The sequence below is a fragment of the Lampetra planeri genome, chromosome 43 (genome assembly GCF_965212315.1).
Source record: "Lampetra planeri chromosome 43, kcLamPlan1.2.h2, whole genome shotgun sequence".
In the NCBI taxonomy this organism is placed as follows: domain Eukaryota; kingdom Metazoa; phylum Chordata; class Hyperoartia; order Petromyzontiformes; family Petromyzontidae; genus Lampetra; species Lampetra planeri.
Window position 1 is genome coordinate 2,018,808 of NC_136149.1, and position 287,015 is coordinate 2,305,822.

At 49.8% G+C, this 287,015-nt stretch overlaps 10 protein-coding genes across 20 annotated transcripts; 5 read left to right on the forward strand and 5 right to left on the reverse strand.

Moving 5' to 3' along the window:
• The first annotated feature begins 16,749 nt into the window (after positions 1-16,749).
• LOC144732566 (divergent protein kinase domain 2A-like) lies at positions 16,750-27,819 on the forward strand. Of its 2 annotated transcripts, XM_078614003.1 has the most exons (6): positions 16,750-17,008; positions 20,607-21,162; positions 22,332-22,949; positions 23,993-24,296; positions 25,010-25,447; positions 26,689-27,819. In XM_078614003.1, exons 2-6 carry the CDS (start codon positions 20,872-20,874, stop codon positions 26,964-26,966), a joined length of 1,929 nt encoding a protein of 642 aa, XP_078470129.1. In that variant the 5' UTR covers positions 16,750-17,008; positions 20,607-20,871; the 3' UTR covers positions 26,967-27,819. The 2 variants fall into 2 exon arrangements, with proteins under 2 accessions (XP_078470129.1, XP_078470130.1); XM_078614004.1 differs by lacking the exon at positions 26,689-27,819 and having other exon boundaries at positions 25,010-26,006.
• A 974-nt stretch (positions 27,820-28,793) lies between these two features.
• Positions 28,794-49,780, reverse strand: LOC144732568 (motile sperm domain-containing protein 1-like). 2 transcript variants are annotated; one of them, XM_078614005.1, is made up of 8 exons: positions 49,532-49,780; positions 40,575-40,807; positions 36,466-36,619; positions 35,810-35,885; positions 34,696-34,885; positions 33,396-33,507; positions 32,557-32,715; positions 28,794-31,140 (listed from the first exon to the last, which is right to left on the reverse strand). In XM_078614005.1, the coding sequence occupies exons 2-8, from the start codon at positions 40,686-40,688 to the stop codon at positions 31,109-31,111; spliced, it is 837 nt and encodes a 278-aa protein (XP_078470131.1). In that variant the 5' UTR covers positions 40,689-40,807; positions 49,532-49,780; the 3' UTR covers positions 28,794-31,108. The 2 variants fall into 2 exon arrangements, with proteins under 2 accessions (XP_078470131.1, XP_078470132.1); XM_078614006.1 differs by lacking the exon at positions 49,532-49,780 and having other exon boundaries at positions 38,838-40,659.
• A 404-nt stretch (positions 49,781-50,184) lies between these two features.
• ZRSR2 (zinc finger CCCH-type, RNA binding motif and serine/arginine rich 2) lies at positions 50,185-66,501 on the forward strand. 2 transcript variants are annotated; one of them, XM_078614008.1, is made up of 13 exons: positions 50,255-50,338; positions 51,132-51,274; positions 52,688-52,767; positions 54,674-54,758; positions 55,367-55,475; positions 56,505-56,591; positions 58,197-58,235; positions 58,716-58,840; positions 60,186-60,399; positions 61,832-61,887; positions 62,448-62,557; positions 62,965-63,880; positions 64,825-66,501. In XM_078614008.1, exons 2-13 carry the CDS (start codon positions 51,240-51,242, stop codon positions 64,988-64,990), a joined length of 2,022 nt encoding a protein of 673 aa, XP_078470134.1. In that variant the 5' UTR covers positions 50,255-50,338; positions 51,132-51,239; the 3' UTR covers positions 64,991-66,501. The 2 variants fall into 2 exon arrangements, with proteins under 2 accessions (XP_078470133.1, XP_078470134.1); XM_078614007.1 differs by lacking the exon at positions 51,132-51,274 and having other exon boundaries at positions 50,185-50,338.
• Positions 66,502-68,631: 2,130 nt separating this feature from the next.
• On the forward strand, positions 68,632-79,115 carry DHRS12 (dehydrogenase/reductase 12). 2 transcript variants are annotated; one of them, XM_078614009.1, is made up of 11 exons: positions 68,632-68,708; positions 71,009-71,084; positions 72,091-72,224; positions 72,860-72,942; positions 73,525-73,620; positions 74,989-75,070; positions 76,524-76,588; positions 77,232-77,336; positions 77,736-77,826; positions 78,047-78,184; positions 78,563-79,115. In XM_078614009.1, exons 2-11 carry the CDS (start codon positions 71,029-71,031, stop codon positions 78,679-78,681), a joined length of 969 nt encoding a protein of 322 aa, XP_078470135.1. In that variant the 5' UTR covers positions 68,632-68,708; positions 71,009-71,028; the 3' UTR covers positions 78,682-79,115. The 2 variants fall into 2 exon arrangements, with proteins under 2 accessions (XP_078470135.1, XP_078470136.1); XM_078614010.1 differs by lacking the exons at positions 68,632-68,708; positions 71,009-71,084; positions 72,091-72,224; positions 72,860-72,942; positions 73,525-73,620 and adding an exon at positions 74,644-74,721.
• A 4,943-nt stretch (positions 79,116-84,058) lies between these two features.
• Positions 84,059-112,722, reverse strand: WDFY2 (WD repeat and FYVE domain containing 2). Its single transcript, XM_078614014.1, has 13 exons — positions 112,557-112,722; positions 112,128-112,304; positions 100,156-100,223; positions 96,570-96,643; positions 96,274-96,328; positions 95,259-95,409; positions 94,015-94,127; positions 88,823-88,949; positions 88,502-88,607; positions 88,103-88,204; positions 86,988-87,118; positions 86,336-86,444; positions 84,059-85,443 (listed from the first exon to the last, which is right to left on the reverse strand). The coding sequence occupies exons 2-13, from the start codon at positions 112,262-112,264 to the stop codon at positions 85,414-85,416; spliced, it is 1,203 nt and encodes a 400-aa protein (XP_078470140.1). The 5' UTR covers positions 112,265-112,304; positions 112,557-112,722; the 3' UTR covers positions 84,059-85,413.
• A 5,339-nt stretch (positions 112,723-118,061) lies between these two features.
• Positions 118,062-147,033, forward strand: INTS6 (integrator complex subunit 6). The gene is given in 19 exon segments (XM_078614015.1): positions 118,062-118,497; positions 118,702-118,779; positions 129,042-129,191; positions 130,859-130,948; positions 131,354-131,537; positions 132,056-132,184; positions 132,952-133,115; positions 134,847-134,999; positions 135,683-135,815; positions 136,558-136,652; positions 136,956-137,066; positions 137,890-138,123; positions 138,400-138,535; positions 140,334-140,476; positions 140,986-141,177; positions 141,179-141,302; positions 143,298-143,672; positions 144,676-144,769; positions 145,336-147,033. Coding segments are annotated over 19 exon segments (2,814 nt in total). The 5' UTR covers positions 118,062-118,386; the 3' UTR covers positions 145,454-147,033.
• A 702-nt stretch (positions 147,034-147,735) lies between these two features.
• On the reverse strand, positions 147,736-151,505 carry LOC144732575 (uncharacterized). Its single transcript, XM_078614016.1, has 5 exons — positions 151,087-151,505; positions 149,887-149,988; positions 149,186-149,276; positions 148,494-148,735; positions 147,736-148,164 (listed from the first exon to the last, which is right to left on the reverse strand). The coding sequence occupies exons 1-5, from the start codon at positions 151,175-151,177 to the stop codon at positions 148,046-148,048; spliced, it is 645 nt and encodes a 214-aa protein (XP_078470142.1). The 5' UTR covers positions 151,178-151,505; the 3' UTR covers positions 147,736-148,045.
• Positions 151,506-154,080: 2,575 nt separating this feature from the next.
• LOC144732578 (vitamin K-dependent protein C-like) lies at positions 154,081-168,002 on the reverse strand. Of its 2 annotated transcripts, XM_078614023.1 has the most exons (10): positions 167,666-167,996; positions 163,873-164,111; positions 162,047-162,068; positions 160,534-160,647; positions 159,899-160,033; positions 158,323-158,504; positions 157,655-157,778; positions 156,721-156,938; positions 155,853-156,142; positions 154,081-155,675 (listed from the first exon to the last, which is right to left on the reverse strand). In XM_078614023.1, exons 1-10 carry the CDS (start codon positions 167,730-167,732, stop codon positions 155,159-155,161), a joined length of 1,908 nt encoding a protein of 635 aa, XP_078470149.1. In that variant the 5' UTR covers positions 167,733-167,996; the 3' UTR covers positions 154,081-155,158. The 2 variants fall into 2 exon arrangements, with proteins under 2 accessions (XP_078470149.1, XP_078470151.1); XM_078614025.1 differs by lacking the exon at positions 160,534-160,647 and having other exon boundaries at positions 167,666-168,002.
• Positions 168,003-168,586: 584 nt separating this feature from the next.
• Positions 168,587-237,864, reverse strand: LOC144732576 (diacylglycerol kinase delta-like). 6 transcript variants are annotated; one of them, XM_078614018.1, is made up of 31 exons: positions 237,681-237,864; positions 224,360-224,470; positions 222,590-222,670; positions 203,486-203,590; positions 202,693-202,825; positions 201,255-201,361; positions 200,105-200,230; positions 198,298-198,400; positions 197,796-197,958; positions 197,311-197,419; positions 196,687-196,826; positions 195,741-195,825; positions 194,691-194,776; positions 194,129-194,228; positions 192,995-193,174; positions 191,162-191,318; positions 189,165-189,392; positions 188,534-188,656; positions 187,510-187,591; positions 187,238-187,348; positions 186,296-186,392; positions 185,813-185,920; positions 185,099-185,212; positions 184,321-184,455; positions 183,182-183,396; positions 182,655-182,763; positions 181,710-181,796; positions 180,989-181,108; positions 180,634-180,742; positions 179,819-179,949; positions 168,587-179,549 (listed from the first exon to the last, which is right to left on the reverse strand). In XM_078614018.1, the coding sequence occupies exons 1-31, from the start codon at positions 237,846-237,848 to the stop codon at positions 179,463-179,465; spliced, it is 3,810 nt and encodes a 1,269-aa protein (XP_078470144.1). In that variant the 5' UTR covers positions 237,849-237,864; the 3' UTR covers positions 168,587-179,462. The 6 variants fall into 6 exon arrangements, with proteins under 6 accessions (XP_078470144.1, XP_078470143.1, XP_078470147.1 ...); XM_078614017.1 differs by having other exon boundaries at positions 194,691-194,782; XM_078614021.1 differs by lacking the exons at positions 222,590-222,670; positions 224,360-224,470; positions 237,681-237,864 and adding an exon at positions 209,755-210,261 and having other exon boundaries at positions 194,691-194,782.
• Positions 237,865-246,848: 8,984 nt separating this feature from the next.
• On the forward strand, positions 246,849-277,971 carry PID1 (phosphotyrosine interaction domain containing 1). The gene is made up of 4 exons (XM_078614034.1): positions 246,849-247,804; positions 264,692-264,806; positions 265,882-266,019; positions 277,099-277,971. Exons 2-4 carry the CDS (start codon positions 264,804-264,806, stop codon positions 277,969-277,971), a joined length of 1,014 nt encoding a protein of 337 aa, XP_078470160.1. The 5' UTR covers positions 246,849-247,804; positions 264,692-264,803.
• The last annotated feature ends 9,044 nt before the right edge of the window (positions 277,972-287,015 follow it).

Sequence of the window (287,015 nt, forward strand, 5' to 3'; positions counted from 1 at the left end):
GTTAAGGTCACAGCGGTAGCAGTAGGAACGGAGACGCCCTGATAGGGGATGTGCTGGGGGACAGGGAGGGTCACATTCGTCGGCGTAGAGGGGAGCGAGATTCCCGGCAGGGGATGGATTCGGGGCTTGGTTGAGGGGAATGGGGTTTAGGGTTGGGTTTGGGGGTGCGATGCCGGGTAAGGGATAGGTTGAGGGATGGGTGAAGGAGTGGGGTTATAGGGAGTGGGTAGGCGCGTGTGACAATGCCTTTCCCGTAACCCCGCGGGGCGAAGTTAAACCTGGGTGTTTGCCTCCACCGGCTGGCAACGCTCCGAGTTTCATAGCACGAGCGGCAAAATAACAGCGGCATTGTAACAACGCCTTGCATGGAACACGAACGAACAGACCCTTGGCAATCCGCTGCCGGATGAATGCCTCCCCGCCACCGCGTCTGTCCATGGGGATATTTGAGCATACTTCACCACGCTGGTCAGTACGGGAGTGATAACGAAAGCGGGACCCCCCCCCCCTCTCAATCAGAATTTGTATTTATATTTGAGAACTCCAATGAGATGTGAAGATCTTTATCACAGATGTCCAGTAGAGCGCTGGTCAGCGAGCTGCATCAGCAAACAACACGCGCCCAGCTGATGGTGCTGATGCTATAAACAAGTCCTGCCCATCACCTCCTGTACAGCGGCACACGTGATTCGTTGAATGATCGAACCAATATTCGGTGGAATAATCGATTACTTAAATAATGGGAGGTCTCAACTCTCATCCAAAGTTGTAATGGAACTCTAAACACCGCACCTCCTATACACAAAGACAAAGATGCCCCGTATCGCCTTAACATACTTTGGGGCAAGTGCTGTTAGCGAGCATCGATTAAGGGGGTGGGTGGCCAGCACCACGCCCGGCCGCCTTTGTCTCCCAACTGGCGATGTTTACACACCGCACCGGGTACTTATTTGAGGCTGAGTCGACCTCGGGTAGGCCTAGGACCGGTTCCGATAATCGTCACTGGTGGTGTTGGCCGTGAGCAGGAATCGAAGTCGGGTCGTCGGGTTCGTAGCGCAGCGTAGCGCTAACCACTGCGCCACCGCTCCCCGACACACTCAGACACGCACACACAACTGCCGTGTCCCACTCAGTGGCGGTGACGTCACCACGGCGCTTGTGCCAGGCTAGGTGCACATGCAAAGACAATCACGTTCACACACACACACACACACTCGACATATTTTCTGAAAATAATATATGATGAGGCGACGTTTCGGGCAATGGCCCTTCATAGGATAACTATGTCTTTTTAAGTCTATGAAAGAGGGCCGTTGCTTGAAACGTCACCAATTCTACATATTGTTTTAAGTCACGGTGCGTTCATTTAGTTTGTTGATACGTAGGCTTAAGCAATCAATATGATTTATAAATAAATACATTTGGGTCAGAGCGAGCAGGTGTAATGTACATTTTTTTATGTTGCGATAAGCCTCCACCACCCGACATAACCACTCAAGTCAGGCTGTCACGTGATGGGCAAATATGCAAAAAAGATTGTTTGTTTAGCAGAAGTGAAAATTAAAACTGGAGGAATGTTGAAAAGCCAGCGACTGTTGCCAATTTTCCGTACGACTTTGCGCTGGATATTTGCATTCAGCATCGTTAGTTGCGGAACAAAAAAAAAACTAAGCTCAGCTAAAAGAGTTCGTCGTTGACAGTGTGCGTATGTTGAACTTCTTTTGCACCGTACGCAGCCAAAGGTGACATTACGGTACCATACCTGCACGTACACCCCCCCCCAAAAAAAAAAAAACGAAAAAAAATCGTGTTGAGTTTATTTCTGTTCGTTAGCTGTGCTTGTGCGTCACTGCCAACGAAAGCTGCATCAGCACAACATTCATAGATCATGGCACCTACTTTTTTGTTGTTGTTGCTGCTGCCTGTATGAATGTATGACAAACAATAATAGGTGGTGTACCCTTGTCTGGAAATAAAAAAAAAAACTGGCGCTGAGATGCTCAAACACACAAATAAGATTCATTTTGCAAGAAATCCAGTGATGCATGCACCACAAACAATTTAATTCCCCACTCCCCGAACTGTCCAAAGAAGGGGGGATTACTCACAACCCTCCCCGCTTGAAGATGGGTGCAGGAGGGGCCTTGAATTTAAGAGAAATATATTAAAATAAACAACAACTAAATTTCGTGGAGAGCGCCAGAACGCAACGAGGGGGGGGAGTGGTCGGTTTGCAGGCGAGCGACGGAGCCGGGGCCGGTTGCGAGGGAGTTGTGAAAGTCGCCTCCCTCCGCTGTAGCTGCTTCTCGAGGGCGTGGGTGCGCGGGGGCGGACAGAGTTCGAGTACATGTGTACCCCCCCCACTCCGCCCCCGCCGCACCTGCGGTAGGAACCGCCGCGAGGCGTCGAATCGGAAGTGCTTTCCCGATTTCCAAAATGTTTTTTTTTGGTTGTTACTCGATTTCGGTTTCGGTGAAAGACAAAGACTGCGGCCGTGGGTCGCCAGAGAGTTCCTTTAAAAAGGGAGGCATCGGCTGATGCAGACAATCATTCACCTGCAGCTCTCACCTGCCTGCCTGCACACCTGAGCTCTCACCTGCAGCTCCAGACAGCTTCACCTGAGGATCTCACCTGCAGATCCAGCCGGCTTCACCTGCAGCTCTCAGCTGCCTGCTCACCTGAGCTCTCACCTGCCTGCTCACCTGAGCTCTCACCTGCAGATCCAGACAGCTTCACCTGCAGATCTCATCTGCCTGCACACCTGAGCTCTCACCTGCAGCTCCAGACAGCTTCATCTGAGGATCTCACCTGCAGATCCAGCCGGCTTCACCTACAGCTCTCACCTGCCTGCACACCTGAGCTCTCACCTGCAGATCCAGACAGCTTCACCTGCAGATCTCACCTGCCCGCACACCTGAGCTCTCACCCGAGCTCCCTTCTCAAGAAGTCCAACCGTTCTCCTCTCACCCCACGTGCAACGAGAACGGTGAGCGTGCACGTGTGTGTCTTTGTGTGTGTCTTTGTGTGTGTACGTGTGTGTCTGTGCGTGTGCCTTCGTGTGTGCACGTGTGTGTCTGTGCGTGTCTTTGTGTGTGTTTGTGTGTGCACGTGTCTGTTTTTGCGTGTGTTTTTGTGTGTGCACGTGTGTGTCTGTGCGTGTGCCTTCGTGTGTGCACGTGTGTGTCTGTGCGTGTGTCTGTGCGTGTGTCTTTGACTGTGAACATGTGTGTCTGTGCACATGTGTGTCTGTGCGTGTGTCTTTGTGTGTGTGTGTGTTTGTGGTGAGCGCGAGTGTGGTGTTAGGGCACACCGCACTACGCACACAAAAGGCCCCGAGTTCGATTTCCAGCCACGGTCAATATCAGTGGCGAAGTGATGAACCATCATTTGTCACGGGCTTCCTCTAAGCTCGACTCGGCCTTAAAGTTGCTTCGGGCAGCGGAGACGCATCAGCAACCGGACGTGGTGCTGGCCACACCACCCCTTCGTAGCGATTCCTGTCATAATAGGTGTTCACTAATTGCGATTGGCCCATCAGTCCATTCATTGCAAGCTATACGAGTGATATTTGAACGCGTTCATGCCTTAGCTGAGCAGCCAGCTCGCCCGTAACAACCGGGTCTGTCCTGTGCACTCCATGTGGCCTCGGAAGGCACCTAGCCTGGCACCGGCGCTCTGTGGGCACGCCACCGCCACCTGGGTGGCACAGGGAGGCCTGTCGACTATTGTCGCTGTGACCGCGTTCCGTATACTCGCGCCGTGCTCGAGAATCGGGCTTCAGTGCTTTGATACGAAACGTCTAATTTTGTTGTTGCTGCTGTTGTTGTTGCTGCGAAGTTGGTTCGCAAGACTCATGTCAATTGCGTCATTTGTCCGGAGTTTCACGACTTGTTTTTCAAGAGGGATCATGCCTCGATTCTATTGCCTGTATCGGCCGATATGAGCAGTCGACACACTTGCCCACCACGTGACAAGCACGAGGGTTCTGATGAAACTCGCAAAGTGCCGGACGGCTCAATCTCATCTCATGTTCGCGCTCGCTCTGCCCGCGACAGATGCGCGCCCTGCGTCTGCTGCTGGCTGTGGCCGTGAGCTGCTGCTGCTGCCTCCTGCCGAGCCCCGTGGCGTCGGCTCGCGTCCCAGCGGAGGTGGAGACGCGACGAGGAGGAGGAGGAGACGCCGAGTGTGGTCGCGTCTGTCCAACTTACAGCAACTTTCGCGTCATTGACATCATCAGACTCCTCAATCACTGCGCAAAAGTACGTGGCCCCCCCCTCCTCCCAAAGCGACACCCCCCACACCCCCCACCCCATCTATCTCGCGGTGGCTATGAGATGTTAACTACCTCGCCTGGTATACAGGAGGTCGTGGATTCAATCCCGACGTGTGTATATTTTGGAGTTTGCGTGTCTCTCTCCCTGTGCTGGCGTGGATTTCTCTCCGGGTCCTCCGGTTTTCCCCTCCACATTTAGAATTGTTTCGAGGATTTGGCTGCAATAAATTTTCACGCGATAAGCCACTTCGTTGAACTATCATTTGTGGCCAGGTCGCTTATGATAAAGAGCTCAGTGGGCCTTACCCAGAAGCATAATATGTATATTTATACTGGAGAAATCTGATAAGCTATGAAGCTCTTTTATTCCAGATGTCCACCCCGTATTTAAAAAAAGCTTAAAATTTCTGGACTATCCGCCTCTCGTCTTGGAAAGTTCCTAGCTCCATCTCTGTATCACTCTTGCGTCGTTGTGGATACCCTCGCACCATCGCCCGCCATAGGAATGTGGAATTTGCACTTACCGGGGTCAGAGTTGTGAGTAAGCAGGAGATGATTACCGATGCCCCAATGCTCGATTGAGCGGGGATCTCGCCCTCGACTTATCGGGATACTTCGCTTTGTCCACCACGCAACCATTCTGGCTCACGATTCGATGCCAAGGACTCTGGGAGATGCCAATGGCTGGGACGAGGGGGTGTGTGGGGTTCGTACAGCAGTGGACAGATCATGGCTGATGACGATCGACGTTGATGATGCCGACGACGATGATGATAGCGATATTAAGATGAAGCGGTGTCTGCTGTCTGCGTGCGTGCGTAGGAGGTGCAACAAAAGCACGGGAGATCTGCTCGCTCGGACGCGTCGCTCGTCGCTCCTCGCAAACTCGACTCGGTAAGCCTCCAGGTGTGAGACACCTGAGCTCCGCAGCAGCAGCATCCGCACCTCCGATTAGCGCGGCTGCCTAAGCGCGGTGCGAAGGGAGCTCAACGTGCACGAATAATCACGCAGCGGCAGAAGCAGAGGCAGGAAGGTCGTTATCAGAAACGCTTCGTGAAACATCATTAGCGTCTTTCGATTTAAAGCTTTCGTGACTGCAGGGAGTCATATTCTTGGTTCTTTCGATAAGCAGCCGTCTGCTTGCGTTGTGGCCGAAACGTCGTGAGAATTTTTTTATGTTTTATTTTTATTATTTTATTATTTCCCTTCTACGTGACTTTACCGAAAAAACCCAGAATTTCATTAGCATCATCGGCATCATCGTGATCAGTTGTAGCCCCAACATATCGTCGTCATCATCTATAGCACCATCATTATCTTGATCAGTACCATAATCATCAGGAGTATCGCCTCCATCATTGGTACCATCATCAGTATCATCATTATCATCCTTCGTCAAATCGACACGACGGATACCCAGTGCTCATCCCCTGAGACTTTCCCGTGTTAACATCTGTGTTGTCGTCTACCCCTCGCTCTGCCTGCCTGCCACCTGCTGCTGTAGAACGAGGAGCTGCTGAGTGACATCCTGCGGGAGCTGGCCAAGTTCTGGAAGCTGCTGTCGTGTGTTGGAGAGGGCGAAGAGAAACCCTGCAGCTTCGAGCTGTGCGGGCTCCTCAAGCCGATGCGAGACAACGCGTGCACCCACCTCGCCTGCATCGGAGTCGCCTCGGTGAGTGAGCTCACACACTCACCTGGCACTCACCTGGCACTCACTCACCTGGCACTCACCTGGCACTCACTCACCTGGCACTCACCTGGCACACACTCACCTATCACTCACTCACCTAGCACTCACCTGGCACTCACTCACCTGGCACTCACTCACCTAGCTACTACTGACCACGATGGTGGGTGAACACAGTGTGGTGGTGGTGGTTGTGGTGGTGGTGGTGGTGGTTGAACACAGTGTGGTGGTTGTGGTGGTGGTGGTGGTGGTTGCACACAGTGTGGTGGTGGTTGTGGTGGTGGTGGTTGAACACAGTGTGGTGGTGGTGGTTGTAGTGGTGGTTGAACACAGTGTAGTGGTGGTGGTTGAACACAGTGTAGTGGTGGTGGTTGAACACAGTGTGGTGGTGGTGGTGGTTGAACACAATGTGGTGGATGAGACGACACAGTCGGCGTCTGGTCGACCGAGTCCTCAACAGGCGTGGAGGAATCAACGACGAGTGAACTCAGCAGGAGCAGCGAGCAAGCCAACAGCGACAGAGGAGTGACAATGTGTCAAATACTTTCAGGAAGACAAACAACGCATGTTTTTTGTTGTTCGCTGACCTTTCAAAAAAAATGTTTTAACTCACAGCCGTTCTGCGGAGACCATGACGAAAGTGGCCATGCGGAGCTCCACAACAATCACCGTCATCATCGTCACCACCACCACCACCACGTAAGAATACATCACAGCTGCAACAACAACAACAACCGCCATTCGCCACTCAGTGGCGGTGACGTCACCACGACGCTTGTGCCAGGCCATGTGTACCTTGAGGCCACGTGAAGTGTCGAACGCCCGCTGACAGGAGGTCACGGGGCAGACCCAGGTGCCACGGGTCGACTGACTGAGATGACCGAGATGACTGGCTGATTACCACGAAACTACGACACACAACCACGCACACAACCACGCACACAACCACGCACACAACCACACACACAACCACGCACACAACCACGCACACAACCACGCACACAACCACACACACAACTATACACACAACCACACACACAACCACACACACAACCACACACACAATCACACAAAACTACACACACAAGCACGCACACAACCACGCACACAACCACACACACAACCACACACACAGCCACACACACAGCCACACACACAACCACACACACAACTATACACACAACCACGCACACAACCACACACACAACTATACACACAACCACACACACAACCACACACACAACCACGCACACAACCACGCACACAACCACACACACAACCACGCACACAACCACGCACACAACCACGCACACAACCACACACACAACCACACACACAACCACACACACAACCACACACACAATCACACAAAACTACACACACAAGCACGCACACAACCACGCACACAACCACACACACAACCACACACACAACCACACACACAACCACACACACAATCACACAAAACTACACACACAAGCACGCACACAACCACGCACACAACCACACACACAACCACACACACAACCACACACACAGCCACACACACAACCACACACACAACTATACACACAACCACGCACACAACCACACACACAACTATACACACAACCACACACACAACCACGCACACAACCACGCACACAACCACGCACACAACCACACACACAACCACGCACACAACCACGCACACAACCACGCACACAACCACACACACAACTATACACACAACCACACACACAACCACGCACACAACCACACACACAACCACACACACAACTATACACACAACCACGCACACAACCACGCACACAACCACGCACACAACCACGCACACAACCACGCACACAACCACACACACAACCACACACACACGCGGCACCTGCACGTCGTGCCCCAACCACAGTCGCTCAGTATCGCCGACGGGGCAAACGCCTCCTTTGTCGATCCACTGCTGGATGAGGCCTCCCGCACGCTGTGCGGGTCGTCGGGCTGCGATTCGATTGCGCCGGGTCAATGCGGGGTCGGTGAATGCGGGGCAGGAGCAAGGTCACGCGGGGGCATAGAAGTACAGATAACACAGCAGCACAGCAGCTGTGACCTGTCTGTGCACGGTGTTCGCTCGTCCCAAACACTCTCCGGCAGAGGCCGATCTAGAAACTTGTCACGATGGAGGAGGGGGTGGTGGGGTGGGGTCCCTAAATGTCAAGATTTTAAAATAGGGCCCTACATTCCTAATAGGAAAAAAGTTACATTCATTACCAAAATTTTGGGGTCTCAAAGCGGGGGCGGGAGGGGCAGGCGATCGCCTCAATCGTTACCCCCCCCCCCCCCTCAAATCCATCTCTGCTGTCCAGATTCAAATCCTGCTTAGCTTCCGAGATCTGACGAGATCGGGCAGCAATTGTGGGTGGCTCAGTCGCGAGGCCTGTAAATTTGCACGTGGGACTGCATTGCGCGCTTTTAAGACGCGGCCGTCTGGAACGCTCTTCATCCCGATATTAGGAAGCCACTGGGAGCTATGCACCTTTGAATCATCATCGAGATTGACAAACTCATTTCTTTAGAACTGCTTTTTGTGTTTAGTTTGTTGGCTTCGTACAGTGCGAAAAAGGTTCAACATACATACCGCATGCATAGTGTGTATTAAGGATATTTCCTATTTTCAGATTTTTCTCAAATAAAACCCTGCGAATTGGGCACAGGAACTGCATTATACGTGATCCGCAATCACATGAATTTCGGATGTATCCGAAGAGGTGACAGCACAGGAAGTGATGTCACTTCCCGCCACCCTGTCTCACCGGTGATGCCCGTGTGCGCGATTGTTCCACAGGGAGAGCTGAGTTGGAACATGCAGAGCATGGATGCCCTTCGCAAGCTCGCCAAGCGCTACGATGCTCTCAAGAAGACCTGCCCCTTGCCCTGAACACCCTCACCATCCCACTCCTCATTCATCCTTCTCTTCATTCACCATTCTCTCTCCATTCACCATTCTCTCTCCATCCATCCCTCTCTCTCCATTCATCCCTCTTTCTCCATTCATCCCTCTTTCTCCATCCATCCTTCTCTCTCCATTCATCCCTCTCTCTGTCCATCCCTCTCTCTCTCCATCCATCTCCCTCATTGCTCATCGCTCTCCCCATCCACCCGAGCCATCCGCTCCAACATTTGGACAGATGGGTTCAAGCCACGTGCTGTGCACTCCTCCCTCCCCCCCAATTGACAATCTACAAGACATGGGTTCCCATGATTCTTTGTGCCCCTCTACCAAATCTCAACATCGGTACCGTGTGTCTGAGTCGCACTTGAGTCGGTTGGAGGCGGGGGGGGGGGGGGTGGCTTTGGGATTGGGGGTGTGGGTGGGGGGCTCTGGGAAATATCCCTTAAGCAATGAAACTCGCGACTCCTTTCTTAGGGGGATCTTCGTCGTGATCGTGGGTCACTGTTGTGCACCAGCGTCCCGTAGGTTATTGGGACATTCGGTCAATTTCGTGACGTTGCATGTGGGATAAGACAATGGGGTTGTTTATAGTTTGTAATATGTTGGCAAGTAAGGTCAGCAGTATCGCTTTGGTAGATGCTGCAGTTTTATTTATATGTTGCCAACAAAAAAATGATTACACGTTTACGATATTTATTACGCTTGCCAATTTTTGTATATGAACACTACATTTTAATGCACTACATTTTACGAACACAGACGGTCAGAGATGTGATGCTGTATATGCGGGTGAACCGGTGACATCGTTTTATTAATTTTAATTTCATTTGTTACGTACGTGACTTTACCGAAAGAACTAAGAGTACGGTGACATTGTGGCTAACGCTCTGCCCTAGGAAGACAGCGCGCTTTTAGTTCAATTCCTGGCCATAGCTGCCCCACACCGGTGAAGTATGGTTAAAAAAAATCCTCCATAACCAAACACTGCATGGGGAGCCTTCATCCAGAAGTGGATTGATAAAAGGGTTCTAAGTTATGACTAATTATATTTTATTACTGTAAATACACGTTCTGATTATTATATGGATTTTGTTTAAATGGGACTGGCATTACACTGGACAGAGCACATTTAACTTATTTATTTATAATTTGTTGCACACCAAGAAGATGTTTAAGTTATGATTTAGAGCCAGCGTACGTGATGCGTGTGCTCGAGTTTGTACGTGATGTGTTTCAATTTTACATCAGCAGTAAGCTATTGCTAAGCTCATCCTAACTGACTTTAAGCTTCCGTGGGTTATGCTATGCATTGTATGTCCATGATTTCTGCAGCAATAAAAAAAATTCTGTTGATTTAAATTCCCTTTATTTAGATTTTTTTTAAGGGAGTCCATACTGTATGCGCCGTATTAATGTGTTCGGGAATGTCTGTCCACCCGTCGAAAAACATGCCGCAATTTGGCAATGTTTTTTCACGAACCCCCCCCCACACACAAAACTCCTCGAACAAATCTCTACAAATCTCGCCAGACACAACTCACACCAACACCGGTGCCAACATCTGGGCAGTGTTGAAGGGCAATTGATGTCTTTCCAAACGTTGGTTTATTTGGGGGGAAAGGTGACACGGCGATTAGCGCGCGACAAAAAGAACCGTACAACTTGAACTCCCGGCCACAGCTAACATCAGCGTCGTACTAAACTAAACTGAGATGTATAGCTGTTTTTCAGAAACGACCTGGCCACAAATGATAACCCAACGAAGTGGCTTATCACGTGTAAATGTATAGCAACTGAATACTCTAAACGCATGCTTCTAAGTGTGGAGGGAAAAAATCAAAGCACCCAGAGAATATTCCACGCGACCACAGGGAGAACATGCAAACTCCAAATATACAGATCGAACCCACGAGGTAGTTATAACATCTTATCACTGCGGTGGTGAACGATATCTGGACCAGCCGTGTGCACCCTCTGTAGCAATCCTGACTGAACAATGTGATGAATTGTGGCCAAACAACTCCCTTTGCCCGACGTGTAGAGTTTGCATCTTCTCCACAGACCAAACACAGACATATTTCTCAGCCAGCCGAGGTACTGTATGTCAAACTGTGTAGTTCCACTGCAATAAAGTTCAACGCAATTTCGGTACTAGATCTCGGTACAAACAAATTCTTGTCGCCGGAATACAGATGCCAAATCTCAGACACATTGGCAGGGCTGTCACCTACCTGAGTCAGCGATGAATAGTGTAAATACATGATACTTCCCAGGGAAAACCTGAACAGGTGGCAACTGGGCCGATATGATGTAGTGAGTTCCTAATCCAGCAGTGGATTGAATCCGGCATAATCGTCAGGATGGCCTTGAAATATTATTGTAATTCATGCTGCCAATTTACTGTCCCTATATCTCCCACCATGGAGCCTATTATGTGGAGGAAGGGGGGGGACGGAATGACTCGCTGCCTCCCCCCCCCGTAGATTATTTGCGCAATATAAATTTATTTTATCTTCTTGGTTCTTTCGGTAAAGTCACGTAGAAGGGAAGTAATACAATAATAAAAATAAAACATAATTAAATAATAAAATAAAATAATATTATATAATAATATATTTATTTTTATTATTTTATTACTTCCCTTCTACGTGACTTTACCGAAAGAACCAAGAAGATGAATCCCTGCAGTCACGAAAGCTTTAAATCGAAATATAAGATATTTGTTTTAAATGCGGTACAACTCCCAAACACATCAACTACAACCTGAATGCAGTGCACATCAATTTGTGGGATACTCAATAGACACAGTGGACAAAAACGAGAGGGCATCGTGCCGGCACAGTAAAGACAAAGATCCCCCGTATAGCCTTAACAGACTGTAGGGGCAAGTGCTGTTAGCGAGCACCTATGAAGGCCGGAACGGTACACGAACGAGGGGGTGGGTGGCCAGCACCGCCTTTGTCTCCCCAGTGGCGATGTTTACACACCGCACCAGGTACTCGTTTAAGGCTGAGTCGACCTAGGGGAGGCCCAGGACCGGTTCAGATAATCGTCACTGGTGTTAGCCGTGAGCAGGAATCGAACCCGGGTCGCCAGATTCATAGCGCAGCACGCTAACCGCTACACTACCGCTCCCCACTAAAGAACACCGCCCCCCCCCCACACACAAACACATGGGAGAGATGAACAGCAGCACAACCGCGAACACCCACGAAGTAGTATCCACAAATTGACTCGACGTGCGGACAGGATGTGATGTGACGTGTGGGATTGCTGCTAATTCATGTTATAAACGTGCCCTCGTATCAATCACCCATACTGCCTGGTGGAGGGATTGAACGGTGGTTGAAGCCGTGAAGCCTCAATTAAGGCAAGCAACTCAGCACTAAAGCCACGGGACCTCACTTTAATCTTGGTGAAAGGCTTTCATTTTCTTCCTTGATATTTGGATAGAAAGGCCGCTCATTTCTCTTTCAAAAAGCTCCAGGCAATTTTTTTTTACGTAAAAAGAAATCACGTTCCGCTATATTTTTTCTTTAATCCGGTGTTTTTTTTATTCTAGCAATGCCTAGATGAAGTTTCGAAATAGAAGCTAACCAATGACATTCACGTGGTTCAGCGGTAGATAGCGAGCGGCTTTGCAATCGGAAAGGTTGCGAGTTCAAATCCTGGTCGAGGGGTTAATTCAGCCCATCATCCCTCCGAAGACGTAAAAAAAAATAGGTACCACTTTGTAGAGATATCAACAATGGGTGTCCTATGGACAAACTCGCCCCGGCAATAGGAACGTAGAATTTCTACCGCTGGCTGAGGGGCTGTAATCGGGAGATGGGTACCACTTCGATGCTCATTTGAGCCAGACGTCCTTTTTATTTGGCCTTCGCACAGAAACCGGGGGGGAAGCTTAGACCAAACCCACAGTCTCTGGGATTGTTTTTGTACCTCGCACTCAAAAGGCATTTAAAAAAAACTCACGGTGATTGCCATTTCTCCGATTGAAAAATACAGTGTCACCGAATGGAATTCGCCTTGCCACTGTTTTGCACGTATTTTTTTTATGCTGCGATGTTTCGGTTTGGTTGCATCGATGCAAACGAGATGCTCTTGTTGACGCTTTTGGTTCTGTTTTGCTCCTTTGGTTATTGGTTGTCGCCCGAGGGCTTTTCTGTACACAGATCTGCGCTGCGGCCCTCTTCAGCAATGCGGTAACAGGTGACGCTTAGAGGACACACCCTGACCCGAAACGAGCCATCACTTCCTAAAAAGGTGACACTCCGCGCGACATACGTGAGCACGTTCAAGCCAGGAGTGGGGAACCTATAGCCGGTGACATCACTTCATAGAGCCCTCGGCCACGTGACGCCTACCACTACTTCGATTTTGGCTCACAGTATAAATATAGTTTGACTATTTTATTTTTTATTTTTACCAGGTAAAGCCCACTGAGCGATATACCCCATGCAGCTCTTTTTAAGAAGTGACCTGGCCACAAATGATAGCTCAACAAAGCGGCTTATGTGGAAATGCATAGGAATTAAATACTCTAAACGCATGTCCATGTGGAGGGAAAACCCGGAGGACCCGGAGAAAAATCCATTAGAACACGGGGAGAGCACGCACACTCCAAATATCCATGCGTTAGGATCGAGATCGAACCAACGACCTCCTGCATACCAGCCGAGGGAGTGAATATCTCGCTCCCCATATTTATCCTTTACTTTAAGGATCTTAGCCACACGAATTGGGTACTAGAGTGGGGTTACTAAAATATGTTTTTGCGTTACTGATAGCGTGAAAAAAACGGTCAAAACCGGGTTACCGGTTTTCTGCAATGTATAGAAACGTCTAGATCAATAATTGTAAGTTTTACCATTTTGAAGTGATCAATTAAGGTAGTGACTAATGCCACCATGATGCTTGTTCGTTCACGCGTGCCAATCAGTGGATGCATGACCACAATTCCACTGTAAACAATTGCCGGTTCCTGACTTTTGGAGCCAATAACATGAGTATTATTTCCACCTGGAATCAGCACTGTGTTTGTCGCTGTAGCAAGCTCAGTCACTACTGCCACTGCAAGGGCCCTCTTGCACTGAATCAGTCTTCATGAAGGCTGGAGGAATCCGATGAGCCGTGAAGCTCTTTTTCACAGAGGTCCAGTATGGGCGGGTCAGCAGATTACAAGAGCGCTGACAGAAGTGACTTCAGACCACGCTCATGTGTGAGCCACACAAGTTGTTTGGAAGTTCTATTGGGCCACCAGCAAGGCAGGTAGGTCCCCACGCCTGGTGTATACGCGGTGAGAGTCACTATTCAGCAATTATGATAGGCGACCGCCATGCATAACAGGCGTTATAGGCGGCGGGAGCTATTTATTGGGTAACAGAGGACAGTACAGAAAAATACATTATTGCGCTGTAATTCTATGGTCCCGCGTCTATGCTCGCTGCCTTCACCACCAACCCGCATTGACCGGCGTGGTATAATTTGATCAAATAACCCGTGACCTGCACAGTGATGGGAGACCTTCATCCAGCAGTGGATTAACAAAGCGCTGTGCCACTCCTACTAAACACCATGGCATGAAGGCCGCGTGTCCGTAATCTGTCTTCCTGTCCAATCAATTCCACCAGACTACTATATATTTGCTCGCGGGCATTTCTTTTCATCACTTTCATATTTTTTTAGTTGTGACAGCAACCCACTCACTAATCTCTTGCTCATCCATATTGGACATACTGAGCCAGTGGTGGAAATGACACATTCCTATGCAGGTAGCGAACCGTAGGGCAATTGCCATTACATTTTTTGTGGTATTTATTACACCTTCGATAGTGCTGTTTGTTACTGGCCACTTAGCGTTTTGGGCCTGAGCTCAGGAACTATGATAAAAAATACAAGTGGTTGCAACCCAGGGCGATCCATTTATGGACAACCCACCGATTCCGAATGCTCCGTTTCTGTCTTCTGCATAGCGTATTGGATTTTATAATAGCCATGGCTCCATAGCTGACAGACCAGAGTGCTAAAATATTTCGCGAGTATATTGAGCTTGGCGGGAGACGCACAGAGGCTGCGAAAGGCCAATGTTTTCTCGATAATTTCCCCCCAATTATTTTTTCCACTTTTTTCAGAGCGTCGCTCTGAAAAAAGTGGAAATTCTCTCATGTCTACTTCTGGGCAATCGTTAATATGTCAGTTCAAACCGTTCATTGTTAGAGTTTTCACCTGTCCTGGTGGTCACAGGACCATTCGTCGAGGAAGGTGTCCTGGGAATTATGTAAATCTTCCTGGCACAGGAATAGTCCCAATTCTTGCATGGTTGCTATGACTCAAGCCCCACTGAGTCTCAATAATTTTCAGGAGGGTCCTGCCAAGCTTTATTTGCATTAAGGGGCAACAATTTCTGTATTTCCCAGTTAAGTAATTTGCGAGTAATGTTCTTGATTGGTGGTTGTTGTTTAAATTTTGGGATCATAACGCCAGCACATAGCAGCGGAGTCTTCTTCAAATCATGTCACGGTATGTCTCACATCCACTGCGTGGTTAATACACCCACAGTGTCAATCAGGGCCTCCTGCCAGTGTTTGAACCGCAAACCTCCACAGTCGGTACGGTAATATTAAACCACCAACTCAAGACGATGCATTTACATGTAGATCGCCCAAGATGTGTCCCGATTTTATTGTCAGAGGTGGCAACCAAAAGTTAATTCATCAACTGCCTTAACATTTCCAGTTTTATCGTGGGGCCCCACCGTGTAAAAGTTAAAGTGACCAAGTCAAACCCTCTGACCCTTGTCATCCTCTTCATGGCTTTCTGTTCCGTTATAAAACAGATGCGTGCTTAACAACAAATGTGGTGGTTTTCTGATTTGTGCTTGGTGGTATAGCGACCTCTAGTGGCTGCAGGGGTCTCACGTCAAATGCGTTACATAAACTTGTTTAGCCAGGAAAGCTTTGCCGGGTCTCAAGGCGGGGGGCTGAGGGCGGGGGGCTGAGGGCGGGGGGCTGAGGGCGGGGGGCTGAGGGCGGGGGGCTGAGGGCAGGGGGCTGGGGGGCGGGGGGCTGGGGGGCGGGGGGCTGGGGGGCGGGGGGCTGAGGGCGGGGGGCTGAGGGCGGGGGGCTGAGGGCGGGGGGCTGGGGGGCGGGGGGCTGAGGGCGGGGGCCTGAGGGCGGGGGCGGGGGGCTGGGGGGCGGGGGGCTGAGGGCGGGGGGCTGAGGGCGGGGGGCGGGGGGCTGAGGGCGGGGGGCGGGGGGCTGGGGGGCGGGGGGCTGAGGGCGGGGGGCTGAGGGCGGGGGGCGGGGGGCTGAGGGCGGGGGGCTGAGGGCGGGGGCGGGGGGCTGGGGGGCGGGGGGCTGAGGGCGGGGGGCTGGGGGGCTGGGGGGCGGGGGGCTGAGGGCGGGGGGCTGAGGGCGGGGGCGGGGGGCTGGGGGGCGGGGGGCTGAGGGCGGGGGGCGGGGGGCTGAGGGCGGGGGGCTGGGGGGCGGGGGGCGGGGGGCTGAGGGCGGGGGGCTGAGGGCGGGGGGCTGGCTGAGGGCGGGGGGCTGGGGGGCGGGGGGCTGAGGGCGGGGGGCTGAGGGCGGGGGCGGGGGGCTGGGGGGCGGGGGGCTGAGGGCGGGGGGCTGAGGGCGGGGGGCGGGGGGCTGAGGGCGGGGGGCGGGGGGCTGGGGGGCGGGGGGCGGGGGGCGGGGGGCTGGAGGGCGGGGGGCTGGGGGGCGGGGGGCGGGGGGCGGGGGGCTGAGGGCGGGGGGCTGGGGGGCGGGGGGCGGGAATCTCCGAGCATCGTAACCGGTTCCTCAGCGAACTCCGCTACCCGGGATCCGGTTCCCATTGAATGTAACGGTGGAACCGGTTCCACGGCCTCCTCAGCTGCACTGCGCGGTTAAGAATTTCTATGAAAAAAATCGCCTTTTTTGTCGCTAAGCGTCGTTTCACGAACGAATCCCGCGTGTCGAAACAGTCTTTGTGTGTTTTAAGTTGCACGCCAGAGTGCTCGTTTTTATTCCTGTTACAAAAAACATTTTTAAATATCTGCCAAGACCTGGAGGCGGGAACCGTCGCGGTCAAGCGAAGCCGGCGGGGTCACCTCGCCTCTCTCCCGGTAGGGCTTCTAGGAAAGACGGGAGGCTTCGGCCGAGTGTGCGTACTCGAACTCCAGACGACTTCAGACACGCGCAAAGCGCATTAAACCGTATTCGCTGCGTACTCTTGTGGGCAGTGCAGACGCATCATCATACTTCAGCCCGCACTAACCAGCGTGGTGAAGTATGGTCAAATAACTCCCACGACCTGCACCGCGTGTGGGATGTTTTTATCCAGCAGCGCATCGACAAACGCTGTGCGGTGGTTTGTGCGCGCGCGTGTTGCAGATGGCATGGGCAGCTGTTTGCAATATAGAGACAGTGCTGGAGTGTGGCCACGAGGTGGAGTGAGCTTGACTCGTGGTGGAGTGTGGTGGAGGGAGGTCGATTCGAGGTGGAGTGTGGTGGAGTGTGTTTGACTCGTGGTGGTGTGCGGTGGAGTGTGGTTCATTCGTGGTGGAGTGTGGTGGAGGGAGGTCGATTCGAGGTGGAGTGTGGTGGAGTGTGTTTGACTCGCGGTGGTGTGCGGTGGAGTGTGGTTCATTCGTGGTGGAGTGTGGTGGAATGAGGTGGAGTGTGGTGGAGTTGAGGTTGACTCGTGGTGGAGTGAGGTTGACTCATGGTGAGGTTGACTCGTGGTGGAGTGAGGTTGACTCGTGGTGAGGTTGACTCGTGGTGGAGTGAGGTTGACTCGTGGTGGAGTGAGGTTGACTCATGGTGAGGTTGACTCGTGGTGGAGTGAGGTTGACTCGTGGTGGAGTGAGGTTGACTCGTGGTGGAGTGAGGTTGACTCGTGGTGGAGTGAGGTTGACTCGTGGTGGAGTGAGGTTGACTCGTGGTGGAGTGAGGTTGACTCGTGGTGAGGTTGACTCGTGGTGGAGTGAGGTTGACTCATGGTGAGGTTGACTCGTGGTGGAGTAAGGTTGACTCGTGGTGGAGTGAGGTTGACTCGTGGTGAGGTTGACTCGTGGTGGAGTGAGGGTGACTCGTGGTGGAGTGAGGTTGACTCGTGGTGAGGTTGACTCGTGGTGGAGTGAGGTTGACTCGTGGTGGAGTGAGGTTGACTCGTGGTGGAGTGAGGTTGACTCGTGGTGGAGTGAGGTTGACTCGTGGTGAGGTTGACTCGTGGTGGAGTGAGGTTGACTCATGGTGAGGTTGACTCGTGGTGGAGTGAGGTTGACTCGTGGTGAGGTTGACTCGTGGTGGAGTGAGGTTGACTCATGGTGAGGTTGACTCGTGGTGGAGTGAGGTTGACTCGTGGTGAGGTTGACTCGTGGTGGAGTGAGGTTGACTCGTGGTGGAGTGAGGTTGACTCATGGTGAGGTTGACTCGTGGTGGAGTGAGGTTGACTCGTGGTGGAGTGAGGTTGACTCGTGGTGGAGTGAGGTTGACTCGTGGTGGAGTGAGGTTGACTCGTGGTGAGGTTGACTCGTGGTGGAGTGAGGTTGACTCGTGGTGGAGTGAGGTTGACTCGTGGTGAGGTTGACTCGTGGTGGAGTGAGGTTGACTCGTGGTGGAGTGAGGTTGACTCATGGTGAGGTTGACTCGTGGTGGAGTAAGGTTGACTCGTGGTGGAGTGAGGTTGACTCGTGGTGGAGTGAGGTTGACTCGTGGTGGAGTGAGGTTGACTCGTGGTGAGGTTGACTCGTGGTGGAGTGAGGTTGACTCGTGGTGGAGTGAGGTTGACTCGTGGTGGAGTGAGGTTGACTCGTGGTGAGGTTGACTCGTGGTGGAGTGAGGTTGACTCATGGTGAGGTTGACTCGTGGTGGAGTGAGGTTGACTCGTGGTGAGGTTGACTCGTGGTGGAGTGAGGTTGACTCATGGTGAGGTTGACTCGTGGTGGAGTGAGGTTGACTCGTGGTGGAGTGAGGTTGACTCGTGGTGGAGTGAGGTTGACTCGTGGTGAGGTTGACTCGTGGTGGAGTGAGGTTGACTCGTGGTGAGGTTGACTCGTGGTGGAGTGAGGTTGACTCATGGTGAGGTTGACTCGTGGTGGAGTGAGGTTGACTCGTGGTGAGGTTGACTCGTGGTGGAGTGAGGTTGACTCATGGTGAGGTTGACTCGTGGTGGAGTGAGGTTGACTCGTGGTGGAGTGAGGTTGACTCGTGGTGAGGTTGACTCGTGGTGGAGTGAGGTTGACTCATGGTGAGGTTGACTCGTGGTGGAGTGAGGTTGACTCGTGGTGGAGTGAGGTTGACTCGTGGTGAGGTTGACTCGTGGTGGAGTGAGGTTGACTCGTGGTGAGGTTGACTCGTGGTGGAGTGAGGTTGACTTATGGTGAGGTTGACTCGTGGTGGAGTGAGGTTGACTCGTGGTGAGGTTGACTCGTGGTGGAGTGAGGTTGACTCGTGGTGAGGTTGACTCGTGGTGGAGTGAGGTTGACTCATGGTGAGGTTGACTCGTGGTGGAGTGAGGTTGACTCGTGGTGAGGTTGACTCGTGGTGGAGTGAGGTTGACTCGTGGTGAGGTTGACTCGTGGTGGAGTGAGGTTGACTCGTGGTGAGGTTGACTCGTGGTGGAGTGAGGTTGACTCATGGTGAGGTTGACTCGTGGTGGAGTGAGGTTGACTCGTGGTGGAGTGAGGTTGACTCGTGGTGGAGTGAGGTTGACTCATGGTGAGGTTGACTCGTGGTGGAGTGAGGTTGACTCGTGGTGGAGTGAGGTTGACTCGTGGTGAGGTTGACTCGTGGTGGAGTGAGGTTGACTCGTGGTGAGGTTGACTCGTGGTGGAGTGAGGTTGACTCATGGTGAGGTTGACTCGTGGTGGAGTGAGGTTGACTCGTGGTGAGGTTGACTCGTGGTGGAGTGAGGTTGACTCATGGTGAGGTTGACTCGTGGTGGAGTGAGGTTGACTCGTGGTGGAGTGAGGTTGACTCGTGGTGAGGTTGACTCGTGGTGAGGTTGACTCGTGGTGGAGTGAGGTTGACTCATGGTGAGGTTGACTCGTGGTGGAGTGAGGTTGACTCGTGGTGAGGTTGACTCGTGGTGGAGTGAGGTTGACTCGTGGTGAGGTTGACTCGTGGTGGAGTGAGGTTGACTCATGGTGAGGTTGACTCGTGGTGGAGTGAGGTTGACTCGTGGTGGAGTGAGGTTGACTCGTGGTGAGGTTGACTCGTGGTGGAGTGAGGTTGACTCATGGTGAGGTTGACTCGTGGTGGAGTGAGGTTGACTCGTGGTGGAGTGAGGTTGACTCGTGGTGGAGTGAGGTTGACTCGTGGTGGAGTGAGGTTGACTCGTGGTGGAGTGAGAACTGCGGAGTTCGTCGTGGCAATTAACCACTTTGCATTTGCATCTCTCATACATCTGGCTCCTGTGCACCAGCTTGCTATACATCACAGGACCGTGCTGGACATGGCGATGCCTTGTAGAGGCCTTCATCCAGCAGTGGATTGATCATGGCTGACAATTATGTCTTCCGATATAAGGAAGCCGCTAATGGCCATACATTTTTTAAAAATCTACATTGAAAACTCATTTCATTAGAACTGCTTTTTGTGTTTATTTTGTCGTCCTTCCCCAGAACCTCCGATTAGCACGGTCGTCTGCGTACGGTGTGAAAAAGAAGTTCAACATTGATATACATAACACGCCACTTCTCCCTCTGCGTGTTCCCACAGTTCAACTTCTCTCGGCGGGCTGCTGCTGGAAAAACACACGACGTACGTGCAGCTACACCTACGACGTACAACAACAACAACAACCGCCATTCGCCATTAAGTGGCGGTGACGTCACCACGACGCTTGTGCCAGGCCATGTGCACCTTGAGGCCACGTGAAGTGTCGAACGCCCGCCGGCAGGAGGTCACGGGGCAGACCCAGGTGCCACGGGTTGACTGACCGACGTACGTACACATACACACACACACCAGCAAGTCGGCGGGCATGAGCTGGTCCCCGCGTCTAGCCGGCAAGCGGCAGCGGCGCGCCGTGCGCCTCTGCCTGGCGTTGGCGCTGCTGGTCGTGGCGCTGCTGGCCCTCGCCCCGGCGCTGCTGCCTCCGTCGCTGGCCCTGCCGCTGCTGCTGGGCAACCCCTTGAAGGAGCGGCGCTTTGTGGGCGCCGACGCGTGCCCAGCCTGCTTCGGCGTCAGCTGGTGCCGCAAGTTCTCGGCCGGGCAGCTCGTGCTCGACTCGTGGCACCGCCTGCGCTTCTTGGATTTTGTCAACGTCAAGCAGGTCGGTTTGTGTGGAGCGTGCCGGGCCGGTGGTTTTAGGTCAGGGGTCGGCAACCTACGGCTCCGGAGCCGCATGCGGCTCTTTACGGGCTGCTTCTTGACGATATGTACGTATGTACAGTATGTACTCAGACGCATTGCGGCTCTTGAAATACTGAATTTTGTACCGAATTGGAAAGAAATGGCTCTTCTTGTTATTTTGGTTGCCGACCCCTGTTTTAGGTGGACTTTTTAGGACCAGGAGTGAGGACTCTGTGATGGCTCGTGACTTCATTTCGTCGTCATGTGGTGTATAAAGGAAAAAAATGTAGTTGGCAGTATAACCTTGTTCACCCTTTTATCGCCACTGACATGGTAAACAATTTTCGTGACTTCTCTCATCGATTCCTCTGCCCGTGTTGAGGACTTAGTCTGACTGTGTTGTCTCATTCACGTTGTGTTCAACCAAAACACTTCAGGTCACAACACTTCTCTATGTGCGTATTCTCTCCCGTCGTCTGTTTCCCCAAGCTCTTACAATAACCTTGCTCAATTCAAGAAAGGAGTTAATTCTAATCTCATTACAAGCTTAGGAATGCAGTTCATTACCGGTCGCTTTATGTTTTGAGACTCTGGGCCTGTGCTCAACATCCGTGTTATATATTGTAAAGGATTGGCAATGAATGAAGCCGTGAAATTGGAAGACGACTGACCGCCATGGAGGGACTTTCTTCATCATCGCTTCTGAGTAGACAGACAATACCTAAAGAGGAAGACATTTGAAAGTTAAAATTATGAAAAGATATATGGTACACTCGTGTTGAGCAAGCTGCATTTAAGAATTTGTAAGTAATGTTCATTTTTACCGGAAGTACAAAAAAGCACAACCACAATACACTAACAATGTCAAGTACAATTACTAAATTACGCAAGACTTACATTGTAATAATCTTGATACCGTGAAATTTGATATCGTACGCTATTGTATTGTGCAACTTATATCGCGACAACACGTGCTCCTGGATAACATTGATCCAGCTCAAGTGCAGGATCTTGATGGATTGTTGTCTAGTGAGACCGTGAAGGAGGCCTTAATCCAGCAGTGGACAGTTCGTGGTTGATGACGATGCTCATGACGACCAAGCAAAGTCGTCAGATGGTAACCACGTGATCGTTGCCCCCAATCCCCAGGTGTACTTTGGCCACTATGACGACCCGCGAGAAGGCCGCAAGGCTGTGGTACTGAAACGCTTGGGCAGCGCCTCGGAGCTGGCGGCCTTGGACCGCGACATCTGTCGGGATGCTGCGATGGGCAGCAGCGGCAGTGGCGCAGTGACACCTTGCCTCCCAGCTTTGGCCATGCTGCACTGGGAGCCTTTCCGCCAGGCCATGCTGGGGGGCGGCAGCCACTCGGGTCCCCGGCAGGTGCAGCACTCGAGCCCCAACGATCAACACCGGCCGGGGCAGAATCTAATTGACAACCCGGTACAGAATAAAATAGAGCAGCTGACACAACTTGAACAGCAGCAGCTGCTGAATCAGAACTTAATACAAGTTCAACAGGCAGGTCCACCTCACCAACAGCAGCAGCAGCAGCAGGCGGTGGTGCCGCGACTGCTGACGCCGGCGATGGTGGCGGGCTGGTCGGACATGGTGCACTGCCCTTCCCAGCGCCTGCTGGACCGCGTGGTGCGTCGCTACGCGGAGGCTCGCGACTCGGGCAGCGTGCTGCTGAGCCACCTGCACGAGGGCGAGCGGGCAGAGCTGCTGCTGACGCTGCACTTCAACCCCGAGCCGCTCGTGCTGCAGGCAAGTGGCGTCGCACGCCGGCCATCCCTCCCCTCCAGTGCAGCAAAATATATTGAACTGGTTATTCTCTAGATTTGAAGCTTTCGTGACTGCAAGGATTCATATTCTTAGGTTTTTTCGGTAAAGTCACGTAGGTAAAAAATTAAAATAAAAATTAATAAAAGTAAAATAAAATAAAAAAAATATTTTTGATTTTACTTTTATTAATTTTTATTTTTTACCTACGTGACTTTACTGAAAAAACCTAAGAATATGGTTATTCTCTCGTGCCTGTGAGCCATGCCTTCAGCAACTCGCACTGAGCATGGGAAGTCGTTCATCCCTGCATATACACATGCCATGTGTCGTGTCGTGAGATGAAGAATCCATTCAAATCTCTCGGAGAAAATGTATAACCCTAGGAATAAGGTAGAATGACTGAGATCCCTTCAAGTGATCTGTAATCTCTTTTCCTATCTTTTAATATTCTTTTGTATCTTGCATGTTTTATGTTATCGGGGTCATCCCTATCCCCTCCCCATCACCATAGACATTTGATTTTGATTGTATTTGCATATTTAAATACCCTTCCCGACTTTGTTTTACACTTGCCAACTAAGGCTGGTTACGATAACTCACAATGATGATCCAGTATAAATTAAACTTAAGTATAAATCTGTGTTGCTATTAGGGACTTATTCCATAGAAAACTGGCAAAAATGTTTCAAATGGTTCATATTCTTAGGTTTTTTCGTTAAATTTAAATTTTTACCTACGTGACTTTACCGAAAAAACCTAAGAATATGAATCCTTGCAGTCACGAAAGCTTCAAATCTAGAATTTTCAAATGGTTGCTCGCTGGCTTACTGACAGGGCCGCTGTCCGATCCCCGTTGTCTCATTGTGGACTACGGACAAAGTGCATCCTGTGCGCCTGATGAAAGCGCTCCCGTTTTTATCTCCAAATGAAGCATTTCCAAGGAACGAACGCATTTTGGAAAGCGATACAGAATCCACTCGTATCCATGATTTTCCTCGTTTTTTTATTCTCTCTCTCTCTCTCAGAGCTTCCCGGCGGACGAGGGCTGGCCCTTCCCCAAATACCACGGCGCATGCGGCCGTCTCGTGGTCGAGGCCCTGGTGGGGCCCACGCTCTGGGAGCTGTGGGACGCGCCGTGGCGACGCCGTGCTGATCTGGCCGCGCAGCTCCTGGACCTCGCCTCGCAGCTCAGCGACAACGACCTGGACTACGCGCTCTACCCCCTCGACGTCACGCCGGACAACTTCGCAGTGGGCGAGCGCGACGGCCGCGTCGTGCTGGTGGACGCCGAGAACGTGCTCGTGGTGGACAAGCGAGCCTTGCGGCAGGGTGAGCACCGTTTGCCGGGGGTACAGGGGCAGGGCGTGGGCCCTGGTTGTTGAGATCTGATGGGGGCTCGGTGCCGCAAGATTTCTAGAGGTGGCTACATGGTGGGAGATGTGTAACAGGTGGAGGGCAGGGCTTGTATACATTACTAAGTTTGTGCATGCGATGTAACTCTAGGGGCAACATGGTGGCGACCTCGCCTTGTATACAGGATATCATGGGTTCGATCCCAACCCTGACGCCTGTATATTATTATGGATGTATATGGACGTATATTTAGAGTTTGCATGTTTTCCCCGTGGTCGCGTGGATTTTTCCCTCCACATAAACATGCGTTTAGAGTATGTGACTGCTATGCATTTCAACTCAAAGATCAAACAAAGATCCCCCATATAGCCTTAACAGACTGTAGGGGCAAGTGCTGTTAGCGAGCACCTATGAAGGCTGGAACGGTACACGAGGGGGTGGGTGTCCAGCACCACGCCCGACCGCCTTTGTTTCCCTAGCGGCGATGTTTACACACCGCACCAGGTACTCATTTGAGGCTGAGTCGACCTAGGGGAGTCCCAGGACCGGTTCAGATAATCGTCACTGGTGTTTGCCGTGAGGGGGAATCGAACCCGGGTCGCCAGGTTCGTAGTGCAGCGTGCTGACCGCTACACCACCGCTCCCCACATAGTAACTCACACACACACACACGTGTCCACGGTGTGCAGAAAAACCCGACGGCTGGGACAAGTGGTACGAGAGCGGCAGCGAGGACAGCGACGACGGCGACGTTGGCGCCGGCGGCGGCCCCAACCTTGTCGCCATGGACTCGTCCCCGCCGGACGGCGCCTGCGAGGGCTGCCTCTCGTTCTCGCGCGACGCGCTATGCACGCGCGCGCACCACGACCACAACTTCTACGCCGTGTGCCGCAGCCTGCTGTCGCCGCGCTCGCTCTGGCGTGGCCGCCGCGGCGGGCTCCTCCACTCGGCCCCGCGCGCCGTCGCCTCCAACGGCCGCCTGGTCCGGCTCGTGGAACGCTGCGCTGACCCGAGGGGCCGTCCCGGCCTCGGGGCCGGAGAGAGGCCCGGCGAGAGGAGGGTGCGGGCGGCCCGGGAGCTCCGCGCGTACCTGGCGGAGCTGCTGGCCGGGAATCACGACGGCGACGGTAAATGGGAGGAGCCGGTGGTGCCTTTTGGCTGAGCCTGGCAAGGCTGTCTCCTCGGTGAATTTGGCCAAAGGCTTTTGTGGGAAACCAGAGGCCCCAAGGGCCAGAACTGACCCATAACAGCCCCGTGACCACTTGAGGCCTACTAAGGATACTTATTCTCGTGGCAGATCATCATGGGATAAAACTACAGGGACTCATCATGCGAGCAAATATGAAGGTCGTTTCTGCGACACGGTGGTAGCTGTCCTTGCAGACATTTTGCGAGCTGCATTTTAAAACACTTCAAGCATCCAGTCTGTTGAGAGGCCAACCAAAATAGGTGGCCAGGTGTGAAGAGGATGTTGCTGTAGGTGGTGATAACGTGAAGATTTGATTACCTGCCTCAACTCCAGCGGATTGATGTTCATCAATGGTGTCACAACACAGTCTGAATGTGAACAAATTTTACAAAACGGACGACCTAAAGTTGCAGTATTATATTTACAGTTTTGTGTGAAGCTCAGAACAATGAACTATTAAAAAATATAACTTTCATCTTCTGTCAATTTTCCTACGACTACAGTTTACAATTTACGTTTTAACTATTCATTTTTTATAGTGGATCAGGGTGTATGGCTGAACATTTGCAATATGTAAAAACCTTGCAATATGTATATATATTTACATCAAGCAATGCCCAGCCATTGTAAGTGCACTCCTTGTGAAAACCATGGTTTAGACCACTGGTCACATTGCAATGCAGTACAAATAACTCATGGATGAAAAAATAAGACATTGTTTTATAGCTAGAATAAAATAACATCTAAGACCTGTCAGACCAACATTTTCTAGTACTGGTTTTGACTTGATATCACCAGCAGGGTGTGTGGTCCCATCAAACACTCTCACGGATGAAGACTTTCCTTGAAATACTGGCCATGTCAGTTAAATTTTGATTTAAAGCTTTCGTGACTGCAGGGATTCATCTTCTTGGTTCTTTCGGTAAAGTCACGTAGAATGGAAATAATAAAATAATAAAAATAAAACATCATAAAATAATTCTCATGACGTTTCGGCCACAACGCAAGCAGCCGACCTGTTCTCCACCTGAGGACGGCTGCTTGCGTTGTGACCGAAACGTCGTGAGAATGATTTTATTATATTTTATTTTGATTATTTCCATTCTACGTGACTTTACCGAAAGAACCAAGAAGATGACTGGCCATGTCCTTAACCATAATTCACGTGTTTCCATGCAGCTTCACACAACACCAGGTTGCAGTGTCCACTTGTGATGAAAGACATACGTATCCCTGCCGCAAGTCCACGATCCCAGCCGGTGGGGCATCTCACCTGTCGGTACTACCTGAGGTGGCATCACTTTCGCGGTTACAATTTCTGTATGTGGCCAAAAGCAGTGAATTACACTGGTCAACACACTTTTTCTGGCATAAGGTATTCCAACGGTTTTAAGGTAATTTTGGGGTGCCGATTCCAAATCTGGCATCAGTTTTTGTCTATCACATCAGGTTTTTGAGATATCAAATATTGCATTTTCAATAAAAACTGCAGAAGAAAAATATTAAATAACTGTGGATATCTACATAAAATTATATTATAGACACACTAATCTAAAAATACAGCACCATATTTTAACACTAAAGCAGTCACTGACTCGCAACAACTTGCAATCATAAGTGACAGAGTTAATTTCGGGTAAAATCAATGAAAATGGGGTATGCCGATAGCATAAAAATGAGATGTGATAGAGAAAATCTGAGATCAGATTTGGAATCAGCACCCTGAAATTAGTCTAAAACAGCTGCAAAAGTCCAGGCCAGAAAAAAAAAATGTCTTTTGTTGACCAGTGTTATACATGATCACCATTTGAAATGAGTGGGGGTTATCAAAGAATTCACTCTTATTAGCCATGTAACTACACCGGTGCTACTCAGATTTTGCTACCTTCGGTGGTACCAATTTCAGCTGTGGCCCATGGACGATGCGGGGCAAGCCAGCAAAAGCAGCAAAGTGCAGAAACGCAAAGGTGGCTGGGTAACTCAGGGGTCCCAACACCAGTCGGAGTGCTGGACCGGCAGCGCCGTAACTCTGGGTTCAACCGCGTTCTCAAGTGAATTGAGTCTTGTCAGCAGACTGCACGAAAGAAAAAACATGATTACATTTGGTTTGGTCACGTTGCCTTATACCAGCACTAAGGCCTAAAAACTAATTTTCCATGTGATTAACACCTATAGCAGAAGCATGTGAGGTGTATTGCCTCTGAATGTATTGTGGTGTCATCTTCCAGAAGGTGTTCTGATGCAGGGAGGTGCACTGCTGTCTGTGGAATTGTGAATGTAAGTTTTCTCATCTCGTGACGTGTCCCCCGTTGACTTACGCCCTGAGTGGGCACAGCCAGCATTGCCGCTGGTGCATACGCAATAAGTACGTAACGATTCTTCAGTTAAGGTTATGGATCGATTGTGCGCGTAAGAACCTGCGAAGAAATGAATGCGCGATGTGGAACAATCGCAACAGTATAACAAGGAACTTGAGACAAAATACAAATGAGATGATACAAATTGGGGCAACAAAAAAATTGTTCCTTGATTCAAATCGTGACCCTGAATTGTGACAGTACCTGAATTTGGGGAAAGGAGTGAAAAATGAATATGCATCGTATATATGAACAGGATGACAGTGATAATGCATAGTGTCAAACAGCAAGGACCTAGGTTCGATTCCTGGCTCAGCTGCCTTTCGATATGGAGTACTATGTTCTTCCCCTGTTCTGCATGAATTTTCACCGGTCTCTCCGGTTTCCTCTCGTACATAAACACATTCCTGCGTAGGGAGCTGGTAGGAACGTTGGGTTGCTCGGTCAATGGCCAGGGTCAACGGCGGCGTGGTGTATTCCGCAAATATGCCCGACTGTGAGGGTGGGCACAAGCCGGCGTGAGTAGGTTAAACGTTGAGTTTTATAAGGGCACCACGGGTGATCAGCCCCTCCCCACCCAGCCCCACCCTCCCCAGCCCCTCCCCACCCCCTCCCCACCCAGCACCACCCTCCCCTCTCCACCCAGCCTCACCCCTCCCCATTTTTGGATGCATGACGGACGGACACAATAATCCCCTGTGGGCTGGTGTAACCAGGAGGTTCCTACCAGTAAAAAGGGCGTACACTATAACTTGTATTGGCCAAAAATCCCAAAGCTGGAAAATCACCTGCAAATTACTCGATTTGAATTGTACATAGCAACTTGGCCCCAACAGCAAATGCTTGGTAGGACTGTTGAAAGAGTTGAGACTCAAAGGGTCCTGGGTAAACGTGCGTAATAAAAAATACTGCATAATTCATGCAACACACGTGTTATGGGGTGTCTTTATTTGAGTTCTATGTTTCATTGCAAGTTGTTATAATTTGTGAAAAAAATTGGCAGCCCATCTTTAAAGAGTATCAGTGGTTAGGATACAATCACGTATAAAATGTACAGCGTTACAGATATTTCTTATTCAGTTTTAATGTTGTAACTGCTTACATGGCCAAAGAGTAATGTTACATACTCATACTGCGTGTGAATTTGTATAATTTACATGATTTGATATGGAACTTTTCAAGTCAATAGCAATCCCTATGTTGCAATGCCCTACTACTTCGAAGAATTTGAATATTTACAGTGAATGTAAATTAGGTGGAAATTCTTAATAAAAAATACAATAAAAGGCAATGTAAACGGAACAGTTCAAATACTTCGAGACCTGCATGTCGGTATTGCGTATTGTAGTTTTGAACACACAGGCAGCTAATGTAACTTTAAACAAGGTCCTCTATGATAAAATAACGACTGATAAATCAAGGCTAAGTTTCACAACGACAACAAAAATACACAACTACAAGCGATTGTAAACTTAACAAGACATTGAGTTGCAGAGTCAACTGCATTGTTTCAAAACGCCACACACGATCACACTCGCGTCAGACTCGGTGCGGGCGTGCAAGGCAAGAGATTAAAAAACAAAAACATTTTTAATACACTGCGTTCACATTCACCAAAACCGCACTGACCAGTGTGGTAAAGTATGGTCAAACACGACAGGATCAAACACACGGCATTGGGAGGACTTCATCCAGCAGTGGCTTGGCAAAGGTGCTGTACATTATTATAGCACACACAGCATGTTCTGTCACTCAAGGAGATGCGTAGTCTGTGACAACTTCACACTTTGAAGGAAAGTTTGTACATTTTTTTTCTCCCGTGCGCTTTTGCGAAAACCCCGCGCTGTGCATTCTCGCGTCTGCGGCGGTGGCAGGGTAAACCAACTGTGGCACGTCGGGCGTCGGAGGTCTCCGTTTAAAAAAAAAAAGAAAAGAAAATACACGCCCCAGTGGCAGGCGGCAGCGCACGGGCTGCGGTCGTTTTGCTCCCTGCACATGGCGCATGCGGGGGGAGGGCTCACGCGGGATGGGGCGGACTGCTCGCCCCGTTCTCCGTACAACCGTTGAGCAACACGGAGGACTCGCGAGGCCTCTTCCTCCTCCTAGTCGCCGCGATGGCGTTTCTGGAGCCACGGCTCGAGACAGGTCCCAGAGTGCAGACCCTCACTGCTGCAGGACGCGCCGAAAGCCCTCTAATGCAGCTTCCGTGGGTGTCGGGACAAGAGAGGTTTAGATTTGTGTTTTTAACTTAACGTTGGCAGATTTGTATACAAGGTATTATGCACTTTTTTTTCCGTCCATGAAATATATTTTTTACACCGTTTATGCACTGTGTTTGTTGCATGGTGGTTGCATGGAGATGCGAGCTGAATCAAAATTGTAGTTTTTGCTGTTGTTGTACATCCTGGTTAATGCCTTTTATTCGATTTGGCCCAGAGTTATTGCCCCGAAGGCATATGGTATCCTAAAAAGCATGCATTGAGGAGCTCTGCATCAACTTTTTAAATAGGAAGATGGTTACGTGATAATTATATACATATTTATATTGTTTCCCTTCAATGATTTGACGCGGCAATGCCCTTAAGTATTTACTTTCGCGAAAAGAGCCCTGGTAAAAGTGATGTGCATGTGGACGGCTGTGGTTTGTTAGCGTTTACACATCACACACACAAACAACAGCAGCGCCAGTGCGATATGCAGCGCTTGTGCTTCGTGTCGACGACGACGAGGACGCTGCTGCTGCTGCGTCCCACAGAGCTTGGTGGGGGGTCAGCAGCAGGCGGGGAGAAACGTGAACTTGAGTGCTCGCGAATGAGTTCAGTGAAAGCGGCCCAAGTGCTTGGCCACGAGGGAGAAACTTGGCGTCCTCGCTCCACGTAAACACCGCGCCACGGGACGGCGAAAAGCGAACGGCGGACTTCGCCGACGCTCGATCCCCCGAGCAACGCACGTGCGGCACTGGCGGTCGGTACGATTGTGTGTGTTTTTTTTAATCTGCTAAGCGACGAACGCACGCTGCGCTAAGGCCACCGGCTCGGCTCGCCTAGCCCCACGAGTCAACCTGTGAGCTTGGCGACGGGTGCTCGGGCAAGTTGATCGGAGGGCTGCGTACGCGCTGGCGTGCGTGGGTTCGGGTGGGTGCGCTCCGCCTCCATTTGCAGCGAAGTTGAAATGTGGTTGAGACGAGCGGTCCAGGGTCGTGCACGGCTGAGGTCGTTGGCGGCGGCGGCGGCGGCGCCGATTTAGGCCTGCAGAATGAGCATCGTCACGAGCCCTGCCGGCACAAATGACAAGCGCCGCTTGAAATCGCTGCTCGTTAGAATTGGGTTTTGTGTTTAGTTTGTTGTCCTTCCCCCGCACCTCTAATTCGCACGGTTGGCTACGTACACTGCAAAAGAAGTTCTACATACATGCGCTGCCCGTCACTTTTCACACGATCTGCAAATGCAGTTTCAACGGTTGAAAATGGACAACATCCAGATGGCTATCGTGACTGTAGATCCAAGCCGTGCGTTAAAAACGCAAGAATGCAGTATCTATTCATTTAGCTTTCAAACGCAATGCGGTTATTAACAGGTCACGTTATTAAAATAAAGAACGCACTCCAAAGTACAAAATAGTTACGTAAAATCAAAGGGAGACGATCAAAGACACATTCGGAAACTTTACGTCCACGTGTGCTGTCGCGATTGCAAATGACGCACTCCTCCAGGGATAATCCCAGTCACCCACAGGAGCACATTTTAATTGACCTTGGATTTCTTTTTGTCAGAAGAAAATACAAAACAGGTGTTCGTGGGATAGGGAAACGAAAATATTTCAAACAAGTTAGCGCCGAGGGTGGCATAGGACTTTAATTACAGCGAGTAAGACTAAGGGTGAGGAAGGATTTTAAGTAACTTTAAAATTATGGTGAAAAGCGGTGTAGTATATCCTGTGCTTCACAGCCCACTTTGCCAAATTTCGTCTTGACATGCACCAGGGGGTTGAAAAATCAGGTCACGAGTCATCCACTCCGTGTCGTCCATGGGTCACAATGTTAATTGGAACAGCTTTGGTATTCCCAATTTCTTGATATTTTTATTTATTTAACTTTATCCAACAGCCCTTTGTCGGTCCACAGCTGTACCCCACCACAAGCAACCTGCCCATTGACGTGCCTGCGGTAGTACATATTTATGCTGCTGTGTGTCGAGAGGCGGTGGGGGTGGATTTAAAAAACTTTACCACCATTATTTTGACCGCCGTTTTAACCGTGACAGCAGTGGCCGCTGGCCTTTGTTTTTCAGTTAAAAAGGTAAACGTGCAAAGTTTATTGCTGAACATTTCTATACGTGCGGTAAACCGGAAACCAATTTAGATTTGTTTTCTCTTCCAATTATTAATGCGCTTAACGCGAATTAACCCTTTCCCATGTCCGAGACGTCTGAAAGTCGCAGGGTGGGTGTCCCATTCACCTCTGAATCTCAGAACACACAAGCGGCTCGTAGTGTTATTTTGGAGAGGCATAGCGCTGTTGTTTTTAAAGACATTGCACTCACTGCAGAGGACCGTAGCGACACGACTGATAGCTTGCGCCAAACTGCCACACACCATCCTTGTGGGAGCCTCGGTACCGATAACATTTCATTTTTTTCTTCCGGTTTCATTTCGAACCCAAAGAATACTATTAACAACCCTAAATCCGTACCCAGCACATAGGCAGCGACCAGCTTCTGGTGGGCGGTGAGATGCAGGTAGTGGGGCAGCAGGGAGCCCGTGTCACCCAGCGTGGGCAGCATCAGCGCCACCACGCACACCACTCCGGTCAGGATCACCAGGTAGCTGGCGCCGCTACCCGCGCGCACACCTGCTTCGGTCGTCGCGCGGGGTGCAGGAGAGAGAGAAGGACGGCGCAACAGCCAGCGTCAGCGAGGGTAACGGTGGCGTTGTGGTGGTTGGACACGGGCCATGGTGCGAGGAATGAAATGGGACACCCCCACCCCCTCTCCAGGTTTCTCTTTGAGTAGCTCGGCGCCTGGGGGGCCCTCCACCCCCTTACCGGCATGTGGGCCCCGGTGAGTTGCACGGCCTGTACTCTGCCGACAACGTAGCCACCAATTGCGCTTTTGTTATGTGTGTGGTGGTCAACCATCCAAGAACTCTCTATATGCAGGCTCAAGTCTGCTTCAGCTTTCGAGATCTGGCAAGATCGGCCGCATACCAATTTGGTTACAGCTGTGTTTCAATGTGTTCGTGTCAAAGGTACAAAACCCTGCAATTCCTTGCTCATGCTACTGCTGGCGAAAGGGTCTCCACTCAACGGCATTTTGGCCTACACTTCCATGCTAGGCAGATGTGTTGTAGGTGGAAGAATACCCACACTTGACCCCACCAAAAGCTACCTCCCAATCGACTGAGGTCTACCCATTTGCCTTGCTGTGGCGGGCGGGCCGGGGATGGTGGTATTTGAATAAACCTGCTCGCTGCCGAGAGAAGCACATGTGAAACGAATGCGATGCGGTGTTTTGCGGCGTGCAGTGGCGTTACCGCGTGTGTAGTGAGCGCGCTCAAATATGGAGTCGGCTTCCCGCACTGCAGCTGCCGCCCTCTCTCCGGCCTTCTGTCGCCCCGCGTCTCTCTGCGCTGAAGCTCCTCCCCTCTGCCAACGCACGCACCTCCGATTAGCACGGTTGGCTAGTAGTTGTGCATGCATACACACCCGCGCGCGTGTTAAACGCAACCCCGTTGATCGGTGGACTAGAAACGTTCTGGGGTCACCAGATACCATTTGAACCTCCTGTATTGCACGATGGGCGGTGACGTGAGCAATGGGGGGGGTGGCACTTTACCAGTCACAATTACACTTACATACAGACCCACAGACTTACACAGAGACCACAGTCGACCCATACTTTACGATGCAATGTAAGCGATAATTACCCGCGCCTCCCATGTGTTGTTGTAACACGATGGTTAAGCATAGTGTAGCTATGTATTGGCAATAAAAGAGCTAGTGCTGGTTTTATTAGTACAATTTATTGGCTATTACTGTGAATGTACGGACCATAAATACGCACGGTCTGCTTTACAGGGGACGCAAAACATGTCTTTCGAAACGAGCGGGCGTCACGGTCCAAATTTGTCAAATTCGAAAAGAATTACGCCGCGAATGACTCAATTGGGATTACAACACATGACGATCATTGCCCCTTGCTGGCATGTGTAGGCCCGGTGCCGAGTCGCCTTGTGACGCACAGGAACGGCTGCCACTGGGCCACGCCCTTCAAACGTTTGAGATGACGCGTGACGCAAATGCGACTTTCAGTTGCCGAGGCGTTTGTCGCGACGCCGTATCAACGCAACGATTATGACCATGACCGTCATTATTATGATTGTTGGTAGCAACGTTTAAGAACGATGAAGACCTTGGTTCTTTCGGTAAAGTCACGTAGAAGGGAAATAATAAAATAAAACATAATAAAATACAATTCTAATGACGTTGCGGCCACAACGCAAGCAGCCGTCCTCAGGTGAAGAACGGCTATCGGAAAGACAGCGTCTGAATGAACACCACCAAGCTTGGCAGCGTATATTTAATACATACACACCCCAAGCTTGGTGGTGTTCATTCGGACGCTGTCTTTCCGACAGACCTGTTCTTCACCTGAGGACGGCTGCTTGCGTTGCGGCCGAAACGTCGTGAGAATTGTATTTTTTTATGTTTTATTTTAATTATTTCCCTTCTACGTGACTTTCACGAAAGAACCAAGAAGATGAATCCCTGCAGTCACGAAAGCTTTAAATCGAAACGACGAAGACGATGACGACATGGGCGGGCGACCCACACCTCGAGGCGCGCGGGCAGCGACATGGCTCCGTCGTCCACGCTGCGCGCCGCCTGCGTGGCAGTCGCGTGCAGCGTCGCGACGATCTCCCTCCGCCCCTCGGCGCCGCCGCTGGTACCGTACACCACCAGGCGGAACTTGTCCGTCTCCCCCACGTGCTCGGCGAGGCTGGCCGCGTGGTGCCGGATGGTGCTGCGTGTGCGTGCGTGCGGGGAGCGGGAGTGTAGTGGTTAGCGTGCTGCGCTACGAACTTGAAAAGCCCAAGTTCGTTTTACGCTCGCCGCCAACACCAGCGACGATTATCTGAACCGGTCCTGGGTCTCCCCTAGGTCGATTAGGCCTCAAATGAGTACCTTGTGCGGCGTGTCAACATCGCCACTAGAGAGACAAAGGCGACCGGGTGTGGTGTGTGCCACCCATCCCCTGGTGTGCCATGCCGGCCTTCATAGGTGCTTACTAACAGCCCCAACAGTCTGTTAGGGCTGTGTGGTGGATCTTCGTAGTTGTGTGCGTGTGCGAACGAGCAGTAGTTTATCGATTACCACGCTGCACTACGAAACCCGGTCACCCGAGTTCGATTCCCGCTCGTGTCCAATAACAGTGGTGAATATCTGAACCAGTCCTGGACCTCCCCGATGTCGTTTGAAACTATTCCCTACTGTGAGTGTGTAAACATCAACACTGGGGCGTAGTGCTGATCACACCACCCTCTCATGCGCCATTCCAGCCTTCAAACATGCTCGCTCACAACAATAGCCCCAACAGGCTGAACGTGAGCGCACAAAATAAATTCCCCTTTTCAAACATCAACTTCGGCCGTTTCATAATCGATTTTTGGACGAGGCGACGTCATCATCTGGCCAAATTTCTGTCGCAAGACCCTCCACCACCCGACACGAATACAAATTAGTTTTTCGAGAGGGTGTGACCTGGCCCGGTGAGTGAACAACGCTTCACGGACCGGACTGGCTGCTTGCGATTACCACACGCAGACTTAAAACATCAGACTTATTTCCGTGCTTCCATCATCTGGCAATCAAACACGCGAACGTCCATCTCGGCAGCGTCCGTCTCCCCCGGTGCGAGTGGCGGATCGTCCGGGCGTGGGCGACTCACATGTCCACGCAGCACTGCTCCTTCACCGTCCCCTCTGCGTCCACCACGGTGTAGCGTGTGGGGGCCGTGCATAGGACTGCGGACACACAAGACAGCGAAACTTCATTCGCTCGCCCGTCCGATTGCTCTCCGACTTGTCTGCCCCGCTACCCACTCGCTCGGTTACCCTCTCACTCGCCCACTTGACCACTCGTTCTCTTATTCTGTCGCCCGCTCACTCGCTCGCCAGCCCACGCCACTGGACATCACGCCGAGACCCACCCGACCACCGCCCCCGCTTGGCTCCTGCGCTCGCAGTTTGACCAGAGTCACTGAGGCATGCAACTAACCACTGACACACATCCAAATCGATTCTTGTGCTTGCAATAAATGTATCGATGTTGAACTTCGTATGGAGCCAACTGTGATAATCGGAGGTGCGGGGGAAAAACAAGCTAAAAACGAAATACATCCAATAGCAAGTGCAAGTATTATTTTGGATTTGTATTGTTTTAACTTTCCACTTGAAGGGGTGTCGTGCCAGTGTCGTGCCGGTGTCGTGCCAGTGGCAGATCCAACGTAGGGCCACGGATCTAAAAACCCTGGGAAGTTTTTCGATCCGCGGCCGCATCACGCCTAACAAACACAGGTGCCACTTGACTGCGCCCCTGCCGCACCCTTGAAGTGCAGGGGGAACTCGTAGGGGTTGTAGATGGTGAGGAGCTGCTTGTGTGAGCGCTGGTCATCCGCGAAGAAGCTGAGCTCCGTGGGGAAGACGAACACAGGCAGCACGAGCCCCCCCGGCACGGAGGCCACCCCCTCGCCAGCCGCCTGCTCGCCGCAAACAACCCCCGGAGCGCGGTCAACCACCAAGGGGGGGGGGGGGGGGTGGCAGAGTGGCCCGGGCAAAACAAAAACATATAATGCAAACATTTGTAAATTAGACTGTATGACTCTTTGGTTCTTTCGGTAAAGTCACGTATAAAGAGAGAAAATAATAAATTAAATACTAGCATGCAAGTATTTAATTTATTATTTTTCCAAGCATGCCAGTTTTTTTTTATTATTTTCCCCTGCATGCTGGTCTATAATTTATTATTTTTCCCTGCATGCTAGTCTTTAATTTATAATTTTTTCTCTTTATACGTGACTTTACCGAAAGAACCAAAGAGTAGTTCCTGCAGTCACGAAAGCTCCAAATTAAGTATAGACTGTATTAATGTATTTACTGAAAAGGCCGGATGCTTAGTCAAATAATGGACCGTTCATTTTTGTACCGTACTTCCTTTCATTGCTCCAAAGTCTCCCCAATTGCTCCCTGCCTTCATAACGTAGAATTATTTTGTTTAAATCCTGGGTGCAAATGGGAACCGCCTAGTAAACATTTCTCCCAAAAGAGGGCATATAGAACGCACTCCGTCCTCCGCCAGAGCCGTTTCACCGGCGGAATGATGTTGACCTTGCCGCGAGTGTACGGTTGCTTTCAAAGAGCACTGTAGAAAGAAAATATAAATAATATCGCATGCGGACACAATGCCCTGAGTGTTCGAAAGGCACTCCAGAGTGTCAGCGTTTCACGTGCCAACCTGCAAACAGAACCCAGTAAACAGTCCCTGTCAAGACCTTCATGCGGTTCCACAAAGCTGCAAAAGTGAAAGGTGAATTAGCTGAAAGGTGCGCAAAGGAGTATTAAGACGTGCATACTTGGAATTGCTACGAGAGACAGGGAGAGTTCACGCGCGTAGGCTTTCGCGACCAGTATTATTCATAATTAAGGTTTTTGGGTTAGATCGCGTGAGTACAAATGTGTCGTAACCCTCCACCACCCGACACAGCCAATCGGTAAGGGATTTATCACATAAACAAAACGCCAATTACACTATGAGACCTCATTTACCAGTGGCAAAATACAGTAATAGGTTTTTACCCTTTCAACTGGTACAAAACTGACACCTTTATACAAGGCATCATGTTTGCAATAACACTTTTTGGCGTCATCTGGTCCAATACCAATGGAGACTAGGCTCTAAGAAAAGCTGTCTCGGGTGTGGACCAATCAACTTCAAGGACAGTGCATATCATTATCATCATCAGAGTTGTTTCTTTTTGTTTGCATTTTGACTGCTTGTGTTGTGGTTATTGCAAACATGATGCCTTGTATAAAGGTGTCAGTTTTGTACCAGTTGAAAGGGTAAAAACCTATCACTATAAAACGCCAATTAGTTACTACTCCAGCCCTCCGGTGTGTTGAAGAGTAAATCCACAACATTTACTATTTGAGTACCGTGATGTTTCGCTGGTGATTAGATCCAGCATCATCGGGCGATTTGACGTCATCAACCTGAACCCAATCAGGTGCGGAGATCAGAGGCGGAGGAGGAGGGGGGGCTATTAAAACGTTGAAGTGTTGTGTCAAACTAATTATTACTGGCCAAGACTAATTCTAGAATCCATTGAAATTGAGAGAAATTCAAATAATTTTAAACGCTCTGACAGCTACATGCTTAGTGCAGCCTGGAAGCGTATTAATAAGTAATACATCTTACACTTTTAATTCCTTACAGATGAAACACATACTAATTAACTAATTACGAACCTATTATATAATTATAATAGCACCCCCCTTCCTCCACCTCTGATCTCTGTAATTACCAGCGAAACGTCGTACTACTCAAATTGTAAATGTTGTGGATTTACTCTCCAACGCACCGGTGGGTTGAAGCGTTTTGTTTTCGTGACAAATCCCTGACTAATTGGCTGTGTCGGGTGGTGGAGGGTTACAACACATTTATACTTAGGCGATCTAACCCAAAAACCTTTATTATGAATTATGATAATTAACACGTATAGCAAAGAACACAAGCCTCGTCCGAGACATCGTATCGACTGCTAAGAAAAACACGCGGGCTTGAGGAGAACACGTCGCGAGTGGTCGAGACTAACGACAGAGCCGCAGCCAAAGTAGGGGAACACGCCGGAGGGAACACGCCAGTGGGAACACGCCGGAGGGGACGTCCGCTGTGCGGTTGACGCGATGCAATCAGCTCACGCGCAGGAGCTCGGCGGAACGTCGCATCGCGGGGCCGAAAGAGATGGCGACGGCTTGGGGAGGGGCCTTCACCCAGCAGTGGATCGATCGTGGCTGACGACGACGACAAAAGCTGCGGGCGAAACGGTGTGGGGGCAAGCGTGGCGATGCGCTGGTGCCGGTATAATTGCAGGGAGGCGCCGTGCCACGGCTCGGGTTACGTACAGTGAAAGCGCGCTTGTCCTCAAGAGCACGCGGCCTTCCCAAAACAGGCGGAGCGTATATTTCGTCTCGCGTGCGCCCTGTGCATGAACACCACCTGTCCCGCTGTGATTCCGCCACGAAGCACTGCTTAAACTATGGCTGAAAGCACTCCTAATACCTTACAACAACAGTAAAAAAGTTTGTTTTTGGCGAAATTATCATCACCAGCTGTGGTCAATCCGCTGCTGGATGAAGGCCTCTCCAAGTCGCAACAATCTCACCCAGCACCTGCCTGTGACGCAGCATTCCTCCATCCCTGTGGCGGATGCAGCGACATCACTGGACTTTGGTGACAGAGCAGCTGACTGCGGTTCAAAGTCTGAGTTTCAGTGACTTTAAGATTTGCATCTCATTAATTTAGCTTTGGACTCACCAATGGGAGACCCAGGACACACAAATCAAGAGCCGTTTGTTTTTTGGGTTGCCACGTCTTCAGTAGTCTACACTGGAGGTGGCCAGGTGGTCCAGCAGTCAACGCACTCAGCCGGAACAGCCGAGATCCTGGGTTAAAATTAGTTTCAACCGCCCATGGTTAAACCGAGCTCACAAGTATAGTGGAGTGATGGCTTCAACACAGTCACCGATGACTGAACAAAAAAGACAATCGGATATTATTTTTTTCCCACTTAAATTCGGCAAAAATTCCAGCTGTGGCAAGTTTAAATATTGGTTGGACTGCCATGCAGGCTCTGTTAAAGAGATCTGTCTGGACACTTATTCTCGTAACATAACACCAATGTCATGATTAAACAACAACAAACTAATTTGGAGCTTGTAGTGACTCTCGTAGAGTTTAAGCAACATTAGACTTGTGATGTTGACAAAACATCGCTTGCCCTGCGAGTACGTTTCCTGTACAGAAGGCTACCTCGGTAAAGAAGGCGATCCTGAGAACAAAACAGCGGGATAGGTGGCAACTTGAGATGCCCTGGTCACTTGAGGCACCAACATGGCTGTGGTATTTCCAGACTGGCTCTGTGGGGCTGGGGGTGCCAGGTCACACGGTGTGCCCGTGCGCGATTGGCTGTTGTGGAAGTCGCAGCCCACCACTGCCAGTTACACGCATTAGTTAATGTGTCTGCAATAGCAACAACAACACCTCACAAACAAAACACCTTGTGAAAGACTCAACGCAGAAGATCCCTGGATTTGATCTTCCAGGAAACTCATGGTCCACCAAAACCGCATCCACTGCACAAACCATGGCAGCAGATGCGTATACCTGATGTACGAATAAAAACTTAAAAACTCTCCAGCGTGCGACTGTGACCATCCAGAACAGAACATAGCACATATAATGACGCAATGCCCGAGATCCACAAACACGAAGGGAGACATCACAGTGACACACTGCCTCTACTCCTGACGCGATTAACTCGCTTGACCACCGAATGTGGAATTGTACATGTTGCTCTGCATCTACGTCAGCCATACGGAAGAAGAATAACACCAGCAGCAGCAGCTGTGGTGACACTGTGCCGTGCCGGGCCTCACCAGGGACGTGCGCTCCTCGGGAGAGGCCGAGCGGAGCACGCGGCCCCCCGCCCCTCGCAACGCTCCACCGCCCCCCAGACTTTCGATGCGTCCCTGCAGGCTGCGTCGCCGCATTCTCGCCGGCCTCCAACCGCCGACCTCCGCCGACCTCCGCCGGCCCCCACCACCACCACCACCACGCCTAGAGCTCCATCGTGGCAGCCATCAACAGCACAGTGTGCTCGCCATCGTGTCTGTACGGAAGGAGGAGATACGAGGCGGGATTGAAGAGACAGCTTGGGGGAGGTGGGGGGGCCCTGGTAAGAGCTGGGTCAGGTGGGGGGGGGGGGGCAGGGAGGGGGGAGTACCACCCAAACGTTCAATCGGCATGATTCAATTAAATAATAGATCAATTTTCGCTTCTATGATTTAGAGCTGCCGCAGGAATGTAGAATCGCAAGTAGCTTTGCACAGCGAGCCACTGGGAAAACCGAGGAAAGGCTGCGTCTTCATCTCCTCCTGCTCATCTCGTAGGCTGGTGAGTGAGCCAGTGGATGGCTTCAGGAGAACCCTTCTCGATATCCAGGCGAGAGCTCAGGAGACCAGGACAGTCTCATTTGCAAGATGACCCCGACTCACCGGAATGCCAAAAAGAAAAGAAAATAAATCAACAAAGTACTGTACAGCAATGAAGTAGAAAGACCAACAATAACCGCCATTCGCCACGAAGTGCCGGTGACGTCACCACGGGGCTTGTGCCAGGCTATGTGCACATTAAGGCCACGTGAAGTGTCGAACGTCCGCTTGCAGTTCATGGGCCAGACCCAGGTGCCATGGGTCGACTGACTGAGATGACTGGCCGATGCACTACCCGTGCCACCTACTGTGCGGACAATAAGGCCAACGCACAATAACAAACACACTATCATGTAAGGAATTGAAAATATTGCACACACATAAAGCAATGCTCAATCAAAGCTAAATATTTAAATTCCCTGCAGCGCAAATTGGAAGAGGGCAATTGCGGTACTCCGTTCAAATGGTTTTAGACTGGTGACCACCGTCTGACCGTAGGCTCTTAATGATATACACATGTTAATTAAAATACCAGAAAGCATCTGGATAATCTACGTTATCTACGAAAGCATCTTGCTAAAATCCACAAACCGAGAATGTGAGCCCCTCTCTATAATAGGAGGCGCACTGTCAAATATAAATAGAAGGAAACGCTTCATTGGTTAAAATAGATTATTCCACTCGTGATAGAATTTTGCTTGTAATGTTTACGATTTACCACCATCATCATCACTTATTTATACCATGCCTCCGATGCAGTCTTCTTTCGTACGGCTGTCGATGTAGATGCAACAACTACAATTTCACATTCAGGTGGTCAAGCCAGACACACGTGCCAGGAGCAGTGGAGTTGTATATCGCTGTGGTGATGTCTCCTTCATAGTGGCACACGGACTAAAAACGTAGACAAATAAACATTTTGTCATGCCTCCAAATCCTGTTCATGTTATTCCGGCTGTAAAATAGCTTTCTCGAACAATGTTTACCATCAGCCTTTGTTTAATCAGGATAAATAAAGATTCCGATTCTTATTTGCGGATCGGGCCATCGCGCGGTGAAACGTTGTACGGTCTCTTCTGGATGAGCACAGTTGGACACTGCGGAGTTTTACATTTTCCATTTGTCCATCAGGTATCCGCATCTGCCGTGCTCTGTGCGGTGGATGCGATTTGGCGTGGACCATGAGTTTGTGGGATTCCCATGCGGTAGTACAATCTCGAGATGCCAGACAAAAGGGGTATTTGAGCTATAAGCAAAGGATGACTGAGAAGAGAAGCGATTGCAGATGAAAACGTGAGTAAACAACATTGAAAAGCTAAATGGTCAGAAATAATGATCAACTAAAACAACAAACACAATACAAGCGAGATAGAATGCAAGGTGCAATATATATGAGACAGTACCAACAGCAAGTACACAGGAGACAATAGATAGTACCGATTAGGCAGTGCCGACAAAATACCAGACTGCACAGATGGGACGGTACACGTATGTTACGGTATGTTGAACTTCTTTTGCACCGTACGCAGCCAACCGTGCCGATCGGGAGGTGCGGGTGGGAAGAACAACAACACGCTGTGGTTGTGTGCAGGCAGCATGGTACACATTGACCAAATTCGAAAATTGCTCACAAAATGACTCACAAATTGCTCACAAATTGCTCACAAATTACTCACAAATTACTCAATTGTGATTACAGACAGCGGCAATCACCGCCCCTTTAATCTCCAACTCTCGTGTCCGCATTCGGGCCAGGTTGCCGCGGCACCCCTTTGCCACACAGGGGCAGCTGACACTGGGGGTGCCCTTTCAAATGTGTTGAGTTGAGGTGCACGTCGCTTGTCGCCGCGTGTGAGGCACTCTGAGACGTCGCAAGTGTAACAGGCGGAACTTTATCATAAATAAATCATTCTTATTCTTGGTTCTTTCGGTAAAGTCACGTAGAAGGGAAATAACAAAATAAAATAAAAAAATAATATATTTTTTATTTTATTATTTCCCTTCTACGTGACTTTACCGAAAGAACCAAGAATATGAATCCCTGCAGTCACGAAAACTTTAAATCAAAATTTTAATCATTCTTCTAGTGGTATGATTATTATAAACGAGACGGTGCAAATAATGCAATGCAAATTAGCCGGCGAGTACAAAACAGAACGTGGAAATGAGACAATGACCAATCTTTATATTTGATCATCACAGAATTCGTGAAAATTAATAGAAATTGGGAAAGTAAGGGGACCATTAAGTAGAGCTAACATGATGTGTAGCCCACACATATTACTCTCTCCAAGAATGACTTCGATGTGAACTATTTTGTACCTCATTTTCTTACCGAGCACAGAATGCATCACCTTGTAAATTGCTTGTCTGACAACCCCCACGACTGCTATGCGGTATTGGAAGGCCCTCATTCAGCTGTGGATTTACAAAGACTTGTCAACTGATTGAAAGCTACACAGCCATGTGCCCGATGACGATCTCCCCACACAATGTAAGTCATGGCCGTTGTTTGACCATACTTCACCATGCTGGTCGGTGCGGACTGGGGAAGCGGGGGGAGGAGACGGGGTTCGCAAGACCGGTGTGGACATGACTTGCCGCTGGTGTGAGCCGTGACCAGGAATTGAACTCAGGACTTCACGTCCAGAGTACAACAGGATGGTCCAGATGTCTTGTGACCCCCATTTAATTATCTAAAACTTAATATTTTTGAATACCAATGGGTGTGAAAACAGAAACGAATAAGCAAAGGAAGAAACTAAATAGGGGTTAAATAATTTGGGGGGGGGGGGGGGGTCACAAGACATCTGGACCAACCTGTCCAGTGCATTTGCATCGCCGCTCCGCCTTGTAACATTTGAACCGCTTGTATTTTACTCCAGCGCCAAACAGCACTGGCCCTTGCTGCTTCGTACTGAATGCCAGGGTCTCCCCAAAGCCTCGTGTCTCACGTGGGGAAAGTTCAGACAAAGGGTGAGCTGCCCTTAGCCTTGTTGACATCAATGGTGCCCGGTCAACAGCGTCACGGAACTCATGCAGACGGAAACATTTGACTCGGGTAAACACTTTCGGCACTTTAAACAAACGCCGTACACGCTCCGATGTCACCTCTGTGTTTAACCCTGTGATCGATCAATTGTTAAGTATGTACTCATCTCCAGTGTTAACGAGGTATATGTCTCAAGTGTAAACTGCAGTAATTTTAATAAACTAATGTGAAACAATAACCAAGTATTAATTTAACACGAATTTTAACTGTTGTATTGAATACTTTTGAGTGTTATAAACTGCTTAACAACGGCAAAAGACACATGATTATGAATCTCAAGTGCTGATGGCGAGTAATAGCTAATATCCTAAAATGCTGACGCGTCAGTATAAATGTGTCGTAACCCTCCACCACCCGACACAGCCAATCAGTACGGGATTTGTCACGTTTCATCACAAGTGTAGACTAACAATCACGAATGTTAACGATCTGATCACAACCCCAACGCGTTTAACCGGACAGGGTCGTTGACCGCCGAACAGCCTTGGGGTTGTTTTTTTAGCTTCTGAGAAAAACAAACCCATCCAAGTTTCATGGTCGGTTTGTTGATGTTTTTAAGTGAAAATCTCACCAGTGACGTCGTCAGTGGAATGTGTGGGGTGGAAGCCGTCAGCGCCCACGTGCTCGTGTTTACCCCTCGAAACCTCCCAAACCACCCTCCCCTTCACCCCCCCACCGCCCCCCACCCTCTCCAAAAACAGCTGTTTATGACTGTCATTACATAATCCCTTGGGCCGAATGGCTCAACATATGCCCGTCTTCGTCACTTATTTTTTTAATACTACTACTACCAACATTATACAAGTAGGAACAACAGGTTCCACACTGCCCACAGGGGATGATTTGTCTGTCTGTCGTGCACGAAATGCGCTGTCCAACCAAGTTCCTACCTGCCCACTCCGAAGGAACGTGTTTTTTAATCAGCTTGTACGTGTAATGTACACAGTGTAAATATCCATGCTGAAAAGAAGGATTCTGGAATGCGCGTCGTGCAGGAGGTGGCAGTGTCGGTGTTAAATTGCAGGATTTGTGTGAGAGACGGGGAATGCCTTCGTCTGTCTAGCCGTGGATTGAGCATGGTGACGGTACAGTTTTGAATGTTCGCTCTTGATAAAAAAAAAGTTACACCGATCACTTGGCACGGATATCTTTGACAAGAGGTCTCACTGGCAGTGATGACGATGTTAAGATTGTTACTATAGTATTCACTGTCAATTCACTGCTGGATTTAGGGCCCCCTCCCCACACTGCGTAGGTTATGAGGGATTGTTTGACCAAACCTAAGCACGCTGGTGAGTGTGGGTTGGTGAAAGGAGATGGTGGCAATTCTAGATTTGAAGCTTTCGTGACTGCAAGGATTCATACTCTTAGGTTTTTTTCGGTAAAGTCACGTAGGTAAAAAAATATTATAATAAAAAAAACCAATAATAAATTAAAATAACTCAATTAAACGTCGTGATTTAATTGAGTTATTTTCATTTATTATTATTTTTTATAATATTTTTTTACCTACGTGACTTTACCGAAAGAACCTAAGAGTATGAGAGATGGTGGCAGCAACAGTTTTCACTGATGTTAGCCATGGCCTGGAATCAAACTTATCATGCCCAGCTTACTGTGAGATGCGCCAACCACTAACAGCGCCACTGTTATAGTAAGACACCTCGCCTCAATAGTACGAGCATGGATTGTTTAGCCTCTTAAATTACAATTGTTTAACACCGAGTAAACTCCGGCTGCCAGCAATGTTCATGTTTCCATACACAACAGAATTGTGTCAACATCAGCTGCACTTGCGCTCATTCCACGTTCAGTACAATGTTACACACATTCCCTTACACGCGGGTAAGTTCGTACGCTCTATACTGAGATATATTTTTGTTAATTTAATCCGGTTAACTTTATTTAACGAGGCGCACATCCACTGACTTTCACTATCTCTTGGAAAGTGACACCATTTCCAAACCAGAGCTGCCACATGCCCCAAACACTGCACTACGTGTATCCCATTGGCAGCCCAGTAGCAAACGCTTATTCACAGGCTACAGCTTTGATGATGCCACTCAAAGAGAGGTCGCAAAACAACAACTTCCAGATTTCACTTGATTAAAGAAATGCTGGTACGAAAGATATCTCGACTGATGGATTAAACATTAAATGTTTTTTTTTTACATGGACAGATACACGTGTGTCTGTTACATACAATACGCAGTTTTCCAAACGCACACACATATTCCCAGCGGTAGTGTGTTAGCCGCTTTGCAGAGGTTCAACGTTCGAATCCAGTGGCCACCCTGATTAATACTGCGGTAGTATATGACCCAAAAAAAATACACACCGTATGCTTCACGTTAAAGATCATTCCATGGAATAATTCGCAAGAGATAGGCCATTGAGTGCCGGTGTTAAGGTCCAACATTCACCACATTTTTTAAATCACTCGCAAATTACTCAATTGGGATTGCAGTAACGCATAGCAACCATTGTCCCCTACTGCAAAGACTTGGCAGGGCCCTCCTGAAAAAAAGAGTCAAGAGACCCTCAGTGAGGCTTTGCTGGGTAAACAAGTGTAACGACAACATGTATGGCACATAGCGTTCGTCATGCCAAATTGTAAATAACGTCACGGACCCTTTACAGCGGTGGCACGCCCAGCCTAAACATTTTCGAGAGTGGCAAATTGTTTTCCTACCAAGAGTGCTGAGCCTGAAATAGGTTTTCCTGAATTGTTGCACCTACGATTAGAACGGTTGGCTACGTATGGTGTGAAAGAAGTTTAACATACCGTACATTACGTACCGTCTCATCTGTAGAGTCTGGTATTGTCTGTACTGCCTTATCAGTACTGCCCATTGTCTCCTGTGTACTTGCTATTGGTACTGTCTCATATCTATTGTACCTTGTATTCTCCTCCGATTAACACGGTTGGCTACGTACGGTGCAAAAGAATTTTAACATGCATACATCCAAACTCTAATGTTCAATATACACCAATGATCATTATTTATTTACTTGCAATTTCACATGTATGAAGGGTAAAAACAAATCTCAATTCCACACTTATTAACAAATGTACTGTACTGTATATAGAAAAAATTAACATATGTCTCAACATCTTCTTGGTTCTTTCGGTAAAGTCACGTAGAAGGGAAATAATAAAATAATAATAATAAAACATAATAAAATAATTCTCACGACCTTTCGGTCACAACGCAAGCAGCCGTCCTCAACATTTCAGGGGGAGGAGTGGGTGATATATCCATTATTGCACATCTGAGTGTGCCTGTGCTTTACATTATCACCACCACCATCATCATCATCTTCCATGGTCAACCCAAGCCTTCCCCCCCCCATCTCTCACGGTCCTGCCTGTGACCCCAGACCTGAGCCTGGCCTTCGGATTTAGTGAAACTCCACGTGACCACCACCACCACTTACTTCACCCATGCCGGGTCAGCTGTGCTGGTTGGTGAAGCTGATCGCCGGAATGCACCACCACGTTACACTCAGATGACCCCCTCCCCACCCCAGAAACTCGGGAACTATCCAGTCACACGGTGGGCACACGATTGATGTGCCTGCACCGATTACATTACCGCATTGCAATATGTCAATGTTCACTATTTTTTACCGTTACAACATGCAGCTGTCAATATGCAAAGGCGGTGTGTTACGTATTGCTCGTGTGCTATTACACTGGGGTCGGTGAAGCGGTGAGCGTGGCTATCCATGAACCAGGCTGACCTATCCCTTCACTGCACTCACAGCTGTCTACCCATAAGGTCCACCCCGTATTCTTGTACGTGGAAATTGAGTTTTAAGGTCCATACGGCGTACATCAATAGGTGCACAAAAACAATGTGTTTTTGTCTATTTGTTTGTGTTTCTCCCTTGTGATCGGACTCTGTGGGATGAACATTGAGATTTATAAGGGCACGGGGTGACCAATGAGGTCTGAATTGGTCTGTAATAGGTTAGGGGGTTGACAGGTACGTGTGGTGACCAGTGTGGTGAAGTATGGTCAAACAACCCCCGTGATCAACACGGTGTGAGGGGGGGGGGAAGCCTTTCAAGCCAGGAGCGGTAAACATTATCGCCCTTCACAGAGTGGCTTAATCTTATGCCAATTTGGAAATTGTGACCAACCACAAACCTTTATCAGAGGGCGACACTCGTAGGGGTACTGTGAATAGTAAAACGAGACGTATTCAAGCTCTTTGTCAACCCACCACCGTCAGTCACGGAGTTTGCTTGACCATACTTCACCCAAGTGATGGGTGAGTGGGTGGGTGAGTGGGTGAGTGAGTGGGTGAGTGAGTAGTTGGGTGAGTGGGTGGGTGAGTGGGTGGGTGAGTGGGTGAGTAGGTGGGTGAGTGGGTAAGTGGGTGAGTGGGTGGGTGAGTGGGTGAATGGGTGGGTGAGTGGGTAAATGGGTGAGTGGGTGGGTGGATGAGTGGGTGGGTGGATGAGTGAGTGGGTGGGTGGATGAGTGGGTGGGTGGATGAGTGAGTGAGTGGGTGGGTGAGTGAGTGGGTGGGTGAGTGGATGAGTGGGTGGGTGAGTGGGTGGATGAGTGAGTGAGTGGGTGGCGTTGGTGCGGATGCCACTTGGTGGCCGTGATAGCCGTGGTCGGGAATCGAACCGAGGTGGCCGGGTTCTTAGCGCAGTGCGCGCTAACCACGCTCCCCCACCCCCCACAACACAACACAGAAGTCCGTGCAACTCTCGCCTGACAACAAAACAAGGTAAAGCGACAACAAAGACTGAACGCAGCACACACTGAGTGATAACTCGAATAATTCGTAACCAAGTCAAGAGGTCATGGTCCGACTCGTCTGCCACAGCCTAACAACCCACCGTGTTCTGTTTACGCGACAAACCTTACGAATTGGCTGCGTCGGGTGGTGGCGGCTTTAACGACACATTTATATACTGTATTTTTACGCGATGTGATCGATTAAAAAAACCTGTATTATGGATATTGGTCGCGAAAGCCTAAGTGTTAAACTTACACACGTTAAACTTCTTTCTCGCCGTACCCGCTGACCCCCAGCCTCTCAGACACGTGGGTTACGTGGCAAGGGTCACACACGGGACCTACACGACACAGCCAGTGACCCCTTCAAACAATGGGTCAGGCAGGTCAACGACCTCAACCACATCTCCTCTAGCCCCAGCCATCGCATCACAAACCCGGTGACCTCTTCAAGCACGGACTGCAAGGGCCAGGGTCACGATCAGAGATTGACCACTGATCCTGAGACCTGCCAAGCCCCCGGGGGTAGACGCGACATCAGAGGCATGGCGATTGTTACCATCATCCCGGCAAGGCGAAGGAGGGGTCACTCACCTCCTTGAGCTCTCGCCCCCCTTTCTCTCTCTCTCGCTCTCTCGCTCGAGACGCCCTTCAGTGTCGCCCCTCTTGCTCGTTGCCGCCTCCTCTTAGCACCGCCGTCGACGATGTCGCGACATCGAGGAGAAAGGCGACTCGCAAACAACTACACGGAGACAAAGGAGCCGCGATTTGAAATCCCACACCAGATTGGGGGCACTCCGCTTTCTCCTACGGCCACGTAACCCTCCCCCCAACCCCGCGGCGGCCATCTTACTCGGGGAGACGCTTCCTATTGGTTTACAATAGAGGGGGTAGGGGGGGTCTTCCAACTTCCCTACGTAACATGGTCGCGCGGTTGACGTTTGCGTGACGTCAACTGACGCTTGGACCAATCGGAGTGCGAGGTTCCCCAAGGCGTCGACGTTGCCCGGATGTGCGCCCGGCGGTCGCGCGAGCGCGCGGTGCCGATGTGTGCTGGGAAATCTAATAAAGGGGCGGGGACAATCGCGATGTGGGGGGTATCAGGAGAGGGGCGGGGTATAAGTAAAGGGGCGGGGGCTTGTGGGCGGGGCGGAGGCTTGTGGGCGGGGCGGAGGCTTGTGGGCGGGGCGGAGGCTTGTGGGCGGGGCGGAGGCTTGTGGGCGGGGCGGAGGCTTGTGGGCGGGGCGGAGGCTTGTGGGCGGGGCGGAGGCTTGTGGGCGGGGCGGAGGCTTGTGGGCGGGGCGGAGGCTTGTGGGCGGGGCGGAGGCAGGGCCACGTGACGCGGACAGCATCAATGGCGGCTGATACGGGAGAAGTCGAGGCAGTTGTTGGCCGCTTAAGGTAAAATCTTCTGGGATGAGCTCGAAAACTTGCGACGTTTAAATCTTCGCCACGCAATAATTGCAACGCCGCGCGGATCTAAATGCACCGATTGAGAATGTTCTTGTTAAGCGCGAGACGCGCGCGGGAGCTGTCGGCACCGGCGGCGGTGGCCTGCGAAGAAGGCCTTTCATCCAGCAGTGGATCCAACACGGCTGGTCTTGCTGATAACAACAATAATTACTACATTTACCTCGCGCTATTCATCAAGGATCTCAAAGCGATGTACAGGATACAGCAGCAGCAACAGACACTCGACATGAATCTAAAATAAATACTCCTTGGGTCTATCGGTAAAGTCACATGTGAAGACGATCGATTTCCTGTGAAGACGATCGATCGCCTGCGTCGTGATCGATACGTCGTGATCAAAACGTCGTGATCTATTATTTTTATATCGACGTGACTTTACCGAAAGACCCAAGGAGTATGAATTCGTGCAGTCACGAAAGCTTTAAATCAAAATATAAAAACATTAAAAAAGATAATTTACTACATGAACTAAAAGTGTATTAAGCGGAAGCGTAAATGGATAATAGAGGGGTTTTTTGGGGGGTTAGATTGCGTAAATATAAATGTGTCGTTATATCCGCCACCACTGGATAGCCAATTAGTAAGGTTTGTCACGTAAACACAACACGCCGATTCGTTTACGAGTGCAGCACACGTGTTGTGTGTTGGAGGGCAAAGCCGCAACATTTACAACCCCTATATGATGAATAGGTTTTAAGGCGCATTTTAAAAATGTTCACAGACTCCGAGAGATCCATCTGATGTCTCGCTGAAGAGCCGTTCCGTGGCCTGGGGGCTACACGGGAAAACAATCTCGGTCACCCATAGACCGAAACCTCAGCCTACGGGAATGCTTAGAAGATCTGCATCATGCCCACATCTTAGGTACCTTGGGGTGACATGGGTGCAGTATTGTCAATGATTAATTGGGATGCATCAGCGATTTTGGTTATGGTCGCGTGAATTCTTTATAGTGCCGTAGTTACATATCGGTTTTACAGGACTCCCCTCCGCTGTTCTGCAACGTGTACTGCATGTGCGCCTTAGGGAGAGTGTTAAATGTGGTCAGGCCTAGGTTAACCCAGCATGGAGCACCTTTTATAAAAACGATGTGGGTTTGTCGCCTGAATTATGTATCCACACGTAACATTCTCAGGATTGACCGAAGCCACCGTTCACAGTTTCAGTGGGCCTTACCTGGTAAGATAAACATAAATTTCGATTTAAAGCTTTCGTGACTGCAGGGATTAATATTCTTGGTTCTTTCGGTAAAGTCACGTAGAAGGGAAATAAAAGAATAAAAATAAAACAAAATTCTCAGGACGTTTCAAATGTTCTTGCTGTGGTTTTCACACCTGATGATTGCTTGTGTTGCAATAAAAACCTCGTGAGAATTTTATTGTTTTATGTTTATTTTTTTGTTATTTTCCTTCTACGTGACTTTACCGAAAGAACCAAGAATGTAAGATTAACATAGTTTATTTTTTATATATTTTAAGTGATTTGTTTACCTTTGCGATACAGTCTTTGTATTGTTGTTACGTTCTGACCAGCCCCTTCTGGATGGACATCTATGAAAAAGAGCTTTAATAATAATTATTAATAATTATTATTAATAATAATGTACACTTATAAAGCGCGTTTCACCCAGAGGTCGTAATGCGCTGCACAGAGCTGAAAGTAAGTAAATAACTCGCGCAATTCTAAAACCTAATTTAAGCCACGCAGGCTCATGATTTAACCACAGGTACAAATACCCCCCCCCCCACCTGCAAAAACACATAACCAAATTAATCAGGAGAAAAGGCCTTTAAGTAAAAAAATTTGAATGTTTTTATATATATAACCGAGCGACTGAACAGATCAAATATTTGATGGAAGTGAATTTCACAGCTTGGGGCCAGCACGGGAAAAGCCCCCCAGATCACCCATTGAACGGAGGTTTGACATCGGCACACATCGGATTCCTCCAGTATAAATACATATTCTGATATTTAATAAGTTGGAATCCTGTCTCCTCGGATGGAGAACCTGTTCCTGCCTCGCTGCACTTGATGTGAGGTCAACTTGAAGCATTCGGGTCGATTGGTGATGGTGCGGTACTCACCGATTCACTCCAGACACTCACTTACCAGCGAGCGGTCCTTTCACTCGTCTTTCGCTGCTGCCACGGCCTAGTGGCTTTCAAGACTTGGTCAATAGAGGCGAATGGACAAAAACGTATTTTATATCTAGAGACAGAACAGAGGTGTGTAATTCTCCACGAGACAAAATGAGAGTGTTTTTTTGTATTTTCAGTCACAAATGCTACCGGGCCTTGCTGAGGAAGGAAAAGCGGCGGAGGAAGCGGCAGGACCTCGCCAGGCAGCGCAATGAGGGTGAGCTGTCATGTGGGGTGGCCAGGTCACTTTTGAAAAATAAGTTAATATCACCGTGGGCTTTGTCTCGTAGAATGTGGATGGATTGGTGTTGTATTTGTATGTGTTTGGGTGATTTGTTTACCTTTCTTATACTTTGCACTATGATCGTGTTTTTGTATTGTTGTTGTCACGCTCTTACCCGCCCCGACTGGACATCTGTAAAAAAAAAAGCTTTATAGCTTATCGGATTCCTCGAGTATAAATAAATATTCGGATTCCGATTGCGGTGGGGCTGAAGTTTGGTGTCTCACTCGCCAGCAACTCCTGATGCCATCGAATGGATTACCATAATGTTTAATCGCTTACTTAAATAATAAACAACGCATTCGAAACAGACCCAAACATTGTATGTCCTGGCTTTGACATTCCTCAAAGACACTGGTGTACCATTAGCCACATTAGAACAACAGGCTGATACGGCACCACAGCTTCATGAATGAAAATGTAAAAACAAGCCACATTACTTGAGTGCGATTGTGACCATGTACCCCAAACTGTGGACCATATAGTTTAACCACTGTAGCCTGTGCTCCTTCAACAGAAGAATGGCAGCATTACACCAACTCTCTCATGAAGTCATCTGGTCGCCAGCAGACCTCGACAATGACATTTAGCTCCTAAACTTATCGCCATACGCTTGAGTAGAATGAATTGTTTTACAAGTACCATATGAAAGAAGGCTCGCCAGTAATGTCGAAGTGTCTCCTTGGTTTTAGTAGTAATATTTAGCAGTTATATATCATAGAAAAGCCTCATTAAGGCTCAATAATCCATTCAGGAAGGTCCTGCCTTGGGGTGTCTGGCCAATTACATTTTCAAGGATGTTTATTATGTGGTAGGAAACTGAAGTATCTGGAGAAAACTCACACATTTGATAGTGCTTATCACCGAGAGCTACTGATGTAATGGTCGTAACCTGCAATGGTAATTAGATGTTTTGATCATAAAGTCACATTTTTGTATTTTGGTGTCTGTATTAAAGTTCATAGTTTATTCTATTTGTGATTTATAAAGCGCCTTTCACCAAGGCGCTTGCCAATGCTTATTAAGTACGGTACAAAATAGCTAAATAAGGATGGGGATAGTGGTAGCATTTACACTTTTTACGGAAACGCACATGTACCCAGCCTCCCTCTACAAAGGCGGGTTATTCAGGGTGGTCAAAAAGTATATGGCTCACATTCTGTCTACCGATAGCTCAGCCGCTAAGATGACACATTAATCAATGTCCCCTTGTTCTCAATGATCTGAAGCACTTTACCGCACTTACCCTGCCGTGTCTGTCAGTGTCAGTGGGATGTGAGGGCCCATAGTAGATGTACATTCTGCATGGGTGTAAGTATTTGCATCCCTCAGTTTCTGACAAAATTAATTATGAAGGAAAAAAAAAAGTAATGGCTTTACCCTTTCCGGCAATAACCCAGGTGTTAAGATGTTCAAACACCAAATAGACATCTATTGCAAGGCATCAAGGTCCTATAGATAATATGAATTATCATTATTAATTTACCCAGGAAAGCCACACTTAGTTCGAATATTACATGGGAAGTTTACCAATGTTTGTATGTGTTTAGCTATGGGAGGAAACCCATTTAGAATAAGAGAACATATAAGCTATGAAAAGATAAGAATAGGTTTTACCCTTTCTGGCAATAAAACAGGTGTTAAGCTGTTCAAACACCAAATCGAAACCTTTTGCAAAGAATCACGTGTGCATTAACCAGACGTACTTGTGGTGAACATGCAAACAAACATGCTCTGATCATAAAACATTTCAGCTCCACTTGGGTGCCCATGTCAGGAATTGAACCCAGGTCCTTCTTGCTGCGAGGCTGTGCCACCCTGACATCCCCTCTCTGAACAGGGGAGGAGGAAGAGGAGGAAGAGGAGTTGGACGAAGTGCAAAAGGCGAAGGAGGAGCGGGAGGAGCGGCGAATAGAGGCTGAAGTGTGAGTAATATCGGGTGTCTTTCTGACAATGACAGCACATTGTATAAGCAGCTACTTGTACAGCCCTTGTCAATCCACTGCCGGATGAGGGCTTCCCCCACACCGGGGGAGTTGTGAGGGTGACTTCACCTCACTGGTCAATGTGGGTTGGTGAGCACAGAAGTGGGAGGATCGCAGTACAGTTTGGAATTTTCCGCACTGCCCTCTGCCACCCACATCGTAGCACCTTAGCCTATAACACCTGTTGGATGCATTGTGGTCACCGATGTAGACACTATCCAGGCTGAAACGCCTGTTTTGTTTCCGACATCCGACAAGATCCGACACATTCTGAGTGATTTGGTCATCGGCATTGTTTAAACGTACACCCTCAAATAGCCCTGTGGTTCGTTAAACCCTGTTCGTTAAGCCTACGTATTAAACAGCCCTGTGGTTCGTTTACACTCGGATGCAGTTTTTAGCTTTTTGTTTTCTAGATTTATTTTATTGTTGTTCCCACACGTTTGTTTTATTTCCTGGCTTTTGATTCATTCGTTGCAGCCTTGCAATGCATTTTTATCGTGATTTTTGTTGTTTGTTTGTTAACCTGTCAACTGTGGACACCATAGAATGCGTGCGCACTTGGAGTGGCAGAAACGTGAGAGGCAAGCTCAGGAAGAGTTCCAGCAGCAGCAGGCGCGCACAGAGGAGGAGCGGCGACGTCGCGAAGAGGAGGAGGTTTGAGCGAGCGCTACCATCGTCGTCGTCGTCGTCATTGTATTCCTGTCTTGACTGGAGCGGTGGCGACAAACGAGGCAGAAAAATAACCGAGAATACGAATCATTGATTCCGTATTGAATTGGAATCGTGATGCCGAATTGTGACAGTATATCATATGGGGGGCGAGGAAGGGAAGGGGGGAGTGTGAGTCTAATAGCTTACTCTCAATTATCTAGGGTCGTAGGGTGAGGAGTGGCCCAAATAAAAATAACGTGGATAATGCAAAGCGTGTAAATCAGGCTCTAAAACACATGTATAGTATACCTACGTAAGAGTAGAATGCAGGATTTGGTGAAGTTGCATTGACCGTGGTTCCACAAGCAAGAAGAGCAATTCAACTCATCACCTTAATCAATCAACGCTGTGGCCTTAAAAAGAACAAGCATATATCTTCTTGGTTCTTTCGGTAAAGTCACGTAGAAGGGAAGTAATAAAATAATAAAAATAAAACATAATAAAATAATTCTCACGACGTTTCGGCCACAACGCACAGACCTGGTTTTCACCTGAGGACGGCTGCTTGCGTTGTGGCCGAAACGTCGTGAGAATTATTTTATTATGTTTTATTTTTATTATTTTATTACTTCCCTTCTACGTGACTTTACCGAAAGAACCAAGAAGATGAATCCCTGCAGTCACGAAAGCTTTAAATCGAAACAAGCATATACTTTAATAGGCAACGTTTCAGGCAATGGCCTTTATTCACAGTGCATAGAGGCCAGATAGGTTTGTTGTTGACAATGCGTGGAGTTTATTTGTTAGGAGAAGAAGAACACGTATTCTCTTGTTATTGCGTCTTAAAGTAATACGGTTACCGACATTTTGTGGTCGCATGGGCACAGCCGTTGAGCGGCTAACATTTAAACCGGCGCGCACGTAAAGACACGCCGTTACATTTCTTTCTGTTCACAAACACGGTTAATCCAGCCACGGCAAATCGAGAGGGTGGTAACCGTACGCTTGTGCTTGCGCGTGATTTCTGAACAGCGCAAGATTAAAGAGGAGTGGGAGAATCAGCAGGCGAAGGAAAAGGAGGAGAAGGAGAGGAAAGAGGCCGAGCGAAGGACGAGAGAGGTGACGCGCTTACGGAGGGGATAACAAACAAACAAAACTTTGATATCCTCTCTACAGAAAAAGCAAGCATCGATTCATCGTTTATTTGCCGAACAGGCAAAATCGTGTTTCATAAGTTGCCAAAGGTGTGAATAACCAGAACCAGGAGTGTTGTGTGTGCAACTAGAATTGATTCAGTCATATGGCTTTATCTGGGGCTCCCGTATGAGATTATAACCAATGCCTTTTCAAATAATTTGTGTTTGGTGTGTGGGAGGAAACTGGTGTTCGTGTACAGCTCTCTTGTCGACCCGCTGTTAGTTGTGGTCCTCCCCATGCCGTGCGGGTCGTGGGGGTTGTTTGACTGCACTTTAACCCGCTGGTCAGTGAGGGTTGGTGAAGGTGGTGAGCATAGAAGTACAGCGAATATCTTTTGCTCCTCTGCCATGTGCTGCCCATCACTTCTGGTTGCAGCATCGCATCTACTCTCAGACCCCCATTGGCAGTTATCCCCTGTGTTGCCCAAGGTGACTCGGCACCTCGCCTGCAAATGGGCATCGGTCATCCAGCCAGGGACAATGATTGGCACGTGCAATCCAATTGAGTAATTTGCGGGTATTTTTTTTGCGTTCTTCAAATTTGGAACCGTAACGCCGGCACACGGTGTCCTACCCATTTCAAATGACGCCGGGGCATCGTGAATGTTCGCTCGGAAGCCGGAGGCACGTAGTTACGCGCTGCCGCTGGGCCGTGCGGCCGTGATGGGGACGCGACGTGTCATCGTTGCAGCTTGCAAAGTCATATTCCTTAACCCCAGGCTACATGAAGGCTATGGCTGCACACCCCCACAAGCGAGACTGCTTTTCCAACGAGTATCTTTTAAGCACGCGGCACGGTTTGTTTCCGAACGCAGTTGCCTTCGATAGATTTGTTTGTGTGTTTTGAGCAAGTGTGTTATCTGTTGCAGAGGGTTTGGCATTGAAAGGGTTGGAGGTTTGAATTAAGACGTAACCCGAAAAACACAAACACCTCTTATTCTGCAGATATGCAACGAGGCTGTGTGTCTTTCGTTCCTGTGTGATATCAATTAGAAACTGTGTTAATGAGAATAAAAGGCTTTAATGTTACCGTCAGGGTTACTGTTATGGCGTTATAGCTACGCCATCCATTGACGCCGTTTTAAAACGTTAGTAAAATCACCTGCGTGCTATAACATTCTATACAAGGAAGATTCAAACCCATGCGCACACATCCTGCACCACAGCATTTGTGCGTGACTTCCGGACAAGGGGAATGTGTGTGTTTTTGAGTTGGGCGTTGAAGCGTTGTGTCGGTTAAGTTGTCTTAAACGAGCTGGAAGGTGGTCGTGGTGATAGTCCCTCTAAAGTAAAAGTGTCGAGGCCGCGTGACATCACTGCCCTGCACTTAACCTCAGCCTGCAGACAACGCTGTGTTCCCGGCAGACGGAGCGGCGTCGCCCCATCGCCCGCCTGCAAGATGCGCGCCGCCACGCTTCACCTCCCATCGCACTCCCCCTGCACTGCGTGCGTGTGTGCGTGAGCGCGTGCATGTGTGTGCGTGTGTGCGCGCGTGCGTACTTGCGTTTACTACCTCCTCGCCCCGCAGGAGGCCATACACAAACTGCTGGAGGACTCGGACAAACAGGTGGGTTTTCAGTCCAATGACATTCCACTTGTGTTCTTCCTTTGCTGGAATTGTTTCCCCCAAAATGATCTGGTCTGCCTTCCTCGACAGACACCCCCAATTATGGACCCCGCCAATTATGTGGGGTGTTCATCTTGAGATGCGGTTGTATTTAGATCCTATAGAAATGCACATTCGGTTTTGTTACCCAGGTCTCTTCGCAATATGTATACGAGTACTGCTTTAGTGGATAAACCGCAGGCTACTGCAGGAAACTAATATGAAGAGGGGAGCTCACTCGGCTGCTTTGCCTGGAGGAACCTCTAGGAAGGGGACTCGCTGTGGGGGCTTGTGTGGGAGCTTGGAGAAAGGAAGGAACGTAGGGGGTTGGCGCCGGGGGTGGGGAGGGGGTGAATGCTGCTTTGTGCCGTCTTGGTGCCCGCCACCACAATTGCCGTTGTTGACGTTGTTGTTGACGATGTTTACATTGTTGACGTGCAGGCGAAGGGGCGGGGTGCGGGCGAGGACTGGCGCAACCCGGATGCTCCCAGGGACTACGGCACGGAGAGGGACCGCGCACACTGCCCCTTCTTCCTCAAGACCGGTGCCTGCCGCTTCGGAGACAGGTCTCCCACGCCCGCCCCACTCTTCGGGCAACGCAATGAATCCACATTGCGTTGCGCTTGTTTACGCAGGAAAATCTCCCTAAGTCTCATGACTCATCTTCAGGAGGGGCCCTCTCCAGTTTTCGCAGTATGGTCGTTTTATATAATTATGGTCGAGTAATTTTGCGGCACAGTTGTAAGCCTCCCGTTTGTATCTAATTCCTACATTTGGTTGTGAGAATCACTTGCGTCAATGATCTATTGTTTTGGATGAATGCCCATCCTGTAGCCGCATGCCACGTACACAGCGAGGGCAAAACACATCAAGTCGTAAATCAAAATCGAGAGCCCCAGTTTTGTGACACTTTGTCCACCTTGTTCTTGATTCCTACCTCAATGCAGGACCCCCCCCCCCATCAACGAATCCTGAGCCCATTGAGGCTTTTCCTGAGTAAAGGGGACTGCCCATCCACAGCGCTGGAAGCTTAGCGCCTGACAGTTGACGACGGGGGACGGCATTGCGGGCCACTTGGCCACAGGCATCGATAGCAGAAAATGGTAAAGGCGCAGCCCTGCAATTGCTTGCTCAGACGACTGCAGGCAAAAGAGCTTCCACTAAAAGGGGAGCTCTAGAGAGCCCCTGCAGAGGATATTTGGCCTGCTCTTCCACGCTGGCTTGGAAAAAATATGGGTGTACCCACACTTTACCCCACCACACACACATGACCTGCTGATCAACTGTCTGAGCTGTACAGATATCCACTGCTGAGTGGACAAGTCGGGGGTGAGGGGGGGGGTGGAGAGGCCCAGCAATGATTCTGATATTCACCAATGATGTTAGCCACGGCCAAGAATTTTACTCTGGGAATTTAAGAAACAATTACTTACAGGGACGGATCCACTTGTATACGCCACCAATGACGTCCTTCTGATCTCCTTTGTCTTAGTATTCTGAGGTCAAGGCTCCGTTCCTGGGGTGATCGGACTTTTGCCAGTGCAGCCCCAAGACTATGAAACGCGTTGCCTCTGATAATAAGACAGTCAGAATCTTTAGTGCTATTTTATTCTGCCCTATAACCTCACCTCTTTAAAAAGGCCTTTCCCCCATAGTTTTGGCCATTTATGCTGGCTGTCTTATTTCCTGCTTTCCATCCACGGCGCCTTGGGATCCTTGAATGAAATGTGCCTTAGAAATGTAAATTATTATAAGTGTTTCAACTGCTGCTCCCCGGCTATGGATCGTATCACGCCAGTAACCTCCGGATCGCGAGTCCAGTGTGCTAACCGTTACAGCGCGGCAGTTGCCTGTATTGATATCCGTAACCGAGCTCCTCCCGTTAACCCGCCCGCCCGCCACCCCCCGCAGGTGCTCGCGCCTGCACGTGCGCCCGTCGCGCAGCGCAACGCTGCTGCTCCGCTCGATGTTTGCTCCGTTCGGGCTGGATCAGGCTCGCTGCGACGACTACGACTCGGACGCCGGCCTGGAGCTTGGCGACGACGACCTCCGCCGCCAGTTCCGCGACTTCTACCGCGACGCGCTGCCCGAGCTGCGTCGCCCGGGCCGCGTGCGCCAGTTCAAGGTGCGGGCGGCGCCGGCGGGTTTGAAGTTCCGTACCGCGGGCTCGCGGTTGCGCGCACTTGCGTGTGCGCTTGCGTGCGCGCTTGCGTGCGGGCTCGCGGTTGCGCGCACTTGCGTGTGCGCTTGCGTGCGCGCTTGCGTGCGCGCTTGCGTGCGCGCTTGCGTGTGCGCTTGTGTGTGCGCGTGTGGTGTGCACGGTCGGTGATAGCCACCCCACCCCCTCGTGTGCCGTTGCCGGCCTTCAGAGGTGCTCACTAACGGCACTTGCCCCAACATTCTTGTCAAGGCTATATGGGGGATCTTTATCTTTGGTGTCTTAGTCAACCCATGGTACCTGGGTCTGTTCCGTGACCTGCCAGCGGGCCTTGGACACTTCACGTGGCCTCAGAGTGCACCTAGCATGGCACAAGCGCTGTGGTGACGTCACCGCCACTTAGTGGTGAATGAGTTTTGGTGTATGGTGAAACGGGAGCGATTGTGTATTGGTTAGCGCACTGCACTAAAAACCCAGCGACCCGAGTTCGATTCCGGCTCACGGACACCAACACTTGTGACGATTATCTGAACCGGTCCTTGGCCTCCCCTAGGTCGACTCACCCTCAAATGAGTACCTGGTGCGGTGTGTAACCATTTCCACACGGGAGACAAAGACGGCCGGGTGTGGTGCTGGCCAACCTCCCCCTCGTGTGCCGTGCCCGGCCCTCATAGCTGCTCGCTAACAGCACTTGCCCCAAACAGTCTGTTACAGGCTATATGGGGGGGGGGTCTTTGTGCATGTCATGTCATAGACAAAGATCCCCCCTATAGACTTTGACAGGCTGAAGGGGCAAGTCCTATGAACGAGCAGCTGTGAAGATCAGCACAACGCACAAAGGGGTGTTGTGTCCAGCATCATGCCTGGCCGCCCTTGTAGCCCCAGTGCTAACGCTTACACGATAGGCACTTATTTAAGGCTGAGATGACCTCGGAGAGGCCCAGAAATGATTCTGGTATTCACCACTGATGTTAGCCGTGGCCAAGAATTAAACTCTGGTTGTCGGATTCGTTATGCAATGTGAGGAACGGTAGTGCAGTCATCAGCGCACTGCGCTACTAACCTGGTTATCCGAGTTCAATTCCGTGGCGATTATCTGAACGGGCCATGGGTCTCTCTTGAGATCAACTAAGCCTTGGCAGTGGAACTGATATTTTACTATTTTTTTATTCTTTCGAGCTGAAATATTGCCAACATGTGTTGTTGGTGACCATGCTGAGACCATACACTCATGAGAACCCAGTTTAATCGCTCGCAGCTGCCTCGATTGAAACCCCAGACTCTGAGCGGTGCCAGCTCAGCCCTCTGACCTCTGGGCTACCCGACCATCGGTGAGCCGATTGACTGTTTCCTCGACGCAACTGTTCCACTGGGTTCGCGCTTCTTCTGCCGTGCGCAGGTCAGCTGCAACTTCGAGCCGCACCTCCGAGGGAACGTCTACGTCCAGTACGAGACGTGAGTGCTCCACCACTGGTCGTCACCCGGCTTCCTGCCGGAGAGAGTCCTCGTAAAGCAGGGCGCAACGCAAAACAAGTTGCCTTGTCAGAGAAACCGTGCACACGCCTTTTGTTTGTTGTCCTTCCCCCGCACCTCCGATTAGCACGGTTGGCTACGTACGGTGCGAAAGAAGTTCTACGTATAAACAAGAAACGTTCACATATCTGCAAACAGTCCTGAAACTTGCTCTGGTTTGTTGTCTCCAGATTTTTGGAAACACTTTGATCAATTTGGCCAGTTTTCGCTCGAGTTAATCCATAACAGTAACGCAAGTTTATTCTCCGTGTTGGCACATTGGATAGTTTTTTTACGAGAGTTACAGTGCATGAGATGCCGTCGATCACAACGATGAAGATATGACATCGGCTTTTGTGTGCGCGTGCGAGATTGTTTAATCGCAGTATCTGGATGGATTGCGACGGCTTGGGAAGGTCTTCACTCAGCAATGGATAGCTCCTTCGTGGCTCTGTACCATCCCGAGAGAGCTTAATTCTCTACATTTGCGCTTGCCATGGCAGGGAGGAGGAGGCCGTTCAGGCCTTCCAGATGTTCAACGGCCGCTGGTATGCAGGCCGCCAAATCAACTGCGAGTTCTGCCCCGTCTCACGCTGGAAATCGGCCATCTGTGGTAGGAGAACGCACGACTTTAAGGCACCAGACACCTCCACTGATGTAATAGTCGGACTGGTGAACCGCAGAACAGGTTAAGAGCTGTTCGGAGTCAGTGTTTTTCAAGGGAGACTTGAATTTAAAAGATTGGCAAAGATGCCATGACACATGGATCAGACACGTGGTCCCTTTGACGAAAAAATTGGAACAGAAGAATTGCACAGGAGATTTGAGATGCATGCTGGATATTATACTGAGACAAGCACGGGGCATTCACGTCGTACTGACTGTTAAGAAAAGTGGGCCTGCAAAGAACACCACGAGAAGGAATATGATGCCTGACGAACACGCCTGGTTGTGGAATGACGGTGATCAATGCAAACAAAAGTTAAACGGTAAACGCAGCAAATCTCGTTCCTTCCTCAGGGCTCTACGACCGCCGCCGCTGCCCCAAGGGGAAGAGCTGCAACTTCCTGCACGTGTTCCAGAACCCAGGCAACGAGTTCTGGGAGGCGGACCACGATCTCGAGCCGCGATCTCCCGAATCCCACAGAGGAGGCACCGGCAGCAGCCGCCGCGACCGCACCCCGCCTTCCAATCGGCACGACCGCCAACGACGCCACCGCTCCCGCAGCGCGGAGAGAGGCTCCGCCGCCGCCGCCGCTTCGTCGTCGTCGTCCTCGCTGCGGAGGGGCGGCCGGACGTTGCCCAGCGCGGAGCGGACGACGAGGAGGGACGACGGGAGGTTGCGCTGGAGCGAGCGCAGGAGCGAGCGGTCGCCCGCAGAGCGACGCGCGAGGTCGAGGAGTTGGGGGCGATCGGAAAGGTTTGAGAGGTCGGAGAGGTCGGAGAGGTCGGAGAGGACGGAGAGGTCGGCGAGGATGGAGAGGTCAGAGAGGTCACCCAGTGGTGGCAGCAGGAGGAGGTCGCCGGGGACGCGCCGGGACAGCTCCTCGCGGCACCACGGCGAGAAGAGGGACGGGCGACGCTCGGGGAGCAGGGAGTCCCGGAAGGACGACAAAACGAAGAATAGAAAGAAGAATAAGAAAGAGAAGAATAAGAGGACAAAGGAGGAGGAGGAGGAGCGGCGGGAAGGAAGTCGGCACCAGCGCAGGAGTGAGGGGCCGAGCGGAGTTGAAGAGGCGTCGATCGGTACGGAGACGCCGCGGGAGCCGGTCAAGATGGACCCGCCAGGGACCGTCTCGGATGACGGGCTGGTTCCGGGCGGTAGCGCACCCACCACCAACGGTTGCGGTGGAAACGGTGACCGTGGCAGCGGTAACCACGGTGATGAGGAACATGCGGAGGAGGGGGAGGAGGCACCACTGCGGCTGAACGGCAGGTGAGTGGGAAAATATAAATATTGGGAGGTGAACGTGAAGGCAGTGGGGACTGATTCACTTAGCAGTGGAGAGAGGATGGCTTGTGGATTTAATTAATGTAAAATGTTTCACTTTTGAGTGAAAGAATCGCTTATAATGGTTAGTTACTACAGTATTTGCATAATTGTTAGACTATGTTTAAGATGGTGGCATTGCATGTAGAGGCAGCAAACGCAACACATAAGCAAGTAAAAGACATCACACTATCAGAAGAGGCAATGTTCGAGACTAACAACAGGACTGGCAGCCAAATGAAGGACCCTCCCAGGAGAGTGTCCACCCCGGAGACGAAACATCTGTGAAAAAGAGTTTGAGATTTTGACTTAAAGCTTCATAGCTCATCAGATTCCTCCTGGAAAAATATTCTGATTCTGAAACGATGTAATCGGCTTGTGCACTGAGACACTTCTTTTTGGTTCTTTCGGTAAAGTCACGTAGAAGGGAAATAATAAAATAATAAAAATAAAACAATAAAATAATTCTCACGACGTTTCGGCCACAACGCAAGCAGCCGTCCTCAGGTGAAGAACAGGTCTGTCGGAAAGACAGCGTCTGAATTTAGACACTGAAGAACAGGTCTGTCGGAAAGACAGTGTCTGAATTCAGACGCTGTCTTTCCGACAGACCTGTTATTCACCTGAGGACGGCTGCTTGCGTTGTGTCTGAAACGTCGTGAGAATTATTTTATTCTTATTATTTTATTATTTCCCTTCTACGTGACTTTACCGAAATAACCAAGAAGATGAATCCCTGCAGTCACGAAAGCTTTAAATCACTGAGACACTGTTGTATCGCGAGTCTGGCTTTGAAAGGCCTTCGTCCAGCTGTGGATGGACCGTGGCTGTGACAGTTCACACCCCACCTCCCTCCCTCCAAACTTGCCCACATGATCTCTCTCGCGCAGCGATGGCGTCTCGGGGGAGCGCGGAGCGGCCGATGTGGGAGTGTTCGCGACGTCGCCAGAAGACGCCGCGGGATGCGAGAGATCGCAGGTCGCCGAGAAGGCGCGGCAGGAAGAGGATGTGAGCCGGGAAGTGGATGACACCGTGCAGTGGATCCTTGAGAGTTGACGTCAATCGTTGTTGATCAGCCACTTCGCGGCAGTCAAGGCCCCACCACCCCCCTCCCACCTTCCTCCCCACGATTCGATAACTCTGCAAGATTCAAATCAAGAAGCGGTCCTTAATTAGTTTTGCCACTTGATGGCATTCTTATTCTTTGGTTCTTTCGGTAAAATCATGTAGATAGTCAAAGTTACAAAAATAAAGTGAGTAAAAATACCACGACGTTTCGATCGCAACACAAGCGGTCGTCATCAGGAAAAGGGGTTATCCTCTACAGGCAAACTGTTTACAAAGGTTTGGAGATGGGCGTAGCCCAAGTGTATCAGCAGTACCAACAGCATGGGCGGGGCACCAATGCCAATGCAGCAGCAATGCCAATGCAGCAGAGGGCCACCAGGAAATCCCTGCACCCCGCTCCACACACCACACTGCTGACGGTGGAGGTTGATTGACAAGAAAACACAAGTCAAGTCATGACCCAAAGTGGTTGATGACATCTTTCCAATGATTGCTGAGTCTATAACCATCCTCTCACGTTTTAAGTAAAAATTCATTTCCATTCTGTTTTGTTCATCATATTCTCCCATTTCCCATTCGTGCCAGGAACCCAATGTAACGTAAACTTATCATACGCGTACAGTTTTCCACAGTTTTATTATCCCCATTGTGCTGCCGATGTTGCGTCACGAGATGGCGGCATCCGTGTGAATCTCTCGAAGCAGAAGCAGTGCCGCCACCCTTGTTCGGGGAGCTGGATCTCGTCCTCAGATCTCTGGTCCACACACCCCAGGGGGCAGCACTTTCCCATCCACCTTTGCCGCACAGAATGTAAGCTATTGATCGCATGACCAGTCAAACTGATGTATTTTTTTTCTTACAAATTACATTTTTGCCAAATAAAGTGCAGAATCAAACGTCACGTGATTTGTTTGTGCAGTCATCGGTGACCAGGCTGAGACTCTCTCAACCCGCTACTCTGGAGAAATCCGGTTTAATCACGACTGTACGTAGCCAACTGTGCTAATTGACTGCCTAGATTCCAACTTGGTCTCAGCGGTGTCAACTCTGCACTCTGACCTGTGAACCAATCATATATTCATACACGGACAATTGGATCCATGCATTGCGAACCCCTTAGTATAATTTTTTTAATCGATTAATTGATACATCGTTACCTAGGTTGTGATTCGCAAATGATGCCAGGTATGTAAGTCCCACACTGCATAGAATTTGTGGTGCATTCAGCAGGAAGAGTGATTTGCTGTGTTTCTGGATCCCATTAAGGTTGATGTAAAGTTTGACATCGCGATGGAATTCGTTTTTCATCCACTTCTGTAGATAAATGCTCTGTGTGTGTTCATGATGACATTGTAATATTATTCTCGGTCAATAACTGAATGTGGCTGTTATAATTTAAAGGTTGTACAAATTGTGTATTAAGTTTTTTTTATTTGTGTATTTTTTGTGAATGCCATGAATGATTTTTTTATAAATGTTAAAGTTTACAACGAGCAAAATCTCTTAAACTGGATTCGTTTATTTCCATCGTGTTCAGAAAGAATGTACAACTCGTTTATTATGAAATCTTCTCGATATTACACGCTCTCAATTTCACCACCACGCACATCGCCTGACTCGCTGACTTGAAACAAGATCACGGGAAGTTACCATAAAGAGGTGGCCACTTTTGTGTCCTTGCACAAAGCCAGAGTTCAGCACAAGTTGAACTTCATTGAATTGCATTTTGATTTTGCGAATATTTCAATCGGTTTCATGTTCAGCCTTTTGTCATCCCGCTGCCAAATGATCGCCCCACAGTGGCATGTCGAATTGGAACTTTGCTACATCGGCCAGTTTGCGTTAGCGAGTGTGAAACCCAAGACCTGTTCAGGTGTAGCTTGCCACTGATGTTCGTCATGGCCGGGAATGCCAACTCGGGTGTATGTGTTAAGTACAAATAATGGATTTAGATGCACAAGTCAAGTTTTTGTTGGGAATTACTCAAGAGACTGGGATAGTCTCATTTGCAAAAGTGACCTGGGTTCGGAAAAATTACAAACTCAAAACGAATACAAAATAATGTAGATCAATGAAGCAAATAGAAGTCTGACGAACATCCGTAGGCTGCCCTCTGCTGCCCATTTCGTAGCCCCGCAGTTTATGTAACACTTGGAATGCGCGGGTTGGTGCCCATCCCAAGACTTGCAGGGTCAAAGTCCTCATGAGCTTCTGGGATCGGGTGCGTTTATTGCGGGGAATGTTATTGCAGCCTGACCGAGGTTCATTTTCCAGAAAAAACTAAAAACAGCATGAAAAGCACAGGTCGTGTCTTCGCCCATAGCTGGCGGACAGATGTTGGTGTGGTGGTGGTGTTTGTGTGTGGGGGAGCGGTGGTGTAGCGGTTAGCGTGCTGCGCTACGAACCCTTGAGAGCTTGGTTCGATTCGCGCTCACGGCCAACACCATGGTGGCGATTATCTGAACCCGTCCTGGTCCTCCCCTAGGTCGACTCAGCCTCAAATGAGTACTTGGTGCAGTGTGCCACGTGGCGCTCTAAGCAACTAACGCTGCCTTAATACTGGTAGGAACCTGGTTACACCAGCCCACAGGGGATTATTGTGTCCGTTCGTCGTGCATCCAAAAATGGGAGGGGTGGGGCTGGGTGGGGAGGGTGGGGATTGGCTGGGTGGGGAGGGGAGGGTGGGAAGGGGCTGGGTGGGGCGGTGGGGATGGGTGGGGCTGGGTGGGGAGGGGAGGGTGGGAAGGGGCTGGGTGGGGCGGTGAGGCTGGGTGGGGAGGGTGGGGATTGGCTGGGTGGGGAGGGGAGGGTGGGAAGGGGCTGGGTGGGGCGGTGGGGATGTGTGGGGCTGGGTGGGGAGGGGAGGGTGGGAAGGGGCTGGGTGGGAGGGGTGGGGCTGGGTGGGGAGGGGCTGGTCACCCCGTGGTGCCCTTATAAAACTCAACGTTTAACCTACTCACGCCGGCTTGTGCCCGCCCTCACAGTCGGGCATATTTGCGGAATACACCACGCCGCCGTTGACCCTGGCCATTGACCGAGCAACCCAACGTTCCTACCAGCTTCCTCCGCAGCAGGAAGGTGTTACAGTCGACTCTGATGTTTGAGATGTCAGTGTGCGCGTGTGTACACGCGTCCCACGTGACGAAGACAACGTTCATTGCTCAGCGCGTCACGTGGGACGTGTTTAACAATCTTCGGGCGTGGGCAGTGTGGAACGAGTGAATGTGTACTGTAATTGAATGGGGGACTACATTGGTGAGACGCGGACAGACGATGCGGTGTTGGTGAGTCTCCTGGACCGGGACTTGGCGGGACCCTTTCATGATTATGCACATTTGTGTCTGTATCCACGACGTCCCCACTTGTGTCCCACACGTGCCCCTGAGTGTCACACACGTGCCCATGAGTGTCTCCCGCACGTGCCCCTGAGTGTGTCCCACACGTGTCACTGAGTGTGTCCCACGCGTGTCACTGAGTGTGTCCCACCCGCTCAATGGGGCTCGTGTTGTGTGCACGGGCTGGGGGTGCGGCACTGAGCGAGTTTGGCTGTCGAGAGACTGCCACGCGAATCGGCCTCCCAGGCATTTTGCATTGCGACAGCTGCGGCCACGTGTCTGGGGTGGGGGGAGGGCTGGCTTGTGTAACAACAACAGCAGCAGCAACAGCAGCAACAGCAGCAACACGCGTGTTTCGCTGCTGGGGTGGGGTGAGTGAGCTGTGTGTGTCTGTCGGTGTGTGGGGGGCGGTGGTGCAGTAGTTAGCGCGACGCTGCGCTACGAACCTGGCCACCCGGGTTCGATTCCCGCTCGTGGCCAACACCGGTGACGATTATCTGAACCGGCCCTGGGCCTTCCCTAAGTCGACTCAGCCTCAAATTAGTACCCGGTGCGGTGTGTAAACATCGCCACCCACCCCGTTTGTGTGCGGTTCCGGTCTTCAGAGCTACTTTGCTGACAGCACTTGCCCAAACAGTCTGTTCACGGCTATACGGGGGATCTTGTGTCTTTGATGTGACGGTGATGGTGGTGGTGATGATGATGGTGCACCTAACCTGGCACAAGCGCCGTGGGGGTTGATGGTGGTGGTGGCGGTGATGTTGTTGATGGCGATTCTAATCGATGGGAGTGATGTCATTGATGATGAATTATTTCTACAGCATCAATCGCGACAACACGCACGCAGCTTCAGCGAAGACGAGTTTCACATCACAATCACTTTTTCTTCTTGGTTCTGTCGGTAAAGTCACGTAGAATGGAAATAATAAAATAATTTAAAAAAACATTATAAAATAATTCTCACGACGTTTTGGCCACAACGCAAGCAGCCGTCCTTAGGTGGAGAGCAGGTCTGTCGAGAAGACAGTCTGAATGACACACTCCAGGCTTGGAGCGACTATTTAAGCTGGGATGGAGGGGGGAAGGGCGCCTTGACAAAATAATTGATATGCTTAAATAGTCGCTCCAAGCCCGGAGTGTGTCATTCAGACTCCGTCTTCTCGACAGACCTGTTCTCCACCTGAGGACGGCTGCTTGCGTTGTGGCCGAAACGTCGTGAGAATTATTTTAATGTTTAATTTTTATTATTTTATTATTTCCCTTCTACGTGACTTTACCGAAAGAACCAAGAAGAAGTGTCTCAGTGCACAAGCCGATTACATCATTTCAGAATCAGAATATTTTTCCAGGAGGAATCTGATGAGCTATGAAGCTTTAAGTCAAAATCTCAAACTCTTTTTCACAGATGTTTCGTCTCCGGGGTGGACACTCTCCTGGGAGGGTCCTTCATTTGGCTGCCAGTCCTGTTGTTAGTCTCGAACATTGCCTCTTCTGATACGTGACTTTACCGAAAGAACCAAGAAGATGAATCCCTGCAGTCACGAAAGAAGCTTTGAATCGAAATTTCACTTTATTCCCGTTTTTACTTCGCGAGGTTGCGAAGTGCTCGCTCAGGACGCTCGCCTGCGTGAAGCCGACAACTCACTCGGGTTTAACAGCAGTGGGCCAGTGGCATCGAATTCACGAAAAAAGTTTCTCTCGCTCTGAATTCGCACTGATTTACATTGACACCTCAGAGGAACGTTGTTAGCCAATCGGAATTCCCCTCTTGCACGCTTTTATTTAACTCACTCTGTCTGTTGTCGTATCCTCAAATCTTGTAACTCAATTTTAACCCACTTCCCAATGTGGCATCCACTGCAAACTTGGTATACTTATGTCATACTGATGACAATACTATATTATATCGTTAAAAATACCAAAAATATTTTTAAACATTATTTTTGTATATGTTATGTTTCGGCTTGGGTCTAATTGTCCACGGTCAACTGACGTTGGCTGTAAATCACCACGCTCCCTTACGTTATGGCAAGCTTCGGGGCCACTTGCTGGAGTCGTGGAGTTCTGCCATTACTAGTATGGTACATTTCATTAAAGCGTGTTTTTAAAAAAAGTTTTTAAAATATTACTTATTTATGTTAAAGTCGATGAGCAAATCGTTTGCCAGTGCTGGTCTATGGCCAATTCGTTTCTCATTGTCAGCCGATGGGCATTCTTTTTAAATCCTTTATATTAAGTTCACTTGCTTGCTTAGGACCGTGCAAATCTTTCGGTCGTTTTTTAACCCACTTCCCGTGATCCAATCGAGCTGACATTTTGCACACAGACTCGTTGTGCGTGACAATGCATTTTCGTGAAAAAAATAATTCCAAAATTTTACACTGTTTAGGGAAATTTTTTTAAATATTTCATTACCAATTGTTTAATGCTGCCAGACAATCATCTGACCCATAGGTGGCAGCCATCTCAAGCCAGAGGACGAGAGGAGTCTTGCCGCCCCGATGCCACGCATATAAAGGATTTATAGTAAAAAACTTTGTTTTTACGGGTTAATTTTTTTCAGTTGTAGTCTGTCCCGAGTATAGTCGCTGACGTTATTTGAGGTCACCGACCACCTCCCGTTTGTCTGTGTCCGCCGACTGATGCCACGTGTGTTTGTTTTGTCTGCCAGATACAACACGCAGCTTTGCCATGTCTCTCTACCGGAACTCCATCTGGTTCGTGAAAGGGCTGCAGGAATACACAAAGTGAGTGTCGTCACTCTAATGGGTTATTCGGATTCTTCTTTTTGTTAAATTGTCAGATTTCTTTTTACGCGATGTGTTTTCTTGCCATGTACAGGGTTAAATTATTTACCTCGTGGGCCATTCCCCGAAACGTTGCCCATTGTATACTTTTCATTTTAAGGCCGCAGTGTTATTAGTTTTTTTAAAATCATAATTTATGTGCAGAGTTTGATTCCCGAAATGTCATCATTAATTCCGTAGTGGATAAAATCCTTACCGCTTTGCGGGAAAGTGTAGAAACCGATGACGAGAATAGACTGAAACCTCGTCATAGAAATGTGGAATTAGCATCACCGGTTCAGGGGCTGCCAATAGAGATGAGCATCAACACCAGCCCCTATCCCCCCCAAATATAGACGTCAAACTCCGCCGATGGGCGCTCCCTCGCAGCGCTCGACAGAGCCAGAGATGGGTACAAGACAAAGATCCCCCATATAACCGAAACGGACATTTGGGGCAAGTGCTGTTAGCGAGTAGCACCTATGAAGGCCGGGCACGGCACACGAGGAGGTGGGTGGCCAGCAATCATCCCCATTTGCACGGAAAGAGACACAGAAACAGAGGGAGAGAATTAGGTATCCTTCCAATTGCTGATCTAACATATATGTAATGATCGATGGCTTTTTTGAATATAGATGCCACTATTTCTCTTGCTTAGTTGTGCTGTACCTCTATGCCCCCCCCCCCAACATCTGATCTGCCCCCTCCGTCTTCACCGATCCGTACCGATCGGCGTCGCGGATTTACGATCATGGCCCCCCGCGACCCCCCACGACCCCCCACGGACCCCCGCGACCCCCACTACCCCCCGCGACCCCCACTACCCCCACAACCCCCGCCGACACGTGCGGCGTGGGCACGCCCTCATCCAGCTGCGGATCGGCAAACTGGAGGCTGCCGCACGTCGGCGCGTTGGGGCCCACGCTGACCACGGTCTGTGACCGCCACCCGCCTCCCGCCCTGCCAGGGGCGGCTACGAAGCGGCCGCCAAGAGCTTCCGGGCCCAGGACTTGGAGGTGGACGCGAGCGGCCGCTCCTTCATGGTGACGGGGGCCAACAGCGGCATCGGCAAGGCGGCCGCCCTCCACATGGCCAAGAGAGGTCGGCGGGAGGTCACGGGGGGGCAGGGTGGGGGGCCGGTCACGAGGAGGGGGGGGTGCACGGGGAGATCACGGGGAAGTCACGGGAAGTGTGTGCGTGAGCGGGTGAGTGGATGATTGAGTGACAACGTGAATGGGTAGGTGAGTGAATACTTGATGAGTGGGTGATATTATGGGCGAGTGAGTCAGTGAGTGGGCGAGTGAATGTGTGAGTTGGTGGGTGAGTTGCTCCCTGCCTCTCTTCCCATGTGACTCCGTGCTCTAGAGACATCACTAATGCACGTCGTTGTTGTTGTTGTTGCACCAGTGCGTGCGAGTTGGGAGCGGTAGTGTAGCGGTTAGCGCACTGCACTATGAACCTGCCAGCCCGAGTTTGATTCTCGCTCACGGCCAACACCAGTGATGATTATTGTAACCGGTCCTGGGTCTCCCCTAGGTCGACTCAGCCTTCAACGAGTACCTGGCGCGGTGTGTAAAACATCGCCACTCGGGAGACAAAAGGTGGCCGGGCGCGGTGATGGCCACCCTCCCGTTCGTGTACCGTGCCGGCCTTCATCGGTGCTACTCGCTAACAGCACTTGCCTCAAAAGCCTGCTAAGGCTATACGGGGGATCTTTGCCTTTGTGTGCGGAGCAGGCGGAGCCGTGCACCTCGTGTGTCGCAACCGCGAGCGAGCCGAGCAAGCGCGCGAAGACATCGTCAAGGAGAGCGGCAACCAGGTGCCCACCTTTGACCTCTGAACTGCGTGACCCCCCGATGCCTTGTCCACCAGAAGTCTTGTATCGGAGCAGTGGCTCTCCCCGCCCCACCCCCCCTCCCCCGCAATCAAGAGCGCTGGTCCATTACCTTGCAATTCCCTCCCCATCCCTGTCTTGCCCCAAATTCTCACACCTTTGCTCAGTTCATGAAACGTATCGACCCTTTGTCTGCTGTACGTTTCTGGCACGCCTGGGCGTCGTGAGCCTCCGGGCTTGCTCTCAGCAACCGTGATGAAACAAAATAATATCCGTGCTTCTTGTGTACATTGCAAGCGGCATCATATGTCCGCCTGTCAATTCTGTCGGTGTCCGTCGGTTACAGCGTCTGCTTGGCTCATTTTCACGACAGTCGAGTCGGAGGTACATTCTAACCGGACTAAAAACAGGGCCCTGTGCCGTTGATAATTATGAGCTATTCACCTGCCCTGACCATTGACCCGTGTAAAATATATATTTACGATGAGCGAAAACGTGCAGCATGGTAATCGCCGTGGCGTTGTAGAGACTTTCCGCCAAATCGTCTGTCCTCCCGTCTCGCGACAGAGCGTGTTCGTGCACCTTCTGGACATGTCCGACCCGAGCAAGGTCTGGGAGTTTGCAGAAAACTTCAAGAAGGAGAACAAGACGCTCAACGTCCTGGTGAGGAGGGGGAGGAGCGGCGAGTCCTTGACATATACGCCACGGTGACGATATGTTAACTACCTCGCCTGGTATACACGAGATCGTGGGTTCGGCCCCGACCCTGACACCTGTATATTTGCTGTTTGCATGTCTCTCTCTCTCCCCGTGGTCACGATTTTTCTACGGTTCCTCCGGTTCTTCCCGCCACGTTTAGAATTGACTTGCGGTTTAGAGGATTTGGCTGCCGTAAATTTCCACGCCACGGTGATGACGATGACGATGACAATGACGATGATGATGACAATGACGATGATGATGACGACGATGACGACGACGATGACGATGATGATAATCCCACTTGTTGGGCTACCATTCGTGATGGCCAAGTCGCTTCTGAACAAGAGCTCTGATAGCTCAGTGGGGGTCTTACCTGGTCCAACATTTTTTCTCATAAAAACTGAAAGATCCACGAAGAACTACGGCGGTGGCGTTGACGTCGGCTCGAGGCGGCCGCTCGCTAGCGGGGTGGCGGGTCGTGGCTCCCACGAATGAGTTTGGGTTCGCTAAATGGATTTTCACGTTTGTATCATTGTTTTTACTAAGCAACGCTTGCCTGTGCAGTCCATTTCCCAAATTCGGCACCTTGCTAACGAGTGCAGCCAAAGATGATCGCACTCCGGGTGGTGTTTTAACAATAAAACTCTTTATCAATAACAACAACAACAACAAAGAAAAACGCGAATGGCCACAAAGCCACGGTGGCCTCACCCTGACTCCGCCCTCGCTGTCCCAAAACGGCGGAAAGAAGACTGCTCCGACACCCTCTGTTTGAACACAACGACCAAACAAACGTAAGTTGTCTACACCGGCGTGAGGCCACGCAACGCTGCGGCCGAAAGGCCCCCCACCCCCACCCGGCGTGGCCGAGCCGGTCGAGCCACCGACGCGCCGAGAGGTTTGGCCTTTTGGCAAACCGCTCGCGGCGGCGGCAAGAGCGAGCGACGTGCTGCTTCGGTTCTGCCGAAAGGTTCCCGTCCAGCTTCGCCCGGGTGTTGGCCAAGGGCCGGGACCGCGCAGAGCTGAACGGGGAAGTGTTGCCACCTGCAGGTTGCACGCGGTGTGAGTAAGATGAAACGGTCGTGCCGGTGGAGGAAACCTGGACTATCCAGAGAAAACCCACTGCCATCATCGCCACCATCAACACCACCACCATCACCACCACCATCATCACCACCACCATCACTCACCATCACTATCACCATCACCACCACCATCAGCACCACCATCACTGTCACCATCGCCACCACCACAGCGCACAAGAGGGAGGGAACTTCAGGGAGTGTGTCTCTCTCTCCGCTAATGAGCACACGCACTCTCCGCCTGTAGGTGAACAACGCTGGCTGCATGGTGAACCAGAGGGAGCTCACCGCGGACGGACTTGAGACAAACTTTGCCACAAACACGCTGGGTAAGCTTTTGTCAACGCCTCTGTGGCCTTGAGAGGAAAAGTATACACAGTCGGTGACGTTTTGAAAAATGACCCTTCTGCGTTCTCACAGATGTTGACTCCCTCGCCTGGTATACAGGAGGTCGTGGGTTCGATCCCAACCCTAACGCCTGCTGTATATTTGGAGTTTGCGTGTCTCTCTCTCCTCCGTGGTCGCGTGGCTTTTTCTCCAGGTCCTCCGGTTTTTCCCTCCACATTTATAATCAACATCACGCGTTCCGAGCATTTGGCTGCGATAGACGTCCACACGATAGGCCACTTTGTTGAGCTGTATAGCTCAGTGAGGCCTTACCTGGTGAAATGAAAACATTTCGTTTACATACCCGCTCCTTTTGAAGGCCACAGAGATGTCGATGAACTTGTCGAGTTATTTTGAGCGCGCTGTGCTTGTGCCCAGCTGCCAACGCAGCCGCGGCAAACATCTCGGGATCGACTCGGCGCGTTCACGGGGCGCGTCACCCCGCCTCGGTTCGATTTTTTTTTCCGAAGACGGGTTTCAACCTGGGCCGTCGCTCGGTCGCGCGCGACCGAATCTCCTTGTACGCGGGACGCATCTCGCAGCCGGGTCGCGGAGCCGTTGCGCAACCGGTTGCTTGCGGTCGGGACGGACTCGCAAGCGGCGGGTCCGCTCGGCGAACTGCAGCGAGCGTGGTTTAAAATCGGCGCCGTGACGCGTGTGAGAACTACGGCCGCTCGTTGCCGGGTCTCGTCTTGCGCGTGACGTTGCGAGGCGACATCACTTCGTTGATGTTGCCGTCATAATAATCGTCGACTTGTGACGCCGCGCCACCGCCAAAGCGCCGTGTTACAAGTTGACGATTATTATGTCGGCGTCGTCATAACTTGACTTGTAACGCCACCGCCACTGCGTTCGCTCCTCGCTCTCGTCGAGAGAGACGGGGGACGTCTCAAGAGGTCCGAGGAGGAACCACAGACAAGGTGGAAGGCAGCAGCAGCAGCAGCAGCCAGGTGGCGAGGAGCCAGCGCCAAATTCCTCCCCAAGCTCTGTGGCCCTCTCTACGTATTAAGGTGTTACCGGGGAATTAACATGCACGTGGAAGGAGAAAACCCATGCGTGCGTGGGGACAACAACCTACCCCATACGGATGGATCAGGTGGGTTCCACAGCAAGTGTACGGGCTCCTCGACGCCCACGGGAAGACAGTTTCACGCGACATCTGCGCGCGGTGATCCACCAACCCTCGCTGCTGCCTCCACACAGCGCTGGACTACAGGCAGCAGCAGCTGCCGCCCCAATGTCATCCCACGTCACGCGCGACGTCACCTCGTCATGCACCTTGACGCTTGACGACGTCGCGTTGGGGAAAAGTCGTTACCGGAGCCCCGTCCGTGTGCGTGATTTGATTCGATGTATTTATGCTTTTCCCCCACCCCTTGCCGTCGGTTTCATCAGGCACCTACATCCTCACCACGGCCTTCTTGCCCCTGCTGGAGAAGAGCGGCGACGACGCTCGAGTGGTACGAACCGTGAGGCGGGAGGCGGGGGGGTGAAAGGTCATCGCGCGGGGACCTCCGCGGTGCATTGTGGGCCCAGGGCCAGTTCTGGATATGGCCTCAAATGAGTACCTGGGCAGTATGTCAACATCGCGAACAATATTTCAAGTCTATGTAGACTATGTACTTTTTTATTTACTGTACGTAGCCAACCGTGCTATCAGAGGTGTGGGGAAAGACAACAAACTAAAAATAAAAAGCAGTTCTAAAGAACTGAGTTTTCAATCTAGATGATTTAAAAGTGCATAGCTCCAGTGGCTTCCTAATATCGGAAGGAAGAGCATTCCAGACGGCCGCAGAAGCGCATCTGCCAGCGCCGCGCAATGCGGTGACCACCGTCTTTGTTTGATGGCCCAGCAGCCAAAAGCTGCCACTGCTGCTGCTGTGATAATGACCGGAGTTCGCGTGATGATGGTTTATGCTCCTTGACGAGATCAGCGAGGCATTGTGGTTCATTTGTGGCAAGCACTTTGTGTGTAACGAGCGCGACCTCATCGTAACGAATCCGTCCGGGGATCGGAAGGCAACGCAGCTCGGCGAGCACGGGACGGCCACGGTCGGATCTTGCAGTACCCGTCACGACACACGTGTGTACGCGCGTGTGCAGGTGACGGTGTCGTCGGGCGGGATGCTGGTGCAGAAGCTTGACCCCGATGACCTCCAGGTGGAGCGAGGTCCGTTTGACGGCACCATGGTCTACTCCCAGAACAAGGTCGGTGCGATGGTCGCTCTACAGTTCTCTTCTCGCGTGTCCTGTCCGCTCTCGGTTTCGTAGATAGACTTCGCCACGCTGTCCAGCGCGGGATGATGAAAAATAATAAACATCATGTTGTCGTCTCGGCCCACCGGTAAGTCAAAGAGCCATTTTCGTAACCAAATTTTAGCGATTGGATACGACGTCTTACTCGAAATTATGCCTCGCATCTTCAGAAGATCCAGAAAAGTCCAGAGTAAAATCCAGGAAGTGTTCGACGCTTGTTGTACACGTGACAAATTTGTCTGTGTCCCGGTGATGGTAGGGTCTTGACGATACAAACTTGACCCCAGGTCATTGCGTGGCCTAAACCCAACAATCTCTTTTGTTTGCTGTTCGGAACGCGATCGCGAGCAGCGGCAGCAAGTGGCGATGACCGAGCAGTGGGCAGCGCGGCACAGAGGCGTTCACTTCTCCAGCATGCACCCGGGATGGGCAGACACACCCGGTAACACAAGAGACACACGCACAACCCACCCGTTATGCTGGACTTAGGTACCACCGGTAACACGCACAACCCACACTTCACCTGGTGCTATGCAAATCCTCATTTGGCTCCCGCCTTGACCGGAGCAATACAAGGCCGATTCCAGGATACCGGCCTCAATAGGCACTCGCTAACAATGCCCCGCCGGCGACGGTGCCGGCGGCGTTTTGCCTCTGTGCAGCGGTGCGCACGGCCATGCCGGAGTTCCACCGGCGCATGAAGGGGCGGCTGCGCACGGAGGAGCAGGGCGCCGACACGGCGGTGTGGCTGGCGCTGTCCCCCGCCGCTCGCGCCCACCCCAGCGGCCTCTTCTTCCAGGGTAAGGGCCGAGAGGCAGGAGGGCCAGAGTTGCGACGTCACGGGCAACTCGTCCTTTCCCTCTGCACGATGTTGGCAAACGTCCATTTTGGCAGCCGTCGCGATTGTCGTTCGCTTGTGAAAACTTCATTGCGGGTGCGACTGCGCGTGACTTGCGCGTGTGCACGTCGAACTTCTTTTGCACCGTACGTAGAGCGACCGCGCTGCTCGGAGTCGTCGCTCGAGGTCGCCCGCTTCCCTCCCGGCGTCTCCGTAGACAGCGAAGGCGAACGGCGACACTTGGGGAGTGGAATGTAACGCGACGGTGGGACCATCGCGATGGCGAAGCGGCTGTTCCTGCCAGCGACTGTGCATTGAGTCGGTGTGGCGTCGCCCCCAGATCGCAAGGCCGTGGCGACGCATCTCCCGCTTGCCTGGACTCGCTCCTCTGACGCCGAAGCGCAGAGGCTCATGGGGAAACTGGAAGAAATCGCCGCGCGATTCAAGGCCCCCGCTTGAGACGTCCGAAGAATTTGGACGATCGTCGCCGATTCCGCCAGATTCATGGCTTGGGATGTATCCTTGATTGGAGCGAAAAACATTGATTTTGGTAAATTACGCTGTTGGGGATGATTTGATGCCGACTGACGTGTGTACAGCTCTTTCTTGTTTTTTTGTAAGCAAACATTGTCGTCATTTGCGTTGTTGAGAACAGTTCAGTAGCCGTTGAAATGCAAGCGAGGCGGTGTGGATATTGTACAGCATTCCTAGGCAGAGGCAGCAAACTATTTGGAACTTGTCACGACCTGTCATTTCAAACGTTACACCTATTTAAAAGCAGAATGTTTGTAAAACATACGAAACGACTTTGCTCATTCTGTCATTTACCGGCACTGATGTAACAAAAATGTGTGAACTCTATGAAGTGACTTTAAATATTGTTGCACATTTGACACTGGAACATTTTTTTCCTGAATGCAGTGAAAGGGGGAACACCCTCACATGTGGGGGGGGGGGGGGGGAAGTTAAAACTCGGTCCACAATTCAGCAGAGCCCCGTTTATTTAAATTGCGTGCCCTGCCCGCACGTCACGATTCACACTGAAGTACAGTTTCCACACAAAACCGCGGAGAAACGCACGCACGCACGAGAGAGAAAAAAAAAATCTAAACTCAAAATAGTAACTAAACAATAAAACTTAAATCTGGAACGCAGTGAAGTATATTTCTCAGATTGTAGGTCCGGGTCGAGGTACAAAGCACCGCCACGCAGGAGCATTCTGTGCTCGATCGATCAACCGGCGGACTGGAAGTTTTGTATTTACGCTCGGGCGATGTTTCGCAAAGAGCAGCCCGGGCAGGACCGGGTTTCCCTGCTCCCTGGCGAGACGGAGAGCCCCCCCCCCCCAACACGGGAGAGGGCTGGTGGAGACAAATCCCGGAGAACACGATCAGTTCGTTCCGTGGGGGGGTCCTAAAAGCCACGCACACAACCTCACACGTTGTGGTCGTGGGTTTGAACTCGTTGGTCAGCAGTGCTGGATTTAAGTTTTTAAAAAATCCTCGCTGTTGCAAACAAATTGATAAAAGTAACAAGAATTTTCCAGTGGATTTGTCGACTCATAGAATGATCACATTGGTGTCCCGTAGGTGTCCCGTTGGTGTCCCGTAGGTGTGTCCCGTAGGTGTGTCCCGTAGGTGTGTCCCGTAGGTGTCCCGTAGGTGTCCCGTGCAGTGGTTCCCCGACCTGTGTGGGGGACCCACGACTAAAACGGACGGACCGTCAACCCTAAAAAAAAAAATTTTTGACGCACCACCAATCGAGAAAAACTTTTTGAAAATATAAAAACCGACGAAATATTCGTTATCTGCTAAGACTTCCACGGAGCACACCCCACGGCCTTGCAGGCCGTGGGGCTGTCGGGTGAAAATGTTTTGTCTTATCCAGTTGTGTCCCCAAAGTGTGGATTTTCCTCAAAACGCGTGGTGTTTATACAGTGTAATGTATTTAGGTACTAGCGATGCACCGAGTAAAGACCTCCACGCGAGGCGGCATTGGTAATTTTACATGTGTAGAGGTCACACGTCGTAGATGTGACCCCTTGCAGCCACTAGAGGCTCTACATTCAACACTTAAAACAAATCTTTAAATCGCAACCCTGCATCGTGATGATTAACAAAACGCGGAGGGCAGAAATCGTCACACGCCTAAGGTATACAGGCAAAGCATCAGTGTAAGGAATATTGAGCGCTTTAACTTTGAGCGTCAATTTGAAGAGATTGTATTTAACACAAGTGCTAATTGCAACCCATGGAGAATGATTGTACCACAGAATTCTTTTCAGTTTTGTTAACTTTGTTTTGTCGGGAGTTGTAAGGGTTGCAACAGTGAAACGCGTTGGACCTAAAAAAAATAAATCGATTCAGGAAAATGTAACCAAAGTTTTCCAGCGGGCAAATAACCGTAACATTGATGATAAACAAAACTATGCATCAATGAACCGATTAGCAAGATTTTAAAACTCGCGATACACGCATCAACTCGCACGTGTAAGAATCGATGCTCTTCCATCAGCGCGTGTTTTTCATGCAATGGGTTCACGTCATCCCTGCAGTTACTCGTGGGCGCTACATTCACCATAAAACAAAAAACACAATGGAACGGTGACACCTAATCGCGAAAATCAAATCATGGGGGGCCAGGAGGGTTCACTTTGAAACATCTCAAACATACACAAAGTAGGGATTCATCTTCTTGGTTCTTTCGGTAAAGTCACGTAGAAGGATAATAATAATAATAATATAATATTAAAAATAAAACAAAATAAAATACAATTCTCACGACGTTTCGGCCACAACGCAAGCAGCCGTCCCCCTTCACCTGAGGACGGTTAGCTTCCGTTATGGCCAAAACGTCGTGAGAATTGTATTTTATTATGTTTATTTTTATTATTTCAGTATTTCCCTTCTACGTGACTTCACCGAAAGAACCAAGAAGATACACAAAGTAACCGGTATTGGCCAAATATCCGAATGCTGAAAAGCTACTCGGTTGGATTTCCACAACGCAACATCGCCCCCTACTGCGTGACCCCTGGCAAGACCGCTCCTGAAAAAATAATTCTGGAGACTCGGCGAGGCTTTCTCCGGTAAACAAGGGTCATTGTGCACCCGATTCATCAGCACAAAGTACGCTCTACAGCAGAAATCGGTAGACCTCGCCCGCAGTGTAAACAGCACGAGCAAACCAGCCTCCCGTAACGAGCTGTCCTGCCCCATCCCAGGCTAAGCCATCGACCCACGTTCACGAAACCTTTCAATCGTGGAGGTCAGAACCCAGGGAGAGACTGGGCGCACCCCTGCAGTCTTGCCGACACCGAGCAGATGAAGTTTCACCACTCCCGGTGGCGACTTTGTTTTGGTGAAGTCTATTTTGTTTGTGTTTGTACCGTCGCGTTTGTATTGGCGGTCTATGTTTCAGATATTTATTTTTTGGCGAACCATCGAACAAAGACGGTCACCGCATCGCGCGCTTTCAGGTGCGCTTCTGCGGCCGTCTGGAACGCTCTTCCTTCCGATATTATGAAGCCACCGGAGCAATGTGCTTTTAAATCTTAAGATTGAAAAATGTATTCCTTTCGAACTTCGTTTTGTATGTAGTTCGTCGTCTATCCCTCGAACTTCAAATTAGCACGGTTGGCTGTGTACGGTGCAAAAGAAGTTCAACATGTACATGCAGCTGGCCAAGGCTTGTCCAGCAACGAGTAAAAATCGCGAGTGGTGGGTGGAAGAATGGTCGGCGTGGAAGTGGGTGGTGGTGGTGGGGGGGGGTGGAAGTAGGTGGTGGTGGGGGGGGGTGGAAGTGGGTGGTGGTGGGGGGGGGTGGAAGTGGGTGGTGGTGGTGGGGGGGGGTGGAAGTGGGTGGTGGTGGGGGGGGTGGAAGTGGGTGGTGGTGGGGGGGGGGGTGGAAGTGGGTGGTGGTGGTGGGCGGGGTGGAAGTGGGTGGTGGTGGGCGGGGTGGAAGTGGGTGGTGGTGGTGGGGGGGTGGAAGAATGATCGGCGTGGAAGTGGGTGGTGGTGGTGGGGGGTGGAAGTCGCCCATTCCAGATTTGATCAAAAGCGAGCAGGGCAACGAGGAGCTGCGCGCTTCCAAAAGCATCGCGCGTTGCCCCCTCGCCATCGCGTTAGGGGGGTGGGGGTGGAACCGCTTCCTGAGAGCCCAGGAGGACTTTAAAACACCTTGGGTGGACAACCACCGCACGTGGAAAGCGCCGGTCGCTTCTTGTGTCACTGCAAGAGGCCCCCCCCCCCCCCTTGTCGTGAAGGCAGTGACTGGATGCGCCGTAGTAATTTCCTGGTCAAATGCCGCCCCACCCCACCCTCCTCGGGCACCCGTTGAATGCAGCCCAAGATGCTCGCAGGGACTGAATATCGTTTCCAGACCGTTGCCGTACGGAATTAGAACTCGCGGGCCAAGACAAGAGACATCAGTGGGAACCCTGTCTGAGAGCGAGAGAGGGTCCATTGCCATCTCACAGTTCACCAGCACAGACTCAAGCGAGCCCGACTGCTGACGAGACACTGTACATCAAAACCAGTAGTTTGCTTGTACTGAATCAATGCTGCTGAAATCATGCACTCCCCAGAGAGGCCGTTAGGGATCATGGGCTGTGTAAGATTTTATATATTTTTTTTCTTTACGTGGAGAGAAAGGTGAAAGAGATGACTGCATTTTGTTCTTGGCCATGCCGTGGCGGCATTTTATGACGCCACCCGTCCGCTGAGAAACTCGGGGAAGTGAAATCACGTCCACATTTGCCGCTTACACGAATCCGATCGGACACATTTTGGCAATCCACAATCAACCACAAGGGTGCGCGGATACTTTTGCACAACGCTCACGGCCGTTGCGCGAATGTTGTCCATTTGACTGGCGCGTACGCAGTCCGCAAAAGTCGTGGCACGGATGGATAGTCATGAAGAGATCGCTGCCCCGTCATTACCCCCAATTCACAAGGCAATTTCAACACAAGAAATCAAAGCCGACTGGCTGGCATGAAAACCTGACGTGGAGACTGGACTGTCACCTTCTGCTGCAATTTGGAGTCCACAATCCACACTCAAAACAACCAAAAGCCAGATTTTATTTCGTTCACGATGGAATTACCGCATTTTTTACTCTGAATGAGTGCACGATTTCCATGGAATCAGCATTAACTAATTGGGAATGGTAACGGCCGACAGATGAATGGTGGGCAACCTGGGATGGATATGTTTGTCCCCTACAAGTCTGCGTTGCTAAAATGGATCTCGAATTTAAAAAAACCTGTGTGCATATCATTCATGGTGATGTTACGGGAGATAAATACTGCACCCTCCTATTCCTTCTTGGCTCATTGTGTCAAGAGGGGGGGGGGAAGGTTTGCTTAGTTACACAATTACACCACGAACTGCAGGTGGCAATGGAGGTATCGGGGTTCCATTGAGGGTGGTAGGGGGGGGGAGAGAAAATCGGATCCCGTGTTGAGCAATGGCACAACTCCTGCCAGAGTGACTCTGCCAGAGGAGTTCACCCAGGGCAGGGCTTGCGATAGTTGTACCAAAAAGCTGTATTTCGCGAGACCGATTCTGTGCAAAGTGAAGTGGGGTCAGGTGGGGTCAGGTGGGGGGGGGGGTCAGGTGGGGGGGGTCAGGTGGGGGGGGGGGGTCAGGTGGGGGGGGGGGGTCAGGAGTTCAGGGGGCACCAAGCCAGCTCCACTGAGATCCTGGGTTTGAGTGCGGGGTGTCGGCTGCTGCCCGCGATTAAGCCCAGGATCTCGAACACAGCGGGCCGATGGCCTCTCTCTGACCTCGTCGTCAATGACCGCACGGACAAACGAACAAGAAAAGAAACTTGGTTTCGCACTCAATTTGGATGCATTCCAGCGGTGAACATTAAAAGCACGTTGTTTGACCGTCACGCGATCAACATTTCTCTGCAGCGGCGGCGGCGGCGGCTCGGGTGCCAAAAAAGTGCACGCGTCATTTAAGTGCGTGAACCAACAAAAAATGGGTCCGACACGTGAAGGGGATTTCAGAAGCAGTCCTGCGGCCGTTCTTCAAACGCACGGGCAACAGGCCCCGCTGCCGTGCGAGCGTTCTTGTGCCGAATGTTGCGACTCGTTCGGCGATCGCCGACAGCACGAACGGGTCTCTGAGCCTGCGGAAGACGCTCGCAAAGAGTGACGGAGCCAACAGCGGAAGTGGCTTTTTTGTTCGGGAACGTGCGCGCTCGGAACGTGCGGGGGGAGCGGCGTCGCAAGCGGTTCCCCCGCACCACGTTACGATCTCGCTGACCTGGGTTCAATTCCCGGCCGTGGCTAACATCGGTGGCGAGTGATATCCGACCCTCCAATAGGTGAACTTGGCCCTAAATGAGTACCGAGTGTTGGTGTGTGAACACCAGCCGGCTTGTACCACTGGCGGCACCAGCCTCGTGTGCGCCATTTTGACCTCAATAGGTGCTCGCTAACAGCATGTGCCTCTATCAAGTCTATAAGGCTGCAGAGAGTCGTTGTTTGTGTGCACACGTGAGTATATGTGTGTGTGTGTGTATGTGCGTGTCCACAGATGTGTGTGTAGCTGTGTTCAAGCACGTGTGTGTGTACGTATAGTCGTGCGCATTCATACACGTGTATGTGAGTGCACGTGTTAGTGTGTGTGTGCGTATCGGTGTTCACGCATTCATTTGTGTCTGTGGCAAATGTATACGCGTGCGTATGCATGCGCATGTATATGCTTGTGTCGCTGCACATGTACATATGCATGCATCCCTGTACGTGTGTGCGCACGCGAGTACTATTATGCATATTTGCACGTGTATGCGTGCGCACGTGTGTGTACAAGTATCTGGACACACGTGGGCATGTGTATATGTGTCTGCAAACACATGCCTGTACGCGTCTGCACACGTGCGCGTCTTAAGTGTCTGCACACAAGTACGAGTGCGTGTGTGCGTGTGCGCGTGTGCCGTGCAGTAAAGATATCGCGGATTGGATGAGCGCCCCCGCGCGGAACGTAGCCACGTTCACCACGCGGGAGCAGGAGGACCCTGGCGGCAGATCCGAGTGCAGCAGGCAGAAGCAGCGGTGGTGGCGGTGGTGGTGGTTCATATTCTTCGTCGTCATCGTCACGGTCGTCGCCTTCACTTTCTCCCACCCCCACGTCGACCGCGCCAGGCCCGGTGACCCGGCGTGACCCGGCGTGACCCCCCTCACGAGATGACGGACGCAACGTCCCAAAGCTGCGGACGCAGAGCAGGCGGACCGAGGGTCAATGGGTCAGACGGCCGAGGGGTCGCGCCGCGAGGTCGCCCGGAACATCGTTGCTTCCTCGTCGCGTCTCAGTTCCGCGCTCGAGTTCGAGCGAGAGTTCGAGCGAGTGCACTCGATGGCCTGGGGACCGCCGCATCTGACGAGATGTTCAACTGCCTCGCCTGCCTGGCATGCAGGAGGATCGTGGGTTCGATCCCAGCCTTTTGTGTATTTGGATTGCGCGTGTTCCGCAATTTGGTTGCTTTAAATTTACACGTCAAAATCCACTTCGTTGAGCGACCATTTGTGGCCAGGTCGCTTATGAAATAGAGCTACAGAGCTCAGCGGGCCTTACCTGGTAAAATAAAAATAGGATGTAGAGCTGATGGAGAATTCGCAGGAGGGAAATTTTTATCTTGAGGTTCAACAGCCCATTGATTTGTGTCACAAGTTTAAATTGTTTGTGTAACCTCCAAAACGCGTAAATATACTGCACTTGCCTTTCTTTTTTTAAACACAATTGCCGAGCACAGGCCCGCGCGCTCAAACGTGAAGTGGCCAGCAACAAACAGCGCTTGCACAGTTGCTGAAGAGGTCAGAGTGTAACACGTTTCTGGAATGGAGCAAGGTTATTAGTTATTTTCCTAAGAGCTCGCGAAAGAGAAGACGATGGGGCAGGGGAATCCTTTTACAAATCCACTGCCGGACGACGGGGCCTCCCCAAACCGAGGGGGCCTCCCCAAGCCGCGCGGGTCACCGAGGGTATTTCACCATACTTCACCACACTTCACCACGCCGCCAACGGCGGCACGCGCACGTGGGAGCACGAGGCGCAAAACTGGACTGCGTGCGTTCACGAGAGATGTCCCCGACGGCCGTTACCTTCATGACCTTGTCGGTGCCGGAGGTCAGCAGCCAGCTTCGCGTCAGGTCCAGCTGCATGTGCACCACGTTGTGTTTGCTGTCGTGGAACGTGGCCATGGGGGCGCGGCTGCAGGGCACGCACGGAGACGCGCGGGTGAACGTGCGCAGGTGAACGTGCAGAGTACGTGCGTCATCACCGCCATCGTCATTATTACCAAGCTTGTTTACACAGCAAAGTCTCAAAAGGTCCCGTCAAGCTTTCGCAGTCGGGGGCGACGACTGCCGCGTAGATTCCGAATGGGTAACTTGCGGCTTGCCGGTAATTTTTGGCAAACGTGGACCGTTGACGCCGGCACACGAAGGCCTACTCCTGCAAATGACGTGTCAAGCAGACGGCTAATAATACGCAACCTTAGCATTAATCAGGGCGGCCGCTGGATTCGAACCGCGAACCTCAGAATCAAAATCTCGGGATCTTCATTGAGACTGCAGGAATCCGATGAGCCGCGAAGCTCTTCACACACACGTTCAATCGAATCAAGTTCCTGCCACCCCGAACGCAAGACGCCAATTCCAGGACCGTCCCCATATCAACAAATCTTATCGCGACGAGTGCTGTGCGTGTGGCGTGGCGTGGCAGGGGCGGGGGGGGTAGGCAAGGGGCACTCACTCCTGGTCGGTTATGGACTCGTAGCAGGGGTCACACACTCGCACCTCCATCTCGAAGCCCAGCATGGGGATGGTGGAGCGCTGGGCGGTGCACTTGGCGCACAGCGCCATGCCGCACTTACGGCAGTGGTGCTGCGCGCAGGAGGAGGAGGGGAGGAAGACGAGGGGATGAGCACGGTGACACAGTGACACCCAAAGCCGGGGGGGAAGCCAGGCCACGTTCCGGCAAGCGACGGGCCGGTCAGTCAGTCGATTCAAAGAGCTCGGGGTTTGGGGTCCTCCCCATTGCATTGAGCTTTTGAAATAAAGGAACGGCGATGACCCGTGGCATAGGGGCACCTCCAGGGTGTGACACCGAGCGACGCAAGCGACGTTGCTTCGGGCAATGCGAACGAATGATTGAGCCGTGCAGAGCTGTGCGGGGCAAGCGCTGTCGGCGAGCACCTATTAAGGACGAATAGTGCAACTGGAATCGTGCGATGACACCGATACAGTTCCATTCTGCACTCGAGCGGATAGCAGCGCAACCCCAATATAGACAACGGCGTCCAGAAGGAGACTTCACGGAACTACTTCCGAGGTACCTACGACCGTCTCCCTATGCACACAACGGGTGCCGCTGCACCTTCTCAATGCCCTGTTGTCGAAGTCACGGCGGCTACATTGACCACACCACGGCGGGTACTCATTTTTGGTTGGGTCAACCTAGAGGAGGTCCAGGCCAGGTTGATAAACGAGTTGGCTTGGTGAAAATCACACGCGCGTAATTATCGATGCGCAGCTCTAGTCCGCTGTATAATTTTTACATGTCAAATTGAAGCTTAACACCTAAGATTTTCACAGCCAATGCTGTGATTTGTAATTGATATTGGGGTTAGTCTTTAGGATGAACAGATTATTTTGCTCGCCAATACGTAGCCTAACCCAAATATCAATTACGAATGAGAAAAATGTCAAGCCGTACGTAATTTATATTTTTTAAACGCATAAAACACTCGGTGCGTATTCTACCCGGAGCTCTACAAATCGCAAGCACGCACACACATCCGCACGCGCACACACAGACACACACACCCGCACGCGCGCACACCCCCACGTGTCTCCCGCACGTCTTGCCTGTCTCAGGCCGATGGTTTTGCTGTCCCACATCTGCTTGAAGTTCCAGAAGAAGGGCTGCGCGCACTTCTGGCACGAGTCGCTCTCCAGCCACTGTGGGGTCTGACGCGATGCAGAGAGGGCGGTAAGGAGGGGGGGGGCAGGGTCAGTGGGGTGGGGGGCGCTCGGGGGTGGAGGGGGTGGTGTCTGGTAACCCAGGAGGTGCGCGAGCGAGGTCAGGTTCGTGCCGAGTCTACGGACACACGCCCGAGGTGCGGCTCGCTTCCCGGAGCGCCTGGACAGTCCGGAGTGCGCCCCTCGTTTCACGTTAACATTCTACGGCGTCGCTCGCTTTCGGAGGCATCGTCTTTTTATCACGGAGCCGCCCCTCCCTCACTCCCCCGCCCCCCTTTCGTGCACCTCCTGCCGCCGCACGTCCATGTTCCACACGACGATGGATCCGTCCGAGCCGCAGGACAGCAGCTGCCGCGTCGGCTGAGCGTAGCACAGGCCCTGCACTTTGTTCCTGAGCCGGCACGTTGGGGGGGGGGGGTGTGGGGGTGGGGAGGAGGGGGTGGGGGCCGGGCAGCACACGCGGAAGAGATAATGACTCCAGGGGTCACACACGGCAGCACACTTAATTCTCGATTCGTACGGTTGGCTACGTACGGTGCGAAAGAAGTTCAACGTACACACACACACACATCGAAATGACGATGTGGCCGGCGCCGTGGTGCCCACCTGTGTCCCTGCAGCTCGATGGCTGTGCCCTTGCGGCCGCCAATGTCCCACATGATGATGGCGTTGTCGGACGAGCCGGAGAACAGCAGCTTCTGCACGGGGTCCCAGCACAGAGAGCCGATGCTCCCTGCAAACACGCGCGCACACACACACACACGACAAATGATCCTCTGTGCTGTTAGCGAGTAGGACCTGTGAAGCCCGGCATGGCACAGGAAGCAGGAGGTGGGTGACCAGCACCACGCCCAGTACTCATTCGAGGCCGAGTCGACCTAGGGGAGGCCCAGAACCGGTTCAGATAATTGTCACTGGTGTTGGTTGCCGTGAGCGGGAATCAAACTCGGGTTGCCAGGTTCGTAGCGCAGCGTGCTAACAGCTGCCCCCCCCTCCCCATTCAGCCTGCATAGGCCGCTTGGTAATCTGTGACGCTTTGTAATCTGTGCCGCTTTGTAATCTGTGCCGCTTTGTAATCTGTGCCGCTTTGTAATCTGTGCCGCTTTGTAATCTGTGCCGCTTTGTAATCTGTGCCGCTTTGTAATCTGTGACGCTTTGTAATCTGTGCCGCTTGGTAATCTGTGCCGCTTTGTAATCTGTGCCGCTTGGTAATCTGTGCCGCTTGGTAATCTGTGCCGCTTTGTAATCTGTGCCGCTTTGTAATCTGTAACGCTTTGTAATCTGTGCCGCTTTGTAATCTGTGCCGCTTTGTAATCTGTGCCGCTTTGTAATCTGTGACGCTTTGTAATCTGTGACGCTTGGTAATCTGTGCCGCTTGGTAATCTGTGCCGCTTGGTAATCTGTGCCGCTTGGTAATCTGTGCCGCTTTGTAATCTGTGCCGCTTGGTAATCTGTGACGCTTGGTAATCTGTGCCGCTTTGTAATCTGTGCCGCTTGGTAATCTGTGACGCTTTGTAATCTGTGCCGCTTGGTAATCTGTGCCGCTTTGTAATCTGTGCCGCTTGGTAATCTGTGCCGCTTGGTAATCTGTGCCGCTTGGTAATCTGTGCCGCTTTGTAATCCGTGCCGCTTTGTAATCCGTGACGATTTGTAATCCGTGCCGCTTTGTAATCCGTGCCGCTTTGTAATCCGTGCCGCTTTGTAATCCGTGCCGCTTTGTAATCCGTGCCGCTTTGTAATCCGTGCCGCTTTGTAATCCGTGCCGCTTTGTAATCTGTGCCGCTTTGTAATCTGTGCCGCTTTGTAATCTGTGCCGCTTTGTAATCTGTGCCGCTTTGCTGTCGCCTGTTGGCCGAGTCGCCCCTTGAGAAGGACGTGGAAGCTCAATGGGCTTCACTCGCCAAGTTCACTTCTTTTGAACTTCTGGGTTCTGTGAGGTAAAACAGCGGCAGCTCGAGGGGGGGGGGGGGGGGAGTCCAGCTGTGCTTATATCCAGAGTAGTGTGCCTGTATCAGAAGTTGCTCTTTGCCTTCGCCCACCCCCACACCCCACCAGTGTAAAGTCAGCATGCGTTGCTTAATTCAGAAATGTACGTATGTTGAACTTCTTTCGCGCCGTAGGTAGCCACCCGTGCGACGGTTATCCCAAGCGCTTGGGGTCAGACCCTTCCACCCGGGCCTCCGTGGTGCCGAGATGTTAACTACCTCGCCCGGTATACAGGAGGTCGTGGGTTCGATCCTGATCCTGACCCTGACGCCCGCTATATATTTGGAGTAAGCATGTTCTCTGTCCCTGTGGTTGCATGGATTTTCTCGGGGTCTTAGCGGTTTTTCCCCCCGCATTTAGAATCCACGTGCGGTTAGAGTTTTTGGGTGCTATAACTCTCAACATCGTTGCGCTATCAATTGTGCTAGCCAGGTTGCTTCTGAGAAAGAGCTACATAGCTCAGTGGGGGCCATACGTGGTCAAATACAACACAGTTTATAGTTTACCTGGTCAAACACAGTTTATAGTGTACCTGGCCAAACACAACACAGTTTATAGTTTACCTGGCCAAACACAACACAGTGTATAGTTTACCTGGTCAAACAAAACACAGTGTATAGTTTACCTGGTCAAACACAACACAGTGTATAGTTTACCTGGTCAAATACAACACAGTGTATAGTTTACCTGGTCAAATACAACACAGTTTATAGTTTACCTGGTCAAATACAACACAGTGTATAGTTTACCTGGTCAAATACAACAACACAGTTTATAGTTTACCTGGTCAAATACAACACAGTGTATAGTTTACCTGGTCAAATACAACACAGTTTATAGTTTACCTGGTCAAATACAACAACACAGTTTATAGTTTACCTGGTCAAATACAACACAGTGTATAGTTTACCTGGTCAAATACAACACAGTGTATAGTTTACCTGGTCAAATACAACAACACAGTTTATAGTTTACCTGGTCAAACACAACACAGTGTATAGTTTACCTGGTCAAATACAACACAGTTTATAGTTTACCTGGCCAAACACAACACAGTTTATAGTTTACCTGGTCAAACACAACACAGTTTATAGTTTACCTGGTCAAACACAACACAGTGTATAGTTTACCTGGTCAAATACAACACAGTTTATAGTTTACCTGGCCAAACACAACACAGTTTATAGTTTACCTGGTCAAACACAACACAGTGTATAGTTTACCTGGTCAAATACAACACAGTGTATAGTTTACCTGGTCAAATACAACACAGTTTATAGTTTACCTGGTCAAATACAACACAGTGTATAGTTTACCTGGTCAAACACAACAACACAGTTTATAGTTTACCTGGTCAAATACAACACAGTGTATAGTTTACCTGGTCAAACACAACACAGTGTATAGTTTACCTGGTCAAATACAACACAGTTTATAGTTTACCTGGTCAAATACAACACAGTTTATAGTTTACCTGGTCAAACACAACACAGTTTATAGTTTACCTGGTCAAATACAACACAGTGTATAGTTTACCTGGTCAAATACAACACAGTGTATAGTTTACCTGGTCAAACACAACACAGTTTATAGTTTACCTGGTCAAATACAACACAGTGTATAGTTTACCTGGTCAAATACAACACAGTGTATAGTTTACCTGGTCAAACAAAACACAGTGTATAGTTTACCTGGCCAAACACAACACAGTTTATAGTTTACCTGGTCAAATACAACACAGTGTATAGTTTACCTGGCCAAACACAACACAGTGTATAGTTTACCTGGTCAAATACAACACAGTGTATAGTTTACCTGGCCAAACACAACACAGTTTATAGTTTACCTGGTCAAATACAACACAGTGTATAGTTTACCTGGTCAAATACAACACAGTGTATAGTTTACCTGGTCAAACAAAACACAGTGTATAGTTTACCTGGTCAAACACAACACAGTTTATAGTTTACCTGGTCAAACAAAACACAGTGTATAGTTTACCTGGTCAAACACAACACAGTTTATAGTTTACCTGGTCAAATACAACACAGTGTATAGTTTACCTGGTCAAACAAAACACAGTGTATAGTTTACCTGGTCAAATACAACACAGTGTATAGTTTACCTGGTCAAATACAACACAGTTTATAGTTTACCTGGTCAAACACAACACAGTGTATAGTTTACCTGGTCAAACACAACACAGTGTATAGTTTACCTGGTCAAACACAACACAGTGTATAGTTTACCTGGTCAAACACAACACAGTGTATAGTTTACCTGGTCAAACACAACACAGTGTATAGTTTACCTGGTCAAATACAACACAGTGTATAGTTTACCTGGTCAAATACAACACAGTTTATAGTTTACCTGGTCAAACACAACACAGTGTATAGTTTACCTGGTCAAACACAACACAGTGTATAGTTTACCTGGTCAAATACAACACAGTTTATAGTTTACCTGGTCAAACACAACACAGTGTATAGTTTACCTGGTCAAATACAACACAGTTTATAGTTTACCTGGTCAAACACAACACAGTGTATAGTTTACCTGGTCAAACACAACACAGTTTATAGTTTACCTGGTCAAATACAACACAGTTTATAGTTTACCTGGTCAAACACAACACAGTGTATAGTTTACCTGGTCAAACACAACACAGTGTATAGTTTACCTGGTCAAATACAACACAGTTTATAGTTTACCTGGTCAAACACAACACAGTGTATAGTTTACCTGGTCAAACACAACACAGTGTATAGTTTACCTGGTCAAATACAACACAGTTTATAGTTTACCTGGTCAAACACAACACAGTGTATAGTTTACCTGGTCAAATACAACACAGTTTATAGTTTACCTGGTCAAACACAACACAGTGTATAGTTTACCTGGTCAAACACAACACAGTTTATAGTTTACCTGGTCAAATACAACACAGTTTATAGTTTACCTGGTCAAACACAACACAGTGTATAGTTTACCTGGTCAAACACAACACAGTGTATAGTTTACCTGGTCAAACACAACACAGTTTATAGTTTACCTGGTCAAACACAACACAGTTTATAGTTTACCTGGTCAAACACAACACAGTGTATAGTTTACCTGGTCAAATACAACACAGTGTATAGTTTACCTGGTCAAACACAACACAGTTTATAGTTTACCTGGTCAAATACAACACAGTTTATAGTTTACCTGGTCAAACACAACACAGTGTATAGTTTACCTGGTCAAATACAACACAGTGTATAGTTTACCTGGTCAAACACAACACAGTTTATAGTTTACCTGGTCAAACACAACACAGTGTATAGTTTACCTGGTCAAATACAACACAGTGTATAGTTTACCTGGTCAAACACAACACAGTGTATAGTTTACCTGGTCAAATACAACACAGTTTATAGTTTACCTGGTCAAACACAACACAGTGTATAGTTTACCTGGTCAAATACAACACAGTTTATAGTTTACCTGGTCAAACACAACACAGTGTATAGTTTACCTGGTCAAACACAACACAGTTTATAGTTTACCTGGTCAAATACAACACAGTTTATAGTTTACCTGGTCAAACACAACACAGTGTATAGTTTACCTGGTCAAACACAACACAGTGTATAGTTTACCTGGTCAAACACAACACAGTTTATAGTTTACCTGGTCAAACACAACACAGTGTATAGTTTACCTGGTCAAATACAACACAGTGTATAGTTTAAGAGCAGGGTCACCCCAGTGCAGGTGCATCGCCTGCGCACTCGGCAGGAGGCGCGGTGCCACGGCCCAGGCGTTACCCGTGTGCCCCTTGAGCGTGGTGATGATGCTGCAGCTGCCCGCGTCCAGCTTCAGAACGGTCACCTGGCCCGCAAAGTCGCCCACGAACGCGTAGTGCGACTCCACGTCGTACCTGGCGGGCGCCGCTCGTCAAGGAGACATCGCCCCGGAGGCTGGCGCTACCGCGAAGGATTTGCCAACCTCTTCTTGGTTCTTTCGGTAAAGTCACGTAGAATGGAAATAATGAAATAATAAAAATAAAACATTTAATAATTCTCACGACGTTTCGGCCACAACGCAAGCAACCGTCCTCAGGTGGAGAACAGGTCTGTCGAGAAGACTCTGTCTTCTCTGTATTCTCTACAGACCTGTTCTCCACCTGAGGACGGCTGCTTGCGTTGTGGCCGAAACGTCGTGAAAATTATTTTATAATGTTTTCTTTATATTATTTTATTATTTCCATTCTACGTGACTTTACCGAAAAAACCAAGAAGATGAATCCCTGCAGTCACGAAAGCTTTAAATCGAAATTTGCCAACCTGTTCCCGGCTGCAAATCAATTAAGCCGCTTTTTTCCGTTTCTGAGACGCCCGAAAGTTGCAGGGTGGGGTCCCGTTCACCGCTGAAGCTCGGGGCGGTTCAGCATTGTTGTTTTTTTTATTTTAGGCGTAGCACCACCATGTTGTAATCACAACGCCGGGAACCGTAGCGACACGACCGCACTCTATGACAGCTGGCGCCAAACTCTGCCACACGCCCTCCCGCATGGCCTTGTGGGAGCCTCGGTACGTCTTCTGACCCGAAGACGTTCCGATAAAGTTATTTTATTAAAGTTTTTCTTCAGGTTCTGTTCGGATGACGTACACACACATGTACATCATCGGAATGAAATCGTCGAAAGACGTACCGAGGCTGATGACGTACTACCCCGTACGTCATCGGAATGGGAAAAATGGCACGTCGCATCTGCTACAATTGCTTGCGAGGATTGTTCTTCAGCTGACAATGACACATTAAGCGCTTTTACACGTGACAATACAAGTTGTTTGACTGTATCGGGCGGTGGAGGGTCTTACGACACAGATTTGGTCATTGCCTCACTCAAAAGCAGACTAAGAATCAAAATCCCTGCCCCGTAAACGCACAATATATTTCTGTTAACCGACTTGTTTTTGTTTTTCGCGACAATGACGACGAGGAGGGGGGCAGGAGGAGGGGGAGGAAGGGGAGGAGGAGGAGGGAGGACGAGGAGGGAGGAGGATACTGCAGGCAGGAGGCCCAGGCGGCCGTGCGGTGTGAGCCCAAGCGGGTGCCGCTCTCCGAGCAGTGCCACGTGAACTGCTTGTCCTGACCCGTGCTCAGCACCCACTCGGACTCGAGCACAAAGTGCACGCCGGTCACGCGCTGTTGGTGCGCTGCACACACACACAAAGACAAAGATCCCCCAGATAACCTTTAACAGACTGTTGGGGCAAGCGCTGTTTAGCTAAATACAGTTATTCGGCGCAGGTTTTACCATATATGAATTCCTGCAGTCACGAAAGCTTTAAGTCAAGATTTTACTATAGACTGGATTGATGGCCTACTGCAACATGCTCATAGTTTATTCATGTAAACTCAAAAAAAAATTCGTTGTTGCTTCTTATGTATTTATGTTGAACTTGTTTTGCACCGTACGTTGCCAACCGTGCTAATGCAAGGTGCAGGGGAAGGGCAATCTAAGGACAAAAATCAGTTGTCAAGAAATTAGTTTTAAATTTATATTTAAAAGTGCATAGCTCCAGTGACTTCCTAATATCGGAAGAGCGTTCCAGACGGCCGCCGAAGCTCCAATGTCTGCCCTCAGACTCTCCACAGCCAAACTAATTAAAATGTCACGCGGCGCACAAGCATTTAACGCCGCGCCAATTACTATTTCAGCTCGCTGGTAAGTTCAAGAAATTGTATTAATAACTAATTGAGAAACTTGGTTTATGAGAATTATTGCTACAGAAATTTGGGCAGATCATTACGTGACCGAACCCAAAACACACATTGGCTCTAAAAATCTGCACGCTAAATTTAATTCACGTTTTATTTTCACTTTTATTTTTTCCCCCCTTCCAAAAGGCAGAGATGGTGACACTAAATGCGGGCCTCGGAGGCTGGGTCTCAACCGTACAGCGACTGCACGATCTGGCGGAAGGAAGCGACTGTGAGGCGTGGTCACACAGACGGCAGTGGCCGCGGCGACCTCTGAACCTCGACCTCTCCCCCCATTCCACAGCAGGGTGACGTACCAGCGTATGTCCTGGTGCTCGTCATTTTATTGAAGTCTTCAGACATCGAGAACTCCTGTAAGAGAGGCAATGTCGGATCACATTGGGAAATCCCTCCGGCCGCGTGGCTCGTAGCGTACAGCCACGGCACAAACCGTGTTCGTGAAACGCACAAATGCGACCGGATCTCAAGATGCTGTGCAACTGAGGTGGGTCGCGACTGTCCACGGCGACGTTCAAAGGGGGAGTCAGGGGGCTGAGGAGTCAGGGCGGGCGCGAGTCGGGGCGAGCGTCTCGCGCTGCTACGGTCCACGCACCGCCACGGCTCCGTTGTCGAGGCCCACGAAAAGTCGCCGTGTCTCAGGGTTGTAGGACATGGTACTGCAGGCCACTGTGCCGGGACACGCAGCACACACGCACAAAAGACAAAGATGAAGACCCCCCCCCCCCGTATAGCCTTTAACAGACTGTTGGGGCAAGTGCTGTTTCGCGAGTAGCACCTATGAAGGCCGGCACGGCACTCGAGGGCGTGGGTGGCCAGCACCACGCCCGGCCGCCTTTGTCTCCCCAGTGGCGATGTTTACACACATTTGAGGCTGTGTCGACCTTGGGGAGGCCCAGGAATGGTTCAGATAATCGCCACTGGTGTTGGCTGCGAGCGGGAATCGAACTCGGGTCGCTGGGTTCGAAGCGCAGCATAGCGCTAACCCCCACACTACTGCTCCCCACACGGCATGCACACAGCACGTACACAAGTACACAGCACACAAAACGCAAATGCAAACATGCGCGCAATACACACACACACCGCCTACGCACGGCACGTGTGCACAGTGCGTGTGCACAGCACGCACAAAGCGAATTGCACACACACGCACACGTGCACACACGCACACGTGCACACACGCGGCTTCAAACACCCCACTCGGCAAAACGGCGCAACCCAGCAATGGTGGTACAACATCCAGTAAAAGCATAAGTGGCGGTGATGGATAATTTGGTAAATATATTTTTTTTAATGTAAAACGAAAGTAAAAAAAGTAAAAATGACCGGGAGGTTAATTTAATAATTTTTAGATTCAGACTTTGGTTGTAGAGTGTACCCTCGAAATAGCGGGGAAACTCAGGGGTGGGGGAGGCTGCCCCGGGGATATCTGCTTTCTCAACTTTTATACGTCATGCAAAGTTAAAGAGCAAAAAGAAAGGGTGAAACAAAACCAGAACACTGAAACCACAGAGCATCTATAGTGGACTACACAGTGAAGTCCTGCTGTGGTCACTGTAGAGTTCGGAGCAAATGAACTGGGACCGCCTGGCACGTGACGCTTCCGGGCAGCGTGCAGACGCGGTACGTGTTGCTTTGCACTCCGTTCAATTCATTTTTATTTACTTTCTAACAGTACGACCTTTCTGTTGGGAGCTGTGGATTTACAACATTGAATACTAGAACTTTCCCTCGCCTAAAACCCTCTAAACCGGTTGGTACAACAGCAAAAATACAGTGACGATGCTTATTCAGACCGGACACAAGTGCATATTTTGGTGCAAATTATTCAACGAGTTATAGAAAGGGAGTATTATTTGCATAAACAAACGGGTTATTGTCAAAATAAAAAAACGTTGCCCATATGAGAATGCCGACTGGCTGGGCTGGCTGCACTCTACGGCTACTCGCGAGGAATTCTGTGTCGAGACACGGACCTGCCTTATTTCAATAAGCCCCATGGTTACTTGGGGAAACACCCTCAGACAGACTCCGACCAAAGCACCCTCCCCACCCTCAGCCACTCCACGTATGACGGGATCTATATCTGCCTGCATTATTCCGACGGCGCGCTGTACGATCTTGCGTCAGCAGCACAACGCTGTGCGGTGGAGGTTGCGGTGGAGGTTACGGCGGCAGCAGCAGCAAAAGTAAACACGACACACTCAATAAGCGAGTGGCGGCGGCGGCCAAGTGAAGGGAGTCAAATAATGAAAAGGTGACGGCGGTGCGGAGGAGCGCCGTGGCAGGGCACCGAGAGATTATGTGGCGGACGGCTCGTGCGCCCCCCCTCTCTCTCCCACTCGCGACCACTTGACTCATTTAAATCCGTGGATCAGAAAAAGCGCGGCAGGTTAAAAAAAGGGGGCGAAGCGAGAACCGGACGGTGGAAGGAGGCTGCGGCACCACAAACGCTCCGCGCGAGGTGCAGGAGGCATACAACGGACATTTATATTCACTTGCTTTATACAGCGTGTCCTCACCACGCCAGGCCGATTTCACCGGTGCGGTGCAGCCCGGTGCATTCATTTTCTTTAACAAGACCACGGTATTTTCCAATGGAGACCACATTTAGCCCATTTAAAGCTTATCGTGCTATTTTTTTAAAGAGCTTTTTACGCGAATAAAACACGTTCCTTCGGAGTGGGCAGGTAGGAACTTGGTTGGACGGCGCATTCGTGCGATCCGTGTCACGCGGCGCAAGCTGCGTGGGGCGGCGCGTCACGTGGTGCCGAGCCCGCCCGAAGCGCTCTATGAAATACAAATCGAGGGCGTCGCTATGCACGACAGATAGACAGACAAATAATCCCTGGTGGGCAGTGTGGAAATGTTGTTCCTACCTGTAAAACATAATATATATAGAAAGCGATATGAAAAGATCAATACAAATAAATACGACTGAAACTACCAAATACAGTGATACCTCGGTTCACGAACGCTTCGGTTCACGAACAACTCGGTTCACGAACAGAAAATTTCATAAAAATCTGCTCCGGTTCACGAACTCCACTTCGGTTCACGAACAGGAGCCGCGGCCATTTTTATGCTAATTCCAGGCTGTCACGTGGTCGTGACTTCCTGTAGGAAGATCGCGGAGAGAAGCAGAGACACAGAAAGAAGTACAGTACTGTACTGTGAGTACTGTGAAGACACTTTCAGTGACTTTTTGATTTTTGGTGTGCTTTTTAGCACATACAGTACTGTACTGTACTACTGTACTGTACAATACTGTACTTACTGTATTGTACAGTTCACCCGTTTGAGTGCTTACTGTCTCCCACCCGCCTCCCACCTGCCTTCCTCCATGCCAGAAGTCATCTCAAGCAAGGTTAGTGTTCTCTCTTTATACATTACTATACTGTACAGTACTACAGTAATGTGTATTGTCATTTGTTTCATATTTTTGTGCTTCAAAAACCAAAAAAACAGGTCAGAACGGATTAACCGGATTTACATTGAACCCTATGGGAAAATGTGCCTCGGTTCACGACCAATTCGGTTCACGACCAGAGACAGTTCACGAATTAAGTTCGTGAACCGAGGTATCACTGTATTGACATCTGATTCTGGAAGGCGCAATCCAACGCTACAGCCGGTTGACCGTCCGGTTACTAAACTTGGGCTGCACCGGCGCGGCACGTTGCCACGGAGCACGAGGGCACAGACAGCGACGAGTCGCCATTGCTCTCCACGCTCTTCAACGTTCGAGCTTCGCGAGTCCAATTTCATTTTTCGGACAATTGTTTTCCTCCTCACTTTTTAGGGGTCCCAACTTAAGCCCCGCTATACGCAGCGCGTGGCACATCCACCACACTTTTCTGTGGCGAGATGTGAAATCCCTCGCCTGGTATGCAAGAGGTCATGGGTTCACTCCTGTGTGGATTTTATTTCAGGTCCTCCAGTTTCTCCCACCACATTTAGAAACACGTGTTTAGAGGATTTGGCTGCTATAAATTTCCACGTGATAAGCCACTTCGTTGAGCTAACATTTGTGGCCAGGTTGCTTCTGTGGGCCTTACCTGGTAAAATAAAAATGGTTTTTTTCTGTTCAATTTCGAGGACCCACAACACTGGCTTTATTTTGGTAGGAAGACCCAGTGTGTTCAGAGTGTGTGTGTTGTGTGTGCGTGCGTTCGTACCTGGCATCGAATGAAACACGCTGGGCCAGAACTGGCCACTGTCCCTCTTGATCCACACGCGTATGGTTCTATAAAGACATGGGATGGAGAGGGAGGGGCGGTTGAGATGCGTGCATGCGTGCACGGGTGGGTGGGAGAGAGTATGGGGTCACGGGGAAAGCACGCGCAATTTATACTCCACTGAACAGCGACCGCACACAACACAAATAAAATCGCTAAAAATTACTTGGCATTCAGTCTTACTTGGCTTTGAGTTACGAGTGCTCGCCACGTATAGGTTCATTTACATGTAACATTCTTAACATTGCGTGACGGAGCGACGACCGACGTCTCGTGCTGGATCACGACAAGAACTAATTGTGGAACTTGTATCGTGCACAGTTTTTGCCAACAGACTACAGCATGCGGGCGACTCGGAGGAGCTGGAACTTTGCCCTCCATTCACCGAGCAAAGGGGGAAAAGGGTCCCGCTACATTGGGATGCTTGGACATTTCCATTCAGGCACGCCGTCAGAATAATACAGGCAGATATAGATCCCATCACACGTGTAGTGGCTGGGGGTGTGGCGCTTTGGTGAAAATTAAAGACGGTGAACCCGGACAATTCCAGCTCACGCGAGGAAATAACACTCGGATCGATATATAATTGGCACCATCTCGATACCATCGCCGTATCAGCAGTTGTCGTCCGGTCGTCGCGCAATGGATAGAGGATGAATGGCCTGCAATCCCTACTCACTTTCTTTTTAACCTTGTCCAAACACGGACTGTTGCATACTCTCGATCGAAGGTCTATCGCTTCGCTACTCGCGGATCGCAGTGAGCAAAGCTGTAAGAGCTTTGGAAGAGGTAATGACTGAGTTAACCCTGAAGCGGAGCGGCGTATTGCGACCTGCAGAGTGGCGAGTGGGTGAACACTGCGAGGATCAGACGAAACGGTCTGCTTGGACCGAGTCCTCAACATGGAGGAATCAACGAGTGAAGTTCACGGCAGCGGTAACCACGGTAGTAGCGATATCAGAGCGGTAAGCAGGTAACTGACCGCCTCCACGATGGTAACCATACTGACTGTGTGATAACAATGAATGAGCTTTTGCTCAACATCTTTATGAAAGACCCACTGAGCTGTATAGCGCTTTTCTAGAAGCGACCTGGCCACAAATCATAGCTCAACAAAAGTGGCTCATCATGTAGCAATGTATAGCTGCCAAATACTCCAAATGCATGTGGAGAGAAAAAAACCGAAGGAACCGGAGAAAAATCCAAGCGTCCACGAAAAGAGAACACGCAAACTCCACATATACAACAGGCGTCAGTCGGGATCGAACCCACGACCTCCTGCACACCAGGCGAGGTGATTAACATCTCCTGGCCACCGTGGCAATGTCTCCCGGGAAACTCTGCCAGGATTGCGGAATCGACCCGCCTCATCGCCCACGTTGACCCCCACGGCACTGGCGCCACTGCTTGTCCCTCCTCTCCGTGTGCTGTCAGCTGCCCCCCCCCCACGCACGCGCGCCAGGCTAAGTGCCCACGCCCTCGTAGTACCGCGTTAATGGCCTTTGAGCACCCAAAATCCCGCGTGCTTGGGGTTCAACACACACTCGTAACCATGGCAATGGGCTTGAGAAAATTCTGCACACCATACTTGTGTGAACGTGTGTTGCGTTTATGGGTATGGGGGCAGAGGTGGTGCATTGGCCAGTCATCTCAGTCAGTCAACCCATTGCACCTGGGTCTGTCCCATGACCTCCTGCCAGCGGGCGTTCGACACTTCACGTGGCCCTTAAAGTGCACATAGCCTGGCACAAGCGTCGTGGTGATGTCACCGCCACTTAGTGGCGAATGGCGGTTGCTGTTGCTTGGGTATGGGGAGCGGTGGTGCAGCACTCGGCACAATGCGGTACGAACCTGGCGACTTGAATTTGATTCTTAACACCATGGCTAACATTCGTTGTCGAGTGATATCGGAACTGGTTGTGGGCCCGTCCTGCGTCACCTTGACCTTAAATGCGTACCCTGGTGCAGTGTGACATCAGCAATGGGGAGACAAAGGCGGTCAGGCATTGTACTAACCACACCTCTCCCTTGTGCGCAACACGGCCCTAAATAGGTTCTTGCTGAACAGCACTTGCTTGTACGGTCTACAAAGTAAATGGGCGGCTCGACCAGGTTGCTCCATGTAGAGCAAGTGGCTCGCAATCAGAACGTTGCGAGTTCAAATCCTGGTTGGGGTGCGGGGGGGCTGTTATCTTATCTCATCATCCCTCTAGGTCGATAAAATAAGTACCACTTCGTGAGGTCAACAGTGGTTACCCTATTGATTTAGGAATTGGGAAATTCCACCACTTGCTCAGGGCTGCGAGCAGGAGATGCGCATACGACGCCCCGAATGTTCGCTAAGCAGAAAATAATTTTGACTTTGGATTCAGTGCAGCAAGCAGCAGCCCACCAAAGGTCACTGCAGTGCTCAACCGATTTTAGGCAGAACAAGAAAACAAATGCAATGGAGGGTACTCATTAATCTGATTCACTTCACAAGTGCGTACAATCCGAGAAATGTGCAAAATGCGTTATGTAAGTATATAAACAAATAAGAAAACGTAGCACTCACTTCCACAAAGCCTCCGTGTGGTGATTAATCGCAGGCTTCCTGCCGAGGCAAAGTTTTTACGAAAAAAAATATACATAACGGTTAAGCTCAGTGCTGAGCTGAATATGGGGGACCCTATTGGCAGTGTTGCTACAGGGAAATTAGGTGTCAAAGAATGCAAGTCCGCAAAAAAGCAGAGTGGTGCATGCTGGGATTGTGCTGAGAGACAAGAAATGGAATAATTCTAGATTTGAAGCTTTCGTGACTGCAAGGATTCATACTCTTAGGTTTTTTCGGGAAATTCACGTAGGGAAAAATAAATATAAAAAAATAATAAAAACATTAATAGAAATAAATAATAAATCATTATGTATACTTTTTTACTATTGTTACTTATAATATTTATTTTTATTTTTACCTACGTGACTTTACCGAAAAAAACCTAAGAGTAAGAAATGGAATACACAGATTTCTGATTTATTTATCTTTACAAAAGTTTACGATTTTTATTTTACCAGGTAACCTGGCCATTAATCATAGCTCAACGAAGTGGCTCATCATGTGGACATTTATAGCAGCCAAATACTCTAAACGCGCTTTGATTCTAAATGTGGAGGGGAAAAAATGGAGGACCCAGAGAAAAACCCACGCGACCATGGGGAGAGACACGCAAGCTCCAAATATGCAGCAGGTGTCACGGTCAGGATCAAACCCACGACTTCCTGTATACCAGGCGAGGTAGTTAATAGAGCCACCGTGGGGCCACGTGTACAGCTTGCCACCGTCATATCGACAGCGGAGGAAAGTCGGTGAGCGTGGGCAGGACATCAAGACTAATGATGGAGTGGCAGTCACAGGAGGAAACTCAGCCGCGCCCCACTGCGGAGACGGAGCAACGAAATCAGCTCATGTGCAGGAGGGAGCGAGGGTTTCCCGATTCACCAAGGATTTCTTGCGTAAACAAATAAGTTGCACATAAATGCCGTATTTATAACCCGAATGAGCGATGTAAATTCTAATCGTGTGCGATGAGGTTTAGGAAGCCGACATTTGTGACAGTTATGGTCAGGGCTATGATTATAACTCGGCAAATCCTATTAGCAAAAAACGACACTTAAAAAAATTATAATTGGGCCCCCAGAAGATGATGGCCAGGAGGTTAATTGGCTTCCCTTAGACGCCAGGGGCTCAGTGGTATGGGGGTCCACGATCGTGGATCCTATTACCCTCGGGGATATCCATCACATTTACTTCTCTTAGCAGCGGGGTTGAAAATCGTGGATAACTCCGTGGTTAATGTGTAATTTTCACCGCGACTCTCCAGTGAAAAAAGCGCAGATAATAAATTTCCATTCAGCAAACCACTTACGGCAAAAATCGTGGAGAATCTTGGATAAGAGGAAGACCTGGGCCAGTGGATAAAGGGAGTATGTGCCGAGCCTACAGCTGGTACAGATAATAGGAGTCGCGAGGATAATAGGGCCACGGATAAGAGGAGGAGTTCTCCTTATAAAAGTTATTCAATGCGTGCCGACTGATCGTGGTGAATCCGGGATGGGGCGGGAGGGGAAGGCGATGGGGGCATCCGCCTCCCCTTCGAAACCCCGAGAATTGTTTATTTGTATTGATTTACCAGAATATATATAAAAATAAAATGACATCGGGGCCCCTAATTAAAGGCTTGACATATCGGCACGGCCCCACCCCCCACTTGGGAAAATTGCTTCAGCTGCCTCTGCCGACGGACAACACATTTTCTGTATTATTATGACGAGGATGAATGAATGTCAAGCCCTGCGGTTTTGAGCACTTGTTATTTATTTTATTTTAGCGACACTCGGACCTGTTTGGACAGAGGGCACGATTCATGGAGCCATCGCTCGACACGCGGCTGTAAAATTCTACTGCCATCACGCGACAGCACCGCCACCACCACCACCTCGTCCCGGCGGCTCTCGTGCTGTGTGCTAGCCAAGTCACGTATTCTATTTATTCACGCAGTCGCCAAGCACAGGCCCCAAAAAACGTGAAGCGGCCAGCAACAGACAGCACTCTCAGAGCTGTAATTGGTCAAAGTTGACACGTCTCTTGACTTGATCAAGGTTGCTGTTATTAGAAGCGCTTGGGAAAATAAGGCGATGGGAGGGAATTCCAAAGTGGAGCAACGCAAGGGAAGAAGCAGACAGATCGTTGTCGTGACCCACAGTGTGGCGAGTAGACGAGTGGGAGATAGGTTGAGCGAGTGGGCGAGTGTATTGTTGGGTGAGGAATCCACGAGTGATTTTCAAACAAACAGTAAACCAACGTAGTGTCCATAAAGGAGTGATAAGTAGGCGGCTCGACTGCTGGTGAGAGAGTGCTAGATTATCGATCAGCCTGACTGCTTTAGGTTGAAATGAAGGTATGAACGTTTAACTTCTTTCCCATCGTACGTACCCAACCGTGCCAATCGGAGGTGTGGGGGAAGGACAAGAAACTAAACACAAAAAGCAGTTCTAAAGGAAATTAGTTTTCAATCTATATTTTAAAATTCATAGCTCCAGTAGCTTCCTCATGTCGGAAAGAAATCTATCACGTGCAGCGAGGTAGGAACTGGGCGCTCCTCCCCAAGATTTTACAACAGGAATTGCAACAAAGCCGTCGTCATCCTGAACGCTCACACAACAATGCGACGATAGCTCTCGCGAGATAGAGAGATCGCACCAAGTACCAAAATGCACGTTGGAGGGTGAGTCGGGCAAGGCGACACGCTTCCCCTCCCCGCCCCCCCCCAAGGTATTTCACTGCGACGTTGATATCTACACTGGAATGTGTAACTTACAAAAAACGGATCGGGAAAACTTATGGAATTATATCGGTCGAGTGCTGCTCTCAGGAGAAGGTCACTGTGACCTTTGACTCTGTGTGTTGTGCAGTGCGTGCTTAGTTTACATTCTGATGCCAATTTCTTTAAACGCCATAGGTGGAGGCAGGATAGGGTGTTAACGGAGTCATGTAGGAGAGTGTGTATACCTGGACACGTACTTTCACTATCACTTTGTCAAAAACCTCCCACGCCCACCCCCCCCATGTGGGTATACTAAAATGTGTATGGGCGTGTGCGTGGTGTTAAGGCTATACGGGGGACCTTTGTTGGAACACAAAGATTGGATTAACCGTCACCATTCTGGCCCACGACTATATTCCAGAATATATAATTTTTCTATTTTGTTTGTCCTCTAAAGGTCCCATGTTCTTTCTGTATTGTTCTCATTCATTTCAAGAGCCAACTTTTTGGGCATTTTCACATACATTGTTAGCAATTTATTAAATTCCTCTTAGACTTGTATTGTTACATCACGGGGCCATGAGAGATGGCGATGTCTTGGGAAAGCCTTCATCCAACAGCAGATTGATCATGGCTGATGAGGCGTGGAAGGATTTATCGATAAAAAAAATTTGCTTCTTACGGCCGTGACAGAAGCATAGAATTGTTCGTGTGGAAATTTTATCATTTATGCAAATAGTATCAAATTCAGTTATATTTAGCATTTTCAACGTACAATTCAGACACTTTTCAAGATGTCGGTAATCATCAGCCGAATCGTGAAATGGCTTTACACTTAGGCATAGTATGGCTAGCTACTTACGGTTGGCATGGTTGATGAAAGAAGTTCAACATACATACAATTAACTTTTTTCGCACCGTACGTAGCCAACCGTGATAATTGTTAGTACCGAGAGAGAAAACAATGCATTCATCCATTTCATGCTTACGGACACGTGTTGAACTCCAAACCAACATTTTCATCGGTGCTAGGATGATGATGATGGTGCATTCAATTTCATGTATGTGTCAAACCACAAACTTATGTCGTAAAAATACACATTTCTAAAATGTTAACTACCATAAAAAAAAAAATCACACCACACATGCATTATTCCGCTGTGCGGTTACTTCATTTGTGAACAGCGCACATGTTTTTGAGTATTATCCATCACGGCTATAGCAAGCGACGAATGCAATCCACATGTGTCCACATTGAAATCCACGTTCACAGCCACAGTTTCAGTGGGCCCTCTGCTCAAAGTGCCACAGAAACCCTCAAGTGGCACGAGCTTGCCGTATTCGCACCCAACACCAATATGGCGCATGACGGACGTTGCCACTTCACGCGCCATTCACCACGTCTGATGTGCAGTCAACGACAGTGTCAGGAAATGCTGATGAGCTTTTGCATGTATGTTGAACTGCATGTTGAACTTATTTCGCAACGTACGTAGCCAACCATGCCAATCGGAGGTGCATAATGCAGAGAGCGTTTATTTTTTGTTAAACATTTAAAAAAAATACATTATTCCGTGATGGCTATTTATCATCATTTACAGATTTGAAAAACAGCGTCACGTGCATCACGGCTATTCCATTACACTCTTTCCTCAAGATAGTGTGGTCAGACAAACGATGTCTCATGTATTATGGGGTATTTTTTGGACAACTACATTTTTTTTTTACATTTAATATCGCACTCTCAAAGCTACAAAAACTGAACGGATGGGGCAAAGCTAAGTTGTTGTTCAAAAAAATGTTTTTGTGATGTAACGTCTAGTGGTGAACAAACAAAAACTCAATACATTTGTCATTAATACTGTGACCCTAAAAGGAAACAAACTATATACTCAACTATATTATTTTTATATAATTTTATTGATGGATGTGTGAGGTTTTTTTTTTACTCGGTTTGTTAGATGCTCTCCATTCTGCGCAGAAACGTCGTGGCAGGAAATCCCAGCGTAGTACTGTACCATTCAGCAATGACTACAAAACTGCATTTTTTCGTTCCATAATTGGATTGCGATTTTTTTTTTGGTGGTGTCAGCGGTGATTCATTGACGTAGCTCCTCATATTTCTATAGTATAAAAATGAATCGCATTATACGTGCTGTAAATGGGGCCACTGGTCTTGAGGGAAATAATAGGGCAATTGTTGATTAAAAAAAACATTCCACGGCACCCAATCCATGAATTCGCCCAGTATTTTGAGGACACACTGTTGGTCGAGCACACATCAGTCGTCTTATCCCATCATTCTTGAAGACTGCTATAGACGATTGGATAAGTGTGTTCATGTCAAAGCTATGTTCAAAAAAAATAATCCGAGAGCTTACAGCTGTGCGGATTGATCTCTGTTGGCCGCCTCGATTGAAATGGCAGTGATTCACATTCCACATTCTAATGGCAGGGACCAGTATGTCCACAGAGCGAGCGTTGTTGATTTTAATGCCACAAGACCCTGAAGGGATGATGACGATGATGACAGCAATAATGCTTGTGATGCCACTGCTGCTGATAATTGGAATTACGATAGTGATGATTGTGATGACCCCTGCTCCCAATTATGGTGATTGTCATGATGCCGATGCCATTACTGTTGCTGATGATGATAGCAGTGATGATGAAAGCTACAACATTGTATGCTGAACTTATTTCGCACCGTACGTAGCCAAACGTGCTAATCGGAGGTGCCAAACAATAACGGTGGGGATGCTGCTGCTGCTGCTTACAATGTTAGAGCGACTCAATTTAATTCTCTCACAACTGCAATACTTACAGTGCTACATTCCTACCAGCTGTGTTCAAGGAAAGCATTACATCACTGCAAAATAATATCGTGCACTGGCATAAGTGGGGCTTTCAGCACTATCTCATCCTCACAGCCATGCGGGTGTACACAGGGACTCATCCATGAGCTTCTTTCGAGGTTCTGGGGTTAAAATCGGATTTCCTTGACAAACACGCCTTAATACATGAATAGAAGCATCATGATGATTGTGGTGATAACAAACGTCCTTCAATAGATCAATAGTATTGTAGCATGATTATGATTTTTAAAATGGATTAGTTTAATTCTACCATTAGTTAATAGATGTCTCTCAAAGTGTTTGACCACTCTCCCGGTCAGGTTACGCACCCTCAAAAAACCCACGTTTCTATAAAAAGGGTATAATTTGCTGATGTTTGGTGTACTATTCATCCTTATACAGGGTGTTTTAAAAAGATGGACCCGATTTCAAAGCAGTACTGGATGGACCCGATTTCAAAACAGTACTGCTTTGAAATTGGGTCCATCTTTTGAAAACAACCCTGTACTTCTCGATTCTTGCATCACAAGCAGAAAAAATGTCACAATATTTTAATAAATCAACAGTAATATGATGATAATGAAAATAACATTTAAATACACTAAAATAATGACAACAAAAGCGTTTTCAACTAACATCAATATGATTATTATTATTGAAAATACTGTAATTGAGCCATCCGTCACAGCTGGTACCTCTTTGCGAGCAATCGGAACCATTCACCGCGTTGTGCTTTTGCCCGCTGTGCAGATCCGGTCACGACTTCTCAAAAGACAACATGCATTTAGTAAATGGGAAATTCTTTTGCTGATTTTTGCTTTTTTTGCCCGTGTTATTGCTCATCATCACTCTTGCACCCCCGGTTACAGGAAGGTGACAGTCACTATGTCAATGAATCGTCTGTGCTCTAGTTATAGTCTAGTACCTCGGGAGTGAGTGAGTATAGGCTGCCGCCCTGCTTGTGTAGGCCCCACAGGTGGATTGTGAAACACAGGCCAGGTAGGATTATTACTTTACAGCTTTAGCCGCAAGAGGCAGTCACGTGCAGTCAGATCTAATTTTGTTCGGGTTCAACTTCATCACACGAGCATGCCGCTCACAATGACACGCTCGTAATTCCGTCCGGTACTACACGGCATACGTGTGATCTACACGCAAGGCAATTGTTATCAATCCACTACTGGATGAGGGCCTCCCGCCATGCTGGTGTTGGTGATGAGTTCTGTATTTGTTTAAGGCCACCAGCACCTTTTCCACCACAGACCAAACCCGGACACACATGTGGCAGTCAGTAACTATAGGAACACAATACTATCACCACCAGATCTAGGTACAAATCAATTGCTGCTGCCACCCGCCCATAGGTGCCAATACCCGGACGATGCCGGGTCAAACCCAGCCAAGTGTAAACCCTTGGGGGTATTAATTCTAGATTTAAAGCTTCCGTGACTGCACGGATTTATACTCTTAGGTTTTTTCGGTAAAGTCACGAAGGTAAAATAATAATAAAATAATAGTAAATTAAAATAACTCTATTAAATCACGACGTTTCGGAGGCAACACAAGTCTCCGTCTTCAGGTGGGACCGTCACAGCTAAATTATGGGCATAGCCCCTTGGGGGCATGCCCATGCTTCACCATGCTAATCACAACAGAGGGTTGATGAAGACAGGGGAGCGTAGAGGCACGGTACAATGGATGTTTTTTTTCTGCACGACCCTCTGCTGACCACCACGTAGCACACAGCCTCGAAGTCGCCTTATGGACAACGTGTTTGTGCTTTGTGGTTGCCCATCCGAGTACTAGCCAGGCTCACCCCTGCTCAGCATTCTTGCCGAGAGTACAGTGCCGCAGTCGGAACTATGTTGTATCAGGATTAAAGAATTAACCAGCACGCTGATAAACAGGGCGATTAGGAATGTGCCTATTGCACGAGCACATATTCCATGCTCCCGATATATTAACTGAACAGGCACGCGTGCTGGTGTTTTGGGAGCATCTATTAAGCGCAACGTGATATTACAATTCGTGGTCGGACGAGAATATCTACATTACAAACGTACACAGACACTGTAAAATACAGGAATATAAATAACAACAATGACCAAGTGATCTGCAGTGTGATCCCACGTGCCAGATATCGCGATATGTCAGGGTGAAGAAGCCTGGACCGTGCTTGTATTGGGCGACCAAATAGCAATGCCCAACACATTCCTGCGGAGGGAGCTGGTAGGAACGTTGGGTTGCTCGGTCAATGGCCAGGGTCAACGGCGGCGTGGTGTATTCCGCAAATATGCCCGACTGTGAGTGCGGGCACAAGCCGGCGTGAGTAGGTTAAACGTTGAGTTTTATAAGGGCACCACGGGGTGACCAGCCCCTCCCCACCCAGCCCTACCCCTCCCCACCTAGCCCCACCCTCCCCACCCAGCCCCTCCCCACCCAGCCCCTCCCAGCCCTCCCATTTTTGGATGCACGACGGACGGGCACAATAATCCCCTGTGGGCTGGGAGGTTCCTACCAGTATAACAGGCTGCTGCTATCGGTTGCGGTGGTGCTACGGGGTCACGTGGTGGACAGCAGTGGGGCAGCGCAGCAAATTCAACGGTTGTACTATACTTCTATGCGCCCACGTCCACGCTCTCCGTATTCACAAACCAGCACTGACCGGCGTGCTGAGGTCGGCTCGAATAACCCCCACGCACTTGACAACAGCGTGGCGGAGACATGCATCTAGCAGTGGACTGACCGAGAACTTTATGATGATGATGATGCTGCTGCCCGGATGCATCTCAGCGTATCCGAGTGAGTGGCACGTCAACAAGCCCATGGGTGGAGGTGGGGGGGTGTTCCGGGTGGTGACGACTTCGATTTAAAGTCAACAATCGTTGCCCTTTGCCATACACACTCAGCATCCACCCCAGCCCCGTCGGAGGACTGTGGAATTTCCACCACCGGCTTAGGGCTGTAGTCAGGAGATGCAATAGTACCAAGCAATACCTCGATGCTCATTTGAGCTTAAAACTGGTTGTTGTGATGTGCTGGGGAGTGGTGGTCGGCGCTGCTTAGTAGCCTCCTACGCGCCTCCCCCCCCCGCTCACGTAGCTCACGTCCGCAGTCAGTGGCGAATATTTGAACCCGTCCTGGGATTCCCCTAGGTAGGCTCGGCCTTAAAAGGCGGCCGCTGCGCGCCCTGTCCGTAGCGCCGTGACGCACTCGCTGTTACAACAACGTGGTGACGATGGTGGTGATGATGATGGTGGTGGTGACGGTGGTGGTGATGGTGATGTGGTGATGATGTGGTGGTGGTGATGATGTGGTGGTGATGATGGTGATGTGGTGGTGGTGATGATGTGGTGGTGGTGGTGACGCTGGTGGTGATGATGATGGTGGTGGTGACGGTGGTGGTGATGGTGATGTGGTGGTGGTGATGATGTGGTGGTGGTGGTGATGATGTGGTGGTGATGATGGTGATGTGGTGGTGGTGATGGTGGTGGTGGTGATGGTGGTGTGGTGGTGATGATGGTGATGTGGTGGTGGTGATGATGATGATGTGGTGGTGGTGGTGACGATGGTGGTGGCGATGATGATGTGATGTGATGGCGGTCGGGAGTTGTGAAGGTATTCACCGAAGACTCGCTTGCCCTCGCTGTTGTTACAACAACGTGGTGATGATGAGATGATGAGATGATGGTGGCGATGGCTGTAAGAGGTTTGTGAATGCAGCGACTGACAGCGGCTCGCCTCGCCGAAGACTCACTTATCCTCGCTAACGCTGATGATTCCATCCTCCTTGGGGATGATGGTTGCCATGTTCACAACATCCTGGGAGCCTTCGATCTTCGCCAGAAGCAGTGGACGTCGCACCCTCGCCTCCGTGTGAATCTCGGCCGCCATGGCACAAGGGCCGAGGTGGCTGTGTTGTTGATCTCAGGGGCTAGAACAGCGGCAACAACAGCAGCAGCAGCTGACACACACACCCGCCCACACGCACACAGATAAAGATCCCCCGTGTAGCCGCCTACGCACTGGTTGGTGCGTGGCAAGGGCAGTTAGCGAGCACCTATTGAAACGCGCAACACGCAAAAAATGCCTGCATGTGTGTCAAACGTATATGATGTCTGCCTCACCCTCCACCCCGTAACGTTGTTGTCTTATTTCCCCTGGGCGAGTTTATCGTGAGCCTTACCTTCTACGCGCGTATCCTACAGGTTGTTGTTGTTGTCCGCGCGTGCACCGCACAGCCACAACCACACACAACACTCACACACAACAACAACACCGACTCACACGACACCACCACCACCGACACACACGGGGGGAGCCGCCGCCGCCGCCTATGACGTCATTCCTTCCGCGTCTCGTGCGCTTTTTAAAGCGTCAACGTCGCCACTTCTTCGGCTCCCTCCAAATCCAAAGACAAAGGTTCCCCCCCCCCACTCACACACCCGCCCCTCCACCCCTCCGCCCCTCCACCCGCCCCTCCGTCCGCCCCTCCACCTCTCCACCCGCACACCCGCCCCTCCACCCTCCCCCCCACCTGCCCCCCAACCCACTTGCCCCCCACCCCCGCCCGCCCGCACCCCCCACCCGCCCCCACCCACCTGCCCCCCCCCACCTTTTTGCCCCACCCACCTGCCACCTGCCCCCACCCTCCTGCCCCCCCCCACCCACCTGCCCTCCCACCTGCCCCCCCCCCCACCTGCCCCTCCCCACCTGCCCCTCACCCTCCTACCCCCCCTCCTGCCCCACCCCACACACCGCCCCCACCCCACTGTGTCGCCTTGTCACCAGACTGTTTTTTTGGGGGGGGCAGGTTCCGTGAGCGGGTGCATCGCTCTCACCCCCCCCGTATTCTTGTCCAGGAACATTGTGTGTTCAGGTCCACACGGCCTGCAGCCCCGTTTCAATACGGGCAACACAAACATTAAAAAAATGTTTGTTTACTCTTTATTTCTTTCGGTAAAGTCATGTAGAAATAAACTTAATTAAATACTATTCTATTACCAAAAGAACCAAAAGAGTAATTCCTGCAGTCACGAAAGCTTAAAATCAAATGTCTCTTTGTTTGTGTTTCTCCCTTGTGATGGGACTTTGTAGGACCAACGTTGAAATTTGTAAGGGCACAGGATGACCAATACGGTCTGATTTGATCTGTAATAATGTAGGGCGCTGATAAGGGTTTACAGGTATGCGAGTGCCACACATGAAGGCCGCCTTTGTCTCCCCACTGACGATGTTTATACACACCGCACCAGGTAGTAATTTGAGGCTGAGTCGATCTAAGGGAGGAGGCAGGCCCAGGACGGCTCTGATAAACATAATCGCCACTATGATGTTGGGCCATGAGCGAGAATCGACCGCCGGGTTCGTAGGGCAGCGCGCTAACCGCTACACCACCGCTCTCCCTGACTCACACAGACACAGACAAAGTAACCCCGGGTAGCCTGGCACACGCTGTTGGGGCAAGAGCTGTAGAGCTACCACCTACGTGCAGTCTGACTGTGCGTTTACATTATTTGGTGATGTGTTGGCAGTTAGTGCTAAAGCACATTTACAACAAACACATTCCTGCGGAGGGAGCTGGTAGGAACGTTGGGTTGCTCGGTCAACGGCCAGGGTCAACGGCGGCGTGGTGTATTCCGCAAATATGGCCGACTGTGAGGGATCGAACTCACCACCTTCTGTGTACCAGACGAGGTAGTTTACATCTCCTAGCCATCGTGATGATGATGATGAGAAAGAGAGAGACACGCAAACTCCAAATATACAGCAGGCGTCAGGTTCGGGATCGAACTCACGACCTCCTGTGTACCAGGCGAAGTAGTTTACATCTCTTAGCCACCGTGATGATGATGATGAGAAAGAGAGACACACGCAAACTCCAAATATACAGCAGGCGTCAGGTTCGGGATCGAACCCACGAATTCCTGTGTACCAGGCGAGGTAGTTAACATCTCCTAGCCACCGTGATGATGATGATGAGAAAGAGAGAGACACGTAAACTCCAAATATACAGCCGCAGGCGTCAGGTTCGGGATGTAACCCACGAACTCCTGTATACCAGGCAAGGTAGTTTACATCTCCTAGCCACCGTGATGATGATGATGAGAAAGAGAGAGACACGCAAACTACAAATATACAGCAGGCGTCAGGTGCGGGATCGAACTCACGACCTCCTGTGTACCAGGAGAGGTAGTTAACATCTCCTAGCCACCGCGGTGCCCAATTTAACTCTCGTGACCAGCACGATGTAGAGATACCGTCTTGTAGGAGCAGCAACTTAACAAGTGCCTGTACATGTGCATTTGTTACACGCGCCTTTTTCAAAGCCAGACGTTTGCCTAGCTCGTGTCCCTCCCCTACGTAAAGCATTACAGAGTCATCATTGCTAATATTATCATGCCCCCCCATACACATTACACACAGTGACTATTAAAAGCTCTTGCCATTTGTGGGGCTGTTGTGGTCAAAAGTTTTGGTGTAAGCTCGGCGTTTCAACCGTCGCACATTCTGGATCACGTTTCTATGCAATAGATGTACATTACAGTCTCATACAGCAATAATAATAGTGATGAGCTGTACCCAGGAATGTATTGCATCGGCAGTGATCGTATGCATGGTGGATCGTTTGGAAGTGTGGTCAAATAACCAGATGGCGGTGGCTTGGGGAGGAGGCCTTTCATCCAACAATGGAATGACCATGGCTGATCTTGGCGACGATTATTTACCCGTCAAAGCCTCACCGAGTCTCAGGAATATTTTATTCAAGTGGGTTCTGCATTGGGATAATTGTCCCAATTCCATTCCCGAGTGTGAGGAACTAAAATGCAAGTATATGAAGAACATCCACCGCGCTTATGAGGGAGTAAACACTCAAAGCTGCACGCAGATGGGTCCAAGAAAATCGATCTCTGTCCTGACCAAATCGCAGTTCGATGATCTTTATGACCAGGAAAGAGATTATTTAAGAGGCATGCGTTCTTGTCAGGTCACCCTCGCAAAATAGATTTTGAATCTCAAGGTGTTTTTACCTGCTTAAATAAAGGTGAAATAAATAAAATCCGAACGCCCTTGTTCTGTGACTTTTTTGTGTCTGTCTTGTTCTGTTTAAATATCCTTTTTTTACAATTAATAGTGTACTTATTTACACAGGAAGGTCGCACTGAATGGTATGACTCGTTATCAGGAGGGTAGGAGCAAAGCAGACTCTATCCCCGTACAGATGGAAACGGGTGACGATTAGTCAACTTGCTGTATCGCCTTCTCCTGACGAGCCAGGGTACGGCACCTCCCCGACACCCACTGTAAGGGAAGTTACACAGCATCTGTGCGGTGACCCACAACCCTCGCTGCCTCCACAATTCCTGGATTGCAGGCGCGTTGTGTCGTGTATAGTTTTTTTTTTGCGCCAGTGTTATTTTTTGTTCATATTTATTGTCTAAAAATATTTAACTGCTCGTATTGAAAGTTGTTTTCAGTCGACAATAACACCGGGGTCATGTCCGGGCACGTCACGTATAACAGTAAGTCCAGTTGTGATAGTGACGTCTTGTCAACTTAGCACATTTAATTCATAATTCTCCACGACGCTAATGATTGCTTTGTGTAATGCATGATATCATTTTTCCCGTGACATCTGGCCGTTCGCCAGAGTTGATTCAAGGCCGACTTGCTGATGAGAAGAGTTGGGGAAAACCGGTCCACAGTTTGGGCTTGCCGAGTCAAAGCTGTTGAAGTTATGCAATCCCAAGAGGTCCGTGAAACCTATGGGGTTGTGTAAAAACAATAAACCTTAAGATGTGTGTTTTTTGACGTGGCGAGACCATTGCATGCTTACCTATTTTGTACAGTTTATGTAAATGTTCTTGGTTCTTTCGGTAAAGTCACGTAGAAGGGAAATAATACAATAATACAAATATAATACAATAAAAATTCTCACGACGTTTCGACTGCAACACAAGCAATCATCAAGAACCAAGAATATGAATCCCTGCAGTCACGAAAGCTTTAAATAAAAATTTATGTAAATGGTTTCGCGTGACCCTCTGCAGCCACTAGAGGTCGCGATTCGGGAGACGTGGAAAGTGAAACGGGGTGAACAATAATCCTCGGGATTGTGATTTTTTTTCACGCGTGGCTCTTTGTCAATCCACTGCTGAATTACGGCCCGTATAATACAAGGGTGGCGTTAACTTTACGTCTGAATGTACTGCGGTGATATCTGTAACAGTGATCAGCGTTACTCAATTGGATCAGGGCAACAGCCGGAAGAGATCCTAGAAATGGAATGGATCTGCTTAAGACATTCAATGGATCGCAATAGCTGGACGTGAAGTGGAATCGCAAAGGCAGGAGTGGACCAGGGTAACACCTGGATTTGATCACAAGTCCTGGGAGTGGGTCACACATAAAGCACTAGAATTACAAAGAAAAGAGTGGATAAGGGTAACAACTGGAACGGATCGCAAAGCACAAGGAATGGAGTGGGTCAGAGCAAGAATTGACTGTCTGGAGTGGATCAGTAAGTACTGGAATGAATCACATGGGCAGAAATGGAACGTAGCAACGAATCTCAGTGGAACGTCGCAAGGAATTAGAGCAAGACCTGGAGTGTATTGTACGGACTGGAATTGCCGGAACTGTACGACTGAATAATAAGCGCAGGAATGGATCACACTCACTGGGATGGGGGTCGGGCAAGGATTGGAATGGAGCCTCGGGTATGGATTATGAGTTTTTAGTTTATCATGCCCCAGTTGTTTCCTTATGTCATCAACTACACACCGCTGCTCGCGTTGCATTCGTGCGCCGAGGAAGGAGCGAACACATTCAGTGGTCGGGAGACTGGGAAAATCCGGACTGGACTTTTCAACAGAGGCCATGACCCTGATCGCCACGTGCTGTACGGCCCACGCTGTACAGCCCACGTACAGCCATTTCATTCGTGCGGGCTGTGACTTACGTGAACATTAACCGCGTGCTCTTTAACGTCTAAGTAATCCACAGTGAACGCGTTTGCGGAAGTGACGTTAAATGAACGCGACATGGTCTCATTTTACACGATCTCAAAATACATGCATTTAACATATTCGTCTAAAAAACACTGCGTCAATGGGGCGGGAGGGTGGGGGGGGCATATAATGGGCGACGTTTCAGGCAACGGACCCTTCACGTGCTACGACTGTGATGCATTTTTTGTAATTCGTACACCGCTAACAAACGCATTATGGCCAGCTGATGATATCTCGCGTGCCTACTGGTGGCACGGTACACGCGAACAGCACGCAGCCCGCAACGAACGCTAATTACGCTCCTACCTATTACGTAAACTTGCCCTACCGAGCATCATCGTAATACAATATGCTAATGAGCTCGCACCGGTAACCACGCCCACATCGCGGCTCATTAACATAAACCGCCTTTCGCAAAAGTTGGGTGGGTGGAACTCCTAAACCAATCGCGCGTTGCGACGCCCACATTAAGCCTCATGAATAATGTATAACCCGGGTGACAGCCGACCAATAGCGATCCACAACGCCTCTAATTAACATAATTTATGGCGTCGTGCCGTCGCGGGCGGGGCGAGTGTCGACCAATCGCTGCGCGCGACGCCGCGATTAGCGTAATATATGCGAAGGGGCGGGGCGAGCGTTGGCCAATGGTGTGTCGATGGCGGAATGATCACATGAGGCGCGCGCCGTGGCGAGCCTCAGCTGCTGAGGAGGCAGCTTAGGAAGAAGTTGTTCGGGAGAACGCGGGCCGGGTTAGGATACTTTATTTGGGGGGGGGAGAAGCTTTCTTTTTAAATTTATAGGTTTTTTTTAAACAAATCCCGCAGTTTGGGTGAGAGGTAGAGGGGGGGGGTGGAAAGGCAACTGTTTTCCCCCCCGTTGGCCATTCAGTAGGGCGGGCAACTTTTAAAGATTTTAATTATTTTATGCAGTAGTGGTGTATGTGTCTCTTGACTCTGTAATCTATATCTGTAGAGGGAGCCTGGATGTGTATATTTCGCCACAATGCCCATCTTACTTTTCCTCTTAGACACGTCCGCGTCTATGAACCAGCGTACTTATTTGGGGACCACATATCTCGACGTTGCAAAGGGTGCTGTTGAGATATTCATGAAGGTAAAAAAAACAACAATATTCCAGTCTTCGTGTATTATTACTATTATATACGTCTTAAGTATATAACAAACCGGAGCTCATTTTTTACATTGCTTTTTAAAAATAACGCGATGCGTCGGTATTCGTCAGGCAACTTTCTCTTGGACTTTTGGCTCATTCGCGTCATTATTTTTATTTATTTCTCTCTCTCCTTGTGTTTAACAGCTGCGTGCCCGAGACCCCGCGAGTAGGGGTGACAGATACATGCTAGTAACCCTCGATGAGCCGCCCTACGGCATTAAGGTAAACACCGAACAAAAACCTGCTCACTAACGTCTTTGTAAAACCGACAGCCTCGCACGAGGCTTGTGTATCGTTTAAAAGGTTTATATCTTGTCATTTTATTTCATCTTCCTTTGTCGTCTCGTCGTTCGTGGTGCTGCTGCGTGTGCGGGAACCTCGTCATCTCATCCTTTTATTTCCCTTCCCCACCTCCTGTAACAAATGGGCATGAAGGACAACAAACCATGATCGTGTTGGGAGGCATGCGCGTGTCTGTGTGTGTGAAGGGAGGGGGGCACGGCTATCGTCGATTGAAAGCAGCCGTCGTACCGCCTTGTTCACCTCGTAACGTAAAGATTAATCGTTTAAATGTCGGCGGCGGCGGCGTTTGTTACAATGTTTAGTGTGAGCGCAATGCGAGTTAACGACGAGGGACGCGGCCGCATCGCTCGCTCCGCCTGTAATGGCGGACGCGCTCCCCGACGACTGTTGGGAGGAAATTATGAGGGGGGGGGGGGTGTGACGTAATCACGCGCGGGCGGATGTGACGTCATACCGGTGGGCGGGGGGGGCAAAAGGCGCGAACTCTCCGCCGCGAGACGTCACCGCGTCGGCGTCGTGACGTCACCGCGTTCAGTCGTGTTGGGGGGGGTGGGGGTCTCTTACCACCGCCGCGGCGAGACCCGCGCGGTGACGTCACCAGGGTCGGCGTCGTGACGTCACCGCGTCCGACCCCGGCGTTCGTGTGGGGGGGTGGGGGTCGCTTACCAACCGCCGCGGCGAGACTCGCGCGGTGACGTCACCGGGGTCGGCGCGGTGACGTCACCGCCGACAGTCCCCACGTGGTGGCTTTGCTGCAATGGTGGAAGGCAACGCGGGGTGATGGTGGGGAGATTTTAACTGAGAGATGAATCGATTCTCTTGTGCGGCGCTCGACTTAAAACGTTTTGGCGGAGTCGAACAGTCCGCTGTTTCCTTATCCCTTTAGGACAAGGGAACATCGGATGTACGCATTTTAGTGGCCGCCAAATGTGTCGTTTGTACGAGTTGTGAATTATCTGAAACCCAATACAAATAGGCACTTTGGGTCGATCAAATTAGAATGTGTTCACGATGCCTAGACCGGATGATGTTGGGAATCGATTGCGTTCGATTCGTACTGTACCGATAGATTACTTAGTCACACCTCTTACAGATGCTACTCGTGCCACAAGGGCAAAGGAAGAATCTGTTGGTGACATCGTCAGTCATGTCCAATCCACTGCTGGATGAAGGCCTCCCTAAACCACCTGCTTTGGTGCGGGCATGCGCCACCTCGCACGATAACGATGTGTAAAATGTCACCGAGCACCTGCACTGATTTGAACTCCATCTTCTCGGTGTGCGTCCTCTTTCCATTGGCTGCTACGCCCGTCATTTAGAGTATTTGGCCGCGTTACATTTCCACATTACGATAAGCCAGTTGGTTGAGCTATCAATTGTGAACAGGTCGCTTCTGTAAATGAACTGCGATATCGCTCAGTGGGCCTTACCTGGTAAAATAAAATAAAAAATAGTTTAGTTTATAATCTTAGGTCTAAGCTTGTCCGCCTTTAATTCACACTGATCGTGAACAAGTACGGTCAAACAATTACTCCAGCAGTGGATTGGCAAAGGGCTGCACACGTCAAAATTCACACGTTTGTTCAAAAGCCCTCTGCTCTGAACCACTTGCTCAAGACGGCCAGCCTGCTCGGCGGGAAGTCCCTGTTTACCTCTTGAGTTAATAGCTTATGAGACAAAGGAATGGTGACTTGCCACCCCCTGAACTGCACGCGTTTCTGTTTCCGGCAGTAGTATTGATAAGAACAGAGTTAATAAGTTGTGCGTTTATACACCACCACCATTACCTTTGCCAACACTCCCTGCGGTGGTGGAGTAGTTGGCACCACGAGCTGTGAACCTGATTGACATATTTTGATTACGGATCACGGCTATCATCAGTGGCGAGTGATATCTGAAGCGTTCCTGAGCTCCCCTCAACTCTTCACCAACCCAGCACTGATAAGTGTGAAGTACAGTACGGTCAAACATCCCCCATAACTGACACTACAGGGAAGTCTCAATTCCGCTGTGAATATTTGTGTGTTGGTGGACTTCCATCTGCCTTTTAAAGGGCATTGCAGGCCTTTAAATTTATTATCTCAAATGCTAAGCATAGTTGAGCCTGGGTAGTGCTTTGATGGATGGTCAACCATGTACAAATAGATCTTAAAGAGGGCTGCCGAGGTACGCGGTGGACAACGGAGCGCAGTGCAGCAACGTACATGATTGTGCTGGCCTGCCCTATCATTCAACCGACACTGACCACCCTGAAATGTGCTCAAATGACCCCCACGACCACTAGCACGGCATATGGAGGCTTTCATCCAGCAGCGGATTGACAAATCCTATAAAATATTAGCTGATGAGGTTCCCATAGTGTAGATGCTTGCCCCGAACTCTCATACTCTGATGGTGCATTGTCTTTGAGTTGTGCGCCTTTTGGCTTCATCTGGTCCAACACCATGTGAGACTAGGCTCTAAGGAAAGCTGTCTCGGGTGTGGACCAATCAACTTCAAGGACAGTGCACATTATCAGAGTTATGTATTTTGTTTGTATTATGACTGCAGGTATTGCGGTCTATGCAAACATGACTCCTTGTAAAAAGGTGTCAGTTTTGTTGGCAGATAGAAGGGTAAAAAACCAATTATAATATTAGCTGAGTTTGACGGGATCACCAACTTTTACTCGTAGGTCATTTGTATCAATACACTGCAGGATGACGGCCTCTCCACACCACACGGGTCGTGGGAGTTGACCATACCTTTCCACGCTGGTCATTGTGTGTTGGTGATGGTCGGCAGTACAGACGTAGATGCATAGACGTAACTATAACTATGGATCTTGCTGCACTCTCCTCTTCCCTCCTACACGTGGCTGCTAAGTACTTCTATCTATATATATAAAACAACATGTTTTATGCATGGTGGTTGCCTGTCCATCTTCCAGGAATGGATTTAATTGGGCGCTTTCTATGTTATTACATAAGCTCACTAACTTTACTTTCTGGGACATTGGGAGCCATCGACTGGACAGGCGCTAGGGCCGTTGAGCATCAACACTCGCTTAACCCATACGCCTTCTAAACCAACCTTCACAGCCATAAATGACCTTTGGCTCTTCTCCCATGTGACATTAACCCACTTGGCACATTTCTCATAAGGCCTTCAAGTTGCAGCCCTGCGCATTTTAAGGCTATACAATTGTGAGTGATGTCACGAAAAAGGCCGTGTCTGGCGAGGTGCATGCCGATGCTACACCGATATGAAAGTGCACCGGATCCAAGTACTGTACAGTGTGTTTACAGGCTGGGATCATTGTGAAATGCACACACACAAGTATCCTTCATTTAGCCTTCTCGACTGTTGGGGCTAGTGCTGTTCGCGAGCATCCATTAAGGTCGGCATGATTTTGGGGGATGGTGGAGCCAGTACTATGCCCAGCCACCATTGTCTGCCGAGTCCCTGATGTTTAAACACTGCACCAGGTACTCCTTTGTTGTGTTGTCACTGGCCTTAACCATACAAGTTTTTATGCGATTGTGTCCTTGTGGGTTCTGTTTGTATTGCCACGTATCGATAGATTGATGTTCTCTGTAGAAAATCACCCTGGTGATATCGGCTGAGCTTTTGACTGCGCAGTGTAATTCAATTGGGATTTATAAAGCGTCTAAATGCAACCGCAATTGACTATGCCGCGCAAAGGGTTGAAGTGCATATAGAGACAATTTAAAAAGGACAGATTGGGGTATTTTTTTGGAGGTGAGTGAAACGGAGGATAGAATGCAGCAGACACAGAAAGGTGAAATGAAAACGTGTGGCGAAGGTGCAAATAAATAGGAAGTCGTCTTTTATCAGCTGCTGTCTCTCCACTGCTGGATGAAGGCCTCCCCACACCACTATCGTAAGGATTTTATGAATTGAGAAGTTTATGCTCGTGATGAATGTCCCTTTGTCTGTTGAGCATTAATTTTTAATGTATGCAAATGCCATTGCAGCTAATTGCATGCTAATGTTACGTTTAAGCTAATGAAGCAAACAGTTTGGTACAAACAAGATTAAACAAATGAGAAACGATGCAAACGGGATGGTAAAAAGTCAAACAAAGCCATGGAATTGAATCATAAATCTACTCGTGACCCTGATTTCTAACGATTGAATCCATGTGGGGGTGATTCATTACTACGTATCAGAGACACAACTGTGCTGTTCGCCATTAAGTGGCACTGACGATCACACCACAGCGCTTGTGCCAGGCTAGGTGCACTTTATTAGAGATGGGCAGCTATCGACAGAATAAAGGGGGGAGGTTTTTAGCTTGCATATAATAAGCAAGTGAGGTGGTGGATTTGGCAGTGTACTTGGCCAGCGGAATGGCATATTATATATCATTATGTTGCTCATTGTCTTTAAGATGAGGCAGGAGTTAGCTTCATGTCATTGGAATGAGGCCAAGCTGTTTTTTTTGTCGACCGCGCGGCCCAGTGAGTTTTTATGTCCCGCTGTGGTTGGGTCAGCAGAGTTTGTATTGCTGTATACGGTAGTTTTTTTCCCCATGATTTCTCTTTTTGTAATCTAACAAGGGCTCCGTGGCCTTGTGTGGAAGGTCCTTTCTGTAAATAGCATTGTCATGTGGGAGTTGGCTTTCAGTTGAGGTTAAAGCCAGGGCCAGGCTGACTACAACCACAAGCCACTTCATCAGCCAAGGAGAATGCGAGTAGGTGGTGACCTGATGACGATGATGTTTATTATAACTACACACTGAACTTGCTTTTTAACAATTATTCCGCCACCAAGCTTATGTGAAATGAGTTGCAAACCTCGATGACTCGTCAGTCGTCGCTTGCTGTCAATGACGAATTTGCGAAAGCAATTTTGGCCTGCGTTTGTAAGGAGGACGAGCGGTGGAGCAACGGTTAGCACACTGCTCTATGAACTCTGCAACCTGAGGTCGATTTCTGACTGATATCTGGACAGGTGGTCTTTCCCCCGTTTCACTCGCCTGCACTATCCAATGTGGTGAAGTATGGTCAAGCAGTTTCCATGACTGACACTGCTTGGGGGTAGGGTTTTCATCCAGCAGTGTATTGATAAAAGAGTTGAAATAATGAAGAATTTATTAATTGCAGCTTCCAAAGCAGTTCCCGAGATTTTAAAGTAAGAATTGTGTGAGTTCTTTCCGTTTATTGTGGATTCGCACTCAGTGCGGTGTGGAACATGTGTTGTCTTTACTTGACAAACTTGAGCGTGGAATGGGAATTCTATTTTACGATGTTGGGGGGAGGGGGGCGGTGGTTTATTATATTAATTTAACACCCGCTAGGATAACATAACCGTAGACTTAGAATGATGCGTTGATTCCTCAATTAAAATGGATTCTTACGCTCATACATTCAATTTAATCACGTGTGAGAATAATTACTTACGTTTTGTGTAAGTTATACGCGAATGTTATATTTAGACGAGTGGAGTAAACAGCTGTGCAGATACAGCAAACATGAATAACATTGTAAATTAAACGGTAAAGAAAGACGAATTATTCTTCAGTTGAATCGTGACTTTTTGAATTGTCACATTGTGGCAAGGTGCGTGTAGAACTTGAATTGCCATATATTGTGGATTAGTGTATAAGACGCTTTGTGTAAAAAAATAAGACTCATCAAAACTTGTGTCCGTCAATGAAGTTACACAAATCTGGTCACACATACAACAAATTATAAGATGCAGGTCCAACTTTTCCTTGAAAATACAAGAGAAAGTGTATCTTACAATCTAGACGATAGAGAATGTGGTAATTTATATTTGTAAATCATTACAGGCATCCACAGATTGTTTTTGAAAGTATGTTTTATTGTTGTTTTGAGCCTAAAGCAATGTTAGACTTTGTGATGGTGTTTTGACTTCGATTATCAAGATTGTCTTCGTATATATGTTGCTAAAGAAGTTTGTTGTAACATGTTTGAGGAATTTGTAGCCACCTAAGTTGCTGTCCTTTCGTAACGAGCTCACGGAACTGACCATTGACCAGTACGCAGAATGCTAATTACCACACGGGTGGCTGTTTGAAACAAATCTAATGGGGAGCAGTGTGGGGGTCGAGACCGAGAGAAGAAAGAAAATGTGCAAGTCAGCGGTGTTTTTTTGTTCATATAATTTCACGCTCACTTACAGTGACCTCGTCCTTTAATCTTCCGTGCTTATTTGGAACTCTGTGTTTTTGTTGTTGTTGTTACCGGGATGGTCTCGTGTCTTCCCCCCGGGGACGAAACTGAGATGAAGCATCTGTATTTAGCCTCGACCTGAGCTCGACCCGACCGCGCGCACACCAACGCGTCTGACGCGCGCGTGGCTTTGGTCCTTTGTTGCTCGCTCGGGTGGTGACTTGTTGCAGAGAGCTTTGTAGTTGCAATCCAACAGTCCGCCCTGGTTATTACAGCGCGTGTTAATCGCGAAACAGTAGTCTGCTTCATAGTGGACATCCGATGGATCCGCTGAAGTAATTCGAAATAAATAAGCCGTTGTGCTGATGTCATGGTTCACATATGCCAAATTTGGGCATTTTGGTTTCCTCCATCGTAAAATAAATATCTGCAAAAAGGAGTTGGTTAAACATTTCCGATGTAGTACTGTCCTTAAATAATCTTGACTTAGGCATTCCTTGCTAATGTGTGTTTTATATTACTTGCTCTTACAATGAGAAAAAAAAATGGAGCAAAAATTGAAAAGTGCTCAAAGAAACTTCATAGTGTTCCTTCATGTGCTTAAAATGTGGTTTCTGCATTTGATATTAATTTTTTTTACTGCAATTGTCCTAGCTAGGTTAAGCAGAATCAAGTAAAATATCAGTCCATAAAAATCTGCTTCACCAATGTGTCCACATAGATGCATGCAGAGGCGGATGACCCGATTGCAGATGGGCTACTGAAATCATCTCATGCGGTTGGGGTTCTCAATGGATTGGGAGTCTAACCGTATTTGGGAGCAGGCCGCGTGCGTGACAGACCACCGATCGTTGCTCAAGCTGTCCTACTTCCACCTGGTCTCCGTCATCCACAAAGACCAATGCCGAATTAGGAGCGGGAATATAATAGGATGGTTAGCGTTACCAGTAAGTGCAGATTGAATTTACAAGGAAATCTTAAATCTGGATTGTTGTAATGCGGGGACGCGTAACGTATCCCTTACAAAATGCGCTCGCTACCACATCGAGCAAAGTTCTCCATATGGTTAAGTTGCCCATCCTCCGTGTTGTTGAAATCCCATAACTCTTGTAATAATTTTTTTTTTTAAACCGCGTAACTAGCTGAAGGCGCTTGTGTCTCCGCACACGTGCGGGATCGTAGAGCGATTTCCGTGTGAGCGTTGAACATTTTTGCCGTTTCAAAAGATGCAGCTGCAGTTCCGCGTGCAATTGCGGCTCTAAATGACGTGCACGGCCGTTAAGGAGAAGCCGTGTAATCTCGCGCGTCTGGCGAGCGTTAATTGCACACATTACGTGGAAATGTAACGTAAGCAATTGTAACAGCGGTTGCAGTTGCTTTCCCGCAAGCTAAATTAATGTGTGTGGCATTGCCGCCATCCGCACCCCACGAATCTTGAAAAAGTGTCTTATACGATGTGTGGTTTCTAAATCGTAGAATATAGCGTACGAGAGTTGTAAAATATCATCATCCTTGTCTCGTGCGTGCACAGCCAGTGCAGATGCTGTCATTTTCTTTTGTCTCTGGCCAAATCGTCCTGAATTATTTAAATGTCATAAAATCCCGAAAACCATCGCGGCATGAGCCTGGTTATTACTTGCATTGGGAGACTACATGGGAGATTAACATTTACCAACCTCTTACAGTCCCTTTGTGGTTGACGGAGACATGGTTGAAGTAGGACAGCTTGAACAGTGACCGGTGGCGCTGTCATGCACACGGCCTGCTCCCAAATACAGTTAGACTCCCGATCCTTCAAGCACCCCCGCCGTATGAGATGATTTCAGTGGTCCATCTGCAATCGGGTCATCCACCTCTGCATGCTTTTGTGTGGACACTTGTTGTGAAAAACCCAGAATAAATATCTACCTGCAGTGAAGCAGGTTTTTACGGACTGATATTTCACACGCACCGCAATGACATTAAAATATCAATCCTAGGCAAATAACAAACCTGAATCGTGACGATTCAATTGCTTGATAATACTAACAACCCTTTGTTGTTCCACTGCTGGATACTGGATAAAGGCCTGGCATGTCGATGATAGTCTGTTTGACCATACTTCATAGCTTGGTGAAGAGGAGGGGTGGCCCAGGACTGGTTCGGATATCACGCGCCATTAATGTTGGCCGTGGCTGGGTAGCACTCTGGCTGTTACGTTAATATTCAGTGCGTGAACCAATGCGCCACTGTGCCACTGCTTTCCCCCATTAATAGTAATAATGACCATGTTTAAATGCGATAGCTGCTTCTCAGATTTGTCTCCTGGCAAATCCCCCCCGTCTCCATTTGTGTGTCTCGCATATCCTAGCCGCCGCTGTTTGGCTCTGGGCTGAGTTGGTAAATTCGGTCAACGTAACTTAATCTCCGAATATGGTTGAGCAAGGGTGGCTTGGCACGAGTCGGGCTTGTGTCTGGGTCTTGGATCGGCGGGTATGATTGTGTCCACGGCATCCTACTCTTTATGAGCCAAGGGACGACGACGCTGTCTTAACGGTTGCGTCGCCTGATTAACGCACGTCGACAAGAAGTTGTTTTTTAACGGCTCGCCCGATCTCACTCCGAGTAGGGGGGGTGGGCCTCAAGGAATCCTTCTCAACGTGTTCGGGGGTTGAACTGGAGAAATAAATGTACACGCAAAAACGTGTGAACGCATTGGAACGGGTGAAGCAGATTACCAATCATTTTTTCAAGTGATGTTCTTTTAAAAACTGTTGTTGCCAGCGCTGCTGCTAGTTAACAAGGCTCGCTGACAGGTTTTCATACATATTAAACTAACATTTGGTCACTGTTCAATTGAGTTTTAATAAATCACTTGCACAATGTAATTTAATCAGTGAACTTATTTAATGTTAGGCCAAATTTATATAGACCTGAACATTGGTGTAAGGGAGCCATGTGGTAAGTTTGGCAGTTAATTGCTTTTTGCGAAAACCATATCTGTAATATAATTACAGAGGCCGACTTGAAAATTATGGCCATGGAAAGTGTGGGTCGTGGCATTCGTGGAGTATGTTGAGTGGTGGTCACGATGAACTCCTCGTGGGTGATAACGCGTGTTGGCGATCACTGTGCACACAACAATTCACCATTCCCAGCGGTTTGATGAATTATCATGATGGGGGTGGGGAGTCACGAATGCATTCCAGGATTTATTCCGTTTGTGCTTGGTGTTTGCCGTCCCGGTTTGTATCATTGCTTATTTTTCTTTCTCGTTTGTCCATTTGTTTGCTTTGTTAGCCTAAATGTGACATTGGCGTCAGATTGGTATATAATTTGCATATGCAATTTTAAAGCATGTGATTCGGAAACGTACAACTCGAATCTGTCACGGGTGTCGATTTGAACTTTAACCAATGCATAGATCCAAACTGCCATGGCCAGGCTACTGACTCGCATTGAAAAATGCGACCGCATCACACATCAGTCCAACACTCTCAACCTTTCACTGCCTCTCAATACAGTCCCGCAACACAAGTCGTCAACATCCTCTACGGACGCACCCCTGCCTACCTTTCTTGTCTCATCTCACTCTGCTCTCCGTCACGCTCTCTCCTGCTTCTCTCGTCTCACTCTCCTCCCCACCATGCACTCCACTACAGTCACCAAGGCTTTAAATCGAAGCCCCCAAGTCAACGATCACTCGGTGAGAGGCCAATTAATACGCGTTTACATGCGGGAGTAAATCGTAAGTCCTGGAGAAAACGAACGCGTGCGAAGGGAAAACACTATCCCATACAGACGAAACGGATGGGAGTCCACATGTTTGCTGTACTAGCTTGTGGCGAGCCAGGGTATGGCACTTCGACTGCCATGGGAAGGGAGTTCTGCAACATTTGTGCGATCTACCAACCCTCGCCTCCACAGTGCTGAATTATAGCCGTGTCGCACCTACACCCAGCTAACGCTGATCTCTGGTGGTGATGTTGAGTGCTGTGGCAATGGCGAGTGCTGCTCGTGGCATTTTAGAGTGGTGGTAATGGCAACGGTGGTCTTGTGCAGGCCGGCTGGAAGGAGAACCACGCGACGTTCATGAGCGAGCTCAAGAACCTGCAGGCCACGGGTCTCACTACGCTGGGACAGGCGCTCAAATCCGCCTTCGACCTCCTCAACCTCAACCGCCTCGTCTCCGGCATCGACAACTACGGGCAGGTGCGAGGGGCCGCCGGGCCGCCGACCGGAGGCCCAGCCACTGACGTCCGGCGCTGTGGTTGGGCTGCTGGATTGTGAAGTAGAGCGAACAAATGCCGACAGATCAAAGAACTGCTGCTTCGTGTCCCTGTGTAGATATGCGCTTTATGATTTATTTTCAATTATTGCGCAGATATTTGTATTTACTTGAAATTGTAGTGCGTAACAAGCTGCTGCGAAGCTAGCCTACGTAACGAGCGACGTTGCTTCGAGTAATACGACTGCGTGGCTGTGTGATGTGTGTTGGGGTTGTTGCTGCGTGTTCGGCATTGTCGGACGTTTCGCTTCAAGTTGAAGAGCGGTGTACAGTACAACTGCCAAGACCTATCTCGTAGGAAAGGGAATGAGACCATCAACCCGCGCTGCACTTGAGAACCTGGTTTAATCGCGGGGTGGCTGCAAGCTGGATTCAAACCCTGCTAGGATCTCAGTGATGCCATCTCAGTATCTCTGACTCCTGAGCCACAGGAGGTCTCTTATTTCAAATGACAACTGCAGTTTGTCTTCTTGGTTCTTTCGGTAAAGTCACGTAGAAGGGAAAAAATAAAATAATAAAAATAAAACATAACAAAATAATTCTCACGACGTTTCGGCCACAACGCAAGCAGCCTTCCTCAGGTGAGAATTATTTTGTAATGTTTTATTTTTATTATTTTATTATTTCCCTTCTACGTAACTTTACCGAAAGAACCAAGAAGATGAATCCCTGCAGTCACGAAAGCTTTAAATAGAAATTTAACTGCAGTTTGCTTCGTTGAAACCGCTTTAATAACACGGTTACCCGCCTCTGTCAATATGCTGAGATAAGCACTGGCCTATTGTGTCTGGTGGTTTATTTACGCCACTGTTAAGCCCTTGACATTTAAGACATGCCCTAATGTCCCTGTGTTTCGTCTCAAGAATTTAACACGGTTACCCGCCACCGTCAATATGCCGAGATATGCACTATCCTATTGTCTGGTTTAGTCACGCCATTTAAGACTATGCCCTATTGTTCCTGTGTTATTTCTCAAGTTAATTCGTATATATAACTTTATGCTACTCATGTGTTTTTTTATTTCTTAATATTTAGCTTGTAGGATTTTTTTTCCTCAATATGGCTTCAGAGTTTTGCCTCCATTAAGCAATTAGAGCTAAAGACCAAATTATCCACAACGCACTCAAATCTCCTCCGATCTCAGAAACGTTTGAGCCAGGATAGTGCTTGGGTGAGTGACCGCCATGCATTACTGGGGTGTTTTCGTGTCGTGAAGCAGGTGGATTGCTTCACTATTCTGGCAAATCGCCCGATGATGCTGGATGTTATTACCAGCGAAACGTCGTCCTCAAATTGTAAATGTTGTGGATTGACTCTCTAATTGGCATGTGTTTTGCTTTATAAGGAATACAGTTGTAAGGTGCATTACTTAATAGGCTTAATAACACACCGGTGGGCTGAAATCGTAACTAATTGGCATTTGTTTGTGACAAATCCCTTACTAATTGGCTGTGTCGGTTGGTGGAGGGTTACGACACATTTATACTTACGCGAGCTAACCCAAAAACCTTTACCATGCTTAATATTGGTCGCGAAAGCCTACGTGCTAAACTGTTTTCGTGCGTTCGTTGGCGCGCGTTTCTGTGTGTAGGGACGCAATCCGTTTTTCCTGGAGCCTGCGATCGTCATCACGATAACGGACGGGAGCAAGTTGAGTAACGGCTCAAGCGTACAAGATGAGGTATGTATGGCTCGTAAATATTGCACCTTGGCATTCTCATCCTTCCTCGGCAAGCCAGCAATGTATCGGGGGGTGGTAGAGCATTTGCCGCTGGTTGAAGATGTTTGCGGTTCCAATCCGGCACGCCGCCACGGTTATTTCCTCAGGTGCTTTCACCATAAAATAGCAGCTTCGTGCCGTCCGCTTGACAAGTGGACGTTAAAGATCCCATGATGTCATTATTGGCTGATGCATAAACACTTTCAACCTAGGTTGGAAAGCATTACGAAGTCATCGCAACGTTGCGTTCGTATTTCCGGATGTTATTCCTGTGTGTCCTAGTGGTAATACGTTCGTGTCCGCCTGTCTGCTCGAGTCGCCGCACCTCAAACAAAAACCCTTCCCTCCCGTGTGTCCGTCTGACAGCTCCAGTTGCCGCTGTCATCGCCGCTGCCAGGCAGCGAGCTGACGAAGGAGCCGTTCCGCTGGGACGAGCGTCTGTTTGCGCTGGTGCTGCGTCAGCCTGGCAGCACGGCGAGTGAGCCCGAGCAACTGGGCAGCGTGCCGCTCGACGACTCGCCCATCACGCCCATGTGCGACGTCACCGGGGGTGCGTGCCGCTGACGTCACCGCGGCCGCCATCGCGATCGTCGTCATCGCTGTCGCCATGACGATCGTCATCACCTTGGCCGTCATCGTCACCTTCGCCGTCATCACCTTCGCCGTCATCACCTTCGCCGTCATCACCTTCATCAACATAACCACCACCGCAGCCACCATCGCCGCCATTATAATTAGTAATGCTTCGTTTTCTTGGTTCTTTCGGTAAAGTCACGTAGAAGGGAAGTAATAAAATAATAAAAATAAAACAATAAAATAATTCTCACGACGTTTCGGCCACAACGCAAGCAGCCGTCCTCAGGTGAAAACCAGGTCTGTCGAGGCGACAGCTGTCGCTGCTTGCGTTGTGGCCGAAACGTCGTGAGAATTATTTTATTATGTTTTATTTTTATTATTTTATTATTTCCCTTCTACGTGACTTTACCGAAAGAACCAAGAAGATGAATCCCTGCAGTCACGAAAGCTTTAAATCGAAATTTAATGCTTCGTTTGTTACGGTGGGCGCAGGCCGCTCGTACTGCGTGCGAACCCAGCGGATGCTGAACCAGTGTTTGGAGTCGCTGGTGCAGAAGGTGCAGAGCGGGGTGGTCATTCACTTTGAGAAGGTTGGGCCGGACCCGCCTCCCGTGTCCGAGGGTACGTATACCGCCTCGCCTCTTGGCACACACCTCTCCTCCTCTCCTGCCCCATCCGCGAGCAGCGCGGGCTCCCGTCGCCACTTCCCATAAGCTCTTGCGTGCAATGAATTTAACAATAAAATATGGCTTTTTTTTGTCTCTCCCAATTCTAATTTTGTTATATCGGCGTTTTGTAGAGGGAGGAAAGGTGCCGCAGTGTTTTGTGCACGAGGTCTCTTTAAGGAGCCTGGGTCCGATTCCCGATCTTGGCTAACGTGAGCTGCAAGTGATATCGGAACAGGTCATGGACCTGCTCTAGGTCAAATCGGCACGACATGTAAACATCAGCTCGGCGTGGTGCTACCCGCACCGCCCCCTCTCATGTGCCTTACCAGTCTTCATTGGTACTCGCCATTAGTTCTTGCCTGTGTGCGTGTGCTAACATGCATACGCGTGTGTGTACACATACATACTTGCGTGTGTGTGGTGTCGCGGTTTGCATGCTGTGCTACGAACCTGGCAACCCGAGTTCGATTCCCGCTCACGGCCAACACCGGTGACGATTATCTGAGCTGGTCCTGGGCCTCCCCTAGGTCGACTTGGCCACAAATGAGTTCCTGGTGCGGTGTGTAAACATCGCCACTGGAGACAAAGGCGGTCGCGCGTGGTGTTGGCCACCTACCCCCTCGTGTACCGTACCAGCTTTCATAGGTGCTCGCTAACAGCACTTGCTCCAACAGTCTGCTAGGGCTATACGGAGGATCTTTGTGTTTGTCTTTTGTGCAGATGGCGGAGCAGACTTGTCGCGTACCACAGCCTCGTGCTCCCCGCTGCCCTGGCACAGTTGCCACCGCCTCATCTACGTGAGGCCCAACCCCAAGACGGGAGTCCCCATCGGCCACTGGCCCGTACCCGAGGCCTTCTGGCCCGACCAGAACATCCCGGCGCTGGTGAGCGAGTGGCGCCGGTGTTAGCCGGCACGAGCGCTGCAGACAAAACTGGTTGGGGTGGGGGGTGGGGTCCCCTCGTACCGAGCAAACACGCAGGTTTACGTGTAGCAGCTATGCGATAGTTTTTTTCCTTTAAAGTAATAGGCCAAATTCACAATCAAACCTGACTGAATGCGCCAAATCTCGTCAGATCTCGAAGCCTAAGCAGTGATTCCTAAATTGCCTTATGTTAGGCCACATAATGATTATAATATTTTTCACAACTAAAGTTAGCAAAGCTCAGAATTGTTCTTCAACTTACCGGTGAGCTGAAGCAATATTATTGCACGCTTAATGCTTTTCTAAGTGACATTTTAATTAGTTTTCCTGTGTAGGGTGGTAGAGGGTCTTACAACAAAACTATGGCCAGGTCATTGCATGTCCCCAGCCCAAAAATCTATTTTTTATTGTAATATTGGCTGAGAAAACCCTACATGTTAGGCCAAGCGGTGTTGAGCCAAGTTAATGTCTGCATGAGAGACTGCCTGAGAAAATACTGCATGTTTGCAGACCTAGAGCGTGGGAGCGAGGTCAGGGGCGAAGATTGATAAACCTCCCCACCGTGCCGCCATGTTCCGTCACGGCCCACTGCGCCCCAGGAGGGCATTCGTGAAAATAAATGGGAAATAAATGCGAGCGTGAGGTTATAAATGACCGAAGTTCTATTTTGACACTTTGCGATCTCGATTTAGTAATTGCTGCGCTAATCTCTCCAGGAACGGATGATTACCAGGACAAACAAAGATTTGCAAAAATAGGGCAAACGTGTCCGTCGGTGTGTCGCAATTGGGTCTTCCCCTTCACCACTACCCCCCCCGCCCCCAACATCTACGCCAAGTGGGAGCTCAACGACCTTTATTAACGGAACGGAAGCTACCACGCGAGACTTGGCGGACGTCTCTTCTGTGATGGAAGAGTTGTTGATGCAGCGCGACTGATGCTTGTGACCTCTCGCCTGCTGCGTAGACAATGAATGAGTTTTTTAACATGTCTTCAGCAATCTCGTCCCTGCCCCAACAACAACAAAAATGTGGTCTCTGCATCGTGTCTCTTTTTTTACCAAGAGGCTTTTAATGGTTTCTAGATGAACCTCCCCCAGCCTGTTGTTTGACATCCAGAATAATGGATACTTAAAAAATATAACCATCATCCTGTCATCATCAATCTAGATTGAAAACTAATTTCTTCTTGTTTTTGCCCCGCACCCCCAATTAGCACGGTTGGCTATATATGGTGCGAAAGAAGTCAAACATACATTAAACTACACTATTGAACTATTTTTATTTTACAGGCAATGCCCACTGAGCTGTATAGCTCTTTTTCAGAAGTGACCTGGCCACAAATGATAGCTCAACAAAGTGGCTTATCACGTGGAAATATATAGCAGCTAAATATATACATCAGCATTCGTCATCTTACGATGCAGAAATCCATCTTGCCCCTAGACAGGATCATAACACACCGCTCCATCTCCTTGGTCGACATCGTCTTCTCAGGTGTTTTTACCTCCTATTATTTTATTATTTCCCTTCTACGTGATTTTACCGAAAGAACCAAGAATATGAATCCGTGCAGTCACGAAAGCTTTAAATCGAAAAGTAAAAAATAGTTTATTGTCTTTATAATGAAATCTGAAACGACATCCGAGCGAGCGTGTTTTTTTATTTATTCCATGGGCCATGCTGCGTGCAGCCCCCGCGCACGGCACACCCCGTGGTCAAGTTCTCGTGCACGGACGGCGAGCCCATGGTGATCGACAAGCTCCCGTTCGACAAGTACGAGCTGGAGCCCTCGCCTCTCACGCAGTTCATCCTCGAGCGCAAGTCTCCGCACACCTGTTGGCAGGTGAGAAAATGATGAATGGCGGGTGGGGGGCAGAGTCGGTGGGGAATTGGTCGGCGGGGGGGGGGGGTGCCATGTCTGAGCAGACAAAAAATTAACCCGTAAAAACAAAGTTTTTTACTATAAATCCTTTATATGCGTGGCATCGGTTTTATTTTATTATTAATTTCTGTATTTCTTGAGTAAGAGTTTCATTTTTATCACATTGGTATTTTAAATTAAATATGAAAAAAAATTTTTCCTAAAAAGTGGAAAATTTTGGAAAAACATTTTCACGAAAATAAATTGTCACGCCAACGAGTCTGTGTGCAAAATGTCAGCTCTATTGGATCACGGGAAGTGGGTTAAAAAACGACCGAAAGATTTGCACGGTCGTAAGCGCGCAAGCAAGCAAGTGAACTTAATATAAAGGATTTAAAAAGATGTTTGAATGCACAGATTGTTTCATTTAATTAAACGGATTGTTTAATTGAAACAAGTGCAAGCCTGTTAATTATACTAGTTGATTAGTAAGTTTGTATTCGCACCATTTTTGACAGTGCAGGGATTTCACAAAATCGCTGTTTCGTAGATTGATATAGTCTGCCCGTAGGGAGTGATGTCGCTATGTGCAATGCCCGCTCTCCGTCCGTTGGTGCCCTGTGCAACTCACTCGTTTTTTCCCGTTCGCCCGTCCCTCCCGGCAGGTGTTTGTGAGCAACAGCGGCAAGTACAGCGAGTTGGGCCACCCCTTCGGTTACCTGAAGGCCAGCACCTCGCTCACCTGCGTCAACCTCTTCGTCATGCCCTACAACTTCCCCATGCTGCTTCCGCTCCTGGGTACGGCTTTGCCCCCCCCCCCCGACGCCAGCCGCCTCCCCTCCCCCTGTGCGCGACGGCGTTCCCTTGCCCATCCGTATTACGTGCAGTGCCCAGCGGTCCAGATGAGTTGCACGCTGAGAGTTTTACGTGTCGAAGAAAATTTTTAGCGCAGGGTATTAAAATTGAATGTGTAATATTGTAAGTGGAACACATCCGAGAGTGTGTGTGTGTCTGTGTGGTGGCGAGGGTAAGGGGTGGTGCGAGCGTGTGCACGCGCATGTGCAAGTCTGTGTGAAAATTTATATGCGGAGGGAGCTGGTAGGAACGTTGGGTTGCTCGGTCAATGGCCAGGGTCAACGGCGGCGTGGTGTATTCTGCAAATATGCCCGACTGAGAGCGGACACAAGCCGGCGTGAGTAGGTTAAACGTTGAGTTTTATAAGGGCACCACGGGGTGACCAGCCCCTCCCCACCCAGCCCCTCCCTACCCTCCCCACCCAGCCCCACCCAGCCCCTCCCCACCCAGCCCCTCCCCACCCAGCCCCACCCCACCCTCCCCACCCAGCCCCTCCCTGCACGACGGACGGACACAATAATCCCCTGTGGGCTGGTGTAACCAGGAGGTTCCTACCAGTATATCTGTATGTGTGTACGTTTTTGTGTGTGTGTGCATGTATCATAGATGCTCGCTAAGAGCACTTGCCCCTACAGTCTATTAGGGCTTTACCGGGGATCTTTGTCCGTTTTGTGTCTTTGTGTAGATGATCTCTTCAAGGTGCACAAGCTGAAGCCGCCAGTGAAGTGGCGACAGTCCTTTGACAGCTACCTAAAGACGATGCCTCCCTACTACCTGGGGGTACGTGAGCTCTCGGTTCACGCTGTGTTTACCGCGCACACGGGGTTACACCGCAGGAACCACATGCACAGGTGGTGACAGCTGCATCATGTAAATGTCCACCTGAAGCCGAACTTGCAGCCATTTTACCCCTTTTTATGTACACGAAATAATTTCATGTGTGGCTATGTGTGGGGGATTTCATAACAAAACTTTCGCTTGATCTGTCACTGTGAACCTAACCACAATCAATAATTAATGGTAACATCGGCTGCGAAAAACGTCCCTATTTAAAAATTGTATTGTATTTGTTTGTGCGCACAGCCCCTAAAGAAAGCCTTGCGGATGATGGGTGCTCCTAACCTGATAGCGGAGAACGTGGAGTTTACGCTTAGCTACAGCGTCATCACCTACCTCAAGAAGTTGAGTCAGCAGGTGAGCTGAGGGGTGGGGCTGAGGGGCGGGCTGACAACGACCGTAAGTTCTGCCAATCGTCACCACCGATGCTCCGGATAAGCTGCTTACCGGGTGTTTTACTTAAGCCTGGCAACGCCCTACGTTTTACCCTTTGGTTTGGCTTTTTGCCTTACCTGTACCAGCACAATAGCAACGGAGAGACGGCTTGCTTGGCGGTTGTTTTTCACAGCTATATCAGAATCGGAATATTTATACTGGAGGAATCCGTTGAGCTATAAAGCTCTTTTTCACAGATGTACAGTAAGATCATTACAACGACAAACATGACAAAAACACGATTGTAGTGCAGAGTACAAGAAAGGTAAGCAAATCATCCAAACACATACAACTAAACCATCCCCATCCTACCAGGCAAAGCCCACTAAGGTATCAACTTATGTTTTAGAAGCGACCGGCCACAAATGATGGCTCAACAAAGTGTCTTATTATTTGAATATTTATCGCAGCAAAATGATCTCGCAGCAGCAAACTCAAAACATTCTAAATGAATACTTTAAACACTGTCGCTTGTTGGTCTCTATGACATGGCGGTGCTCTGCGAGAGTTCCGAACGGATTCCTCATCTCGTGACGTGGTGCCACGTTTACGAAGATGTCATTTACACATGCCAAAGTTTTCATTAACTTCTGACCAATAAAGCTCTGCTACTTAGCCCAGGTGGCTTAAGTATTTTCAATTACAGGATGAAACTGCTTCGAGCTTCATCAGGGTAGTGAATTCATGATTTGACGCGCGTCCTCCACTCGTGGCGCTGCCCTCCTGCCCCCCTGCGCGCTGCCAGGCCAAGCTCGAGTCGGAGCGCGTGATCAGCTCCGTGGGCAAGCGGGCGCCGCAGGAGGCCGGCCTCAAGGTGCGGACGCGCACCGCGGCCAGCAGCGGCGGCACCACGGCCGCCTCCTCCTCGCAGCGCCGGGAGCTGCGGCAACTTCTGGCCGGGCTGGCGGGCGATGCCCCCGCGCGCCACAACGCCGACATTAAGGACTTCCCCGGCTTTCAGATCGCCGTGCTCAACAAGGTGAGGCCGGCGGCGGCGGTGGCGGCGCTGACGGCGCTCTCGCGAAGGAGGTGGCTTTAGGTCGTTTGTGTTTTTATTTTGTAAGGAGATGTCCACGTACTTCATTTGAAAGGGTTGGAGGGGGGGGGAGGAGTGAGCTTCTCACCAGGGTGAAGGACACGGCGAGGGGCTCTCCCTGACGAAGCCCCGATGCTCTCCGATTCGCGACGATGTCTCGATTCGATGCACTCTGACCTGACTCTCCCTCTGACGCGCCGCCCCCCGCGCCTTCTGCAGGAGGTGAAGCCGCAGCCGTTCCGGAACGCGTACGACATCTCTCGGCGGGGGCTGCTGGATCAGCTGACTCGCATGAGGGCCAACCTTCTGCGGGCGACCACGACGCCGCACGGAGCCCTGCGCAGCACTGACGAGGGTGGGTGGTGGCGTGCACGTGCAGCGCTTGTGTCACTTAAACATGCACGTGTGCGTTGCATGTACGTTGGACTGCTTTTGCATCGTACGTAGCCAACCGAGCTAATCGGAGGTGCGGCACATGGGGCTTGCTTGGTCATACTTAATGCTGGTAAGAGTGGGTTGGTTGGAGTTTGGGATTTGGGCCCTGACTTGGTCTGAGAGTGACTGGGATATACCGGGTATGTATGACGGTATGTTGAACTTCTTTCGCACCGTACGTAGCCAACCGTGATAATCGGAGGAGCGGGGGAAGGACATCAAACTAAATAGAAAAAGCGGTTCTAAAGAAATGACTTTTTAATCTAGATTTTAAAATGCATAGTTCCAGACAGCCGCAGAAGCGCATCTGAAAGCACGCGATGCAGTGACCGTCTTTGTTCGATGGCAGTGCCCAAGTGTATTCCTGACTATCTGCGCAGTACGTTAAGGTTGTTACTCTGCTGGTGGCTTGCTTTGTTTTCTCAGTGTACTCTGGTTTCTACCCACATGCCAAACACTCGGTTACGAATTTCGCCAAACATCCCAATGCAGAAACCTCCTTGAGACGTTAAAGGTGAACAATAAGTGCAAATTATTGTTAAATGAGTCTTGAAATTCTGATATTGGACGTTACCAATAATATTTTATATTGGTGCTATGTTAATGGACACTTGAGCTGTGGATATGGGCTTCCCTGCCTGAGTGCGAAGCTTAGATAAACAAATCTCGGCCAGCTGACTCTCAAGAAACATGCTATAGTGTGGCCCCTCGTGACATCGCAGCCACTCGAATCTGCTCGCCTCGTTTTCATAGAAGGGGGGGAGCCAAATGATAGCAACAAGGGCCAGTGTTCGATTCCTAACTCTGCCGTCTTTCTGCATGGAATTGATGATGTTCTCCGCCTGTTCTGCATGGGTTTCCTACCGGGTTCACACGATTTACTCTCATAACTTAAACAAATATATTTCCACGGAATCGGTCTTTGTTCAAAATCACCGAACAACTTGGTCACGTTGTAATCCTTGCCCTCTACTGCCATTGCCGAGCCAGGCGCCGAGTTACCCTGTGGCCCCACGGACAGCTGCCAATAAGGGGGCTCTGTGCTCGGAGACGTTTTGTTCCCCGATGGAGAGAGCGCTGTATGAATAAACGCAAGCTCATTCATCATTCATGTCACTGCCTGCGTCGTGGTGCACAGCATGTGCTGGGGAGCCCGCTCCACGTTAGCCCCTGGGAGTCGAGTACAAGCATGAGAATGTAATCGCGACACATTGTCTGGCAACCTGTGATGTCAGATGTATTGACAGTGTAGTGGTTAAGTTTAAGTCTTTGGTTTGGGTGAGTACTAGTGTTTAGTCGGCAGTCTCTTGTTTCTCATACGAGCATTCCAGGTTGACAATTTGAAGGTGGTTAAACGCTTACAGTTGTCGTTTGATCTGCGGTCAATAGGTTACCGTGGGGATGGTAAGCCAGTGCCAAAACACGTATTGAAGCGCTTAGGTTGTATCGTAACGGAGACATTGTTAACGTTCATTTTAAAAACATCTTAATATTACATAACTAGTCTTGATGGAAATTTCCGTTTTGATACATTTAACGTGACACAATTACAATTCCGTTTCCTGAGACGAGTGTGATTGCTCCCCCTCTGGCACGTTGTAACTTGTGATTTGCTGCGAGCACGCCACCGGCCGGCGAGACGCCCGGTCCCGTCGACGCGCACGTGACTCGGCGCGCGCGCCGTCTCCTCTTGTTCCGCCGCGAGCGGTCCCCTGCAGACCAGATGCACAGTGTGCCGGTGGCCCAGATGGGCAACTACCAGGAGTTCCTGAAGCAGCAGCCTTCGCCGCTTCGCGAGATCGACCCCGACCAGCCCAAGAGGCTGCACACGTTCGGCAACCCCTTCAAGCTGGACAAGAAGGTAAGCCCCAAACCTCACCCAGTCCAACCACACCCACCCCCACCCCGTCTCATTCCATACGCCGCGGTTCAAAAACCCTTTAGCCCCCCCCCCCCCTCCATCATCATCGTTCGTTGTCTATCCGCTGCTGGATGAAGGCCCGCCCATGCCACCATCACTGTTAGCACGCCAATGCCACGATCTGCCTCACGATCCGTCTCGCTTCTGCGCGCGAACGAATCTCGCCTCCTCCCTCGCAGGTGCACCCATCATCGCCAGCTTATATCCACTGCTGAACGATGGCCTCCCCACGCCCATCACGAGCTTGCTAGTTTCGCGACACCACCGTCAGTCTCGCACCCTGCGCGCGAGACCATCACTTCTCAATGCACTTGAGAACCTGGAAGCTGAAAGCCGGATCGGAATCCAGGATCTCTCGGCGGTGGTGGCTCGGCTGTCAGACCTCTGCCCGACCGGCTCTCTCGGTCAACGTTTATGTTGCAATGCTGTTTTGTTTTTGCTGCGCGCAGGGCATGATGATCGACGAGGCGGACGAGTTCGTCACGGGGCCGCAGAACCGCTCGAAGCGGCCGGGCGGCGGCGGCAGCGGCGACGGCGGCGGCGCTCAGAGCCCCTCAAAGCGACGGCGCAACGCCTCTCCGCTGCCGCCGCCTCGGCCGCGGCCCCTCGCGCCGCCCGCCTCGCTGGCGAACCACGTGGTGGGGGGGGGTGGCGGCGGGGGGGGGACGCGGCGCCGCCTGCACGCCGACGCCACCGCCGCCCACCATCCTCGCCACGCCCGCCCAGCCCAGCCAGCCGAACCTCATCAAGCCCGTGGCCATTCGAGGTGGTGTGCCCGGCCGCGGCTGCTTCCCCCTCCGCTCGCTCGCTCTCTCTGTCCTCCCCCCTCCTTCTGCTTTGGATGTTTGGCTCCGTGAGACCTGAGTGGTACCAAGGACAAATCTGCGTTCAATGGGTGATGGAGCTTTCAGTAGTTGGGTGCCTTGTTTGCGTCTTGCCCCGGTCCGTGAGAGACGCTCCGCCAGAGTTTTTTACTGGGATTGTGTTGTAAAGCACTGTGAGGCCTTGTGTGAATGGCGCTCTTAAAAACGGAGTTTTACTTCTGGTGGCGATGCGTGCGTGTACAATGTACGCGCACGTGCATCAAGGCCAACAATGTACACCATCATGGCCTAATTAATGTCTGTACATTACACGTGTACACAGTCCATTTGTCTCTCCGCTGCTGGGTGATGGCCTGCCTCCGCGGTGCAGATCACGGGGGTTATTTGACCACACTGGTCAGTGTTTGTTGGAGTGCATTGACGTAGGAGCAATAGAAGTACAGTCCACAAATCGAGGTTTGTGTCCTCGGCTGCCCACCTCCTGTAACCGCTACAGAAGCCTGCTTCGTTTCTAAGCTCGAACAGGATTGTGCACATTCTCGGTAATTTGGTTCTAGAACAGGCCATGACAAACATGGACATTTCAGGGGAATTAATTGTTGCTGCCAATATTCAGCGGAACATTTTTTTCACACCATCTTCTATTGTAAAAAAAAAGTATTCCCCTAATCTCGAAGAATCCTATTTCTATACTCTGGTTCTTTCGAGGAGCAGCAGAAATCCTATTTCTGATTTATTACAATGATTGTTTATTTTATTTTCTGTAACTCACAGGGGCAGGCCCTAATAACTCTTGTCACGATGAGCCAATATTAACTAAATATATAAATCCTATTTCTGCTGCTCCTCTCGTGGGCAACCGATGTGGCAACTTCTAATCAGATCAGACTTGAGGTCACAAGAGTTAATGAGTGTTTATATAATACGTAGATTTTTTTTGTATATTTCTCCCATGATGACGCATAATGAGTTTTTAGTTTTACTGTAATGTGTGTGCTGAGTGGACCCATTGAGGTTGGTAGATGACTTTTGCCAATCATAATGTTGGCAACACGGCAGCATTTGTTGAACGGGCCTGATGAGACTCCGAAAGTCTCAACTGGTCCATAGTTATTGTGCTTTATAAATGCTGCTCCAAAAACATTCCACTGGAAAGGGCCATGGGGAGCCATTGTGAATTTAGTAAAAATCTATTTGGTAGAACCCTGCAGCTCGCAGGAGCCCCAACCACCCTGTCGGAGAACGGTCTGTGAAAGGGCTATATCATTAAACTACTTCTGAATTAAATGATATTAGACTTCATTCCAGGGGGGACGCCTTTTATATGCCCTGCAAAGTGTGTCCTTCACGCGTCAATCAAATCAAAATGTCGAATTCTCAGAGCTGGAATTTAGGTAATGAAACCCCCAAATGTTACGTAGTGGTTTTTGTCGTGCGGTCATTGATGACTCGGCTGAGACCATTGACTCGCACAATTTAGGAACCCAATCATGGATTTGAACCCGGGGTCATTGTGGTATTTGCTTGTTACCCAAACTTGTGGTGCCACTTGGCCTTATTAAAATACACTTAATTTTACATAGACAGATTGATGTTTGTTTATGATTTATTACAATGATTGTTTTTTATTGTATATAACTCTTGTAAAGAGGAGCCAATATTTACTAAATATAGCGTCAAGTCGCGTGCCTATTGCAGACTCACCCGATTGTAGCCTGAAGATATTGACCAAAGGGTCTCCCAAACTTGGCAGCACAAAGCAAACCAAGGAAGACTTTTAAAATGTGCAAACATGTCTTGCTCTTACGGCTGCCTGTCGGCTTCGCTCCCACTAATGAAATGCTTTCGTCGGCAAGCTCGGGTTAGAATGTATTTACGCGATCCATGTACTCGCTATGTGTGTACGAGTTTTTGCGAGCTGCTTTTACTGTTCGCAGGGACGGAGCTGAACAATCAAATCGTCGACATCAGCTCCGACGACCTGCCCAACGCCAACTCCCAGCCAGCGGTTCCGTTGCTGCCGGCCCCTGCCATCTCTTCTCCCACCGCCGCCACCGAAACGGAAAACCACGTGGGTGCCAGCCTCGCCACCGACGAGGAGGACGAGGAAGACGAAGAGGGCGGCGGCGGCGATGAGGGCCTTGCCTCCTCCGAGAACCACGCCGCAAACTCCCTGCGAGAGACGCGAGGCCGCGTGGCCACAGCGACAGACGGCTTGGGCGGAAAGACGGAGATCAAGGCGGCCAAAGTGCGGGAGACCAACAACGAGATCTGGGGCAAGGTGGTGCGGGAGATCCGCAAGCCCGGCCGAAGTAGGTCCCGCTCGGTGCCACCGTAATTACAGACAGGAGGGGGAGGGTGCTAATACATGAAAAGCTTTCGACCTTCGTTGAAAAGCGTCGCGTGTTATGTAAGGGCACGCGCGTGTCTCCGATTAGCACCCACGATTAGCATGGGTGGCTACGTACGGCGTGAAAGAAGTTCTACATCAGAATATCACTATTTATATTTGCATAGGTCATCACGAATTGTGACCTGCTATTGCATGTGTGTTGCTGTGAGGTGATCAAGTTGGCACAGTAAGGGGCACAGGTGGTGCATCGGGCAGTCATCTCAATCAGTCGACCCATGGCAACCTGGGTCAGCCCCGTGACCTCCTGCCAGCGGGCGTTCGATACTTCACGTGGCCTTAACGTGCACATAGCCTGGCACAAGCGCCGTGGTGACATCACCGCCACTTGGTGTGGAATGGTGGTTGTTGGTGACCAAGAGAGCAGTTGCATGAATTGAATCCCAAAATAGATTTTGCTAAGCTTTGAGGTTTACCGCTCTCGTACATGTCTGTGGCTTTTCTCCGGGTATTTAGGTGTTCTCATACGTGGTAGCCAAACTCTCATTTATGGAAATTGGCAATTATTTTGCTGGAAAAATTTGTCTTAAGGGCCCAGTAAGGACTCTAAACTAAACTACTAACTGAACTTTTTTTTTTACCAGGTAAGGTCCACTGAGTGATATAGCTGTTTTTCAGGAGCAACCTGGCCACAAATGATAGCTCATCGAAGTGGCTTATCGCGTGGAAATGTATAGCAGTCAAATAGTCTCAACGCGTGTTTCTAAATGTGGAGGGAAATACCGGAGGACCCGGAGAAAAATCCACGCGACCACGGGGAGAACATGCAGGCGGCAGGGTCAGGATCGAACCCACAACCTCTTCCATACCAGGCGCGGTGGTTAACATATCGCCACCGCGGGACCCCACTCACTTTGGTCAAATAAACCAGGAGGCTTGTGTGGTGTGCTGTCGGTTGTGGCCAGATTACGAGCACATCTTCAGCCTCCTGGAGCTGGTGAGAGGGAGCACCGATCTGCAAGTGATGTTCATTCAGAACGTGATACGGGAGGCATCCCGGTGAGTGCTTATCTCCCCCTACCCTTTGACCGAGAGTTGCATCCCTGTCAACCCATACGGTTTGACACCATGTTATTTTATAGGGAAATTACATTTTCAACTCCATACGGCGTACAGCCATTTCAATACGGGCAAAAAAATATTTTTGTCTATTTTTTTGTGTTTCTCCCTTGTGATGGGATTTTGTAGGTTGAATGTTGAAATTTATAAGGGCACGGGGTGACCAATAAGGTCTTCTGAACTGGCGTAGCGCCGTTGTTTTTAAAGACATTGTACTCCCCACAGAGAACTGTAGTGACACGACCACACTCTGATAGCTGGCGCCAAACTGTGCCACACGTCCTCCCGCACGGCCTTGTGGTTGCTTCGGTACCGATAAAGATATTTTAGTTTTTCTCCCGGTTTTGTGTTCACGATGTACACTTGCATCATCGGAATGGAATCGGAAGAATAACTGATGACGCACACGTACGCCATCGCAACGGGAAAGGGTGAAATTGCATGGCGTCGCCCGCTGCTGCTGATGCCGCCAAATGCTCACTCGGTGTCACCGTTGCCCCGTGCAGCTTCAAGAAGCGCGTGCTCATCCAGCAGCTGGAGGAGGCCATGCAGCGCGTACGGACGGGCAAGACTGACATCCCGAAACCCACGTGCCCGTTGCCAAACCACGTCAACAGCAGGTGATGGCAGCGCCCCAGATGCACTGGCCCGGAACCTGGAGAAGGCACGGCGCCGCCTTCCTCCCAAACGCGGCTTTTGTTTTGTCCTCAAAAAGATGAGTTCTTGAGAAGGAGAGAAAGAGAGCAGCTTGGAATCGTGTGAAATACGACCGCCTGGGAGCCGTGCCGCCAAAGTGGGCGCTTGGTCCGGACGCGCGAAGGAAAACCCGCAGCGCGGAAGGGCCGGCGTGCCGAGGCAAAATTTTGCAGGAGCGCTGAGGAGTGAGTAAAAAACAAATTCGAGGTTGCTGCTAACTTCCTCCCGTCATCATGGCACGGAGAGAATGGTGCGCAAGCCAGGAGAGCCGAGGGGTTCGTCCGCCATGCAAGGAACGAGGCTCTGCAACCAAAGGGGGTGCAGAGGGGAAAGGTTTGTCGGCGAGCTACAGAATGGGACAGGGAGAACTGCACAAATGGCAGTGAATTGACGTGGCAGTCTGTGATCAAGATGATAGATGAAAGGGCTTGTGGCTGGGTGGGTCGGGGTGAATCTTTGACCGTATCCATACTGCTTGGAAGAGATGGTGGCATCCGGGAGTCTCGGTGGAAATCTGGTGGTGGGGCCTGCAATTAAACGTGGAGGAGGGGAGTGGTGGGCCCCATGTCTGTGTAAAGGACATTGAGGGCCGGGTACAGCACTCGGTGTTGCTGTCTTTTGTGCCCTCTTATTTATTTCCTTTTAAAAAGATAGAAATGAAATTCAAAAATACACAAATTTTGCACAAATTAAAAAGTGCTGCTTTGGTCAATCAGCCGTCACGAATGTTAAACACTGTTTATGTTTCTCGATGCGTAGCCCTGCACATTTCCTGACTGCATCGCAGCCCACGTTTTTTCTTTTTTCTTTCTTAAAATAATCTTCTCTCCAAGGTTTGTCCCTGGACAGCCACTTCCCCACCTACTTAGCTCCAGACAAAACACTGTCTCTGTTCTCCCAGTGCAACCGTCGCTGGGTTTCTCCCTCGGAACCCCCTTCAGTCGTCCGATACGTTGTGATTTAGAAAGGTAACCATCTGGCGAAGCAGTTCCTGTCGATCTCCTTCCAAAAACGGACCCAGGCCTCAACTTGATATTCCCCAACCATTGCTCAACTGCTGATCCAGCCAGTGACATCAAATAGGTTCAGCTGTTTTTGATTTGAGTATGGATTTTTTTTTCGGACACACGCTCAAATTTTTTACACATTATTTTCTTTTTTCTGGCCATAATTTTTGTTTGTGCCTGAGCCATGTTTTTTTTGGCTGTAATGTACTCATGAGAGGTGGTTTTGGTAAGTTGTGTAATGTAAACAATATTATATATATAAAAATTTGAAATGTAAAATGTATTGTGAGTGAATATTGTTTTTCTGCCTCTTACTGCGGTTGTGAGATATGTTGTGGTATGTACAGTTGAAAGCCGTTTCTGAACATTTGTACATTATTTTTTAAGGAAAACTTGATATTTTTGAGAGAAAATTTGTTATTTGTAAGCACTTGTACTTTGCATTTGCTTTGTAAAAAAAAAACTTTTATATGATTCAATAAATATTGATACTTGATTGTCCTTCTAGCATGTTTTTAAACATTTTATAAAAATGGAAATGCCCTGTTTTGATGATGTATGTCTTCTCATTGCCACTATACCAGACGGGAAGGTCTGTGTACATTTTAATGTTTAATCCGTCATTGACTTAAGGTGGTCGGGGATGTGGGGATACACTTTTTGGAGCTTTTCGTCATTGACAAGCGCTTGGAAGATTGTGGGAATGTCTTGGGCCAAGGCATCTGGGAATTGTGAAGCCCTAGGAATGTTGCTTGGAAGATCCGTGATTTCAAGGTTTCATCCGCCCGTTGTTACAGGGGGTTCTCTAGTGTAGCGGGTAACACGGAATGCCAAGTGACTGTACGAAGAACGGTCGCATTAAATTGGGGATTTGACTACACTGCCAAAGTACAGATCCAAAATATATATTTTTTTATCAGACTGCCATTCGGTGAACGTTTCTCTTTGGCCAGGTGTGCGGAAAAGTTCAGCGCCGCCGAGTGTGGATAGATTAGGCCAATTTAATGACTCTCCAGCAGTAGTTCATTGATATTGCTTCCTGTGGGTCATTCCATAGACATTTATTCGTATGAAATGACGGTAATAGTACAAGAGTAACGACCGGTAGTGACAAGTGTGAAGGCGTCGCCGAATTAATGTTTTCAACATGTGGTGATCCATATGCAGTGTTAAACAGAAATGTTCCAACAAGCCTTAAAACAATTTAGGGTACACTTTTTATTTTGACATTTTCCGTAGTTTGTGGTGATGTGTGTCCATATGTACATATGGGTAGTGTGTTTGTGAGCGATGCGTGCGCACGTGTTGGCATATGTGTTGTGTACGTGTATCTTTGTGTACATATGAGTAGGGTTTGTAGGTAGACGTCTGTGTGTGTAAAACATGTCCAGCAGAACTCCAAACATCGGCGCTCCCATACTCCTTCATCTGATGGATCGTTGCCTAAGTTATTGGAGAATGGATGCGTTTGGAGGGTGAGGTCATGGCAGGTCGTATTCTCTGCTGGGCCGAACTACTTCTTCTTAAACTTGGACATTTTCTTCTTCACCGCTGCCTTCATGTTTTTGTGCAGCTTCTTCAACTGTGTCTTCTTCTTTGCCAAGATGCTGGTGACTTTGGCCTTCTTTTTTTCTGCAAAGAGCCACAGACCAGCAACGGAACGGCATGTTTAAAGAAACCGTGGCCGCCGGTGTGGCATGGGGGGGGCCCTCTGAGCAGTACCAAATAGTGGCTGCGACATCAATCGATTAAACGGCTCGCATTAAATGCTATCCTAGACAAAAATAACTCTGAGCTCCAGCCTCGATGTGAACATTTCTTGAGATTTGTTAAACGTCATCCTACACCTTGACCCGATTTAGTAATGTAGGCAATTCCACAATTCAAATTCAATTATCTGCCATTCATGATTGCAGTAGTGCCATGATGAAGGCGACCTGCAAAACACATTATTTCCACACCTGACTTGGGTTTCTTGTGGCCGTTCATGGTGTCCTGGTTGAGGTTGTCATTGCCCTCGGCCCCTGCTGTGTTGCTGCCGTTCCTCGGATTGGCAGGCTTGAAGGATTGTGCCAAGGTCGTCAGGAGGGCCGTGAGCGCTGCCATGCACCCAGAGCGTGGCGTCTCCTCCGTCTCTTTGTCGGAATTTGCCCCTCTTTCTCCGGCTTCACCACCGTCTTCCTCGGCCAATTCCGAGTACTTGCTGGCAGAGCACAGAGAGAAATCCAAGGTGACGCTTCAGACGTTGAAGGTTTCGCTTGTCGGGCTGCAAACACAGCTTGTGCAGTTACAAAATGGGACCTTTTTGCCAGTATCAAAAGTATAAAAAACAATAAATTTTAGCCTTTATGCCAATGAAACAGGCGTGTTAAGATATTCAAACACCAAATAGAAACCTTTTGCAAGGAATCATTTTCGCATTAACCACACGTATTTGTGGTGAACATGCAAACAAACATGCTCTGATATGTGTCGGTATTAGATGTGTCGGTATCAGATCACAATTGTTTTGGTTTGTGTCTCTCCCAAAGTTACTTTTGGGAGGAGGAGTTGACCTCTAACCTATATCCAGTGTCATGAAGAGGATGTTTTACACTGAATCATTGGCATAGATCAGAAAATGTAAATAAATATGCCCTCAACTCATACTTACTGCTCTAAGCGCCGGTACTGCACCACACAACCGATGAACAGGATGATGAACACGCTGGAAGACAGGAGGACAGTCCAAGCGATGTTGGAGCCTGTGTACACAGATGAAAGAAAACTAATATTTTAATCGGGTTCTTCGCAGCAGCAAATCAACAGGATAACTTGTTATGAATTAAAGGTTATGGTAAGGATTAGGGATGGTGATAATGTTAGGGCAGGTTTGGGGTAAAGCTACGAATAGATATATGGTTTGGAATTATCAATAAGTGGATGAAGCATTGATCTCACAAAAACAGTTCTACCCATAATGCATTGTGCCAGAATTTATTTTTATATTGTTCTAATACAAAAGACAGCGAATAATAGATTTTTGTTTATTATTCAAAGGTTTGTTACTCATTAACTATTAATAACTAACTCTTGATAAGCTTATTTCAAAACGTCATCAGAAAAATGTCGATCTCCTTGGCCTCTGTGTTTTGCGGCAGGGCCATTATCACAAACGTCGCATAATATATGTTTATTTTCTGGCAGTGTATTGACGAATGTCTTCAGTGTTTTTTGTTACATGTGCTTGTACACCACTCCCAATGCAGTACCAGCAAATTATTGGCGTAGAATTCGAGTTGGAATTCAGGCTGAAGTTGGGCTTTACAGTTAGTGCGAGTTTGTGACTATGGAGGGGCAGGGTCCGTTTCATACCCGATGGTGTGTGAGCGACAGGGGTTGCAGTCGTGCTGGCGGGTTTCTTTGCATTGCGCATGAGCTTGATCCAGCCCATCATGCCAACCTTCGGTTCTGATCCTAGATCAAGAAACGCTTAACATTGATACCAGCACCACCAACAAAGACCACCAACGCATCACAACTACAACCACAATGTCACGGATACAACCATCAGTACCGATAAACACCACCAACACCTCAACTAATATCATAAACAACTCCAAAATTGACACCTGCAACACCTCGTTACAAACAATTCAACAACCATAATCACAACCACCAAAGGCCATTATCAATACAACCACTCCTGACTCTGCTATCATCTCATCGACACCATCCCCATCACCACAACCCAACCACCAAGTTCCACCTCACAAATAGTTCACGTTCCTGCCATCACCGCTTCCACAGCACAACTACTACATCCGCCAACACGTACGGTGCGAAAGAAGTTCAACGCACACACAGCACACACGTGACTCCCGAGTTCAGGGGTCGGGAAACCTGCGGAGCTGCATGTAGCTCTTGTTAGCGACTGCTTCGTGACGATATTAATTAAGGGCCGTCTCGTATTCACATGCATTGTGTCTCTTGAATTAGTGAGTTTTTTTTTTACTGAGGGGCCGTCCATAAATGACGTCACGCGATTTTGGACGATTATTGACCCCCCCCTAGTCACACGGCGTCAAAGTCAGACCCCCCCCTCAAATATGACGTCACAGCTCTGCCCCCCCCCCCCCCCAAAATAAAACATGCTTCAAATCGCTTTAAACTATTGTCATTGTCGTGCATATTTAATGTGGCGCTGCTCTCTGATGTTGTAGGAGAAAACATTTATTAAAAAGTCTATTTAATTAAGTAGAACGTGTTGTCTATATTTATTTAAAGTTGCGCATTTTGATGTGACGTCACATTTCTCAACTCCCCCCCCCCCCCTCGTCACACATCGTCACAAATGTCTGACCCCCCTCCCCATCCCCTAGGTGCGTGACGTCATTTATGGATGGCCCCTGAATTCGAAAAAAATGTCTCTTGTCATTCCAGTGGATCCTTGTTAAGAGCCCTGGTAGATAGATTTATGTGGAAATGTGATGGACCCCTTTGGATATCTGGCGCATCGATCTTGAGCCCTGCTGAATGCTGTGAATCCCTGTGGAACCCTGATGGAGCTCTTACCTTCAGGCGCATTGACGTCTCTGCTGGGCTGTGCAGCCGAAGACTGAATCCCTGCGAGTAGCAGCAGCAGCAGCAGTCCTTGAACCTCCATGGCGGGGAGCAGCTACGAAACACTCGAGCATGCAGCCTGGTGCTCAAAACTTCAGCCTGGATACTGAAACTAGAAGTTGTAGTTGAGGTGACATCCTGGAGCCAGAATCTACAGCCTGGAGCCTGGGCCAAGAGCCTGGACCAAGAGCCTGGAGCCTGGGCCAAGAGCCTGGACCAAGAGCCTGGAGCTGGTGCTGAGCGCAAGTGTCAGAAATTCGAGCCCTCGAGTTTGTCGCCTGGGCCCATGGCACCTGTTGAGCACGTGGTTCGACACGTGGTTCGACTACAGAAGGTATTATGACATCACCGGCGCTCCGTGACGTCGAAGCTCCTCCTCCCGTGACGTCACAACTCCCTCCGCGCTTTGCCCGCGCGCGCAGGTCACGTGGCACCGAGTAGGGCGAGGGGAGTCGATCGCAGACAAATCGATTCCCGATTCGGAATCGAAACGGCGGCGATTCGTGACCCGCCTCGGTCGATTCCTATTTCTTTTTTAATCTAAATTATTACAATTAGTTTTTATTTATTCCGCTAACAGTCATTAGGTCAACGTGTCTCTCTCCTGCACTACAATCTGTAGTTTGAAGGGGATACTATTGGTGTGACGTGGTGAGTATGGAAATCGTTCTTGTGTTAGTTCATGTTTATATCAACGTAGTTATTTCCCGTGTGAATTGTGATTATTACTGCAATATTTTTAAACTTTTGTTATTTATTTCCAATATATTTACATGCGGGTATCCTGAAGTATTTGATTAACAAAATTATTTCTTATAATTCAGGTCACTGTGCCACTAAACATTCAGAAACCTTCGGTTGGCTACGTACGGTGCGAAAGAAGTTCAAGATAAAATGTGTAATTTAGTAGAGATATTTGTAGTTTTTTGTTTCATAATTTAACTTTCGGATGGTTCTCGCCGTGTTAAATCCTGCAATACATTCTCAAACAAAATAAAGAGTTTGTAAGACTAGATTAGATTGTTTTATTAGAAGAGATTGTTTTATTTTTTGAGGATGAGTGAAGTGGAGATGGAATCTGCCCTTAAGTTCAGCTGTTCACACTACACTATATCATTTTGCGCTATTGGGGCTGTATTTAAAAGTTTTTGTTGTATAGGTTTATATTTATAAGTTTGGCTATATAAGTGTGCTCCATTGAGCTGTGTGTTTTTATGATGCATCGTTTGCTTGCGCGTGTTGTTTAATCCTTTGTGTGGTTAAAAATCACGTAAAATTATACTGGTAGGAATCTCCTGGTTACACCAGCCCACAGGGGATTATTGTGTCCGTCCGTCCGTCGTGCATCAAAAATTCGGAGGGGTCACGCTGGGTGAAGAGGGGAGGGGTGGGGAGGGGCTGGGTGAGGAGGGTGGGGAGGGGCTGGGTGGGGAGGGGAGGGTGGGGAGGGGCTGGGTGAGGAGGGTGGGGAGGGGCTGGGTGGGGAGGGGAGGGTGGGGAGGGGCTGGGTGAGGAGGGTGGGGAGGGGCTGGGTGGGGAGGGGAGGGTGGGGAGGGGCTGGGTGAGGAGGGTGGGGAGGGGCTGGGTGGGGAGGGGAGGGTGGGGAGGGGCTGGGTGAGGAGGGTGGGGAGGGGAGGGTGGGGAGGGGCTGGGTGAGGAGGGTGGGGAGGGGCTGGGTGGGGAGGGGCTGGGTGAGGAGGGTGGGGAGGGGCTGGGTGGGGAGGGGCTGGGTGGGGAGGGGCTGGGTGGGGAGGGGCTGGGTGAGGAGGGTGGGGAGGGGCTGGTCACCCCGTGGTGCCCTTATAAAACTCAACGTTATTTTATTATGTTTTATTTTTATTATTTTATTATTTCCATTCTACTCGACTTTACCGAAAGAACCAAGAAGGTAGGGCACTGATAAGTATTCTCTGTGTGAGCTTTGAGTCCGCCTGGGGGACCAATACTGGTGGTGCTTATGTTTAAGGCAGTGATAAGTGAGAAGATACAGTGTAACACACGTGTTGGTGTGTGGAGCTAGTGTGACACACGTGTTGTTGTGTGTGAAGATACAGTGGAACACACGTGTTGTGTGTGGAGCTACAATGTGTAGGGGTGTCAGGGGAAGGATTCCCACCAATAGGAGGGTTAGTGGGACTGTGACAGGAGAAGGGGGAGGGGTAAGCTAGGAGATGTAAGGGGAGAACGGGCGGGAAGAGGGTTTCGTTGGTGGGAACGAGATTGGGACGGCTGGGGACAGGTGTGGATGGGAGAAAAGGATTAAAAGACGAACCCCCTGCAACCTTGTGTCGGCTCTCCTTTACAAATGTAACACACGTGTTGTTGTGTGAGAATCTACAGTGTAACTCACGTGTTGTTGTGTGAGAATCTACAGTGTAACACACGTGTTGTTGTGTGAGAATCTACAGTGTAACACACGTGTTGTTGTGTGAGAATCTACAGTGTAACTCACGTGTTGTTGTGTGAGAATCTACAGTGTAACACACGTGTTGTTGTGTGAGAATCTACAGTGTAACACACGTGTTGTTGTGTGAGAATCTACAGTGTAACACACGTGTTGTTGTGTGAGAATCTACAGTGTAACACACGTGTTGTTGTGTGAGAATCTACAGTGTAACACACGTGTTGTTGTGTGAGAATCTACAGTGTAACTCACGTGTTGTTGTGTGAGAATCTACAGTGTAACACACGTGTTGTTGTGTGAGAATCTACAGTGTAACTCACGTGTTGTTGTGTGAGAATCTACAGTGTAACACACGTGTTGTTGTGTGAGAATCTACAGTGTAACTCACGTGTTGTTGTGTGAGAATCTACAGTGTAACACACGTGTTGTTCTGTGAGAATCTACAGTGTAACTCACGTGTTGTGTGAGAATCTACAGTGTAACTCACGTGTTGTTGTGGGTGAAGTCTCCAATGTGGAACACAATTTCCAAGGCCCTGTATGTAGGTTGTAAATACACTTTACTTTTTATTTCATAACTCAGAATCCATTTCGATGAGTTGTATCATAGCCACACTAGCCAACAGCATACAGGTCTTCCCAAAAACCATCATCATCATCATCACGAGCCTGGTATATCCACTGCTGGATGAAGGCCACGATATATTTAACATTCAAGGCCCTGCAATACCACAACCAATCTCACTCCTGCGCAAGAACTGATTTCATCGCCCCATCTCCACCACCGTGGTCATCCTCTCGGGAATCCCTCCCTGCTTTGGCTGTTATTCCATCGCCACCTTTGTCCATCGGCCGTCATCCCATCCAGTCAGTGCCTGGCCCAGGCTCAGTTTCCTTACGGTCTGTAAGATGTCTCGAAATTCGATCGACCCCTTCGGATAGATCCCTGCTGAATGCTGTGAATCCCAGTCACATGCGCTCCTCTCCCCGTCTCTCAATGTAATTGCGAGCGTGCTTTATCCGTAACCAAACCACACACAACCAGACCCCAAAACCAATTTTCCTCTTTAAGTCTATCCCTAATCCTACCCCTTGGCGCATCAAGAAAGATACAACCCGAAATCAAACGGCTCTTATCTTTTTGACACAGTCCTGGCCGCACTTTTCCACACTGCTATGAGATTGTCGCGTGGAAGTCTAACCTATCATTTGGATTCTCAAAGGTGGAATTTAGCTAAGTGAATTGCAGACTAAATATGTTTTTGTATGTGATCAGACTGAGATAATAACGTCTGTAGACTTGAGAACACGGTTTAATCATGGGCAGCAGAAACCCAGATTCATACCCAGGATCTCAGTGATGCTAGCTCAGTGCTCTCACCTCTGAGTCACTCGAAGCCATCTCCAGAAGAAATCCTCGAATCGAATCAGCACCCAGAGTCGTGACAAACTCATCAAATCGCGTGGGGAGAAAAATGTCACATTATTAGTGTGTAGTTCACAGAGAAGAGCCGTTTGGCTTTTGGGTCTCATCTTCCTAAAATTCGGCCTACCCAGAAGCTGCCCCTAACCTCTCATCCAAAGCCCGCTGCCTGTCCACTCTCTCCTTCCCTTCTCATCGTCACGCTCCTCGACTGCCACCGACGCGTCCCGCCTCCGCTGCCCTGATGCTGCTCTCGATCCACAACACGTAGCGGCTGACGCGCGTGTAAATGCCGTACTTGCCCGGCAACGCGCACCCCTCGCCCCAGCTCACGAGGCCGATCACGAACCACGTACGGTCACGTCCCCGTGCCACCAGCGGGGCCACCAGCGGGCCCCCGCTGTCCCCGTCGCAAGCGTCCGCTTGTGGGGCGCCCCCGCTGGACCCCGCCGGCGCTCCCGGCCCAGCGCACAGCATGTCGCGCGTGACGGCGAAGCGGGAGGTGTTGATGCACGTCTCGTGCGACACGAGCGAGACGCGGGCGAATCGGAGCACGGGGGACATGTCACTCTGGCCCAGAACGGATGCAGCGATGACGCTGCTGCTGCTGCTGCTGCCGCTGCCGCCGCTACCGCTGCTGCTGGGTTTGTTGGGCTTTTGCGACGCTGGTTTGGGACTCCACGGTTTGATGGGAGGCGCCCTAACCGGAGGCCTGCTGTTTGGGGAGAAGGAGAACGGTGGTCACAGGTGGCTTCATTTGGAGGACCAAGCAAAAACCAAGCAACAAAAACCCACAAAGTAACCACACGGGATTTACTGGTGCCCCATTGCAGTCAACCGATTACATGAATGCGTTATTACTTGTGACGCATTAACCCTCAGCTCTGCTTACCTTTGACCTCTAATTTTCGGGTTTGCAGAACGACCATCGGGTCTGGCCAAATCCTCTTCGCTGAAACCAGCTGAAGTGGCATTGTTTTTGTCGTTTCCTGCGGCTGGGGGATCACACGGAACGACTTCTTCGGGGTTGACTTGGTGTCCTCCTTGGCTTTCCACGCACGAGTGGCCCGAGACCTCGGGGAGGGCAGGTTCGACCAAGACCTCTTGCTCTTCGTTGCCAATCGACTGCCTGCCGGAGCCACTGAGCCCTGGTTGCTCCAGGGTTCGTCCCCACCCACTGACCTGTAAGTGAGTGGGGGTGGAGGGACATGCGACGTGGTGGACTTGTCAAGAGTGATCGCAATTGCTGAGCCAACAAAGCTGACGTCGTGGCGTCAGGCCCTGAGGCTGCGCGTCTGTCTGTCTCGGATGATTCATAATGAGATTATCTGGCAATCACTGATAAATAACCCTCATTACCGTCATCTTTACCAACACTGCCATCACTAATATAATCACCACCACCACCAACATTTACACTAACAAAGCGATAACATCAGAGCACGTACAAGAATGATGCAAATATAAATCCGAGTGAAAATAACCAATTAGAAGTTAGAGAAAAAATAACCGCGCTTTTGCGGAGATATGGAAAAGAGTAATCGATAAACACTTCCAATTTCAAAAGGTAGACTAAATAACAAAAACAAACATCGATAGTAAAATCAAGTTACAAAAGCATCTAAATAGTTCCAGGGTGACTATTACAAAGGTGCATAAACACACAAAGTTCTACACCAAACAGAACCGCAAGCGACAAAGTCATCCTGCGGGATCGAAGTTCCCCAAGCTGCCCCCCTCTCCCCCCCGCGGACTGGTACCACCGCGCGGACTCCGGGTAGCAAGAGGCTCCTCTCGGCCGCGCGCGGGTCGGGCAGGCAGGCGGGCACGATGTAGGGGCTGAGCCCCGCGGCATGTCGCAGCCGCAGCAGGGCGATGTCGTTGTAGAAGGTGCGCAGGTTGAAGTGCGGGTGAGCGATTATCTCGGCCACGGCCACGGTGCGCTCCTCGGGCTCTGGCTTGTTGCGGTAGTGGTCGCCTGGTGTCGCACAACAACAACAACAACAACAACAAAATGCACGGGGGGTGGGGGGGCCCCCCGTGGTTGAGCGAGCGGTCTCTCTCTCTCCGCGCGCGATCTGAAGGTCGCGAGTTAAAATCCTGGCGGGGGGTTGACTCGGCTCAGTCATCTCTCCCAACGGTTTGATAACATTTTGGGGAGGGAGTGGACAGTGATTGCCCTCTATAGATGGACTCGACCCTGCCATAGGAATGAGGGATTCTTCACCACTGGCTCAGGGCTGTAATTCGGATATGAGCACTGCTTCGAGACTTGTATCGTACCTGCTCCTGGACAAACATCCCAGTGCTGGAAAATTAACTGCAAATTCCTCAATGTGGTTACACACAGCAGCAACATCGCTCCCTGCTGCAAACATTTGAGAATCACAATATTTATAGTGGAGGAGGAATCCGATGAGCCACAAAGCTCTGTTTTCACAGATGTCCAGTCGGGGCAGGTCGGAGAGTTACGACAAAAAAATTATACAAGAACACGATACATTTGGCTGTCCTGGGTAAACAGGCTTAATAAATTTCGATTTAAAGCTTTCTTGACTGCAGGGATTCATATTATTGGTTCTTTCGGTAAAGTCACGTAGAAGGGAAAGAACCAAGAAAAGGCTTGATAAATATAACAGTACTGACGCGCGTGCAAAGCCTCCGTGCCCTGTGTAAAATAATAATTGTCCTTACCCAGTCGGACAAACGTGGGGTACTTTTCTTGAACGGAGACGCAATGCGCAGCTGTGAGCACCCATTGCTGGTGGATCAGGGTGCCCCCACAGTAAGCCTTGTTGGTGCCTTTGATAAGCAACACCTGCAGCACAAACAATCGGGTGAGAATAACAGTCGTCAAAAAAAGTCGACCGGATTTCTTCCCGGCGAGTTCAACAGGGACGCATTGCTGGCTGACTGGTGGTCCACGCCTACTCAACCACTAGCCCCACGCACACCCCCCCCCCCCTAGTGCCCCCCCCCCCTCACTCTGACAATGGCCCCCCTCATTCTGACATTGCCTTTCCCCTGCCTACTGCTCATAGGCTCCGCCCACGCTACTTAAACCCCGCCCACCACTGATTGGTGGTCCCCCCCCTCCATCAGCCCCACCCACTTTAAAGTAGCCACGCCTACTCAACCACTAGCCCCACGCACAACCCCCACCAGTGCCCCCCCCCTCACTCTGACATTGCCCCCCTCCCTCTGCCTACTGCTCATAGGCTCCGCCCACGCTACTTAAACCCCGCCCACCACGCAGGTAGCCTCCGCCCCTTTGCCCCCTGTCATCGTGAGCCGAGGTCAAGGCAGGAAAAACCAGCAACCCCCACTCGTTGTCTCTCTCTCTCGCCAGCGACGTCTGTCACCTGCCAGGGGCAGTGGCCCTTGGTGCAGATCTGTCCTCCCGTGATGCGCGGAGTGAGGAACGGGCCCCTCTCGGGCTCCGCGACCGTCGTGTGGTTGGCCTGCTCCGTCATCGACGCCTCCTCCGAGGGCGAGATGACGGGAGAGGGAGAACGCACCTGGATCTTCCCGCACGGGATGTCCACTGGCGGGACAGAGTGGGCGACAGACACGTGGCGTGACTCGTCGATTGCTCCCGCGTAGGTTTTGTTGCTGCTGCTTTGTTCTGCACGGCTCTTACAGGTTGTAGCGATAACCAGTGGCGGCTCCTGCAAAATCTCTCAGGGGGGGGCAAATGTCTGGATGATTGATAAGGATAAGGTCCACCCATGCAATGGATAAATGAACAGCTTAAGCATGTAAAGGCAACTTCACTTCTTTAATATTAATGAAAAATAAAGTGACTCTTACAATACATCTTGTTTGTTTCTATACTCACTATTAAAACAAACCACTCAAGTTTCTTTTATTAAAGATTCCACTAGGTGGCGACAAATTATATTGTTGGATGAAACGTGCTTACGTATGATGACGTAAGCACGTATGATGACGTAAGCACGTTAGGGCGAGCCCTCCCGGAAGCCAGAGAATGCATTGCAGCGCCCCCGTTCGAAAAAAATCATCTTTGAATGTAAGTCTATGGGACCACTCGGGGCGATTCTCAGCTGGAGGGAAATCGCCCAAAAAGAGGCGGTACTCCACAGAACGTAGCATGACGCTGATTGGACTATATCCAGAGGCACAGTGACGGCTAGCGTGACTCTGTGGTTGAATGACATTGGTGGTGCGTCGCCCAATCGCCCTAATGAAGAAACTGCCCCTGGCGATAACCGCGATTTGTTTCTTGATAAGAGCGCCCTCCTTTTACGCCGGGGGCATCTCGGAGCGCTTGATAAGCGACTTGCGTCACGTCTCGTACTCAACACATTTGAAAGGGCACCCCCAGCGGCAGCCGCGCCTGTGGGAACAAAGTGACTCGGCACCTGGCCTGCAAGTGGTCTGCCAGTAGGGGGGCGATGATTGCTACTGCGTGTAATCCCAATTGGCTGGTTTGTACCCCGCGTCTTGTCTGGTAATATATCCCAAGTTTCGGTGAAACTGGGAGCTTCGGGAACTGAATATCAATACGCGGCACAACCCAAACAAAACCCATCGGTCGATGTGGTCGCAGGCATGCTTCGTATGTCTATGTTTTATGTAATATGCATGGCGAGGTGTAAACTTGAAATGACACTAAGGGACGGACGTAGAGAACAAACGCAAGTTGAAAACATATCCACTGCACGATGAGACTAACAACCAAGTGGCTGCCAAAGGAGTCGAGGTGCCTGAGAGGAAGTGATGAAATCACCTCTTGTACAGGACAATGCAACAGGGATAGAGGCCAGTTGTGGGCCCTCTATTGTGCGAGGCCCAGGGAAAAAGTTCCCCTTTTGCTCCCTAACCGTGGCTGGCCATGGCTCCTACCACCGCCACGACGATGTCGCGGCTACATCTCATTGCGGACTGCCGGTGCCGCCGCGGTAGGCTGCTTCGTACCGGACTGGTTGCAGGCCATGCCGTCGGGCGCCAGCGTGTAGCCGGCGGCGCACTCGCACTTGCGGCTGCCCTTGTCCTCCGCAGGGAGACAGAAGTGGTCGCAACCCCCGTTGTCTTCGGCGCACGTGCGTCTGCCTGCGGACGGTGAAGGCCCAGGGGTCAGGAGGTCACAGGCAAGGTCGAAACTCGAGATTCCGAAAGGCGGTTGATGAGCCAAGATGACGAGCGATGGGGCTGATGGTGGCCACTTTGAGACCCAGAAAAGTTGTATTTTATTGATGTCGATCAGAAAACAAATCTGTTTGTTTTAACTAAGGGCCTATTTTAAAAGTTTCTGGGATCGCCATGTCACCCCCCCCCCCCCCCCCACCTCTCCTTAAAATATCTCGGACCACCTCTACTGAGAGGTCATCAGGGCCATTAATGCACCAAATCTCACCGTCGCTTCCTTCCTTCTGTCAGATCCGTCAGCTGTGACACAGTCGAATCACCACCACCACCTGCCTTGAGGCCAGAGTAGAAAAGTTTCCGGGCAGCTCACCGGGACAGGCTTTCTGAAACCACTGGGACTGTCTCGGCCAAATGGGAACGTTCGTTAATTTTTTGTATTCCTCCCAGCGGAGACGAATTCTCACCCAGCTCACAGTTGATGCCCTCCCATCCTTCGTCGCACGTGCAGATGTATAGGCCCTTCCGATCGTGGCAGGTGGCATTGTTCTGACAGGGGCTCGATGCGCACTGATCTCCGTCTGTGGGAGATAATGGGATGATGGAGGTCAAAGTGAAGACTTCAAAGTCATCACTGCGACCAATGCCGTTAAAGCCACCGCCACCACAAACTCGCCGTTGCTTCTTGCCTGCTTTCTGCTGCCCGAGCCCACTGCTGTTGGAGAGCTGCCAACCAACCTTCAAGGGTCATCTGCTGTTATAGTTGACCCATTCCCCAAGGACCACTCTTACCATCTCACCATTTGGATTTGGGTGTTCTTGCCACAGTCAACAACATCTCACTTGGGCATCGGTTACGGTGTTGTCAATGCCGTCTGGATTCATGACTTCTCCTTATCTGCCACCCCGCCTCCCCCCCAGTGTTATTGTGGTCAGAGTACTTGATACGACCAAAATGTTACGACCTATTACAATACAACAACAACAATAATAATTGAATGTCCTGCCAGGTGACTCAGCCGTAGAGCGAGTGGCTCACAAACAGAAGGTTTGGGGAGTTCAACTCCTGCTTGGGGATTCACTCGGCCCATCATTCCTCTGGGGAAGAAAGTGTGACGCAAATTTGTGCGAAGTCACCAGGGGGTGATCGTTGTGGACATCCACCTCCGCCATGGGAATGTGGAATTTTCACTGCTGAGCGCTTCTGCGAGCACGGAGACTATTTGAGTTTCATGTGGAACGACTTCGACAACAAGCAGCATGGCAGCCCTCGTGTCGGAGAATGGCCCCAGGAGATGACGTCACAGAACTAACTTTTGATGAGTTTTCGTCAATAGGCCTCTAGGAGGGGGGTGGGCAAACCTTCTGCGTGACCTGTCAGAGAGTTTCTATTTAAAGCTTTCGTGACTGCAGGGATTCATCTTCTTGGTTCTTTCGGTAAAGTGACGTAGAAGGGAAATAATAAAATAATAAAACTTAAACATAATAAAATACAATTCTCACGACGTTTCGGCCACAACGCAAGCAGCCGTCCTCAGGTGAAGAACAGGGCTGTCGGAAAGACAGCGTCATTCATGGCCGAAACGTCGTGAAAATTGCATTGTATTTTATTATGTTTTAGAATTGTATTGTATTTTATTATGTTTTAGTTTTATTATTTTATTATTTTCGTTCTACGTGACTTTACCTGTCAGAGAGTGTTGCGAGTAAATCAAAAACTAACGTTGTTTAGTCGTAAGAGCCGGAATTAGCCGAAGCGAGAGAACTATGAAACGCGACGCTTCGACTTTGTTGTGCGGTCGTTGGTGACCTGGATGAGACCGTCAACACTCGACACCTTGTGACCCAGTTGAATCGCAGGAGGATGCGACACGGATTCAAAAGCAGGATCTCGGCAGTAAGGGCTCTGCCATGGCCATTAGGACCTCCTTCAGCTACGAACCCATAGCACACATTTGTTTTGCCAATACCATAACTCACCAGATTTGTTCCAAAATTCAATCTGAAAGTAAACAGACATATGATTAGGAAAGTGATGAAGCAGAGCATATTGAGGAAACAAATTCGTAGATTAATAACAACAGGGTATGGAAGTTGTGCCTGTAAGAGGCAGTACAGTTAAATGTGTTGCTAATGTAGCATGTGGGTTACCGAAGCTGATATTACAAATTCATGATAGATGTTTTGGATTAGGCCACAATGACCAAGCCAAATGTAACTTGCTTGGCTATTTAACACGGAGGAGGCTTTCGCGACCAATATTATTCATAATGAAGGTTTTTGGGTTAGATCGCGTTATTTATAAATGTGTCGTAACCCTCCACCACCCGACACGGCCAATCAGTAAAAAAATGTGTCACGTTGACAAAAGACAAATAGTTCACTACTTTAGCCCACCGGTGTGTTGAAGAGTGAATCCACAACATTTACAATTTTTGAGTCGTACGACGTTTCGCTGGTAATTACATCCAGCATCATCGGGCAATTTGCCAGAATGGCGAGGCCATTCCATGCCCTAGCGTTTAGAATGATTTCGCGCAGCTACGCAACCATCTCAGGACATCTGCTGCCAGGACGCCCACTACCCCAATGTCACCAACTTGGCGCTTGGGTTCGTCCACCAGCTTACGTACGTACGTTGAACCTCTTTCTCACCGTACGTGGCCTACGGTGCTGATCGGAGGTGCGGGACCTCGCGTCTGCCCGGCTCTTCAACCACCCACCAAACGACTTCAGAATCTGTAAATCCGGCCGAACAAAAGCTGTTTAGGCATGCGGTGGCTGGGCATGCGGGCTACATGACCCAGCCAACGCAGCCTTGCCTGCCGGAGGAGCTCACCAATGGGACTTTGTCCAGATCTTTCAAGGATTTGTGAGCTCCTCACACAATCCAGCCTGGTTAAACCCAGGATGGATCGTAGGCAGTCCAGCCTAAATATTTCTAACCGTCGAAGATGCTCCATTAGGGGGGGGGGGGTCCACGTTTCGCATACGCAATGACACACACACGTGTACACGTGCATAAACACGCACTGTACACACAAGGACGTGCACCATGTTTGCTACAGATAACTAAAACCCCGTGCTCCTCTGTGTGCAAACAAACGCGGTGATCCTAGTACAGCCACCCACCTCGCATCCCAGCCAGCAGAGGGGGGGCGAGCGAGATAAAAACCGAACATTGGGAAAACACCCGCCTGCATTTGCAGCTGTACGTTTGTTTGCCTGCAGCGTGCTCGTCTTTCTGATGACATCTACAACGCTTTCCTACAAGTTGCTAACCCCTTTGCATGTTTCCCACTCATCACAACCTTTTCTTCATAATTATTACATCTACAATACTTTCCCTACCAAATTTGATCCAGAATTAAACTGTTGGTAGCATTTAACATTGGCTTGAATTATTTTTTATTTTAACAAATATGCAAACCGTATAACCGTATTGATGTAGGTATGTATGCTGAACTTCTTTCGCACCGTACATAGCTAACCATGCTCATCGGAGGTGTGGGGGAAGGACAACCAACTAAACACAAAAAAAACTGTTATAAAGAAATGGGGTTTCAATCTAGATGATTTAAAGGTGCATAGCACCAGTGGCTTCATAACACTGAAAGGCAGAGCGTTCCACACGGCCGCATAAGCGCATCCGAAAGCGCGCGATGCGGTGATCGCCTTTGTTCGATGGCCCAGCCAAAATCCGCTGCTGCTACTGCTGCTGCGAGGATGACGATAAAAAAGTTCCCATTTGGAAACCCTCCCAGACCAGCCCCTCTCGCCCACCCACAGCCACGCGTCCTCCTCACCGTCTTGCGTGTGTCGCCCGTGATCTCGTGCACTTCCTCCATGGTGCACGTCTCCTCGACACACTCGCGCTCCAGGGAGCCAGGCCTGATCTCCTCCAGGATCTCGCGTATCGGTTTGGCACGCCGGTTCCGGTGATGCTGCTGCTGCCCCTGTTGCCACTGCTGCCCCTGCTGAGCCGACGTCTTGGCACTCAAGAAGCTGGTTGCCTCTCGTCGATTCAAAACCACTTCCGCAGCACCTACGATTTGTCATGATCAGGGCGACCGCGACAACGCATTAACGAGGGGTGTTCCGTGGGAGCCGGCTGTACGTGTCTGTGTGTACGTATGTTGAACTTCTTTCGCACCGTACGTAGCCAACCGTCGAGGTGCGGGGAAGGACAACCAACTTAAGCACAAAAAGCGGTTCTAGAGAAATGAGTTTTCAATCTAGAAGTACATAGCTCCGTGGTTTAGGGGTCAGAGCATTGGAATTCTGGGTATAGGTGACACGTGGTTCCCGGTAACGGGACTGGTTGTGGTCTGGTCACCAACGACTGAAACAAAAAAATAATGAATTGAAAAAAAATGTTTTTCCACTTGAGCATTTTTTTTTTAGATCAGACAAAAAAATCGGGTTGACTGCCATGCAAGGAGCAGCGTCTTCATAAACGGGTGTCGTGGGAAAGTGCATCGCAGAAAGTGTAGATCAGAGGTCACTTGAAAGCATCTCAGAATTAGTTCAGTGATATCCCATTCTGCGTGCCATTCTCTAACATGGGGTTATGCACTGCCCACTTGTGACATTTTCTGATGAAGAATATGGCTCGTGTCATGATGCCGAGCAGAACCTTTGGAATAACGCGAAACACGTGAAAATAATGTCGTTTTTAGCATTGCCACCCGCAATTCATGCGAATATTGTGTTGATATCGACTTCGTTTCCACGTCACTTTGTGCCAGGAAACAGCCCAGGAGGACAACACCACAGAACTACTTTTGGAGTCACTTCAATGGGAACGTTATCCACATTCCGATCACGTGTTTATGTGCCCCCACCCCCCACCCCGGCAAAGGGAGTTCGTCGCGTGGCAATGAATCCAACATGTTATGGAACATGTTATCCATCAGCCAGAATAAGTCACAAAGCAAATTTAACGCGATGGGGTTTTTTTGGATGTGCGGTTATTCGTGACCAGGTTGAGACCATCAACTGGCTGCCCTTGAGAACCCGGTTTAATCCCAAACCAGTCTATGCAGGTCTATGGGTCTCTGTCAGTCCGTGGTTCTCAATGTAAGTCTAAACTCAACTGTAACCTTTTTATTTGACCAGGTAAGGCCCACTGAGCTCTTTTTCAGAAGCGAGATGGTCACAAATGATAGCTCAACGAAGTGGTTCATCATGTGGAAATGTATCGCAGCCAAATACTCTAAACGTACGTTGATGCTAAACGCGGAGGGGAAAAAAACGCAGGACCCGGAGAAAAATCCACGTGACCATGGGGAGAACGTGCAAATATACAGACGTTGGGGTCAGGATCGAACCCACAACCTCCTGAATACCAGGCGAGGTAGTTAACATCTCGCCAGAACAGCGCCCACGTCATTGGTGACCAGGTTGAGATCATGAAGTCGCTACACTTGAGAACCCGACTTTAACACGAGCGGATGGAGCCCAGATTTGCACCCAGGACCCTTCGTGGTGCCAGTGCAGTGCTGAGCCCTAATCCTCCCATGTCAGAAGGGACATGCATTCAAATGCGGGTGATGGCGAAGACGGCTCGATGCAATGTTTTCTTTAAAAATACTCTAATTGTTGAGCACATGTCATGGGCAAAATAGACGCATGCGCAATCGCAGTTTGTTAATGACATAGCAATATATGAAAGTGGGTTTCGTAAGTAAATTATTGAATAGCTGAACAAAACGAAGGCCGCAAAGTTGGCCTCAAAATAAATATTAGCAAAACGACAGTCACGTCCAAATGTACGGAGCAAAGGAGAGAGAGAGAGAGAGAGTGCTGGAGAGACAGCGATGTGAAACAAAGGTGAGTGTGAGTTCGCGTGGTGCTGGCCACCTACCACCCCCTCGTGTGCCACGCCGGCCTTCATCGCTGCTACTCGCGAACAGCACTTGACACAACTGTCTGTTAAATGCTATACGGCGGGGGGGGGGGGGGGGGTATTTGCATACCTTGGGCAGATGTTCACGAATCAAAAATAGTTTTATACTGGAAAAATCCGATGAGCTACAAAAGCTTTTTTTTTCCACGGCGGCCGGTATCGATTTGGGCGTGGATTTGAGTCTGAACATTAGCAGGCTAATCGATGTGTCTGAAGAAGAGAGTTCAGTCGGCGCATTGTTGCCAGCGATACACCACGTGGATCAGACTGACAACGTGAAACGACAAAGAGTGGTAAAGAAGCAACCGATGTTGGCCGTGAGCGAGAAATGGACCTCAAAACCGCTGGGTTCGTCACGCAGTTCCCGAACCGCTGCACCACCGCTCCTCGCACGTAAATACTTTAAACAAGCCGTTCGTCAATCCACTGCTTGATGGTGGCATTTGTCCACGCCGGATCCAGCGAATGTACTCTAAACTTCTTCTACACCTTACGTAGCCAACCGTGCTAATAGGAGGTACGGGGGGGGGAAGGACAACACACTGAACACGAAATGTAGTTGTAAAGAAATTAGTTTTACATCTAGATTGAAAAGTGCATAGCTGCAAGTGACTTCCTAATACCAAAAGAGCGTTCCAGACGGCCGCAGAAGTGCATCTGAAAGCGAGCGATGCGGTGGCCGTCTTAGTTTGATGGTCAGCTAGAAGCCGCTGCCAGCGTGGTGAAGTATGGTCATACTCCGCTCATGATCGACGCGGAAACAGAAGGGAAAACATACAGACGCAGACAGACACACGCATACGTACAGATATGCTCACAAGAGACACTGACATAGGACATGTACGGACTTAACGGGCATACTTGCAGAGATACGGTACTGCACAGACGGGCATACCCACAGACACACTCAGGGACATACAGACATGTGCAAGCTCGCAAACAAAGATCCCCCGTATAGCCGTCATAGACTGTTGGAGCAAGTGTTGTTAGCGAGCACCTATTAAGGCCAGCAGAAGACCGGTTCAAATAATCGTTACTGGTGTTGGCCGTGAGCAGGAATCGAACTCCGGTAGCTTGGTAGCTGCGTGCGTAGCGCGCTAACCACTCGCGAATTCATAAAGACAACCGCCGTTCAGCGGCGCTTGTGCCAGGCTAGGTGCACTTTGAGGCCACGTGAAGTGTGTAAGACGCGCTGGCAGGTCACGGAATAAACCCAAAAGCCATGGGTTGACGGACTGAGATGGCTGGCAGATGCAGCAACTGTGCTCCCCACTTTTGCCAATTTTCAGCGTTTTAGCCACCCGAGGCTCTGCTCGTTGTTGTGAGCGTCGCTCCTTTGCCCTCCGTTGTTGCCGAAGGGCGACTGCCTCAAAACTCCCCAGTAGCGTCCTTCACGAGCCCCCTCCACAGAGGCCGATGTTGACACTGTTGGTACCAGTCATCGGCAAGTCCACTCCGCTCCACATCCTTCTGTACCACATCACTCCATCTCTTCTCTAGCCCGTGCCGCGCCCGTTCAGCCTCCTTTATCCGGTCAAACAGCAGAAGCTGTTTGGGCATGCGGTGGCTGGGCATGACCCAGCCTCGCATGCCGGAGCTCACCGATGGGGACTGTGTCCACATTTTTTCAAGGATCTGTGAACTCCTCACACGGACACGCGGACACACGGACAGACACGCACGCACCTCACCTGGGCGACAGGCGTGTGGGAGGAGGGCGGTGATGACACAGACGAGGCAGGCGTGTAGGGGCCGCATGGCTGCGATCTCTCTGTGCGGTGTTCGGACTCCGTGTTCATGGCCGAGTGGGTGGGTGGGGAGTGGGGTGGAAGCTGGCAAAGTGGCGTGTTGCGTGCGCGTGCGTGTTTATGGATGCACTTGTCTTAACAGTCTGTTGAGGCCACACGGGGGATCTTTGTCTTTTGTTCGTGGGGAGCGGTGCTGAAACGTTTGCGCGCTGCGCTAGGAACCCGGCGACCCGAGTTCGTATCCCGCTCACGGCCACCAACGCCAGTGACGATTACGTTAACTGGTCCTGCGCTTCCCCTAAGTCGACTCAGCCTCAAATGAGTGACTGCTGGAATGCGTAAACACCGCCAATGGGGAGACAATCGGCCGGGCGTGGGGCTGGCCACCCACCCCCTCGTGTGCCGTGCCGCCTTCATTGGTGCTCGATATCAGCACTTGCCCCAACAGTCTGTGAAGGCTACCCGGGGCATCTGTATCTCTATAGATGCATCGCTCCGTCCCCCCCCCTGCCCGCCTCAGGCCTCGCTAACCGCAGTTGTGGGGGAAATGTCAACGCTGATGGCAGGGAGGGGTGGCGCAGGGGTTAGCGCACTGCGCTGTGAGGAAGGACACTTCACGTGTTGTCGGAAGGAAAAGACAACATACACCGATCGCTATGTAACGTACCGCACGCGGCTCACCAATGCAAATGCGTCGATCTGCGTAGATTAGTTTTTGGCAATGAAATCAATTTTTTTTTAAAGCATTTTATTTAACAAAAAATGTACCACGCATCTTACTTTTTGGGTGTGCTTTCCTCCGGGTAACGATAACAACACGACGACGACTACGACTACACAAATAATGAATCATTCACAAGTCACTGGAAGAGTGGATATTCTGTATTTTTCGTGTGTGTGTGCACGTGCAGACGACGTTCACTTTCAATGAGGTATTTCGAAATGCCTTCTCGTCACTTTTCCTTCTTTTTCAAAATGCGTTATGTACAAAAAAATAGCTCAAAGTCACGCACATTCATATGCAACACGTCCTGTTTGCATGGGGGGGGGGGCACAGGGAATGTTTTTTTTTTGCGGGGGTGGGGGGCACATCAACATTCGACACGGAGGCTGTTTATAAATAGGCGGGAAAAAACTCCGAACGAAGCAAAAACGGCAACTTTTCGCTTTCTCTTCCACAATGTTCCAACCAATAAATAAGGACAGTGCCCTTCTTCGCCTTGGCAAGGCAACGGGGGTTAGGCTGGGAATGTGTACGACACGTACACGCACTTACAGATATGTATAGACACACACACACAGTGCACGTATTCATACACAAAGACAAAGGACCCCCCCCTCCCCGTGTAGCCTTAACAGACTGTTGATGCAAGTGCTGTTAGCAAAAAGCAATGACACACGAGGGGGTTTGTGGGTGGCCAAAACGACGCCCGGCCGCCTTTATCTCCCCAGCGGCGATGTTTTTTTTTTACACACCGCACCAGGTACTCATTTGAGGCTGAGTCGACCTAGGGGAGCCCCAGGACCGGTTCAGATAATCGTCAGAACTCGGATAGCCGGGTTGGTAGCGCAGCGTAGCGCTAATCGCTACACTACCGCTCCCCACACACGCACGCATCCGTTACACGCATGTACATTTAAGCATCAACACAAATATACATTCGCTGACGTACACAACATGCATTAGGTGCACGTTTGCGAAGTGCATACAACACACGTGTGGGTGATAATAGGTTCACGCGTGGCTGCAAGTAGTTCACGACAGAAAACCGCACAACACGAGCACAAATCGATGCCTCCCAACAGCGAAAGGTCTCCTCCCTCCCCAGTCCCGAGGCGTTTCACGGGGTGAGGGAGGCTCACACGGCTAGAGCGGAATTCGTTTGGAGAACCTTGGGATCCCACACGTCGCACCAACGCTGCGATTCGAAGGGCAAGTCAACGTGGAGACGTCCTTGCTCAAACGAGTCTCAAGGAGGGAATTCGCGCTCATGGAAAGTCCACATTCCTATACCAGGTCAAGTCTATCCATCACGCCCCCCCCCCCGACTCGAGACGGATCATGGAGCTGGGTCAACCCCCTCTCTAGGATTTGAACTCGCGACATTTTGATTGCAAGCCGCTTGCTCGACAACAGTCACCCGCTGTGGTTTCACACGGAGGCTTTCGCGACCAATAATATCCATGTGAAAGGGTGTTTGTTTAATCAATAAATGTCGTGAGTTTACTCTCCAACACACCGGTGTGCTGAAGCAGTAATTGGCATGTTGTTGTTTACGTGACCAACCTTACTAATTGGGCTGTGCCGGGTGGTGGCAGGTTTAACGACACAAATTAACGTGATCTAACCCAACAAAAAAACAACCTTTATTATATCCATCCGTACTCACGAAAACTTCCAATCTAGATTATATCCATCCGGATGTTAAAGGCAAGGGGGGGGGGGACCCAATGTGCTCTCTAGCTGGACAACCGCAGAGGGCATCATGTTGGAATAAATTTGCTGTTAATTGCACAAGGCAGAATGTGTTGGTTTACATTTTACAGTATAGCCACCACGATTTAAACTCTTCACACATGTCGACTCGGTGTGTTTCCCCCCCCCCAGACCTAACCCAGACATCATATTTCTCAGCGCGCTAAGGTCGACTTGCAATCGAGTTCGACACAGTGCCACCAGGTCCCGAGACAAATCTACTCCGGTTGCCACCTGAACACAAAAGCGCTAACTCCAGCAGTACGGGTCAAACCTGGACAGGTGGCAACTTACACTGGGGGCAGGGGGCAGTGGGAGTGGCCAAAAGGCGGGTGGGGGCGGGGGGTGCAGGGTGGATGAACCAATGAGCTGCGTTGGTTTGACCTTTACTTTGACACAGGTCAATAGAATTATGGCCAATGGTGAGTGTTTGAACAGTGCTGGATTTGTGTGTTTGTATTATGGGGCATGTGCATAGGTGTGTATTGTAAAAAAAAAACAAGTGGACCTAGCCTGGCACAAGCGCCGTGGTGACGTCACCCCCACTTAGTGAACAGCGCGCGCACCTACCAGGTGGACCGTGCAGTCATCAGACGATGCACGTGACCTCACTGGCCAAACGTTATGCTCTTTGTACTCTTTGATTTTTTCGGTAAAGTCACGTAGGTAAAAAATTCAAATAAACTAAATCACGACGTTTCACTGCTGTGACGGTTCCACCTGAAGACGGAAGCTTGTGTTGCCTCCGAAACGTCGTGATTTAATTTATTTTAATATTTTACCTACGTGACTTTACCGAAAAAAACAAAGAGTATGAATCCTTGCAGTCACGAAAACTTCAAATCTAGAATTTATGCTCTTTGACCCAACTTCATAAAGTAGGTGAAATAGCACTTTGGGTAGATATTTAAAAAATGTAACCATCAGTCATCGAATGATTTGCTGAAGCCAGTAAAAAAAACTAAAATTTTAGCTTCATTTAATCGTTTTTAGTGATTTTTAAGTAGCTTTAAAATGGCCTCAGAACAAATGTTTGAATGACTGGTGTCTAATTGTGTAATCTACTTAATTTGACGTATCTTTAAACATAACAACCGCCATTCGCCACTAAGTGGCAGTGACGTCACCACGGCCCTTGTGCCAGGCTAAGTGCACGTTAAGGCCACGTGAAGTGTCGAACGCCCGCTGGCAGGTCACGGGGCAGACCCAGGAGCCATGGATCAACTTAGATGAGTGGCTGATGCACCACCTGTGCCCTCTACTGTGCCAACATGCTGTGTTTTAGCCACCCGGCGCTCCGCTCGTTGTGAGCGTCGCTCCTCCGCCCTCCGTTGTTGCTGGAGGGCGACTGCCTCCAACTGCACAGTAGCAGCGTCCTTCACGAGCCTCCACCAGAGGCCGATCTTGACACCGCTAGTACCAGTCATCGGCAAGTCCACTCAGCTCCACGTCCTCTTGTACCACATCACTCAATCTCTTCTCAAGCCCGTGCCGTGCCTGTTTAGCCCCTTCTATCCGGCTGAACAAAAGCTGTTTAGGCATGCGATGGCTGGGCATGTGGGCTACATGGCCCAGCCAACGCAGTCTTGCCTGCCAGAGGAGCTAACCGATGGCACTTTGTCCAGATCTTTCAAGGATTTGTGAGCTCCTCACACAATCCAGCCTGGTTAAAGCCAGGATGGATCGTAGGCAGGCCAGCATAAATGTTTCTAACCAGCGAAGATGTTCAATTAAGGGGGGCCCACGTTTCCCAAGCGTAGAGAAGGGATGGAATGACCGTGGCCGAGAAGACCTTAAGTTTCGTGTGGAGCGACAGAACAGGTAGCTTCCACACAACGTTACACAGCCAATGAAAAGATAATGCCGCTCAACTGATTCGGAGAGCTGGTCATAAGCACACTGCCCAGGTATGAGAAACACTCCACTCTCTCCACAACTGCCCCATCACCGATTGGGAGCTGTGGGGGTTGAGTGTCTGATTGTACAAAACACCTAGGCAGATATTTTAAACATTAACACGTTAACAGACATACACATAAATGAGTATGTACAGACATATGGATGACACACACGTGCCCATGGGACACATAACACAGACAGGCGAACGATGCAACACAGATACGTGTGCATTGATGTCTAAAGATACTCGGACAACAACGCACGTACACATGCGATACGCACACAATAACAAAGTCACATACACAGAAATACCAACAGCAATGTGCAGACACACCCCCACCCACATAATTAGCTGCACGACTCACAATTGTTTAAACCCAAATACAAAACGCAAGACGTTTCCGTCTGATGCCAAGGGCTATTTTACATCAGTGCCTCGAGATCCCTGCCCGAAGACCCGCTAGATGAGTGGGAGCCTTCACGAGGGCAGCGCCTACAATGCAGATTCTGGCTTTTGACTCTGGATTGCCACCACCGATACATTCAACCGGATGCTCAAGCGTAGCGAGCTGACTGCACAAAAGACCAACGTGTCAAATTGAATGTGGCATGCCCACTATTGCTCCGAGGGCTAATGTTGTTTTAAATTATAATAAAGATATGGGGACGATTAACACACGCGGTGAGGCCTGCTGCACATGTGACTCCTACAGAAGTGGTTTCTGCGGCGAATGTCTTCCGCTGCCTCCAGTCTGGAACTCCCTTCCCACAGCTAACCATGCTGTTGATGTCCTGCCCTGGATCCAAATCCAGGTTCAAGGCTTTCCTCTGCCTATGCGTGTGGCTGCCTATACCCATATACAAAATAAATACGGCCTAATTTCTGAAAAGCGTCTTGAAAATGGGTCACTTTAGACGTTATATGTTATTTATCCTTTATCTATCCGGGTGATTAAATGGCATAAATGGACAAACGATACGGATCCAAATTGTATTGTATCTGTGGTGCCATTCCGCGGACGTTCCTCGATACGATTGAACTCTCTGTCACCACTTTGACCGTTCTCTGCAGTTGTGTTGGGAGGAGTCCATCTCCCGAATAGCTCGGCAATGGAACGCCGAGGAACAGACCAAAGTCAATGTGACGGTTCGATTTGTACAGTCACTGTCAGGTGGGCCGAGACCATCAATCATATAACCTCAAGAGGCCGGTTACATCACACGAGTGGCTGGAACCCAGAATTTATTCCAGCATACTCTTTGTTTTTTTCGGTAAAGTCACGTAGCTAAATTACTGTATCAAATTACTGTACCACTTGATACAGTAATTTTGCTGTGACGGTGCCACCTGAAGACGGGAGCTTGTGTTGCCTCCGAAACGTCGTGATTTAATTTATTTTAATTTTCTTTTTTACCTACGTTGACTTTACCGAAAAAACCATAGAGTATAGACCCTTGTAGTCACGAAAACTTTAAATCTAGAATTATTCCAGCATCTCAGCAGCGCTGGCTCACTGTCTCCGACACCGCGATTATGAAATTCATCCAGCCAACTCGTTCGTTCATTTCTCAATCCGCTTGTCCTGGTGAGGGTCGCGGTGGCAGCGTGTTGAGTAGTGACGGTCCAGAGCTCCATTTCCCTGGCGACAGACTCTAGCTCTTCCTGGGGGAACTCCCAGGCGTTTCCACGCCCGCCAAAGTGTCCTGGGATGGCCCTGGGGTCTTCGCCCACTCATATTTATTTTTTCATAAATCAAATAAAAATCGTATACATCCTCGCTATGCAATGCCATAAAAGAAAAAAATATTAACAAGACACTAAACTAAATAAACCTGAGTAAGTTCTTGATGAGACAGATCTATAGGATGGGTGTGGAGTTCTGGGTCTGGGCTGCAGAGTAGATATGAAGTTGTTGGGAAATGCATTTGTATTATTAAGTACGTTTGTTTACCCAGGAAAGATCTCGAGACTCATCATTAAGAGGGCCCTGCCAACTTTTAGCAGGAGTGGGGCGATGTTGCTGCTTCTGCTGTGTGCATTCCAAATTGAGTAATTACCGTTGTACTTGTGCGGCATTGGGATGTTAAGCCAATATCAGTAATGATTGTATGTTTAAAAAAATAAAGCAAACGTTGGCATGAATGTTTACAGGAATATCTCTCTCTCTCAAATGTATTTCTACCCGATGACGGTTGCTTGTGTTGCAATCGAAACGTCGTATTCTATTATTTAACTTTACCGGAAAAACCAAAGAGTAATTCCTGCAGTCACGAAAGCTTCAAATCAAGTTTATAATTATTCATATCCCTACAGAATAAACAGCGCAGGTTGAGTTTCTGAGTTGTGAGTCTAAACTACGGAGCGGACACGGAGCCGTTAGGCCTGCGCTAGAATGGATGTGAATTCTTGGTGTGGATTATAACACCTCGGTCAACACCTCTGTAGCCCAACATCAGCGTCACGACTTCAACCGACTATATTGGCGAATCCGCCTGCAAGGAATGACTGGAGCCACAACACGACCACAAATATAGGCCACAGGTCCCTTGTCTGTGCAGTCAGACATCTTTTTGAGTGGTCCTCGTATTTACACCACAATGTTTTTTTTTGGCATGAGCGCTCCACAGAGACTTGGTGGAACACACACACACGATAGCCATAAGAATTTGTACAGGCCAGCTGACAAAAAAACAACGTCACCATAATGTACCCGGAGAAAACGGCACGCATAACTTGGGAGAAGGGGAGGGGGGATAGTTTTCTCAAGTCCACAACACAGATCGGTCAGAAACACAATTCATCTCTTACCATCTCCCGGTCACCTCGAAGCTCAGCGATTTGGGGAGTTATTCGCTGTATGTGAACGCCTCCGAGTGAGCCAGTGACCGGACCTCCACGTACGTAGTTTCAGGAGAGCAGCTGATGGAAAGTTCCATGTACTGATCCAGTGAGCAACACGTGGCCCTGATGAGAACTCTATTATTCCTCGACACGGCTCCCCCCTCCTTCAAGTCCGAAGCATTCATCAATGTACCAAGGCTTTAATTTTACCACCGCTCAGAATAACTTTCTTGGCTCGCTCCTCTAGCACCCATGGAGCTCACTACTCGCAGCGCTCCTCCGTAACGATTAGAGTGCACTTTCCCAACAAGCGATTCTCTGGTTGGGGAGACATTTGGACGGCACTGGGAGCCACTTCAGTTGTGGATGTAGGAATTATTCAGATTTATCTCGATTCTCCCCGATTGTTTTTGTAGTTTGAGATTTTTTGTCTTTCAGGGTTCTCAAATTTCCAATGAACATAAGAGGACAGTTAATTTAGCACTGAGCGTTTGTAGTCCTTGATAATAAAAAAAATATAAACATTCGCCCTTTATTGTAAGCACCTTTCCCCTTCAATATCAAGCCACAGACTTTTCCATCAGCCCTCCTGCATTTTACGGAACAATTACAATGGGGAACTGACTAGCTACCTACCTAGTCAGTCTTTAGGAGTTGGATCCCTGGTAAGTTACATACTGGGTAGGGGTCGTAAGGCCTTGTCAATGTAAATGTGTCATTAGACACACAGTGGAATGTAAGTAACCCTGTGACACCATTCTCAAGAGAAGGCTTCTATGGACCACAGTCAATTTTCAAAGACCTGGCCATTGACACAGTGACATCAAAATACACCAAATATTCATACGTAGCCACCAATATAAATACCCCACGTTTAGACTCAAAGCCTGTATGCACACGCGCCATTAGCGAGCGCTTACTAAGGCCAGCAGTGTGGGAACACCGCTCTTGCTTGCCTTCATCTCCACGGTGCTGATTGTTTGCACCCTCCACTCAATTCAGGCCGAGCCAACCTCGAGATGGGGCCCTGGACGGGTTCAAATTCAACTCGCCACTGGCGTGGACGGGAATGGAATCCAGGTGGCTGGCCTGGTAGCAGTGCAAGAAACACTGCCCCATTTGCTCCCTTTTGTACACGCGTGCACGGAACTGGCAAATTAGAGCCAGGAAAAAAAAGACACTCGACATCAAAGTGTTCCGGCCGCTTTGGAAAAATAATAATCAGCCTTTAGCACGCGGACTGAAATACGAAACCGTTGATACAACACCGACGAGAGTAAAAACGGTGAATAAACACCCGCACAAAAGCAATGCCCGCACTCCGGAGCTCTCGAACGGACGAATGATTCAAGTCGATTCGTTTGGCGCGGCCAATGGGGTGGGGGTTTGGGTCCTGCCCGCTGGGCAGAGCTTGCCAACTGAGCCAGCCTGCAAGCAAGTCGACAGTTCAATCCCTGCTCCAGCTACAACAAGAGGTTGTTTCCTGCAGATTGGCAAAGGTAAAACACAAGGATGGGGGGGGGGGGGCAAACAGTTTGTGGGTCGAGCATACGCGCCCTCACCACACTAACACAACAGAGACTGGCCCATTTAACAAAAGCCAACCATGTACTAACCCCGTCCGTAACCACACCAACCAACTAAACTCTACTGCTGAACCTAACCGCGCTAAACAATACAGCCCTAGCCCAGGGGACGGCAAGCAAAATTACAAGGAGCCTTTTTTTTCTTTCGAAATCGGTACAAAACTCAATATTTCAAGAGCCGCAATGCACGTGAATACTACGTAACATACACAACATCACGAAGCAGTACGTATAGAGCTAGCGCATGCCCGAGCCCGAATGTCACGTCAATATCCATCCCTAAAGCACACTAGGCCAACCACTCTACGCGTAGCCCCAGCCACACCGGCCAACCAAATGACCGGCCATAGAACGAACAACTCGAGACCACCAGATTCGAACGAGCTCAAATCACAAAAGCCTGCCAGACCCTAGCCCTGCCCCTATACTAAAAACTCGTCAACAATAACCTATGCCACTTGGCCCTAGCCAACCAACACACGATAGCATGACGGCGATTAGAATGTGGCTGCTTAGGACGATGCTTCCGCTACTGCTGATGTTGTTGTTGATGCCACAAATGCAACCCATTGCTCCAGCCACAAATGCAACCCATCGGGGCCACTGCCGTGTTGCCATGCGATGTGTACAACTTCTGAGCAGCAGGAGGGATTGAACTGCGACGGCTGGCTCGGTGGTGAGCCACATTTAAACGCCCACCTCTCAACTTGTGGGAGAAAAGATATTGCACACGTTAAAACGATCACTTTTTCAACACTCAGCGCACGCTATTACAGATGTTTCACTCCAATCATAAACCTCATTTAGCTTAAAACAACACCAATTACAATAACATTAATAGTAGTAATAAATTTAAGAACGCCAACCTTGCAAATTAAGACATGTACAATCAAAATATTAAGGTCTGGAAAATATCCTCGACGATTTTAATTTAAAAAAGGGTTTAAAATTTAACCCGACGTTAAAACTTAAAAAAATCTCTTCATCTTTTTTTTTAAGTGTTGGATTATTATTTTTTTGGTCGCGTCAATCATGGCACAAACGTGATGAAGCTACAACAGTTAAAACACACGCTCCTCCTCCTTACCATTTTGTTCCTTTTCATTTTTTTTTCAGTATAAAAGTCAAACAAGGTTCATAAAAAATAAAACAGCCAGCACAGTGCATGGGTGTGCAATCACAGGACACACAACACGCACACAACACGCACACTACACGCACGCTACACGCACACTACACAGATGTTTTTTTGCATGATTACACACAAACTTAAATAAATGCGCATAATTAACTTAAATACACAGGATACACACACACAAACACACGAACATCTCCCCGTACAAACCTTACAGATTGTTGGGGAAGGTGCTGTTAGCGAGCATCTATTAAGGCTGGCATGGCACACAAGGGGGTTTTTGTGTTAATAAACTGCAACAGGAACTCATTTAAGGCTAATTTGACCTCGGGCAGGCTTTAGACTAACGTGAGCTGCAGACGAGAATTTAACTCGAGTTTCCGGGTTCGTAGCGCAGCACGCCAACCACCGCCTCACTGATCTCCACATGCAACACACACAGACCTCCTATACCGATACACACGCACACACATCGCACATCGAACACATACACAAATGCATACCTACACAAGTAAATCTACACACACATGCATACGCACACACACACATACATGCACACAATATCCATACACGTGCCTACCCACACACCCCAATATACCCATCCACTCGGGCTGGAATAATCCACCGCATCGTATTGAACCTTGCGTTTAGGAAACAAGCATCGTACCACGTCTGTACGGATCGATGCTTTTTGACTTGTATATGTTGTATGTAATAGGTTAAAATTGTCTCCGCCGCCTATAGAGGTGTGACCATTCCTTACAATGTATCAAAACAACATTCTGTTCTTGACTCAAATGGAGACGACAAATCTTGACAATTCATAGAAGCACCTTTGGAAGAGGAGGGGGGGGGCCAGTAAAATTGTTCCACCCCTAGAACTTTACCCATTCACACACGCGCAAGTCTACACGCACGCAAGTCTACACACACACGCACGCAAGTCTACACACACGCGCACGCACGCACACCCGCACGCACACCCACACACTGACGGTCTGGCTGCTTTCAATAGGGGAGTGGGGGGGGGGCATCTGCCCCCCTGTGTTTTGGTCAAGTCCACAGTCCTGCCGTGGCCTTTGGTAGTGGAATAGACAAACAGACGCTGCGCAGGAGCCCGCACAACACGAGGCTGAGGTGCTGGGGTCCTCTCTTGTGCAGCATACTTCTCTCTGGTGCAGCTTAAACCTCTGTGGTGAGGCCTACACCTCTGTGGTGAGGCCTACTCCTCTGTGGTGAGGCCTACACCTCTGTGGTGGGGCCTACTCCTCTGTGGTGGGGCCTACACCTCTGTGGTGGGGCCTACTCCTCTGTGGTGGGGCCTACTCCTCTGTGGTGAGGCCTACTCCTCTGTGGTGGGGCCTACTCCTCTGTATTGGAGCCTTAAACCTCTGTATTAGGGTCTACACCTCTGTGGTGGGACCTACACCTCTGTGGTGAGGCCTACACCTCCGTAGTGATGAGATCTCCGTAGTGGGGCTTCCGTGGTGGACCCGATGAGCTGGTGACGAGACCTCCGTGACGAGACCTCCGTGAGGAGACCTCCTTGACGGGACCTCCTTGCTGAGACCCCCGTCTTGAGACCTCCGTCTTGAGACCTCCTTGTTGCGATCTCCAATGTTGAGACCTCCACGATGAGATCTCCACGATGAGACTTCCTTGCTGAAACCTCCGTGGTGGGACCTCCGTGGTGGGACCTCCGTGGTGGGACCTCCGTGGTGGGACCTCCGTGGTGGGACCTCCGTGGTGGGACCTCCCTTGTCACGGGACCTACTTGATGAGAGGTGAATGCCTGGAGGCTCTCAGAACTCCCCTGCGGGTCCCTTGTTGAGCTCTTTGATACCGTTGAGAATTCGCTTGACGTGGCCAACTTTGGAGATGCCCAGCTCCTGATGGAGTAAACACAGCAAGGAAGAAGGGGGGGGGGCAGCACATAAGGTAGGGAACTATGTCTCTGCGTACCGAGCCAAGGTGTCTCTGTGTAACAAGTAGTGTCTGCGTAACATATAGTGTATATGTCTGTGTATGGAGTAGCGTGTATCTGTGTGTGCATCGAGTAGTGCGTCTGTACGGAGTGGTGCGTCTCTCTCTGTCTGTCCAGTGGTTTGTCTCTCTGCGACGAGCATCGCGTGTCTCGCGTCCCTCTCACGGGCCGCACCTTCAGGTCTCTCCTCTCGAGCTGGAGGAGCTCCGTGCCGTGGATGTCGTGCCGAGCGAACGACTCGCGGTGCTCGCCCAGAGAGAGCAGCTCCAACCACGCGCCCACCTCCTCCACACCCCACTGCTGGACTACAGGGACACACGGACACGCAAAGACGCGGACACGTGGACACGCGCGGGAGCGCCAGTCGGCAACATTAGACGCCGCGTGCTCAAACACACATTGGCAGAGTTATATCAGTAGTGATTGTGTTTCGTACAGAGTGGTGGTGGTGGTACACACAAATACAAAGATCCCCTGTATAGCCATTAACAGGCCGTTGGGGCAAGGGCTGTTGGTGAGCACCTATGAAGGCCGGCACGGCACATCAGGGGGTGTCGGGTTGCCAACACCACGGCCGCTCGCCTTTGTCTTCCCAGTGCTGATGTTTACACACCGCATCAGGTACTCGTTGAAGGCCGAGTCGACCTAGGGGAGGCCCAGGACCAGTTAACATTTATCCACAGTTATTGGTCGTGAGTAGGAATCTAACTCGGGTAACTGGGTTTGTAATGCACGTGCGGCGGTAATATTATACACAAATGCAGCTGCACCGTCACACACACAGAGCAGCAGTTACAGACACGGCACAGGGGCGTGTACGTGGGAATGTGGATTTTCGACCGTTGTTCTCAGGGATGCGAACAGAGACGATTGCTATTTTGAGCAGGAATTCTCGCTATGTTTTACTCCGCCGTCTGTTACGACAAAGATGATGATGAACACAGCGGCGTGGGCACGCAGCGCAAGGCAGTGTACATGGGCCCACGTACCAGGGAAGGGAGCCAGCCCTCTGCTGTCACGCGGCTTGTGGTTCTTGTCTCTCCGGAAGAGACGGAACTTTGAGCTTCGGCTCCTCTTGGAGAACTCTATCAGAGCGCCCTGCACTCCACATGCATGTGAAGATACACGGAGACACGGGGGAGACACGAGGAGAGTGAGAGAGAGGCAGTATGTGAGTGATTAAATTAGTGAGTGAGTGAATGAGCGTTTAAGTAGATGAATTGGTGAGTGATTGAATGTTTGAGCGGGCGAGTGATTGGGCGTGCGGATGAGTGTATACGCGAGTGAGTTTGCAAGCGAGTGAGTAATCGGATCGGTAAACGAGCGAGTGGCGCGCTTCCTCACCTCCGAGTCCGACGCCCGTACGCTCCCCGAGAGCCACGCGATGTCCCCCAGGCCATGCAACTCCTGCTCGACGCTGCCCAGCGCTGCGCCAAGACGCTCCTCGTGCGACGTGTCCAGCAGCTACGCCCCACCACGACGATGCAACACGCACGCAGTGATACGACAAGCACACACGCACAGACACCTCCCATTAGCACAGTTGGCTACGTACGGTGTTAAAAGTTCATACACACATTTCATACGGATACACACGAGTGTCTCCGTTTGCATGTGACACGTTCAACGCTCGCCAACTAATCCTGTATGCTTTGATGCATTTGCTCTCGTACCGATGGCTTGCCACCCGTGCGGTTTATGTGTTCGCGCGTGCAAATCGGCGCATTCATCGGTAAAGTTCAGCAGGAAACGATTAGTGGTTCCTGACTTTCGGAATCGATAGTCGATCTCTGAAAACGGTCAAAGATTTAGCGGTTATCGTTTAACGACCCTGGTTCGATTCATCCCATTATTTGGTCACTACCCACGTACGAATACGCGACGAAGACGACGACGATTGCGATGGAGACGATGTTGAAAACGCTGCTGACGACGACAACCCAAAAGATGGGCGAAGGTGAAAATCAATGACAGTGAAGACGGATAATGTTGGCGAATACAACGATGGTTCCTTGAACACACATACAGTCGGCGAGCACCTATTAAGGTCAGTGGTGGATCGTACCAGTTTCCCACAGAGGAGCTGGGCTGTCTCGCTGTGCAGCGCTTTCACCTTGTGGACGAGGTCCAGCACCAACGCCTGGCTCAGTGGCTGTGCCATGGGATGGGGACACACAAAGACAAAGATCCATCTTATAGCCTCGACAAGACTTACTGGGCAAGTGCTGTTAGCGAGTAGCACCTATGAAGGCCAGCACGGTACACGAGGGGGTGGGTAGCCAACGCCACGCCCAGCCGCCTTTGTCTCCCCAGTGGCGATGTTTACACATCACACCGGGTACTTCCCCCGCCCCTCCGATTATCATGGTTAGCTCCGTACGACGTGAAATAAGTTCAACATACATACTCAACACATTTATATAATATCAACAAACATATACACACATCCAAACCTACACAAATTCACATACACTTATATGCAGAGATGTATGTACCGACACACAAAAACACGAGATTTCCCCGCTCCACCCCCCCTGGGAACATGTTGTGAGCACCGACGGACGCTGACACAGTGCTCGTGTCTTCATCTCCACTGCTTGGTGCTGAGCTGGGGTGGAACTTCCACATTCCTATGGCAGGAGCCAGTATCGCCGAAACAACACCTATTAACTCCCCATAAAGTGACGCTACCCATTTTAGTTGGCACCAGAGGGGTGATGATGATGATGTTGATTACAATAATAAAGAGAAATAAAGATAATGATAATTGTGACAAACATGATAATGATTGTGACGAACACATAAAGATGATGACGAAGATGATGATGATGGCAACGAACACGACGAATGAAGAAGATGGGAGTCGGACGACGAATGATGGATGCCGTTCAAAACCCTCCACCCCTCACCGCCCCACACCGGGATTTGAAATCGCGAGTTTCCCACTGCCGAGTCGACGAGCACCCCACACGCCCCCCGCCCCCCGCCCCGCCCGAACGGTAGGGGGCACCTCGGAGTCGGTGTTGGCGTAGATGGTGGCGAGGGCGTGCGACACGGCGTTCACCGCGTGCGCCAGCTCCTGCTCCAGGGCGTGGTGAGAGTCGGCCGCCGTGCGGATCCTGAGACGCACGCACACAAAAGACAAAGGTGTCCCCCCCTCTCCCGTGTAGGCCTTTCAGATTGTCGGGGCAAGTGCTGTGTAAGCAAGCACCTCGGAAGGCCGGCACACGGTGCACGTGGGGGGGTGGTGTGGCCAGGACCACGCACGGCCGCCTTTGTCTTCCCGGTGCCGATGTTTTAAACCGCTGCACCAAGTTATAATTTTAAGGCTGAGCCGACCTATGGGATGCCCAGGACCAATTTAGATCTCATTCGTCACCAACGTAAAGCCGTGGCTGGGAATCGAACCCGGGTTGCCAGGTTGGTAGCACAATTCGCTAACCATCACGTCACCACTCCCCACTACTCACACTGGGCATTTGTACACACACACAAACGCATAAGCGTACAGGTACACACGCACGCACACATACTCACTCCTTCATGAGCAATCGTGCAGTCTCTGCAAACTGATGAACTTGCTCTGCCTCTGCTCCCCCAACCACCTCGGGCACCAGTCCACCGCTGCTGCCCCCTTGCAAGGCATGCTGGGAATCGCTGCTGCCCCCCTGTAAGGCATGCTGGGAGCCTGGGCGTGCAGAATCATCGCGATGCTGCTTGTCCTCCCACAGCTTTAGCGTGCTTTCGAAAGCCTAGCATCCACACAAACGGATCGTCATCATTGTCATCATCGTCATTACCCATTTATACTGCTAGATAAACAGAGGCATGGGGAATTTAATAAAGTTGTACATTTTTTCTCAACAGCGGTGATGGGAAATCGAATCGGAGACGTCCATTACATGATCACTGCTGTTTAAGTCACACTCATTGTCATCCTAACTAGTGTTGTCATTGTTACTGTCATGGCAATCATCATTATGAACCTCTCGGTGTAAGATCTTGGACCTGTATCTCAATTGCACTGGCTCCTTGTCTCTGAAATTGAATTTTTTGCACTTTCTGTACACAGCATGGAAGGGTTGTGCTTTTTCTGTAGGATGTTATTGTTTACTACGTACGTGATGTTTAGATTTGTGTACAATGAATTTTAGGTGTATCTTGTAATTTTATTGTTTGTTGCGGTTGAACCCAAATCAAGAGCCGAATGGCTCACAGGGTAAATCCTAATAAATTAAAACTGAAACTGAATAGCGATTATGTACTGTTATTTGTAATTGTATTACGATCAGTCTAAAAATAATCTGTTATTTTTGCTCAGATTTATATTTTGTTCAACGTCTGCTACAGTATTGTCTTGCAAATTATAATTTATTTTGGTGAACCCAGATCGGTCTTGCAAATGAGAACAATCGGAACTCTTTGAGTTCCCATCTGGTTAAACAAAATAAACTTGACACTTGAAAGATCCAGCCCCAATATTTCAAACCGAGATCTCGGCAATAACTGGTTCGGCGCCTCCGAAACTGCCTTCAGAAGTAGCGATAACTCAGTCCCCTTCTGCAGGCCACTGAACTCCTTCTCTCAGCCCTTTTCTGCAGGCCCTTGAACCCCTTCTCTCCAGCATCGTCAGTGCTGTTGCTGTTGCTGCTGCAGTGGAGGCGGGCGATTCTCACTCTGTCCCGCGTGAGCATCTGAGCGCGGTTGCGGTGAGCGATGCGGATGAATCCGGGCGGCTGCACCCACGCCTCCCCGTCCACCTGCACGGGCAGCCCCTCCTCCCCCAGGATGCTGATTCGCACTGTGCGGCACTGCAAAGACAAAGATCCCCCGTGTAGCCTTAACAGACTGTTCGGGCAAAGTGCTGTGAGCGAGTAGCACCTATGAAGGCCGGCACGGCACACGAGAGGATGGTTGGCCAGTAGCCACGTTTGGCCGCCTTTGTCTCCCGAGTGGCGATGTTTTTACACACCGCACCAGGTACTCATTTGAGGCTGAGTCGACCTAGGGGAGTCCCAGGATCGGTTCAGATAACCGTCTCTGTTATATTGGTGGCGAGTAGGAATCAAACTCGGGTCGCCGGGTTTGTAGTGCAGTGCGCTAACCACTGCGCCACCGCTCCCCAGGTGCGGCACGGCACACGCGCGCAAATGTTTGTAAATCATCGTCATCAGTCGCCAGCGATGAAATGTCCACTTCTGGTTCAAGGCCTCCCCAACCACCGCCACACGTTTCACGATTCTGCGATGATGTAACGAATCCACCGAGTCTGCACACGAGCTAATTTTCATCGCTCCATCTCCACAGCGGACGGCCTCTCGGATGTGTTCATACACTAAAATGCTGAAAAAATAACTTAATTGGGATCATTATACTTAGCAACATCACTCGCGACCGCGAAAGCTTGGCATGACCCTCCTGAACAAGGGGCCGTGTTCTCCTCCATCTTCTCACCTGAGCGATGCGGTGGTACTGCAAGTTTATAACTCTGGACACGGCCATCTGCATGCTGCCAAACACGGCCACCACCTCCAAGATCTTGTCGTCAAAGGAGGGAGCCGTGAAAGTCTGTAACACAGGGCAGCAAGGGAGGCGCAAAGGCAGACCCGGAACAAATGAGCAAAACAACCCTTTCGCATCACCTCCCATGAGCTGTGTTTAACTCGCAGGCGTTTGGATCGCAGTGGGCCTGGGCCGGATGCGTCACGAGAAGGGACGATGGTCGGTGGTCGAAACCGATGACGGAGTGGCGGCTGGTAGTAGCGGAATGCGCCCGAGAGTACGTCTACCACGGAGATGGAGCGACGGGGTCAGGTCCCGTGCCACGGTGCTAGACGGGTTGTTACATCGCAGGGCTGTGAGCGACGACGATGATGATGGCTTGGGGTGGCCTTCATCCAGTGGTGGACCGATCATGGGGTGATAACGATGATGAGGTGAGTATCTGACAGGTGTGTCTGTGACGGGTGTGAGGGACAGAGCAGAGGTCGCAACCGGGTACCCGATACCCGTACCCTGCCCGATACCTGGCTACCCGTACCTGGCCAGGTACGGGTAGCCGTTTGCGACCCTGGTGCGGCCGGGTACGGGTACCGGTAAGGAATCAAAACCCGTTTGCGACCTCTGGGACAGAGGCAGGGGACTGTGAAAGAGCACTCGCCAACTCACGTCGTTCTCCTTGGTGCCTCCCCAGAAGTTGGTTCCTCCCGCGTAGCTGCATATGTTCAGCACAGCTATGCCCTGAAGGGAGGGCAGGGGAATGGGCTGCCCATCGCACTGGGCAATGGGCGAGGGCAGTTGGGGAATTTCGCACACGCGGAAAGACAAGACACACGCACGAATGTGGATTTGTAAAGTGTCCGAGTGCAACATACATTTAAGAGGAAGCTTAATTTCATTTCCAGCATCAAAACCTTCATCTCTGGACAATTACTTTTATCTGTACAACGCATGAAAAAAGATCATGCTCACCGACTTCAAGATGGACTGGCTTCTTGCCTAACCTTCGCTCCTCCTCTGCTACCCTCTGAGTCTGGAAAGTCCCTCCGACTGGTCATCCACACTACCGACCCACCGTTTCCCAGCTCAAGACCAACCTCTAACTCCTCCGTCAAAGACTCTCGACGGCCGTGACAACGAATGAGTCCTCACCTCCAGCAGGACCCTCTGCTCGAGGTTCTTGTACGTTTTCTGGAGCAGCTCCTTCGTGCCCAGGACTCCGTACCACATGATGTTCTTGGTTCGACTCCTAGACCAAGGAGGGGCACAATGAGACCGCAGTTTGCGCGCGAAGTGGTGGAAAAGACAAAAAGCGAGCGCACAAAAAGTGAGTCCAGCAAAGCGCGTCCAAAAAAAAACCGCTCACGATAAATTAAAGTTTTTCCCGTAAATTGGCTACATTTATAGAATGTCTGCTTGACTCCATGCGATGAACATTTCTCTGTAGCAGGGCGTGTGGGAAAGTGTCACCCCCCCCCCGACCAAACAACCCCCTCCCCCCCCACCTCGCAGTGCATGGATTAAAACAGCTACTCAAAGGGATCTCAGCAGTAGTTCTATAATATCTCCTTTCACGGGTAATTTTTTCAATGACACGGGGTGAACCAATGGTGTGGGAGAGACGATGGCGCGATGGGAATCAAGTTGGGAAACACGAACACACCTTATATATATAGACAATGTGAAGATTTAGGCTGAATACTCTTTGGTTCTTTGGGTAAAGTCACGTAGATAGAAAATGTATAGATCACGACGTTTCGATTACAACACAAGCAACCGTCATCAGGTGAAACAAACACAGCAGGAGGACTGCTGACGTAGGAGAAAGAGCTGCTGCTGCAACAAGAGGTTATAGAAGCTTTTGGTGGGTCAAACCCAAGGGTAAGTGGGCGGAGCTAGAAAAAAAATTTGTATGTAAATGTGAGGCGGCCCAGCCACCGGAGGTGTGCCAATGAGAAGATTAGCATGTCAATGTCAGAGAGCCGAGCAACAGGAACAAACTCAAGATTGATAACGGTGTGTTGGTGTTTGGAGCGTGTGTTGGCGGTAGGGTCGGGGTGAGCGTGGAGTGGTGAGGAGGGCGAGAGGAGGCACCTGTACTTCTCCGGGTGTTCCTCACGACGGTTGTTGAAGTCGAGGGAAATCTTGGCGTCGAGGCCGATGCCAAAGTAGTTGTTCATCACGCACTTCTCCGTGTAGCCTTCACTGTGAACGCGCAGGCCGCACACACAGAATGTTACACACGTGTGCGTACATGCACACGCGTGCGCGCGTACATGCACACGCGTGCGCGCGTACATGCACACGCGTGTGCACACAGCCAAATACTCTAAACATGCACGCACGCAAGCACCACTGGGACTCACAGCGAGTCTGCGTCGGGGGCGATGGACGGGGAGACGCAGGCGCCCAGCGTGAAGAGCGACGCAGTGAGGCCAGCACGCAGACCTGCACACGTACACACAAAGATCCCCGTTACTATAGCCTCGACAGACTTGTCGGGTAAGTGCTGTTAGCGAGCACCTATGAAGGCTGGGACGGCACACGAGGGGGTGAGTGTTCACCGCAACGCCCGACCGCCTTTGTCTCCCGAGTGGCAATGTTTACGCACAGCTCCAGGTACTCATTGGAGGCTGAGTCGACCTAGGGGAGGCACAGGACCAGTTCAGATAATTGTCACTGGTGTTGGCCGTGAACGGGAATTGAAGTCGGGTCGCTGGTTTCATAGCGCGGTAAGATAACCACTACACCGCCGCTCCACGTATACACAAAGACACAAGCACACAAAACAAACACATAAAAAGACAAAGATCCCCCCAGTATAGCCTTAACAGACTGTTGGGGCAAGTGTTGTTAGCGAGCACCTAAGACATACACACACACGGGCAACCAAGGCCACAGGACACATCACGCTTGAGACAAAGGTAACACATATCATCACCATCAAGCTGTTGATGCAGCCCATCATCAATCATCATCTTAAAATGGAAGTGTAATAGGTAAAACACCCATCAGTGGCTCTCATCTTGTAGTTGCACACCTAGCCAGTGAGTCCCAGTGAGAAATAGCGGGGACACTCGGAGACATGGAGAGACATGGAACCATCGCAAATGAGATACAGGGACAACGGCAGACACAGAACTAAGCAGCGCGCATCAGAGGCAAGCAGCTTCACAGAGACACGATGACACGAAGGGCCAGAGCGTGACAAAAGCATGTGTGTGTGTGCGTGCGTGTAGCACTCGCACCACCACTCACCACCCCCCCCACCTGTTCCTATGTCGGCCTTAATGGCGGCTGACAACCAAACGGGCGCTCACAACTAAACGCACGCGACACCGGCCCTGTTGTGCGCGTGACACGAGCCGCGCGCGAGTGTGTGCCATTTACTCTGGTTGATGATGCGCGTGTTCAGAATCGGCAGATTCTCTTTGCTTCCGCTGAGGCCTGCGACTCCAAACACCCCGGGGGTCCCTGAACCCAGCAGGCTGCTCTTGCTCGAGGCCCTGGAACCTGCACAGACAGCCGGGCCGCCGCCGTGAGTCAACGATGTAGCGGAGTTTTGATCAAAGGGGCACACTACAGGCTACTTGTGGACAGTTTAACACGTAGGCTTTCGCGACCAATATGATTCATAATCAACGTTTTTGGGTTAGATCGCGTTATTTATAAATGTGTCGTAACCCTCCACCACCCGACACGGCCAATCAGTAAAAAAGTGTCACGTTGACAAAAGACAAATAGTTCACTGCTTTAGCCCACCGGTGTGTTGAAGCGTGAAATCACAACATTTACAATTTGAGTACAACGTTTCGCTGGCAATTGCATCCAGCATCATCGGGCAATTCGCCAGAATGGTGAGGCTCTGCTCCGTCTCCCGTTCTTATATACTTGTGGACAGTTCTACAAAAGCAACTTTGCGGTCAAAATGTAAAAATCGTGCTCGGGATACGAGGTGTCATTTCACCCCGACGCTCTCCAGATCCCCCCCCCCCCCAAACATTCCGAGCCTCTCTCTTACTTTTGCGGGTGAGGCCCGATCGCGAGCCGAGACTTGGAGCATGCGTCGCCGCCGCCGACGCCGGCACGGCCGCGGCGGCCGAGTCGGGGGCGGTGTCGTCCTCGCAATCGGCGGCGGCCGCGGCGTCCGGAGCGGAGCTCACGGTGACCCCGTGGGCCTCCGCGGGATGGTCGTCAGGGTGGAGGCTGCTGCGGTGGGCCTGCGTCTGCGCGTTCTGCTCGTCCACAGCTGTGGGTGAAGCAAAACGTTTGAGAAATATCTTCTTGGTTATTTCGGTAAAGTCACGTAGAAGGGAAATAATAAAATAATAAAAATAAAACATAATAAAATAATTATCACGTCTGTCTCCCCGACAGCGTCTGTCTCCCCGACAGACCTGGTCTTCACCTGAGGACGGCTGCTTGCGTTGTGGCCGAAACGTCATGAGAATTATTTAATTGGTTTATTTTTATTATTTTATTATTTCCCTTCTACGTGACTTTACCGAAAGAACTAAGAAGATGAATCCCTGCAGTCACGAAAGCTTTAAATCGAAGTTTGAGAAATAATTATTATTTTCTATAGCAAGTGTTGTTTTGTAATGCGGCATATGCCCAAGATGTCGTTAAATATTTAAAAAGCTTAGCAGGATTTTGAGCCTGGAGAGTGCTTGAATGGATGGCCACTAGCATGCCCGAACACATTATTGGGTGATACTGTACTGCACTGTTTTACAGACACAAGTAACAAAACACTCTACGCATTCGTCAATACCACTGCCTTGAAATATATGTAATTAATGATGATCCTTAGGCCAAAATGGTGTTAAACATACAAGTCTAATCCCTCTCGCCTGGTATGTGGGTCGTGGATTAGATCCCGACCCTGACACCTGTATATTTGGAATTTGCATGGCTCTCTCTCCCCGTGGTCGTGTGGATTTTTCTCAAGAGTCCTCCGGTTTTTCCCTCCACATTTAGAAAAATGCATGAGTATTTTGCTGCAATAAATTTCCACGTGATAAGCCACTTCGTTGAGCTATCATTTTTAGCCCGGTCGCTTCGAAAAAGATCTACATAGCTCAGTGGTAGGGCATTACCTGTAAAAAAATATATAGTTTATAGTTGTGGCCAGGTGGCTTCTGGCCTCTATCCACGGCCTCTCCATTCACGTGCTCCGTGAGAAAGGCCACAACCGAACAAATGGCTTGCAGGGCTCTGTGTTGAGCAGCAGGGGGCAGTGTGGGAAAATCCACTGAACCACACACTACGTTCTCACGTCCATGCTCTCCCCTGCCTTCAACATCACGCAGCACGGTAAAGCATCAGCAAATAACTCCCATTATGGCAATGACCTGGCCAATCACCCCCCCTCTCCTACTATTTTGGTCTTTCGGTAAAGTCACCCCCCCCCTCCTGCCTGCTGTGATGAGTCCAGTATGCTGCATACCGTCAATGCAACTGGAAATGCCTTCCAGAATGTGAGGATGTTGCAATGTAACGTTGTGAGAGGGAGGATGTGCAATAAAACATAATTTATAATTAAAAAAATAACTCCCATAACCCACGTGGTGTGGGGGAGGGAGGCCCTCACCCAACAGTATACCGGCAAGAGGGCTGTACGTGTACTGCATTGCCAGCCAATAACACAATTCAAACAGATTTACGAAGTGTAAAAGTAGTGAATGGACCCTGGCACGTGATATGGACCGATTTGTAGCCCTGGCAAAGGTCTTCTGCCAATCGACGTTTCATGGTCGATGTTTCGCCACAGTTACATGTGCGTTTAATAGCAATAGGCAGCAGTAAACAGGCAGCAGTAAACATTTTTAAGTGCCGGTATGAAAGCAATCAGTCCTGTAGCTCACGTTCACTTTGTGGGGCATAATAGCCATTTTCTGTACTCTTTAAGCAATTAGGAAACAACACTTACTACCCAGGAACAAAAAAAAAATAGTTACACAGTGTTATAGGCGTGTGCAAGTAGCGTGCGTGCGTGCGTGCGAGATGAAGGCCCACCCTTCTCAGCCTGCTCGATGATCTGTCGGATGGCCTTCTTCAGGCTGTTGGCGCGCGACATGAGCTGCTCGCGCGGTCGGAACACCTGGGGCTTGGAGGAGCGGCGGGGGGGGCGGGGGCCCATGGAGGGAGGGGAAGCATCTGGGGCAGCGTCCGCCTGAACTCACGCAACACAGGAGAGGGTAGGCGGCTGTGGGGGGACGGTACGCGGCTGTGGGGAACACACCCGAGTCCTGGATTGATTGTGGCCGATGATGATGAAGACGCAAAGTTGATGTGAGAAGAGATGATGGTTCGTTATTGATTGCTGGGTTATGCCACGTGAATAATGATCCGGACAAATTCCAGTCGTAAAACCCGACAACGGGCAAAATTGTCACGCGCAGATGCGTTTAACGCGCGTGTTATTGTTGTTTCAGCTCACCCGCTTAAATTGGAGAGCAATCTTTGCAACCAAATTTAGCAATCGGATAAGATGATAACTTGGAACTCCACGAAGGAAGCCAGAATAAACGTGCGACTTGCTTTGCTTTGTTTGGTTATGCCGGGTGGCGGGTGGTCTACGTGATTTAATCAAAATTTCATTACGACGCATAATATTTGGCTACGAGAAATGCAGCGTGTTCGAAAATGACCTTCAAACTTTTGTTGACAAATTCAGGTTCGCTCAGGGTCTGCGAGGCCACATTTCCCCCTCAACGTACGCGGTCGCTCTCGCAAAAAAACCACGAGCAAATTTCCATCCCCACCATGAACTGGGTCACTACCAGTTCAATTCAAATACATTTATAGCTGCCCAATAGGGGTGAGAAAAACCTGGTCACGTTCAATGAAATAAAAACAATTAGTTGATAATATCCCTCAATACTGGCAATACCGCAGTCATAACAAACAATGTTATTATTTGCCAAAATAAAACCATTAAAATGGTTAGCACAAAATGTCATCTGACCTGTAACAGAATGGCTATTTTACTTATCCGGCTAAGGAGCAATCAAAGAAGCATGAATTTTATTGCCACACCAAAGCCTTTCAACTCTTGAGCAATAACTACGATTACATTAACCCAAGTCGCCAGGTTTATCGCGCAGTGTGCCAACACTCCCCACTTATACAGATGCGCGCACATGTGCGAGTACAATGCATACGTAAATATTGATATACATGTAAATATACATAAGCACAAATACACATAAAACTCACATCTATAAATCGATGAATATTCACTAGCCGTCTCTTGTCAATATTTAGCGTTGTCATTTTAATTAATCGGGAGAGTACAGCGAGGGATCAACCTGACCAGAAAAATTCGGCGACCTACCGTCTTGCGTTGGACACGAGTACGAATGACCTTTGACCCAGGCCGAAAACCACGACACGCCGGAAAACCACAACAAGCGGCGCGCGGACTGCTGGGTGACGCGTGTCGAGGGTGGCTAGGAGATGTTAACTACCTCCCCTGGTATGCAGGAGGTCGTGTGTTCAATCCCGACCTTGACGCCTGCTGTATATTTGGAGTTTGCGTGTCTCTCTCTCTCCCCGTGGTCGTGTACATTTTTCTCAGGATCCTCCGGTTTTTCCCTCCCCATTTAGAATCAATATGCGTTTCGAGTATTTGGCTGCTATAAATTTCCTCGTGATGATAAGCCATTTCTTTGAGCTAAATAATTGTGGCCAGGTCACTTCTGAAAAAGAGCTATTTAGCTAAGTGGGCCTTACCTGGTAAAATAAAAAGAGTTCATTTTAGAACTAATGGGGAGTTCCAGGGGGTGGCGACGGTCAAAATAACTCTGCCCCCTCCACCCAACAAACTCCCCCCCCCCATCCCCATACCAGCGATGGGGTCACGACCCCCTTCTCCTTGGCTGCCGCGCCTCCATCGGGGTCCCCCACGCTCTCAGTCTCCTCAGCGATGGGGGGTGTTGCCGTGGCGACGTGGAGGGTGGCGGTGGCCTGAGATTCGTCGTTCAAGGTTCGCAGCAGGGAGTCGAGCTTCTCCTTCAGGACGGCACACTGCCATCATCGCCACGCAAGCACACGCACACTTTGACACTCGGACCATCACGATGCATCGATTGATTAAATGCGATTCTTGTAGCGCGTGAGTGCGTGAATGGATGATTGCGATTTGCGTGGATGCAAGCATGAATATGCATGAATATGCAAGAATATGCGTGAACGTTTCGATTTAAAGCTTTCATGACTGCAGGGATTCATCTTCTTGGTTCTTTCGGTAAAGTCACGTAGAAGAAAAATAATAAAATAATAAAAATACAACATAATAAAATACAATTCTCACAGTGAGAATTGTATTTTATTACGTTGTATATTATTTCCCTTCTACGTGACTTTACCGAAAGAACCAACAAGATGCGTTAACGTGTAATACCGGTGTGAATGTTGTTCTCTAGGACTAGAAATCATCGTCTGGGAGTAGTTTTATGACCAGCTGCCTACCAGATGTTAACCCCATTGCAACTGGGTTTGGGATCAGCTGGTGTATCGGGCGTGTGCATCAGTACGAGAACGACAAAGGTGGCCAAGCGTGGTGCAGGCCACACAACCCCTGCTCATGAGCACCAGCCTTAATAGGTGCTCACAAACAGCACTTGCATGTGTATGTGATTGTGTATGTATGTGATTGCATGCGGAAGAGTGTGTTTATGGAGAGCTGTGCGAAGAACCCGGTGACCCGAGTTCGATTCCTGCTCATGGCCAACACCAGTGACGATTATCTGAACCGGTCCTGGGACTCCCCTCAGTCGACTTAGCCTCAAATGAGTACCCGGTGCGGTGTTGTAAACATCTCCACTGGGGAGACAAAGGCGGTCGTGCGTGGGGCTGGCCACCCACCCCTCGTGTACCGTTCCGGCCTTCATAGGTGCTGCTACTCGCGAAAAGCACTTGCCCCAACAGTCTGTAAAGGCTATAGAAGGGACCTTTGTCTTTGTGTACGAGTGTACAAACCTTCCGCGCCATATTCTCAGCTTCGCGAGGATTCTCCGTGGTTCTCTCATAGGCCTTGCCGACGCGAGCGACAAAATCCTTCACAGTTTCACACAGCACCCTGCCAATACAAAGACACACCAACATATCTATACATACACACACATGCAAGAACATTCGCATTAAACACGCATGCGCACATGCGAGCACGTGTGAAAATGCATGAATAGTCAATTGGGAGGATGAGTGTATGACAGAGTGAGTGAGGTGGCTAGTGAGTGGGCGATTGAGCGAATGTCAGTGTGAATAAACAGGCCAGCGAGTGATCAACTGGGCGAACTGGAGAGTGAATGATTGAGTGAATAGACAAGACAGCGAATGCTTGATGGGCGAACTGCTGAGTGAGTGAGCAACTTTACGCGTGAATGACCGAGTGAGCGAGCGGGTACAAGGGTGGACGAGCGAGCGGGTGAATGAGTTAACTATTCATTTAGTGACTGAATAAATTATGAAGTGAATGAACGATTGAGCGAGCAGGCAAGTGAATGAGAGGATGAAGGAGTGAGTGAGTGGGCGAGCTCACGTTGCGGAGGAGATGACGACAGAGTGTTGGTCGGAGTTGAGGATCCGCGTGAGATGCTCAGCCACGGAGTCCTCGTAGGCGGCAATCTGCACCTAGCAGCAACGACAACTCCACCATCACCTCTTGCACTCACCACTCTCACTCACCCTCTCATGCACTGACCACTCACCCACCCACCCTCTCACATACACTCACCCAGACTACTCCACCATCACCTCCTGCACGACCACTCACTGACCCTCTCACACACTCACCAAGACAACACCATCACCTCCTATATCCAGACACTCATTCATTCACTCACTTTCACACCAAGACAACTAAACTTTCCCCAACATTGCCAGCACTCTCTCACTGACAGACAATGGTCACGCTCACTTTCCCACACGCGTTCTCTCTCTCTCTCGCGCCTTCTCACGCTCTCTCAAACGTGAGATTATCCGATATGCAGTAGACGGCCAAGACCACACACAGTGAGAAAATGCATGCGTCAATCTGCTCGGGCGTTGCTGTGGTCGTAGCAGTCGACTCAAAAGAGTCAGAAATCTACAGGTTCAAACCCAGACCCGGCAGTCAATTCAGCCCATCACTATCAGTCTTCCTCCAAGGTGAATACAAAAAGCACCGTTGTGTGGGAAGTCAACAGCGTTCATCCGACGAAGAGCCTCGTCCTCGTCACGGCAAAGTGGAATTTTAAACATGGGCTAAGGATGGCTAACCGAGCGAGTGCGCGTAGTCAGTACGCGAGTAAAGCGCAACGTGGAAACCCTTTGTCAGCGCACTGCTGGACGAGGACAACCCCAGGCCGTGCGGATCGTAGGGGTTATCTGACCGTGCTTCACCATGCTGGTCAGTGCGGGTCGGCAAAGGCGGGCAGGAGGAGCATAGACGCAGAACCGTGGGAGGTACTGCACAACGATGGGATTTTGCCGCACTACCCTCTATGGCCGCAACACAGCGAGCGAGTACCCCACGGATAATCGAAATTGGGTAGCAGGGGCTGAAGGTGTACGAATGCAGCGTGCGAGGTCTGTTGTAAAGAGAAATCACCCTTCCATCCTCGTCTTCGCCGTCCGTCACCATGGAGACGCTGTTCCGCATGGCGACCCGAGTTTCGTAAGTCATAATGCTCCACCTGGGGGGGGGGGGGTCAAAGGTCAAGGCCCGGAGGTCATCGCGAACGACGGCCGTCGCTGCCACCGCACCCTGGCCGTCATTTCCTTCCTCCTGCCGGATTGTGTATTCGTGGCAGGGGGGAGACGTCACTAGTCAAAATCGTTTGAAGGTGGTGGCGAAACGGGCTCTACTTTAGGCATGTGGGATAAAAATTATAAGAATTAAAATATACAGATCCGTCTCAATCTACTGCTGGATGAAGGACTCCCCCCCCCCCCCCCCACACCGGATCAGTCATGGGACATGTTTGACCATACTTCATCTCGTTAGTCAGTGCGAGATCCCGAAGGTGGGTGCCTGGTTTCTAGAGTTGTGTATGTCCAATAAACGTAAATGTCACATTTATTAGGATGCCTGTTTACTCAGGACTCTTTGAGGAGGGTCCTGCCAAGTTTTCACTGGGGGGGGGGGGGGGGGGGAGCGATAATTGCTTTGTATGTTCCAATAGAGTAATTGGGGGCATAATTTGTATAAAGTATGCATGCATTGTAAATGATCTATTCTCATAAGCACAGTTCACAGCATTTATTGTAGTCATCGTCACAGCAGTGACACAGTTAACTCAATCACCATTAAAAATCATGGCGACGAAAACTCAACATCATCATAATCATAATTCATCTATATCATAATCATCATATTAATCCTCGTAAAAAATCATCTTTATAAGTATACACATTTACCGTCGTTGTTGTTATCATCCTTCTGGGGTCATTTCGGACGGCCACCATGGCCACTATTATGGGAAGTCAACAACTGTGGTAGGCCGAAGGAGATTCCATGCCAACACCTGCCATGGGAAGGTGTAATTTCCACTGACCGATCAAGCATCTTAGTGCTGGCACGTTCCAGCTTCTCCAGGATCTGTGGCAGCTGCGTGTCATCATCGCAGGCAGCACCCCAGCCAAGGACCCTGGCCAGATCGTTGCCCGTGCCCAGTGGGAGAACACCCATCTGACACTGTGGGGAGAGTAGTGTGTGAGCATCACCATCAACACCAATCATGAACATCATCGTCATCGTCGTCGTTGTTATTACAATAATCAGTTACAACGTCTGCAGCGTCGGTGTTATTCTCAACCCAGTGTGGCGCTGCCGAGGGTATACATTGGCGTCAGAGTCGTTAACGTCAATTAATATCATCGTCGTTGGCATCGCAATCCGAACACAACACTCGCTGCAAACGATGAGCAGCCTCATTACAACGGCAGAATGCGTGCTGGCTGGAAACGCACAGATGTAACGCCAAGGTGGTGCGCTGCTCACAAACAGCAGGTGGTCAAGCCAGATAACCGCGTCAGGAGCAGGGGAATGTATCGCTGTGATGTCTCCTCCTTATTTGTGGATCGGATATACGCATCTGCCACGGTTTGTGCGGATGCGGTTTAGGGAGCCTTCATCATCAACATCGATAACATCACCACCATCATCATCATCACATCACCTGCTTGTGCAGGTTGAGTTTGTCAATCTCCGAGAGGACCCAGCCCACGCTGCCATCGCCCCCGCACACCAGGATGCGGAACGTGTCAAACTTCTGAAACAAACGCAGCCTGGACAGGGCAGGAGTGGGGAAGGGCAGTGTGTAAACATGTTTATAGACGACAGCCCATCTGTGTACAACAACAACAACAACCACTAAATGTCGGTGACGTCGCCAGGGCGCTTGTGCCAGGCCATGTGCACTTTAAGGCTACGTGAAGTGTCGAATGCCTGCTGGCAGGAGGTCACGGCACAGACCCAGGTACCATGGGTTGACTGACTGAGATGACTGGCAAAGACCACGAATTAGAAAAGATCTGTCTGCACAAGCATGCACACAAACGTACGTGTGCACGGACACGTGTGCGTGCGTGTACATACACACGCGTGTTGCGTGCGTGTACACACGCGCATGTTGCGTGCACGTGTCTTTACGCGCACTCTCACCCCAGGTGCGGGCCGCCGTTCATGAGGTCGAACACCTGCGCTGGGTTGAGCAGCTGCTTGAACCGGCGCAGGAACTTGACGCCCTGGTTGTCTCCGCTCTTCGAGTTGACGAACACGAGCAGGGGACTGGAGCACGAGGGGGGGCACGTGGCCTTCCAGAAGCCTGCACGCATGCACACACAAGACAAAGATTCCCCCGATAGCTCTAACTGACCGTCGGGGCAAGAGCAAGGCCAAGAATGGCACACGTGCGGGGTTGGCCATGTATGTGTTTTTTGTTTTGTTTTAGCTATGGAAGGAAAACGGAGAAAACAGAGGAAAACTGTGTAGGACAGGGGGAAGAACGTACGAACTCTAGACAGAAAGACATCCGAGTCCGGAATCGAATCCAGGCCCTTTTTGCTTTGAAGCACAAGCGTTACCACTGCGCCATCACCCCTCAGTGTGTCTTTGCACGCACGCGTGCACAAGCGTGCGTAGACGCACGCGCGTGCACCCGTACCGTCCGAGTCGATGCTGTTGAGTGCAGGAGGCGGGATGACCGACACCTTGCACTGACCGAGAGGGCACTTTCGGGGCAGGGCATCTCGGCAGGCCCCATGTACCTACCAGAGACACACAACGACGACAATAAACAACAACTGGAGCTTGCTAGTGCTGAAGGCAATCCATCCCTAGTGAGAATTCCCGACACCTGCGTCATGCTGTCCACCATCTTCACCCACTATAGCGCAGTGTCTCCCAATCTTCAGTGAGGCACGGCGATTTGCGAGCGATCTCCCGCTCCTCAAAAATTAGCTTTGAGGCAGTGCTGTTTACAGCCCGGAGCCAGTGGTGGAAATTTCTCATTTTGGTTGCAATCCCCGCATCTGCGTTACAATGAATGGGATACAATTGGCTTATTCTTAGGCTGCCAGAGAAAGTCATTTACACGGATCGGGATCCTGTGCATGCTGGAAAGTAAGACCTCTTATGACACGATGAAGAATGAGATGCTGAAAATGACGAAAAAGATGCAGACGATGGCGTGTTTGAGCGTCTCACAACACTCGTATCGAACGTTGCGTTTTTTTGGAAAGCATACATTCCAGACAAAACCAAGAAAACTGAACACAAATCTCCAAAATAACCCAGCGGCAACTCGTGCGGTCTGAAACCGCGGACCGTGGAAAATAAAAACGGATTGGCATGGCGTAAAGTGCGTCACAAGCGGTTTGAAAGTCAACGAAACGTTATTGCTTATTTATTTTATCACGACGCACGTTAAGTTCAGGGAAGTGGAGGCTTATCAGCCCGCTGCAGTGGTGCGCCAGTCGCCACGTGCGGACGTCACACAAGACGCAAGCGAGGCTGGATTATAAGAAACCGGTGTCCTGTTGCGGACCAGTGTGATGCAAGTGCTTACGGGAGAGAGCGGGGGAATGGGGAAATACCCCGAGCGGTGGCGATTGACAATGATGATATCACATTGGCTGCTAAGAAACGAGAACATTTACGCGTGTGTTTAACTCGCAGGCGTTTGTCTCACTCGGGCAGGACATGTCAGCATGTACGTAATGTACGTTGAACATCTTTCGCACCGTACGCAGCCAACCGTGCGAATCAGAGGTGCGGGGGAAGGGCAACCAACTAAACACAGGGATGATGGCCGAGGGTCGAGACCAACGACAGAGCGGCAGCCGAAGGTGGCAAAGCACGCCCGAGAAGACGTCCGTGGGAGGCTGTTACATCGCAAGACCCGAGAAGGATGCACCGATGGCTTGGGGAAGCCTTCAGCCAGCGGCGAACTTATTTGACGATAAAGACGGACGACAGAGATCCCTGATATAGCATTCTTAGACTGTTGGGGCAAGTGCTGTTAGCGAGCACCTTTGACGGCAAGAACAGCCCACGTGGTGGTGGTGTGGCTAGGACCACGCCCGGCTTCCGTTTGTCTGCCCACTGCTGATGTTTATACAATGCACCGGGTACTCATTTAAGGCCGAGTCGACCAATGGAGGACCCAGGACTGGTTCAGATCTATTCCCCACTGATATATTGGACGCAAGCGAGAACCGAATTCGGGTAGCCATATTTGACCTCAAGTATTAGGTATTGTAGAGTAGTAACCGGGCGTTCTAGATTTCTTGTGACCCCCCATTTAATTCTCTAAAACGTAATATTTTTGTACACTAATCGGTGTAGAAAAAGAAATGAATAAGAAAATGAAAACAATGTTCGCAAGTCACAAGACATGTAGACCGCCCTGTACACTAACCGCGATGCTACCACTCCCCACGAACATTTGCACACTCCCAAAAGAGCCTCACCATTGCCTTGCACCAAAGGCACCGCCAGTCCTGCAGTCGCATCACGCTGCCGCACGTCTTGTCACAGACGGAGCACCGGGCGCTCACCGGCAGGTTCCCCTCCAGCCACTGGTGAGGCATGGCTACCTGGGAACAGTAGAGAGGAGCGCAACAAACGGTCAGAGTGTGAGTGAAGGGGTGGTCAGGTGGTTCAGGGTGACACTGGGCCTGCGTCGCTGAGATCCTGGATTCAAATCCGGTTATTGCCCCCCCACTCCCCGCCTCTTTCTATGGGACTGTTGCTGGTCAAGGCTAGCATAGGTGGCAAGTGGCATCTGAAAGCAGTCCCAGGCCGCTTGTCGTTCAACTTAAATCGAGAACCTGGTAGAGTGTATTAAACATCAACATTGAGGGAGATAAATATGGCCAGGCGCTCTTCTGGCCACACCACCTCCACGTGCGTCATCAGCTCGAAATATGCAGTCTGGTCTGTCTACGATCAATCGTGGGTTTAACGAGACTGGATTGAGTAAGGCGCTCACAGATCCTTGAAAGATCTGGACAGTCTATTAAGTGAGCTCCTCCGGTAGGCGAGATTGCGTTGGCTTGATAACGTAGCCCGCAAGCCCAGCCACTGCATGCCCAAGCAGCTTCTCTCTTGCTTGACAGAAGCGTAACGGGCCCAGCATCGGCTAAAGAAGAGGACCGGCCGATGTGGTATGGGAGAATGTGGACTGGAGTGAACTTACCAATGATTGGTACCAGCAGCGTCAAGATTGGCCTCTGTCTAGGAGGTTCATGAAATATGCTACTGTGCATTTGGAGGCAATTTCTCTCCAACAATAACAGAGGGTGAAGGAGCAAAGCTTATGCAAATGAGCAGGGCGTGAGGCAGATAAAACACAAAGTTGGCAGAGTGGAGGGCACAGGGAGTGCCATCTGCCAGTCATCTCAGTCCGTGAACCCATAACAACTGGGTCAGTGCCGTGAGACATCCTCCCAGCAAACCTTTGACACTTCAGTGGGCTCGAAGGGCACCTAGCCTGGCACAAGTGCTGTGGTGATGTCACTTAGTGGCGGCACATGGCAGTTGTTTTTGTTGTCTCTGTGCATATGTGATCGTATGCGTCCGTGACCCAGGATGTGTTTGTTGGGCAGGGACATCACTCACCCCGTCCTCATCCTCCAGTATATCTCGTCCGATAGATGCCAGCGTTGTCCACTTGCAGTTGTTGGTGGCGCGGACAGCACATCGCTTGTGCGCCTTGAACTTACAGACTGCACACGCAATGGGGGCGTGAGAATGTGAGCGAGTATTTGTGTTCATCTTCTTGGTTCTTTCGGGAAAAGTCACGTAGAAGGGAAATAATAAAGCAATAAAAAAAGTATGTTTTATTATTATTATATTATTTCCCTTCTACGCGATTTAATGTTTTATTTTTATTATTTTATTATTTCCCTTCTACGTGACTTTACCGAAAGAGCCAAGAAGATGGATCCCTGCAGTCACGAAAGCTTTAAATCGAGTATGTCTGTGTTCACATGCATGTGTGGGTATGTGGATGTGTACATGAAGAATTGAAAAACTGTTGAGGCTGGGCCTGCCTATGCTCCGCTCTGGGTTTAACCTGGTTGGATCATGCGAGTGACTCACGGATCCTTAAAACATTCGGACACGGTCCCAGGTGAGGATGCATTAGCTGGGTCATGTAGCCCAAATGCCCTGCCACCGCATGCGCAAACAGCTTATGTTCAAGTGGATAGAGGAGGCATGGGCTAGAGAAGAGTCGGGTTGATGTGATGCCAGAGGACTTTGAGCTGATTAGATTTGCTGACAACTGGTACTGGTGATATCAAGATCGGCCTAAAAGTGTATCTAACCTGGCACAAGCGCTGTGTTGTTGTGTCATGACCGCCAGCTCAGCGAAGAATGGCGATTGCGGTTGTTGTGTCTGTAAGCACCCTCGCAGAACAGGCCACGCCTGAGTGTGTATGTGTATGTATTGGGTTCATTGTGCGTCGAGTGTCAGTGTATGCATGTCTCTTGTCAATGCGTGCGTACATGCCTACAGACAACGTGTGCGTGTTTTCCTACACACGGTGTTTGTAGGCAAATACGCACACACGCCACTAAGCGTGTATGTGCATGTAGACCAGTGCGAGTGTGCGTGCATGCATGAGTGTGTGCATGCGTGCGTACGTGCCTACACATGGTGTGCGAATGTGTTACGTTCGACACTTCAAGTGGCCTCAAGGTGCACATAGCCTGGCACAAGCGTCGTGGTGACGTCACCGCCACTTAGTGGCGAATGGCGGTTGTTGTTGTTACGTAACCCCCTGCCAGGGGGTCTTCGACACTTCATGTGGCCTCAATGGACACCTAGCGTGGCACAAGCGCCGTGGTGTTGTCACCGCCGCTTAGTGGCGAACGGCGGTTGTTGTGTTTGTAGGTGTGTGTGCGTACCTACACATGGTGTGCGTGCGTACCTACACATGGTGTGCGTGCGTGTAGACGTGTGTCCGTGTGTGTGCATACGTGCGCGTGCGTGCATGCCTACACACACGGTGTCTGTGTAGACGTGTGTAGGTGTGTGTGTGTGTGCGCGTACCCTCGCACGACAGGCCGTGTGACGTGACCCCAGACAGAGCCTCGCGACACACGTTGCAGTAGGTGGGGCGCGCGTGGGAACACGCGTACCAGTTGTGCAGCCCCGAGAAGTGATCCATGCTGAGCTGGGACGGCTGGCCGGGGGGGGGGGGGAGGCGACACCACACGCGCAGAGATTCGTCGCTACTATCACTACGCTCGTTACCCAGGAAAGAAAGCCTTCCCGAAGCTCAAGCCACTTTTTCAGGAGGGTCCTGCTAAGTTTTTCACGGGAGAACGGGGGGAGGGGAGGGTGGAGGCGTGGCGCAGGGGGAAATGTGGCCATGTGAAAAAATAAGAGTGAGATGAGAGGGGAGAGGCAAGAGAGTGCATGGAGGGGAGTAGAGTGAGATGAGTGGGGAGAGGTAGGAGAGTGCGTGGAGGGCAGTAGAGTGAGATGAGAGGGGAGAGGTAGGAGAGTGCGTGGAGGGGATTAGAGTGAGATGAGAGGGGAGAGGCAGGAGAGTGCGTGGAGGGAAGTAGAGTGAGTTCAGAGGGGAGAGGCAGGAGAGTGCATGGAGGGGAGTAGAGTGAGATGAGAGTGGAGAGGCAGGAGAGTACGTGGAGGGGAATAGAGTGAGATGAGAGGGGAGAGGCAGGAGAGTGCGTGGAGGGGATTGGAGTGAGATGAGTGTGGAGAGGTAGGAGAGTGCGTGGAGGGGAGTAGAGTGAGATGAGACGAGAGAGGCGAGTCCATGAATGAATCTTGATGATGTGAAGGGCGATCTTGAAATCGTTCACTAGGAAGCACTCACTTCGTAAGGGTCTCGATTCTGTACAGACTTTAGCGCCGCGATCCAATCTTCCATCTCCTTACGATTCTCGGCACAAAGGATAAGCCGACGGAAAGGCGTGATAATCTGCAGGATACATAGACAAAGAGAACGACACCATATAGGTACATGTCAGCTGAAATTCCTTTGTCACACAGTCTCGACATGTGTCCCCCATGCCCAGTCACCACATGCCCAGGGCAGCTCCTGTTTGGCTAAGAAGTCGGAGGAAGAGCTCGAGTAGAGATGAGACAATGTGGTACGGGAAGACATTGCACCGACTGCACTGGCCGGTGAGCGGTAATAGTGGTTAGTCTGTGTACAGGCAATTCATTTAGGACGATAGAGAGCATTGTTTGTGTTGTTGAGGAGTACAGCAGTGATATCAATGAGCAGAGTGCTGGGCGGCTAAAAACAAAGCGATATGGGGCAGGGGGGAGCACAGGGGATGCATCTGCCAGTTCAGTTCACCCGCAAGACCTGGGCCAATCCTTGTGACCACCTGCCAGCAAGCCTTCACCACTTCGTGCGGCCTCAAAAGCGCACCTGTGAGCTACATGCGCACAGAAATTATCCAAGTTCCCTTTTATAGAATGCGAGCTGCTTTGTGCGAATTCAAGACATTATCTGGACAGCGGTCAAATATAATAATAATGCAATTTGTAACGCGCACAAATTTGCGGACGTAACGGCCGCAACTCAGAGGCGCGGAGCCAAGCTCAGAGTCGCTCGAAAGCATGATTGTAGAGGTGAGTTTTAAAGTGTCTCTTGAAGGAGGCGATTGAGGTGATGCTGCGAATGTGCAGAGGGAAAACGTTCCAGACAGATGGGGCTGCCACCGAGAAGCGGCGCATAGACATGACCATCCTGGATCTTGAATGGAGCGACCGGTTCGTTGCAAATTAGTTGCTGGACATCTTTTGTAAACGACCGCGATAGACTCATCGCACGACGCAATCAAAGCCAGTTTGCCTGTCACTCCAGAATAAGAATATTTATTTATACTGGAGGAATCTGATGATCTATGAAGCTCTTTTTTTCACAAACGTCTAGTAAGGGACGCGTCAGAACATTACAACGAAGAATAGAAAAACATGTCAGGAGTGCAAAGTATAGGAAAAGTAAGCAAATCACGAAAAAAAATATTCAAATAAAACTTAAATATTTTATTTTACCTGGTAGGGCCCATGCAGCTGTTGGCGACCTGGCCACAAATGATAGCTCAACGAAGTGGCTTATCATTTAAAAATGTATAGCAGCCAAATAATCTAAACAATCTAAACGCAGAGTTTCGAAATGTGGAGGGGAAAGACCGGAGGACCCTGGAGAAAAATCCACGCGACCACGGGGAGAACATGGAAACTCGAAATATACAGGCGTCAGGGTCGGGATCAAACCCCTGACCATCCAGCAAACCAGGCCAGGTCGTTAACGTCTCGCCACCACCTTGATCTCAAGAAGCAAAGGTCACACCGGGACAAGCCCCTCTGCGTACACGGTGCCAGTGACCCTGGTGTGCAAGTGTATTTGCACACTTGCAAATACAGCTGATGCACGCATTTGCAAATGTTTACATATAGCAATGCAACATTCGCAGTCTATTTATAAAAAAAAAATCTCATTTTAACAAAGCTCAGTGCTCGTACACAACAGGGTTAAAACTTTTTTTTTATGCCCAACGCCTTTGAAGTCCCCCACACTTTGCCGTTGCCTACTTCTTTATTGCCAGAGCCGGCCAGCAGTTCAACAATCGACAACTCAACCCTCCGGAGCCTGCACTTAAAAGTCTCATCGTCAGCATTTTCCTTAACGGCGGTTACATGGCCTAGCAGGAGCGCCCTTCGCCGCTCGTTCACGGTTCGAATCCAACCGCTGCGGGTGTCCGAACCGGATAACAATAATACAGGTTATTTTTGGCTTAGATCGCGTAAATATATTAACGTGTCGTTAAATCCGCCACCACCCCACACGGCCAACTAGTAAGGTTTGTCACGTAAACAGAACGTGCCAATTCGTTACTAGTACAGCACACCGGTGTGTTGGAGAGCAAAGCCACAACATTTCCAATCTGAGTACGACGTTTCGCCAGTAATTAAAACTGGCTAGTTTGTAATTACTAATTGGTTGTGTCGAGTGGTGGCGGGTTTAACAACACATTAATATATTTACGCGATCTAACCCAAAAAAACCTGCATTATGGATGTTGGTCGCGAAAACCTACGTGTTAAACCATATAACAATACTCCGTGCCATCTGCTGCTTAGTAGACATTAAAGATCCCGTCACGTCATTCGCAAGAGTGGGCCATTGTGTTTTGGTGTCGTGGTCCAAATTTGAAGAAATAAATATCTACCCACAATTGAATTGGGAGATGTACTTACAAATCATTGCCCGCTACTGAGAAAGGTTGGCAGGAGTCATGAGACTCGGCGAGGATTTCCTGGGTAAATAAGTGTCGGAGTAATAATAATAAAGTCTTGCCCTCTGTTAGACAATCATCAGCCATTCTTCAAGGACCACTCTTTAGAGACTCATCCAACTCGTGATTAGCAACCTCTGAGTGCCACTCCAACCTGCCCATCTCAGTAACCTGGCCTCCTCCACGATGCACACACGCCGTATCCCACTCGTCGCAACCTCTTTTTAAATCCTTTATATTAAGTTCACTTGCTTGCTTGCTTACGACCGTGCAAATCTTTCGGTCGTTTTTTAACCCACTTCCCGTGATCCAATCGAGCTGACATTTTGCACACTGACTCGTTGTGTGTGACAATGTATTTTCGTGAAATTTTTTTGTTCCAAAATTTTACACTTTTTAGGAAAAAATAAATTATATTTAATTACCAATTGCTTAATGGTGGCAGCCATTCATCTGACCCATAGGTGGCAGCCATCTCAAGCCAGAGGACGAGAGGACTCTAACCGCCACGCATATAAAGGATTTATAGTGAAAAACTTTGTTTTTACGGGTTAATTTTTTTTCCCCCCAGCGGTTACATCTGCAACGTTCCGTTTCTGAAAGTTCAAGATGCTTACCCTATCCAACCGTGAAATCATTGGCATCCTCGGCATTGACTCTATTCTCAAAATCATTACAGTGGCAATTGCAATGAGACACCCGAGATGAAAATCTCCCTTAACGAACATTGATTTAAATAGGCCAGGTAATGTTGCATTTGCCTTGCTTTATGTAACCGATACCTGCCCTATCATCTGTCCATGTACTTGGACATTACCCCCAGGTATTGTGAGCCTGCCTTATCGGTCTTAACGACCCAAGTGACTTATCTGCTTTAACGCTGCAGGTGATTTATTTGTCTTTACGATGCAAGTGACTTATCGGTCTTGATGTTGCAGCTGACGTACTTTGTGTTCGCGGTGCAGGCGACGTATCTGTCTTAAAAATGCAACTTATCCGTTTAAACGCTGCAGGTGATTTATCTGTTTTCACCCTGTAGGTAGTTATTTGGGGAGGCAAACCCTGGACTCTCACCTTGCATGCACATCTCACCCCTTATTTTCCCCACTCTTCTTCATCATCATCACAGTAATGTGATCAGCATCATCGTTTACATCTTCACATCAACAAAATACGCCGATCACAATTATCAATGTCATTTAAAATCGTCATCATCATAACATCACTACAATCATCATACACATCGCAATACTATAAATCACATCATCATCACAATATCACCCTCGCAAACAATCATAATCATTATCACCACCATCAGTTAAACCCAGCCTCTGACAATTCAATCCTCCATCAAGCTGTCCATTTGGTCTGTCTCACTCTCCATCGATATGTCTATGAGTGCATAGAACTGTTTGTTCATCTGCCTATCAGTTCACACTTGTGTCTGGCAGTTGATCTATAAAATCAGTTAATTTGTCCGACTAACATCTAACATGCCATCAGTCTGTAAGTTCATCTGTCAGTTCCTCAAATATGCTGGATGTATGTTGAACTTCTTTTGCACCATACGTAGCCAACCGTGCCAATCGGTGAAGCACGGCAAGGACCACAAACCAAACACGTTTTTATATTATGTTGAATACATGCAGATATACATGTCAGGCAAAACAAGCGTTCGTCACTCTCACTAACAGCTCTCGCCGTCAGTTCACCCATCTGCTCGGTCATATCTCAAAACGTTGGTCCGTTGTGTCTAACCGTCCATCAGTGCGGCCGTCCGTCTGTCCGTTCCATCACTCACAAACACAGCCGTTACCACGAAACTGCAGCTTGGGGGGCGAACGCGCAACTGCGCCTTCAAGCTCCCCACGTCACCCCCTCCAGCACGCGCTGCTCTTCGGCGATGGGCGCAGCGTCATGAGAGAGAGAGAGCCGCAGCATGTTTCCTGTTTGCGAGCGTGGATGGAAGTTGTGCTCGGGGTAGAGGGCGTTATAAGGTGGCTGGGTGGGGCCGGGCAGGGCAAAGGCGGTCTGGAAGGGCCAGATTAGCCAGTTCGATGGTCGGCTGGCTTGTTAAACCTCATTCAAATGAGCTTTAGGGCAAACACACACACGTAATAACGAGCGTCTGTTTAAAGCTTACGGACTGCAGGGCCAAGTGCAGTTAGAGCGAGCACCAACGAGGATGGGCTACGCACGCGGGTAACTTTTTTGAACGGGACGCCGCTATGCAAGACGCTGGTCACAAATGGTTATCTACGGTAATGCTGATGAACCCTTTTGATATCATCGTTTGTGTTCTATCCACTGCTGAATGAAATTGAAGAGGACATTGCGGTGGCGAGATGATAACAGCCTCATCTGGTATACAGGAGGTTGTGGGTTCGATCCCAACCCTGACGCCTGTATATTTAGAGATTGATTGTTCTCCCCGTGGTCGCATAGATTCGTAAAAAGCTTTGGGAATTTTCAGACAACAGCTGGCCCCCCTTCTTTGATAATGTCTATAGTTACTCCATCCGATGCAAGAGCCTTCCCTTCAACACACCTAAAAACGTGATGCTTACATCTGCAGGTGTGACAACCTGAACAACCAACTCCTCCACTAAAAAATGATTAGTTACCTTCAAAATATACACACGAACTGCAAAACAAGATCTGTATCAAATATGTTACAAATAATTCATGTAACGATTCAATGAGTATGTCAGAATTACGGGTCTTAATTGGTTTCTGGAATCAATAATTTATTTCGCGTTATTTTCGACCACAGGAAACGTCAGTGGCAAGTGATAGCTTAACCAGTCCTGGCCCACCCTCCACCAATCCTGAGCATGGCGAAGCTCGATTCATACAACTCTTATGACCGATACTGGGTGGATAGTGGATACTTCCGCACCTGCGATAATTAGCGATTCGTATGGTGCGAAAGAAGTTCAACATACACACCTGCATAGGCCTTCATCAAGCAGTGGATTGACAAATAGCGGAAAATACGATTATTTTTTTCATACCATTTACCTATTCTAGGAAAGTCTTATTGGAGTCTGTGGAGGACATTTAAGGAGGGCCCTGCATTGTGTTGTTTGGCCAATTCCAAGCACGAGTGTTTGGCTTGTGGAAATAAACCAGAGTTCCAGGATGACAGAAATGCATACGAAGAGGTTAACACTCAAAACTTCGCACAGATAGGTTTAAACAATGCCTGGTATTACCGGATAGTCTCCAATTAAAGTACTACCCAGGCTCAAACCCTCATTAGTTGCTAAGATCCGAGTAGAACAAGCTGATTCACGGCAATTTGGTCACAGGTCACACAATTAAAATTATGTTTTGCCTATCCCGATGAGATAACTTTAAATCCAGATCCAAATTGAAAGCCAAATAGTAAGTTACATTTTACTTTGAACCAAACTATGCAGCCTGCACATTCTTTAGCAGACACCATTCACCTAACCCCAGAACGCACACATTGGTCAAAGACAAAAGACTCCCCCGTACAGGCTGCACAGACTGTCGGGGCAAGTGCTGTTAGCGAGCAACTCTGAACGCACACGATGGGATGGGTGGCCAGCACCACGCCCGGCTTTCTTTTATCAAATCAGTGGCGATGTTTACACACCGCACCAGGTACTTATTGAAGGCCGAGTCGACCTAAGGGAGGCCCAGGACCGATTCAGATAATCGTCACTGGCGTTGGCCGTGAGCAGGAATCGAACCCAGGTCGCGAGGTTCGTAGCGCAGCGCGCGAACCGCTACACCACCGCGCTCTCCACAGACACACACACAGACACCTGGTGAGACACATCCACACAAAATCCCCAGGCCTCACCTCCCTCCGTTAAGCTCTGGGGGCTCCGTTGCTGCGCCCACGGGTGCGTGGTCCACGCTCCCTCTCCCTCTCTCTGTGCGTCTCTCCTTCTCTGACCGTCGCGCGCCGCCTGTGCCTCTGTCTGTGCCTCCCACTCTCTCTGTGCTTTTATCTCTGCGTCTCTCTGTCTGTTTGTGACACTCCTCTTCTGGATCTGTTTCTCTCCGTCCAATTCTGTCCGTTTCCGTGTCCGTCAATCTTTGCTTGGCGACCTTTATCTCTGCCCGTGTCTCTATGCCGTCATTGTTACATCTGTCTATTTCTCTACTTCTGTCGCTCGTATTTCTCTCTTTCTCTACGTCTCTCTGTATCGGTTTGCGCAAGTGAGACCGTCTTTCCAGGTGTGTGTACGTATCTCTAGCTCTGTGGGTGTACATATCTGTAAATGTGTGTGTGTACGTATCTCTGCCGCTATGTCCATTTCTCTCCCGGTCTCTCGGTTTATCTCTCAGTCTGCCCTTCACTCTCCCTCGCCACGTGCCAGGCAGTTTCATTCTCCACCTCCCTCGCCTTCCGCTGCTCCCTCCCCCCTTCCCCTCCAAGAGGGACTGGCTTGGATACGCGAGCTCCAGAATCGAGAGGGACTGGCTTGGAATTGAGAGTTTCAGCAAGTGGAGGAGTAGCCGTGCTGTCACAAGCCCAAGGAAGTGAAAACGACCAATAGGCTCAGGCCTCTGCGCCTAATCGGTAATACCTAATATCGAATGTATTGACGGGCGACCAGGTCGCTGTCGGGGGCACCGACGATGCGGAGGCCGCTTTCCCGTCTTGCGAACGGCTTTGCACGAGGCGGACATATCGACAACGACACCACCCACTTGAACACGCAGGTTTTCGCGACAAATGTCGTGAACTAAAATTGTACATTTTGTGCGTTTTCATCTCCAATATGCTGAACGAGTAACTAAATTGGCACGTTCTGTTTAAGTGAAAAACCTTTAAAATTGGCTGTGTCGAGCGGTGGCGGGTTAAACGAAACATTTATTTTCAAGCGATCTAACCCATAAAAAACTCTATTATGGAAACAACCCACGACTAAAACGTACATTTGTAATGCACCCCTAAAGTAGCAAACGTCTCACGAAGGGGGGAAGGAGGGGGGGGGAAACGGGGGGGGGGGGGGTTGAGCCAAGGGAAGGAGAGAAAAATAACCAATTAAAGGGGGGCTCGGAACCACGGGGGTTGAAAGGGAAAGTGTCGAGGAGAGACTTGGAAGCAGAGAGGGGAGCAGGTGGAGTTGCCCGCCGAGAGATTTCCAAAGGGTGAGGGAGGAGCCGTGGCCAAGAGAGCAGCCACCCGATAGCGGAGCAGCGGATCGAGGAGAAGGCCAGAGTCCGTGCAGTGGAAGGGAGTGGGCAGGGACGTGGCGGTGGTGGAGAAGGTTGCAGGGGTGGGGAGGAGGGGGGGGCAAAGGTGGTGGATGGATTTGATATCTCACTTCTTTGATATGGATTTGATATTTTAACTCGTAGCAGCAGTAGCAGCAAATACTCTGCTTTTAGCCACAGTGAAATAGAATCATCATGCCCCAGGCACCGCTTGCGGTAGAACACACACAGGTGCACCGAGTGACATATTTCCTATCCAATATTACATTGCTTTCAGGCATCTAGTCTCATCCACCTGCGCTCACTGTTGATTGTAGACAGGTTTTATAAATGGTGGGTAGGACCTTTTTATCACAGAGTCGATTCAATAACAACATGCAAGGCCATTGCCAATCAATTTCTTGATGAAACTGTTCACAAAACCTTTCAACCGTGGGGGTTGTCTGACCATACTTCACCACGCTGGTCAGTGACGGTTGTTAAAGGGGGTTCCAGGACCGGTTTAGAGCTCGCTCGCCACTGACATTAGCCATGGCCAGTGGCCGATAATTGAATCACTTCAACACCAATGTTAGCCGTGGCAAAAATTGAATTAAAGTCGTCAGGAGCGATTCAGATGTTGCTCGCCACCGATGATGCTAGCCGTGGTCGAGAATCGAACTCGTGCCGCCGGATTCAAAGAACAGTGCTCTAACAATTACACGCAACTACAAAAAAAAGGCAAAGATCCCCCTCGTATAGCCCTCGGATTGTTGGGGCAAGTACTGTTTGCGAGCATCTATGAAGGTCAGCAAGGCACACAAGCGGGTGGGTGGCCAGCACCATACCCGGCCACCTTTGTCTACTCACCGCACTGGGTACGCATTTGAGGCCGAGTCGACCTAGGAGAGACCAGAACCAGGACCGGTTCAGATAATCGTTACTGGAGGTGGCCGGGTTCGTAGCGTGGTGCGCTAACCACTGCGCGAACCGCTGCACCACCACTCCTCGACTACATATAAATACATACAAACACACGACACACATTCGTACCAATCCATTCATGACCTGTAATGGAAATTGACAGGAAAAATAACGCAACAAAGGAAGAACGGCTCGGAGAAGTGAGGTCGTAGAACACTTCACACATACACAGCAGCACTCAGCCAGCAGTGCTCTAAATTCATAAACAAATAAATGAGGGAAAAAGTACAGACGGTATTTGCACCATTCTTATGGCAACAAAGGCGATCACAAAACCGCTATGGTTATGCTTTGTCAGCTTTGCAGAACATTGAGGTTGGAGCCTCGAGGTTGGTTGTCACAGGAATGATGACAATTGTGTCAAAAAACGCTGAGCCAACATTCGTAAATTCCTAGGTTGAATCCCAAGGCCTGGGTTGTCTTGTCTCTCCCTCGCTCGCATGAAGTTCACAAATTGCCACAAAACCAGTACAACTTAGTCCTGGATTTGAGCGCTGGGTATTGCCGTCTTTCCGTCGCCCTTACAGGGCTTAGGGTCATTCGTGAATGTCATCACGGCCGTGTAAGAGACTCAGTCAATACAGCTCCTCTACGAACCTGAAGTTTTACCCCTGGGCTGAAATTCGATCTCTCTCAAACCCATCATCATCATCATCAGCCATGACCAATCCCCTGCTGGATGAAATCCTCCCCACGGCATTGCTATCTCTCATGGACCTACAAAGTACCAATCTACCTAGCACCTGCACACGAGAGGAATTTCATCATTCCATCTCCAGCTTCCCAATGTTCTCACATCCACGTGTTCCTCTTCATATCGCTCAATGCAATTTCAAGGAAGCGCTCTCTCTCTCGATGCTACTTTGTGCATTTTGCCAGCTCTAGTTCCGCCTCGTTGTTTCGGGTCAACGTCCACGTTTTCGGATCCATGTCACACCTCGGGAGGTTCATAATGGCCTTGACACGTAACCCACCCAAAGCCTCGCGATCCACGTTTCAATTTCGCCTGCTTATGTGCTGATAACACACCTGTGCTAAGAATGACCGCAAGCTATTTTTATAAACTCGAGGGGAGGGAGGGGGGGGTGGTCCGGCAATCAGGCGAGCGTGCGGTTGTAGCACGGGAGTTGGGTGCGTGCGTGGGCATTAGGGCCGATTTTACTGCAAGCTGCCCATCATTGTCCTCGGTTTAAAAAGTGACTATTAACAGCCGGGGGGGGGGGGGTAACGTTGCGAGCACTAAACGACAGTGGCAATTGTCTTCTGGTGGTTTGTCTACGTACGCAAGCCTCGTCCCTTGCTCTCACTTTATTTCCACGTGCACTTGTTAACAATGATGCCAAGGAGCCCATCGTCACCGCCGTTGCCATTCGTCATGGTCAATGTAGTCGTCGCTGTCGTCAACAACATCAACATCACATCCACCATCAGCATTGCAACTACTAAAATAATCATCATCATGACCACCACAAATACGATAACCAATGTGTTTTTTTTTTAAACCAAGCATCGCACATACGCGTAGGTGAGTGCGTGTGCGTGCCGTAATGAGTATATTAATGGGGTAGCAACATCTTTTCAGGAATATCGATTCTCAAGATTCACAATACGTGCATGCATCCATTTGCATGTGTAAGCATCAATGATCCTCGATGTACGCACGAAGCATTGCAACATTTAATTCCGTGGAGGGATCATCAACCAGGGAGTTTGTGCCTGCATGTGTGAATGTGTGTGTGCCCGTGTATGTGTACATGTAGTATAAAAATGCATGTGCGTGTGCGCGCAGCCTGCTATTAGTTGTGAATTGTCACATTACAGGTCACAATGAAGACGTACAACACATTAGGTAAAAACAGAAAACGCTTCCTCAACTGAGCAATAGGGCGACCACTGTTGATTCGACACACAAATTGGCGGTTCTAGATTCATCAACCCCAGAAGGATTCACAGCGACGTGCCGAGTGAAACCCGTGACCACGATTTCAACTCCCCAAACGTTCCGATTGTGTAAGTTGAAGATTTAACATTGTTACTTTATTTATTAGTAGGTTGCACCTGGACAAATCATCGAGGTGGAACACCTCGTTTGCAAGAGTGTTTAGGGTATGGAAAAATAAGAAGAGGCTTTACCCTTTCTGGCAATACCACAGGAGGTGTTAAGCTGTTCAAACGCCAACTAGAAACCTTAAGCAAGGAATCAGGGTCCCATTTGGTAGTGTCCAGGGTGTCGGTTCGTACCGAGAGCACTCGAACTATAACAGTGCAAATGTTGTGCGAGTGTGCTTTAATTAAGGGTTTCATAAGCCAGCGAGTCTCGTCATGTTTTCGTGCATCTGGGAGATCTTTCCATATTTCATTAATGTGAGGAATCTCATCGCGTTACCAGCAGGCTCCTCCACAGACTTCGAAATGTATCCTGCATTTCAAATTAATTTACCTCCGATTAGTACGGTGGGCTACATATGGTGCAAAAGAAGTTTAACATACATGATGTATTGTAAGATTTTAATAAAAGTCGTGTTCTGACAGAGATGAGTGGGTGACCATGACGAATTCGAGTTATTTCTCTACGTGGTCACCTTAAAATGCAGTGCATGTGACCACCATCGTCACCATCATCATCGTCGTCAGCATCATTTACATCCTCAGATTTTAACCTCCTGCCAGAAGATGCTTTTTCTTGCCTCTCAAACCGCTTGTTTACAGCTCTCATCGCTTCTCTTTCACGTACAAACGTGTGGAAGGCACCGGTGGTCTAGGTCTGGCGAGTGTTCGTTTTCTCGTTTGATTTGGACCCAAGATTTTTTTTTCTCCGGCTTTCTCTATTTTTCTGCCGTCTCCGCATCGTGGCCAACACACGCGCGCAAAAAAAAGAGATGAATTCAAACACCTGCAATAACCGTGGAGAGTATTATCGACCGCGACTAAGCCTGGTAAACAATCTTACCAAGTAACACACTCTCTGTAGTGATGCCACTTAGCGCACGTCTAAAGCCACACACTTTTGAATTACACCCCTCGTGCAGTGGGCAACAGCAGGTGTCAAAAAATAAAAAATAAATACTTTTTCAAAAAACACGCTTTAATGAAATGTACTGTCTGAGCTGCCCCTCTCCCTGCCCCCTTCCCCCATCGCCCCTCCCCTCCTTCCACATCCCCCGCCCCTCAGCGTGGACAATTAGAGTCGTAAAAAAGATTGTTTAAAAACATATTTGTAAATTTGAATGATAGAATATAGTATTGTCATCAGTATAACATACCTATACCAAGTTTGCAGTCGATACGACATTGGGAAGACGGTTGAAATTGAGTTACAAGATTTGAGGATACGACAACAGACAGCGAGTTAAATAAAAGCGTGTAAAATGTTAAAAAATTATATGTTTTGGATTTTTTACGATAGAATATAGTCTTGTCATCAGTATGACACAAGTATATCAAGTTTGCAGTCGATAGCACATTGGGAAGTTGCAAAAATGAGTTACAAGATTTTTTGAGGATACAACAACAGACAGAGTGAGTTAAATAAAAGTGTGTAATAAAAACTGCCCCAAAAGGGAACCAAGTTGCTGCACACGAGAACACACACTTCAGTCTATGCCTCGAGCACCCACGTTTTTTTTTTGTGCGTGCAACAGGTGCGTTCAAAGGCCTCCTTTTGCCGTTATCTCCGCCAACAGTAATTCGACTCGTAAAACCCACAACCTTTACTCTGTCTGCTAAAGGGAACTGTAACCTTCAAACCTGTCCATCACCAGCAGCCTAGTTGAAAAATAAATGGCGAAGTGTATGTAGGGGGGGGGGGCCTGTTCGCTGGCAAGTGAATATTTACCAGCGGATCATGTGAAGCGTCGTCATCCAAATCGTCGCACAACTATTAGTTATTAAGCTCGATTTACGGCCTTTTGTGTGGATTCTATGTCGCTCAACGTCCACGGTTTTATCAGGAACATACAAGCCGCACGCTTGTGGGTACCGAGGAAGACACGTGCCCGTTTTGGGTTAAATCTGTAAGCCAGCTCTCGTTCGATTAAAGGGTTCCGTGTGGATCACACACATTTGGGAAACTCTCTAACGTGCTGGGATGCGAGGTAGCCAGTAAATGCTAGCAGAGCAAATGTATTATTGAATCCATCTGTGTGGAGCTTTGATTGTTACCCCCCCCCACATGAATGTTTTTTTTCTGCCTTTCTCCCAGTGTCTTGATTTCTTCATCCCACATTACAATGCAATTTGCCAAATTGTCTCAATAAGGACCCTCCAGAAAAAAAAGAGTGTTGAGACTCGTCAAGGCTTTTTGGATAAAGGGCATCACTGTACTTATAATGTACGATTTTTTAAAAGCAAAACTAGCGCCATCAACGTGGAAAAAACCCGTATCAGTTTAGCGCGGCTAATCTGACCATAACATAAAAAAGTAATCCATCATGGATATTGACAAAGATGACAATGTAGCTGGTGATGATACTGATAATGATGCTGCTGCTATTGTTGCTGCAGCTGCAAAAAATTCTGCATATGATGTTGTTGTTGCTGCTGCTGCCGCTACTATGCGTGATGTCGACGGCAATGCTGTGGATGCAAATGACGATAAGGATGATGATAATGATGACGATGATAATGCTATGGAACGCACTTCAATGATGTATCAGGGCTCTCCGAGTCTGTAGACATTTTTAAAATGCGCCTTAAATCATATTTACACGCTTTCGCTAAATAAACTTTTAGTTAATTTAGTAAATGATTCTTAAAATGTATTATAATTTTAATTATTTTTATGGTGAGTGTCTGCTGCTGCTGTGTCCTGTACAGCGCTTTGTGATCCTTGATGAACAGAGCTATATAAATGTAATTATACTCGTAGGAACCTCCTGGTTACACCAGTCCACAGGGGATTATTGTGTCCGTCGTGCAGGGAGGGGCTGGGTGGGGAGGATGGGGAGGGGCTGGGTGGGGAGGGGCTGGTCACCCCGTGGTGCCCTTATAAAACTCAACGTTTCACCTACTCATGCCGGCTTGTGCCCGCCCTCACAGTCGGGCATATTTGCGGAATACACCACGCCGCCGTTGACCCTGGCCATTGACCGAGCAACCCAACGTTATGGTGGTAATGAAGATAATGATGACGATGCTAATGAGCGATGTCATTCAGCAAGTAGGATTTGAACTTGTAACCTGACTGTGCCGTCAAGCCCTCTGATTACTGCCCACATGGCTGGACCGAGTCGGACAGAGAGAGTTACGTACACCCAGCCCCAGCGTTTTAACACCCCCTCCACACACACATACACCTGTGAGACTGTGGCTACCACTGTTCGAACACACACACACACATCCCACCCTGAAGCAAACACACCAATGAACTTTCTATTTTTATATTTTTAAATACCAGTTTAAAATAACACGGAAATAATAATGATAATATACCAGGCAACGCCAAACAGCCTCTTAACTGCACTCACTCGGGATGGGTTATTTTATATAGCTGTAAAACATCATGGTCCTCTTTCCATAGAGCAATGGATGCAGGTTCCTCTTTGTTGCAATAACTTTTTGTGTTGGTGCAATTTATTAATTTGTTTATTCATTTTTGATTTTGCTTGGTGGCAGGGTTTTAATTTTCTTAGTCGTGGCCATGTATGGGATTTGGTCCTTATAATTAATGTACAGCGTTATGGGATGCTATTAGCGTAAATTAAACTATATAAAATGAAAGTCTTATTATAATGTAATGTGACGTGGCCCAGCGGCAGCACATTTGCAACTTGTTGCAGAGGTTCGAATCCGGCAAGCTGCCCTGGCTTTTATTGAAACAATTAAAAACGATAAAGATTTGCATTTCACCAGATAAGGCCCACTGAGCTACATAGATAGTTTTCAGAAGCGACCTGGCCACAAATGATAGCCCAAAGAGGTGGCTCATCATGTGGAAATGTATAGCGGCCAAATATTCTCAACGCGTGTTTTTAAATGTGGAGAGAAAAAACCAGGGAGAAAAATCCACACGACCACGGGGAGAATACGCAATCTCCAAATATACAGGCATCAGGGTCGAGATCGAAGCCACGATCTCCTGCATACCAGGCGAGGCAGTTAACCAATCACAACCGCGGAGCCCTATTGCGAGTGTGTTCACCACAAAATACTTGCCCTGTCTGAAATTATATTCTTAGGTTCTTTCGGTAAAGTCACGTAGGACAAAAATTAAAATTAATAAAAGCACCGAACCTCAAAAAAATAATATTCAGGGCCTACCTTGGCTCCTCCCACCCTCAACCAGTATATATACAAATACTGTGTTCTTGGAATTTCTCTCACTTGATACAGCTATCGTGCTGTGACGGTTCCACCTGAAGACGGAATCTTGTGTTGCCTCCGAAACGTCGTGATTTTTATTTTATTTTACTTTTATTAATTTTAATTTTTTACCTACGTGACTTTACCGAAAGAACCTAAGAATATGAATCCTTGCAGTCACGAAAGCTTAAAACCTGTCTGAAATAGCAAAGAGGAGGAAGCTATGACGGTTTGGCTGTTGTCACTCGAGGAGCAGAAGGACTTTCCAGTGCCATCCTGCGGGGCCGAGGAAGGGAAGGTAGTTCGGCCAAGGAGCAGCTTTGTGGCGATGATGAACGTAGCAACAGGCAGGTCAGTGGCGGACGAGTGGATTGTAAAGGACCGCAAGGGGTGGGAGAGTTGATGTACAAAAGAACACTGGGTGCCACCAATGACCCCTTAAAGTAAAGGGTGTGAGGTTGACGACTATGTTGATGATGTCACCTGGTTATTAATGTAAATATACACACACATACGTGCAAACATTAAAGGTGATCCTTCTCAACAATGTTCAATGTTTACTAAGTCGGAAACCTGACATACAGAAGCGGTTTAACAATCATAAATATTATATTGATGGGGATCAACAGACACCAATAAACCATGGCAGGCATTCAATGAAACTGAAAATGTTATTTTAGATTATTCTATTTTGTGGTGTTCTGAATGTATTGTAATACATTGACACGTCTCTACTGATGGTAAAGTTACAATGTAAATGACATTTTAAAAAAACATAACATTTCCGGGATGAGGGGGGATTCCCAACACTGAGTAAGTCATAGGGGTTATTTGGCCGTACTTTCTGATGCGAGTGAGTGCAGGTTAGTAAATTGGGGTTGCCCAGGACCGGTTAATATATTACTCACCACCAGTGCGAGCTGTGGTTTGGGAATCGAACTCAACTTTTCCGGGTTCATAGGGGTGGTGTAAACCTCCACTGTTCCTTACTTCCAGAGCTTAAAATAGCCAAATTCGAATATTTCCAGCGCTTGTAGTCCAGACACATGGCCTAGTTTTGACAGATGAGCCCAGGTTTGTCGAGTTTGTTCCATATTCTTGGTTCTTTCGGTGAGTCACTTAGAAGGGAAATAATAAAATAAGTCGCGTAGAAGGGAAATAATAAAATTATATTTTTTCCCTTCGTGACTTTACCGAAAGAACCAAGAATACGAATCCCTGCAGCCACGAAAGCTTTAAATCAGAGTTTGTTCCAATTAGTTTTTCCTATTTCCCCCAACTATATCTCCTGATTGTGCTATTATTGGTGTCTTCATGAGAAGAATACCGGATTCAGATATATGACAGAGCAGTGCGACCCCCCCCCCCTTTCATGTTAAGAGAATGCACACGAAAGCGGATATCACAGAACTAGCCCTGAGATGACTTCAAGTGACATCTGGTGCACATAAACAGGGGTGGGGGGGACAGTACCTTCCAAAATTCCCAGCTGTAGAGAAATGTACGTCGCATGACTGTCTGACCTTCATTGTGAAATTTTCAAGGGCTGGACTTTAGCAAAATGAAGTGCAAATTGATATTTAATACGATGGGGTGGTTATTTTTGCATTAATTGGTGACCAGGATGAGCGCATCAACTCACCAAACTTGAAAATCCGGTTTAATCACAGGCAGCTGCCCGGATTCAGACCCAGGAACTCGGCGGTGACAGCTCAGCGCTCTGACCTCCGAGTAACCTGCCTGCCAATTTTTGTAAACCAGAAGCACGCTAGCAAGTATACCCCCCACCCCCCCGCAGCAGCGGAGTTCCGTGAGCGGCAAAGTTATGAGCGCGCAACGTGTCGAGAGATTGTTTTTTTGTCTTTCACCGAAGACTCCGTTCATGGCCATGCTTCACAACGTGTCGAAAGACATCATGAGCGTGGCGCAGCACTGTGCTCGAGTTGGAAACTCCACGCATCCATGACGGGGCCAGCCTATCCAAAGAGTGAACCAAAAAGTTAACTTGACGTAAACTTGAGCAACTCGTTTTTTTTTGATCGAGTCAAGGGGATCGTGATGTCTATCGGTGATGTGGTGGTGATGCAATTCCTGTATGGTGGCATTGATGATGAGATTAAGATAAGTCTCTGATGGATGTGTCGGCTCCACTGCTGCTTTGAGCAGGTAAACATTGAACTACATTTCAAAAACCTTTAATAAATGAAACAAGTGTTTCATGGGAGGAAGGGGTATGCAACTTGGAAATCTGTCAGTGTGGCAGGAGAGTGATGTAGATGTACAACACTTTCCTACCGGGAAAACGAGGTTGTGATGGATGGTTCAACTCTGCAGGGTGTAAGAGGAGAGGATGAGCAACTTGGAGGTTGAGAATAGAATGTGGCAGGAAAGCGCTGTAGAGATAATGATGAGGTTATGAAGGGTGGAACACGCGTGCAGGGTGGAGAAGGGCAGGTTAGAGGGACAGGTATTGGAGTGTCACCCAGATGTTGGTGACCCAACCCAGACGCTGGTGGCTATGTCCTAAAACGAAACTATTTTTATCTTACCAAGTAAGGCCCACTGAGCTATTATAGCTCTTTTTCAGACGTGACTTGGCCACAAATAACAGCTCAACGAAGTGGCTTATCACGTGGAAATTTACAGCGGCCAAATCATCTAAACGCATGTTTGTGAATGGAGGGAAAAAACCGGAGGACCCGGAGAAAAATCCGAGCAACCACGGGGAGAACATGCAAACTGCAAATATACAGGTGTCAGGGTCGGGATCAAACCCACGACCACCTATATATATACCAGGCGAGGTAGTTAACAACTCTCCCTACCATGTCCTGACTGTAGGAGCCATGCATGCAACAAGACAAACCCTAATGCCTGCCCATTGATCACGACAACGCTGATGAGAGGGTAAGAGTGGGCCCCCCCTCCCCTTGGAGACCTGGAGCCGACCACGCGACAAGTCGCATGCCCTGGATGGTGGAATCGCTCCGAGGCCATGCCGGCAACAGCATCGCCGCTGGCCCCCCGATGACGACCGCTTGGCTCGCCTCACCAGATCGTGTTTCATCAGCTGCTGCTGCTGCTGTTGTTGTCGTCCCTTATGCACAAAGTGTTCTCCCGCATTGGCCACGGGGCAAATATAAATTCTGCGCAAATAGCATGGTGGAAAGGTAAATGAATGGCGGCCAGCGAAAGTACACCTTTAATAATGCATTCGGAACAGACGAGGGCTGGGGGAAGTTGTGGGGGCGGGGGTGGCTGTTGCTATTAACGGAGATGTTTTTGAACTTGAAAGGAAATGCTGATTTTAATGAGAGAAGCGTCTGTTGGTCCACTATCGTCGAGTGAATCTATCACAGACTGAGCGTTTAGTCTATTACTCGAAGACGCAACAGGAGACTGGTTTTACGAGTATATTACTGTCCAGAGACCTGTTCAGAGTGCGGATTGCATGTCTATCATTGTCAAGAGACCCCATCAGAGACCCGGCTGCGAATCTATTATTCTCTTGAGATTTCAACATGGACCAATCTTGTTTGTTTATCGCCATCGAGAAACCCCATCATAGAGCGGTCGGTTAGCCTTTCATTAGTGAGTGATATGTGAATCGGTCCTGAGCCCTGACAAACAACAACCGGCACGAACCGGCGTGGTGAAGTATGGTCAAACAACCTCCACATCTCTGTGGGGCTCATCGGATTCATCCAGTAAAAATATTCTGATTCTGACAACGAACAAAACGTGTAGTGGCCTTTTGCCCACAAAGCGGATAGACGGGCTGAAAATGACAAATATTATTTTGACGACCATCACTATTCTTGCACACAATAAACAAAATAAGTGGGCACGCGCATGGATGTGTGTGTAAGATAACCCTGCCGATCTCGTCAAGGAGCATAAGTGTTCTGATAATAACCAATCTCCGGTCATCCTCGCAGCAACGCTTTTGGCTGGCCATCGAACAAAGACGCGCGCTTTCGGATGCGCTTCTGCGGCCATCTGGAATGTTCTTCCTTCCGATATTAGGAAGCCACTGGAGCTATGCACATTTAATCTCGATTCAAAACACACATCTTTTTTAAATTGATTATTTATTTAGTTTGTTGTACTCGCACCCCTCCCCCGCACCTCCGATTGGCCTGGTTGGCTACGTACGGTGCGAAAGAAGTTCAACGCACACATTCACACGCACGCAGCACGCTCACCGTGAAGCTGTTGTTGACGTTCTTGGTGCTGCTCTCCGCCACGCTTGCGTCCGTCAGCTCCACTTCGTCAAAAATCAACGACTGCCGGCGTCCGCGTCGACCCGGCGGGGCGCAAGAGGAGGCGACGACGTCGCGCGTAGGGGGTTGAGTGACGACGGGAACAGAGGAGGGAGTCACACGAAGGGAGGGAGGCGGCAAGAGAGTGAGGGGGGGGTTAGCCAGAGTGGGCTGTAAGTGTTGCTTTCTGATAACCAATCTCCCTTGACAATCCATGAGGGCACTTCCTCGGAAAAAAAGAGAGCTATTTATTAATTAAATTGTTCGTGCTCGTTTGGAGAAGTAAACAGTTCCCTTGAGAAGGGGCAGGCGGCTTTATGGACGAGACACAGTTTTGCACGAGCTATTAATTTATTTTATTTAAGACCAGGTGAAAGTCCATTGGAGGCGGCAGCAGTGGCGCAGTGGTTATCGCGCCGCGTTATGAAAATAAAGGGCAAATCTCGCGACACCACTGGAGCCCTCTCGTGGGGCCATACGACTTCTGCTTTGGTGGCGAGATGTTAACTACCTCGCCTCGTATACAGGAGGATGGTGGGTTCAATCCCGACCCCGACGTCTGTATATTTGAAGTTTGCATGTTCTTCCCGTGGTCGCGTGGATTTTTCTCCGGGTCTTCCAGTTTTTCCCTCCACATTTAGAACCAACGTCACGTGTTCAGAGTTATTTGGCTGCAATGCATTTCCACACGATGATAAGCCACTTCGTTGAGCTATCGTTCGTGGCCAGGTCGCTTCTGAAAAATATCTAAAAATATCTACGCAGCTCAGTGGGGCCATGCGTGGTAAAATAAAAAAAAAACTTTAGTTTCATTTGTGGGATTGACAATGGAAGGAAGTGATTGTGTGAACTGCTGGCCAGAAAGTAAAAACAAATTGGGGTCGGCTACGGGGCTATCGTTTTGCACCTCAGTGGCCGCCAATCTATTCCGCCACATCCCTTCCGCACACTCCGTGGGTGCCACGGAGCGTAATGTGGAAACTGTTCATTTTTGCCGAGAACCGACAACCGCATGCAACCAGCGCCCTCCCACGGCTGAGCACAGGGCAGGGGGGGCAGGTGCCGCAGTAGTAACGAGCGCTCCCTCGTTATTCGCGAGGGATACGTTCCGGAGATGCTCGCAAATATCATGTTTCCCCGGATAATGGTATTGGCCTACGAACCATAAATAAGTACGTGAGCTTTGAAATACATGAAAATTATCACAACACGAAAAAATTGGTTACAATAAACATGAAGTTAATACAAATAAATGTTGAAGTATGAAATAATCGTTTCTAAATGAACTTACCTTAAATTATGATGATAATGCTGCGCAGGAGAAGGATGCAGCATCTCGTCACTTTATCTCATCACGTTCTCGCATCACATTCTCATCACTTTCTCTCATCACTTTCTCTCCCTCTCTCGATGCAGTCGTTCCGAGTTCCAGATGCAATTAGCGCACGGTCAAAATCGCGTATATAGCAAGTTCGTCAATAACAAGGGAATTAACTGTAGTGAGGGTTTTTGTATTCATCTCAAGAAATCCTTGCTGAATTTTCTCTTTATTTGGCAAAAAAAATCCAAAACAATTGGGCTGTCAAGTGATGAACATCTCTCTCTCGCAGGGGAGGGGGGTGGGCAAGGCAAAGCGCAGCACTCCGAGTAACTTGAAGGAAACCTCGGAAGCGGCTGCGCGAGCCCTTTTCCGAGCGAACGGCGAGCTCTCACCTTTGTGTCCTTAGCGTAGTAGAGTGTGCGGGCGCGCAGCTTGAAGTACCTTCTCCTCCAGCGCTGGAACGAGCTCGTTTGCTTCATCAGAAATCCCTCCCGTACACTTAACTGCAGCGTTTGCACACAAACAAAAAAACATCACCCCCCCCCCACGTAGCCATTAGCAGATTGTTTGGGCAAATGCTGTTCACGAGCCCCTATTAAAGCCGGCACGGTACACGAGGACGTTTGGCCACCTTTGTCTCTCCACTGGTGATGTTTACACCCGGCGCTAGGTACCCGCTGAAGGCTGCGTTAACAAAGGGGAGGGGGGGGGGGCCCAGGCGTGGTTCATTCATATCATTCACCAGAAATGAAAGTCAGGTTACGGCGTTCGTAGTGCAGTGCACTAACCACAACGCCACCGCTTATGCACGTGCACACACAAACAAGCCCACACACGCAAGGCCACGTAACAGAAGCCGCCATTTGCCATTAAGTGGCAATGATGTCAACATGGTGTTCATGCCAGGCTAGGTGCACTTTCAGGCCATGTGCAGTGTCGAAGGCCACGAGCAGAAAATTACTGCACTTCATCTGCTAAATATGCTGCTCGTTTTTGAGAGCACGTACACACACAAAAACAAAGATCCCCTGTATAGCCTTAACGGATTGTTGGGGCAAGTGCTGTTAGCGAGCACCTATGAAGGCCGGAACGGCACACGAGGGGGTGGGTGGCCAGCACCACGCCCGGCCGCCTTTGTCTCCCTAGTGGCGACGTTTACACACCGCACCGGGTACTCATTTGAGGCGGAGTTACACACACACACATCCACAGGGGAGGGTAGTTCAGAGGGCAATTTAGGACTTGGAGCTGCAGCAGCGCACACACCTGCCTGCAAACAATCAAAACTATGCACACGTGAACGAGTAAATGTGTAACTCACAAAAAGGCGATGTCGGAATGACATGCAACAGGTGGTGGCTACGGGAATTGTAATGTTACAAGACACACCGCACTTATCTGCATTGCCAAATTTATCCCAGTAGTACGGCTCATCATCAGCAGCCATGACCCATCCACTGTTGGATGAAGGCCATCTCTCCCGGTAATGCGAGGAAAAATTAACCGGGGTGAACGGAAGAGCAGTGCGTGGTGAGGAGTGTGTGTTGTGGGGTGTGTAATGACAGGTATGTGAGTGGAAGGGTGTGTGGTGAGGAGTGGGTGGGATATATGGTGAGTATTGGCAAGATGTGTGGTGAGGTGTGGTAGTGTGTGTGGTAGGGTGTGTGGTGAGGAATGGCAGATGCGTGGTGAGGAATGGCAGATGCGTGGTGACGAGTGTCAGGGTGTGAGGTGCGAGTGTGCTGTGCCCACACGTGCATACACACGTCGGCACATACACGCGCAAACACCGAGTGCACACACGTGCGCGTGTATCACATCTGAAGTCAAAGCGCGTAAAAACACTCGCCCAGGCTGACTGGCCACTTGCAGACACCAAACGAGCAGTCATCATGGAGCAGCGTGCGGATAACACTCTAAAACCACTCTCTGTGAAATTTAATCCATCATTTTTGCCGTATTTGCTGGGTAGGTCGATAGATATCAGCCCCAGAGGCAGTCGGCTGCTCTCAATTCCTCTCGCAGGCTTGACGATGGCGCGGCACAGATACTCCATGGCGTGATCGTGATAACTCTAAGCTCAATTGATAACTTTAGACGACATCATATTTGCTTACTTGTATTTCAATGCTGTCTGTTGTTTCCCGAGGCCGATTTAGCTGTATTATTTTAGCTTCAAATGTGTATATTATAATACAGTTGCTCTTTTCTAATTAGTTGTTTACTTGTCGTTGTTTTCCGAATACTCTTGGCTGTCACATATCGCACATTGCAATTACTTTTCGTTTTTGCCATTGTATCTTTGGTTTTATTTTTCGTTGTCGTATTGTTTTAGTGGGTTTTTTTGTGCCGTCTGCAGCTGCAATTATTTTTTTGTTTATTTCCCATTGTCGTAGGCCAGGGTAGAATTCTGCTCGTAGGTTTTCTATTAATCAATGAGCGAGAGTTTGTATATCCGTAACTGCCACGTCTAAATTCGATCAATTGCACGTGCTTTCTCATTTTCCGTTTCCGAGTGAAATTCAACATTGTTGCGGCAGATGCGGTCTCCCAATGTCGAACAATGCTGAACAAAAGTAGTGAATGACGAACACATCGCCCTATCGCGGGTAATTATGACAATATTTCCTGTGCCGATCCTCGGATATGCTTCGGCTGTTCTTGATCTCCTCTGGCTCGTTCCCGAGCTGTGAGCCGTTCTTGTTCCCGAGCTCCTCCCAGGTCGTTCCATTGGCTGTTCTGGTGCCATTCTCAGCCAGTTCTTAGGCCAGCAGATCACTGTGCCTAGGCCATTCCTCAAGTTAGCAGAGCTCATTTCCAAGCGCCCATGGAAACGGGGCATTAGGCTTGTGCTAAGGAGGCATTAAGTGGCCGCGGGAGGGACGATGAATAATTACGCGTCGCACAGCTAGTCCCGGCTTGATGGTGACTCTGGATTATAATCGGCACCATGCAGGCCTTTGTTTCGTACCCAATTATCGCTCTCCAACCGCACTCGATGGCGGGGGGGGGGAGGACCCCCTTTTGGGGGCTCACGGGAGCCTCCGTGGGAGCGTTGGAGAACAATGATTGATGCCGGTTGTACGAGGGACCTTTAATGCGAGTTAATTGGTGTCTGGGAGGAGGGATATTAGTGTCGCGTCCGCGTTGAGAGGCGACGAAAATAGAAAAGCTCTGTTTTGGTCGCCGTAATTGGGTCAATTGCCGCGCGGGATCACTTTAGGGGAGCAGAGAGTTGTTCACGTTACGTATGCGTCGTGTCACGAGCAATTAATCATTGTAATTAATGTAGTGAGCATGCGCCTAAAGAAGACCGCTACAAATCAGTGAATGGTGCATACTCTTAGTTGTGGATCGGACACGTGCGTGTGGTCATTCACGTAAGAAAATGTAACAACCATTGAAAAGTTGCGCGTAGAATGTGGAGAGACGCATGCTTGGAATGACACTGAAAGACAGGAAGCACGCATAGATAAGAGAACATCATAGAGTGCATGAATAGTAAGCGAGGTTTGGCGGGACAAGGCTTAGCTTCAAGGGATGATGGCCAGTGGTCGAGACTAAATTTTGGAATATCGGCCAAAGGAGGGAATATGCCTAAGATAAGCACGCGGTATGGAGATGGAGCGATTAAATAAGGCAATGTGCAGGTTATAGGTGAAGTGAGGGGTGTTGATTGCGAGGGAAGGCCTTCTTCATCCAGCAGATGATAGAGCACGGCTGATGATGATGGTTCAGCCCCTTCACAGTTCAATGGACTGTCAGGATTTGATTTCAAAAATCTAATTTTTTTTGCCCCATTCTGTCTGTGTATATTTTTTTACCCTCCATCGGAAACAATTTACATGAGCATATAGTTTGCATCAACATCATCATCACCATGACCGGCCATCGTCTATCCACTGCTGGGTGAAGGCACCCCAATTTCATCGCCATCCTTCATGGGCATGCGATGGCCACGTTCCATCTCGCCGCTCCTTTGTGTGAAATGATCTCATCGCCCCATCTGCGAAGTGATCATTTCTCTCGGGAGTTCTACAAAATATCATTTGCATAGCCTGCAAATCGCTTGTGCAAACCCTGCAACCACCATGCTGACGTGTTTGACTTATGCAAATGATGCAACAACGGGGGGGGGGGTTGCAGAGTTTCGGGTTTCCGTAAACCCTGCAACAACAACTCCATCCTGCACGCACTCTCCGATCCAGCAAAAGAGGTTCTTATATCGTACGTAGATATGTAATGTTAAACTTATTTCACACCGCAAGTAGCCAACCGTTCTAATTGAAGGCCCCCTGGAGGTCACTACCCTGGAGGTCACTATTTCTCTACTGCAGCCCCAATCATCTGCAGCTCCCTTCCCACAGCCATCCGCCCTGTAGACTCCCTGCCCAAGTCCAGGCTCAAGACCTTCCTCTTTTCCTCTATGACAGCTGACTGGACATACAACATACATTGTGTTGTATGTACACTGTAGGTGGATCGGGGGAAAAACAAGTTTGTCGATGCATGACACGATGCTTGCATTGTGAGCTTAGGCAGCTAGGCGGTTCTGGGTCAGAGCACGGAGCCATCATCGCCGAGACCCAAGGTTAGAATCCGGGTTTTCGTCCGCCTGTGGTGATGGTGTCAGCTTGGTCACTGGTGACTGCACAAATGCACATCAAATAAATGCCGGATTTGCACTTAACCAGGAAAAAAATGCCATCTCCGATATATAAAAAAGTCAGTTTGACTGCCGTGTGAGGAACATCTCTACAGCACTGCACATGGGAAGTAAAAGACACCAGTGTGGGTGGTTATGTGGCCATGTGGCTGATGGGATGTGTGAAACAAAGCATTCATGTGAAGGGTCTGATACGTGAAGGCGGCATAACGTCTGCTTATTTATATTGTTATTTATATTCTCCATGACGACGCTGCTGATTATCTTCAGCTCTCGTCTCAAGTAAAGTTCATACATTAATGTATTTAACTTTCATATTGACAGATGGGTTTTAGACTTCGGGGTTAATGTCTTATTTGCATGGGTCAGAGAGATGGACTTCAGCAAAGCACACAGAAAGGAAGCTTGTGAAGTTTGAGTATTGGATATACGAGGAAGATGCAAAGGATATCAGGGCAGGCCAGGGTAGCAACCTGAAAGCCCAGAAACGAATTGTCAATGTAAATCAGGAACATGAGGCTGTTATGGGTGGGACACGTGTGCAGGATGGAGGCAAGGATACAAGACAGGCATTGCAGCGCGGTGAGCGAACAAGGGGGAGAGACACTTTAAGGTGGTGGTGATGAGACCAAGGGAGGTCATCGAAGGTTGGGCCGTCTGCTATTTAACAGTTGTGTTTATATCGGTCGTGTGCGGGGAACAGTGGTGCAGTGGTCGGTGCACTGTGCCAGTATTTTTAATTTACCGCCGCAACTAACAACAGTAAGAAGTGGTAACTGAACCTGTCATGGGCCTCCACTGGGTCAACTCAGCCTTCAATTGTCTACTTTGAGAGCAGTGCTTGAACATTAAACACTGGGGAGACAGGAGGCGAACGGGCGGGCGGTCCAGGCCACACCAGCTCCTCGTGCACCGTACTGGCTTGAATGGGTGCTCGCAAACAACACTTCCCCAAAACAGTCCATGCAAGCTACGTGGGGGATCTGTCTCTGTAGTGTATGAACAAGTTCAGGGGGGAAGTGAGGGCTCACCCCGAATACTCTCACACCGAGGAAGCCTTCTTCTTACAACTCCGCTCCGCTCTCGAGCCCTCCCCCGCGCCCTCCCAAACACATAACTCTCTTTTGTGAGTCTAATTTTAACCTTGCTTCTATTTTAAGCAGGAAGCACACAAAGCAGACTAATGTTTGAACTGTGACCATAGCAACGTGCCACGAAAAAAAGCAGACATGCCGGCTAACAACAGGCAACGGTTTGACACCCAGACGCGGTGGTGATGACAAAGGCCGTATTCTAGGCACCCGTTGTTTGAAGTGTGGCCGGATTCTCCCTATGCTGGATGCAGGCGAAGGCACGAGTGACTTTGGGAGTTAATATTTTCCAAAATCAGATACATATGGGCAGTTCCACAAATTGAAGAACTTATCTGCTCTACCATTTAGAATAGACCGGCACACAACAGCATCTTCCTTTCAGAAATCATAAAACGTACAGGCAGGCTTCTCACTTGTTGGAACAAAATTGAGAGAAAAAGACAAAACACACCACTTGTTGGATTGCCATCTCGGGCCACCTCCAATTACAGCAGCATTGCGAACCAAAATGAGATTTACAGTGATACTTTATGCAAATACAATTATGCAGGTGTGCCAAAGATTAAACTACAATTACACGGTGATCACAATTAATTCAAAAATTTTATATTTTCTAAACGGTCACCTGGTCAATTCAATGTAACTTTGTTGATTTCTGCACCTGAGAATCATTTTCACGAATTCCTTCAATGGGGATTTATCCCCTTTCTTTGATGTAAACGTCGCGATTACGGAAGAGCGTTTTTGAGATGCAATGGTACGGATTGAACTACATAAAATAAAATTATGATAACAATTAGGCCCGGATATGTTGGGCATGTGATAAACGCCTGTGTCAGGCACGCTTCTCCAAACCCTGCCTCCAAAGCGTTATGTTTTAAGGCACCATTTTATCACCCCGAGAACTCACGACCTACCCAGCAGCCCCCCCTTCCCACCCAACGACGGAACAGCTTACCGCGACTGCCGTCAGAGGCGCGTGCATTGCCTTACTTAGCATATGCACAGGAAGGATTCTGGAAGAGGTGGCCAGCGGCGGCAAAGAAGGTCGCAAAGACTGGAGTGCGAGAGAGAAAGCGGGCTTACGGAAAGCGATTGCAGGCGAGGTGCGGCAGATAAGGCGGCTGTTTTGTAAGCAGAGTAAATTGAGGCCAGTGTCAATTTGCGCTCCGTGATCGTTTCATCACGGTCGACCGGTCAATCCCTCCTACGGCACCCAGCGGGCCCCCGACTCAATTCATCTCCACGGGCTCTCACTGTCCGTGTCGGTGCGCGCACGAGTGTGCGCGTGGGGAGCGGTGGTGCAGCAGTTAGCGCGCCGCGTTAACAAACTTGGTTGCCCCGGGTTCAATTCGCGCTCACGGCCAACACTGGTGACAATTATCTGAACTGGTGCTGGGCCTCCCCTAGGTTTACTCGGCATCAAATGAGTACCTAGTGTAGTGTGCAAATGTCGCCACGAGGGAGACAAAGGCGGCCGGGCCACCCACCCCCTCGTGTGCAGTGACGGCCTTCATAGGTGCTACTCGCTAACAGCACTTCCCCCAACAGTCTGTTGAGGCTATACGGGGATGTTTGTCTTTGTTTGTACACGCACGCGCGTGTATGTATGTGTGTGTATGTGTGTGTGTGAGTGTTTGTGTGGGAGAGACCACATCCTTCCCTGCAGGCGTTGAGCGGCACTCATCCCTGCAGTTGGTCCTCAGCCAGCAGCGGAGATGCCATGTGTCAGATGCCGGGCTTCTCCATAACATTAGGTTAATCATAAGTGTCATTCCTTTGAGATGATGATGATGATTATTGTGTCAATCCTATAACAAATATGACTGTAATGTTTAAAAAATATCCATCCTACGTAGTGGCCATATTTAGGGGCAGTGAAAAATAGAAAATGTAGTTTTCAGATTTCTCTAATCATAAGCACAGACAATGACGTGAGAAATCCTAAACATTGTGTACATTCAGTTGAAGACGTATCATAACTCTGGGAAAAAATAAGGAAGACATTTGATGTTCGAAAGTTAAGATTTTAGGGGTGGTCAGCACCACTCTTAAGTCAATTGTAACCAGTAGCAATTCATAACATGACATAGTTAATGACAAAATGTATTATTTGTAACGTTCATAAGAAGATTAATACTTTATATAATCAATATTAATAACATACAGACCAGTTGAATTGGACGGAGTGATGATAATCATGATGGTCATACTCTTTGGTTCTTTCGGTAAAGTCACGTAGGTATAAAATAAAATAAATCACGACGTTTCGGGCGCAACACAAGCGTCCGTCATCAGATGGTCATGTTGAACGGGTTTGTCTTCCTGGCTGCAGATTGGCTGACACAGTGGGCGTGATGATGTAATCCCTAGCAACAGCATCTATGCAAGCGAGGGCTGCGATCTCATTTGGACACCAGTATTTATATTCACTTGGGATTCATAACCTTTTATAACATTTGGACCCTAGTATAATCTTAGCCTGCCTGACTAAAAGCAACTTTAGGGCATTTTCTGAACTTAGGCCCACGAGTCTATCAGGTGCGGGTACAACCTGGATTCCCACCCTAGGAGCCAATGCTCGAATTTTGAGACCGAGTGAAATGCAACATTACCGAAGAGTAATTTTGATCAACACTGTAAAGTCATTTACTTACTTATGGAGTATGGATGTATGTTGAACGTAGCCAACCATGCTAAACGGAGGTGCGGAGTGTACATCAATTACAGCTTGAACTACTATACAAAAGCTAAGTTTCTCAATGAATCTCACAAAAAATAAAATAAAAAAACTACACTCGCGTTAAGCAGGACACAATACCTAGTGATCCCCCATGGGCCACGAGGATCACGTGACCACTCCGATCCCACTCCACATCACGCGAACTCAAGTGGTGCAACCCGCTACGCACATGATTACCAATTAAATTTAAATGTCACTGCGCGACGATTATCTTTTTGTTTCGCTTATTTTTACAATGAAAAAACCGCTCCGCGTACAGCTTCTCTGCAGCACTCCCAGCATCTCAGCAGTGGCGGCTCAATACTGCGGCTCGTAATCGGCCTCCCAAGCCACCCGGGCCACACGAGGGATACCGCCAGGGGTTTTCAAAAGCCGAGTCGCCACCACACGCTCCCTCTCGCAGGCGGATATTGGCTGGTGGGTGGGCCAGGGCATGTTTGTGCATAAACCAGCGCGGCGTGGCATTACGCGTACTTTGATGTCTGTCGAGCCGAGTGAGATGAAGGCCGTGAGGCGTCATGGGACCCCATTGCTTGATTCCACATTACCGCGCTGGCGACCTTCACCCAACCTCTGATTAGCACGGTTGGCTACGTACGGTGCAAACGAAGATCAACATACATACAGGCATACATACCAAAGTTTTGAGTCAGCGGTCAAGATAAAGAGGTCAACATGACCAATGCCAACGACAACCATGACCCCCCCCCCTCTTTGCAGCAGCTTTCTTCCATCTACTAAAATCCACAGATCTCAACAAGGCCTGTTCTTCATCTCGGTTGCCAACCTGTGAGTGACACCCCAATGCCTCTCTTGGTAATCTTCCCTCCTCCACCCTGGACACATGTCACACCCATCCCAACCTTGAACTGATTCTAACCACACATTTTTCCTGTCACATTCAATTCCAAACTTCCAAGTTGTTTATTCTACTCTGCCATACATTTACCAGCATATTTTTTTTTATACATGTATGTTGATTGAGACACGGTGCTGGGAGACTTACTTTTGGAAAAGTAATCGTTTTATGATTAGTGGAGGTTTTTGAAGACATGTCAAATGTTTCTCTTCTCAGCAGAGTCCCCAAACTTATACCTGCATTCCAAATTCCGAAGTTGCTTATCTTACGATTCTCATTCTCGTCTGCTGCCACATTCTGGAACTACCGTCCACCTGCCGGATTTCCATGCCAGCAACTGTCTGCCTCTATTCAATACCTCCCTATTCTTCTCGCTACCTATGATCAACTGCATCTGTTGAAAAACTATCTCAGCACTGTCCGTGCAATTGCGCGGGATGCACATCCAGGATGGTGGGAGGGGGATTTAGGCATGGCATCAGTTCACACGAACCCAGCTCAACGCCGTGGGATGCGGGTGATATCACCCGTGCACCAGTCAGCCAAGCAGCCAGCGAGCAAAACTTTTTTTCCCATGTAGTATGATATGCCCCCTGTCTCAACACAATATTGTATTATGGACATCTCTGGGTATGAATGTCTTTTTAAATGGTTCAATTATTCGTTCCCATTCAGGATCACCATTCGATGCTGTATTTTTCTACATTACAGTACTGTATAGTGAATGCAGCGGCCGCTAGTGGCTACAGTGGTTACGTGCACCCATGCAATAGTAAATAGAATATATCTATTCTGACACACACAATTTGAATGTGTGCATCTAAACCTTTGGAGTCAATGTATGTAATTGAATCACAGCATCGTTATCCCTCTACATGCTCACACAGTCGTCCAGGTCGTCCACCTTGACCTCCTTCTCAAGCCCCCTGTATTATGCACATGCACAGCCCTTTTCTCAACCCACCGTAGAGGTCGCAATGATTATTTCACCAATAATTCAACGCACTGGTCAACGCCGGTTTTCTGAAGGATAGATATGGGGGGGAAGTAGTGCAGTACAACAAAGAGATTGTGTTGCACTCCCCTCTGCCGTCCACCAGGAAGCCTCCAAGCGAGGCCCCGACAAAGCTGCCTAACTTAAGATCGACTACGTTCATAGTCTCATTTATTACTATGGCTTTGGGAAGACGTCAGTATGTCACAGTTCCACATTATACAGCAGTGGGGTGTTAAAGCAGGCGGAGGAAAAGTGTTATACACGGCAAGGTTGGCAAGGAAACAATTCGCAGTGAGGCAACAAGAGGCAAGTAACACGAGTGGTCGGCACACAGATGGGGGGATTAACGTGAGCAACTTCAGAAGAGCACTGGACCTAGCAACACCTGTAGAAGAGGCAAAGAGAAGCAAGAGAGAGGCATTGATGAGTGAGGAGAGGGAGAGAGACAGGGTGATGTCATCAATAAGGCAAACAGCTCTCCTCACCTGTATGGCAGTAATCTTCTGTCCGCAAGAGGAAGTACAATACAGTACATTTTATTTATAAAGGGGCTACGAATGCTGCCTCCGGTTAGCACGCTTGGTTATGTGTGGTACGAAAGATGTTCAACATACATACACCCAACTCTTGATGTCGTTGAATGGATTACCAGACTCAAACACAGTTATAATATTTTGTCAATCGTTCTTCAGATGCCATACAAGTGTCTCTACTCACATGTATGAGTTTTCTTCTGGAGTTTGAGTTATTCAATCTTGATTTGAAGCTTTCGTGACTGCAGGAATCCATACTCTTTGGTTCTTTCTTTGGATAAAGTCACGTAGACTTTTTTTTTATACGTACGCGACTTTACCGAAAGAACAAAAGACTTTCGAGTTATTCACTTCTGGACACTGGTTTTTGTCCCACAAAATAACCTAAACAAGAATTTGGCCAAATATCTCAAAACAAGACCATCCAAAAAAAAGCCTTGAGACCGAGTGAGGCTCTATTAGGTGAAGATTTCGATCGTTGCAAAGATGTGTTACTTTAGATGCTGCAGCAAACGAGTCGAAGTGCCTCCCTCCAACGAGCAGCACTATTCTCTATTGGAGGTTTCGATGCAAACTCCCCATTCCTATGACAAGTACCAGTCCCTCCAGAATACAAAGCATGCTTAGAAGAACGGCTTATAATAGATAACAATCAAGTGATGTAGTGTTCACAAATCTCTTCAATGTTTGGTTTCAGCTTTAAATAAGCCTCACACACATTTTTCACGGTCTTGTGATTTTAATCACATTTAGTATTGAATGCTAAATCCCCTGGGTTTCAAATTGATTTTTTTTCTGCTCTGATACATTTCGTTATATCACAGGGCACAATATAAAGTATATTTATTATTACAATGGTCCACAGAAAGATCTGTCATCACTACAGCATAGTACTTGTGAGATTTCTTAAAGTGACCTCTTATCCAGACACTAGGGGCGCTGTAGTTGCCCACGTCGCCCGATACCACGTAGCAAGAGGTTTATGGAATGCCAATAAAACTGATATTTTTAAGTCTCTGAGAAGAATTTTTTGCCGAATAATGTGTTGCCCAAATGTATGTATGTTGAACTTCTATCGCACCGTACGTAGCCAACCGTGATAATCGGAGGTGCAGACGGGAAGGACAACTAAACACAAAAAGCAGTTCCAAAAAAAAAGTGCGTAGCTCCAGTGGCTTCCTAATATCGAAAAGGAAGAGCGTTCCAGACGGCCGCAGAAGCACATTCGAAAGCGTGCGCTTCGGTAACCGTCTTTGTTCGAAAACATAAGTAGTGATCTTCAAAAAGTCCTCTCTCACGAGACTCCAGTTTGAGCGTGCACCTTCCTCGACTCTATTAGTGGCAACTGTTGGTGTGCGAAGCCTTGGAGGTTCTCATTGACTCCGATGTGTCAAGTCTCTCCCCGCACATCTCAACTCTGAAGGATCTCATAGCTCCATCTACGCAACATCTCAGACATTCACCCTTTCCTTACCGCAGTTGCCACCCAGAAGCCTCATCCATGCACTTTGTCACAAATACCAAATCGATTAAACAAATAACTTTTTATTTTACCAGGTAATGGCCACTGAGATATAAAAAGAAAAACTATTTTTTACAGAAGCAACCTGACCACAAATGATAGCTCAACGAAGTGGCTTATTATCACGCGGGCATTTATTGCTGCCAAATACTCTAAACGCAAGTTGATTCTAAATGTGGAGGGGAAAACCCGGAGGGCACGGAGGAAAATCCAAGCGAACACGGGGAGAGCGAATAAGCAAACTGCAAATATACAGCAGCAGGCGTCAGGGACGGGATGGAACCCACGACCTCCTGTATACAAGGTGAGGTAGTTAAGATCTCGTCACAGTGGTGCCCTAGCTGCAAGGCTCTGATCGACTGCCTCCTAATATCCATCATCTCCAAACTCGAGAAAATTCAGAATTCCGCTGCCGAACATCTCAGACGCCACCAGTAAATGAGACCACATTCCCCAAGAACAAAATTCAAGATTGAAGTCACCTGCTCTCAATAGAATCGCCCCTGTCGAGCCCTACCCATCCCATTTCACTTCTACACATATCCCCCCCCTCTCCCCATGCACACTCTGCTCCAAGCAACCTGTAAGAATGCCCGGTCAGCCTCTCTCCTCTGCTCTCTCTCTCTCCCATGGTCTCAAACTCAATTCCTTCATTCAGTCCGCGCCTGTCGACTACCTTTCCCCTGTTCAAGTCCATGTTCAATATCATTCCTGTTCCTCTGCGTGCCACCGACTCGCCTCAGTCTATAAACCGATCCATAAACGAGTTTATGGTTCTTAATGTAAAGCCTTTTTAAGTGCCATGTATGTGTAAGGCGATCATATCTGGGTGCGTACGGTACGTGTGTCAATGTAAGGCTCTGGGTCTCTATATAAAACAAGTATTTGCAAGTGTTTACAAGGCCATGTCTATGTAATGTTCCGCTGCTCTATGCAAGTCTGTACAAATCAATGACTATGTTGCTCTATGGGTCTCTATGCAAGTCTGTGGGACTTTAAATAACGGTCTTCGAAAGCATTCAAACAAAACTTACGCTAAAAACTACTCATTCCTCTAAAACACGGCAAGTTGTAGGTCAACGCAACGACGTGGAACACATTTTACGAAACATTTGTCAACAAAATTATAAATCCTTATGCTATCTCGACAGCCCGCAGAGACGCCGGGGACACCGGTCTTGCCTGGTATTGCTACGGGGATCCTGCGCTAGGCCGCCGGCGCGACCGGACAGCCGTGCAGAGGGTGAGACCGCAAAAGCGGGGTGGGAAAAATCCGCGGAATGGCGAACGTCGTCTCACCTTGCAGCGGATCTGTCCGGACGTGGATACTTTCCGCTTCATTTTGGCGCCGCCATCGTGGTCAGTGTCGCTGTCCGACGATTCGTCGAGGCCCAGTTGCGGTGGCGGCGGCGGCAGCGGCGGCAGCGGCGCGGGGAGCGGGAAACCCGGGTCGGCTCCAGCCGCCATGTTTGTTTCAGCGCACGCGGAGGGGAGGGGGGCTCCGGGGGGGAGGATGCGGGGGCTGGGGGATTGCGGGGAGGGGGTCACAGGGGTGAAGGGGGGGCATGTGGGGGATGAGGGGAGGGGGTTTACCTGGGGGCGGGGGGGGTGTATTCTGACAGTCATCTCAGTCGGTCAACTCCATGGCAGCCCACCTGGGTTGTGTCAGCGAGACCTCCTTCCTGCTGCCAGAGAGCTTTCGACACGTCACGCGACCCTCAAAGTGCACCTGGCCTGGCACAGGCACCGTGGTGACATCGCCGCCACTTAGTGACGAATGGCGGCTGCTATTGTTGTTGTTGAGGATGCTACCCTGGTCTTCTCGGCCACGGTTATGGCCTCGCTTCTCTCCGCTTGCGAAGCGTGGAGGCCCTTGAATGGGAACATCTCCGACGGTTTAAAACGTTCAGGCTGGCCTGCCTACGACCCATCTTGGGTTTTTTTTTTTTTATCAGACTGGACTGTGTGAGGAGCTCACAAATCCTTGAAACATCTGGACACAGTTCCATCAGTGAGTGAGGCTAAGCTGGCTAGGTCATCTAGTCCACATACCCAGCCACCGCATGCCCAAGCAGCTTTTGTTCGGCTGGATAGATGGGGGCTAAAGGGGACACGGCACGGGCTAGAGAAGAGATGGAGCTGATGCGGTACATGAGGACGTGGAGCTGAGTGGACTTGCCGATGACCGGTACCAGCGGTGTCAAAATCGGCCTCTATGGAGGAGGCTCGTGAAGGATGCTGCTACTGGGCAGTTGGAGGCAGTCGCCCTCCAACAACAACAGAGGGCAGAGGAGCGATGCTCACAACAACAAGCGGAGCGCCGGGCGGTTAAAACGCGGAGTTCAACACGTAGTGGACTTTCGCGACCAACATTATCCATCATAGAGGTTTTGGGGTTAGAGCGCGTGATCATAAATGTGTCGTTAAATCCGCCACCACCCGATACAGCCAATTCGTAAGGTTTGACACGTAAACAAAACATCCCAATTCGTTACGAGTACAGCACACCGGTCTGTTGAAGAGTTTCAGTTTCATGTATTAGGTATAACCCTGTGAGCCATGCATCTCTTGACTCGGGTGCAACCGCAACAAACAAAAACATGAACAAGAAACATCTTAAAGTGACTACGTGCACCAAAAAAATCCAGGAAAAAAACAGCAAAATCTTCCAGAGTAAACCCACAACATTTACAATTCGAGTACGACGTTTCGCCGGTAATTACAACTAGCATCATCAGGCGACAGCCAGATTTGTGTTTTGGCAAGAGTGGTGGAGCACGGTGCAGCTGCCAGCCATCTCAGTCAGCCAACCCATCGGCACCTTAGCAAGGCACAAGGTGCCATAGTAAAGTCACCACAACGTTGTTGTTGTTAGGGGGATGAGAAGGGGAGGAGTGTGGGAATCGTTGGGCCTCGGTGGGATGAATTGGAAGGGCAATGCGGTTTAAAAGAGAGGGTGAGAGGCGCCCACTCGCAAGGAAGTGAGGGGTCGTCGTTTGCAGGGGGCAGGAAAGGTCCATCATGGCAGAGGAAGGAGGGATGGAGCCACTGGGCCAGGTGTAGAAGTTTGGCGAGAAGGGTTAGTTCTAGATTTGAAGTTTTCGTGACTGCAAGGATACATACTCTTTGGTTCTTTCGGTAAAGTCACGTACATGAAAAATAAAAAAACACAAATAAAAAAATGACTAAATTAAATCACGACGTTTCGGAGGCAACACAAGCTTCCGTCATCAGGTGGAACAGCCACAGCAAAATTACTGGAGTGAGTAGAGAGAGCTATTTGTGACAAGCGATTATATAGGGTAAGAGGGGGGGAGGAGCCAGGGAGGAGGGATGCGGGGGGGGGTCGGGAAGAGAAGGGTTAGGGCAATGGGGGGGGGGGGCAGAAGCAATATTATTCGGGTACCGTGCTGTCTATAATAAAGGTTTTTGGGTTAGATCACGTAAATATGAATGTGTCGTAACTCTCCACCACCCGACACAGCCAGTAAGGTTTGCCACGTAAACAACGCGACAATTAGTTTACTACTTCAGCCCGCCGGTGTGTTGGAGAGTAAACCCACAACATTTACAATTTGAGTACATGACGTTTCGCTGGTAATTACATCAACCGGCATCATCGGGCGAGTTGCCAGAATAGTGAAGTGTTCCACCTGCTTCAGGTCAACAATTTGTTGTAAACCAACTTTTTTTACCCCCACATCTGGTGGTGGGGGGGGGGTTGTCCACTTTCTATAACTTTTTTGATTCAGGCCTTCTGAAAGGCTCTCTTATAATTTAATTGGCAGACAAACGGAACGCCGGGCATTTATAATGCGATATTTTAAAGCGCCTTGGACTAAGGCACTATATAATCCAACCTCTATAAGGTGAACACGTGCAATAAGAATTCCCAGTGCATTGCCGGTACCTGCTGCAAAGTTGACGACCTGCCAGCTTGAAAGACGTAACCAACGTTTCCTTCCGTGGCTTTGACAAATCGATTGATCGATACTGCATACTTGAATTTGACTACAGCATGTTCTTGTCTTTCTGCATACCAACACAATGACCGTGGATCTATATTGGTGTGTCTGAGCCAACTTGTTTAACTGTAAATGTATTGTAGTTTGGCAATGATTTATCTTCGTCCACCGTTTTCAATTTAGATTTTACAACGCCTTAGTTTTTCCTACATTTCTATTTGGTTGTTTTCATTTTGATTTTTAACTAGCTTCTTTTGCTGTGCGTCTTTTATTGCGTTTTTCATTTTTTGTTCGACCCAGAGGTCATTCTTGCAAGTGCGGTTCATCCCGGTCCCTTGGGCTCTCACCTGGTTCAACAAATTACGCTTCAAAAATGAACTTTGAAACATGGTTCGCATATCTGTCAACCCCTTATCAGTGCCCTACCTTATTACTGACCAATTCAGACCGTATTGGTCACCCCATGCGTTTATAAATCTCAACGTTCATCCTACAAAGTCCCATCACAAGGGAGAAACACAAATATATTTGTGTGCCCGTATTGAAACGGCTGTACATGAAAACTCAATTTATATGTACAAGAATACGGGTAAACCGTGTGGGTTGACAGGTATGCTATACACTACACTATACACTACACTGTACCATATTATCAGAGTGTGTTTTTTGTTTGCATTTTGACCACAAGTATTGTGGGTAATGCAGACATGATTCCTCGTAAAAAGGTTTCAGTTTTGTTGCCAGAAAAAAGGGGGAAAACCCTATTATTATATGTAGATGCTTACCCCGAGCCCTCATTACTTTGATAGTGCAGCATTTTCTTTGAGCTGTACGCCTTTTGGCGTCCTCTGGTCGAGCACCAATTGAGACGAGGCTCAAAAGAAAGCCGTCTCTGGTGTGGACCAATCAGTTTCAAGGACAATGCATATATTATCAGTGTGTTTTTTGTTTGCATTTTGACCACAAGTATTGTGGTTAATGCAGACATGATTCCTCGTAAAAGGTTTCAGTTTTGTTGCCAGAAAAAAGGGTAAAAACCCTATTATTATACCATACCTGTCAACCCCTTATCAGTGGCCTACCTTATTACAGACCAATTCAGACCTTATTGGTCACCCGGTGCCCTTATAAATCTCAACGTTCATCCTAAAAAGTCCCATCACAAGGGAGAAACACAAACAAATAGACACATTTTTGCCCGTATTGAAACGGCTGTTCACCGCATGGACCTGAAACCTCAATGTCCCTGCACAAGAATACGAGGTCATAAACCGCGTGGGTTGACAGCTATTGGGTTCCTGCGTCCTTTCTGAGCCCATTCCTCCAATTCGCCGAGAGGGGGAGTGGGTTCCCTTTCCCAGCTCGGATAAGTCCGAAGGCGTTGAGTGGGAAGACATTAGCCCTTGGATGCATCCGCAGGGATAATGGTGAGCACACCGAGCCTGCAATCCACAGGTTGCCGGTTCAACCTCTCGGCGTGGCAGATGAAGCTATGAGCACGTTTATGGAATCCCTCTGCCTCAGTCCACCCAGCAGGACTATGGGACGCCACGGTGGCGAGATGTTAACTCCGTCGCCTGATATGCCGGAAGTCGTGGGTTCGATCCCGACCCTTGGCCACCTGCACGTTTGTGGGTTTGCATGTCTCTCTCCTCGTGGTCGTGTGGATTTCATATCAGTGGTATTGAGAGAGGAACGATGCGATGGGGGGCTTGGGTGGTCCGCGGAAATGTTTGCATCGGCTGAGTGGTCCCATGGGCCAAACACATTTGAGAACTTCTGTTGGATGGCACAGAAAGCCATTTATGCGTAGGCGTTGGCTGGGTGGCTATACTCACAGCCAGAGCCGTCTCCTAGGGTACACGGCATTTCGGGGCGACTGCCCCGGGCCCCGCGCTTTTGGGGGATGGGCCGCGCTTGGACGCGACGGTGTCAGGTGTAATAATAAATCCGGTTTAGTTTGCAGGCTTCGGGAGGCCCACGCAGAGTGGGGTTTGGCCCGTGGTCCGCACCTCCACTCCCCCCACGATGTGTGACGAGGAGGAGGGGGGGGTGAGAAATGAGACGTCACATAAAAATGCGCAACTTTAAATAAATATAGACAACACGTTTTACTTAATTAAATAGACGTTTAAATAAATGTTTTCTCCTACAACATCAGAGTGCAGCGCCACATTAAATACGCACTACAATGACAATAGTTTAAAGCGATTAGAAGCATGTTTTATTTTTTTTGGGGGGGGGGGGGGCAGAGCTTTATGACGTCATATTTGAGGGGGGGTCTGACTTTTTGTGACGCCGTGTGACGAGGGGGGAGGGGGTAAAACATCGTCCAAAATCGCGTGACGTCATTTATGGACGGCCCCTTAGCGTGGCGATGAGCAAAACAAGCCGTGTGTTCAGTAACAAAAAATAACACCAGCAGGAGAGGGGCCTTGATTTTACGCTGTGTGCATTTCTCGGAAATATATTTTTTTTGCATTTGCAATAATATTTTTTTGTTCGTGCCATTTATGGTTAATTGTTGGAATGTTTTTGTTTAAAAATAGACTTTCTTCACATGTTGTTACTTGTTTGTCTTGTTGATTCCCCCCGTAGTAGCGCCCCTGGCTTCTACATCGGCGTCAGCCCGGCCTTCAAGGAGCAGTGGGCGCTGGAGGAGGCCGTGTGCTCGGTGGCAGATGACGGGGAGCTCTGCATGCTGATATGAGCTCCCGTCGGAGGCCGTAGGACTGCGAGAAGGGCTGGGTGCAGATGCAGCACTTGTCGTCGTAAAAAATATATATAAGAAATATAAATATTTATTTTTAATATTAATAACATTACAAAAATTACATAGAAAACAGGGGGAACATAGACATGAAGTAGGGAGAGAGAGGGAAGGGGTAAGGAGAGCAGAGCGTGAATTTTTTTGTGAATTCTTTCATAAAAAGGGGGGGGGGGGTTAACATAAATCAAAGCTTTAAAAAAACTAAACAAAAAAGCTAAATGATGAACGAAGCAAAGTGCCGACTACACCGAGCATCTTCTTGTTTCCTCTGATCGTAAAAAAAGAGAGAGAAAGAGAGAGAGAGAGAAAGAGGTTCGTTATTGTCAACGTCCCCTCCTTAAACATGACGACATCAGTCACAGAATAACAACAAATGAACCAACGGCAGAAATCCAAACTCGTTATTGTTATTGTTGCCTTGCTGGATGATAAAAAAAAACCACGACCTGTGGTGTGAACCCCACACTCAAGGAACGATTGCAAAGTCGTGAACGTCTTACCCACAGTATGACTGTAAAGTCGATGCCCTCTGTTGGACAATTTCGGGATTTTGACATCTCAAGGTTCAACAAAAGTAAATCGATGCTGTCTGGCGGTGATCGGGTTCACGATAAACCAACAGACGACAAACACAATTTTTTAACTTGCAATTCCTCAACATATGCAGGCTGCTGGGTGATGAGGAGGACTTCAAACGACAATTACAACTTTGTTTTTCTCAACCAGAGGAGATCTGGAGAGCATCAGCAAGCTAAGCCGCAAGCAGTTTCGCAGATGCTTCCACGTGCAACACGACAGTCCACGGATCACAAAACACTGCGTCAACAGCACCCCACTCACCCCCACCACCCCACTCACCCACACCACCCACTCACCCGCACCCCACTCACCCCCACCACCCCACCTCCCACTCACCCTCACCCAGCACTCACCACCCACTCACCCCCACCACCCCACTCACCCCCACCACCCCACTCACCCCCACCACCCCACTCACCCCCACCACCCCACCTCCCACTCACCCTCACCCAGCACTCACCACCCACTCACCCCCACCACCCCCACCTCCCACTCACCCTCACCCAGCACTCACCACCCACTCACCCCCACCACCCCACCTCCCACTCACCCTCACCCAGCACTCACCACCCACTCACCCTTACCCCACTCACCCCCACCACCCCACTCACCCCCACCACCCCACTCACTCCCACCCCACTCACCCCCACCCCCCACTCACCCTCACCCCCCCACTCACCCGCACCCCACTCACCCCCACCACCCCACCTCCCACTCACCCTCACTCAGCACTCACCACCCACTCACCCTCACCCCACTCACCCCCACCACCCCACTCACCCCCACCACCCCACTCACCCCCACCCCACTCACCCCCACCCCACTCACCCCACCCCACTCACCCTCACCCAGCACTCACCCTCACCCAGCACTCACCCTCACCCCACTCACCCCCACCACCCCACCTCCCACTCACCCTCACCCAGCACTCACCACCCACTCACCCCCCACCACCCCACCTCCCACTCACCCTCACCCAGCACTCACCACCCACTCACCCTCACCCCACTCACCCCCACCACCCCACTCACCCCCACCACCCCACTCACCCCCACCCCATTCACCCCCACCCCCCACTCACCCTCACCCCCCACTCACCCGCACCCCACTCACCCCCACCACCCCCACCTCCCACTCACCCTCACTCAGCACTCACCACCCACTCACCCTCACCCCACTCACCCCCACCACCCCACTCACCCCCACCACCCCACTCACCCCCCACCCCACTCACCCCCACCCCACTCACCCCACCCCACTCACCCTCACCCAGCACTCACCCTCACCCAGCACTCACCCTCACCCCCACTCACCCTCACCCCACTCACCCCCACCACCCCACCTCCCACTCACCCAGCACTCACCCTCACCCCACCTCCCACTCACCCAGCACTCTCACTCACCCTCACCCCACCTCCTACTCACTCAGCACTCACCCTCACCTCCCACTCACACTCACCCCACCTCCCACTCACCCAGCACTCTCACTCACCCTCACCCCACCTCCTACTCACTCAGCACTCACCCTCACCTCCCACTCACCCTCACCCCACCTTCCACTCACCCAGCACTCACCCTCACCCCCCACTCACCCCCACCCCACTCACCCTCACCCCCCACTCACCCTCACCCCCCACTCACCCGCACCCCACTCACCCCCACCCCACTCACCCCCACAGCAGAGCCTCACCATTCTGGCGAATTGCCCGATGATGCTGGATGCAATTACCAGCGAAACGTCGTACTACTCAAAAATTGTAAATGTTGTGGTTTCACGCTTCAACACACCGGTGGGCTAAAGCAGTGAACTATTTGTCTTTTGTCAACGTGACACTTTTTTGCTGATTGGCCGTGTCGGGTGGTGGAGGGTTACGACACATTTATAAATAACACGATCTAACCCAAAAACGTTTATTATGAATATTATGTTTTGTTTAATTGTATTTTTCTACCTACGTGACTTTACCGAAAGAACCAAGAAGATGTTGTCGATACTGTTGAATATGCGAATTTGCTCGTGGTTTCTAGCACGTTGGCCACGCCATGGTTATGATGGCGAGCGCGACGTGGGGTCCGGCGGTCCTACAACCTCCAGCGGCCCGGTTTGATCCCCGGCCACGACTTAAGTGGCCATCCATTTAGGGGAGTGGGGGGGGTTAACCCAAACGCGTACCGCTTGTGTATGGGGGGTCTACTGACAATGTGCGCATAGGAAACTTGGGGGGGGGGGGTGAAGCCTCGACAATAATTTGTCTACATTGGCCTTCAAATGAGTGAGATAGTCCGACGGTGGACGATCTGTTTGCTTAAACACGTTAATATTATTGATCCTTGATCGTTTCTGCGTGGATTAAATATCGGTCGTTCTATAGGATTCGGGGGGGTGCGTACAGGGAGGGGGGGGAGGGGTCAAGTTTCGACAGATTTTGCGTCACCTACTCAGTGATGGCTCCGAACAGCGGTGAGCAGAGTTGTTGCGATGGGGCTTGATCTTATAAGTGGAGACCGCACGAAACGAACCGGTTTTAAAAACCCCGATAACAGCCCCCCCCCACCCTCCCGCACAATTAGAAACGTATGAAGCAATCAAACGCAAGGCTCTGTCAAACGTGCCGTGATTGCTTCGTGCTCGGGGCAGCACGGCATTCGGTTCGATCTCCAGGCGCGGCGCGGCGCGGTTGTAATTACAAGCGGGCGGATTTCTCGATTGACACTGCGTCTGTCCCAGCAGCAGCAGCAATGTCACGTGTTGGACGTGTGCGGTTATCGGTGGAGTAAAGTGTGGCTCGCGCCGTTCTCTCTGAAGATGCCCGTGGTCAGATCGAGCGTGCCGAACTTCAGCCAACAACCGCGGTACAAGATAACAAAGACAAAGATCCCCCGTGTAGCCTGTAACAGACTGTAGGAGCAAGTGCTGTTAGCGAGCACCTATGAAGGCCGGGACGGATACACGAGGGGGTGGGTGGCCAGCACCACGCCCGGCCGCCTTTGTCTCCCCAGTGGCGATGTTTACACACCGCACCGGGTTACTCATTTGAGGCTGAGCCGACCTAGGGGAGGGCCCAGGACCGGTTCAGATAATCCGTCACCGGTGTTGGCCGTGAGCGGGAATCGAACCCGGGTCGCCAGGTTCGTAGCGCAGCGTGGCGCTAACCACTCCACGGTCATTCACGACGCATTATACTTTGCGCGTGATGCAAACCGGTAACCGGTTTTTTTTCTGCTTGTGGCCCAATTGCTGTTACCGGCTGATTAAGGGAGATGAAAAAAAACAGGTTTAACGACCCTTAATTGAAAAGTTTGCAAATGTGCTGGGTGAGAAGCCTTCCACGCACACAGTGCAGAGTCAACAAAGCACATTTAAGAGAGGGGGGGTGGAGGAAGAAAGGATTATTATATTAAAAAAACTGTTGACTCCAAACTTTAAACCGCGCCAGCTCCACCAGCGCTGTGAGCCTGAAAACACTTTCCCAATCCTGGACGTCCATTCCCTCCCTCCCTCTCCTCCTCCTCCTCCCCCACCACCACCAACCAGACCAAGCACAGGAAACGGCACATTTTTCTATCCAAAGTAAAATCCAACCCATTTCTCTGCCTCCCAAGCTCCAGCTTCCCCCTCCCCTCCCCTCCGCTTCCTCAGCTGGAGTCCAGAAGCTCTCCCCAACATCTGCCACGTAGCGAGCGAGCGACGCAGGCACAAGGAACCCCTCGTCCATCCATACATCCCTCATCCTCCATCCATCCCTCTCGTCCATACATCCCTCCTCTTCCATACATCCCTCATCCTCCATACATCCCTCTCGTCCATACATCCCTCAATCCTCTTCCATACATCCCCCTCTTCCATCCATCCCCCTCGTCCATACATCCCCCATCCTCCATACATCCCTCATCCTCCATCCATCCCTCCTCTTCCATACATCCCTCTCGTCCATACATCCCTCATCCTCCATCCATCCCTCCTCTTCCATCCATCCCCCTCGTCCATACATCCCTCAATCCTCTTCCATACCTCCCCCTCGTCCATACATCCCCCCTAGCCCCCCCATTCTCTCTGTGGTCCGAAGGGCAGCAGAGTCGCCTCCAGCCCAAAGGACTCGTGGCCCCGGGTGAGTGACGGCGGGAATGTGGTGCTCTGTGTGTGTGTGTGTTGCTGTGTGTGTGTGTGGTGCTGTGTGTGTGTGGTGCTGTGTGTGTGTGTGTGGTGCTGTGTGTGTGTGTGTGGTGCTGTGTGTGTGTGTGTGGTGCAGGTGTGTGTGTGTGTGGTGCTGTGTGTGTGTGTGGTGCTGTGTGTGTGTGTGGTGCTGTGTGTGTGTGTGTGTGGTGCTGTGTGTGTGTGGTGCTGTGTGTGTGTGTGTGGTGCTGTGTGTGTGTGGTGCTGTGTGTGTGTGGTGCTGTGTGTGTGTGTGTGGTGCTGTGTGTGTGTGTGTGGTGCTGTGTGTGTGTGTGTGGTGCAGGTGTGTGTGTGTGTGGTGCTGTGTGTGTGTGTGGTGCTGTGTGTGTGTGTGGTGCTGTGTGTGTGTGTGTGTGGTGCTGTGTGTGTGTGGTGCTGTGTGTGTGTGTGTGGTGCTGTGTGTGTGTGTGGTGCTGTGTGGTGCTGTGTGGTGCTGTGTGTGTGTGTGGTGCTGTGTGTGGTGCTGTGTGTGTGTGTGGTGCTGTGTGTGTGTGTGGTGCTGTGTGTGTGTGTGGTGCTGTGTGTGTGTGTGGTGCTGTGTGTGTGTGTGGTGCTGTGTGTGTGTGTGGTGCTCTGTGTGTGTGTGTGGTGCTCTGTGTGTGTGTGTGTGGTGCTCTGTGTGTGTGGTGCTGTGTGTGTGTGTGGTGCTGTGTGTGTGTGTGGTGCTGTGTGTGTGTGTGGTACCCCCCTAGTGGAGCATCTTCGCCGGTTGGAAACATTTAGGCTGGCCTGCCTACGATCCATCCTGGGTTTAACCTGCAGGCTGGATTGTGTGAGGAGCTCACAAGTCCTTGAAAGATCTGGGCAAAGTCCCATCAGTGAGCCCCTCCGGCAGGCAAGGCTGCGTTGGCTGGGTCATGTAGCCCGCATGCCCAGCCACCGCATGCCTAAACAGCTTTTGTTCGGCCGGATCGAGGGGGCTAAACGGGCGCGGCACGGGCTAGAGAAGAGATGGAGTGATGTGGTACAGGAGGATGTGGAGCTGAGTGGACTTGCCGATGACTGGTACCAGCGGTGTCAAGATCGGCCTCAGTGGAGGAGGCTCGTGAAGGACGCTACTGGGCAGTTGGAGGCAGCCGCCCTCCAACAACAACGGAGGGCGGAGGAGCGACGCTCACAACAACGAGCGGAGCACCGGGTGGCTAAAGCACAGCAAGTTGGTACAGTAGGGGGCACAGGTGGTGCATCAGCCAGTCATCTCGGTCATCTCGGTCAGTCGACCCGTGGCACCTGGGTCTGCCCCGTGACCTCCTGCCAGCGGGCGTTCGACACTTCACGTGGCCTCAAGGTGCACATGGCCTGGCACAAGCGTCGTGGTGACGTCACCGCCACTTAGTGGCGAATGGCGGTTGTTGTTGTTGTTGTGTGTGTGGTGCTGTGTGTGTGTGTGGTGCTGTGTGTGTGTGTGGTGCTGTGTGTGTGGTGCTGTGTGTGTGTGTGGTGCTGTGTGTGTGTGGTGCTGTGTGTGTGTGGTGCTGTGTGTGTGTGTGGTGCTGTGTGTGTGTGGTGCTGTGTGTGTGTGTGGTGCTGTGTGTGTGTGGTGCTGTGTGTGTGTGCTGTGTGTGTGTGTGTGGTGCTGTGTGTGTGTGTGTGGTGCTGTGTGTGTGTGTGTGGTGCTGTGTGTGTGTGTGGTGCTGTGTGTGTGTGTGTGGTGCTGTGTGTGTGTGTGTGGTGCTGTGTGTGTGTGTGGTGCTGTGTGTGTTTGGTGCTGTGTGTGTGTGTGTGGTGCTGTGTGTTTGTGTGTGGTGCTGTGTGTTTGTGTGTGGTGCTGTGTGTGTGTGTGTGTGGTGCTGTGTGTGTGGTCCTGTGTGTGTGGTCCTGTGTGTGTGGTGCTGTGTGTGGGGTGCTGTGTGTGGGGTGCTGTGTGTGGGGTGCTGTGTGTGGGGTGCTGTGTGTGTGTGTGGGGTGCTGTGTGTGTGTGTGGGGTGCTGTGTGTGTGTGTGTGGGGTGCTGTGTGTGTGTGTGGGGTGGTGTGTATGTGGTGCTGTGTATGTGGTGCTGTGTGTGTGGTGCTGTGTGTGTGTTGTGTGTGTGAGTGTGGTGCTGTGTGTGTTGTTGTGTGTGTGAGTGTGGTGCTGTGTGTGTGTTGTTGTGTGGTGCTGTGTGTGTGTGTGTGGTGCTGTGTGTGTGTGTGTGTGGTGGTGTGTGTGTGGTGTGCTGTGTGTGTGTGTGTGAGAGGCTGCCACTCCTCTGTCGGGAGCTGGACCGGTACCGCCTGGATCTCTGTGGCATTCAGGAGGTCCGGTGGACCGGTTCTGGCTCCTGCCACCATGAGGGGTGGACAGTCCTCTACTCGGGGCAGGAGACTGCCAAACAACAGGGTGTGGCTCTTCTTCTGAACAAAAGAATGAAGGGGGCGTGGGAGCGTGGCGGTGAGGTGTGGGAAGCTGTAAGCCCCAGGATACTTTGGGCTCGCCTTCCCATCAACCAGAGGCGAGGAGTGGTGGTCGTGGTTACTTATGCCCCCACCGAAGACGAACATCTGTGGAGGGATGCAGGCAAAGCCGATGAGTCGGACGCTTTCTATGACCTCCTGTCACAGGTGCTGGCTAAAGTGGCCACTCGGGACAGAGTCATCTTGTTGGGTGACTTCAATGCCCGAGTTGGTCATGATACTGGCACCTGGTCTGGAGTGATTGGAAGGCATGGGCCAGATCAGCTCAATAATAACGGTAGGAGGCTGCTAGATTTTTGTGCAGCCCATGGGCTTGTAATTACTAACACGCTCTTCCGGCATCGGCGCATCCACACAACATCATGGATGCATGCCGGGTCCAAGCAAGAACATCTGCTGGACTACGTAGTGACGGACCAGCGGATGCGAGCCCATGTCCTTGACACCAGGACCTACCGTGGAGCTGATCTGCCCTCTGACCATCGACTAGTCATCTGTAAGATGCGCCTGCCATTCTTCCACTCCGGTGGTGGGTGTACACCCAGGATCCCATTCCAACCAAAAGTGGCCTGGTCTAAGTTAGCTGATGAAAGTTGCAAGCGAGAATTTCATCATCGCTTGCAGCTGGGGTTGGCATCGTCCCCCACTCCACCTGATGTCGAGGGTAAATGGGCGAGGTTTAAGACTGTGACTCATGCAGCTGCAATGGCTGCTTTGGGTACGCGGTCCAGACCTCCCCGGGAACCCTGGCTGACGGAGGAGGTGTTCAGGTTAATTGAGAAAAAGCGACAGGCCCACTCTCATCGCCTACAGCATCCCACGTCAGAGAATGAGGAGGTTTACCGCAGTCTTCGCTCGGAGGTTCGGAGAGCCGTGAGGCGCTGTAAGGATGGGTGGTGGTCGCGGGTTGCTGAGGAGATGGAGTCTGCCTCAGTGGCCCGCGATCACAAATCACTATTTAACTCCATCAAAAAAGTAACCTGCAGCGCCACACCTATTACCATCATTAGAGGAAAAAACTGTGATCCAATCTCCGACCCCCAGGAACAGGTTTGCAGATTTGCTGAGCATTTCTGTGAGGTCCTGGGGGAGGGAAAATCTCTCAGCCAGGAAAACATCATGGCACAAAGTGGGGATAACCCTGCTGAGGCTGCGGTGCCTCAAATATTGGAAGAGGTCACCCCCTGTGAGTGGCTGGCTGAGGTACCGGCTGTTGAGGAAGTACTGAGGGCGATCCGGAGTCTGAGACCAGGGAAGGCACCGGGCAGAGATGATCTCCCAGGCGAAATGCTGAGGGAGGGTGGCGTTTGTGCACAGACTGCCCTATATGACATCATAACAACAGTCTGGACCACTGGACGGGTTCCGCAGGACTGGAAGGATGCCCTGGTGGTCCCCCTCTTTAAGAAGGGGGACCGTACCGACTGTAACAACTACAGGGGCATCTCACTCCTCAGTGTGCCGGGTAAGGTCCTGGCAAGGATTATTCAACATCGCCTTGCTAGGCATGCTGAGGAGAGGCTTGCGGAGCCCCAATGTGGTTTCAGGAAAGGGCGGTCCTGCACAGATGCCATATTTTCTGTCCGTCTGCTACAGCAGAGGTGTAGGGAATTCCAAAAAGACCTACATCTCTGCTTTATTGACCTGGTCAAGGCCTATGATACCATCAGTAGGACTGGGCTCTGGGTTGTTCTTCGTGCTTTCGGAGTCCCTGACCCTCTGCTCACGATCATTAAGGACCTTCATGATGGTGAGCGGGCCCGGGTAAAACTACGTGGCCGGGAGTCGGAGCCTTTCCCTGTACACCTTGGGGTGCGACAGGGATGTCCTCTGGCTCCCACATTATTTAACATCTATTTCGACTGCGTAGTTCGTGAAGCCTTCAATAGCTGTACCGGGGGAATTACCATTTGGTACAGATACAATGGGAGGCTGATCGACGCCCGGGTGCGATCAAGGGATGGCTCCCTATTGGTCAACCACGTTATGTATGCCGATGATTTGGTAATAGCTGCTCATTCAGAAGAGGAGTTGGAGACGCTGCTGCTGAGACTGGAGCGTGCCACTAAGAGGTGGGGCCTTACCATCAGCCCCACCAAAACTAAGCACCTGCCTGGGTATTTTGTACCATCGGGCACTCCGCCCCCACAACTCCCAATCGGTGATGGGGCAGTTGTGGAGAGAGTAGAGAATTTCCCATACCTGGGCAGTGTGCTCATGACCGGCTCCAGTTTATCAGCAGAGGTCTCACTCCGAATCAGTCGAGCGGCAATATCTTTTCATCGGTTGCGTAACGCTGTGTGGAAGCTACCTGGTCTGTCGCTCCGCACGAAGCTTCAGGTCTTCTCGGCCACGGTCATTCCCTCCCTTCTCTATGCTTGCGAAACGTGGACCCCCCTAGTGGAGCATCTTCGCCGGTTGGAAACATTTAGGCTGGCCTGCCTACGATCCATCCTGGGTTTAACCAGGCTGGATTGTGTGAGGAGCTCACAAGTCCTTGAAAGATCTGGGCAAAGTCCCATCAGTGAGCTCCTCCGGCAGGCAAGGCTGCGTTGGCTGGGTCATGTAGCCCGCATGCCCAGCCACCGCATGCCTAAACAGCTTTTGTTCGGCCGGATCGAGGGGGCTAAACGGGCGCGGCACGGGCTAGAGAAGAGATGGAGTGATGTGGTACAGGAGGACGTGGAGCTGAGTGGACTTGCCGATGACTGGTACCAGCGGTGTCAAGATCGGCCTCAGTGGAGGAGGCTCGTGAAGGACGCTACTGGGCAGTTGGAGGCAGTCGCCCTCCAACAACAACGGAGGGCGGAGGAGCGACGCTCACAACAACGAGCGGAGCGCCGGGTGGCTAAAGCACAGCAAGTTGGCACAGTAGGGGGCACAGGTGGTGCATCAGCCAGTCATCTCGGTCATCTCGGTCAGTCGACCCGTGGCACCTGGGTCTGCCCCGTGACCTCCTGCCAGCGGGCGTTCGACACTTCACGTGGCCTCAAGGTGCACATGGCCTGGCACAAGCGTCGTGGTGACGTCACCGCCACTTAGTGGCGAATGGCGGTTGTTGAGTGTGTGTGTGGTGCTGTGTGTGTGTGTGTGGTGCTGTGTGTGTGTGTGGTGCTGTGTGTGGTGCTGTGTGTGTGTGGTGCTGTGTGTGTGTGTGTGGTGCTGTGTGTGTGTGTGGTGTTGTGTGTGTGTGTGGTGCTGTGTGTGTGTGGTGCTGTGTGTGAGTGTGGTGCTGTGTGTGTGTGTGTGGTGCTGTGCTTTGCGTGTGTGTGGTGCTGTGCTGTGTGTGTGTGGTGCTGTGCTGTGTGTGTGTGGTGCTGTGCTGTGTGTGTGTGTGGTGCTGTGCTGTGTGTGTGTGTGGTGCTGTGCTGTGTGTGTGTGTGGTGCTGTGCTGTGTGTGTGTGTCGTGCTGTGCTGTGTGTGTGTGTGTCGTGCTGTGCTGTGTGTGTGTCGTGCTGTGCTGTGTGTGTGTCGTGCTGTGCTGTGTGTGTGTGTGTCGTGCTGTGCTGTGTGTGTGTCGTGCTGTGCTGTGTGTGTGTCGTGCTGTGCTGTGTGTGTGTGTGGTGCTGTGCTGTGCTGTGTGTGTGTGGTGCTGTGCTGTGTGTGTGTGTGTGGTGCCGTGTGTGTGTGTGTGGTGCCGTGTGTGTGTGTGTGGTGCTGTGTGTGTGTGTGTGGCGGTGGCAAGTTCGTTAGTTCGTATCGCAACTGAGCCTCGACCCTGGCCGCGACCCGAGTTGTAGCTGCCGCTGTGCGAATGAGCGAGGATGGGCACTGGGGAGAGACAAAGACGGCCGAGGGTGATGGTTGCCAACACCCCCCCCCCCACCTGTCTCGTGTGCAATGCCGTTCTGAATGGGTGCTCGCTAACAGCACTTGCCCCAACATTTTGTTGAATGCTATATGGGGAATATGTGTTTTGTGTGTCTGAGAGCATGAATTAGTGTGTGTGAGAGTGAATATGTGTGTGTAAGAGTGAATGTGTGTGTGTAAGAGTGAATGTGTGTGTGTAAGAGTTCATGTGTGGTGGTAAGAGTGAGTGTGTGTGCAAGTAAGAGTGCATGTGTGTGTGCGTGCGTGCGTGTGTGCGTGTACGAGTGAATGTGTGTGTGTGACCTCCTGCCAGCGGGCGTTCGACACTTCACGTGGCCTCAAGGTGCACTTGGCCTGGCACAAGCGTCGTGGTGACGTCACCGCCACTTAGTGGCGAATGGCGGTTGTTGTTGTTGTTGTTGTTGTGGTGCTGTGTGTGTTTGTGCTTGAGTGGTATTTGTACAGACTGTTGGGGCATGTGCTGTGTGCACGTGTGATAGTGTGTGAGTACGTACATGCGAGAGTGTGCTCTGTGCATGATGCGTCTGGTGAGAAGTTATTTGCTAAATAACCTGACGCTTAACTCGATGGCCAGGGTGTTCTAAACCTGGTCACGGCTACCTTAAGTGGCGAATGAATACCTGAACCAGTCCTGGGCAACGCGCCTCCCATTTAAACATCTTCACCAACCCGCACTGACCAGCGTGGTGAAGTATGATCACCACCAGCGTGGTGAAGTATGATCACCACCAGCGTGGTGAAGTATGATCAAACGGTCCACATGGCCGACACGGCGTGGGGAGGCCTTCCCCCATCAGTGAATCGACAGAGTGATTTAGATTATTGGGTTTTTTTAAAATCCCAATTTACAATTATTATAGAATGCGTCGGTCGAAGTGCAAAGGACGATTAATGTTTCACGACAACTATTCGGGTCAATGTTTGTGACGGCAAGAGGGGAACGATTTGTAAATGTATCGATCATCGGCGAGCCGTGTGCAGTTGGGGTGATGATGATCATGATGACTGTGTCCCTCCTCTAAGATAACAATGGCAAGGAATGTGCCAATGATGATGACGGGCACGTCATTGACTTGATCAAACAAAATTAACATATCCTGAAATGATGTAGATGATGATATAGATGATGATGATTGCGTTGCGTCTATGGGATGCTGCATCACTCCTATGCGATGATTTTCACTTCGATGAGATCACGATGATGATGATGATTACGGTGTCAATCAAACTTGATTGTGATGGTGATGATATCATCACTTGGGTGATGATGATATTGATAATTGTTACTCCTAATGAGATGATGATGATGACACTGCTTTAATCATAACGATAATTGTCACTTCTGTGATTGTATAACTCCTGAGATGAATACGATAATTTCACTTCTATAAGACAAAGATGCCGGGATGTTTGAGGCATGGCAGCATGCATCGAGTCTCCCTGCAGTGCAAATTCCACATTCCCATGGCGGAGGCAGTCTATCCATCGAGGGATCACTGTTGACTGAATACAAAGTGGGGCTGACGACGATGATGATGATGATGGGCTGTGTTGCCCCCTTGACCGGGTCCTTGAACTCGTGACTTTGTGAGCCAAATGCTCTGACAACAGCGAAACCTGGGCTGATCCGTATCATCATCATCAGCCACGATCTATACACTGCTGGATGAAGGCCTCTCTAAGCCACTGTCACCCCCCACCCACGATGCCACGGTCTGTGTCAGGTTGACGTCATTGCTCCATCTTCATTGTGGAATTCTTCTCCAGTTTGTTCCCCTCCGTGGGCTGTCACTCCGTCGCCAGTCTCGACCACCGGCCGTCGTTATTTCTCGCGACGTCTCGTGCCCAAGCCCACCTCCGCGCGTTAACAAATCAGTGCGGTGTCTCTCATCTGCATCGCATGTCCTGTGATGTATGTACGTACGTATGTTGTTGACCTTCTTTCGCGCCGTACGTAGCCAACCGTGCTAATCGGAAGTACGGGGGAAGGACAACAAACTAAACGCAAAGAGCAGTTCTAAAGAATTGAGTTTGTCAATCTAGATGATGATTTAAAAGTGCATAGCTCCAGTGGCTTCCTAATATCGGAAGGAAGAGCGTTCCAAACGGCCGCAGAAGCGCATCTGAAAGCGCCACGCGATGCGGTGACCACCGCATCTGTTCGATGTCCCAGCAGCCAAAAGCTGCTTGTGAGGATGACCGGAGTTTGCGTGGTGATGCTTTATGCTCCTTTCAAGATCAGCGAGATGGTGTGGTTCATTTGCGGCAAGGGCTTCGTGTGTAATCAGTGCGGCCTTAGAACGAATTCGTTCAGTGACCGGAAGCGAACACACCTCTGCGAGCATTGGGCAGACGTGGTCAGATCTTGCAGTAGCCGGCACGACACGTGCTAAAGAAATAGACATCTAACAGCCAACACAGCATCGGGGGAGGCCTTCATCCAGCAGTGGATTGAGAAAGGCTGATGAAGGAACGAGTGTCGGGTCTGGTCAGAGCACACGAAGGTCGTGAATTCAAATCACGGTCCGGTGTTAAAACTCAGCCCAGTCATTGTCATAAACATCGTCATGATGATTGCCATCCTAATTGTCAACTTCGTGATTAAATTAACATCACTTGTATGACTATTATCACAATGACAACACCGTCAGCATCATCCTCATCAATTTCTTACTTTTAATAACGCCATCATAACCGCAACAACATCATCCTCCAAAATAGTATCGTCGTTTCGATGAAACAACCATGTGTAAGGGTCAAGAACCACGCACACCCACTGATTCAGTGAATCGTCGTAATTCACGCTCACAATTCCATTCAAGGATTAAGATTCTTGTTTTTTTTTTACACTTGCAGAAGATGGTAGCGCCTCTCGTGGCTGCAGGGGTCACGTAAACCCATTACCGCATGCGACGTAAACGAATGTAAAACACGTTTTATTTCTACCTACGAGACTTTACCGAAAGAACCAAAGAGTATGGATTCCTGCAGTCACGAAAGCTTCAAATCAAGATTAAAACACGTTTCATTCGTCCATACGGGCCTGTGCCCAGCTTGGGTTTAGTTGTTGTTGTTGTCCCATGATGTCAGTGACAACATTAGCAGCAGCAATCTCGAGAGCTAAGGGAACGGTACCATACGATATTCTTAGGTTGTTTTCGGTAAAGTCACGTAGGTAAAACATTAAAATTAATAAAAGTAAAATAAAATAAAAATCACGACGTTTCGGAGGCAACACAAGCTTCCGTCTTCAGGTGGAACCGTCACAGCCACGACAGCTGTATCAAGTAAATGAGAGATTGCAAGAGCTACCACTCCGTTTATATAATGGTTGGAGAGGGGGGAAGGGCCAAGTACAGCACACTTTATTCATATGGTAAGGTGAGGCTTAAGAGGGCGAGCCTTTGTTATGGAGAGGTACGGTTTGTGACTCAACCTGGAAACTGGAGGAGGAGGCGTGCGGGAAGGCCCGCTTCTGGGTTACACAGGACACGGATTCGCGGTTTCACGGCGTCGTTTGCGATTCGGGGGCAGAGGAGAAATCCGACCTTGGACCTCGGCGATGCACGTCTCGCAAACCCACTTGGTGGGTTCCAAGCCGACATTCTTCCATCGCCTCTCGAGCCTCCGACCCATTCATGTTTTTGCCCACGTAGGTCTGTGTTTGTGTGGGAGGGGGTTAGGGGGGGGGCAAGGTGATTTAGAGAAGATAAAAACGCTTGGAGAGTTATGCGCCGATGGAAATGTTAATGGTGCTTGACTGATTGGGGAATAAGGCCAGAGTCTAGCCATGAACACGCTGCTAATGTGCAGGAACTCATTGCTACACTCTCTCCATGAACACGCTCCTATTGTGCAGGAACTCATTGCTACACTCTCTCCATGAACACGCTGCTAATGTGCAGGAACTCATTGCTACACTCTCTCCATGAACACGCTGCTATTGTGCAGGAAATCATTGCTACACTCTCTCCATGAACACGCTGCTAATGTGCAGGAAATCATTGCTACACTCTCTCCATGAACACGCTGCTAATGTGCAGGAAATCATTGCTACACTCTCTCCATGACTGCCTCATTGCTCGAGGGGATGTTGTGGCGGTCGTCTCTCTGATGACACAAATGATTCTCACAGCTGTTTCTGTTTGTTTGTTTTAGCAGGGCTGTTGGCAAGGCCCCACCTCTTAGTGGCACGCTCCAGGTTCCGCGGCAACCCTTAAGAGTGAGAACAAATGATCAGATCGTCAGCATTCGTAGCATAGTTTACCAGCAGGGAGCCTTCCCTGGACTGTGCCTAGGCATTGATCAAGCTCTCCATTGTATCTGTACCAGATGGAAATTCCTCTGGTACAGCCATGAAAAGCTTCTTGAACTAATTATTTGAAAAAAAAAACAAGTTAAATAGTATAGGAGGCCAGAGTGCATGCCTGTCGTACCTCAAGATGAACGAGGAATGGCTCTGACTCCCGGCCACGCAGCTGTACCTGGACTAGTGCACCATCATGATGAAGGTCCTTGGTGATTGTGAACGGAGGGTTCGGAACCTCGAAAGCAGGAACAGTAACCCAAAGTCTTGGCTCGTTGATGGTCTCGTAGGCCTTAACCGGGTCAATAAAGCAGACATATTTTATGTCCCGTTGAAATTCCCTGCACCTCTGCTGTTACAGATGGACAGAGAATATGGCATAACGGTGCAGGCCCGCTCTGCCTGAAACGCATACATACACGCGCATGCATACACATACGGACATACAAACTAAAATAAACGCACGCATGCACATACGCAAGCTTACACACGTCCATGCGTACTTATAAACACACATACAGACACAGATATGCACACTGACACATCTGCACACTTTCACTAACTCGTACAAACATGTTTAAACATGTGTGTATGTTTGTGTGTGTTTATGCACATGTGAAGAGCAGCAATGCTGCGAACCCAGCGATCCGAGTTCGATTCCAGCTCACGACCAACACCAGTCACCATTATCTGAACCGGTCCTGAGCCTCCCCTAGTTCGACTCGGCCACAAATGAGAGACAAAGGCGGTCGGGCGTGGTGTGGGCCACCCACCCCCTCGTGTGCCGTGCCGGGCTTCATAGGCGTCCACTAACAGCACTTGCCCCAACAGCCTGTTAAGGCTACACGGGGGATATTTGTCTTTTGCATATGTGAGCAGTGGTGCAGCTATTCGTTCAAGTGGTTTCTGAACCCATCCTGGGCCTCCCAACAGTTTGACTTGGCCTTTAAATGAATGTTTGGAATACCATGTGAACATCAGGGCTGACAGCGGGGAGGGTCCAACACAAAGGTGGCCGGGAGTGATGCTGTCCACATCACCCCGTTCACCAGGGCCGTGTTATCCAATAGGCAACAGTAGTAGGCACTTTGCCTAGGGGCTACTCACTCACCCAGCCACTCACCCACCCATCAGGGCCGTATGCACTGTGGCTAGGGCCTACGAAAACTAAAGGCCTACAACATTTTTTGTGGATTAATTCTAGATTTGAAGCTTTCGTGACTGCAAGTATTCATATTCTTAGGTTTTTTCGGTAAAGTCACGTAGGTAAAAAAATAAAATTAATAAAAGTAAAATAAAAATATTTTTATTTAACTTTTTTTATTTTACTTTTATTAATTTAAATTTTTTTACCTACGTGACTTTACCGAAAAAACCTAAGAATGTTTTTTTGTGTAGTTTGTATGGTTAAAAATGTAACCAATATTTCATCTTGAATAAATATATTTATATAGCAAAGATAGGCACAAAGAGGCAGAGTCGTGTCAATCGTTGTTTTTCATCTGGTGAGAGAAATTAACATCGGAGATGAACTTTTGGAGACATTTTTTTCATTGCAAAAATTAGCAAATAACTTCTACTCAATAGACAGGAGTGCAAGGGAAGACGATCGTTGTTGTCCTATGGACAAAGTACCGCGTGAAGCAAGTGGAGTCACATCAGCGGTCGTAGTAACACGAGACAGCAGCAGTGGCAACTGCAGAAAGTGATCACTGAAGGCCGACGAAACACAAGTGCCTACAGGGCCTACAAGAACCTTACTTGCCGTTCACGTGCCGTGTCCTGGTCTTGCCTAATAGGTGCTCACCTACAGCCCCGTACCTAGCAGTCCATGAGGCGAAGCGGTCGAACGCGATGTGCGGTGTGCGTATGTGCGGTGTGCGTGTGTGCCTGTGTGCGGTGTGCAGTGTGTGCAGTGTGCGTGTGAGTTTGACTTCTGTGCATCTCCTTGTTGTTTGGGAAAAATGGAAGAGAAGGAGGAAGACCTCGCTGAGAATGGCTTGACGGCGACATAAGAGATTGAGATTGGTGTCGGGAAGATGTGCCACTACTTGAGATTTCACCATTGGAAACCAATTATCATATTTTGCTACTGGCAAATGAGGTTCCAATGGTGTAAATGCTTACCCCGACCTCTCATACTCTGATGGTGCATTGTCCTTGAGTTGTGCGCCTTTTGGCGTCATCTGGTCCAACACCATGTGAGACTAGGCTCTAAAGAAAGCTGTCTCGGGTGTGGACCAATCAACTTCAAGGACAGTGCAAATTATCAGAGTTGTGTTTTTTGTTTGCATTCCGACTGCAGGTATTGTGGTCAATGCAAACATGACTCCTCGTAAAAAAAGGTGTCAGTTTTGTTGCCAGATAGAAGGGTAAAAAAACAATTATCATACTTGAGTTTTGTGTCAGCAAGATGTGCCACTACTTGAGGTTGGTGTAAGAAACATGTGCCACTACTTGAGGTTGGTGTAAGAAACATGTGCCACTACTTGAGCATATTTAGCACAAGACAGGGTGGAAGGTGGCGAGATGTTAACTACCTCGCCTGGTATGCAAGAGGTCATGGGTTCAATCCTGACCCTGACCCTCACGCCTGCTGTATATTTGGAGTTTGCGTGTCTCTCTCCACGTAGTCACGTGGATTTCCTCTGGGTCCTCCTGTTTTTCCCTCCACATTATCGCAGCCAAGCGTGCGTTTGGCTGCAATAAATGTCAACGTTGATAAGCCACTTCGGTGAGCCATCAGTTGTGGTCAGGTGGCTTCTCTAAAGTTAGTTTTATAGCTCCGTGGCCCTTAGCTGGTAAAATAACAATAGTTGAGGTTAAAGAGTTTTAGTTTGGACATAGAGTAATGTGGAAACAAATGATGAAATGTAGCAGTGGACACCTCCGGGGCTATTATCCCATGCATCATGATGATGATGATGGTCTTTGTGAAATTATTACAGGCGGGAGAGGGGGGGGTGCACTGTCGCCCATCACCCATTACAATCCCTGCCACAAGCTCTCTGCTCATCTGGAATCAATATTAGGCCTCTCAGTGGGGGAGTACAGAGGAGGAGGAGGAAGGGGTGTGGGGGGGAGGTCAGGGAGGGAGTTCGCCCTTATTTGCCTCCCTGCATTCACAAACACACATACAGATGTATACATTGACATACAAAGACAAAGTTCCCCCGTGTAGCCTTAACACACTGTTGGGGCAAGTGCTGTTAGTGAGCACCTATGAATGCCCGGCACGGCACACGAGGAGGGGGTGGCTGGTCAGAACCATGTCGCACCAGCTACTTATTTGAGGCCGAGTCGACCTAGCAGAGGCCCAGGACCGGTCCAGATAATTGTAATCGTCACCGGTGGTGGCCGTGAGCGGGAATCGAAGCTGGATCGCCGGTTGCATAGCACGGGCGCGCTAACTGCTCCACCACCGTGCATTATGCCGCACGCACACGGATAAACGCAAGCTTGGATCGCCACTGATGCCACCGTGATTGCGAAACAGAACTCCATTTTGGCCAAGTTTGAAGTCTCCCGAAAGCTGCTCAAATTACTCGCGGTTCCGCTCTTCTTATGATAACAGTTACTAACTACTAGCACGGCTACTAATTTAGCACATTTGGTATTCCGACAGTCTTGCAGCGTAGGGCTATCACAAATGTGCTCCGTGTCACGGACGAGCAATCGTCTGGCAGAAGTGCACGACGTGGCCACGTCCTTTAACCCGACGTCAAATAACTTGCGAGTAATTTAAAACATTTGGACCGGCGATGCCTTTTATTGAATATCCACTGGGTTCGCAGATGATGCATAATGATGGTTAATACACCTCGTTGCGCCTCCAGTGGCGACGTTCGCACACACCGCACGAGGTATTCGTTTTAGGCCGAGTCAACCTATGGGGAGGCCCAAGACCGGTTGGGAGATTCGCTTTTGATTTTGGTGATCAAGGCGGGAATCCAACTCGGGTCGCCGAGTTCATAAACGCGGCGTGCTAACCGCTACACCATTCCGCTCCCCACACACACACACGCGCACGCGCGCGCACACACGCGCATTCCCAAATGAAAGGAAGCTGATAAAAACTGCTGGCTTGGCAGTTCGTTGTAAGTTTGGCAGATGTGCCTCCGATGTGGCAGACAGACCTCGGTGTTTTGGGGGCAATGTAACCCAACATTTTTTCCCGACTCGTGCAAATACAGACATTGCAGTGTCGCGAGTTGGATTATAACGTCACTGAATCGTGAATGTCTGTGGCCAGTTCGACTTAATCGCGCGCAAAGGTGTGCTCGCAACCAGCAGGCAGATACAGCTCCCATCGTGCCTTGCGCGCGTTCTCATGTGGTGTTGTTCTTACTTTAAATGTAAGAATGCACCATTGGAACCTCATTTGCCAGTAAAAAAATATGATAATTGTTTTTTTTACCCTTTTAGTTGGCAACAAAAGTGCGCCTTTTGACGTCATCTGGTCCAACACCATGTGAGACTAAGCTCTAAGGAAAGCTGTCTCGGGTGTGGACCAATCAACTTCAAGGACAGTGCATACATTATCAGAGTTGTGTTTTTTGTTTGCATTATGACTGCAGGTATTGTGGTCTATGCAAACATGACTCCTTGTAAAACAGGTGTCAGTTTTGTTGCCAGATAAAAGGGTAAAAAAACCAATTATCTTGTAAGAATGCAATTCTACATCGAGTGCACGATTTAAAAGAGTTTTCGAGCCACTGGTAGAAACGGCACATTACTCCAGTTCGCTCCACAGGTCAACTGCCGTGTGACTTGCATAGAAATCGGCGCTACTTGTTGCAATGATCCTGTAGGGTTGATGGTGGTGCTTTGTGATGATGACGGGCTGGGAAGTGTACGCAATACGTGTGCGAGCAAGTTGAACTCCTTTCGCACGGTACGTAGCCAAGCGTGCTTATCGGAGGTGCGGAAATCGGAGTGTCACGTGACCTTCACGTGGCAACCCTACGTGTGGTGATGGGTGTTGTGGGGTGGGGTGGCGCCTAAATCACGGGTATCTGTGGATAACGGTGACTTTGCCAACGCTTCCGAGCCGTTCATTGTTTGGCCACAAAAAAAAGCCACAAACCGAGGAGGATGCATTTCGGTGGCGTTTTTTTTTGTTTACTCCGGGTTGACGAAGAGGCAATGAAAGTCCACCTCGGGGATTTCCAGTCTCGGGTGATGACGCGCGCTGGAACGTGCGGTGATGACGACGACGATTTGCTGCTGCGCCATACGAGAGATACGATTGCTCGAGGATCTTTGCGAATGTTTATGAATGGGTTATGATCGCGGCGCTGATTGGAAATTGTACCCGTGATCATAAGTGATCGTCGCGACGATGACGGGTGATTCTCTATAACACTGGTCAAAAAAACTAAACAAATTTTTTATGGCCTGGACTTTTGCAGCTGTTTTAGACTAATTTCAGGGTGTTGATTCCAAATCTGATCTCAGATTTGCTCTATCACATCTCATTTTTATGCTATCGGCATACCGCATTTTCATTGATTTTACCGGAAATTAACTCCGTCACTTATGATTGCAAGTTGTTGCGAGTCAGTGACTGCTTTAGTGTTAAAATACGGTACTGTATTTTTAGGATAGTGTGTTTATAATATCATTTTATGTAGATATCCACATTTATTTAATATTTTTCTTCCGCAGTTTTTATTGAAAATGCAATGTTTGATATCTCAAAAACTTGATGTGATAGACAAAAACTAATGCCAGATTTGGAATCCGCACCCCAAAATTACCTTAAAACCGTTGGAATACCTTATGCCAGAAAAAGTGTGTTGACCAGTGTATAATAGGTTTGTGTTGGGTTAGATCGCGTAAATATATAATTGTGTCGTTAAACCCGCCACCACCCGACACAGCCAACTAGTAAGGGTTGTCACGTAAACAGAACGTGACAATTCGTCACTAGTACAGCACTAGTGTGTCGTGTATAGTGTAGTGTATAGTGTATTATACTAGTACAGCACTAACCGGTGTGTTGGAAAACCAAGGCGCAACATTTACAATCTGAGTACGACGTTTCGCCAGTAATTACAACCAGCTTCATCAGGCGACAGCCAGACTTGTGGAGAAGTCTAACTACTAATGACGAATTGGCCACGTTCTGTTCACGTGACAACCCTTACTAGTTGGCCGTGTCGGGTGGTGGCGGGTTTTAACGACACATTTATATATTTACGCGATCTAACCCAACAAAAACCTCTTACGGATGATATTGGTCGCGAAAGCCTGCCACGTGTTAAAACGATTTCGTTTGTTTAATTCAGCCGCTGAAGACTGGACTCGAACCCAGGAACTCGGTGGACGTCTTGTGAACATTCGCCCACGGTGAACGAGCAGCAGCGTCGCCAACAAAGAGTTCCCCGCCCGCCCTACACCATGGTAGGTGCTCGTTTATATGTTTTAAACGAGTTTTTATCATGCTAAAACTCTAAACTAAACAATGTTTTTTTTATTTAGCAGGAAAGGCAACGCTGCGCTATATGTAGCTACTGTTTTCAGAAGCAATTTAGGCCACAAATGATAGCTCAACAAAGTGGCTTGTCACGTGGGAATGTATAGCAGCCAAATAATCTTCAACGCGTGTTTCTAAAATGTGGAGGGTAAAACCGAAGGACCCGGAGAAAAATCCACGCGACCACGGGGAGGGCGAGAGAGAGAGAGAGACACGCAAACTCCAAATATACAGCAGCAGGCGTCAGGGTCGAGATCTAACCCCATCACCTCTTGTATAGAACCCCACGACCTCTTGTGTACCAGGCGAGGTAGTTAACATCTCCTAGCCACCGTGATGATGATGATGAGAGAGAGAGAGACGCAAACTCCAAATACACAGCAGGCATCAGGGTCGGGATGGAACCCACGACCTCCTGTGTACCAGGCGAGGTAGTTAACATCTCCTAGGCAACGTGTAGCACCCCTCGTGCATTCAAACATTGGCACCCGTTCGCCAACGATGGGAGAGGGAATGGCAGCGACGCAGCAGGGCACGATCTCAATTGGTTCGATTCCCGCTCATGACCAATAACGGTGGCCAGCGCCTCCCCTAGGTCGACTCGGCCTTAATGAGTTCCATGGGGGAGAGTAAAATGGCTGGGTCTGACGTTAGCCACCAACCCTCTCGTGTGCCAAGATTGATGTCCTTCCCCTGCACCTCCGATTAGCACGGTTGGTTACGTACGGTGCGAAAGAAGTTCAACTTGCGTACACACGTGCACGGCACTCGTTCACTGCGTACGCTCCGTAGCCCGTCGTCATCACAGTCACAAAGCACCAACGTCAACCCTTGTAGGGACATTGCAACAAGTAGCGCCGAGTTGTATGCAAGTCACACGGCAGGTGACCTGTGGAGAAAACTGGAGCAATGTGCCGTTTCCACCAGTGGCTCGGGAACCCTTCTAAATGGGTCCGTTAAAGTCGACACGGGGCGGATCCTTGTCTTTGTGTGCGAGCACAGATGGTTCTCAAGTCTAAGCTGAGCGCCCTGGTGTTCGGGAAGGACCAAGAGGTCGCGCCCCTCACCAGCGACTCGGAGGCCATCGAGCTCGCCCCCACGGCGCCCCTCGTCCCACCGCCCTCGCATCCCGGACACGCGGTGAGACCCCTGGCGGTGCTACCCTATTGGGGGCCCCCCCCACCCCCACCACCGCACCGTCCCCCTAGCGTGGTCGCTGTTCCCATGAACTTTGCTCGTCGATTCCTCCATCGATGTTGGAGGAGCCGGTCAGCTGTTTTGTCTCATCCACTCCGTGCTCAACCACCGCCACGACCGCAGGTCGCAATGCTCAACCACCCACTCGCTCGCACACTCATTCGCTCATCCACTCGCTCATCCACCCGCTCGCTCACCCGCTCGCTCACCCGCTCGCTCACCCGCTCGCTCACCCATTCACAAACTCACCCATCGACTCACTCGATCACTTGCCAGAACCACTCGCCCATTCACATACCCACTTATCCACTCAGTCACCCACTCACCCACCCTCTCACACGCCCGCCCACCCACCCACCCACCCACATTCCCACCCACCCACCCACATTCCCACCCACCCACCCACACGCCCACCCACCCGCCCACCCACTCGCACACTCACCCACTCGCACACTCACCCACTCACTCATAAACTCATCCACTCAACAACCGCCATTCGCCACTAAGTGGCGGTGACGTCACCACGGTGCTTGTGCCAGGCTATGTGCATGTTGAGGCCACGTGAAGTGTCGAAGGGTCGCTGCTGGCAGGCGGTCACGGGACAGACCCAGGTGCCATGGGTTCACAGACTGAGATGATTGGCAGATGCACCACCTGTGCTGCCTGCAGCGCCACCTCCGCTACGTTTTATCCGCCCGACGCTCCACTCGTTGTTGTGAGCGTCGGTCGTTCGTGAAAACACACACATAGATACACGCATGAATATGCACGGATATGAACTCGCACGCACTGAATACACACACACGCACACGCTTGACTACACAAACACACGCGTACACACTCCGGCACACACTATAGTACAGCATGTGCTGTTACTCGTGCAGGGCACTGAAAAATATATAAATATACTTTTAGAAAAACAAGCAGCAGAGAAAGAAAATGAAAAAAATAAAAACAGACGTTCAGTCTTTATTGTTGCTTGATGGGAGTTGTGTTGAAATCATTCTGAATCTCACAGGCCAAGATTTTATTTAGGGAAAATGTTCTCATTTTTGTAAAAAAATAATTGTATTTTTCTATTTAATATTGATGCTATCGCTTGTTTTTTTTGAATAGGCGTGAAAAAAAAAAACTCCACATTCCCAATAATTCATCCAGGAATCCTCAATGAGTCTTTTGAAGAGTTTTAAGACTTTGATTTAAAGCTTTCGTGACTGCAGGGATTCATATTCTTGATTCTTTCGGTAAAGTCACGTAGAAGGGAAATAATAAAATAAAATAAAAATATTTTTTCTCTTCTACGTGACTTTACCGAAAGAACCAAGAATATAGTTTTAAGACTCTTTCAGGAGGGTCCTGCTTGCGGATGTTTGGGTAGATTTCCATTTTCGGGGGTTGCGGTTGATTCGTGTGGGAAGGAAACCCAAGTAGTGGAAGAGAACCCCCCGCTACGGATAGAGGGGGCTCACACTCGGCACTGGCATCTCAAAGTCACGTCACAGCCCCCATGTGAACCCCCAACGGTCACAAAAGAGCTTCATAGCTCATCGGATTTACTTGAAATTCGTACCACTCTCAACACCGCTTAGGTTTCAAGTTCCCAAAAAAATACGGGCTGATGTGATGGTAAGTGTCGCGGGTGTGATGTATGATGTAACAATGTCTCCCTGATCAAATTGGACAGTGGGATGGAAACTCCACATTCCCATGACAGTGGTCAATACATCGATAGGACTAATTGAATCAACCCCAGAGGGATGACTATGATTATAATGATGTTGAGCCACAAGCAGGATTTTAACTCTAAACTTTTGTAGCCTGGTCAACCAGGGTGCTCATTGCACGTGAACAGTTGGGCGCCAGGTTGGCTAGGAGATGTTAACTACCTCGCCTGGTATACAGGAGGTCGTGGGGTCGATCCCGACCCTGACGATGCCTGCTGTTGTATATTTGGAGTTTGCGTGTCTCTCTCTCCCCGTAGTCGCGTGGATTTTTCTCTGGGGTCCTCGGGGTTTCCCCTCCACATTTAGAATCCACATCACGCGTTTAGAGTATTTGGCGGCTATAAATTTCCACACGATACCCCACTTTCGTTGAGCTATCATTTGTGATATCCAGGTCTCTACTGGAAAAGAGCAATATAGCTCAGTGGGCCTTAACTAGTAAAATATAAAGTTTAGTTTACAATCCTCTGGTCAATCCGCTGCAAGGTTGAGGGGTCTTCCCACGCCACGCGGGCCGAGGCGGGGTTGACCATACTTCACCCTGCTGGTCCATGCGGGTTGTTTGTGAAGGCGGGGGAGCCTACAGCAGCTGGGGGAGGAGGGGGGTGGGGTTATCGAAGTACGGTACAACAATAGAATTTGCTGCATTGGTCATTGATTGTGAAGTTATTTTGTTCTTGGGGTGAAGATGACCCTGGTAGATCTGACTTCGAGATGAACATCGGTGGACGTAAAAGGTAAATTTAAAAAAGGGGGGACGGGGGGGGGATGCTCGCAATCAATAGCCGGTTCCGGGAAATCCAAATCAGACCTAGCGTGGCTTTATCTGTGTTACATATTTACGAGAACACAATCATAAATGAATAACGGACTGGCGCTTTTGTTTACATCCCAAACAGTAGAATAGAGCACCGTTAACATTTTGGGCCTTGTTGGAGATCTCGACCCCCCCCCCCAATGTTCATCAGCAAAATCTGCTGCAGCAGCAGCAGCAAATAATCCCTGGACCGGTTTCGACTCAAGACTCACCCGGGCAGAGCTTAGCCTGGAAAACAAACGCCTCCTCAGCTTATAAGAACAGATTTTAATACCCCTTCTGGCAATAAAACAGAAAGACAATGCATATACTATTAGAGCATGTTTTTGTTGTGTTTGCATGTTCATCACAAGTACGTGTCATTAATGCAGACATGATTCCTTGCAAAAGGTTTCTGTTTGGTGTTTTAATATCTTGACACTTCCTGTTGTCTTGGTTCTTTCGGTAAAGTCACGTAGAAGGGAAATAATAAAATAATAATAAAACATAATAAAATACAATTCTCACGACGTTTCGGCCACAACGCAAGCAGCCGTCCTCAGGTGAAGAACAGGTCTGTCGGAAAGACGCTGTCTTTGTATTTTCTGATGTTTTATTTTTATTATTTTATTATTTCCATTCTACGTGACATTACCGAAAGAACCAAGAAGATGAATCCCTGCAGTCACGAAAGCTTTAAATCGAAAAATAAAACTTCCTGTTTTATTGCCAGAAAGGGTAAAAAAAACCCTGTTCTTATATTTGATACTGGCAAGAAACGTCCCATATTGTAGCCTCCTCAGTTGCCTCACATTCTAGGCAAGAGCCTCTTGCACGGACTACCCGCAGGGCAGCCCAGAGGTCGCAAACGGGTTTTGATTCCTTACCCGTAGCCGGCCGCACCAGGGTCGGGTACCCGTTCCCTACCCGTACCCATACCCTACCCGAAATGAGTGACAAACGGTGACTCACCAGTGACTCACGGCCTACCCGTACCCGTACCCGGCCGCACCAGGGTCGCAAACGGCTACCCGTACCCGTACCCGTACCCGGCCGGGTACGGGTAGCGGGGTATCGGGTAGGGTACGGGTATCGGGTACCCGGTTGCGACCTCTGGGGCAGCCTGGAAGCCACCACTTTGTGGGTGTCGCTGTCAAAGCAACATCCTCCTGGGGGTTTCTGTGGCCCAGCCCGCGGCCCCAACGAAGGCCGGTGGCGGTGCGTCTCTCCGGCACGGTTGACCCATGCGATGTTTTTCCACGACCGGAATGACCCGGAAATGGGCCTGGGCCGTCCCAACAAGGTGCCCAGTCTCGCTTCCCATGGATACATTGCCCCCCCCCCCCCCCACCTGTCCCCTACCGTCCACAGTCAGAGGCAAGCGATTGTAAAGCAACATGTCTCCTAAACAATTTTTAGCACGGGCTGTGGTTAAGTGCGGCTGTCCCCAAGCAGAAACTAAACTATTTTTTATTTTACCAGGTAAGGCCCACTTGAGCTATGTAGATCTCTTTTTCAGAAGTGACCTGGCCACAAATGATAGCTCAACGAAGTGGCTTCTCATCATGGTTGTGGAATGTCATAGCAGTAGCCAAATACTCTAAACGCATGTTGTTTCTGAATGTGCAAGGTAACAAACCGGAGGACCCGGAGAAAAATTCCACTAAACCACGGGGAGAAAACTCGCAAACTACAGGCATAAGGGTTGGGATCGAACCCACAACCTCCTGTATACCAAACGAGGTAGTCAACATCTCGCCACCGCGGCGCCCAAATTATAGAAATCCATCATTTGCGACACTCCTTCGGCCATCTTTATTTGTAGGCAAAAATACGGCCCTGAAGTTGACCCTTAACCCCGGGTCGTAATTCCCGCTTATTTGTCCCGCTTCTCCGTCGACGCTACAACGACGTCTCTGTTGCTTCCGAGGACGGCTTGTGAGCTGGGGCGAGCCCCGGTTCACCTTCACGCCGGTTTTCCACTGCGCAAAGCGAAGCCGTGCCCGGGGTGGGGGGGGGGACTGTGTCCAAGCCAGCCTGGCACGGCTCTCGCGAGATCTCCGGGGTGTTTTTTTTTGACCGACCGCAGAAGCCGAGCCGTGCCGCTGACACACTGAATGAGTCCAGACGCGTAAAAAAAAACACGCTTTTAGTTATTTAACTTTAGTGACTTGCTTCCCTTTTTCTTTTAGTGGCCCTCCCTCCCTCCCTCCGGATTTCAGATGATGCCGTGACGTTGTGCCCTCATGGGGTAATGCTCACTTGATGTCACACGGCAGACGAACGCAATCATTGGGGCCCCCCCATCCCTGGGCTCCCAATCAGTGGGTGCCTTGTGAGGCCGCCGCAGTACCGTTTGGTTCCGGCTGGGACCCGTGCTGGCTCGGCTCGGATGCACCAGTGGAAAAAAGGGATATTACAGATCCCGCTTTTGGCGCTGGCGTCAGACAATATAGGTTCTGCCCTCTTGTCATCATTATAATCATCATCATCACGATGCATGGGCAGATAGCCCCGTAGGTATCCACTGCCAATGTGCACCAAGTAGTGCGCCAAATGGTTCTGGCAGCAGTCTCGTGTGATGTCGCCATCAAGCCGTTCTCTGCGAGGTCTTCCTCTCTTTACGGTTCCTTCCATCTATCCGAACGACACACTTTTCATTTTCCTGTTGTTGCCCATCCGACACGTATAATTTATACGTTCCCTTAAATGAATATTCGTTCTCACTAGGAATTGATAATTGGGAATACCGGCACCCCTTGATTTGTTTTTGGAACCTTTGACCAAATCGGCTGGGGTGATGCTCAGATGTGCATCCAAAATCCATTGTTGCCCTCTGCTGTTATCCAGCGTCTATGACCCCCTTCCCCACCACCCCCCCAGTCCAAAACTGGCAGCACCTAATCTTGTGTGTCCGCAGCCATTCCACAGATCTCACTCCAAACTTTGAATCCATATCGTGGTTTTCCGCGACCATCGTGACTCGGCACTGAGTTAGTTGTTGCGAGCGTCGCTCCTCCACCCTCCGCCGTTGTTTCAGGGCGACTGCCTCCAAAACTCGCCGGTGGCGTCCTTCACGAGCCTCCTCCACGGAATCCGATCTTGACCCCGCTGGTAACCTGGTGAATCGGCTGCACGTTCTCCCCGTACCGCGTCAGTCCGTTTCTTCTCTAGCCCGTGTCGCGCCCGTTTTAGGCCCCTCTCTCTGGCCAAAGGGAAGCCACTTGGGCATGCGGTGGCTGGGCATGCGGTGGCTGGGCATGCGGTGGCTGGGCATGCGGTGGCTGGGCATGCGGTGGCTGGGCATGCGGTGGCTGGGCATGAGGTGGCTGGGCATGCGGTGGCTGGGCATGCGGTGGCTGGGCATGCGGTGGCTGGGCATGCGGTGGCTGGGCATGCGGTGGCTGGGCATGCGGTGGCTGGGCATGCGGTGGCTGGGCATGCGGTGGCTGGGCATGCGGTGGCTGGGCATGCGGTGGCTGGGCATGCGGTGGCTGGGCATGCGGTGGCTGGGCATGCGGTGGCTGGGCATGCGGTGGCTGGGCATGCGGTGGCTGGGCATGCGGTGGCTGGGCATGCGGGGCTACGTGACCCAACCAACGCAGCATCGCCCGCCGGAGGAGCTCCCGGATGTGGACTGAGCGCAGGAACTTTCAGAGGGTTTGTTTGGGGCACCAACAGCGAGTTCAGCCACATTTTAAACTTCGCAGTGATTGAAGGCAGGGCCAGCCTGTATGATGCTCAAGCCTGTGTAGATGTTTCTTGTAACGGGGTCCATGTTTCGCGCACACGAAGAGAGGGCATGACTGTGGCTCAGTAGACACGAGAGGGCTTCATGTGGAGCGACCTTAAGGGCCAGGCAGTGTCACACAGCATTACCCAACCAATGTATATATAAAGCCATTCCACTGACAGACCTGTGCTGCCCAACCAGCGTCGGTGATGAGCATACACATACACCCAAAGACAAAAATACCCCGTATAGCCTGCACGGGCTGTTGGGGCAAGCGCTGTCCGCGAGCATCTAATGAAGGCCGGCACGGCACACGAGGGGGGGAGTGGCCAGCACCCACGCCCGGCCGCCTTTGTCTCCCTATTGGAGATGTTTACACATCGCACCTGGTACTCAGAAGAGGCCGAGTCAACCAAGGGGAGGCCCAGGAGCGGTTCAGTGGCGTTGGCCGTGAGTGGGAATCGAACTTGGGTCTCCGGGTTCGTAGCGTAGCGCGCTAACCACTGCCACCACCATTCGCCACTGTGTGTGTGTCACACACACGCACTCTGCCAATTCAACCTGCACACGCAGAGCCAAATGAAACACACACACACACATGCCTACACACGCACACACACATGCCTACACACGCACGCACACACACATGCCTACACACGCACACACATATGCCTACACACGCACACACATGCCTACACACGCACACACACATGCTTACACACGCACACACACATGCCTACACACGCACACACACAGACCCTCTAGGCTAATGAGGAAACCATTCCTGAGTGGCTTTTTTCTCTCTTTGCACAAATGCATTCGTAAGGATGTTTAGCAAAATTCTGCAATTTTGTAGATGATGAAGTGTGTGGAAAGAGTTGCGTGTGTGTGTGTGCGTGTGCGTGTATGTGCATGCACGCGTGTATGTGCGTGCGTGTGCCTTTGTTAGCATGTGTTGACCTAGATAAAGACCAGAGCGATGTGTGTGTGTGTTTTAGTGTCTGTGTGTGTCTCAGTATGGGGAGCGGTGGCATAGCGGTTAGCGCGTTGCACGACGAACCTGGTGAGCAGAGTTCGATTCCCGCTCACGGTCAACATCGGTGACGATTATCTGAACCGGTCCTGTGCCTCCCCTAGGTCACCTCGGCCTCAAATGAGTACGTGGTGTGATGTGTAAATATCGCCACTGGGGAGACAAAGGCGGCCAGGCGTGGTGTTGGCCACCCACCCCCTCGTGTGCCGTGCCGGCCTTCATAGGTGCTCGCTAACAGCACTTGCCCCAACAGTTTGTAAAGGGTATCTGGGGGATTTTTGTCTTTGCGTGTCTCGGTGGGGAGCGGTGGCGCCGCAGTTAGCGCACTGCGCGACTAACCCGTCCACCCGAGTCGATTCCCGCTCACGGCCAACATCGGTGACGATTATCTGAACCGGTCCTGGGCCTCCCCTAGGTCGACTGGGCCTTAAATGAGTACCTGGTGCGTTGTGTAAACCGTCAGTGCAGGGGAGACAAAGGTGGTTGGGCGTTGACGCCCCTTGATTCAAACCTGCCACCCCTAGCCAAAGCAGGTTCTTAAAGAATATCGGCCAAGTTAACCAAATCGTATTGCGTAATAATTCCAGATTTCCTCTGAAGCTGGGTTATCTGAGGGCAAATGAACGTAAATCATCACTCGTGTTGGCCAAAGAAGTGCATGCAGTGAAACGACACGGCAGCTATAATGCATGTGTACACATGGGGAGCGGTAGTGTAGTCGTGGCCAACACCGGTGACGATTATCTGGGCCGGTCCTGGGCCTCCCCTAGGTCGACTCAGCCTCAAATGAGTACCAGGTGCGGTGTGTAAACATCGCCACTGGGGAGACAAAGGCGGCCGGGCGTGGTGCTGGCCACCCACCTCTTCGTGTGCTGTGGCCGGCCTTTGACGGCCACAAGTGATAGCTCAACGAAGTGGCTGAGCCATCGTGTGGAAGTTTATAGCAGCCAAATAACTCTGAACGCGTGATGTGGATTCTAAATGCGGAGGGAAAAACCGGAGGACCCGGAGAGAAATCCACGCGACCACCGGGAGAACACGCAAACTCCAAATATGCAGCAGGCGTTAGGGTCAGGATCGAGCTCACGACCTCCTGTATACCAGGCGAGGTAGTTAAAATCTCCTAGCCACCGTGATGAGAGAGAGAGAGACACGCAAACTCCAAATATACAGCAGGCGTTAGTGTCAGGATCGAACTCGCGACCTCCTGTATACCCGGCGAGGTGGTTAACATCTCGCCACCGGGGTGCCTAACAGCACTTGCCCCAACGGTCTGTTAAAGGCTATACGGGGGATCTTTGTCTGGTATGTAAATGTCGGGTTAGCGTAGCCCGTGCAAGAAAGTGCACAAGTATTTGTTTTTGGAGCCGATGGGAATATGTGTTGCTGTGCCGAGGGAGATGTTGTGTTTGTCTGCCCGCTCGTCCGACCAAGGACACCGCGTTTTAAGGAAAAACACACGCAGCTCGCAAACTCTCTGCGCCATGCAGCTTCTCCGTACAGTCGTGTCCGGGATACAGGGTGGTCCAAAAGTCAGGGCATGGGTTTTGTTTGTTTGTTGTTCATTTACGTGAAGATAAAAAAAAATACTCTGCTAACGTTATTAATATCTCTTTCTCTTCTCCTTCCTGCGGGGTCAACCTCAACTCCGTCGTTGACAAAACTCGACCAAGAACGCCTGTAATCTTCAAGTAAAAAAAGAAGTCCCGAATTAATTTCAAAAGATGATAATTTACGCGCCGCGCATTAATGTTTAATGGAAGTCGGTTTGAACTTTTGTTAAAATTAATTAAATTACCATAATGTGATTTGTTAGAATAAATATAATAACCCCCGTGCCCTCCTGACTTTTGGGCCACGCGGTACAAAATCATGCATGGCTCCCCCCGCCCCCCGGTCGGTACCCACGCTCTGTCGGCCGCCGTGGGAGTTGCTTGACCCTACTTCGCCAGCGCGCGTTGGCGAAGGCGGCAGCAAGCAGGGATGTTGGCCCGCTTCGGATCTCATGCCCCACTGATGTTGTTTGCCGTGGCCGGGAATCGAACTCGGGTCCCCGGGTTCATAGCGCGGCGTGGCGATAACTCGCTGTTGGTATGAATTTTGGGGCCACAAAATACTAGACGGCACTTTTTTTTTCTGTTTTCTTATCCTCTTTTCCTTTTCTTTCTTCAAAAACGCAACTAGTCCCAGGGTACCGTCGCGAGTTTATAAGGTCGCACTCATTACTGACAAAGTCCTTGCCACAAATGAACCACAGTACCTCGCTGAACTCGTTCAAGGAGCATAAACCACCATCACGCAAACTCCCGTCGTCATCCTCGTGGCAGCAGCGGCTTTTGGCTGCTGGGCCATCGAGCAAAGACCGTGGTCACCGCATCATCGCGCGGCGCTTTCAGATGCGCTTCTGCGGCCGTCTGGAACGCTCTTCCGTCCTATATTAGGAAGCCACTGGAGCTATGCACTTCCAAATCTAGATTGAAAACTCAGTTCCTTACAACTACTTTTTCTGTTGAGTTTGTCCTCCCCCCACCCGCACCTCCTGATAATTGTTATTGCGATCGGCTACGTACGGGGCGAAAGACATTCAATGTACGTACATGCGTGCTTTGCGGAACGGAAGCTCCCTCAACGGACTGGCTGGCCAGCTTGTCGTTCGCGCTGCGCAGTTAAGAGCTCAAATATCCAGACATATCCCCTGGGCGCCTTCTGCGAGTAGCAGTGGTCAGCGTTGAGAAGTGCTGCACTGTAACGCATTCCTCGTTGATTAAAGTAATACAGATCACTCGCAGCCATTTGTCACTCCACTGCTTGACGAGGGCCTCCTCCGCCCACCCCGGGACAGGCCGTGGCGGTTTTACTTCACCACACGGGTCGGTGCGGGCTGACGAAGGGGGAGGTGGCCCCCCCCTCCACCACCCCTCCAGATGCCAACTCCGCCACGGGCCGCTCGCTGCGGCCTGGAAAGAAACGGCGGTGGCGACACTCGCAGAGTGTCAACCGCTGCGTCAGAGGAGCCGAAACTAAATGGCAATTGAAATGTATTCAAATAAAACCAGCAGAGAGAAGCCGTTTGTGTTGCCCTGCATCGGAAAAATAAGACGGCTGTGTCACGATCATTCTCCCCGCTGTAACTTGGAGACTACGAGAAATCTGGCCTTTTTACGGAATGATAAAATGTGTTGCGTTTTTTTTTATATTCTTCTAGGATTTAAGGAATATTATGTTGCAATAATTCCATTAATGGGAGCTCTCAAATGTGAAAGTTAGAGCGACATTAAATGAACCGCGGTCGATCTAACGTATCCGTTCGTCGCACTATATTTATCATCACTAAACGTCGTCCGAACTTCTTCCACCGTTTCAACTCGACGCAAAGTTAATTTGTTGCACGGAAAATCCCGTGTGGCCAGCTACCCAGCTAGCTTCTTTCGCAACGACCCCCTAGTGGCCACCGACAACGGAGTTATTGTTGTGGTGGAGAGGAGCCCAGGCAGCAGCCAGCCAGGAAACTCTAAGCGTAGATAATGTCTAAATATTAGAACGTACTCTTTGGTTCTTTCGGTAAAGTCACGTAGGTAGAAAAATAAAAAAAAAACCCAATTATCATTCAAAAGCGGTGAAACTAGCCCGGCGCAAGCAACGCGGCCGCGTCGTCGTCATCGCTTAGTCGTGTTTGTTTGTTGTTGCCATCGTTGTTGTCGCTGACCGCTGCGCTCCCGCCCCCCGCCGGCGCCAGGTCACGTACCTGGGCAAGGTGCGCCTGTTCCCCGCGCCCGCCCTGGGCCCCGGCTGCACCGACGGCGCCGTCCAGGAGATGTGGGCCCTGAAGGCCGAGGAGCCCGGCCTCGCTCGGCCCGCACGCCTCGAGATCCGGCCCTTTCACATCCGCATGCACGTGCAGCTGCCGCCCTCTCACACCACCACCACCTCCTCCTCCTCCACCATCACCACCACGTCTTGCGAGCGGGCGAAGCTCGCCGGTGACGAGGACCCGGAGGACGATGACGAGAACGAAGAGGAGGATGAGAACGACGACGACGAGGAGGAGGAGGGCGGGGTGGCGACGGCGGCCGTGCGTGCGCAGCGGCTGCTGTGGCGCAAGAAGCGGCACAGCGGCGGCCGCAGAGGAGCGGCGGAACAGCGGCGGCGTCAGCGGAGGCAGCCGCGGGAAGGGGGCGGCTGGCGCACGGACTCGTTCGACGTGGCGCGCGTCGCGTTCTGCTCGGCCGAGCACCGCGCCAGCGGCCTGGTCTTCGCGTGGCTCTACCGGGAGCACCACGGCGGGGGCGGCGCGGGGGGCGGCGCGGGGGGCGGCCCGGCACCGGCGCTGTCGTGCCACGCCGTCGAGTGCCAGAGCACCGAGCAGGCCAAGCGGCTGGCGCACACCATGATGGAGGCGTTCACGCGCACCCTGTGCGGGATGCGCGGCGGTGGCGGCGGCAGGGACGGTGGCGCCGCGACGACGGCGCCGGTGGCGAGCACCGCCGCGGGAGAGGGCTGGCAGGTCGCCACGGCAACTGCGGGAGTCGTCGTCGGAGGAGGAGGAGGAGCGGAGGACCTCAAGGTCTCCGTGGACACGGGCAGCGGCTGCTTCGGAGTGAGACCTTGAGGGGGGGGGGCGTGGGGGGGGGGTGCGAGGGGATTCCTCCGTCGTCGAGGCGACCGCGACGTGGGCCTTGCCGGGAAGCCACCGATCAAGCTGTGCTGGACGCGTTCAGTCAATTCTCGCTTATCCTGACGACGCCGTCGCCTTCCCCCACTGCTCCCCCCCCCCCCCAGTCGCTTCGCTCGCCGGCCCTCGACGAGTGAGGAGCTGTCAAGCCGAGCCGCCGTGTGGGGAAAGAGATTTTATTTATTTTTTATGGGACGCACGGCTAACCCGGGGCTCCGGGGTGGGGCGGGGAATAATCGACGGTTGACTGCGCTCGAGTCCTGTGTGTATCTATACGTATAAGAGATTGTTGAATTATTTAAGCCAAAGCATATGGTATTCATTTTGTTGTTCTTGTTGTAAACGCTAAAGCCAACTTGCAGAGTTACTGGCCAGTTAAAAAGCCATCGGGCGATTGTGCAACGCGTCGGAGGTGATTTGAGGAAGCTCTCGCTTGCCGGGTAGTAGTGGACTAGAGGCGCTCTCTCTCTCTGTCCACGTTCTACACGTTTGGACGATGTGCTGCTCTCCCAGAAATTTCAAAGCAAAGGTTGAGGGTGCGTCGTACGATCCGATAGGTGTGCGTGTGCGCGTGAGTGCGTGTGAGTGCGTGTGTGCGTGCGAGTGTGTGAGTGCATGTGCATGTGAGTGAGTGCGTGTGAGCGTGCGAGTGCGTGCGCGTGTGAGTGCGTGTGTGCGTGTGTGTGTGTGTGTGTTTGTGGGATGCGGTGGTGTCGCGGTTTGCGTGGCAGTCTACGAACCCGGCAACCAGAGTTCTATTCCTGCTCGTGACCAACACCGGTGACGATTATCTGAACTGGTCCTGGGCCTTCCCTAGGTCGACTCGGCCTCAAAGAGTACCTGGTGCGGTGTGTAAACATTGCCACTGGGGAGACAAAGGCGGCCGGGCATCACTGAGGCTGAAAACTATTTTAGAGGACAGGGGGGTCCAGCTTTGTCATTTTTTGTTCATCGATTTCCTTTTGAATTGAATTAGTTTTTTTTATCGCATCGGTGGGGAAACTGACCGAGATGAACTTAGCACGAGTACGAGATGGTGACACCCACTCGCAGGTCCACACAGATTGGTTCACAAACCCACTTTCTGTGCTGCCACCTCGCAGCTCGGCGAGTTCCACAATTCTCTCCGTGATCCACCAACCCCTTGCCGCCCATGAGCTGCTTTGCAGGTGTGGAGGAGGAGGGGGGGGGGTGTAAAAGTGTAACCACCTTTTATCCGCGACAAAGATATGGTATGCGTATTTAATTTGTAAAAGCGATGGTGAATCTCAATGTGATCACACCGAGCTCAATAAAGAACTTTTAAACTTGGGGATGGTAGGTGTTCAAGGAAGCTCCGGCGTTAGGCCTTTGAATGTCGGTGCATGCGGAGGATGCCAGGAATATCATGGCAGGGATAGGGTGAGCAACTTGGGAGGCTGGGAATTGAACGTGGCAGGAAAGTGTTTTTCGTGTAATCGGGAAGAGGAGGAGGGATGTAGTGATGGGTGGGACGAGTGGTGGTGCAGGGTGCAGGAGGTGGTGATGGGTGGGACGAGTGGTGTGCAGGGTGGTGGAGGTGGTGATGGGTGGGACGAGTGGTGGTGCAGGGTGCAGGAGGTGGTGATGGGTGGGACGAGTGGTGTGCAGGGTGGAGGAGGTGGTGATGGGTGGGACGCGTGGTGTGCAGGGTGGAGGTGGTGATGGGTGGGACGCGTGGTGTGCAGGGTGCAGGAGGTGGTGAAGGGTGGGACGCGTGGTGTGCAGGGTGGAGGAGGTGGTGATGGGTGGGACGAGTGGTGTGCAGGGTGGAGCAGGTGGTGATGGGTGGGACGCGTGGTGTGCAGGGTGGAGGAGGTGGTGATGGGTGGGACGAGTGGTGTGCAGGGTGCAGGAGGTGGTGATGGGTGGGACGCGTGGTGTGCAGGGTGGTGGAGGTGGTGATGGGTGGGACGCGTGGTGTGCAGGGTGCAGGAGGTGGTGAAGGGTGGGACGCGTGGTGTGCAGGGTGGAGGAGGTGGTGATGGGTGGGACGAGTGGTGTGCAGGGTGGAGCAGGTGGTGATGGGTGGGACGAGTGGTGTGCAGGGTGGAGGAGGTGGTGATGGGTGGGACGAGTGGTGTGCAGGGTGGAGCAGGTGGTGATGGGTGGGACGCGTGGTGTGCAGGGTGGAGGAGGTGGTGATGGGTGGGACGAGTGGTGTGCAGGGTGGAGCAGGTGGTGATGGGTGGGACGCGTGGTGTGCAGGGTGGAGGAGGTGGTGATGGGTGGGACGAGTGGTGTGCAGGGTGGAGGAGGTGGTGATGGGTGGGACGCGTGGTGTGCAGGGTGGAGGAGGTGGTGATGGGTGGGACGAGTGGTGTGCAGGGTGGAGGAGGTGGTGATGGGTGGGACGAGTGGTGTGCAGGGTGGAGGAGGTGGTGATGGGTGGGACGAGTGGTGTGCAGGGTGGAGGAGGTGGTGATGGGTGGGACGCGTGGTGTGCAGGGTGGAGGAGGTGGTGATGGGTGGGACGAGTGGTGTGCAGGGTGGAGGAGGTGGTGATGGGTGGGACGAGTGGTGTGCAGGGTGGAGGAGGTGGTGATGGGTGGGACGAGTGGTGTGCAGGGTGGAGGAGGTGGTGATGGGTGGGACGCGTGGTGTGCAGGGTGGAGGAGGTGGTGATGGGTGGGACGAGTGGTTTGCAGGGTGGAGCAGGTGGTGATGGGTGGGACGCGTGGTGTGCAGGGTGGAGGAGGTGGTGATGGGTGGGACGCGTGGTGTGCAGGGTGGAGGAGGTGGTGATGGGTGGGACGAGTGGTGTGCAGGGTGGAGGAGGTGGTGATGGGTGGGACGAGTGGTGTGCAGGGTGGAGGAGGTGGTGATGGGTGGGACGAGTGGTGTGCAGGGTGGAGGAGGTGGTGATGGGTGGGACGCGTGGTGTGCAGGGTGGAGGAGGTGGTGATGGGTGGGACGCGTGGTGTGCAGGGTGGTGGAGGTGGTGATGGGTGGGACGAGTGGTGTGCAGGGTGGAGGAGGTGGTGATGGGTGGGTCGCGTGGTGTGCAGGGTGGAGGTGGTGATGGGTGGGACGAGTGGTGTGCAGGGTGGAGGAGGTGGTGATGGGTGGGTCGCGTGGTGTGCAGGGTGGAGGTGGTGATGGGTGGGACGAGTGGTGTACAGGGTGGAGGAGGTGGTGATGGGTGGGACGCGTGGTGTACAGGGTGGAGGAGGTGGTGATGGGTGGGACGCGTGGTGTGCAGGGTGGTGGAGGTGGTGATGGGTGGGACGAGTGGTGTGCAGGGTGGAGGAGGTGGTGATGGGTGGGACGCGTGGTGTGCAGGGTGGAGGAGGTGGTGATGGGTGGGACGAGTGGTTTGCAGGGTGGAGGAGGTGGTGATGGGTGGGACGAGTGGTGTGCGGGGCGCGCTAACGGTGCAACAAGCGGAAGGCCTGAAGCCAGATGGTTGTTGCCGGTGATGATGATGGAGACTGTCAGAACAGACCTCGGCGGTCGGTTATTGACCGTGCAACATTGTCTGGGTCTGGCAGGAGGAAGGGAAGGGAGCGGTGGCGGTGCCGTGAACGGCCTCTTGGTCGAGGTGAAGTAAGTTAGGACGTGTAAAACCATGTAGAAATTGTAACTGAGAAGCTTATATAAAATAAATAACGCATTAAGGGTTTGACTCCGTGTGTGTGTTGTTAATGTCAGTCGGCACGTTGTGTGTAACCTTTTGTGAGAAGCAAATGCCACGCTGGGCACTCCAGTGAACGCAATGACGACGTTGGTTGAGATGATCATGGATACGATGGTGAGGATGATGTGTTTTTTCTTAGATCGTGGTGATTTTATGTATCCGGTGAGACGGTGGTGATAACGTTGTTACCGAGTCATCTCAGTCAGCCAACCCATGGCACCTGGGTCTGTCCCAAGGCATCCTGTCAGCGAGCCTTCGACACTTCACGGGGCCTCAAAGTGCACCTAGCTTGGCACAGGCGCCGTGGTGACGTCACCGTCACTTCGTGGCGAACGGCGGCTGTGTTGGTTTTGGTGATGATGATGTAATGAAGAAATTAAGATCGAGAATCGCGTGCGCACGTTTGTACGTGCGCCCTCCACGTCACGTGTTTACCAATCATCAGGTGCGTGTGTAGGACTCTTACTGACGCGACAACTTCTTTGTCTTTCTCGTTCCTTTATTACGCATAAAGTTCACATCTCCGACAGCATCACTCAATGTTCCTCCATACTCTTCAATGCACAACTCCCCATCAACCCCACTCAATGTCCCTCTGTTCGCTCGCTCCACTCCGCTGCTTCCCTACGCTGTACTCGCTCCGTCCTCGCTACTCCGTCCGTACTCTCTCTCCACCACTACCGAATACTGTTATTGCTTTAGCCCTCTTTCCCCCCCCCCCTCCCGATTTTGGAGGGCACCAGTGCAGTATTTATTAGAACAGGCTCGACTTTATTTCTGCCAAACATCAGCTTGGAACTTCGTTTGCACCGTACGTAGCCGACCGTGCTAATCGAAGGTGCCGGGGGAAGGACAACAAACTAAACACAAAAAGCAGTTCGAAAGAAACGAGTTTTCCAATTGAGCTTTCTAGCCCTTCTAAGAAAAAAATCATTGGGATTTTCGACCATTCTCCACTCGCCCACCGTGGCCGAGAGTACAAAGCAACCACCTGCACGCTCTTTTGTTCTGCACCTGGGCTCACCTTTTGCATGACTGAAATATCGCACGTGCACGGGTCAAATTCGATCCCACGGGGTCTCGGATTCCTACTGGAGTTTTAACGAGGTGCCGTGGTCGAATGGTCAGCACCGCCGGATTTGCAATGCGGAAAACACCGGTTCTGGTTGATGTCCCCGTCGCGGCAATTTCAGCATTGGTGGAAGTTTCTTAAATCCTCCTGCGGCCTCTCACCACCCAGTAGTGCACATTGGGGACGCTGCAGTTGATCAACTATTACTACGATTTACGATTGTTATATTACCAGGTAAGGCCCACTGAGCTATAGAGCCCTTTTTCAGAAGCGACCTGGTCACAAATGCTCAACGAAGAGGCTTATCGCGTAGAAATGTATTGCAGCCAAATGCTCTAAACGCGTGATGTTGATTCAAAATTCGGAGGGAAAAACCGGAGAACCCGGAGAAAAATCCACACGACCACGGGGAGAACATGTAAACTCCAAATATACTGCAGGTGTCAGGGTCAGGATCGAACCCAGGACCTCCTGCATACCAGGCGAGGTCGTCAACTTCTCACCACCAAGGCACCCCAGGCAGATGGCGTGTGCTTGAGGCTGCTCCTGCCAGCAGTGACCGTGTGCAGTCAGTTGCAGGGCTGCGCCTACATATATTGTTACAATGATCCTCGGCTGAACTCTATCTGATAAAGATATCTCAACTAGTCCAGTGAATGCGGTGGCAGACGGATGGACTGATGCATGCCTCTGTTGACGTACACAGCGGTGTGTAGTGAATGGGGCAATGAGGCTGCACCCCACATACAAATTGGTTTCAGATACTGTCCACTATATCATTTTTATTTAAATAAACACGGATGAAAACAACCTTGAATGAATAATTTCGTACATTTGATGCCATTTTAAAAATTAATTTATCCCCGAATCTAGTTCATAGAATCGATTACAATTTTTTTTTTTAATATGTAGTGTATATTTAAACAGCAGCAAGTACGTCTTTAGGACGTGACCGTCCCTTCCCAGCTCCCTCTCGCCAGCCAGCAAAACTTTCTAGAACACATGAGCTGATAGCGAAGGTCCTCCCCACAACCTCCCCACGACCCCCTCCACCCGGTCCACGGGTTATGTGAAATTGAACAAACTCTGCCGGTGTACATTGGGTTCAGAACCCCAACAAGAGACTACAATCTAATAGTTGTGTTCACATTTAACACGGATTTTAAAATAAATTACTCCAGTCTGATTTGGGTTTCTCGGAATCGGCTCTTCTTTGTGCGCGTCCCCTTTAAAAAAAATACATTTCACGTCCACCGACAGATCTATCAGGGTCATCTTCACCACTGCCCACTCTCTGCCCACATTCCCTACCCGGAGAACAAAAAACAACCTCAGTTTGGTTAGATGTCCTTGACAATCAATGACCATAATAATAGGGGTTTCCCCCTTTTTTCTGGCAACAAAACTGAACCCTTTTTACAAGGATTCATGTCTGCATTAACTACAATACTTGCAGTCGAAATGCAAACAAAAACACTGATAATATATGCATTGTCCTTGAAACTGATTGGTCCACACCAAGGGACGGCTTTCTTTTGAGCCTCGACCCAATTGGTGGTCGACCAGAGGACGCCAAAAGGCGTACAGCTCAAAGACAATTTTGGTACTGGCAAAGGAGGTCTAATGATGTAGATGCTCACCCCGAGCCCTCATTACTTTGATAGTGCATTGTCTTTGAGCTGTACGCCTGCTGGCGTCCTCTGGTCGAGCACGTTACGTTTGTTGTGCTTGGCTATGTACGGTGCGAAAGACATTCAACATTACATCTCCATTTATCCCGGATCCCGCCCACCCACCCACCTACCCATCCACCCACCCATCCATCCACCCACCCACCCATCCACCCACCCATCCACCCACCCATCCTTCCACCCACCCATCCACCCATCCACCCACCCATCCACCCATCCACCCATCCACCTATCCACCCACCCATCCACCCATCCACCCATCCACCCACCCACCCCACTCTCTCCAACCACTCCGACCACATCCTCACCGCGCGCTCACCTGACTCTCACACCTGACCCTCACGCCACACACCTGGCACTCACGTGACGCCACTGGCACTCGCTCCCCTCTCCCACACACCTGGCACTCGCTCACCTGACCCTCACACCTGGCACTCGCTCACCTGACCCACACACCTGCCACTCACGCGACGTTCGCGTCCCCGTTGACGACGACGCCAAGTGCAGTGGCGCGAATCGTTCAGCAGGTGGCGCTCGGCGACGAGCAGAGGGCCCAGAGCCACAGCGATGTTGTTGAGCCAGCACCGGGCACGTGGTTAGTGGTGGTGGTTGGTGGTGGTGGTGGCGATGAGACCCCGATCTGTGGCTCTGGGTTAGGTCCTCCACAGTGCAGTGACGGATAATCCGAGTAGCACAAGTAGATACACGTGTAGTAGCTACACGTGTAGTAGCTACACGTGTAGTAGCTACACATGTAGTAGCTACACGTGTAGTAGCTACACATGTAGTAGCTACACGTGTAGTAGCTACACGTGCAGTAGCTACACATGTAGTAGCTACACGTGTAGTAGCTACACGTGCAGTAGCTACACGTGTAGCAGCTACACGTGCAGCAGCTACACGTGCAGTAGCTACACGTGTAGTAGCTGCTACACGTGTAGTAGCTACTACACGTGTAGCAGCTACTACACGTGTAGTAGCTACTACACGTGTAGCAGCTACTACACGTGTAGTAGCTACTACACGTGTAGTAGCTACACGTGTAGTAGCTACACGTGCAGTAGCTACTACACGTGCAGTAGCTACACGTGTAGTAGCTACTACACGTAGCTACTACACGTGTAGCAGCTACTACACGTGTAGTAGCTGCTACACGTGTAGTAGCTACACGTGTAGTAGCTACACGTGTAGTAGCTATTGGTGTAATAACATTACACCAATATTAAGGACTGTATTCCGAGATAAGCTCTCAGTAATTCTAGATTTGAAGCTTTCGTGACTGCAAGGATTCATATTCTTAGGTTTTTGGTTTTTAAACCAAAGAGTAAGCATTTTTTTTAAACCTTTACGAAACCTTTAAAACAGTCTGCATCAGCAGTAGGCCACGCTTTCCCACCTGATGACGGAACGTCGTGATTTAATTGAGTTGTTTTCATTTATTTTATTTTTTACCTACGTGACTTTACCGAAAAAAACTAAGAGTAAGGTCTCAATACTTGCTCTTCGGCCTTTTGTTTTCTAATTCTCCACCCTGAATAATTGATCAAACAGGTATAACATTGCATTCCACACATCACAATATCAACATTTTCGTCTAAGAACACCGTGACCCTCAAAGGAAAAACAAACTATATCAGGTAACGTTTTAGGCAAATGGGGGGGGAGGGGGGGCTCTTCATAGCAAAGAGACGGAATGCCCTGCCTGGTATGTAGATGATTGCTACCACAGCACGTTGCCTCTTTCCCCTGCTGAGCCAGGGAGGGCAGTCTCAGTCAAAATTCACTCTCATGGGCGGGGGGGGGGTGGCGGGGGGGGCTGTAGATCATCTGCAAATACATCCCAATCAGACGGAAGTGCTGTCTGTGAGTGGGCTCTGGACAGAGTTTAGCTCAACCCCCCTTGCTGAAATCGATATTGATGGTCATCCGTCGACTTCGCGTGATAACGTCAGGCACGACTACGACTCCGTAGCTGCGTTTGGATACGACGAAAAAAAATCCCGCATTATCTCTGTAAAAAAGAAAAAGCCTCATTATCACTTGATGAATATTTGCTAATCGAATTAAAATCTATTCCCTCCGATAAAGATGCCGAAATGTTTGTTCGTGATGTTGTTATATCCCTGACCCCACCACCAGCGCGAGATGATTGTAACGAAATGCTCGCGAGTCACAATGCTATCATACATTACATCCTCGGATTCCGTTGGTTCACAAACTTAGCAGCCATCTAGAGTGGCTTAGGCACGTCGCTCACAGACACATTGCTCCGGTTATTTTTTAACGTAATTATTTTTTTAAAATTCCACATCCTTCCTTTACATCATTACATTGCAACATCCTGACGTTCTGGACGGCATTACCAGGGGCATCAGCTGTATCAGGCAAAGCGGACTCATCAGAGCAGGTGTTGGGGGGGGGGCGATTTTCTTTGGGGAAGGTGGGTGGGTTTAGCCAGGTCATTGCTGTTCTGGGCTCATGTATTTAAGATTGTTCTAAGGTTTAGGAATGGACCCCATGCACATGCTGCATTCTTCTTCCTTGTCCCTGAGCTTATAGCTCC

Excerpts from the sequence above, each read along its gene's own strand:
- LOC144732566 (XM_078614003.1), top strand. The coding sequence starts at position 20,872 with ATGAGCTGGTCCCCGCGTCTAGCCGGCAAGCGGCAGCGGCGCGCCGTG. Across the intron at positions 21,163-22,331 it reads ATTTTGTCAACGTCAAGCAG|GTGTACTTTGGCCACTATGA; the intron begins GTCGGTTTGTGT and ends CCCAATCCCCAG. Across the intron at positions 24,297-25,009 it reads CAAGCGAGCCTTGCGGCAGG|AAAAACCCGACGGCTGGGAC; the intron begins GTGAGCACCGTT and ends CACGGTGTGCAG.
- LOC144732568 (XM_078614005.1), bottom strand. The coding sequence starts at position 40,688 with ATGCGGCGACGCAGCCTGCAGGGACGCATCGAAAGTCTGGGGGGCGGT. Across the intron at positions 35,886-36,465 it reads GTTCCCCCTGCACTTCAAGG|TCCTATGCACGGCCCCCACA; the intron begins GTGCGGCAGGGG and ends GTGTGTCCGCAG. Across the intron at positions 32,716-33,395 it reads GCGCGCTCACTACACACGCG|GTGTGCGCGCGGGTAGCGGC; the intron begins GTAACGCCACTG and ends CGACCGAAGCAG.
- ZRSR2 (XM_078614007.1), top strand. The coding sequence starts at position 50,292 with ATGGCGGCTGATACGGGAGAAGTCGAGGCAGTTGTTGGCCGCTTAAG. Across the intron at positions 55,476-56,504 it reads GACGTCGCGAAGAGGAGGAG|CGCAAGATTAAAGAGGAGTG; the intron begins GTTTGAGCGAGC and ends ATTTCTGAACAG. Across the intron at positions 58,236-58,715 it reads TGGAGGACTCGGACAAACAG|GCGAAGGGGCGGGGTGCGGG; the intron begins GTGGGTTTTCAG and ends GTTGACGTGCAG.
- DHRS12 (XM_078614009.1), top strand. The coding sequence starts at position 71,029 with ATGTCTCTCTACCGGAACTCCATCTGGTTCGTGAAAGGGCTGCAGGAA. Across the intron at positions 72,225-72,859 it reads CCTCCACATGGCCAAGAGAG|GCGGAGCCGTGCACCTCGTG; the intron begins GTCGGCGGGAGG and ends TGTGCGGAGCAG. Across the intron at positions 72,943-73,524 it reads TCAAGGAGAGCGGCAACCAG|AGCGTGTTCGTGCACCTTCT; the intron begins GTGCCCACCTTT and ends GTCTCGCGACAG.
- WDFY2 (XM_078614014.1), bottom strand. The coding sequence starts at position 112,264 with ATGGCGGCCGAGATTCACACGGAGGCGAGGGTGCGACGTCCACTGCTT. Across the intron at positions 95,410-96,273 it reads GAGCACCAGGACATACGCTG|CGCACCAACAGCGCGTGACC; the intron begins GTACGTCACCCT and ends GTGTGTGTGCAG. Across the intron at positions 88,950-94,014 it reads CACGCTCAAGGGGCACACGG|GGAGCATCGGCTCTCTGTGC; the intron begins GTAACGCCTGGG and ends GCGTGTTTGCAG.
- LOC144732575 (XM_078614016.1), bottom strand. The coding sequence starts at position 151,177 with ATGGAGGTTCAAGGACTGCTGCTGCTGCTGCTACTCGCAGGGATTCAG. Across the intron at positions 149,277-149,886 it reads TGTCGCTCACACACCATCGG|GCTCCAACATCGCTTGGACT; the intron begins GTATGAAACGGA and ends CTGTGTACACAG. Across the intron at positions 148,736-149,185 it reads CAGTACCGGCGCTTAGAGCA|CAAGTACTCGGAATTGGCCG; the intron begins GTAAGTATGAGT and ends GTGCTCTGCCAG.
- LOC144732578 (XM_078614023.1), bottom strand. The coding sequence starts at position 167,732 with ATGCGGCCCCTACACGCCTGCCTCGTCTGTGTCATCACCGCCCTCCTC. Across the intron at positions 160,034-160,533 it reads GGGCATCAACTGTGAGCTGG|GCAGACGCACGTGCGCCGAA; the intron begins GTGAGAATTCGT and ends CACCGTCCGCAG. Across the intron at positions 156,939-157,654 it reads CCCCACGTTTGTCCGACTGG|GCGACCACTACCGCAACAAG; the intron begins GTAAGGACAATT and ends GTGCGACACCAG.
- LOC144732576 (XM_078614017.1), bottom strand. The coding sequence starts at position 237,848 with ATGGCGGCTGGAGCCGACCCGGGTTTCCCGCTCCCCGCGCCGCTGCCG. Across the intron at positions 185,921-186,295 it reads AGCAGAGGGTCCTGCTGGAG|TGCGATGGGCAGCCCATTCC; the intron begins GTGAGGACTCAT and ends CCCATTGCCCAG. Across the intron at positions 181,797-182,654 it reads ACGCCAACACCGACTCCGAG|CCACTGAGCCAGGCGTTGGT; the intron begins GTGCCCCCTACC and ends CCCATGGCACAG.
- PID1 (XM_078614034.1), top strand. Across the intron at positions 266,020-277,098 it reads CCTCGCATCCCGGACACGCG|GTCACGTACCTGGGCAAGGT; the intron begins GTGAGACCCCTG and ends CGCCGGCGCCAG.